Source organism: Mirounga angustirostris, unplaced genomic scaffold, assembly GCF_029215605.1.
Source record: "Mirounga angustirostris isolate CCGP_5_RB_7025 unplaced genomic scaffold, mMirAng1.0.hap1 SCAF_9, whole genome shotgun sequence".
Classification (NCBI taxonomy): Eukaryota; Metazoa; Chordata; class Mammalia; order Carnivora; family Phocidae; genus Mirounga; species Mirounga angustirostris.
The window spans coordinates 62464688-62723682 of NW_026991717.1; the positions used below are offsets into that span (position 1 = coordinate 62464688).

Consider the following 258995-nt stretch of genomic DNA (forward strand, 5'->3'; position numbering starts at 1 on the left):
CTTTAAATCCTTCCTCAGGAAGGCAAGGCATAAGCAAATAAAAACTAAGTACCAATGATAAAATCAATAAAACCAGTCTCCGTCTGGTACCTGGGGGCCCCTCACCTTCTCTTTGGTTCTCTCGAAGCTACCCCTCCCACGCGGCCCCGTTTCTGCTGGCAGCACTGTCACCCACCCAGGCTCCCAGGACAGAAAATCTGAAGGCCCCACTGACTCAGTTTCTCCCTCTGCATACTCCAGCTACCAAGCCTTGCAGCGTCTCCCTTCCCCAGATCTCAGAAGCTCTCTCTTCTTTTCCCTCCCCACTGTCTCCATCCCATCGAAGAGCTGCATGGTCTGATGGTTTGTTTCTTACTGGAATATACCTGAATACTTTTTCAAAAGAATAACATTTTCTTATTACAAAAGCAACAGACATTTCTCATAGAAAATTTAGAAAATGCAGCCTGACAAAAAGAAGAAAATGAAAACCACCAGTAATTTTATCAATGAGAGGGAACATTTGGGTAAATACCCTTTTTTCGTTTTGTTGTTCTAAACATATAGCCCTCCCCCCTTTTTTTAAACTCCGCCACAAGGAGCCTCTCAATTTCTTTCTCGGTTTATTTTCTTGGTCATCCTGGTTCTGGGATCCACTGATAGAACCCCCAGGCTCCCCTGCAGTTGGGGGTTAGAAAAGGCAGGCACTCTGAAGGACCCTGTGGGAGAGTCTGGGCCACCCCTCCTCCCCCTCTGCCCCCCAAACTGGCCTTCTGGGTTTAGGGCTATCAGATAGTGCTGAAAGCAACCCCTCCCAAGGGGTTGTAGTCTAGCGCTTGGGTGGGGGAAGGGAGTGGTCTTGTGCAATAGGGCAAACCACTCCTCATTCAGGGCTGTTTGTTTAAGTGGGCAGGGATGAGTTCGGGAGAAACAACCCAGTTTTGCCAGTGTTTATTTGAAGTGTTGGGACCAATAAATTTTATTTTATTATTTTATTATTTTTAAATTTTTATTTATTTATTTAATAAATGAGGGAACACAAGCATGGGGTGTGGAGAGGGGAGAAGCAGGCCTCCCGCAGAACAGGGAGCCCGACGCGGGGCTCGATCCCAGGACCCTGGGATCATGACCCGAGCCAAAGGCAGACGCTCAACGAATGAGCCACCCAGGCACCCCTTTTTTTTATTTTTTAAAGATTTTATTTATTTATTTATTTGACACACAGAGAGAGAGAGCACAAGGAGGGAGAGCGGCAGGCAGAGGGAGAGGGAGAAACAGGCTCCTGGCTGAGCAGGGAGCCTGACATGGGGCCTCCATCCCAGGACCCCGGGATCATGACCAGAGCCGAAGGCAGATGCCCAACCAACTGAGACACCCAGGCGCCCTGGGACCAGTAAATTTTAGAGAAAACTCCCCAGTAGGGGAAGACAGGTTGGGTTAGAAGGGATAAGATGATGGGGGTCCCCAAGTTGAATGAATGTCTGGAGTGGCAGGCTGGCTGGGGCTATGGATGGGTTAGTGCCTGCCCAGCTCAAGGGGACCCAAACTCAGCGCCTGGATTGCTATAGGAATGTGGGCCCCTGATTGCCAGTCTCCTAAGTTTTCACAAAAAGCTAGAAAAGTGGATTTTTTAAAAAATGAATTTTCCTGACTCTTTAAATGTTAGTAACTAATTAAAGAAATTAAACCGCTGTTTGTGTCAAAGCATGACTGGCTGCCAGCATGCAACTTTTCGACTAGCCTTTACTGCACATCTCATGTACTTTACACACGTACCCCTAATTTGCTTGGTGTGGCCTTCTCCCTCTCTCCCTCTCCTGTGGTGCGACCTCTAGTGATAGGGCCTGCTTACCTAGCCACTCCTTCAAGCTCAGTTTGAATTGCTCCTTCCCCTGCTCAAATCTGTCTTCCCCACCATATTCACCAACATTGCCTCTACCCGCCAAGCTCCTGGCTTTCCCTCTCAGGGCTTGAGTCCAACTGAGCAGCTTGTCAGTCCCCAATCAAAACAAGACCCATGATCTTCACTGCCTGGCTTTTACTCACTATGATTTGTTGTGCCTGGAACACCCACACCCACCTGCTCATCTCTTTTTATAACTCCTCCAATGAAGCCATTTCTCAACCTCCCTCTTAATTTCCATGGCTTGATCAGCCTCTGCTTTACTCAACAGCCATTTGTTAGACGCCTTGTATCCACAAGCAGGACCTGGCATGGGGGATACTGAGGTAGTAGATAAGACTCCATCCCTGGGGCGCCTGGTGGCTCAGAGGAGCATGTGACTCTTGATCTCGGGTTCGTGGGTTCGAGCCCCATATTGCATATAGCGATTACTTAAATAAATGAACTTAAGGAAAAAAGAAAAAAAAAAGACCCCATCCCCAGCCCTGCCCGCGGAGCCTCCTCCAGGTAGGGCAGACATACACTACCATGGGCTATGTGCGTGCAGCAGAGCTGTACGCAGCGTGGGGGAGTGGAGAGGGCACCAAGGGGTTTTGGCTGGAGAAACAGCAAACGCTTTTTGAGCTTCATCAAGAGGTAAGTAGAGGCTTTCCAGGGCAAAGAGGCATCTGAGGTAGAGGTAACAGCCCGTGCAAAGGAATGTAGGTGTGAAAGTTCTGAGAAAGGCTGTCACTGGGTGGGGATGGAAAAGAGGATGCCTGGGAAAGTCACAGAAACAAGCGGTTTGGGAACCTGTTTTCTGACAGTATTTGCATTCCTTTTGCCTGCACTCCACAGGGTAAGTTCTAGAAGAGCAGAGGCTGCGTCTCAGCTTTCATGGCTCCACACCTGCTACCTGCCTGGGACTAGTACCTTCGCTCAAACCCTTGTCGTGAAACACAGCGCCTGGTAGTCGTGAGAGTGCCCCCTAGCGGCCCCTGTGCAATCCTTCTTCCCGTTGTCCTAGCAGACCTGGCTGAGCCCTCCCTGCATCCCCTGTATTTCTGGGGGTGGCACTTTGCCTGGCACCGTCTCACCTCATCTCCACTCCTCCCTAAGAGGAGGCTGTTCCTTTCTGTCCAACAAACACCTATTAAGCATTTATTTATTTATTATTTATTTATTTGAGAGAGAATGAGAGACAGCACGAGAGGGAAGAGGGCAGAGGGAGAAGCAGACCCCCCGCTGAGCAGGGAGCCCGATGCGGGACTCGATCCCGGGACTCCAGGATCATGACCTGAGCCGAAGGCAGTCGCTTAACCAACTGAGCCACCCAGGCGCCCCTATTAAGCATTTATTTTGCGTTGATCACTGTTGTAGGCATTGGGATACACAATTTCATGAATCATTCATCACCTCAGCCTTGGAGGTGCTTCAGAGATCCAAGGGATAATGGGGGTTGTCCCCAGTGCTAGGGGCACTAGAGGAACTGAATCCATTTTGAGCCCTGAGGGATGGCAGAGCAGGAAGCCAAAATTCGGTGTCCTATGAAATGGGGGCAGCTGGAGTAACGAGGCTTGTCACTGCCATCTATCCACTACCATTTACTAAGGTCATGGAGCTATGTGGGGTGACAGAGACCCAGAGACGACAAAGATACCATCTGTTGTCTCCAGGAGTTCACAACCCAGAGGGAAGACAGATAAGGAGACAGGAGAAGGGGGCATTCTGTGCTCAGGGTTCTGTTAGCAAGACACCAGGGCGTCTCCCACCTGAGTGTGCGTGGGAGAAATTGGGGAAGAACAATTAGGCCGAAAGATGAGAAAGGAGGATGTGGTCCAGGATGAGTGCAACAGTTACAAAAACACAGTAGTGTGAGAGTTAGCCATCGAAAGGAGGCGCATCCTGGGGTGCTAGAAAGGTTCTGCTTTTTGATCTGGGTGCTCGCCTCCTGGGGTGTGTGTGGTTATGGAAATTTATGGAGCTGTACACTTCCAGGAGTCAAATATGTACCTTCACCTTCAATCATTTGTAGCCCCCAAACTCTCACATCTTTTTTTTTAAGATTTATTTATTTGAGAGAGAACATGAGCAGGAGGGGCAGAGGGAGAGTAAGAGAGAAACCCAAGTAGACTCCACGCCCAGCTTGGAGCCTGACACGGGGCTGGATCAGATGACCTTGAGATCAGGACTTGAGCTGAAACCAAGAGCCAGATGCCCAAGTCAATGTGCCACCCAGGTGACCCTCCATGTTATTTTTCTGTATAGCAATTATTGCAATCTAAAAGTATCTCTCTGTTAAGACTAGGAGCCATGTTAGGATTTGAACCCAGTCCTCCAGTATCAGCTCTAGGACCCTGGGAACTCAGCTTTGCTGAGTCAGCTTCCTGGAAAATGGGGGTAATAGTACCTTCCTCACAGGGCTGTGTGCCGAGGTAAGAACTTGAGATACATAAAGCCCTTACGCATGCTTCCTGCATGCTTATCTTGACAATATCAGATTGGCGGTGTAGGGCACATAGCTCCTCAATATATAATTTGTTGAGATGAATGAAAGGATGGCTTTTTTTGACACCAAACAAAAAGCGGCTGAAACAGATGGAGGGGTGTGGGCTGGAGTACCTCAACCAAAGGCCCCCGGGCAGGAGCTCAGAGCCTGGCGAGCAGCAACACCCCTGTGAAAAAGCCAAAGCTTCTGTGGGTGGGCAGGGGAGACAGCGGTGACCTGGGCCCCCACACCAAAAGGAGTGGAGATAAGAATCAGAGTTCAAAGCCATGCTCCCCGCCGCCCTTGAGTTCTCCACTACATGCTGCAGTCAGGAGCTGCCCCAGCGACCGAGCAGACCTGTTGACAAGGCTCACCCCAGGAAGAAATCCTGCTACGCGGCAGCCTGACAGCCTCCTGGGCCCCCTTCTTCCATGGCCCTCTCACCCCTCCCCTCTGGTGGTCAAACTTGGCAATTCTCTCCACCCTCAGAGGCTGGGGCAGTTTCGGGAAGGGTGGGAAAACCTGCTGAACAGGGTGGCCGAAGCCCAAACCGGTTGGACGGGGCAGTCCTATCCCCCCCAGCAGCCCTGTCCCTCTCCTGCCCCAGACAGCGGAGGCAGCAGCCTCACAGAACCAACCATTTTATTACACTGGGGGTGGACTGGGCCCCGGGGAAGGCAGGGGAACAGGGGGGGTGTGATGCCTGAGAGCCCTGGGGCGTGCGGGGACGATACTGCACACCAGGCGCCGTGGGCCAGGCCAGGCCAGGCCTCATTCTTGGGGGAAGGGAAGAGGCAGCCTCTTTCCACTCCTCTTACCCATCCCCATGGCATTAAATAAACAAAAAGCAACTCTATACAGCACAAAATATACAGGGACGTCCTTCCCCCCAGCCCTGACTGTGCAGGGTGGGAGGGCCAGCTCTGAAGGGCACCGCCAGGGGGCCTCCAGCTTCTGACATTGCCCCAGGCCCCTTCCCAACGCCACAGGGTGGGGACAGGCAGCTTTGAACAAGAAACAAAACTTCAACTTCTTCTGAAATCCTAGGCTGACAGGTCCATCTGTGTGTGGGACTCTGGGCTCAAAGGTCTTCCGCTCCTCCCAGGCCCTGGAGCTTTGTCAGGAATGAGAGGCCTAAGCTTAGCTAAGACATCTCCAGAGGGGCCGGAGCCCTGCCTCGGAAGCAGAGTGGGCCTGGGAAATAGCTGGAGGAGCCTGGTCCCAAAGTCCTCCGCAGCCCAGGCTTCCATCTTGGCAAGGAGGAAGCAGCGCCGGGCAAGAGCCGGAAAGAGCCCAGGCGAGCCCCCAGCTCAGAGGGGCCGGGTCGTGTGGTTATAGACCAGGTGCTCCGTGTCCTCTGTGGTGGAGACCGTGGAGCTGGCAGGGGTAGGGGGCTGGAGGTGGTCGTTGTGGTGGCGTCTGCGGAAGCCCTTCCTCTGGTTCTTGAAGAAGCAGTAACCCAACAGGGCTATCACCACCACGATGCAGGCGACCAGGAGTACTGCAATGGCCGCCTCCACGGAGCCTGGGGGAAGAAGGGGCGGAACGGAGGAGAGCTCCCGGGGCCGCTCAGCTCTGGTGCCCACCCCCACTCTGCGCAGAAGGGACCAAGTCAAACGGATGCCAGGTGTGGAATGGCCTCCAGCGTAAGAGCAGCCGGGCTCCGTCAGGAGCTCAAGGAAAGGCCCGCGACTCTGACGGCAAACACATGACACGCACTCCACTGTGCTTCCCTCCTCTGCCTGTAGCAGGTATCACCACTGGCCGTGGGCACTCTGTCCCTTTAGCCAACCTCAGGATCCTTCTCAACACAGTTTTCGGCAGTCACCACCAATCACGTGGAGCTGATCCTTGAGAGGATACCTACTCGTCCGTGAGAGGGCAGACCAGGGCTCACCTATGTTAGGAATGGGGCTTTCCCGGCGCAGGCCAAAAACATCCTTCTCTACAAAATGATGAGGAGAGAAACAAGTCAATACTCAAGGCTCTGAGACTCAACTGCTCCCCAGTGCCCCCAGACCACCCACTGGCCCCCTCCGCCACCCCCATCCCAGGGACTCTGATGATCAACTGGAGCCAGCCCAGGCCTTGGGACAGAGCAGAGTGCTCTAGCTAAGCCCTTCCCCTCCCCGTCTTCTGGGCCCCAGTGCCCAGCTCACTGGAGATGCCACGACAGGACGCAAGACACTGCTGCTCCTCCTCGAAGTTGTTCTTGTTGCCGTAACAACCACCGTAGGTAAAGCGGGCGCAGCGCTCGCTGAAGGGGTTGTAGTACCAGCGTGGGATGTTCTCCAGGCAGAGCCCTGTGTCTGGCAGGTCCACACAGTGCCCTGGGGGATAGGGGCAGGCCAAGGGGTGAGTGAGTCCATGGGGGGCCTCCCTGCCACCATCCACCAGGCTCCACATTGGAGGGTGCTGCTTGCCACCTCCTGCCCCGCCTCATGCTGAGACTCAGTGAGGGCCTCAGGGGGCCCCAGGAACAGCCCCAGCTGGCCCTTCCGCACTTCTGCCAGAAGCAAGGAAGACAGATCCTGGACAACGATTTTAGGCACAGAAATACCCTACCTTGACTCACATAACTATTTTTTTTTTTCCAGTTTTCTTTCAGCTTTTCCGATTGTGTCAAGGTCTCGGTTTTCTCTCCAGCACTGGACGGTCTAGCTTTTAACAAAGAAGGCTCAGAGTCTGAGCCCTGGCGGGCAACAATGTCCAGCTAAAATCTATTAACATTGTTTTGTTATAGTTATCTCAATAGTTCATCTCGATTTGTAGCATGTAACAGTGGCTTGCCATTTATGCTAGTGATATGACATTTCCTTTAATACATTAAGTTTAAAAAGTACTTGATTTTGGGGCGCCTGGGTGGCTCAGTTGGTTAGGCATCTGCCTTCGGCTCAGGTCACGATCCCAGGGTCCTGGGATCGAGTCCCGCATCGGGCTCCCTGCTTGCTCAGTAGGGAGTCTGGTTCTCTCTTTCACTCTCTCTCTCGGCCCCTCCCCATGGCTCATTCTCTCTCTCTCTCAAATAAATAAATAAAATCTTAAAAAGAAAAAGTACTTGATTTATAGGAAAAATGGTAAGTAAATAAAATCTCAGGGATATGCAGGCATGGTTAAATCTCCGGAGGTGTTCAGAGGAGGACCCATGCTTGGGAAACACCAGGCGCCCACCAGCTTTCTACCTGCACCTGGCGCACCCAGCGGGCCCCTCGGGCGCCCTGCCGGCCTCTGTCCCGACCCAAGGGACCCGGGGAGGAGCTCACCTTTGTCACTGCGGAAGTGGATGTTCTGGAGCTCCTCGAAGCCACTGGTGTCTGCAAAGATGGAAGGTCAGAGGCGCGCGCCCCAGAGGGCCCCCTGCGGCCCAGCGACCCTGCCTGCCCCAGCCTCACATTTCTCACAGGCGGCCTCGTCAGAGGCATCAGGGCAGTCGGCCGTGTCGTCACACTCCAGGAAGCTGTCGATGCAACAGCCGTTGCGGCAGCGGAACTCGGTGGGGTGACAGGTGCCAGAGCACACTGGGTGGGCGGGACGGCGTTAAGGGTGAGGTCAGGCTTGCGCATAGGTCACCGAGTCCCAAGAGTCCATCATCTACCTGGCCTCCTCTGCCCCAACACGGCATTATGACATGTCCCCTGCTCCCCTCCAGTGCCCCTGCTCCCCACAAACCCCCCTACACACAAACTGGGCAGATCCTGAGAAGGTGCTGGGCCGCAAGGGGTGGGGCACTTGTGGTCCTTCCACATCCTACGAGGGCAGGCATGGCTGGGCAAAGGCAGCTGGGGCAGAGACAAAGACATGACCCAGCAGGGGTGAGGGGAACAGGGAAAGGAGCAGAGCTCACCTGGACCATGCCTGTCCAGTGAGGGGCCTGGGAGAGAGAAAGCAGATGAGTGAGAGGAGTTGGGGCCGGGTCCCAGCAGGGACGAGCTGACAGGGGTGCCTGGGAATGGAGGACTGCCCCTGCCCACTGCCCTGACCGGCAGAGGGACCACCCACCCTGGGGGAAAGACACCTGAGTCCCAAAGCTGCCTTGTAAAGGCCCACCTTGCACATCCCGGCAGGCTAGCTTGCACTCCTCTTCCCGAAGATAGTTGTTCTTATTGCCCAAGCAACCTCCGTAAACGAAACTCTTGCAAATCCGTTCTTTGGGGTCGTAGTACCAGCGAGGGAAGGAACCGCGGCAGCGGCCCACCTTGCTGGACGCAAGGCAATATTCTGGGGGGAGGAAAGCTTGTGAGGGGCCCCCGTGGGGCCCCATCAACAGAGGGGGTTGGCTCCAGGTACTTCCTCCCCACCCGCTCCCTCACCTTCTGTCTGCTTGGGGGACAGCACAGTAACTGTGATGTTGGTCATGCTCTCTGGCTGGTCGGAGTCAGCCGCTGTCAGCTGGAACAGGTAGGTGCCTTCCTTGAGTCCCCACAACTTCACCTGGTCCGGCTCATTCTTCTACACACAGGAGGAGCCATCAGGCTGGGACCCCCGATGCCCTGCGGCTGCCCGAGCTCCTCCCAGCCACACAGCCACCCCATACGGAGGGCAGAGGGACTTGGTAGTAAATGGATCCCCAGCTTCTATCCACCCCACCCATCTGGAACCTCAGGTTGGCCCGTGGCCCTGGAAAGGGGGCCCTAGAGAGCTGAGGTGGGGGTCAGAGAGCCAGCCCAGTGTCTCACCTCTACTCTGACATCCGCGTCACCTTGCAGTAGGTACCAATCTGTGTTCCCCATATCCTTCAGCACCAGGGGTTCCTGGGGCTGTACCTTCAAGTCTATGCCTGCCCACACCTTGGGGATCCGGGACCCTGAGGGGGAAGGTAAGGTCAGGTCAACTCTCACTGAATGGACCAGAGCTCTCCTGAAGTGGGGGAGCAACATGGGCCACATGGGAGAGGGAGAAACAGGCTCCCCACTGAGCAGGGAACCCAACTCGGGACTTGATCCCAGGACCCTGGAATCATGACCTGAGCTAAAGACAGATGCTTGACCAACTGAGCCACCCAGGTGCCCCCGAAGGCATTTTTAATGTAAAACCTGCTTTTGGAAGCAAAATACGGAACAGCATGTGCCATTTGATCCCAATTAAGGAAAAAATATACGTGGGAAAGGAGCTTATTCCTATTTTCTATAAGCAGGTACCTGTGCTAATTGCTTTAAAAAGTTAAAGTAACAGTATTTTTGAAAAGCCAAACAAGTAAATATGTAATTAACACTATTACCCCTCATTCTGCTGGTCTGGATTGCTGCTGAGAAGCCCAGCCTGGTAGAGGTCTGAAGCACAGAGTCCCTGGGCAGCAACGTGGCAAGCCTTGGTGTCCCAGAGCATATAGTCGCAGGAGGAGGGTGCCTGCCTCCCCTTACAAGGGGTCTCCAGGGAATCACACCCTCCCTCAGCCTGACAATGTCTGTGCCCGAGGCTTCCACCAGTCTCAAGTTAGGGGCTGGGGAGAAACAAGTCCCAAGCACGATTCCTGCCTGTAGTGGGATGAATGGTGGGACCCAAAACATATGCCTTTGTCTAATTCCAGAACTTGTGAATGTGACCTTATCTGGAAAAAGGGTCTTAGCAGAAGTAACTAAGTTAGGCATCTCCATATGAGATCATTCGGGATTAGCTGGGTAGGCCGATGCAACGACACATGTCTTTATAAAAGACAGAAAAGGAGAAAACAAAATGAAGGGAAGCTGGGTCAAGAGGGAGGCAGAGCCCAGAGTGATGCAGCCGCAAGCCAAGGAAGGCCTGGAGCCGCCAGGAGGTGGAAAAGGCCAGGAAGGATCCTCTCCCGCTCTTCAGAGAGACTGCAGCCCTGCCAACACCTGGATTTTGGACTTCTGGCCTCCCGAACTGTAAAACAATAAATTTCTGTTGTTTGAAGTCACCCAGTTCATAGTACTTTTGTTTCGCCAGCCATAGGAATTGATACACTGCCTCTGCCTCTGAGGGGACTCCAGTCCAGTTGGGCAGATGAGACTGAGCATCAGGAAGCAACATGGGAGAAAAGACCCACCAAGATGAAGCAATGCGTGGTGCGTGTCCAAGACAAGGAAGTGGCCACGCCACAGCAAGTTAGAGGAAGGAGGGAAGGCTTTCTGGAGAAGGGAGAAGGGATTTTTAAAATTCTTTTGTTTGGGCTTTTTTGGGGGGTTGCTTATGGGGAAGAATGTACTGTGCTATTGGTAACAGCCGAAAAGGTGAGCAAAAGCAAGGAGGTGGGAATTTGCAAGGTAGGTCTGGCGGACAGGAAAGAGGCCAGCGGGGTGAGCCATGCCTCAAAGGGCCCTCAATGCAGAGCCAGAGCATGCGGACACAGCAGAAGTGACGTTCAAATATTTAACACCTGGGCTACCGGAAGGGGCCATGCGTGGTGGTACAGAGTTCTGGGCCACAGATGCATCGGACGCTGACCTCCTAGATGCATGAACGAGGTCAGGAGTCTGAAGGGTTAGGGAGCCCTCTGTCCTGAATTACATTTTTTTTTTTTTTAAGATTTTATGTATTTATTTGTCAGAGAGAGAGAGAGAGCACAAGCAGGGGGATCTGCAGGCAGAGGGAGAAGCAGGCTCCCTGCCGAGCAGGGAGCCCGATGTGGGACTTGATCCCAGGACTCCGGGATCGTGACCTGAGCCGAAGGCAGATGCCCAACTGACTGAGCCCCCCAGGCGTCCCTATCCTGAATTACTTCTACGGAGCGAGGAGGCCAGTGAGTGGACCAGCGCAACAGTCCAGGGCACACTCGAAGGGAGTAGTTGGAATTAGAGGGATAGCTAAGGGAATGGAAAGGAGGATGTGAGAATGCTAGACAGACACTTCAGGCTTCCGTGTTTGACAGGCACTGAGAAGTGGGAAGGAAGGGTCAGGGTGCAGACAGAAAGGAAACCCAATCTAGAGGGAACCTGTGGGTTCAATCAGAGAAGTTGAACTTGAGGGAAGACCATTGAGAGAAGTGACCAGCAGGCAGCAGAAGTGCACATGGGAGCAACTGAGAGGCCAGAGTTGGAGAAAGATATGCAGCTGGGTTTATTAACAAAGCTGCCAAGAGTTTAATGTATGCTGGCCACCACACATCATCTATCTGCATCATCTGCAGTAGATGTTGACAAGCTATGGCCTGCAGGCCACATCTGGCCCACCACCTGTTACACTTTTAAATGGTTGAAAAAAATCAAAAGAATAGTATTTTGTGACATGGGGAAAGCACCTAAGATTCAAATTCGTGTCCATGAGTTGGAATATGGCTTCACCTATTCGGTTACATATTGTCAATGGCTGCTTTTGCGTTATAAGAGAGCGGAGTAGCTGGAACAGAGATTGTACGGGCCACAAAGCGTAAAATATTTCCTATTTGAACCTTTACAGAAAATTTGCTGACCCCTGATCTACGTTACCTACCTTCCTAACCATCCTGCCGCAACTGCATTCTTGCCCCTTTCCAGATCAGAAAATTGACACCAGAGAGGTTCAATGACTTCCCCAGGGTCACTCAGTTTTTGAACAGCAGAACTGGGATCTGAACCCTGGTCTATCTGACTTCATAGCTCTTTCTAAAACACCGTGCTGCTGGTCACCCATTTACTTAGAAATGTGATTTTGATTGCTTTTTATAATCTCAGGGTTGTTTTTAACTTAGGTAGTACATATATAGGATAAAAAATTCAAAAAGTACAAAAGAGGGGCACCTGGGTGGCTCAGTCAGTTAAGCATCTGTCTTCGGCTCAGGTCATGATCTCAGGGTCCTGGGATCGAGCCCTACATTGGGCTCCCTGCTCAGTTGGAGTCTGTTTGTCCCTCTGCTCCTCCCCTCCTGCTCATGCTCTCTTTCTCTCTCTCTCAGATAAATAAATAAAATCTTAAAATTAAAAAAAATAAGTACTTAAGAGTTGGGGCGCCTGGCTGGCTCAGTCGGTAGAGCATGTGACTCTTGATCTCAGGGTTGTGAGTTTGAGCCCCATGTTGGGTGTAGAGATTACTTAAAAAGTAAAATCTTACCCTCAAAAAAGTACAAAAGAGTAGTGAGAATTAAATCTTGTCTTTTCTTAACCTTCTCTCCTTAACCTCTCAGGTTCATCTTGCCCAAGTTCTCCTTGTTTTTCCCACAATATGTTTTGGAAATCATTCCATAGCAACATGGAAACAATTTCCCTTTTTTTTTTTGGTTGCACAGTACTCATTATATGAATGCACCGTAACTTACAATTTAATTAATCAGTACACCAGTCTCCTCTTGATTTAGATTCTTTTTTTCTTTCTTCTCCTCTTCCTTCCCTACTAAGAACTAAACCATATTGCCTCAGGTTTATTATTTTTATTAAAACAGCATTACCATATCCAGTTATAGGATGTGTTGACGGACATTAGATTGTTTCCAATTCTTTGCTATTATAAACAATGCTACAGTGAGTAACTGGCTGGTAAGTTGGTTTATACACATGTAAGTACAGCCGCAAGATGAATTCCTACAAGTGGAACTGTGTTGAGGGTTATGTGCATTTACAGGGCTTTTAAAAAGTTTTTATTTATTTATTCATTTAACTAATCCCTACACCAAACGTGGGGCTCGAACTCACCATCCCGAGATCAAGAGTCGCAAGCTGTTCCGACTGAGCCAGCCAGGTGCCCCTGTTTACAGTCTGGATGGATACTGCCAAACTGCCCCCTACCAAGGCTTTACAGAGAGTTATGTCAGGCGTTAAGAGTGAGTTGAAAGGAAGAAAAGAAGGTAAAGAGATAAGAACGCTGGTGGGGGGCTGAGTCACTGAGATTCCTCTTTGATGAGGCAGAGTCACAGAGGGTGGACCCAAGGGGGAAGACCGGGACACACAGTGACAGTGAAGGGATGGGAGGGGAGAGCATCCACAGAAAAACATGTCAGATGCAGGTGTAGAGGCCTAGAATGAGAAAAGGAGGCCCTGGCTTCCAGGGGTTGCGAGGGAAATAGAACCAGAAGAGCAGGAAAGAAAAGCACCTGTCTGGACCAAACCCGCACCCTGGTGGCTTGGCTGGCAATCAGTAGAGGGTCCAACAGGGCAGGTTCTGGGGTGACCTCTGAGAGACAAAGCCACGGGGGTGCCTCCCTCCTTACATTTTTCAGAAAGTCATCAGCTGAAGACAAGACCCCCTGGCAGTCTACCTAGCAGACAGATAGGCTAGCCCCACCAGCCCTGAGGGTGGCAGTGGACAGCGGAGTGATGGAGTGACGCATCAGGCCTTGGGCCAAACCAGCAACATCCACCCAGTCCCAGGCCCCGGGAGCAAGGGGCAGATGCCCCACCCTACCACTCCCTACTTCCTAGCCCCCAAGAGGGCAAAGGGCCAGAGGGGCAATAAAGCCAGCTCCTCCCCCAGCTGCTGGGTCTCCAGGAAACACAGACTCCACCTCCTAAGCCACTCCTCCAATAGAAAGAGTGGGAGGGCAAGTGAGGGGAATGAAGGAAGGAGCAGGGTGCTCCGGGAGGCCATAGGAATCTGGACTGGACTGGCCACAAACAGGGAAAGGGGAGCAAGCCAACCCACCCTGGGGAGGATCTCTCTACCCCATGCAAGAATCAAAGGTTTAGATGCCCCGAGCACCTGCCCACCTTGCCTGTCTTGGTCCATCTAAGCCTCCAGGATGGCTTTATCCAAGCTCAGCTGAGAATGGACTCCTTGTTACCAAATAGCTCCCCCCACCCCCCAGAGCACTGTAGCACCCTTAAAATGGCCGGGAGCTCACATTCAGTTCACGCCCTACCCAGCTCCCTCAATGACCCAGGAAGTCCCCACTCCACCCTGTGTTGTGCCAAACAGGCCAGTCTGGGGTGGGGGTGGGCAGGTTTCCAAATGAGGAAGGCTCCATTTGAGCTGGAGCCCCATCCAGCTCATCTCCCTGACCAGAACCCAGGGTTTTAGGTTCTGGCCCTGGAGTGGGACTCCCATGGACCCTCTGTCAGAGCAGGAAGGCATAAGCAGCTCAGGTCGATTCATGTCATCACCACCTACACTCTGTGCTACTTCCTTGTGGAACAGGCTCAGGCCCTGGACCAGTGGGATTCAGGTGGCCCAGCCTGAGAACCTGCCCTGTTGGACCCTCTACTGATTGCCAGCCAAGCCACCACTCTCCACCTCCCCCACCCAGAATTCCCATCCCATTCCCTCTCCCCTCGGAGAGCCAGGACAGCTACTGGAAGGATAGGGAGAAGAGTAGGTCCTTAACCTGAGAGAGACTGGCCCAGGAAAAAGCTGGACAGTCTCTTTTCGACTTTCCGGAACTGAGACCACCCCCAGACTCAGCACCAGCCCAGTCCTGGCCCCTGAGTTCCCCAGTCTCTGGTTCTATTATCTGCTGGGCTATCTTGGGTCAGAGTGCTAGGTTTCTACCAAAAAAGATGGTCTTGTGCGGAAAAACAGCACAGGACTTTGGGAGATCCTGCCTGGGTTGAGTCCCACGTCTCCCATTTATGGGCAATGCTATCCTGGGCAAATTATTTAACATGGGAGTCAGTTTCCTAATCTAAAAAGTGGGCTGATCATCAAAAGGAATGAGATCTTGCCATTTGCAACGACGTGGATGGAACTGGAGGGTATTATGCTGAGTGAAATAAGTCAAACAGAGAAAGACATGTATCACATGACCTCACTGATATGAGGAATTCTTAATCTCGGGAAACAAACTGAGGGTTGCTGGAGTGGGGGGTGGCGTGGGAGGGATGGGGTGACTGGGTGATAGACACTGGGGAGGGTTTGTGCTCTGGTAAGCACTGTGAATTGTGCAAGACTGTTGAATCTCAGATCTGTACCTCTGAAACAAATAATGCAATATATGTTAAGGAAAAAAAAAAAAGAAGAAGATAGCAGGAGGGGAAGAATGAAGGGGGGGAATCAGAGGGGTAGACAAACCATGAGAGACAATGGACTCTGAAAAACAAACTGAGGGTTCTAGAGGTTTAGGAGGATGGGTTAGCCTGGTGATGGGTATTGAGGAGGGCACGTTCTGCATGGAGCACTGGGTGTTATGCACAAACAATGAATCATGGAACACTACATCTAAAACTAATGATGTAATGTATGGGGATTAACATAATAAAAATAAAAAATAAAAAAATAATAAAAAGTGGGCTGACGACTAATAGCACCCTTTTCAGAAGTGGTTGTCAGGAGGCCGAAGTCAGAGGTGAGTGGCCACAGCAATCAGTCAACTATCAAGTGCGAACAGAGGTTATCAGCTGTGACCCATCCCTGCCCTGGAGCCCCACCTGGCCAGAGCAGCAGGCAGAGAAAATGGGGAATGAAGGCCTCTGGAGGGGCCGTGATCCCAGCTCACTGCTCGGTCACAGGAGGAGCCCCCACTTTGCCCTTATCCCTGGCAGTAAACAAGGTGAGCAGACCTTGTAGCTTGGCCACCACATCCTCAGCTGGGAGAGCCCTGCCTGGCTCACCGCGTACACACACACCTGCCCGCACAGCTGACATCCCTCCCCGACCAGGCACACATACCAGCGGGCTGACTCACGCGCAACCCTCCTCACCCCCACCCCAGAGCCTCTGGCTACTGTGCCCACAACACCACCCCTTCCCCTTTTAGGTCAACCCGACTGGGCTTGTCCTTTAGCATCTGGGGTCTGGCGCTTTTCCCCAGACCACCAAAAGGCCAACAGGTGGGAACAGGGGGTGCAGACAGATGCTAACCAATCCCAGCCCGGCAGTAAGGGAGCAGACTATCCTACCCCAGGCTCACTTGCCGGGGCCTCAAGGTGCCTAGAACAGTGCTTGGCCAGGGGTGCTTAGCTTGTCACCCTGAGGCCTCCAGACAACTCACTCCCTGACTTCGCATATTAGGGTCAGCAATCAGGAATCGCGAGGAGCTGCCTCCTCTCTCCCAAACACATATCCCAAAGCACCAGCCCATTCAACATCCTGAATTCCGGACCCAGAGTCTGGGCTCTAGAATGTTACCCCTCCCCACTCACGCAGCCTGCCCTTTGTTCACTGTTCATACAGCCTACTTCTAAGGAGGAGTCGGGGCACAAAGAGACAGTCCGCCTTACTGCTTTCTGATGCTCGCCTCCCCCAAGACTTCATAACCAGCCCCCTTGCTGAGTCTCCCCAAATCCATCCCACCCGTTCCCCTCGTCCTTACCGCCAAAGCCCTGGGTCCGCAGCTCGCGGTAGGAGTGGTAAACCTCCCGCTTGAGGTAGTTGATGAAGCCCTCCCTGGGCGCGAACTTGCACACGAAGTTCTGCTCGTAGAGGCAGTTCATTAGGAAGCAGGCGGCAATGGCGTCCTCCCCGCCGTCGGGCTTCAACTCCACCAACGCCAGGTTGCAGTTCTGGGTGGTGCAGCAGGCGCGCACGCAGTCCCAGCCGCGGCGCACGGTGGGGGAGCCCAGGAAGGTGGCCCCGTTGCTGACCGAGGCCTCGGTATCGAGCACGAAGGCAGGCACCCCGGCGGTAAAGCGGTCCAGGCAGGGGCCTCCCGGGGGCAGGCCGGGGGGCGCGGGCGGCGGCCCAGCCTCGGTGCCCAGGAGATCGAGCGCGCACAGGAGCCACACGGCGACTGCTGGGACGTGGGCTTGGGAGAGGCGGGCGCAGGCCATCATCCTCCCCGGGGCCGTCGCCCTTCTCCCCACGGGGGTCACCTTCACTGCGCGGGCCTCTGGGCTCCGAGGGTGCTAGCGATCTGAAAGAGGGGAGGGGATGGGGGAGGAGACACACCGGATCAGCCGGACACTTCGAGGGAGGCGGGCCAGCCAGGAGTAAGTCGAGGGGCTGGCTGGGGAGCACCCGGCGCGCGGGGAGCGAGGAGGGGTACGCGCGCCCAGCCCTCCCACGCACGCTCCGGTGAGCCGGCCGCCGGACGGACGGCCAGATGGACGGCTAAGGAGCTCCCGTACCCGGACACTCGCGGCAGCGCCGGACAAAGGGCCAAACATGCTCCGAGGCCGCTCCGTCCCCGCCTCGCGCTCCGGAGCCCGGGTTACCTGCTCAGGTGAGTGGGGTGGGGCCGAGCCTGCCGAGGTTCCGGTCCCGGCTTCCTGCGCGGCTGCGGCCGCCGCTTCCGCCCCGGTGCAGGGTACGCTGGGGCTCGGCCACCTCCTCCTCAGGTTTCTGGTGAAACTGAGTCAGTGCGGCCGGGGCGGGGCGGACATTAACCCTAACACCGCCGGCCCCGCCCACGCCCGGTGCGCCGCCGCCAGCCCTGCCCTGCAGAGCTCCGCAGAACGGCCGCGGCCCCCGACCTCTCCCGCGCCGGCTGCTGCCCGCAGGGGCTCCGAGCGGCGCCCCTCCGCGCTGCCCTATGCCGACCCCGCGGAGTCCAGCCTCGCGGCGGGGTCCCGCGCCCCGGAAGTGCAGCCTGATCCCCGGAGGCCCGGACACGGCCGGGACGCAGCAGCCAAGTCGTCCCCTCGAGGGTCGGGAGCTCCGGGGCGGCTGCCTCCGGCCTCCCTTTCAGGTCGGGGCCATCATTCCTAGCGTCAGGCCTGAGGCGGGGTGAAGGGGCTGGGGGCGGGGGGAGAAGGAAAGCCCTTTGCAAATGATCTCGCGGGCGTCGTCAGCCCTCGGGGAAATCTTTTCCGTCTCGTGGCGGGAAGAGATCCCCGGAAGCTGTGGGGCTGCACCTTTGATAACTGGAATCCGGGATGCCTGCTCCAGCGTCACCGCCCTTGCCAGCTCCGGGAAGCCCTCCTTTCTGCCAGAGTGAGCAACTGAGGCGGTTCCCTCTTCCACGCTTCCCTGCGGGTCCTACAGTGGTTCCATTGCGTTTGAGGCCCTTCCGTATCTTGTACCAAGGCTTACATTCGGGTCTCTGTCGGAGCTGAGTCCCTGTTAGCTTGCTGGTCTGCTACCTCGTCCCCTGGAGCACAGGTTCCCTCTTCTCTCCCACGAAGAGGGTGCCCCTGGTCAAGAGCTAGCCACCTCTTCCAGTAGAATGCCATCCTTGGAAGCTAGAGGTTCCAGCTCATCAAAGTAGTTGAGATAATGACCTTCACAGAACGGTGAGCTCCTTGAAGCCGAGAGTGAAGAACTGCTTTTTTTTTTTTTTTTTAAGATTTTATTTTACTTATTTATTCGACAGAGAGAGATAGCGAGAGAGGGAACACAAGCACAGGAGAGCTGGAGGAGAAGCAGGCTCCCACAGAGCAGGGAGCCCCATGCGGGGCTTGATCCCAGGACCCCGGGACCATGACCCGAGCCGAAGGCAGGCCCTTAACGACTGAGCCACCCAGGCGCCCCCCCCCCTTTTTTTTTAAGATTTTATTTTATTTATTTGACAGAGAGACAGACAGCGAGAGAGGGAACACAAGCAGGGGGAGTGGGAGAGGGAGAAGCAGGCTTCCCGCGGAGCAGGGAGCCCGATGCCGGGCTCGATCCCAGCACCCTGGGATCATGACCTGAGCCAAAGGCAGACGCCTAATGACTGAGCCACCCAGGCGCCCCAAGAACTCCTCTTAATAGACCCTACAGAGCAAGATTGGTCCTATTAATGCTCTCCTAAAAAAGAGATTGCACACCTTTTCACAGTGACTAAACAAACCCCGCCCAGTGGAACGTTCTTCCTAATTTCTCATCTAGAGTAGCTTTACCTACTAGGTCTTGTAGCCAACCCTTTGATCATTTTCCTGGCTGAACTGCAACATCCCCCAGCTGCCTACATTATGGGTGTTGGGGTGGGAATCTGGGGTCTGTCCCCTTCTCTGGATTCTCTGCTTTTCTTCCACTGCCCCCAGCACCGTGGACATAGGGCAAGGATGTTATGCCAGGAATGAAGCAAATGATTGTGCAGTTACTAGGAAGAAAGGGTTTTGTTTTGAGTTGATTTCTGCCTCCCCCAATACCTTATACACACAAGAATCCTAACACAGGAGACTATTACCTTATGGTAACATTACATAACCATAGATTGATCATTACATCCATCCACACCGTTAAAAAAAACCTATATTTATCAAGCACTGACAATGCCCAAGCCCTTAGGTTCCTAAGCACTTCCCATTACCCCATATACTCAAACCAAGAGAGCAGGTAGTATTTTTATCCCCAATATACAGATGAACAGACAGGTTCTGACAGGTAACGTGGCAGGTGGCAGAGTGAGGATTGGCATCTAGGCAGGCCAATTCCATTGCTTTAGTGCCTAAACCCTGGCCTTTCCTGCACTTGCAACTCTGACTTCAGCTGGACCTTCCACCCTCACCACAGATTTAACTTGCCTGAAGCAAAAAACTCATTTTCAAGTGGTGAGCAACCACCTTAAGACACTAACCAGCACACTTGACAGAGATGATTGCTAATGCTCACAACTCTGAGAATAGTTTCCACTTTGCAGAGAAGTTCCCTAGCTCCGTCCAAGTCACAGAGTAAAGAGTGGGAGGCAAGGCTGGATAGGGGAGAGTATGTGGGCTTTAGACTCAGGCTCCTGGGTTTAATTATCATCTGCCACTTACTCTCTGTGTGGCCTTTGGCAAGTTATTTAGCCCCTCTGTGCCTTGGTTTCCTTGTGTACAATGTGGGGACTCATAGGTTATTATGAGGCTTAAATGAGTTCATACAGATTAAACTTTGATACCAGGAGTGCCCAATAAATGATACGCGAAAAAAGTAACAGAGCCAGAATTTTATTCCAAGTCTCTCTGACATCAAAAACTACACTTTTCCCACTACCTTATGCTGCTTCCTACATTTTGAAAAGAAAAACTACACATGAGAGGAAAAAAGGCTAAGACAGCGCACCCAAGTGGTGAAAGTGATGGCATTTGAATGGTGGGAATATGGGGTAACATTTTCTTCTTTCTAGTTTTTAAGTGGTTTTTCAAGTTCCCTTTAGTGAGCATGGAATGCTTCCATAATGAAGACGGGAATTATATCATGACAACCTCCACATTCATCACATTTAGCCGCAAATCATTCCTCTCACCACATTCTCACCTGGTCTCACTGCCCCTGCCACTTTGGAGTTACCTGTGCCCCCTGCCTTTCCTTGGGCCTTCCCTGCAAACAACCAGCCAGCTCCTGACAGTCTTCCCTGGTAATGGTTCCTGATCAGACTTTCCCTGATTTGTTCAGGGACACGGAGATAGTGTGTGGCAGAGGTCACCTCAGACTTCAGGCCTCTTGACTGCCAATCTTGGGCCCTTTACATGATTCTGCCCTGCCTTCCTGCAAAGCATTTCCAGATGATACAGTTTTCTAATTGCTTATTGCAGGCCCAAGAGGAGCTGTCTGGGTGAGTTAACTCTTTTGTTAGACCATGTGGCTCACCCTCCCTCTGTGAGCTTGGGCAAGAGTAGGCCTGGGTTTATGCTACAGGCTTCATTCTCATTTGCCATATCACCAGTACCAACTATTGCTCTTAGGATTGGGTGCTTTGGTGAAAATATTCAGTCCTTAACACCACTGCTAGAAAAGGAACACTGAGTGCCTTGTCTCAGATGGTGATCTGGTGGTTTCTATAAGTCGATGTGGTGGGTTGTCTACAAAGATGGCCAAGACCATACCTCACCTTCCTGTGTGTGCACCCTGCTTCTCCCACCAAGAGGTGGCATCTATCTTCCCTTCCCTTTGAATCTGTAACTTGCTACAACCAACAGAACATGCAGAAGTGGTGCCCTGTGCCTTCGAGGCCCTAACCATATGGCTTGCATTTTTCCCTCTTAGAGCCAGCTGTGATCTAAAGAAGCTTGACTCCCCTGCAGGAGAGAAAGGCCACCTGAAGAGATCAAGCCCCTGGACGATGGGAGACTTGAAGGGGGAGAGAGGAGTGCAGCTCTCTCCCAGCCACCCCAGCTGAGTAGCCGTGTGAAGCCATCTTCTATCCTTAGCGCCAGTTGAGCTGGCTGGCAGAGACCAGCTGCACCTGCCAAGCCCCGCCCAAGATGCAGAATGGTGAATGAATTAAATGGCTGTGTTTGTTTTACACCTTTACATTTTTGGGTGGTTTGCTATGTGGCAATAATAACTGAAATAGAGGGATAATCTATTTACAGACTAAATTTTAGTTTTAATTATTTAATAATCATAAACAATACATTTTATAAATAAATTTCAGGTTTTTAAAAAAGATTTTATTTATTTATTTGAGAGAGAGAGCGTGCACAAGCGGGGCAGAGGGAGAGGGAGAAGCAGACTCCCCGCTGAGCAGGGTGCCCATGTGGGGCTCCATCCCAGGACCCCGAGATCATGATCTGAGCTGAAGGCAGCCGCTTAACCGACTGAGCCACCCAAGCACCCCTCAGTTTGTTTGTTTGTTTTAAGATTTATTTATTTATTTGAGAGAGACAGAGAGCACACCCGTGAGTGGAGGGAGGGGCCGAGGGAAAGAGAGACTCCTCAAGCCGACTCCCCACTGAGCACAGAGCCTGATGTGTGGCTGGATCCCAGGACCCTGAGGTCATGACCTGAGCTGAAACCAGGAGTTGGACGCTTAACCTCCTGAGCCATTCAGGCGCCCCTAAATAAATTTCAGTTTTAATGATCTAAGTCAAAGCCCATGAATTTTCTTGATAATGGAGAACCAACAATTTTTCATAAGGAATTTTGGGGAAAGTAATGTAATACTTTTCAAGGTGAGGCTGCTATCATTGGTGTTTTTATTTTCCATTTTTAAATCTTTATTTAAAGGAGACAGGTTCTCTCGGATGATGCCTAAAAGGGGCATTTTTTTTAAAGATTTTATTTATTTATTTGAGAGAGAGAATGAGATAGAGAGAGAGCATGAGAGGGGGGAGGGTCAGAGGGAGAAGCAGACTCCCTGCTGAGCAGGGAGCCCAATGCGGGACTCGATTCTGGGACTCCAGGATCATGACCCGAGCTGAAGGCAGTCGCTTAACCAACTGAGCCACCCAGGCACCCGGGGCATTTTTTTTTTTAAGATTTTATTTATTTATTTGATAGAGAGAGAGACAGCGAGAGAGGGAACACAAGCAGGGTGAGTGGGAGAGGGAGAAGCAGGCTCCCCGCCGAGCAAGGAGCCTGATGCGGAACTTGATCCCAGAACCCTGGGATCATGACCTGAGCCGAAGGCAGACGCTTAACGACTGAGCCACCCAGGCGCCCCTAAAAGGGGCATTTTTAAAGAATTCTACTAGTGTCAGAAATGCTCACACAATATTCCAGTATGGTAGGTGGCCTCTAAATGGCCAGCAGTGGTCCAGACCCGCTGATATTCATGCCTTTGTGTAATCCCCTCCCCTTGAGTGTGGCTGGTCCTAGAGACTGGCTTCTGGTAAGTAGAATACAGCAAAAGTCATGGGATGTCACTTCCTAGATTAGACTACAAAAAGACTGTGACTTCCACCTTGCTTGCCTACCATCCTCCTCTCAGTGCCCTGGCTCTAGCGCAAGCTAGCTGTCATGTGGTGACTAGTTCTCTAGAGAGGTCCTTGTAGCAAGGAACTGATGTCTCTGACCAACGGCCCTGGCCAGCACCTGACTTGCAGCCTTCTGAGAATCCCTGACCCAGGGGAGCCAGCTAAGCCACCTATTACAACAGTGACAGAGTAAATACTTATTGTTGTAAGCTGCAAAATTTGGGGATAATTTGTTATGCAGCGATACATAACTAACATATTCATTAACTGAAAAAATTAGGATATCAAACTATAAACAGTTTATTTGGTACAACTTTTCAAGGAGCTAATATGACCATAAATATTAAACTCCCCTAAAATTTTACACATCCTTTGTCCTTGTCATTCCACCTCTAGAAATTTCTCTTAAGGGGGAAAAAAAATCATGGAATTCTAACAAAGGAACAGTTACAGGGATGTTCAAAACAGCACATTTAGGGATGCCTGGGTGGCTCAGTTGGTTAAGCATCTGCCTTCGGCTCAGGTCATGATCCCAGAGTCCTGGGATCGAGCCCCGCATCGGGCTCCCTGCTCAGTGGGAAGCCTGCTTCTTCCTCTGTCTGCCGCTCCCCCTGCTGTGCACTCTCTCTGAAAAATAAATAAAATCTTAAAAAAAAAAAACCAGCACTATTTATAAGGCAAAAAATTGGTAGCAGTCCATATATCTAATAATAAAGGATTGAGTAACTATATCATGGAATTGCTGCTAATAGAACAGGTTGGAATCCATTAGTGAATCTTAAAAACAAAGTGACTTGCTGTCAGCATTTGAAAAAAATAAAATGAAATCGATTTGAAAATATCAGAGGAAAGGTAAGTTTTGCTTCATAAGAAATTTTTGTTTCATATTTGTATGTGTATGCATTGTGATATTAAATGAATTCCTTACTCTGAATCATGGTTGAAATTTTAAAAAAACTCTGCAGTGTTAAAAATAGGTATGTATGGGAGGCACCTGGATGGCTCAGTCCCTTAAGCATAGGACTCTTGATTTTGGCTCAGGTCATGATCTTATCGTGGTGGGATCGAGCCCCACATCAGGCTCCATGCTTAGTGGGGAGTCTGCTTGAGTTTCTCTCCCTCTCCCTCTGGCGTCTATTGATTACATAAGCGCACTCATTCTCTCTCTCAAATAAATAAATCTCTTTTTTTTAAGATTTTATTTATTTGACAGAGAGAGAGACAGCGAGAGAGGGAACACAAGCAGAGGAGGAGTGGGAGAGGGAGAAGCAGGCTTCCCCACGGAGCAGGGAGCCCGATGTAGGGCTCAATCGCAGAACCCTGGGATCATGACCTGAGCTGAAGGCAGACACTTAACGACTGAGCCACCCAGGCGCCCCTCAAATAAATAAATCTTAAAAAAAAAAAGATATGTACAAAACTACTTAATGGTACTAAAAGTATTCATTTAAAAAAAAATTTTTTTTTAATTTATCTGACAGAGAGAAAGAGAAGTAGCAGAGGGAGCAGGCGAAGCAGACTCCCTGCTGAGCAGGGAGTCGGATGTGGGACTCCATCCCAGGACCCCAGGATCATGACCCAAGCTGAAGGCAGACGCTTAACCAACTGAGCCTCCCAGGCGCTCCTACAAAAAGTATTCAAAAGATATTAAATTATAAAACAGCATGCATATGTTACAAAATGATCTAATTTCATGAAAATCCAAAACAAGCAAAGCTCTATGAAAAATGGAAAATAAATACACCAAACAGATCATTTATACTTTTATCTATATTTTAAAATTTTCTACAACAAACATGTCTTCTTTAAACTTATTTCTTGAATAATAATAGTTTTTAAAGTTTCCCAAATAATTATATATTGTATATTAGCATCTTCTCAATTATGTTATATATGCATAGAAAAAAGACTAGAGGGCACCTGGGAGAGAGAGAGAGGGAGCACAAGCAGGGGAAGCAGCAGGCAGAGGGAGAGGGAGAAGCAGACTCCCCGCTGAGCAGGGAGAATGACATGGGGCTCAATCCCAGAACCCTGGAATCATGACCTGAGCCGAAGGCAGCTGCATAACTGACTGAGCCACCCAGGCGCCCCGAAGAAGAGGCATTTAAGAACAGCCTAGTTCTGATGGTGTCTGCCTGTGGCCTATTTTATCCCACCACTGGACCTAGGGCAGGCCAGGGGAGCAGGGCAGACACCCTAGCCTCTGCCCAGGCCGGCACCCTCTTTGTCTGCCCACCCTGATGTGGCCCTGCGGTCTTGGTGCTTTTTTCTTTCCATGTTATCTTGGGGCATGATTCCCTTATCTTGGGCAAACTGATTGATGAATGGTGACACGCGTAGGCCAGTGAGACGTGTGTGAATGCAGAAATGGAAGAATGTTAATAAAGAGCCTTACACATACATAATGGGCATAACTCATTTGTGTGCCATTGAGCTTCATGGGGGCCATTCTGCATGCTCTTGCAAAATCTCCCCAACCTCCAGTTTAGAGATGAGGAAACAGGCTCACAAAGTCTCCATGCGTGAACCTGTGTCCCTGTGTGGGTGTCTATGAAGTTTGCCTATGTTGTTGTATCCCCAGTCCATCACCAAGTCCTATTAAATAGTACCCCTAAGTAGCTCTCCACTGTCCTCTTCTCACTACTGACAATTCTACCTCCCCCAGTCAAGCCCTACAGCAGTGGTCTCCTAACTGATCTCCTTCAGACTTTCTGTATCCTCCAGTTCTCTATTTAACAGGCAGGGTGATCTTTTGAAAATTTAAATCTGAACATATTGGCCTATCCCACCACTGTTGCTTAAGATTTTGCTGTGACTCCCAATGTGCTTAGGATAGAGACAAAATTCCTTAATGTGGATCACAGGGCCCTGTGTAGATACCTCTACCCCTTCTGCCTCATGACTGTGTTTCCCCTCCCTCCTCTCTCTGTTCTAGCCCCATTGACATTTTAGTCCTTGTATTCAACATCTCCCTCCTGCCACAGGGCCTTTGCATTTGCTCTGACTTCTGCCAGATCCACTCCTGCTGGTCCCTGTGCCTAGTTTACTCCTATTCATCCTTCAGAACTCAGTTCAAACTGTTACCACTTGCTAGGTCACATCCTCGGTAGACAATCTTATTTTTTCTTTTTAAAGATTTTATTTATTTATTTGAGAGAGAATGAGAGAGAGAGCATGAGAGGGGGGAGGGTCAGAGGGAGAAGCAGACTCCCCGCCGAGCAGGGAGCCCGATGTGGGACTCGATCCTGGGTCTCCAGGATCATGACCTGAGCCGAAGGCAAGTCGCCCAACCAACTGAGCCACCCAGGCGCCCCCTCGGTAGACAATCTTATAGCATGTTTTGCCTTTATTTTTTTTCCAGATCACTAAATACAGTTGCAGCTTTACATTTATTTGATTAGTGATTAACATTTGTTCATTTTTATACTCGACTATAAGTTCCATGCAGACGGGGACAATTTCTTTTGGATCACCAATCCCCAGGACTGAGCATAATGTTTGGCCTAGTAGAGGAGCTTATAAAATCTTTGTTATTAAGTGAATGCGTTAATGAATGAATAAAACCCATTGAGTCTTCTGATCTGGTTCCTTTTCCTGGAAGGGCTCCCAAACTCCTCACAAGACAGGAAACAGAAGATGGAGAGAACGATCATAATGATGTCTGCCCATCCCAGAGTGTAACAGGTCATCAGAGTAACAGCTGAGTCTATGGGCTGCATTTTAGAGGCCTCCCGCTGCTCATTTCTACCCTCTTCCAAAGAGGTCCAGGAAGGAAACCACTGCAGAGAAATCCCTCAGCAAGCCTTTGGCAGACAGAGTCTTACCAGGAAGGCGGAGAGTGAGGAGGCAAAGAAAGAAAGGGAATGGATGGCTCCATGTTTCGGACATCATGTTTACATATAACAACTCATTTAATCCTCCCCCAAAGCCCTATGTTGCAGATGAGAAAATGGCCTCAGAGAGGTTGTGAATGTGAAGGTTATAAAACCAATGCAGGGCAAAAAGCTGAGTTTGAACTCAGAACTGTCAGTCTTCCTCCAAAGTCTGGGCTTCTCCAGGCTACTTTCCTGATGTGCAGCCCTCAACCATCTCCCCCACTCTATCAACTTAGAGCCCCAAAGTTTTTCATCATTAAAGACTCATCTATTGGAGGCGGCTGAGTGGCTCAGTTAAGCGTCTGACTCTTGATTTCGGCTCAGGTCATGACCTCACAGTGTGCGCCCTCTCTCTCAAATAAATAAATCAATCTTGGAAAAGACTCATCTGGGGGCGCCTGGGTGGCTCAGTTGTTAAGTGTCTGCCTTCGGCTCAGGTCATGATCTCAGGGTCCTGGGATCAAGCCCCCCATGGGTCTCCCTGCTCAGTGGAAAGCCTGCTTCACCCTCTCACACTCCCTCTGCTTGTGTTCCCTCTCTTGCTGTGTCTATGTCAAATAAATAAATAAAATCTTAAAAAAAAAAAAAAGACTCATCTGTTGGCTATTATCTAAAGCTCTCTTTCAGGAGTCAGTATATGATGGTTTTAGTCAATACATTGGAACCAGAAACTCAATATTTTATTTTTAAAGATTTTATTTTATTTGAGAGAGAAATAGCACAAGCAGAGGGAAGAGGGAGAAGCAGGCTCCCCACTGAGCTGGGAGCCCGACGTGGGGCTCATTCCCAGGACCCCAGAACCATGACCTGAGCTGAAGGCAGACCCTTAACCGACTGAGCCACCCAGGTGCCCTGAAACTCAACATTTTATTATTTATTATATTTTATTTTAATTTTTTAAAGATTTTATTTATTTATTTGACAGAGAGACAGCTAGAGAGGGAACACAAGCAGGGGGAGTGGGAGAGGGAGAAGCAGGCTTCCCGCCGAGCAGGGAGCCCGATGCGGGGCTTGATCCCAGGACCCTGGGATCATGACCTGAGCCGAAGGCGGACGCTTAACGACTGAGCCACCCAGGCGCCCCGAAACTCAACATTTTAGAAGCAACTACTGCAAGACCTAAAAAGAAATTTATAAACAAAAATTGGAATGTAGAAAGTAAAAGGGGATGACAAAGTTTCCCATTCTTCATATTGAAGAGACCAGAGATACTGTCTAGAATGGACAAATATATGATATTACACAAAGGGATAAATGGTGCTTATAAGAGAATTAAAAACAGAAGCTGTTGGTGCGGTTGCTTCTGGAGAGTGGAGCTGGGGAGAGAAACTTTCATTTTTCATTTGTTTGTCCTTATTTTTTAAAAAATACAGTGTTCTGGAACTCTTCTAAAAAGTTTAGAAATTTTTGTTACAGGGTGCCTGGGTGGTGTAGTCAGTTGAGCGTTTGATTGTTGATTTCAACTTGAGTGATGATGTCAGGGTCATGGGATCGAGCCCCGAGTCAGGCTCCATACTCAGCAGGGAGTCTGCTTGGGCTTTTCGCTCCCTTTCCCTCTGCCCCTCCTGCTTTCTCTCTCTCTCTCAAAATAAATAAATCGGGCACCTGGGTGGCTCAGTTGATTAAGCGACTGCCTTCGGCTCAGGTCATGACCCTGGAGTCCCGGGATCGAGTCCCACATCGGGCTCCCTGCTGAGCAGGGAGTCTGCTTCTCCTTCTGACCCTCCCCCCTCTCATGTGCTCTCTCTCATTCTCTCTCTCGAATAAATAAATAAAATCTTAAAATAAATAAATCTTTTTTAAAAAGGACATTTCTGTTACAAAAGACTAAACAAAGAAACATACGCTTCCTTTAGAATGCAAATACTGTATGTTTAGAACTATTAGTCTTGTCACCTGGGTAAAAAGTTAGGTCTGTGTGTTTCCTCTGTGTCAGGAAGGAGCTGAGTCAGGGGAGGGTCATGTGATGATAAACATGGCTTCCCAAGCAGTTGCCTCTGGGGACCGGGCACGGGAGATGAGCTTGATGAATTTACCTTTGCAAGCACAGGGCCAGGCTGACAGAGGAGCACCTCTTCCCTCACATATGCATAAGGCAGCTCACATTCAGACACACCCAGACCCAAGAGGGTACTGACCCGACGAGGGCCAGAGATAACCATTCCTCTATCCTTGGTGAGACTCTGCCCCCGCCAGTGCCCCACTCTGAGCAGGAGCTCCTACCTGCTTGGGACTCTGCTCCTGCAGGATCCATCTGACTCCAGTTCCTCAGGGCCCAGGTGGATCTAGTCCCAGGAAGATGGGATGCCGAGGGCTCTCAGGTGAGGGTGACTCCAGTCCTGTTCCACAACTGGCCATAGAGCACCGATCAGAGCCCTGCACCCCTCAGGACCTGAGCATCCCTTCTTCCTCCCAAGGCGTGGCACGATCTTAACCTTTGCTTATCTGAAGTTTATATCACTTTGAGCTCCAGCAGCTGCAAAAAGGAGGGCTGGGGCACAGCTCGGGAGTGCCACGCACTGGCAGGAAGGAGCCTGGAGATTGGCATTCCCAGCACCAGAGAAAATCCTGTTGATCTTTGATCCTCCACCCCTCCCGGAGCCTTGGCCCTGCCCCTCTCCCCCTTCCTTTCTTCCCTGCTGGCCTCTCCCTCTGTTCGGCTCCTCACTTCCCTGGCGCCCTTTCTCTGACTGGCAGTTTTCCCCAGGTCCTTGCTCACACCAAGCCTTCCATGCTGTCTTCAAGCCCTACTTCCTGCATGTCTCCCAACCCTGACAGGGAGAACCCAAGTAAGAAGGTCCACTGGACTTCTGGGAGGATGAGGACGTCATCCATAGACTCAGAGTCAAAGCCCCACTCCGACCCCTCCAAAGTAGCCAGGTCCCGGAGACCCAGCCGGCTGACGGTGAAGTACGACCGGGGACAGCTGCAGCGCTGGCTGGACATGGAGCAGTGGGTGGATGCGCAGGTTCAGGAGCTCTTCCAGGTGAGTGACACGAGGCAGCGAGGGAGGCCGCGAGGTGCCGGGGAGAGTGCCTGCCTGAGACCTCAGGAGGAGCTGGAGGGCCAGTGTGAGATGCTCCCACGGAGGGAAGGCTTCTCCCAACAGGTGAAGATAGATTTGCAGTCCCGAAATCCACCTCCCTCTGGTCTGGTCCGGTCTGGTCTGGGCTCTGCCTCTAATGCTCTTCAAAATCTGTGCCAGGTGTTTTAACTTAGTTTCCTAATCTATAGAATGAGCCTATCAATGCCTGTCATATCTCCTTTGTGGGACTTTTTGAAGCTCAAGTGAGATAGAAGAGCTACTTTTATGTATTTGTCTTGCTCTCAGCCTCAACACACCTGCATGCCAAGAGCTACATTGTCCAGTACTATAGCTACCAGCCATGTGTGGCTATTGCCCTTCAAATTAATAAAAATTAAATAAGATGCAAAGTTCAGTCCCTCATTCACACTGGCCACATTTCAAGTGCGCCGTAGTCCCATGTGGCTATTGGCTGCCATCTTGTCAGCACAGATGGAGAAACATTTGTATCCTCTCAGAGTGGACAGCACTGAACTAGAACAAGTCCTTGGCCCTGGCTCTGCCTGACTCCCCTCAATTCCCCCTGAGAAAAGGACAGGTCTCTGCCCCTTGTCACAAGACGTGGCACTTTCTTCCTCAGATAACTGAAAATCGGGGTCCTAGAGCAGTAACAACCGCTGTGTCAACAAGGAGAGTAACATTCTGAACACTTAACTCTGTGTTAGGCACAGTGCCTCACGCTGGACATGCATTACCCACTCGGCCCTCCCCACCGCTCCCTTAGGTAGATATGTTTTACTGTGGAGGAAATGGAAGCTCAGAGATGTTGAGTAACAAATGAGCCCAAGGTCACACGACTAGGAAACCAGGAGACCAGGAGCTGCAGCTGGGGCTCTGTGCCTAGGCACTTAGGCGAGCAGCTTAGTGGTTCTCCACCCATGAAGTACTTCAGAAAAAAACCTGATGACCTGACTGCACCCCAGTTTGACTAAATCTATTAGGGTGGGGCCCAGTCACTTGTCTTTTTTTATAAGCTCCACCGTTAATTCTAGCATGTGGCTGGCTGAGAACCACTGCACCAAGCCAGAGCCCAGGAGTCCTCGTCTACATACCATGGTCCTTCTTTCTCCTCCTTCTTGACTCTGTGCCTATCTTTTCTTTTTGGGGCAGCAAGGGGCTTGTCATTCTTCCAGGTAAGGGCTATGCTGCGGTTGGGGTGGAGGAGAATGATGCCTGTGCCCAGTCTGTCTTGTGAAGCTCACTGGGTCCTGTGTTAGTGTGGTCCAGGTGTCAACCATGTCCCCTGCAGCATCCTGGGCTCCCTTGTGCAGGGGAGGGAGATGCTCTGGAGCTGGGAGCAGGAGAGGCACATTTTCTTGGCCTGCTTCTGCTCAGCCTCCACTGCCCTTCTATCCTGCCAGCACTCTCCCTCTCTGGATCAGTTTCAGTTTCAGATTGTTGTGCACTTGCATAAAAAGTCTCATACTTCAGACACCTCAGAGCAAATTTGTCCAGGCATCAGAGAAAGACACTAGACAAAGAACCTGGTTGTGGAAGATCAACACAGTGGGGAGGGGGAGAGCTGTACAATAATGAGCTCATAACATTGGAAAACAGGATATGTGGGAGGACCACTCCCAGGCAATGACCGAAATAAAATACCTGGCCTGTGGTTGCCATGGCAATTGTCCAAAGGTGCTAGGTGGCAGTTCCTCTCCCAATCCCTGCTCTTTTCAGCAGGAAGCAGCCAAGTGGCTGGGGAAGCCCCAGGTGGCTGGTCATCTTGGGAGAGATTGAGGCAACAGTGTCTCCAGGCTTACCCTGCCCCGGTTCTACCTTCATAGAGCCTGTCTCCATACAGCAGGCTCTCCCCAACATACCCACCTTGGATAGCCCTACGGGCAATGGTTCTAGGGATGTATCACTGCTTGTTCAGTTTGGTTTAATGGGATCCAACCTTACTTTGATGGAGGGCCCCCCTTCTCACTGGGTATAAAATCTGCTTTGGGGTCTTCAGAGGAACCAAGTCTGGGTTCAACAAAACAAACAGACTTGGGGCCCTAGTGCTCCTGTTGTTCAGAGGTGGGGTGTGGATTTGGCTTCTAAGCAAGGATATAAACACTCACCGAGTTTCTCCTATTTTAAGGAGACTCTTGCTCAACAATGCACCCCCCTGCAGTTCCCACCCCTGATTTCATTTCTCCTTTACGACAAGACTTCTTAAAGGATTTGTCCACACTCACATCCTTTACTTACCTTTCCCCTTCCTGTCACTATTCAAACCGCTGAGACCTGGCTTCTTTTTATTTATTTATTTATTTTAAATTTTATTTTATTATGTTATGTTAATCACCATACATTACATCATTAGTTTTTGATGTAGTGTTCCATGATTCATTGTTTGCGTATAACACCCAGTGCTCCATGCAGTATGTGCCCTCTTTAATACCCATCACCAGGCTAACCCATCCCCCCACACCCCTCCTCTCTGAAACCCTCAGTTTGTTTCTCATAGTCTGTAGTCTCTCATGAGACCTGGCTTCTGTTCCCACCATTCTACTGAGAGCTCTCGCCAAGGTCACCAATCATTGTTTTGGGGCCAAATCTAATGTACACGTCAGCACAGGATGCTGTTGACCACCCAGAGTTTTGAAAACATTCCTTTCCTATAGCTTCGATGACACTGTCTTTTTCAGCTGGCATTTTGATGCAACCCTTCTGATGTGGTGACATTTTAAGAAACAATCTATTAAACTTCCAACTTTAAAAAAAATAATGTTAATGAATATGTGAAACAAACACTTGTTAGCTCCTCCCTGAGCCTTACTCCACTGCTGGTTCCCATGGCAGAGAGATCAGGAGGAAAGGGACCGAGGATGGAGTGAAGGTGAGAACAGAGTCAGATCAGGCAGCATCTGGCAGGAGACCCCTTCATGAAATACCGAGTCACAATTTTTTTTTTTAAAGATTTTATTTATTTATTTGACAGAGAGAGACATAGCGAGAGCAGGAACACAAGCAGGGGGAGTGGGAGAGGGAGAAGCAGGCTTCCCGCAGAGCAGGGAGCCCGATGTGGGGCTTGATCCCAGGACCCTGGGATCATGACCTGAGCCGAAGGCAGATGCTTAATGACTGAGCCACCCAGGCGCCCAAAGACTTCTTAAATCAGTAAGAAAAAACTAGACAACCCATAGAAAAATGAATAAGGCAGCAGTTGTTGAAGTATATTCTGGTGACCCTTTCAGAGGGCTCATGGTTATTTTCATAATACTGAGATGTCATTTGCCTTTTTCACTATGTTGACATTTGCACTGATAATGCCAAAACAAGGGTGGCCCTTAGCGTGAATCCAGAAAGTGGCAATGGGGGCACCTGGCTAGTTCTGTTGGAGGAGTATGTGGCTCTTGATCTTGGGGTTGTGAGTTTGAGCCCCATGTTGGGTGTAGAGATTACTTAAATAAATAAACTTTTTTTTTTTTTTAGATTTTTAAAAATTTATTTATTTGACAGAGAGAGACACAGTGAAAGAGGGAACACAGCAGGGGAAGTGGGAGAGGGAGAAGGAGGCCTCCCGCGGAGCAGGGAGCCTGCTGCGGGGCTCGATCCCAGGACCCTGGGATCATGACCTGAGCCGAAGGCAGACGCTCAACCGACTGAGCCACCCAGGCGTCCCTAAGTAAATAAACTTTCAAACAAGAAGAAAAGTGGCACCCACCTGTACTAATGTTACAGGAATTTTTTCCCTTACCGCTCGAGGTTCTTGGTTATGGTGCTTTGAAGAATGAAGATGAAGACCAAAGAGTGGTGGGTAGCAAGGCAAAGTTTATTGAGCAATAGTACAAAGCTCCCAAACAGGGAGGGGACCCGAGATGGTTGCCATCTTGACGTTCAAATCTAGGGGTTTTTGTAAGCTCTTTTGCAGAACTATCTTGAGCATCCGGAGTGTGGGTCCCCTGTGGATTGGCTGCTAAGGTGTGCCAGTCGGGGCTTTGATCATGCTCCCATCTACCTATCAGGTTAGGTCCTTTGGGCTGACATTTGGAGACTAACTGCCTCAATTTGTGATAGTGACAAATATTTTATGTTTCAGTGTTTTGTTTCAGGATGTTTTGCAAAAGTCACTTCTGCAGAGGCTACTAGACAGGATGCTATTGTGGTCTTGTCTAAGCTGTAAAACAGGATGCTGGTGCAGTTTTGTCTTAGCTGTCCCAGCTCCCTGTTTTCTTGTTGGGGACCCTGGCCCTGACTACTTAATTGTCCAACTAACTCGAACACTAGGAATTATGTTCTTCACCACTGTGCCACTTTCACTTAAGAAAGTCCTTGATGAAGCAGTAAATCTCTAAGTTTATTAAAACTTGGCCATTGAATTCACATCTTTTTTAATAGACTTAAGTTTTAGAGCCGTTTTAGGTTCACAGGGAGACTGAGCAGAAAGTACAGAGTTCCCATGTTCCCCCTGCCCCCCACATATGCACAGCCTTCCCCACTAGCAACATCCCCCACTAGTGCAGTACATTGTTACAATCAGTGAACCTACACTGACACATCAAAGTCACCCAAAGTCCATAGATTATGTTAGGGTTCACTTCTGGTGGTGTACATTCAAAGGTTTAGACAAATATGTAAGGACATGTATCTACTATGATAGTATTGTACAGAGTATTTTCTCTGTCCTAAAAATCCTCTGTGCTCCACCTATTCATCCCACTTCCCCCCTTAATCCCACTCCCTTTTTACTGTCTCCATAATTTTGCATTTTCCAGAATGGTGTATGGTAGGAATCATACAGTATGTATGACTGGCCAATTTCAGATTGGCTTCTTTCACTTATTCTATGTGTTTACGGTTCATTTAGGTCTTTTCATGGCTTGACAGCTCATTTCTTTTAGTGCTGAATAATATTCCATTGTCTGGATGTGCCACAGTTGATTTATCCATTTACCTACTGAAGGACAGATTGGTTGCTTCCAAGTTTGGCAATTACGAGTAAAGCTGCTATAAACATCTTGATGTAGCTTTTTGTGCAGATATGTTTCCAACTCACTTGGGTAGATATTAAGGAGCTTGATCACTAGATCATATAGCAAGAGTGTGTTTAGTTTTGTAAGAAACTACCAAAATGCCTTCCAAAGTGGCTATACTATTTGGCATCCCCACCAGCAATGAATGAAGGTTCTTGTCATTCCATATCCTCACTAGCATTCGGATTTGGATTTTTTGCCAATTTGTAGGTATGTAGTGTATCTCATTGTTGTCTTAATTTGCAATTTCCTAATCACATATGATGTTGAACAATTCTTATGCGATTTGCCATCCACATATCTTCCTTGGTGAGGTATCTGTTCAGATCTATGGCCCATTTTTCAATTGGGTTGTTTCTTTCTTATTGTTGCATTTCAAGAATTGTCTGTTTTGGACAATAGTCCTTTATCAGACACATCCTCTGCAAATATTTTCTCCCAGTCTGTGGATTGTCATCTCATTTTCTTGAGCTTCTTTCATTTTTAATTTTATAAACTCTGTATTGTTTCAATTATTTCACTGACTATAACTTTTATTTTTTTAAATTTTTTTAAAGATTTTATTTATTTATTTATTTGAGAGAGAGAGAATGAGAGAGAGCACATGAGAGGGGGGAGGGTCAGAGGGAGAAGCAGACTCCCTGCCGAGCAGGAAGCCCGATGCGGGACTCGATCCAGGGACTCCAGGATCATGACCTGAGCCGAAGGCAGTTGCTTAACCAACTGAGCCACCCAGGCGCCCTGACTATAACTTTTAAAGATAGGTTTATTGAGATATGATTCACATGCCATACAATTCACCCACTTAAAGTGTACACTTCCAATAGTTTTAAGTATCTTCAGGGTTATACAACCACAATTGGATTTCGGGACATTTTATTACCCCAGAAAGAAACGCTGTACCAATCAGCAGTCACACCTCATTCCTTACCACCACCACTCCCAGCCCGAGGCAACCACTAATCTACTTTGTGTCTCTGTGGATTTACCTATTCTGGACATTTCATATAAATTGAATCATATAACATATGGACTTTTGTAACTGGCTTCTTTCACTAATATAATGTTTTTAAGGTTCAGCTATGTTGTAGTATGAATCAATGCTTTGTTCCTTTTATTGCTGAGTAATGTTATATGGCTACATTATTTTATTTATCCATTCATTGGTTGATGGAGATATGTGTTGTTTTCACCTTTTGGCTATTATGAATAATGCTGCTATGAACATTCATGTGCAGATGTTTGTGTGGACATGTCATTTCTCTTGGGAGTAGCCCTAGGAATGGGATTGCTGGGTCAGATGATAACTCTATATTTAACATTTCAAAGACCTGCCAAACTGTCTTCCAAAGCAGCTATACCATTTTATATCCTTACCAACAACGTGCATAACTTTTGAAATTAAACAGGCACTCTTTTGGGGGCGCCTGGGTGGCTCAGTCATTAAGCATCTGCCTTCGGCTCAGGTCATGATCCCAGGGTCCTGGGATCGAGCCCCGCATCGGGCTCTCCGCTCCGCGGAAGCCTGCTTCTCCCTCTCCCACTCCCTCTGCTTGTGTTCCCTCTCTCGCTGTGTCTCTCTCTGTTAAATAAATGAGTAAAATCTTTTTTTTTTTTTTTAAAGATTTTATTTGAGCCGAAGGCAGATGCTTAATGACTGAGCCACCCAGGCGCCCCGAGTAAAATCTTTAAAAAAAAAACAGGCACTCTTTTTTTTAAGATTTTATTTATTTGTTTGTTTGTTTGTTTATTTATTTATTTGAGAGAGAGAGGGAGGGAGAAGTAGACTCCCCGCCAAGCAGAGTGCCCCATGTGGGACTCAATCCCAGGACCCTGAGATCATAACCTGAGCTGAAGGCAGATGCTTAACTGACTGAGCCACCCAGCTGCCCAAACAGGCACTCTTTTTAAAGAACCCTAGCCCTGTTTCAGATAGAAAATAGGTCCTCAGTAAGTGTTGAATATAAGAATGAACGGGTGGTTTGAGGAAGGTGAGGAGACGGACTGAACGTGGGAAGCAGGGTAGGAGATGGGGGAGCCCCTGACAGTGACTTTCACTCCAGCACCAGCTGGCCAGGCCCCTCTGAGCCCTATGTGATTCCCAAACAGGATCAACCAACTCCTTCTGAGCTTGAGATTGACCTGGAGGTTCTCATGGAACTATCCACAGAGGAACAGAAGACTCATTTGGAGGTAGAATGTGGGGCTGGGCTTAGAGCAGGAAGAACCCAGGAACCCAGGTTTTGAGTGGCATGGGGAGAACCAATTCAGAGGGGAGGATTCCTGGGAGGGCTGAGTGGAGGCTTGTGGGAAAGTGCTGTGGCTTGGGGACCCATTCTTTGCTCTCTTTCACCCAGGCTATTCTCCAAAACTGCCCCCGTCCCACAGAGGTAAGGGATGCTCTGCAGGTCCGGGGTAAGAGGGGCCCAGAGGGGAGGCAGCTAATGAAGAAGAGTGTTTCAGAGGAAGGCTTGGCCCCCCATTCTTCTCCCCTTCCCCAGCTCTGGAGACATGCGGTCGGGGAGATTAGGGAGGGCAGTGTGGTGGGTGGGTGTGACCCCATGCTTTGATCTCACCCGTTTCTCTCTCAGCCTTTTATCTCTGAGCTGCTCAGTCAACTCAAGAAACTCCGGAGACTCAGTCGGCCTCAGAAATAAGCCTTGTGAGACTACCTTCAGCAGCCTCAGCACTGCCAGGCCTGCCCTGAACCTCTGAATCCTGGGCTGAGAGGAAATGGTCCAGTGGGACACAGACAAGGAACATGGAGGATGAGGAGGGACATTTGGATACCCCTAGTGTATGTGCAGTCACAGCTGGGCTTTCTGGAAGCCATTCATGGCTGTTGCCCAGTACTTTCCAGCCAAGTGGATAAAACCTTTGGGAGTCCCAGCTGAATGGAGTGTGGAGCATATCTTTCCTGAGGGATGGGGAGGGGAGGGTAAAGTGATATACCAGAGGGCCAGCATCCCGAGCCACCAGGCTCTATCCACACCTCCTCCGTCCATCTATCCAAATTGGCCTTGAGAATTCAAAGATCACAATTCTGCTTTAGAGCTCATGATCTAGCAAGGCCCAGAGGCCAAACAAGAGGGCACCAAACTAGGACACACAGCATCCTGCATCACCAACAACAGGAGCCCAAGTGGCAAAGACTAGTTTCGAATCCCAGAGGAGAGGTAACAGGGAAAACCTAGCTGGGTCTGGGGATATCAGGGAAGGCTAAACCTTTCTATTCCCCCTGAATCAGGAGGCATCAGGCTGAGGACTGTCTTGAGCTGGCTCCAGCCAGCAGCAGAAAGAGAAAAAGCAGGAGCTAAGCAGAGAGGTGTAAAGGGTACAGGCCGAGAGGCCTCATCAGCATGTTGCTGGAAAGATCTGGGTCTGAATGGCTGGCAGGCTGGGACAGGAGCTCAGGGAGGTGGCATCCTTTGGGAGTAAGGCAGAAAGCAGGGTAAGCATTCACTGTTTGTGCATGCGCTGAGTACGAGGGAGGCTGAGGAATCCAAGATGGTGGGGCTACGCTGGGCTGCCCAGAGCAGGATGCACAGTTCAGATCAGTTGAACGAATATCCACTGCCTACTTCATATGAGGCTTCCAGGGTGGATGGGACTGTTCCTGCCTGGAGAAGCCTGCAGGATGGCCCCACCTTTTTCCTCACTCCATAGGACTGGACTTTGAGTAGAAATCCTGTTCTTGCCACCTCTCCAGGGGCCCAGGCTCAGAGCCCACAGGGTTCTAGAGATAAGAGTTGCTGGGCTTAAGACATCAACATTTTTTATTAGATCCACTAAGTGCCGGGGAAGGGCCCTGGGCCCTTGAGCAAGTTTCAAGGCTCATCACCCTTAGATTCAGTCTCGTCTCTTCCCTACCACACCTCATTCCCAGTCCAGGCTTGGCTGTTGGTGGGCTCCTGACTTCTGCCTTTGCTCTGGCTCCCCCCAGTTATCATCTCAAATGGAGAGTCCTTCCTTCCTTCCAGGGACACTGAGGCTCAGGAAAGGGCGCATCCATGAGCAATCTAGGCTGACTCACTCTCCCATTGGGTGCCCTGAGGCTGGGCCCAGAGGTGGGCTTGCCTGCCTGGTTTCCTCAGTGCTCTCGGCCTGAGCGCGGTGGGCAGTAGGGAGACGTCTGGTGCTCTTTAATTTCAAAGGCATCGTGGCCTTCCCTGTGGAGCAGAGAGAGACAGGTCAGGGGTCATGGATGGCCCTCGACTTCTCCCAGTGGAACAGAACATTCCACCCGCCCTCACCGGAAGCAGCGGGCGCAGTAGAGGTCCCCGTCGCAACCAGTGCAGCGCAAGATGGCGTCCTCATTGCAGATGCAGCACCAGGGGAGCTCCTCTTCCTCAGCCTCGGGCCTGGCAGCCATGGCCTGGGCCTGCCGGGACCGGAGAGGAATGGGGGAGAGAAGTAAGATGTGTGGGAGACTGCTGCAGGAGCAGCTGGCCAGGCAGGGAGGGAGGCTGTGGTGGCGGCTGGTGGCTTTTCTCACCTCAGGCTCTGCCCTGCAGGACTGGGCCCGGGCTCGGAGAACGGGCTCCACAGGGATGTTAAAGCCACTTGCCTCATCCAGGGCAGCTTCTTCCGTAAGCTGTGGACAGGGCGAAGAGGTGCAGCTCCCTGTTCCAGGCCTAGACCCTGACCCTCTTCCCCACAAGTATTTCTGTGCTCTGTGGCCTTAGCTTCTCAATCCATCTCCCTTATCTATTGCCTGTGGCTGCTGATACCCCATCTCCAGGGGCCAGTAGGCAGGTCTGGGTCATAGGGACAGTGGGGCCCCAGCCAGAACAGGAGCTGCAGAGAGGCCATTCAGCACGAGAGTGGAAGCAGGGTGAATGGGGCCGGGTGGGGGGTGGGGCAGTGAGACAGGGACAGGACAAGGCAGGGTCAGGTGGGTAAGGCAGGGCCCACCTGCCGCAGGACTCTCTGGATGGCTGTCTCCTCGTCCTCATCATCATCACTGTCTGGGAGGTGATAGTCCTGGAGGGTCACTTGAAGAAGGAACGACAGGAGCAGGGGAGGAGGAGTAACATGGAGAGAGTTCACCTGAGTAGCTGTAGTTTTGCCCCCAGGAGCTGGTTGGCTTTCCAGTGGCACTTGTTCCAGAGCTAGGCAGCCTCTGTAGCCACTGATCAGATCCTGCCCTTCCCTGCCCCACCCTGCAGGGCTGGGGGACAGGAACAGAAGACTTTGCACCTGAAGAGACTGGGGGTCCCGGGCCCCTGATGCCTGCTATGTATTACTTTTCCACTCCTTTGCCCCAGTAAAGGAGTGGCTCTCGTGGCTCTGGGCAGAGCTCGAGACCCCTGGGCACAGGAAGTCCCAGCACCTGATTCAGCGTGGCCGGGAGTCGCCATTTTGTAGAGGTTGGCCTGGGGGTGGGTGGGGGGGCCTGCCCGATGGACATGAGTGAGTTGCTGCTTCCCAGCCCCTACCTTTATCAGGGTCCTGGCCCTGAAGCACAGCCAGGCGCTTGGCGAGGACCAGGATCCTCTCCTGCCTCGTGTTCTCTTCCCGCAGCTCGATCGCTGCCTCAGCCAGCAGCCTGCTCTTCTCCTCTTCCAGGGACCAGGTGGCCTGCCCCGTGGAATTAGCGCTCTGGCCCTCTGGGCCACCTCGGTTGAGGTCATTCTGGACGGAGGCGGCTGGAAGGAGAGAAGCAGTCAGGGAGGCAGAGATATTCCAAGATCTCTCATCAGAAGCCAGTGAGCCCATTTCTCTACTTCCTTTAAAAACCATAGATTATCAGCTTTTTGTTCAGCATTAGCTCCTGTGGTTTATATTACCAATAAAATCTATTTTTCCTCCATTTTTCCAAATGTAAAAATACTAGTAATCTTAGACATGTTTTTTTCCAACTACATCCATCCCCACTCCTGATATTTTTACATGTTGCCCTTAGGGTGGGTATTCCACAGTATGAGCATCACTCCCCAAAAAGATGAGGATATGGGGACACTAAGCCTCAGCCAGTCTCTCTGCCTTACAGGCTGGCGTGAATATTTCCAGGCAGCAGCACAGAGAGGACATGAGAGATCAGGTTCTTTATGGCCCTAGGCAGGAAGCTTTCTACGAGAGTGGGTGTGGCTCTGACATGGTCCCCTTTAGCTCAGCGTTTCAGAGCAGGAGATTCAAAATCAGACAGCTCTGGGTTAAAGTCCCAGCGCTGCCACTTAATACCTGTGACCTTGGTCAAGTTCCTTAAGCTCATCAGGCCTCAGTTTCCTTGTTTATAAAATATGGATAATAATAGTATGTACAAGATCATGGAGAATAGTCAATGAGATTATATCTCTAAAGCAGAGCTTCTCAATCTTGGTTCATTGATATTTTGGACAGGACAATTCTTTGTTGTGGGGCCTGTCCCATGCCCTATATGATGTTGAGCAGCATCCCTAGCCTCTGTTTGCTAGATGCCAGTGGCACGCTCTAAGCTGTGACAACCAGAGAGTCTCCAGATATTGCTATATGGGCCCCCCTGGGAAAATCATCCCTGGTTAAGAACCCCTGCTCTGAAGCATTTGAAGAGCGCTGTCCAGAATTTTTTATAGTAACAGAAATGTTCCATATCATTGTATTTGTGCTGTCCAAGACTGTAGTTCAACAGCATTTCAAATGTGGCTAGTACCATAAGGAACTGAGTTTTAAATTTCATTTAATTATTATTAGTTTTTTTTTTTTTTTTAAAGTAGGCTCCACGCCCAGTATGGAGCCAACGCAGGGCTCAAACTCACAACCCTGAGATTAAGGCCTGAGCTGAGATCAAGCCTAACCGACTGAGCCACGCAGATGCCCCAAATTTCATTGAATTTTATTTATTTATGGATTTATTTATTTATTTTCTAAAGATTTTATTTATTTATTTATTTATTTATTTATTTATTTTTAAAGATTTTATTTACTTATTTGACAGAGAGAGACACAGTGAGAGCAGGATCACAAGCAGGGGGAGAGGGAGAGGGAGAAGCAGGCTTCCTGATGAGCAGGGATCCCGATGTGGGGCTCGATCCCAGGACCCTGGGATCATGACCTGAGCCGAAGGCAGACGCTTAACGACTGAGCCACCCAGGCGCCCCAGATTTTATTTATTTGACACAGAGAGAGAGAGATAGTGAGAGCAGGAACACGAGCAGGGGGAGTGGGAGAGGGAGAAGCAGGCTCCCCGCCGAGCAGGAAGCCCGATGCGGGGCTCAATCCCAGGATTCTGGGATCATGACCTGAGCGGAAGGCAGACTAACGACTGAGCCACCCAGGTGCCCCTCATTGAATTTTAATTAAATTCAAATAGCCTCTTCCTCATCCTTATCATTAGCATCATTGCAGAGAACATTCGCTGAACACTTACTATAAGCCAGGCAGGGCCTTAAGTGCTTATTAGATTATCTCACTTACTTCTCGTGATTTCCCTGTGAGGTGGGTTTTACCACATACACCTCCATTTTATAGCTGAGGATAGGGAGACTTAGGTCACAAAACTTTCTCAGAGTCACAGAGCTAGTTTAAGTGGTAGAATAAGAAGTCACTGTCTGATTCTAAAGCCCGCACACTTATCCACGAGGCTTACACTGACTCCTGTTGGACTAAACTGTAGTTTACAATGTTGATTGGTCTCTGATTTATATTTGTGTCCCAGAGGGTGGGCAGCAGAGCCCGTCCTACTTGGGAAGGAGTGGGGGGCAGGTCCCTGGGGGACCCAGGTGGAGAAGTTACCTGGGCCTCCTCGTTGCCAGCTCTCATCAATAGCCACCTTCGCGGCCAGCTGTGTCAGCAGATCCTGTGCCTGTTGGGCTTGGGTCCTGGTGTCTGGTGGCTGATGTGCCTGCTGAGAGGAGGGAACTTCAGTGGGGAGCCAGGGGAGGGGGGAAGGCAACACTGTAAGGTGCAGAATAGTCTAGGTTAGGGGTGGATGCTGAAGAGTTTCCAAAGCTCAGGGAAAGGAGACTAATCCAGGGCCCATATAGATCTGGCCATTCTTTCCTGCCCCACCCCATCCTACTGCTTGTCCCTGGTTCCTTGGCCTCGCAGCAGGCCTGAGGAGCAAGAGGTGAGGATGGGAGGTTTTGCCAATTCCTACAAAGTACATAAGTATACATGTATCTGGGCTTCTGCAAGGTCCTTATCCTAGGACCCCTGTCCCCCCAAGTACTCACAGGTTGGGGGGTCTGGGAAGGTGGAACTCTGCCCTGCAGTGCAGCAAGCCGTGCCTCCATCTCCTGGGTGGAAGGGATGGAACCCCGGGGTTCATCCCTCAGTGCAGCTAGCCTGGCTTCTATCTCCGCCTGTGAGGCCACTGACTCTGAAATGGGTATGGAGAAGCCCTGTAAGATCCCGAGGAATCCTAGTCCCAGGAGGCGTGGATGGTATCTTTTAGGTCACCCAGTCTGCCCCCACTCACTGGGCTTGTTCTGCTGGCGGAGCCGCGCTAGGCGCTCAGCAATGACTTGGTCTTGTTGGATCAGTCCCTGGCTCTGGACAGTGCTGGGCTTCTGCTTGGCTTCCAAGGCAGCCACACGCCTGGGAGGGTATGAGATTAGGCTCTTGAAGAATGCAGAAGGGAGGGGTGAAGGCACCCACTTGCCGTTTCCCATTCAAATCACTTCTAGGCATCCAGGGCGGCCTCCAATGGACAATATTCTGTGGTCCTCATTCATGTCACCCTGCAGCCCAATCCAGCTGACCAATCGAAGGGTCTGGCTGAGAGGACAAGGTCTACCAAGAAATGTTTCTGGAGAGAGGGCTGATGAGCTACTGTCTGAGCCCAAGAGGGCAGTCAGGAGGCTGAGAGATGATTTTCTCTGGACCCTGTGCTCATCTGATCTAGAGGCTGGGAAGAGAGTCCTACCCTATGGCTCCTTTGTCTTTTCCCCATCCCTATTTGTCTCTGTCTGTTCAGCACTTACTTCTTGTAGTTCTGAGGTGGTGACCACTTGGAGGCATTGGCAGGAGAAGATCCTCTATAGAGAAGATATCTGGTATCAGAAGTCCCGCCATCTGCCAGTCAGTACCTCCCACCCCAAACACTTCCTGAGCTGATCTCTCGCCACAGAGCACAAAGCTGTGTGGGCTGGCCAGCCGACTGGTACCATGCTTGGCTAAACCCTTGACCATGTCAACTCACCTGGTCAGGACCTCGTGGCACTGCTTGCAGACTTTCTGTTGGGTATTCCCAGTCCGGGGCACCACTGCACTGAAGCTAAGGCAGCCAGAACAGAAGGCCCGGCCACAATTCTTACAGCCATACTACAAGAAACATGAAGTAGGAGGTTCCATCTCTCACCCACCCCTGCACGCTCCTCCCTGGGACTCTCCAAGCACACAGAGAGGGAAGACACTGAAGTTGTGACCAGCTGCTGGGAGGAGGATGAGGAGTGGGGCCCCTAAGGCCTGGGGAGAGACAGGGGTGGAGGGTCTTTTATTCAAATCAAGTAAAGCTTTATGCAAAATTCCCATGCTTTCTACCCTGTCTTCAATTCCCCAATGCTGGGGTGTAGAAAACAAACAGGCAAAACTTCATGCTGCAAGTCACTGACTCTTAACAAAGGAGTATCAGAGAGTGCAGAGCCCCTGCCTTCTCTGCCTTAGCAGAGATGGAGGGTGGCTTGGCTTCAGTATGGGATAACAATGGCCTCCATTTATTAAGCACTTACTGTGTGCCAGGCACTAAATTCAGTACTTAACAATCATGATCTGATATAATCCTCAAAATTTATACACACTACTTTACTTAATCCTGATGACCACCATTAATTATTATTACTATCTTAGATGCGGTCAGAGAGGTTACATGACTTGCCCAAACCAAGGTGTTTCCATGAATAAGACAGCAGAGCTCAAATTTGAACCCTGACCACCCTGATTCCAAAACCCAGGTTTCTAAGTGCTACAGGGATCTGCATCCCTACTGCTATTCATTCATCCAATCTGGTTCCTATCTCCTGGTCACAACCGAGCAGAGGAAACCTATAGTTTACCAGGAGAACTTAGGGGCCTGTGCAGAGGACAAAAGAGGCTTTGCCATGGTGCCCCGGGAGCAGGAAGAAGGGCAGTAATCTAACTCAAGAAACCTGGGAAGGGCAGACTGCATGACGGTGAAGGTTTCAGAGCAAAGGGAGTAACCAGCATAGAGTGATGGAGAGTGGTCACAGGATAGTAACTAACACCGGGCTGCGGAGGAGCAAAGTGGAGGGAACGAAACAGCTGCATCTTATACTTGGTGGAGAGAAAAGCCTACCTTTCTAGAAAGGACAGGAACGTGCTCTACAGTTTATAGGGCACTTTCACCTCCAGCACCTCTCTGAACCCTCATGTCAACCCCGAAAGGGAGGGAGCGTTAGCCCAATTTTACAGAAATGGAAACTGAGGTTCAGTGACTTCATCAAAACCACACAGCTGGAAAGGGGCCATAAAACCAAGTCTACGGACTTCAAGTCCTGTGCTTTTCCTCCACTCCGGTCCTCCCTTGGCCCTCTAGCCCGCGGGGGGAAGACTCGCCTCCTTCTTGAAGAGGGTAAACTTGACAGCGCAGCCGTAGCACCTACTCTCCATTCTGGCGGCCGGCGAGGCGCCGCAGGTTCCACAAAACTGAGAGATCGCGACCGCCAGGTCCCGAGACCCTTGGACTTTCCCTAAGCCCCGCCCTCGCCCCACGCCTCTTCGCGCGGGCTTGCTGCGGCCTCTGGCAGGAAAATCGCGGTCCACGCTAGCCGGAGAGTGGTAGCGGCAGACGCGGGGGCTGCTGGGAGGCGTAGTTCATTCACGACTGCTCCCTTCCTTCGGAGGCAGTCAGGCCTGATCCAGAACACATTTCCCAGGGGGCTAAGCGCCATTCAGTCAGTTTGGGATGACAGTCCCCGGAAATCCCTACGCACGCTTAGACTCTTGGGAGTTGTAGTACGAATCCAGTCAGGGTTGGAACCATGGCGGTGACCAAAGAGCTCTTACAGATGGACCTGTACGCGTTGCTAGGTATCGAGGAGAAAGCAGCGGACAAAGAGGTGAGAACGGTGGTGAGGAGGGCCAAATCCGACTGGCCTGCTGGCCCTTCGTGTCTTGGCGCCTCGCCAGCGCTGGTACCCGCTTTCCCGGTTCCGCCGGGCCCTAGGGAGGGGAGTGGGGGGCGGCCCGACGGCCTCAGAGGCGGTTTCCCAGACGTTTCCTGGGTGGTCTGAGGGCCTCACGAAGAATTGGGGTGCACAGAAGGGAGGCTTCTAGCGCGGAGTACTGTGCTCTTCCTCTGGCCCTTGCCTAGGAGAGGCACCTGGATGAGCCTGAGAGGGAACCCGAGTCCCCTCCCTGCGCCTGCGCAGTGTCAGCCTCTGAGTCCGCTTTTGCCTTTTTTAACTTGAGGTTACTTCATAGTCACCCCCTGAAGGCTGACTGAACTCCGCTTAGAGCGTAGGGCGGAAAAAAGACCTGTCTCAAGGCTCCTGTACTCTCTTGTCATCCCTTTCTTGACAATGTGACCTGTGACTCTGCCATCTCTGTTTTCCATCCCAGCCCGTTGTTGCCCTCTGAAAACGTGCTAGTGGGCTCAAAGCGGGAGGATCAGAAGAGTAAAGGCAGAGGGCCTGAAGTTCCACGGGAAGGTGTTGATAAAGGTGCCAGGCAGTGGAATACTAACTGATCAAGCTGTAATTAGGATTTCTGTTATCTTCTGGATAATGGTGGAGGTTGTAGCAATGTAGGAAAGGGAGGCAGATAATTCATCAGATGAAAACTAATGCCTACGAATGGCCCTGTACTTCATGAGCTGTGTGAGCTTGTGAGAAGCAGCTCTGGGCAGAAAAGCAAGGAGATCAGTAGGGTCCTGAAGGAGGGATGCCGTCAGCCTGCACGTCACTGTCTCCTGCGACTGCAGCTGAAATCAGAAGTTGGCCATGGATGTGTACAGAACACCAAAAGCTTCTGCTACACCTGTCTCATAACTCTTAAAATTTAATATTAATAATGCCCAACACCTATATAGTACTTACTATGTGCTGGGCACTATTGTGAGTGCTCTACATTTTTTTTTTTTTTCAAGTATTTATTTGACAGAGACACAGCGAGAGCGGGAACACAAGCAGGGGAGTAGGAAAGGGAGAAGCAGGCTTCCGGTGGAGCAGGGAGCCCCATGCGGGGCTCGATCCCAGGACCCTGGGACCATGACCTGAGCCGAAAGCAGACGCTTAATGACTGAGCCGCCCCAGAGTGCTCTACATTTGTAAATTTAATTTGTACTTCATTAATAGTGAGAAATTACTTTGGACATTTTGCACCAAATCCCGCCAGTGTGTTGGAACCCCGAAATCGAGAACTTTTGAGGAAGGCAATTGGGAGCCGTTGATGTGTATATCACTCAGAGGTGGAGGTGGGTGGATGAGCTGCCACTAAGGGAGTTGGGTGAGGCCATTGTCTAGACAAGATACCAAGGTCTAAGCAGGCCAGTATCCAGTTTTCACTCAGATGAGATAAGGAATATGTGAGAAGGCTCTTTATAAAGGGTAAAAGGTGCTGTTCCTACCTGTTAGTAGGGGAGGCACAACTATAATATAAGGGAGAACATAGTAAATTCCTTAAGAGGGTATTATAAATGGCCAATAAGTACTTGAAAAGATGTTCAGTGCCCCTAATCATTAGGTAAATATAAGTCAAAAACCACAATGAGATACCACTTTATACCCATTATGATGGCTATTATTAAAAACAAACAAACAAACAAACAACCAAATACAGAAAGTAACAGGTGTTGACAAAGATGTGGAGAAACTGGAACCATTGTGCATTGTTGGTGGTGCATCTGCTGTGGAAAACTGTGGTGAGTCCTCAAAAAATTAAACATAGACTTATATGATTCAGGAATTTTACTTCTGGGTATATACCCAAAAGAATCGAAAGAGACTCAAATAGATATTTGTACGTCCATGTTCATAGTAGCGTTATTCACAATAGCTAAAAGGTGGAAGCAACCCAATTGGCCACCATTTCTCTTATGTGAGGTTCCTCTTACATGAGGTTCCTTGAGTAGTCAGATTCATGAGATAGAAAATAGAATGGCGGTTGCCAGGGGCTGGACGGAGGAGGTGGAATGAGAAGTTAATGTTTAATTGGTACAGAGTTTCAGTTTTACAAGATGTAAAAAGTTCTGGTGACTAATGGCAGTGATGGTTACACACTAATGTGAATGCACTTAATGCCACAGAACTGTACACTTAAAAATGGTTAAAATGGTGGGGTGCCTGGGTGACACAGTTGGTTAAGCATATGACTCTTGATTTTGGCTCAGGTCGTGATCTCAGGGTTGTGAGATCGAGCCCCACATCAGGGCTCTGTGCTGGTCATGGAGTCTGCTTAAGATTCTCTTTCCCCCTCTCCCTCCAACTCGCAAACCCCACCCCCCTGCTCTTGAGCCCTCTCTCTCTACAAAAAAAAAAAAAAAAAAAATTTACAAATGGTTAAAATGGTAAATTTTGTTATGTATATTTTACTTTTTATTTTTTAAATTAAAAAATTTATGTATGTATATATATATATATGTGAGAGAGAGCACGAGGTGCAGGGGGAGGGGCAGAGAGAAGGAGAGAGAGAGAATCCCAAGCAGGCTCCATGCTTGCCTGATGCGGGGCTCAGTCTCTCGACCCTGAGATCATGACCTGAGCCAAAGTCAAGAGTCAGAGGCTCAACTGACTGAGCCACCCAGGCTCCCCTGTTATATATATTTTATAACGAAAACAACCAACTAACCAAACCAAACCAAAACCAGCACAAAGAAGAATGTTTGACAAAGACCATATGTGGCCTCCTAAAATTTTTGGCCTTTTACAGAAAAAGTTTGCCTACCCCTACTAGAGTTAGGGGCAAGGTCAGCTCCACCTTTCTGTACATGGAACTTCCCCCTCTGCCGTCTTCCTAGTGTAACAAACCTAGGAGCCCAGAGTGGGCTAAACACCACCATTGGTGGAAATTTAGAGATTCAGCAATTCCTAGGTAGAGATTTTTGTTCCCATTCCAGCCTCAGAGGAGATAAGCAGGGCACGGTATTATCTTCTTGTAGAAAAGCCTTGAATTGAGGACCTGGGTTTGGTGTGGAAGTGCTCCTGGGGAGAGGATCATGCCCTGGGAATTCAGTCCCTTGCTAGAACCTGAAGCAGTGAGCCCCTTATTCTTACCTGCTCATGTGCGTATGTGTGTGCATGTGTGCATGGGTGCTCGCCCTTCCCCCTCACTCACTCACTCAGTCTCTGCTGGGGCAGGGCCCCAAGGTTTGCCAATATGAAGAGTATGTCATGAATTAATGCCATTTGCAAACCCTCAAGAGATTCTGAATTAATCTCAGGAATTACCTGGGCGACTGCAGTGGCCTTCTAGCCCTTTTTCTAGTTCTGCTCTTGCCCCCTTGAGCCTCTTCACACAGCAGCCAGAGTGAGCCTTTAAAAATGTGAATCAGGGGCACCTGGGTGGCTCAGTTAGTTAAGAATCTGCCTTCGGCTCAGGTCATGATGTCGGGGTCCTGGGATCCAGCCCCACATGGGACTCCCTGCTCAGCGGGGAGCCTGCTTCTCCCTCTCCCTCGGTCCCTCCCCCTGCTCTCGTGCTCTCTCTCAAGTAGATAAACAAATAAATCTTAAAAAAAAAATGGGAATCAGATTGTGTCACCTCTGCCCCAACTCCCCAGTGGCTTCTCATCAGTCTTAGAATGAAACCTGGGAATGCTTGGGTGGCTCAGTCAATTAAGAATCTGTTTTCTGTTCAGGTCACAATTCTGGGGTCCTGGGATGGAGCCCCACATCAGGCTCCCTGCTTAGCGGGGAGCCTGCTTCTCCCTCTCCCTCTGCCCTTTGCCACGCTCATGCTCCTTTTCTCTCTCTCTTTCTTTCAAATAAATAAATAAAATCTTTAAAAAAAAAAAAAGAAAGAAAGAAACCTGAAGGCCTTCTCCGGCCTGTGGGGCCCATGTTACCTTTCCTTCATGTTCCTTACCATCCTCCCCTTGCTCACTAAGCTCTTGCCATCTCAGTCCTCCTGTGACTTCTTTTTAAATTGTGCTAAAATATGCATAACATAAAATTTACCATCTTAACCCCTTTTTGAGTGCACAATTCCAGTGGCATTAAGTACATACCCATTGTGCAAAAATCACCCACTGCCCATCTCCAGAACTTTTCCATCATCCCACACTGAAATTCCATAGCATTAAACATTAACTCTCCATTCCCTTCTCTACTATTCTACTTCTTTTCTCTGTAAACTTGACTATTCTATGTACCTCATGTAAGTGAATGTACAAATATCATATATTTGTTCTTTTGTGTCTGGCTTTTTTTACTTAACAGTTTTCTCAAGTTTCATCCATGCTGTTGCATGTATCAGTATTTCCTTCCTTTTTATGTTGTTGTTTGTAAAATTTATATATATATATATATATATATTTTAAGATTTTATTTATTTATTTTTAAAGGTTTTATTTATTTATTTGTCAGAGAGAGAGAGAGCACAAGCAGGCAGAAGGAGAGGGAGAAGCAGGCTCCCCACTGAGCAAGGAGCCTGATGTGGGACTACATCCCAGGACCCTGGGATCATGACCTGAGCCGAAAGCAGCTGCTTAACCAACTGAGCCACCCAGACATCCAAAGATTTTATTTTTTTAAGTAATCTCTACACCCAGCGTGGGGCTGGAACTCACAACCCTGAGATCAAGAGGTGCATGCTCTATCGACTGAGCCAGCCAGGCACCCACCCATTTTTAAGTTTGAATAATATTTCATTGAATGTATATACCACATCACCACATTTGGTTTATCCATTCATCTGTTCACAGACATTTAGATGATTTCTACCTTTTGACTGTTGTGAATAATGCTCCTGTGAACACAAGTGTATAAATATCACTTTGTCAATTCTTTTGGATCTATACCCATAAGTGGAATTGCTAGATCATATGATAACTCTATGTGTAATGTTTTGGGGGAACTCTGTACTGCCTCCCACAGCAGCTACACCATTGTACATTCCCACCAGCAGTGTACAAGGGCTCCAATTTCTCCACAACACTTGTTATTTTCTCTTTTTTGGGGAGTAATAACCTTCCTACTGGGTGTGAAATGGGCCTCTAGTGATTTTTTTTTTCAAACTCACCTAACACATTCTTGCTTCAGGGCCTTTATACCTGCAAATCCTTCTGCTTAGAACATCCTTCTCTGGCAGTTGTATATCATCATCTCACATCTGCACCTTATTCAGATTGCTATTCAAATATAACGCTCTCAAAGAGGCTTTCCCTGACCACCAATTTAAATTCGGTACCCCTACACCTTACTCTGCTATATATATTTCTAAGTAGTACATCTCACTACTTATGCTCACTACCACAATGATCTGTGGTAGCGAGTACCCATCTGCTTGCCATAGGTCTCCCCCATTAGAATGGAAAAAATCCAGGAAGGAAAGGACTTTCTCTCTTTCGTTTATTGCTGTGTCTCTAGCACCTAGAACAGTATCTAGCACTTGATATGTGCTCGATAAATACTAGTTGAGTGATTGGATGAATATGCATTATTATTTTCTTTTTTTTTTCAAGATTTTATTTATTTATTTGACAGAGAGAGACACAGCGAGAGAGGGAACACAAGCAGGGGGAGTGGGAGAGGGAGAAGCAGGCTTCCCGCCGAGCAGGGAGCCCGATGCGGGGCTCTATCCCAGGACCCTGGGAACATGACCTGAGCCTAAGGCGGACGCTTAACGACTGAGCCACCCAGGTGCCCCGCATTATTATTTTCTTAGTAATACTTTGTGACAAAGTGAAATTACTAGACCAAAAGTAAATATATTTAAAAGCTTTTAAAAAAATTTTTTGGGGGACCACCTGGGTGGCTCACTCTGTTAAGTGTCTGCCTTTGGCTCAGGTCATGATCCCAGGGTCCTGAGATGGAGCTCCATGTTGTTGGGCTCCCTGCTCAGCAGGGAGTCTGCTTCTCCCTCTCCCTCTGCCGCTTCCCCTGCTTGTGCTTACTCTCTCTCTCTGCCTGTCTGTGTCAAATAAATAAATAAATAATCTTTGAAAAAATAAAAATAAATACAACTTTAAAAACCTCTAAAAAAACTTTTTTTAAGTAATCTGTACACCCAACATGGGGCTCAAACTCACAACCCTAAGATCAGGAGTTGTATGCTCTACTGACTGAGCCAGCCAGGCGCCCCTAAAAGCGATTTCAAAGTTGTCTTTCAGAGAGGTAGTACCAACTTTCACTCTCACCAGGTAGGCAGGATTGCCCATCCTCTGCTTGCAGCCCCTGCTCCATTCTTGAATGCAGCATGCTCTGTGCTCCATGCCCTTCCCAGAACATTGGACCTTTATTAAATCAAGCTTTACAGTGTTCTCCCTGTTTCTTTTTGGTTTCCTTTCCTGTTCTCCATGTGTGTTTCAGAGGAGAGTGGAAACATTTCCCACAAACATCTGATTCCACAAACTTTTATTAAGTGCCTAGCATGTGTCAGCCTCAGAGTCTGGTGCTAGGGATACAAATGTGAAGAGAGCAGTCCCCGTAGGGTTGTCCCATCTTGCCTGTTTCCACCTTCTCCATCTCTTGTTCCTATGGCCCATCATTTTGGAATGCAGAGGTTAAGTCGATAATTCTAGAAGTTGATGCTTTCTAATCAGATGATGATTTTTTTTTAATATTTTATTTATTTATTCATGAGGGTCACAGAGAGAGAGAGAGAGGCAGAGGGAGAAGCAGACTCCCCGCTGAGCAGGGAGCCTGATGCAGGACTCGATTCCAGGACCCTGGGATCATGACCGAGCCGAAGGCAGATGCTTAACCATCTGAGCCACCCAGGCGCCCCCAGATGATGATTTCTTAGAGAGTGTAACTTGGTATAGAAAATAACAGTTTTTCTAACTAATCTTAACAAGTAAGGCCAAGAATTGTTGTTTGTTATATCTACCATATGTTGAAAGTGGATGGAAATTATAATACAGAGCATCAAGCAATGTTGGGAATTGCAGCTGTGCTTTAATCATCACCTTTGTATTTATTAGCAGTGATAGGAAAGTGGACTTTGACTCCAAAGTCATTGTAAGTCATTGACTCCATGACTTACCTAGTTGTGACCTTGATCAAATATTTTACCTCTGTGTGCCTTGGCTTCTCTGTCTGCACAATGGGAATGATGGCAGCCCCTCCCTGCCAGCATTGTTGTGAGGCTTGATCCAGGTCAAGCATTTAGCATGGCACCTGGCACAGAGTGAATACTCACTGCATGTTAGCTCTTCCTGTTAACATTGTCCTTCCACCTTCCTTACACTGGAAGATCTGAAGTCAAATACACATCTCCCACAACTCACATCTAAGGGTGCCCTCCACCCCTCAGCCCTTCTCACTCATTCCAGTCCTGACAGACCAGGGCGGCCTCAGTGATTCCTGCAGCAGTCTAGGTAGAAAGGAGGTGGGGAATCAGGTAGAACAAAATTGAGGATCAGCAGAGTCCACTGTTCAGTTCAGATCTGCAGATGAATGGAATATATCACCAAGAACAAGGTACCATGTGGGCATAGTGGGATTTAGAGCTGAAGCAGACATCAGTCTGCTTTCTGCCAGCTCACACAGTATAGTAAACAATGAATGTTGACGTAGATTGAAAGAGGTTCCATTAAAATATTTAAGGAAAGTGCTGTAAGAAGAAGGTACGAGTCATATAATGCCGGGATCAGGGAAGACTTCCCTGAGGAGGTATTTTTGTGCAAGACCTTGAGTAGAGAAAAGAATATATCGCAGCGGGGATCTTCACAGTTGTTGACTCTCTTCATTTTATAGACGGGAGGATCCAGGTCCAGCAAGGTTATGGAACTTGCTCGAGATCACCCAGAGAGTAAGCGTCAGACCCAGACTGGAGCCCCAGTTTAATATTTTTCCCACTTCTGTGCAGCTGACACATGTCTTTGTTGTCTATTGTGGCCTTACCTTTCATCTGAAGCCCTTTGAAGGGTACATAACTCACTGTATCTTGGCAAGTAGTGCTTGATGAAGCCTGGTGCTTGAAAATGCATTTTGATGAACTCTTTGAAGACTCAAATTTTAAGTCTATTTACCAGGAAAACTACCAAGGACACTTAATATTGACATTTTCAGGAAGGGATGTTAAATTATAGCATGTAAGTTACTTTAAGAAAAAGGCTATCTTTCTTGTATGCTAGCTAATACCTTTATTTAAACTCCATATTTCTGTTATGCTCTAGAAGGGGATACACCAACACTCTTTCTTCCAGAATTAAGAAGAGTAAGTCTTGGGGCGCCTGGGTGGCTCAGTCGTTAAGCGTCTGCCTTCAGCTCAGGTCATGATCCCAGGGTCCTGGGATCGAGCCCCGCATCGGGCTCCCTGCTCCGTGGGGAAGCCTGCTTCTCCCTCTCCCACTCCCCTTGCTTGTGTTCCCTCTCTCGCTGTGTCTCTCTCTGTCAAATAAATAAATAAAATCTTAAAAAAAAAAAAAAGAAACCTTCCTCTTAAAAAAAAAAAAAGAAGAGTAAGTCTTTGAAGACAGAGGACAGAGAAGGGTTTCAAGGAACAGCATGAGCATGTAGGTATAGAAGTCAAAATGCCGGGCGCCTGGGTGGCTCAGTCGTTAAGCGTCTGCCTTCGGCTCAGGTCATGATCCCAGGATCCTGGGATCGAGCCCCGCATCGGGCTCCCTGCTCCGCGGGAAGCCTGCTTCTCCCTCTCCCACTCCCCCTGCTGTGTTCCCTCTCTCGCTGTGTCTCTCTCTGTCAAATAAATAAATAAAAAATCTTAAAAAAAAAAAAAAAGAAGTCAAAATGCCTGGCATGACAAGGAATGGGGCATTGCCTAGGGCGTGTTGAAGATGTGGCGGGAGAACAATCTGAAAAATGTATCTTTGGACCTCTAGGTGCTACAGTGGTTGGACTTGATTCTGTGGGCATCTGGGAGCCATTTCTGGATTTGAGGTGTCCCTGACTCAGTCCACTGTCTCCAACAGGAGGCTTTCCCAAAGCCTCTTACTTCCAGACAAGGCTTTGAGGCCTCGAGGTTGGGCACGGAGCCTGGTTTCTCTTGATGGCAGTCATTTGTTCACTAGGGGCTTGACTAGCACTGGGCGGTCCCGGGAGGTAGGTCTCTAGTCTTCCCAGCATCTCTCTGATGGTTAACTCACTCCTGGGTTTTGCTGTTTGGCTGGAGCTCTGGATTTTTGAAGTTACTTGGCTGCCTGTTAAGTCAAAAGGAATGATTCATATGTTTGTAAGCGGCAAGTTATTCATTAGCATTCAAGATAATACCTCACATTTATATGATACCAAAGTGCTTTCACATAAATTATCTCATTTGATGTGATCTTCAAGACAGGCCTGTGAGGGGCGCCTGGGTGGCTCAGTTGTTAAGCGTCTGCCTTCGGCTCAGGTCATGATTCCAGGTCCTGGGATCGAGCCCCGCATCGGGCTCCCTGCTCCGCGGGGAAGCCTCCTTCTCCCTCTTCCACTCCCCCTGCTTGTTTTCCCTCTCTTGCTGTGTCTCCCTTTGTCAAATAAATAAATAAAATCTTAAAAAAAAAAAAAAAAAAAGGCCTGTGAGATAGGCAAGGACTATTAGGTCCAATTTATAGATCAAAAGACTAAGACTCAAGAGGTTAATTGATTTGCCCAGCCTAAGGTGGCTAATAAATGCAGAGTGCTTGCCCAAACCCAAATTTTCTACTTCTCTTTCAGAGCTTTTTTTTTTATGACCCACACTTCAGGAGCAATTAGGGCAACAAGAGATGGATCTGTGAGCCCCATAGTACCTCATGACTCCATCTGAGACACACAGATTTGACTCTGAGTAAAGCTGCCCTGCCCAGATGGACTTGACAGGTATTAAGCTGATCTAGACAGCTTGAGGGAGTACATTAAAATGTGTGTTCAAATTACCACAGTGCAGTTTTCATTTCATCTAGGGCAGCATTCAAAATACTCTGCATCCAGGGATGCCTGGCTGACTCAGTCGGTAGAGCATGCGACTCTTGATCTTGAGAGGGCAAGCTGGGAGAAAGGCAGAAGAAGAGGAAGAGAATCTCAAACAGACTCTGTTGAGCATGGAGCCTGACTCAGGGCTTGATCCCAGGACTCTGAGATCATGACCTGAGCCAAAACCAAGAGTCGGTTGCTGAGCCACCCAGGCACCCTGATAAATAAATCTTAAAAATCAAAAACAAAATAGTCTCCATCTGAATAGTTGCTTTCCCAATTTTTGCTGTTCCTGAGTACTGTTATCTACTTATTACTATTTTTCTTTAAATTGACTCACTTCTTTCTACTAATATAAATTTGTTTTTATGGGGAAAAAAGAAATGAATGAGATGTTGGAAATACCGAGGCCTAGAGAGGAGGAGTTCCTCACCCTGAGAAATGGCAGAGACGGAGCAGAGAGAACGGCTTTGGGGCTGGGGACCCAAGTCTCCAGGGCTTGAGGGTTACAGCAGGCAGTGGGGAAAAGTGTGGGGCAGCCAGATCCAAGATATCTGACAGATATGAGGGGGTAGGAATCTACAACCTGAGGGAAGCAGGTGGGCAAAGATTTTGGAGTCTGAGCCTGATATAGGGATGCTTAGGGTAAGGATGGGAGGGAGGAGGTGGGGCCGTAGATGGGGTTCCAGGTGGGTAGCTGGTTTGGGGAAGTGGGCTGAGAAGAATGGCAGGGCAGGGGTTGAGGCCCAGGAGGGAGTGCTGGGAGGGCTAAAGGAAGGGGGGGACCCAGAGACGAGAGCCTGAGGGTTGTGAGGAGCTGAACAGTGACCACAGGGATGGTCCAAGGACCCAGATTCAAAGGGGGCTTAAGGGCAACATTTGGGGAGAAGCAGGTCAGGCCCTGTGCCCAGTCCCACTTGTTCCAGGCTGTATAGGTCATGTCTTGGCCATGGGCCATGGTTAGCATCCTGAGAAAGATGTTGGTGTGAGGTCTGAGTTCCCCCAGAATCATCTCAGTACCACCGGCTGGCTCACATTTGGGAGCATTGACCTGAAGGGGCTGGTCTCGGGGGTGGGGCTGGCACCCTGCCTGTCATGAGCCTTAGGAGCAGTGCAGTTTTTGTAGTGACCAGGCACTTGGGGATTTCTCGGCAGTGCTGTTGCAGGGTGGGCCACAGGCTATCAGGAATGAAAATGACCAATATGTCAGGCAGAGGGGACTTCTGCATAAGTGCCCAGAGCTCTGTGGTTTACTGCCTGCCTGCGACACCGGACAGTTGCTTAACCTCTGGTGTTCCAGCTGGTGCAGGGATGAGGAGATGTCTGCCTCTCCGAGGCTTGGGGAGAAATTAAATTGCTCCCTGGGCCGTGATTACTGACTGTTCCCATTCCTGCACCCAGACCTGATAATGGTCTTCTAGCTGATTCACCCTTCTGGTTTGTTCTCTTAGTACCTGTTGTCACACAGAGTGGTCTCCTTATCTGTCTTCTGTATGAGTCTGACCTATGAGTCTGACTTTTGAGAACGGGGCTTAATTACCTGTACCACTTACTTACCTGGTTCCAAGTTTTATTATAAGAAGGGAACAGCAGCCTTTAAAAAAAAATAATGATCTCTTCTTTGTAGGGCACCTTTCTTTTAAGTTAATGGTGGCTATCTTATGTTTATGGGACCCCTTAGCGCCTTGCTTTTTTTTGAGTAAGTCAGGAGTTTGTTCTCCTCAAGAGGTGAAACTGGAGTCAGGTGGATTGTCAGAGGCCCTACTGTGTGCCTGGCACAAAGCCCAGTGGAGATGGTGGGAGACCCACCTCCCAGCCCACTCCTCTGCTCTGGGCTCAGGTTGCTACAAGTGGCAGAACCAGTTATGGAGCCTCTGGGAAAGGCTGGGTGGCTGGTTATTCATGATTCATTCATCCTCTCTGTGATGTGGGTTCTGGGGCATAAAATTTAGTTCCCATTGTGGTTCTGAAAGTCTACTCTAGTGATTTTTTCCCTTTTTCAGACTTGGTTTCTCAAGAGTCGGGGTTAGCAGGTGGAAGGGAAAATTGTGAAATAGAGGTAAGATGTCCCGGGGTCAGGACAGCACTCACTTCTCCGTGGCTCTGAAGTAATTGACAGAGTTGAGGCTTTCTCATTGTGTTTTGGCTGAGAACAAATGGATGTTTGTGCCTTTCATTCAGTAGGTATTTATTGTGTACCTACTGAGTGCCAGGTCCTGTTCAGTGTACTGTTCTGGGCCCTGGGGATAAACAAAACTCCCTGCCCCATAAAGCACATTCCCTTTTTTTGTAAGGGAAACCCCCATACTTTCCTATACCCGTGGGCTCTCATTTGAGGTACAATTACAATTGTAAAATGAAAAAATTTTTTTTAAGATTTTATTAATTTATTTGAAAGAGAGAGCGTGTGCCTGTGCACGAGCAGAGGGGAGGGGCAGAGGGAAAGGGAGAAGCAGATTCCCTGCTGAGCATGGAGCTCAACGCAGGGCTGGATCCCAGGACCCTGAGATCATGACCTGAGCCAATATCAGACATTAACCAACTGAGCCACCCAGACGCCCCTGAAATAAAATGTTTTTAATTAAAAAAATTTCTTTTTAATTTTAAAAATTGTAAAATTATTTTAAAAGAACCAAAACAGTTGGGGCACCTGTCTGATTCATTCAGTACAGTATGCAACTCTTGATCTTACGGTTGTGAGTTCAAGCCCCACATGGGGTATAGAGATTACTTAAAAATAAAAAAATCCTTAAATAAATAAGTAAGAGAACCACAACAGCTTATCTGTTTTTCCAGACCATGCCAGAAAAGAAACAGCAGATTAGAGGCACTTGAAGGAAAGTGCTGGTATCTGGTACCGACTAATAGAGACTGACTAGGGAAGAGACAGGAAAACTATAGAAAGAGTAGAGTTTAAGATCATTGCCTCCTAGGGCGCCTGGGTGGCTCAGTCGTTAAGCGTCTGCCTTCGGTTCAGGTCATGAGCCTGCATCGGGCTCTGTGCTCCGCGGGAAGCCTGCTTCTCCCTCTCCCAGTCTCCCTGCTTGTGTTCCCTCTCTTGCTGTGTCTCTCTGTCAAATAAATAAATAAAATCTTTAAAAAAAAAAAAAAAAAGATCATTGCCTCCTAGGAAAGCATAGAAAAAGCCTAACTCTTTGCCTTCAGTGGAGCCTGAATGTGTTGCACTTTCAGTAGTTTATGTTCTGGATGATAATCCTGAGACATGGAAGTCAGACTAAACTCAAGTAGTGTCCTAGGATGAAGAAGGGGTGGGGGGCAATAGCATCTTAGAAAGATGTCAGGAGAAAGACTACACTTCTGCAAATTAGAATTTAAAGTCCTCGTGGAGCTTCTTTTCATCTGAGATCTTTGTCTTTCTGGGGCTGGGCCTTGGAGACAGCCTGGTCTTCTGAAAACCCATGGTCTGTGCAGGGGACATTGGGTGGGAAGCCACTCAACTGTCACCTGGCTCCTCCTCTCTGTGAAGTCTCAGGAAATGCAAATGAATGTTTCCAAGTGCTAGGGAGGCCAGGGATTTAGGGGAAACCCACAGGTAAAGAAAGAAAGCTGCAAGTGTTGGGGCGCCTGGGTGGCTCAGTCGTTAAGCGTCTGCCTTCGGCTCAGGTCATGATCCCAGGGTCCTGGGATCGAGCCCCACGTCGGGCTCCCTACTCCGCGGGAAGCCTGCTTCTCCGTCTCCCACTCCCCCTGCTTGTGTTCCCTCTCTCGCTGTGTCTCTCTCTGTCAAATAAATAAATAAAATCTATTTAAAAATTAAAAATTACAAAATTAAAAAGAAAGCTACAAGTGTTAAGTCAATCCAGTAGCCTTTGGCAACTTCTTCTTTTTTTTAAGATTTTATTTATTTATTTTCTTTTTATTTTCTTAGAAAGAGCGAGTATGGGGCGGGGATGGGGTGGTGGGCAGAAGGAGAGGGAGAGAGAAAATCCTAAGCAGGCTCCTTGCCCAGCACAGAGCCCAACTCCATCTCACGACTCTGAGATTATCACCTGAGCTGAAATCAGGAGTCAGAAGCTTCACTGACTGAGCCACCCAGGAGCCCCTAAAGATTTTATTTTTAAGTAATCTCTACAGCCAACATGGGGCTCAAACCCACAACCCTGAGATGAATAGTCACACACTCCACAGGCTGAGCCAGCCAGGCGCCTCAGCCTTTGGCAACTTCCCTTGGTGGCTTCAGCCCTGCCTAAGTGATCCAGCACTTGCAGACTCAGTTTCATGGAGGAGCTCCATCCCTGATGCCTGGGGTTAAACAGTTCTAGCTTTATCCCATATCATTGCAAATAGGGTCTCTCTGTTTCTCTCTTCTGAAAGTCCTTCCTCCTTCCCAACTTTATCATAGTGAAGGAACATATTTTGCATCTTTTTGCCCTGAATCCAGCCTCTTGAGCTGCTAATAAGGGAGGATTATTTCATGATAAACAATATTGACACCGGAAGCGTTTTCAAAGGCCTGCTTCAGGATAGTTGTGTTTATATGATGAGAAATTCTTTAGGCAGCAGTCACTTTGGAACGCTGGGCAAAGCTGGGAATCCAGTTTGTAACACAAAACACCAAACTCCAGGCCAACTGGTTCAAAGTCAAAACTAGCCTTCCAGGCTAAAACCCAGGAATGGGCCCTGCCCAGAGCAGGCTTAACAGCTAAAAAGAGTAATAACTAGTTAATCAGGACAGACACACTTGACCAGCATTCTTAGGCCAGCTGGGTTTTGGTTCACAGCCACTCTTAGAAGATCTTAGGCTACCTACTCTGCCATCTACTCTTTTTTTTTTTTTTTTAAAGATTTTATTTATTTATTTGACAGAGAGAGACACAGCGAGAGAGGGAACACAAGCAGGGGGAGTGGGAGAGGGAGAAGCAGCCTCCCCGCAGAGCAGGGAGCCCGATGCGGGGCTCGATCCCAGGACCCTGGGATCATGACCTGAGCCGAAGGCAGTCGCTTAACCAACTGAGCCACCCAGGCACCGGCCATCTACTCTTTGAATGAGAGTATTTCAGAGCCTCTGGGGGCTAACCAAGGATTATACTTTAGAACCACACCCCCAGCAGACTTGAAACCGGCCCTCTCCATCTTGAGAATTCAAATTGCGCTGACCTGGCCCCACCGTGGACTCACATCCATCCCTGGAATTGCTGTCAGCTTGGCATCCTTCTGGGCTAGTGTCACAGTTTACCTTCCTTCCAGAATTGGATAGATGAGAGGTTTGGGACTTACACTGAGTGCTCAGTTTTTGTGAGGTACTTCACGTGGACTGTTTTTTGTTTTGTTTTGTTTTTTTAATCCTCACAACTATGCTGAAAATACTTCCCTCACACTATAGTTGAAGAAGCTAAGGCTTAGTGAGGTTCAACAATTTGTTCAAAGTCTTGCTAGTAGTATACAGAAGATTGAAAATTTAAAAATACATCTGTTGGATTCCAGAATTTTCTCTCTTTCAGTGAACTATGCTGCCTTCTAGCTTAGAATAGTAGAAAGAAGCAGAATATCTGTTTTTTTAATTGAGATGTAATTGACATATTATATTAACATAATGACTTGATACATGTGTACTTTTTTTTTTTAAGATTTTATTTATTTGACAGAGAGACACAGCGAGAGAGGGAACACAAGCAGGGGGAGTGGGAGAGGGAGAAGCAGGCTTCCCACGGAGCGCGGAGCAGGGACCCCGATGCGGGGCTCGATCCCAGGACCCTGGGATCAAGACCTGAGCGGAAGGCAGACGCTTAACGACTGAGCTACCCAGGCGCCCCAAAAGATTTTATGTTTAAACAATCTCTACACCCAGTGTGGGTATTGAACCCACAACCCAGAGATCAAGAGTTGCATACTTCACTGACTGAGCCAGCCAGATGCCCCTGGTTGAAGTTTTCTAATACCCAAAATATCCTTTAATAAAAACAGTTTTATTTCCATGCTTTATTGCAACCATGTCCCTCTTTTTTCATGTCCTTTTCTGTTCTCAGTACCTTTCCCTCATTAAAGCAAAATCTTTTTTTAGATTTTTTTTTTTTTTTAAAGATTGTATTTATTTATCTGACAGAGAGAGACACAGTGAGAGAGGGAACACAAGCAGGGGGAGTGGAGGAGAGAGAAGCAGGCTTCTCCCCGAGCAGGGAGCCTGATGTGGGGCTCCATCCCAGGACCCCGGGATCATGACCTGAGCCGAAGGCAGACACTTAACGACTGAGCCACCCAGGCGCCCCTTTAGCTGTTTTTTTTTTTTTTTAAGATTTTATTTTTAAGTAATCTCCACATCTAACATGGAGCTCAAACTCACAACCCCAAGATCAAGAGTCTCTTGCTCTACAGACTGAGCCAGCCAGGCTCCCCTAAAGCAAAACTCTTGTATATCTCTTCTAAGTTGGTCTGGGACTCTAAGAGAAGTCAGGCTCTTTTACACCCTCTGTCTTTTTTTTTTTTTTTAATTAACGTATAATGTATTACTTACTTCAGGGGTACAGGTCTGTGATTCATCAGTCTTTTTTTTTTTTTTAAGAAACACAGTTTTATTTTTTTTAAAGATTTTATTTATTTATTTGACAGAGAGAGAGAGACAGACAGCAAGAGCGGGGACACAAGCAGGGGCAGAGGGAGAGGGAGAAGCAGACTCTCCGCTGAGCAGGGAGCCTGACACGGGACTGGATCCCAGGACCCTAGGATCATGACCTGAGCCGAAGGCAGATGGCCAACGACTGAGCCACCCAGGTGCCCCTGTGATTCATCAGTCTTACACAATTCGCAGCGCTCACCGTAGCACATACCCTCCCCAATGTCCATCACCCAGCCACCCCATTGCTCCCACCCCCCTCCACTCCAGCAACCCTCAGTTTATTTCCTGATATTAAGAGTCTCTTATGGTTTGTCTCTCTCTCTGGTTTCATCTTGTTTCATTTTTCCCTCCCTTCCCCTATGATCCTCTGCCTTGTTTCTCAAATTCCTCAATATCAGTGAGATCATATGATACTTGTCTTTCTCTGATTGACTTCTTTCTTTTTTTTTTTTTTTTAAGATTTTATTTATTTACTTGAGAGAGAGACTGAGATAGAGCATGAGAGGGGGGAGGGTCAGAGGGAGAAGCAGACCCCTTGCTGAGCAGGGAGCCCAATGCGGGACTCGATCCCGGAACTCCAGGATCATGACCTGAGCCGAAGGCAGTCGCTTAACCAACTGAGCCACCCAGGCGCCCTGATTGACTTATTTCATTTAGCATAATACCCTCTAGTTCCATCCACGTCGTTGCAAATGGCAAGATTTCATTTTTTTTGACGGTTGCATAATATTTCATTGTATATATATACCACATCTTCTTTATCCATTCATTTCTTGATGGACATCTAGGCTCTTTCCATAGTTTGACTATTTACACCCTCTGTCTTGAAGGTCCTTTCCAGCTCTCTGCTGGGAGAGCTACTCATCTTTCAGACCCAGCTCAGATATTTCCCCTCTGGGAAGCCTGCAGGGCTAAAATTAGTTACTCCCTTCCCTGTGTTTCCATTCTTTTTTTTTTTTAAATTATTTCATTTTATTTATTATATTTTATTTCATCATGGTAAGTATACTCTTTAATCCCCATCCCCTATTTCCCCCATCCCCCCACTCACCTACCTTCTGGTAACCATCAGTTTGTTCTGTGTAGTTAAGAGTCTGTTTCTTGGTTTGTCTCTCTCTCTTTTGCTTTTTTTTTCTTTGCTTGTTTGTTTTAGTTCCTAAATTCTGCATGTGAGTGAGATCATATGGTATTTGTCTTCTCTGACTGACTTATTTTGTTCGTCATTATACTCTCAGGCTCTATCTATGTTGTTGCAAATGGAAAAATTTCAGGCTTTTTTATGGCCAAATAATATTCCTACATATATATGTGTCATATCTACTTTATCCATCAGTCAGTGGGCACTTGGGCTGCTTCCATAGTTTGGCTATTGTAAATAATGCTTCAGTAAACATTGGGGTACATGTATCCCTTTGAATTAGTATTTTTGTATTTGGGGGGTAAATAGTGAGATTCCTAGATCTAGGGTAGTTCTATTTTTAATTTTTTGAGGAATCTCCAATGGCTGCACCAATTTGTATTCCCACCAACAGTATATGAGGGTTCCTTTTTAACCACATCCTTGCCCAACACTTGTTGATTCTTGAGGTTTTGTTTTTTGAGGTTTTTTTTAAAGTGAGCTCTACGTCCAATGTGGGGCTTGAACTCAACGACCCTGAGATCAAGAGTTGCATGCTTGGGCGCCTGGGTGGCTCAGTCAGTTAAGTGTCTACCTTTGGCTCAGGTCATGATCCTGGGGTTCTGGGATCAAGTCCCAGATCAGGCTTCCCGCTCTTTGGGGAGTCTGCTTCTTCCTCTGCCCCACCCCCTGCTCATGCTCTCTTTCTCTCATGCTCTCTCTCTCTCAAATAAATAAATAGAAGCTTAAAAAAAAAAAAAAAAGGGAGTTGCATGCTTTGTGGTTTGAGCCAGCCAGGCACCTGTTTCTTGTGTTTTTGATTTTAGCCATTCTGACCAGTGTGAGGTGATATCTCATTATAGTTTTGATTTGCATTTCCCTGATGATGATGTTGAGCATCTTTTCATGTTTCTGTTGGCCATCTGTAGGTCTTCTTTGGAGAAATGTCTGTTCATGTCTTCTGCCCATTTTTTAATTGAAATATTTATTTTTTGGGTGTTGAGTTCTATAAATTCTTTAGTATTTTGGATACTAACCTTTTTTTTAAAAAAGATTTTATTTATTTATTTGGCAGAGAGATAGAGAGAGAGCACAAGTAGGCAGAGAGACAGGCAGAGGGAGAGGGAGAAGCAGACTCTCCACTGAGCAGGGAGCCCGACGTGGGGCTCTATCCCAGGACCTTGGGATCATGACCCGAGCCGAAGGCAGCTGCTTAACCGACTGAGCCACCCAGGCGCCCCTGGATACTAACCTTTTATTGGATATGTCATTTGCAAATATCTTCTATTCAGTAGGTTGTCTTTTAGTTTTGTTGTTTCCTTTACTGTGACGAAGCTTTTTATTTTAATTTTTAAAAATATTTTATTTATTTATTTGACAGAGAGAGAGAGCGCACAAGTAGGCAGAACAGCAGGCAGAGGGAGAGGGAGAAGCAGGTTCCCTGCTGAGCAGGGAGCCTGATGCGGGACTCGATCCCAGGACTCTGGGATTACAACCTGAGGCGAAGGCAGACGTTTAACCAACTGAGCCACCCAGGCGCCCATGAAACTTTTTATTTTGATATAGTCACAATAGTTTATTTTTGCTTTTATTTCCCTTGCCTCAGGAGATCTATCTAGAAAAATATTGCTACAGCTGATGTCAGATTATTACCTGTGCTCTCTTCAAGGATTTTTATGGTTTCAAGTCTCACATACAGGTCTTTAATCCATTTTGAATTTTTGGGTGTGGTGAATGGAAGTGCTCCAGTTTCATTCTTTTTTTTTTTTTTTTAGATTTTATTTATTTATTTGACAGAGAGAGACACAGCGAGAGAGGGAACACAAGCAGGGGAGGTGGGAGAGGGAGAAGCAGGCTTCCAGCGAAGCAGGGAGCCCGATGTGGGGCTCAATCCCAGGACCCTGGGATCATGACCTGAGCCGAAGGCAGATGCTTAACGACTGAGCCACCCAGGCCCCCCTCCAGTTTCATTCTTTTACATGTGGCCATTTGTTGAAGAGACTTTTTCCCCATTTTATATTTACTCCTCCTTTGTCAAAGATTAATTGACCATGTAATTGTGGATTTATTTCTGTGTTTTCATTCTCATGGACCACTCTTACAGCATCACATAAAATAATGTAGTTCATTGTTTTCACAGCCATCTTCCTTGCTAAACGGTGTCCTTCCTCTTCAATATCAGGGAAATAACCTGATTACATCAGTAGACCCAGGAGGTGGGGTAGATTCAGTGCTGTACTGAAGGGCTCTCAGTAACCTTTAGATACCCCTCCTTGGAAATGAATACCATCCTGACATTGACTTTCTGGCCTTACCTCTCTTCTTGCTAATAACCAGCCAGTGCATGAGACTGGTAATTTTTTCTGATAGGATCTTGAAATACAGAATGATCAGCCCTTTATATCTTTAAAGGATGGTTTGGAAATTGAGGTCCAGGCCAGGCCTTGAGGTAATGGGGGGTCCGATATATCAATTTGATTAGGGCAATTGTAAATTTGGGGAGTATGGAGCTGGAAGGGCAGGGGTAAGATGGGGTCCATGCAGATGGAGGTAACCTAGGTCTAGTTATACTGTTACTTAAAAAAAAAAAGATCTGGGCGCCTGGGTGGCTCAGTTGGTTAAGCGACTGCCTTCGGCTCAGGTCATGATCCTGGAGTCCCTGGATCGAGTCCCTCATCGGGCTCCCTGCTCGGCAGGGGGTCTGCTTCTCCCTCTGACCCTCCCCCCCCTCATGTGCTCTCTCTCATTCTCTCTGTCTCAAATAAATAAATAAAATCTTTAAAAAAAAAAAAAAAAAAAAAAAGATCTGATGAGACTGTTAATAGACATTTGTCCAAGGAACACATTCTGGAAAGAGAATTGATAAGGAAGCAAACTGATATATATAATTTCCCATTATTACATAATTAATTTTTTTCAGTTTGAGCAATTTGTTTCCCTATGTAAGTAAAACAAAAACAGTTTTCTTTTTTGTTTGTTTCTGTGTCCCCTTTTTTATGGTTTTGCAGCAGTTGGTCATGCCCAACATGAAACATAATTGCAAATATTCACCTGTGCACAAGAGAATAGTGCTTAAGTACAAATGGAGACATGATTTTTAAAATTTTTTTAGAATTTTTTATTATGTTAATCCTCATACATTACATCATTAGTTTTAGATGAAGTGTTCCATGATTCATTGTTTGTGCATAACACCCAGTGCTCCATGCAGAACGTGCCCTCCTCAATACCCATCACCAGGCTAACCCAGAGACATGATTTTTTTTAAATAAATACTTAAACACAACTCAGGTCCCACAAGCACCTGGACTCTAAGGTGTGTGTCGCAAAACAAAACAAAAACAAAAACCAGTTTTCTGATATAGAACATCCAAAATGAATTATAAAACACACAATATACTTTAATATTATTCCTTTAGAATAAAGTCCATAAAGCATTCTCTCAAAAAAGAAAAAAAAAAAAAAAGAGGGGCACCTGGGTGGCTCAGTTGGTTAAGCGTCTGTCTTTGGCTCAGGTCATGGTCCCAGGGGCCTGGGATCGAGTCCTGCATTGGGCTCCCTGCTCTGCGGGGAGCCTCCCTCCCCCTCTGCCGGCTGCTCCCCCTGCTTGTGCTCTCTCTCTCTCTCCTTTACTCTTTCTTTTAAAGATTTTATTTATTTATTTGAGATAGAGAGTGAGAGAGACAGCACAAGCTGGAGGACAGAGGGAGAGGGAGAAGCAGGCTTCCCGCTGAGCAGGGAGCCTGATGCAGGGCTCAATCCTAGGACCCTGGGATCCTGACCTGAGCCGAAGGCAGACGTGAGCCACCCAGGCGTCCCCCCGCCATGCTCCTTCTGTCTTGCTTTTTTACCGGTCCATCTTGCCCCCTTTCTCCCTTTCTTTCAGATTTACAAAAGTGAACATATAATACTTTTAAGTAATCCCATGATACAAAAGAAACTGTTCCTCAAAAGCCCTGACATCAGTAGGCCACAGCCCTCATCCTGGTCCTGAAGAAGTCCATTCTGAGGGCAGGCAGCTTTCACGTTGAGGTGACAGACACCCTCTTCTCCCTGCCTTTTTTTCACCAAAGAGAGAGGAGTGGGAGAGAGGCAGAAACAAAATTCAAAAGAGCCCTATTTGCTGGTATTATCAAGGAGGAAGGTTTAAAAGACTACCCACCATCCAGTTAATGCTCGAACCTTGAAGAGAGAGTTGGGGAACTGGGGAAAGAACATCAGTATTGTTTTCTTATTGAAGAAAAACAACAAATAAAGGACCCTAATATATAAAGAAATATAATAAAGGCTTAGTTTTAAATGAAAAAGAAAGGAAGCCAGGGGCACAGGTAGGAGGCAAAAGAAAGAAGGAGAAAAAAATGATTGATAAAGGGCTGAAAGAGTAAAGGTGATGTTTCAGTTGCAAAGTGTATATAAAACTATTACCTCTTCTCTTATTAATTTTTTAATAGTGAAACCAGAGCTGGATGTTATTTTTTAATGGTGAAAAGCTAGATTGGGTTGGGGAGGCAAGCAGGTGGGCCAGGTGAACACAGGTAGCTGATTGGGAAGGTGGGAGTGTAGGAAGGCACATCTACACTCTGGCTGCTCAAGGCCTGTCCTGGAGTGGATTCTGTCTCCTGGGCTGAGCCACCAGCGCCCCGAGAGCCTGATGGGCTGGTCGCCCAGGCTGGTGAAGATGTAGTGCCCGCTGCAGCCCAGCAGGTGGCAGCACACCCTAGAGGTCCTGGGCAAGGTGGCTGCCCACCCTCCTTGGGCCTGGAGGTGGTAGTGGAGTGAGGCGCCTGTCCACACGTCCGCCCTTGGTGCTGGCTGCTTGCCTCTGAAAGTCCTTACTTAGCAGCTTTGGGTAGAAGTATTTATTGGTTTCCTCTGAGAAGCCTAGAAAGCCGGTTGGCTTAGCTACTTGAGAAAGTTCTGGGTCCAGAGGCTCCTCCTCACAGCAGGTTTGAGTGGCAGGTAAGGTATGCAGGCAGAAGTGAGGGCAAGGCCTCAGGAACCAGAGGCGATTCTGGGATTTTGTGCTCTGCCTTGTCTTTAAAACAGCTGAGTGCGCAATAGATGATAGAGAATTTTGGTGGCTACATTTGTTTATTTTTACTAACATAGGAAATAATAGTTTTTCTTTTTAATTCAGAGATACAAGATAAAAACTTAAGATGGACCATAACCTCCCCACCAAGAGACAATAAAAAATGATAATAAAATAAGACCTGTTTAAGGTTTGAAAACTTGAACTACAGAAAAGTATAAAATAAGAAGTAAATGGGGGCACCTGGCTGGCTCGGTGGAGCATGCGACTCTTGATCTCGGGGTTGTGAGTTCAAGCCCTATACTGGGTGTAGAGATACTTTAAAAAAATACCTTTTGGGCGCCTGGGTGGCTCAGTTGGTTAAGTGACTGCCTTCGGCTCAGGTCATGATCCTGGAGTCCCGGGATCGAGTCCCACATCGGGCTCCCTGCTCAGCAGGGGGTCTGCTTCTCCCTCTGCCCTCTTCCCTCTCGTGCTCTCTGTCTCTCATTCTCTCTCTCTCAAATAAAAATAAATAAAATCTTTAAAAAAAAAAAACCTTTTATGGGGTGCCTGGGTGGCTCAGTCGTTAGGCGTCTGCCTTCGGCTCAGGTCGTGATCCCAGGGTCCTGGGATCGAGCCCTGCATCGGGCTCCCTGCTCAGCGGGAGGCCTGCTTCTCCCTCTCCACTCCCCCTGCTTGTGTCCCCTCTCTTGCTCTCTCTCTCTCTGTCAAATAAATAAATAAAAAATATTTTTAAAAATACCTTTTATTATTATTATTTTAAGATTTTATTTATTTATTTGACAGAGAGTGAGAGAGCACAAGCAAGGGGAGTGGCAGAGAGAGAGGGAGAAGCAGGCTCCTTGCTGAGCAGGGAGCCCGATGTGAGGCAAAACAAAATTTTTTTAAATAAGAAGTAAATGTTTCCCTCCCCTCCATCTTCAGCCTCTCTCTAAAGGAAACCACTGTTAGGTTTCTTATGATAAGAAACTTTTTTTCTCATAAGTTTCTAATAAAAAAGAAAACAGGCACGTGGGTGGTGTAGTCGGTTAAGCATCTGACTCTTGGTTTCAGCTCAGGTCTGATCTCAGGGTCGTGAGATCGAGCCCTACATCTGGCTCTATGGTGCGGGGGTGGGGGCGGGGGGCTGGGTTCTGCTTGAGTTTCTCTCTCCCTCTGCCCCTTTCCCCTGCTCTCTCCCTCAAATAAATAAATAAATCCTAAAAAAAAAAAAAAAGAAGCCAAAGGCTATGCACATGCCCAAATATCTCTATTTATAGTTCTTTTATTTATTTATTTATTTATTTATTTATTTTTTAAAGATTTTATTTATTTATTTGAGACACAGAGAATGAGATAGAGAGAGCATGAGAGGGAGGAGGGTCAGAGGGAGAAGCAGACTCCCTGCCGAGCAGGGAGCCCGATGCGGGACTCGATCCTGGGACTCCAGGATCATGACCTGAGCCAAAGGCAGTCGCTTAACCGACTGAGCCACCCAGGCGCCCTCTTTTATTTATTTTAAATCCTAAAGTGATATTACATATACTGTTCTAAGTCTTATTTTTTTTTCATGCACTGTACCTTGAAAAAAAATTTTTTTTGAGGCATAATTGACATATAACATTGTATTAGTTTCAGGGGTATAACAATGATTTGGTATTTGTATATATTCAAAACCATCACTACAAAAAAATCTAGTTAACATCTGTCATCATACAGAGTTAAATTTTTTTTTCTTTTGCTTGAGATGATGACTTGAAGATCTTTCTAGTCAGCACATATAGACTTCTATCATAGTATTTTTTTTAAAGATTTTATTTATTGATTTGCGAGAGAGAGAGAGAGAGAGTACAAGCAGCAGGAGTGGCAGGCAGAGGGAAAAGCAGGTTCCTTGCTGAGCAAGGAGCCTGATGTGGGACTCGATCCCAGGACCCTGGGATCATGACCAGAGCTGAAGGCAGCCACTTAACCGACTGAGCCACCCAGGCATCCCAATCGTAGTATTTTTAATGGGTCTCTTTGTTGATGGAGATTTTGGTTCGTTCCATTGGGTGCTGATCTAATATAAACGTTGCTGCAGGGGTGTCTGGCTGGCTCAGTCGGTGGAGCATGTGACTGTTGATCTCGAGGTTGTAGGTTTGAGTACCACATTGGGTGTAGAGATTACTTAAAATCTTTTAGGGGTGCCTGGGTGGCTCAGTCGGTTAAGTGTCTGACTCTTCAGTCCAGGTTTTGATCTCAGGGTTATGAGTTCGAGCCCCGTACTCAGCTCCATGCTGGGCGGGAGCCTACTTTAAAAAAAAAAAAATAAACACACAGTGGTGCAGTGGACATCATTGTATGTTTGCTTTGGGATACTTCTACAAGTCCAAATTCCTAGGAGTGATCAGAGGGCAAATACATTTTAAAACTTGTATGGCTAAATCTTCTTCCGGAAAGGGTGCCCCAGTTTACATGCCCACCAAGAGCACGTGAGTGCCTGTTTCCAGGTGGCTGTAAAGAAACCTGCCCCTGCCAGGAGCCCTTCTACATCGTCTGTGGTGAGACTGGTGCTCAGCAGGAAGTAGGCCCAGCTTCCCTGCTGCAGGACAGCAGTCAGCTCCCTCCATGGCTTTTGCCTCCTCCCCTGCAAAACTCCTCAGAGGTTGTGAGGTGACTGTTTCTGCGTAGGAGCCAGCAGCCTCTCTTTTAGCGCGGGGGAGCACTCCCTGGATTCCCTTTATCTCGTTAGTGAGATTTTCCTCTCTGTCCTGGGGTGAGAGAGTGAATAACCACATCTTCTGGCTCTTCCAGGTGAAGAAGGCATATAGGCAGAAGGCCCTCTCCTGCCACCCAGACAAAAATCCGGATAATCCTAGAGCAGGTGAGACTCTCCGGGTGTGGGAAGGTGAGACCTGCTCACGTGGACGTGGTGTCTTCCCCATCTCCGCTCCCGTGTGCGTGCTGGGGAGTGCTGGCACGCACAGGCAGCCTGGCTTTGGGTGCGCAGCCCCAAACCTGCACTTTGCATGTGAGGGGCATCTGGTCAGTTGCCTGTACACCCCCATTCCTTTGCTGGTCCATCATCTGCTGATGTCGGCCTTCCTGCCAGCCCGTGGCTTCTTTGAGGTGCTTTTCTGAGGGAGCACACCGTCATCAAGCCCAACTTCATTATTCTTTTTTTTTTTTTTAAGATTATATTTGTTTATTTGAGAGAGAGTGAGCGAAAGAGAGAGCATGAGCAGGAGAAGGGGCAGAGGGGGAGCGAGAAGCAGACTCCCCGCGGAGCAGGGAGCCTGATGCTTGATCCCAGGTCCCTGGGATCATGACCTGAGCTGAAGGCAGATGCTTAACTGACTGAGCCACCCAGGCGCCCATGACTTCATTTTTGTCCTCTCTCTTTCTTGATCCATATTTTTAGCTGAGCTCTTCCACCAGCTTTCTCAGGCCTTGGAGGTACTGACCGATGCTGCAGCCAGGGTAAGCTCATCCTCCTCTATCCGATTGTCCCTATGGTTAGACACCACTGTGGCCCCTCGGCCTCAGTCCCCTATACTCTGCCCTGCGGCACAGTCCTTGCTGCCCCAGCCTGAGTCCTGGTCACTAGGCTGCTTCCTGACGGTTCTCGGGCTACATGGCTGGGTTCCAGGCTTGTCCTCAAGCTGACTGCTCCTCCGTGTTCCTTTCTCCTGCCAGGCTGCCTATGACAAGGTCAGGAAAGCCAAGAAGCAGGCAGCAGAGAGGACCCAGAAACTTGATGAGAGAAGGAAGAAAGTGAAGCTTGGTAGGTGACATCGTGGTGCTGGGTGGCCTTTGGTTTCCCTGGGCCATTTTCATGCAGCCCCTCACCTTTCTTCCTGGAGCTATAATTCTAGCACCTCAGAGCTTTTTGGCTCCAGGTCTGGGCAGAGCCCTGCTATCAGGGATGGTCTTAAAGGACACAATTAGGAATAACAACAGTGACTAGATTTACTACCAGCTAGCGTTGTGACAGATGCTTTACAGCCTCCTTTAATTATCACAACTATCCAAGGAGGTAGGTATTACTAAATCCATTTTTTATAGATAAAGAAGCTAAGGCACAAAAGGGATAAGAACTTGCTGGAGTTAACCACGCACTATGAGCAAAGTCTGTGTTCTTGTTCAGCATGCCGTCCTGGATCTTTTGATGCATCCCAGCCTCACTTTTGCACAGAGCTTTCACTCTGTGGAGTCCCCTCAGAAGAATCCAAATAGGTCCAGGCATTCTTTTTTTTTTTTTTTTTTAAAGCCTTATTATGGTGTATTTTGAATATCATAACATCTACCCATTTGAAGTGTACAATTCAATGGTTTTGAGTAAATTTCCCAAATGGTGCAACTATGACTATAAATCAGTTTGAGAACATTTTCATCACTGCAATAAGATTGTTCCAGGCAGTCTTTACCCAATTTTTCTCCCCTTCTTCTTGCCTATTTGACATCCACATATTTAGTATGTACATATACCATCCCAGTCCATCCACCTTGCTGTCAAAAACAAACAAAAAACCCTGGTGATTCTAGGTAAGTAAAGTGCCCAGAGAGGAAAGCTGTGTATGCCAGGCCCGAGAGGAGGGTTTGTCACAGCAGCTGGCCTGGCCTCGGGCCACAAGCAGCTTCCTCTTGGAAGGTGGGGAGGGCTCCAGGACATGGTGTGATGTCCTCACACAGACTCTGCCATGCCTGTAGGAGCCACCAGAGTCAGGTCCAAAGTGAGGCTTGGTAAATGTGAGCTGCGAGGGAGGTAAAGGAGACGGTGGGGACTTGATCTCTGGGGTGGGAGAAGCATCACCGCCAAGGCGGAGGCCAGGTTGTCGTGCCAAACCACAGCAGCAGGCCAGCAGCTCCACCCTCGGCGTCCCTGCCACGTGACCCTGGGCTGCTGACATAAGCACCCACCCACACCCTGTTCACTGGCCGGAGAACCAGCTTGGTCAGCGTGAGCTGACGTAACTCTTCCAGACCCCGGCCACTCAGCTGGAGCCCATGCTTCGTCTGTGCTCTGACTGTTCTCAACAAAGGCTAACTTGGGAGCACATGGGCATGGAGGGAGGGGGTGGAGCTACTCTGTGGTTTCATCCTGCGTGAGACTTTGGGCAGGCTGTGGCCATGTAGAAACTGCTTAGACCAGACATTGGGTCATTCACCTCTTATGCCCAGACCTGGAGGCCCGAGAGCGGCAGGCCCAGGCCCATGGCAGTGAGGAGGAGGAGGAGAGCCGGAGCACCAGGACATTGGAGCAGGAGGTGAGCGTCCAGGCGTGCCAGCCTAAATCTGTCTGCAGGAAAAGGAGGACAGTGGGCCTCGGTGGCTTTCGTGGCTGCAGACGGCATGCCCTTTCCCTCTTCTGTGGGATCTGGGTAATCTGTCCAACCCACAGGTTGCTGAGCCATAGCTTGCAGGTGGAGCCTCCCAGGGACCTTCACAAGGTGAGCCAACCTGGAATTGGATCTGCACAGAATTGTCACTCCCCCCAACCCCGCTCTGCAGATTGAACGCCTTCGGGAAGAGGGTTCCCGGCAGCTGGAGGAACAGCAGAGGCTGATCCAGGAGCAGATACGCCAGGAGCGGGAGCAGAGGTTGAGAGGTAAGCGTCTCTCACCTCCACGCACCTCCCCTCTGAGGCAGCCCCAAATGCCCAGAGCAGGCACACTGGCTGCTTGGTGGCGTTGCTCTGGAGGCTTCCACCTGCTTGCAACCCTGGGGCCACCTGACTCAGACATACACCACCTGTCCCTTCTTCCCACCACTTCTCTGGGGCCTATTTGTTTTTCACTCTGCCTGGGATCTCCTGGCCCTGTTTGTCTGAGCCCTAAGCAGAGTTGGCTCTATTTTAGAGCAGATCAGTAGAGGAAAGGCTCTGGGATACTTTGTTTCAGTAGAACTATGGCGTTTGCACCTCTGTCTCAACCTTTATTGGCAGAGTGCTAATCGTGGCCTTCAGCAGGCAGCCGGGCAGACCGCCCCTGAGGTGGCAGCTCCTCTGGATGGGGGTGGGATTGCCTCTACCTTCCCCACCAAGCTCATCAGTAGGGAGGGCAGATACTGCCTTTGGTAAGGAGTGACCTTTTATAGGTCTTTGTGTCTCCTTTAGAGAACCTGCTGGCTCCCTCCTATTCTACCTTGCTAATTTTCCCAAAATTTTTAGGAAAGGCAGAAAATCCTGAAGGCAGAGGAACCCCCAAGCTAAAGGTGAGCTAAAGCTAAACTCCCAAGCTAAACCCCCTGTGGGATCCATGAGCCACTGCACACTACCTCTTGTTAGCAAGAACAGATCCTTCTGGGGGCTCAAGGGGTTCTGGCGGGGATGCTGGGCCTCTGGGAGCCAGCACTACCACCCACATCCTTCCATCCTCCCGCTGCCTGGGCATCAGGCTGGCCTCTCAGAGCTCGCCCCGAAAGGCCCCCTTAGCCCTGGCGGTTGCCAGGCAGCACTCCCCAGAAGCCCTGGAAGGGGAGCATCTCATGGGGCCGGAAGTGCGGCTTCCAGTGAGCATGCCACCCTCCCTATCCATTTTCAAGCGGAACACATATTTTTGGTGGTGCTTCCTAGATGACAAGTGCCTGGAAGACCATGAGTGTCGCTCAGAGTGTAAAGCTCAGGTTCGGCGCTGGGACAGTTCAGGCCGAGGTCAGAGTTTAATGGTGGCGCTCACTGATGTCTTTTCAGCTAAAATGGAAGTGCAAGAAAGAAGATGAGTCAAAAGGCGGCTACTCCAGAGATGTCCTCCTACAGCTTTTCCAGAAGGTCTGCCCTGCTGCCTTCCCTCTTTACCATCTCTGTCTACATCTCAGCCAAAACCCCAAATCTCCATGCCTAAACGTTTTCTGCCTCACAGACCGTAGGGCAGCCTAGAGGCTTTCCCCAGCTACGGCCCTCTGGTCCCTGGGTTGCCATGTACCCTCAGGCCAGTGTCGCCTTCCCTGCCCTGCTCTAGTCCTTGCCATCTGGAGTGTGTGGGGAGAGACAAGGTGGGCACTTGGCACAGAAGCCCCATCCCCTTCCCACCTTTGGTGGCAGTCTGAGTCCTCAGTCCTTTGCCCAGCTCTCCTTTGCCATCCTTCCGCATCCCAGCAAAAATCTCCTTTCTTTCCCATCTCTGATCCCTCTCTGGGAAATTAGCAACAAAGCATTATCCCCCAACCAAAAATGCCCCGGCAGGCCTCAGGCCAACCCAAACTTGTCTTGCTCCCGAAGGCTGAGCCATGCTTACTGGGACCCCCTTGTCCTCACAGTATGGAGAGGTGCTCCACCTGGTGCTTTCCAGTAAGAAGGCTGGCACTGCCGTGGTGGAGTTTGCAACCATCAAGGCTGCGGTGAGTGCTGTGGGAGGCTTTGGGGGGCCATGGTGGCCCCACTATTCCAGAGTAGGGAGCCAGTACTGTGGGCCCTCTGAGCTTAGGTATCCACACTCCCAGAGGGCCTCCTCCCACCGATTCCTGGGAGTAGAGGCACAGTGAGTGAAGGTAAGAGCGGGAGAATGCTCTGGGGATGAAGGAGAGCCTAGACCGACTGTTCCCTGCTACCTGGCTCCACACCCTCTCCCTTCCTTTGGAAGCTGACATGCCTCCAGGCATGCTTTGCCTCTCCCCCCACTCCCCAGTTAGAAGGCTCGTAGCCCCCACTCACCCATGAGGAGGGTCAAAGTTCAGCCTGTCATTGTGTGAAGGTTGCTTGGTTTTGCCTGGAGGATGAGAGGGCTGGTTCTGAATCTTTTTGCGGGTGTAGAGAGAGCCACTTTATGGCTGATTGGAGCCATGGGACCAAGGACTGGGTACTGTGTTTGGCAGGAGCTGGCTGTCCAAAATGAAGTGGGCCTGGTTGATAACCCTCTGAAGATTTCCTGGTTGGAGGGACAGCCCCAGGATGTGGGGGGCCCCAGCCACCCAGGACTGTCACAGGTAAGGAACCACACCTCCCTCAGCTGGGTCTGCTCAGGGTTTGAGGGACCTTTTCTGTCTGGGCTCTGCTCAGGGCCCTTTCTTCCCAAATCCAGGTTGTCAGGAGCAGAGTGAGATTGGCAGGTTTGCCAACCTGAACAGGACTGGGATTCTGTTCTGACTCTTTCTGTCTCTGAGTGCCAGGACCCCACCCCGCACAGAATTCTTAGACCTTCCTTTCCCTCCATGTCCCCCGGTCTCCGCCTGGGGCTCCCACCATCGCCCAGAGGGGCTTTCCTGGCCCACGGGCTGCTTGGTTGTGGTGTGAAGCACTGGGCATTTCGACTGCCTGCCTGGTGCCGCAGGGAAGGAAGGGGCAGGCAGTGTGAGCAGCTGCTTGCTACCCGGCTCTGGTTCAGTTCTCCAGGTGTGTCCGGGGCTGCCCCGGCAGGGGCCTACTGTCAAGAGGCCAAATCCCTCAGCATCAGCACTGGCTCCCCTGCTGGCCCTGGGGCGCCGCCTGCGCGCTGGCTCTTGGTCCTCATGGCTGCGTGAGGCGTTCTGTTCGGCACCTGCACACGTGCGCACCTGGCCCTGGTTACACCACCCCACTTTGGCGGGACAGAGAGCCTTCGGGCCCAGAGCTGTCCCTTCTCTGAAATGGCCTGCGGATCTGTGTGGGAGCCTCAGGCTGCCATGCTCACAGCCCAACCCGTGGGGGAGAGGTCCCTGGGGGTCCACAGGGCTTTGCTCTCATTGCCTCAGCCATGCCATCCCTGCTCTCCTGTGCGCTCCTCAGCTGGCTGGGAGGACGGGAAGCTCCCTGGGAGTGTGGCCCAGATCCTGGGCAGAGGAGAAAGATGAACGGGTCGGAGCCCTTCTTTAGAGACCTCATTCCCTGCTGTTAAGTCCCAGCATTTCACAGCCCCAGATGACACTCTATAGGCCATGTTACAAACAACTTTATTCATTTTCTCCTGCATCTGGTGGGGAGGCTTTCAACTCCGCAAGTCCGCGCAGAGGAGGGAAGAGGGAGGCCATAGGCTTGGGTATGCAAGCAGCATGCGTCGAAGCTTCTCTCCCCCTCTGCCAGGCTTGGAGAGGCCTAGCGTGTCAGAACCACGTGACCAGCCAGTGTGGTTCTGGTTTCAAGTCTTCTGGCCAGGCCACAAGCCGGGAGCACTGGCACAGCCTTTGGCCTTGACCAGTGGGCTTGGCCCTGGGCGGCAGGCCCCCATCATCAGGGGGTCCGGGCAAGGCAGAGCTCCCCAATCCTGGTGGAGAATTCCGGAGACCCGCTGAGCTTCTTCACAGTAACAGCCACGAGTTTTGTGTCCGTCCCCTGATCTGGTTCTCCTATGCTCTTGGGGCAGAAAGGGAAATCTGCCACTGTTTCTGCTACATTTCCCAAGGGTTCCCATCACTAATAATTGTGGGAACTCCCCCAAGCACCCCTGTGCCTCTGGCTGGCAGTCCCTACAGCCTCCTTCCTCGGGCTCAGGGCGTGCTCTGGGCAGCAGCGTTGGCAGCTTGTCTCTCTTGTCCCTTCGGCAAATGATTTGTTTGGCCTTCCCCGAGTTGTACTCTGCACCTCTACCTGCCTCGCTCTTCCTACTCTGCCAGCCCCTCCCCTCCCCTGCAGGGCCTGGTTGTCCCCCTCGCCCACCGTGGCCCTCGTGGCTCCAGGCTGTGGCCTAGACCCATGCTGCCCACTAGGGCTTTCTCCAGTGATGTTCATGTTCAGCCCGCACTGTCCAATGTGGTAGCCGTTCGTCACGTGTGGCTGTTGGACATTTGAAACGTGGCTAGTGCAACCAAGGAACTAAATTTTTAATTTTACTTAGTTTCAATGTGAACAGCCACATGTAGCTAGTGGGGGGGACCACTTTTGTCTAGTCCTGTCCTGTGATGTCTATTAACAGTGGCTTCAGAGGGGCTGGTGCAGGGCACCTGTCTGACCTGCACAGTCTGCATGGCCTCCACTCCCTGAGACCCCTTGTGCTGCCATCCCCCTCTGCTGGCCTCTGCCCCGTTCCTGTGGTTACAGGCGTGGCCTCCCTTTCCCAGCCTAGCCAACTGCCTTCAGGGCTCCTGCCAGCAAGTGCCCCCTCCACAGCATTTCCAGCTTGCCTCTGTCCTTCTGTCCCTCCGCTCTGGGGTGACCTGGAGGACTGTTCAGGACCCGGAGGGCAGGCAGGATCCTGGATTCCTATCCCTACCTTTTTCTTAATCTGCAGCTGCACCCTCTTTCCAGGCTTCCAGCTCTTCCAGTTACCCCACCTCTGCCCACCCGCACCCCATTCAGAAGCCAGGTTCACTCGGAAATTGCTCCCTCAGCATCTGTAGAACTTCCTCAAGAAGTGAAATCCCCAGGTCCACTTTGAAGGAGAAGAAGGGATCACTGAGGTCTGGAGCAGGTGTCCCCTGGAAGGAGGGAGTGTCCAGAAGGTTGTCCTCAGAGTAGTGGTGGAAGGTGCCCGCCAGGGAGAGCGCCGAGGGCAGGGTGGCCGAGTAGGCAGCGGTGTAGGCAGCGGGGGGCTCCAGGATGTTGGGGCAGCTGGAGCTCTCTCGGTAGAGGCGGGGAGGCTTGGGTGGGGCCAGCAGGGTGGCCCGGGGCTGCTCGTCCCCCCACAGGGGCAGGCGCCGGCCATCTGGCCGCCCTCGCAACTCCCGGATGACCTCTCGGTTGCTGTATTCCTCGTGATCCCCACCAGCTGTGCTCGCCTGGCTGAGCACACTGCCCTGTCGCCGGAGTCGCCTCGGCCGCCCTAGGCTCAGCCACTTGAAGAAGGAGGCGTTGCGGAAGGAGCCTTTCCGCCAGGTCTCCATGGCACCCAGGGGAGCCAGCAGACGAGCCTGGTACCTCAGCAGCCCAGTTCAAGAGTAGCTGGGGACCATTAGGTTCCCGCTGGAGCAGTGACTGGCAAGAACCAGGGGACAGCCCTAGTGGGCTAGAAGCATGGACTTTTGGCCAGCATCTTAGACGGTGGCAAGAGGTCCTGGCAAGAGGGTGCTTTTGTCCGGGAGAGCAGAAAGGTGGGAGTTCCTGGCGACAGGAGTTTCCCAGAGGGACAGGAGCGGCCTGGTTACTTGATCGGGCAGTGGGGAAAAACGCCAAGAGGAAGAAGCAGCACTTACTGGAGTCGGAGTGCGGGCAGCCCCGCCGAGGTGCCAGAGATGGATCTCTCGGTGCTAGAGCCGCCTGGACTGCTTCCCTGGCGGCGGCCGCTCCGGGTGGACCCGAGCTCACCTGGCCTCTCCGCCGCAGCTCCCGGACTCTTGATTAGTGGCTTGGCTGTTTGTGCCGGCGTGTGGCAGTGGGGATGTGTTGTTTTCAGGTGACTCAGTCAGGTGGGAAGCCAGGTTTCATGCTCTTAGGTAATTGCAGCATCCGCGGGCCAGGATTGGGCCAGCTGTGGCCAACACCCTAGGGCACTGGGGAGCCTCGGATTCCCCTGAGGACTCTCTGGGGGCAGCCCTGCTTTGTGTGTCACCACGTTGCTCATTTTTTCCCCCACAGCCTCTCTGCCTGGGGCCCTAGCCCATGGGCCTGGATCCCCAACCCCCCTCCTGCCCCCCAAGTGTCCGGGAGGGACGAGCCCAAGGAGGGTGGGAATTAATTGAAAGGCAGGCATGTGGAACAGTTGTTGGAGAAGGAAGAGAGACCTGTCACTAGTGTGGGTGACTCAGTCCTGGGGCCTGTGACAGGCCCTCCTTAGCCAAGACTTAAGGTATGAGAAGGAAGGGATAGAGGGTGTGTTAACGGGAAGCAGCCCCATGCCTGGAAAGGGCTGGCTCCTCCCACGGCTGGGCTCAGGGCACGGGGTGACTCTGAAGATCGCTCTGCAGAGCAGCCTTACCTTGGGGAGGGAGGACTGCTCTCCCCTGGCCTGAGGCCTGACAGCCAGTCTGGCAGTTCCTCATCTTCCTGGATTTACTCCCGTAGCCTCAGGGCAGGAGAGAGCAGTTGAGGGCCCTGGTCCTGCTGCCTCCTATCCTGCCTTGGGCCACCTGGGCCTTCTTTGGGGTCCCTCCTCTGTGGAAAGGGTTGGGCCACATGGGCTGCCCTGAATTGTCAGCAGTGCCCTGGGCCAAGCGTAGGTAGGTGGGCCTGGCTGGGAGGGCTACTGTCCTCAGAGCTGCGGCAGCCCCCCCGACAGACAAGGAGGCTGGCACTGTCAGAGAAGCAGGGGGATCTGGGCTGAGTCACACTTCCTGGTTCTGTACAGCCCTTACTTCAAACCAGTTGGCCAGGGTCTGGCATCTTAACCCCAGTCACTCCCGTCACATTCCCCAGGTCACTGACCACTGAACTTACTCCGTGAGCGTGCACTCGCTGGGTCTGCCACAGAACAGGGCTCAGCGGTTGGCTCTGCTCCGCAGCCCCCTTGGCCTGGCTCACTTCTGTGCCAACTCAGGTGGGCTTCACACTTCACAAAGCTTCAGCTGTACCGACGGGAGAAGTGATTTCGTTCCCACTGCAGACCTTATCAGGGTGTGGGGTGGGTGGATCTGAGCTCCACTGGAGAGCTGCCTCTCCACCCCACAACACTGGCGCGTTGGGTTGGTTGTTTATTATTCTTTTGATTATGAACATAGAGCACCCTTTAATCCCCTGCACTGCGCTGGCAAGATCATAAAAGAAGGCACTGGGCCCCGCCCTCCTGTAGCCCTGGTGTGTATTTTTAGGAGGCAGGTGGCCTCATGCTTGTTTCTCCTTCTAGTGCGGGGGCTGACTGAGCCTGCGTCTAGGGCAGGGCTCCCTTCTCTGTCCTGGCAGGAGCCAGACCGCGGGGAGGGGGCGGTGCTCTCCTGCCCCTCTGACAGCGCCTTCGCTGGAAACCTGTGAGAAGCCCAAGCCACGGGTGGCCAGAAGGAGTGACAAATAAAGGGCGAGGAGGAAATGAAGGGAGACATGGGCGCCTGGGTGGCTCAGTTGGTTAAGCGACTGCCTTCGGCTCAGGTCAAGATCCTGGAGTCCCAGGATCGAGTCCCGCATCGGGCTCCCTGTTCGGGAGGGAGTCTGCTTCTCCCTCTGACCCTCCTCCCTCTCACGCTCTCTGTCTCTCATTGTCTCTCTCTCAAATAAATAAATAAAATCTTTAAAAAAAAAAAAAAATGAAGGGAGACAGGGCCTGGCTGGCGCACGCAGTGATTCAGCCTGAGAAGATGGAGCAGGGCTGACTGTTGATGGAAGGCCTGGGGGCTGCTTGTGATGGGTGGGAGGAGAGCCCGCGGAGAAGTACCGGGCAGCCTCACTCCTTGACTCAGGACTGTAGTTCTGCCTAGGCCCAGTCCTCCAAGTCTGGAGTGGGGGGCTGCACCCTGCTACCCTGACCGTCCCCCGGTCCCCTCTGTCCCCCAGGGCTCAGTGCTGTCCGAGAGGGACTATGAGAGCCTCGTCATGATGCGCATGCGCCAGGCGGCTGAGCGTCAACAGCTGATCACCCAGATGCAGCGGGAGGATGAGGTGGGGCAGCCCACGTAGCCTCCTGCCTCCAGCCCACAGCCCACTCACCCACGGCCCTCTTCTTGAACGTCACCAATAAACTTTTTTTTTTTTTTTTTAACAAGAGTCTACCTCTATTGTATCTGTAGGTGTTGGGTGCTGGCCCGCCCAAGCGTGGCCCTGGTGGGCTCTGCCTGAGAGGGTTCCACCCAGGCCTAGCTCTTCCTCCCCAGGCGTGAGCAGACCCCCAGGGAGGTGCTCTGCACGGTGAGAGTCAGTGAGCCGGCAGAGCAGAGGGGCAACCACTCATCACAGGCCTTTATTGGCTTGGACTAGCTACACAGGACCCTCCCGCCCAGTCCTGGGGCCGTGCTCCTGGGGGGCTCCCAGTTCCTGGCCAGGGACAGCCTGGCTCTTTCGGGCCCCTCAGCCTGCCCACAGGACATGGCCTCCTCCAGGGCTCTCAGCCAGGCCGAGAAGCTGGAGGGGCAGCTGAGAGCACCAGGGCAAGGGCCCTGCCCTCTCCCCCTGGCTGAGGCATGTTTCAGAAAAGGCCATTCACTGCCCAGTGGGGCCAGGCTAAGGAAAATGACAATTTGGGAAGAGAGTGAATGGGGACTCAGGATCAGGGCCCACGGCAACCGCTCAAGAAAGGGGTGCTCTGTGTGCTCCTCAGTGGGAGAGGGTCACTCCTTGTGCAGGCACCACACCAGCGTCTGGCCCACCCCTGTCATGCTCAGCACACGGAAGCCCCTGCGTTCCAGTTTGTCCAGGACGATGCGAGGAGGATCGCTGACAAAGTACTCATAACTGTGAAGAGAAGGGGGGGGGGGGGGAAGGACAGCCTGAGGGCGCACAGAGCGCCGATTCCTCGCACACAGCTAATGTCTGCTGCTGAGGAGGCCTGGTCAGGGATCCTGGTAGTGACTGGTATTGGCTGCGTGCCTTCTAGGTGCCCGGCTAAGTGCACACTCCCTGCCCCCTCCCCTGCTAAGCACTTGACTTGTATAGCTTGTTTCTTCCTCCCGACAACCTAAGGAAAGTACCATGATTGTTCCCATTTTATAAATACGAAATCTTGGGAGGGGATGGGTAGCTTTCCAAATGTCCTATGGATTGTAGAGCCCATGTTAGTCTGATGACAGCCCCATGTGCGCTGGGCCACTGCACTATTCAGGAGGAATGGCCCGTTCTCTCCAGGGTCCTCCCCCACGGCTCTGCCCCCTCTTGCTGCCCTGCCTGTCCCACAGTCCTGGAGCAACAGGTTGGCCCCTAATAGCTCTGGCTCTGGGTGCTGCCCCCCTAGCACAGAGAATGCTGTCCCTTCTTTCAGGGTTGATTGATTATGAAGGGTTGTCAGGTAAAGGGCTCAAGCCCCAAGCTGGGCATCTTGAGACAAGTGCCTCATGGTAAAGGAATGGGGTTGGCTTCAGCCCTCCAACCCTGACCCAAGGGGCTGGGGCCAGCTTGCCTCCTCTTTCCCCTCTTTGAACTGGGGCTCATTCTTGGAGCACTTGTCACGAGTTCCACAGCTGTGGAGCTGGTGTGCACGCCAGGGGACGTGGCCAAGTCCCCAGGCAGCAGCTGAGCTGGAAGGAGGACCCAGGCTGCCTGCTGCCTGTTTGTAGAGTTCAGCTTTCTTACTCAGCCAGCTCGAGAGAAACCTTTCTCTCTGTGCCTTTCTTTGTCTTGGTGGGGTCCAGCTCCGAGATGAGAGGGCAGGGCAAGGAACAGTCCACTTATGGAGTCCTCTACCAGCTGGACTCTGTCCTGGGGTTCCCTTGTGAAGGGAGGGCCAGTGAGAGCTTTCAGAGCAAGCCTGGGGGCTGCGGTGAAGCTGCAGACAGGACTGACCCCACAGAGGACAGATCCCCATGATGCAGGCAGGGCCTCTGACGCTAGGCAGTGGCGTCATCCCTGGGCTTGGCTGCGTAAAGGAAACGGGCAGGTCTCGGGGCCGGCAGGGAGAAGATCCTCAGGAATGCCACTACTTACAAGTTGTTTCCCAAGGCGCTTCTCTTTGAGGCCCCCAGATACTGCATCAGCTCTGGATCTGAGTGCTCATCGCCCACTATGGTAGGGCCCACCTCCTGCAAGATAAGCCACAGTGGCTGCTTGGCTGGCTGCCAGGGAGAGGTGGAGGGTCTCTCTGTCCTTCCTCCCCTGCCTGCTGGCCCTGAGCCAGTTTCAGTTCAAGGCCGGACAGGGTGCAGAGGAACACTGGGGGCTGAGCACGAGCTGGGAAAGGGTGGAGCCCTGAGTGAGCAGGCTTGGCAATGTGAGGCGTCCCTGGCCCCTCCAAGCTGAGCTGGACATTGCCTGCCTCCTGGCAACTTCCTGCCAGGTATCACTATCCATGTTTGTATGTGTCAGAATCACCTGGAAAACAGAAATGAAAACAGGTCCACACAAAAACTTGTACAGGGGTGTTCATAGCAGCATTATGCACAAGACCCCAAAAGGGGAAACAGCTTAAGTGTTTGTCAACTGTGATGTAGCTGTGATGTAGCTAGACGATGGGATCTTATTTGGCAAAACAGGAATGAGTACCGACGCATCCTACAATATGGATGAACCTTGAAAACGTAAAAGTGAAAGAAGCCAGGCACGAAAGTAGATTAGTGGTTATCTAGGGCTGGGGGGCTCAGAGGCAGTGAGGAGTGACTGCTAAGATACAGGGCATGGGTACAGGGTGTCTTTTCAAGGGGATGGAAATGTTCTAAAATTGATTAGGTGATAGCTGTACAACTCCTGAGCATGCTTTAAAAAAATACTGAATTGTACACTTTAAATTGGTGCATTCTGTGACATGTATGCTATATATCAGTAAAGCTGTTCTATTTATTAAAAAAAAAAAAAAAAAAAAAAAATCCCCTGAAGAGCACTGAATTCCTAAGCCTCAGGCTTAGAGAGTGTTTTGGAAGGTCTGGGAAGGGGCCCAGGAGTGCACATTTTAACTGCCCAAGTAACTGGTTCTCAAACCACTGCCCTAGGTCACCGCCAAGACCTCGCCTGTCCCATGGCGACCCCTCCCCCCACCCGCTATCTCCATCTCAAAGGAGCTGTGCACGTGCTGATGGATCACCCAAGCACCTCGGTAGTGGGAAAGGACGGAGGTGCTGGCTGGGGTGCCCAGTCGTACCATTCTGAAGTTAAAAGGGGATTCCTGGGGCGACCAGCACCGTCTTGGACGAGGAAATTTCACCCAGAGACAGGGGCGTCACTTCTGACTCCGGAATGGTCTCCCCACCTCTAACCACAGGGCCTGTCTCCCCCTTCTTTCTCTCCTAAAGACTTTCTGGAAGTGCCTGAGGGTGCTATTAGTGGCTGTGCATGGGCCAGGCACTTGGCATATGTGTTTTAGCGTCCTAGCATGTCCTTTTCTTTTCCAAACCTCTTTCCCCCCAAATATTTCCACTCCCACCCACCCACCCCGTAACCCCTACGGAGCTGCTCTGTGTAGAGCAGTGGGTGCTGCACTCTGAGGCCAGGGCTTCCTGGCTTCCTCGGGCGGGCAGGTAGGACAGGAGCCGCAAGCGCCCCGAGCCCACTCGGCCGCGGGGACGCACGCACCCCACCCGCTTTGCGGCACTGGAAGCACCGGCCGGCCAGAACTCCCCGAATCCTGCGATCCCGGCTGAGTGCGCTCCCCAGCCTCCGACCCGCGGCCCGAGGGGGCGTGTCCCGGGCGGCTTCCGGGTCCAGTCACTGGCGGGCGCTGCCCGAGAGGGAGGCGCCAAGGTGCAGTGGCAGCGCCCTCTGCCCGGGCTCGGGCCCGGCCCCAACCAACTCCATCCCAACTCGCGGGGCGGCGGGTACTCACCAGGCGGATCTGGGTGCTGATGAGCACGTAGGGCATGGTGCGCGCGTCCCGGCCAGGCTCCCACCCAGGGCTTTGGGCTCGGCGCCGACGCCAGCCCCTTGAGCTCTGGGACTGCGACCCGCCGCCCAGAGTCCAGTTACTCCAGCTCTGGCCTCGGGCGGCGCCAATCCCAGTGCACCCGGCCCGTGACGGCCGCGGCCGGCCAATCAGGAGCGGGCGCCCGTGACGCGCCCCCGCACTTGATAATTCGGGCCCGCCTCCTGCCCTCGGGGCCGTGCTCTGGGACATTGGCGCGCTCCCGCTGCCTGGAGTAGGGGGTGGGCCAGAGGGCTCGGCGGGCTGCGGCGGGCCGTGCTGCAAAGCGGGCGTGTTGACCGTGCGCCCTCTTTCTGCAACACCTCGGGCACTAGGTTCCAAAGTCCTGCTGGTCCCCGCCCCCGTCCCTGTGAAGCAGAGCAGGGAGGAATCGGCGACCCTCCCAAAAGGTCCCTCCCAAGCTCCAGCCCACCCCGACCCAGGGACGCCTCTAAAGCTCTTAGCGGATCCCCACTTCTCGTCCCCAGGACACGTTCTCCGGGGACTCCGTCAGCGCACAGGAGACAGGGGTGGGACGCTTGTGGCTAAAGCTACAATGCCACCTCGTGTGCACTGCGCATTTTCGCCTCCCTGACTGTAATTTCTAGTGCAGCGGCCGAACCTTGCATATCTGCGGCCCCATAGGTAAATCTATAAAGGAACTGAGCGTTTGGTTGTGTGCCAGTCCCGGAGGGATTTAAACCAATGGAATCTGGCCCCCACTTGGGAGAGCTTCCCGCGAAGCTGGAGAGATGGAGCGCACGCGCGGGAAATCGCTAGGCAACACCTGAAGCAGAAAGATTTCATCTCCGGCACCAGCCCCCGATGAGAGGGCAGCAAGTGCACCTCGGTGGTCCACCCCTTCATCTAGATGTTTCAAAATCTGAAAACTCAAAAGATTCTTTACCTGCCTTATGATTGGTTCTCTAAAAAAGCAAAAAGAAACAGCCTGTAACCTTCCCTGGCCCTTGGACAATCTTCTTTGGGCACTTACAGGCCGTGCTCTGTGCCTCCAGCAGCTTGACAGATGTGGAGAGCGCGCAGTAAGGGAAACAGGCAGTTGTAAACCTAAAGGACTCTTACTGGTCTGACTATTGTGTACTCTCTACCCCTATTCTCCACCTCCAAGACTAACAATTTAGCTAGAGAGAGAAGATATTCATGCCTAACGAAGGATTAACAAAAGATTAATACTCAGGGGTGCCCGGGTGGCTCAGTCGTTAAGCGTCTGCCTTCGGCTCAGGTCATGATCCCAGGGTCCTGGGATCGAGCCCCGCATCGGGCTCCCTGCTCCGCTGGAAGCCTGCTTCTCCCTCTCCCACTCCCCCTGCTTGTGTTCCCTCTCTCGCTGTGTCTCTCTCTGTCAAAAAATAAATAAAATCTTTAAAAAAAAAAAGATTAATACTCAGGACATATAAAGAACTCCTTCAAATCGACAATAAAAAGATAAATCAATAGAAAAAAACAGGGCAAATGACTTGAATAGGCATTTTCAAAACAGGGAACGGAAGTGGCCAATAAACTGATAACACGATGTTCAATATCATTAGAAATCCCAGAAATGCGGGGCGCTTGGGTGGCTCAGTTGTTAAGTGTCTGCCTTCGGCTCAGTCATGATCCCAGGGTCCTGGGATGGAGTCCCACATCTGGTTCTCTGCTCAGCGGGAAGCCTGCTTCTCCCTCTCCCCCTCCCCCTGCTTGTGTTCCCTCTCTCGCTGTGTCTCTCTCTGTCAGATAAATAAATAAAATCTTAAAAAAAAAAAAGAAATCCCAGAAATGCAAATCAAACTATATTTTATTTTTTAAAGATTCATTTATTTATATTATAGAGAGACAGAGAGAGTGAACACCAGGGGGCTGGGAGAAGGGGAGAGAGAATCTCAAGCAGACTCTGAGCTGAGCTCTGAGCCCACACGGGGCTTGATCCCACCACCCTGAGATCATGACCTGAGCCGAAACCAAGAATCTGAGGCTTAACCAGGTGCCCCTCAGACTACGTTTTAAACCACAATGAGATACTACTTTGATTTGCTAAATAAATAAATCTGTAAACATTGAGTATTGGTGAAAAGGTCTAACAACTAGAACACTACTGTTGGGATTGCAAAGTGTTATGATTGATACAATCACCTTGGAAAACAGCTTGGCATCATCTAGCAAAGCTGAAGTTGTGCATGGATATGACCCAGCTACATCTCTCCTCAATAAACCTCAAGAAAACTCACTCATCAGGATGCACGTATAAGAATATTCATAACAGCACTGTTTGTACTTGGCAAAAAAACGGAAACAGTCCTTACGTCTATCAAAAGTGGAGTTAAGGGCACCTGGGTGGCTCAGAAGGTTGAGCGTCTGCCTTCGGCTCAGGTCGTGATCTCAGGGTCCTGGAATTGAGTCCCGCATTGGGCTCCCTGCTCCTTGGGAGCCTGCTTCTCCCTCTGCCTCTCTCTCTGTGTCTCTAATGAATAAATAAATAAAATCTTAAAAAAAAAAAAGTGGAGTTAAGTTTTTGGTTGATTGATACAATGGGAACTGCATAGCAATGAAAAATGCTAAGTGCAAAAGTAAATTGTGGAAAAATAGAGATTGATTCTACTTAAAGCTCAAAACTTGCAAAATAAAATAATACATTGGGGATAAAAAACATGGTTAAATTACACTTCAATTAAAAAATATGTGGTTGATTATAAAGAAGAGTAAGGGAATGATAAATGTAATATTCAGGGCAGTGTTTACCTCTGAGAGAAGTGAGAGGGACCAGGCAGGGACAGCCATGCAGGAGTCTTACAAGGCAATAGTGATGTTCTCTTTCTCACACTAGCACCTGGATGCTAAGGGTTATACATGTCCTCAATCTTTATTGTATTATATGTATTATAAATACCCTTTTGTAGGTATTAAATATTTAATAAGAACAATTTTTTAAGTGTCAAGTACACTAGTGTTTAGACCCAGGGGGTAAGGCCACCATCCCAAGGCGTTTGACTATGTTGCCTCTCTTGGAAGAGCCCGGTGCGTAGCTGAGCCTTGCCTGTTCGGGGCAGAGATGAGAGCAGGAATTTGGGGGCTGCTCTGCTCTCCTCTCTCAGGCTGGGCCGGGGTGAGGAGGAGACAGGAAGGCAGTGCATATCTCAGGCTGCCAGGGTTTTATTACATTTGCAAAACTGGTCTGCCGATGCCACATAAGATAGAGAGCTCTATCCAGAATCACCCACCCTGCTGCTGAGCGCTCTGGCGGCCACATGCCCACAGATAACATCTTTAATATCCAGAGGGAAATGAATTCCCCCGCTTGGTCTGCCCATCTGGCCTCGCCTCTTGCCACAGTCAGTTTATCTGGCAGATCTTCCTCCCCTGCAGAAAGAGGAGAGATTGTTCTTCCACAAGTCAGGTTTTCATCATGAAGGCATTGTCTAAGTGGTCGGGCCTGGATATTGGTTATTCCTTCTTTCCTTCCTTCCTCCACATTCAGCTTCTATGGGTGGCTTCTGCATTGGAGCTCAGGGAATGTGGAGATGAATTGAGCATGAACCCCAACCTGGAAGAGTGAACACTCCAGTTGGGTAGCCAGACTAGAAAGCAAATAATCGTGCAACCAAGTGTAATGGAGGTAAACCAAGCCTCAGGAGCAAAGAAAAATAAAAAGATTAAGTCCACCAAGGTGGTAGTCTGGGAAGGTTCTGCAAAGGAAATGACTTTTAATTCTCTCCAAAAGTTATTATTTTTTCTTAATACTAAAGAAACATGCTTATCTCAGAAAAATGAGAACAAAATTATGGAAAAAGTATATTAAAAACACTCTTTTCTCACCACCAAGACAATTATAGTTCGTGTATCTCAGAAGATACCAATTGAATTGAATCCTTAAAAATGAGTAGAAGGTTTTGGTAAATTTCTATTCCTTAAGCTGTGGGGTAGGAACCTTGTTGCCTTTATTCTAAAGATTTTATTTATTTATTTGACAGAGAGATAGAAGAGCACAAGCAGAGGGAATGGCAGAGGGAGAAGAAGAAGCAGGCTCTGCGCTGAGCAGGGAGCCCGATGCGGGACTCGATCCCAGGACCCCGGGATCATGACCTGAGCTTCAAAGGCAGACGCTTAACCATCTGAGCCACCCAGGCGCCCCCTTGTTGCCTTTAAATTGTTCTTTACAATGTACATTACATTAAATGTACTCTCTTATTTGTAAAAGATCTCACATATAAAGGGTAAATAAATACAATATCTAGTCAAGGATTTGAGGATTCGTTTAGATAATCCACCTGTCACCAAACGAAATTTTAACTTGAAAGAAATGCTGGTGGTAACACTGGAATCGTAGTACTGTAATTTCAGTTTTTAAAATTATAAGAAGTTGCATAAAATCTCAAAATGGAATTTTAAAAATGGATGGGTAGGGGCATCTGGGTGGCTCAGTCATTAAGCGTCTTGCCTTCGGCGAGAGTCATGATCCCAGGGTCCTGAGGTTGGGCTCCCTGGTGGGCGGGAAGCCTGCTTCTCCCTCTGCCCCTGCTTGTGTTCCCTCTCTTGCTGTCTCTCTCTGTCAAATAAATAAATAAATAACATCTTTAAAAAAAAAAAATCGATGGGTAATGGTGGTGTTAACCTTAAAACTGCTAGTTATTTTCCGAGCAAAAACATAGGTTTATTCAGGAATAGCACAGGTTTGTGATCCAGGACAAGGAAGCTACAACAAAACCATAGGCAAGTTCAACAAAAAAAGGAGAGGAATGTTATTTGATGGAAAAGAAGGAGGAAGTTGGGAGGAGTTGTTTTGAACACCAATCCATTGGAGTGTAGCAAGAGTTTAGGGTGATGATGGTTTTTCATTGGCTGAATTGCAGGGGCAGCTGATTTATTGCAGGTGATGCAATGTACATCTTTCTCTGTGGGAGCCTGTAATTTATGATTCTCTTCTGTTGAGATTCTTCTGTTAGGGGTCTGTAATTGACAATTCTTCCTGTAATTGACATAAGGTTGCCCCTTCCAGTCTTCCCTTCTAGCAGCCTGTGCCTACATTAGTGGTTTCCCTTTATTAATTTTCACAGTGGGCACAGAAATCCTGAAAAATACAGCTTAAAAAAAAAAAAATGAAATGGTATGGGGCGCCTGGGTGGCTCAGTTGGTTGAGCGACTGCCTTCAGCTCAGGTCATGATCCTGGAGTCCCGGGGTCGAGTCCCGCATCGGGCTCCCTGCTCGGCAGGGAGTCTGCTTCTCCCTCTGGCCCTCCTCCCTGTCATGCTCTCTGTCTCTCATTCTCTCTCTCAAATAAATAAATAAAATCTAAAAAAAAAAAAAAAAAAAAAAAGAAATGGTATCTGAACCAATTTAAGCAACTAGAGATCAACTCAAGTTTCAGCCTCACCCAAGTGCTTAAAAAACGTCATCATTAGAGGAATGAATTTCATTTACCATTCTGGAAATGGAAAAACAGTATATAACCCTGTTCTTGATTAAGGTACTACGGATAATGTAAGTTTAAGATTTTTTTAGTGCTGGGGTTTGCATCTGTCACGAGTTTTTAAGTGTCAACCGGCAGAAGCTGGCCCTGGTGACTCCGGGACCTCTTGTAGGTAACCAACTATTTATCTGTTCTAATTTGAACTGCCGAAGGTGCTACTGTCTTGCGCTCAGTAAATGGTCCCAGTAAAAATGCATGAGTAAATCAAGCCGAAATCAAATAAAGTCTGAGTTCTGACAGAGTGTCAAGGAAAGGTGGGGAGGGGGTGGTTTTCCAGAAAGACCACGGGTTATTCTAGGCAGTAGACGCAAAGGGAGAAACGTTCGCGAACAGCGGGAAAACTGGCGTGGCTGGAAGGAAATGGAACCTCCTCTGGCCAGACAGGGGTACTGCTGGAGCATCCGACCCAGAAGTCACCCAGCTCTCCTCCTCCCCACCTCCCTTCTCCCTCCTGGGTCCCCCTTTCCCGCTCGCTGCCGGCGCCGCCCCCTGGAAAAAGCGTGGGCGGAAACGGAGCCCCGAGCGGCCGTCTCGTCGCGCGTTCCTGAAGGCGCGCGGGGCTGCTGGCGCCGCTTGATGACGTCAGGTCATTGACAGCGTGAGGCGGCGGCCGTGGCGGCTGCTGCTTTGGTTGTGGGCGGCCGGGTAAGGGTCTGAGTTGATCTGCTGCGGGGCTAGGGCGCCTTCCGAGGGCGCGGGGGGTGGCTTGGAGTTTGCAGCCGGGGCGGCGGGTTTGTTGTCTGCAGTGTCGTGGGCCTGGGGGCGGGAGTTGGAGGCCCAGAAACCTGACTCTGAGGTCAGGGCTGCGGGTATGTTGGAGGGGAGGCTGCGTCCAAGTTGGGTGAGAGGCACGGTGGTCGGGCACAGGGGACTGGCGGAAACCTTGGGATCCGGATTGGGGTGAGGGTAGTCGGGAGCTTCGGGGTGGGAGGATCACGCTCACGAATCTCTCTCCCGCTGGCCCCGCCCGCCTGCTCCCGGTGGTTCGCGTGGGCTGCAGGTGCAGCATGTCTAGACTGGGGGTCTTGGGCAGCGCCCAAGCCGGGCTGGGACTGTTGCTGGGCACCGCCGCCGGCCTTGGATTCCTGTGTGCCTTTTACAGCCAGCGGTGGAAACGGACCCAGCGCCATGGCCACAGCCAGAGCCTACCTAACTCCCTGGACTACACGCAGACCCCAGAGCCAGGACGCCAGGGTACGAGCCGGTCCCCTGAGGCCACAGTCGTGGCTGACGGATGGGCCTAGGGTCCGGGCTGCCTTTAGCAGAGCCTGTGGGACAGGACAACGGAAGGGGGTGGCTGAGAGTTTCACTTTTCTGTAAAGCTTATTGAAAAGGAAAGCAGCCTCTCTCTTCTTTTTCCTGTAATCCCAGGAAAGTATACTGTGAAAAGGCTGTTTAGCTTTCACTCTTAGTTCAGGCCACAATAGTGCCACGCATGTTTTAAAGGCACTTGCTTAGTGTTGGGTGAGGGGTTTAATAAGTAAAGAGTCCAAAAGAAGGCAGAAGGGAAAACTAATCTTAGGGGAATTAATTCTTGAGGCTTATATATTAAATTATGTATTAGAATTTGAAGGGGGGGGGCGCCTGGGTGGCTCAGTCGTTAAGCGTCTGCCTTCCGCTCAGGTCATGATCCCAGAAGGGAACTTGGAGACTATCCAAGTTGTTTTTGTTTTTATTTTTAAATCCTTCTTAGGAGAAAATGGAAATTTGAAAAGATTGTGTAACTTTCCCCAGGGTGTCACAGAGCAATTAAGTGGTAGGATTGGGCCTGGTCACCTGGTTCTGTGAATTTGCATAGCATGGATGTGGGAGTGCATGTTCGGCAGAACTTTGACCTTAAGTTATTTGAGCAAAGCATCTAGGGCTGGTTCAAACCACTCTCCTCAGGTGTGTGTAATAGAGAAGCATTGAGATCATGTCACCCCATGTTAATTGGGAATGAGTGTTTCTCTGATTACCAAATGCCAGATGGATTGGAAAAGTTTGTTTTAGAAGAGTCTTCAAAGAGTTACCAATTTAGATTGCAACTGGCTAGTAACCTAGTATTTCAAGTGTGCTTGTCTTTCCTTTTCCTTGTGGTTTATTTGTAATTTCTTAGCAGTAGATGTTTGGAGAAAGTGGCTATGTTCCCAGAGATCTTTCTTTTCTAAGGTTTTATTTAATCTCTACACTTGACGACTTAATCTCTTAATCTCTACACTTAATCTCTACACTTAAATTAGTAATCTCTAATTTAACGTCTCGACCTCATGACCCCTAGATCAAGAATCGCATGCTCTACCAACTGAGCCAGCCAGGTGCCCCCCAGAGATCTTTCTTGCTCTCTTGAGCAAGAAATTCTTGAATGATATTGGGTGTGTACTGTAATCCAGCCTAGACTCTTACTAAAAGATTTCCTTTAACACATTCATGCTTGCCTGGACTGTGGGTCCTGCCTTCCTGGTTTCTTTACTGTTTTTACATTTTCCAGTCTAATGGCCTTGGGTAGCTACCAGTTTATTAGCATTTATTGTTGGAATTTTTAGCCAGAGCTCAAATGAGGGCTTGGGAATGGTGTTTTTTCCATGGGGTGTGGATGGGCTTTTCTCTTAGTAACTGCCCCTTTCTCTTTGCCCTTCTTTGATGATACTAAATGAAGTCCTCTAAAGGATCTCAGAGTTTCCTTTGCTCTTCTTTGTGAAGTGAAAGCTCAGAATTTGGGCTCAATTTTAGTTTTGCTGTGGGGTTAGTATTGACTGCCTGGTATATGGGAACTAGACGGACAAGTAAAGGGTTTTGTTTTCCTTTCACAGGGCAGGTGTCCTGCCTTCTAGGGACTGCGTTCTTGCAAGCATTTTACATTACCTGCCGTGGCGTGCGGTACTGCAAAAGGCCCTGGTGTGACAGGTTCTTGGAACAGGGGGCGCTCTTGTTTAGAGACTGGGAATCTTGATTTTCTTTTTTCTTTGAATAGTAACTTGAAGACTTGTTACCAGGACTTAGCTATGAACATATACTGTCTGAGCTTCAAGGGTTTTAGTAAATTGAGCTCCAGTGAGAAGCAAGTGTGCTTAAATTGCAGGTCCAAGATCTTTTCCTCACCCTGTCCCCTGAGCATCACTGTGCTGTCCTTCCTTCAGTGAGGCCTTTTCGGGCAGTCCCTGGTGAAGCTGGAGACGCTGCGGTGCTGCCCAGCCTTGCGCGAGAGGGCCCGGAGGAGGTGCTGGAGCGCCTGGACTTGGTGCTGACCAGTCTGGTGGCCCTGCGGCGCGAGGTAGAGGAGCTGCGGAGCAGCCTGCAGGGGCTTGCTGGGCAGATTGTTGGGGAGGTCCGGTGAGTGATGCAGCCTTCGGTCCCGCCTTGCTCCCTGCCCCTCAACTTCTCCCGGTCCCTCTAGCTTTCTCAGCTGAGCTGTGTCCTGGCCTTGCTGCTCTCTCTGAGGAAGAAGCCCGTTTTAGAGCTGCTCGTGTAATTGGCTGGGAAGCTGTAGGCTTGGTACCTTGCCTTCCATAAGTTCCTTGCTGCTTTCGGGCCCTCGTGGTCTGTTGTAGCGGCTGCCAGGCTTTGTTCTGACTTAGCTGGTTTGCCCATGCAGGCTGGGTCCGGGGAGCTGCCCTTCGTGTTGTCCTAAGGGTAGAAACCCGGGATTATCTCTGTGTTTGGCCCTTTAATGAGCAGCAGGAGTAAGAGGTTCCCTCATGGGGAGGAGAAAGACAGGCTGGCTGGGGCCTAATGGCACCCTCTCTAAAGGGCCCTGCCTTTCAGATCCCACATGGAAGAGAGCCAGAGAGTGGCTCGGCGGCGAAGGTTCCCATTTGCCCGGGAGAGGAGTGACTCTACTGGGTCCAGCTCTGTCTACTTCACAGCCACGTCCGGAGCCACATTCACAGACGCTGAGAGCGAAGGCGGGTGAGTCCTTTCTCCTGGAGGCGGTTGTGGCTTCAGCCAGGTTACATTTTGTAGAAGTACTCTTTATCTGCGGAAAGGTCACACTGAGCAGCTGTCAGTAATCTTGGGAACAAGGTAAGAGGGTATAAATGAATAAAATAAGAAATAGGTTAAACAAGAACCATCCACCTTATGCCACCCAAGCAAATGAGATGTTAACAATGCTTACTGCTTGCATCTGTCATTTTCCTCTGAGTTGGTTTTTCACATAGTTGCTGTAATTTTTCATTTTTCCTGTAACATTAGTTGAATATTTGCCTGTGTTTTCACAAGGACTTTATAAGCGTTGTTTTAGGACTTTATTTCCTTCACTCAGTGGCTGAGCCAGGTTTCCAGAGCCCTCTAAGCTCTAACTCTGCTCCCCTCTCCTGGAAGCTCCGCTCTTCCCGCAGGGGAGGCTCGCTCGCGCTCCCATGCCATCTTGACAGGTGGGAGCTGACCGAGTCCTTGGTAGCCCAGCGGGTCCGACCATAGGCCTTCCTGTGATGCGGGACAGCAGGCACGAGTCTGGTGGACAGCCTCCAAACGTGGTCAGGCTAAGGTCTTTTTGATTTTAAGTCACCAGTGCCATATTGAAACTTTGGTCTCAAGGGTGGAGTCTGAATGAAGGTCTTTGTTGTGGTGCCCGATGCTGTCACTTGCGTGCGGCTAGCTCCTCTGTGAGGTCTCGAAGCTGACCTTTCTTCCTGCCCGAGGAAAAGACTGGCACAGAGAACAGCCCAGCCTTCTGCTGGGACAGGACTGACTCGGCTACAAACATGCCTACAGCCGTTCAGGGTGATCTTTGCAGCAATGTCCTTCTTTAGCTGAAACACCTTACGATGTTAACTGCTGTTTATTTTTCCTCTGGCAGACAGCATGCCAGGCACTTTAGAGCCATTTCCTCACCTAATCCTCCCAGGGATCCTAGGAAGTAGGTGCTGCTCTTCTTCCTTTTCTCAGATGGAGACTTGAGGCTTAGCGAGGTTTGATGCCTTGCCCAGAGTTATACAGCTATTAAGTGCAGGCTCAGTGGGGCTCATCTGCAGGGGTGTGAGGGTCTGTGATCTAAGGCATGGCTTGTTGTGGGGGCATGGAAAGGCCTTTACGGGAAGACCTGTCCCATGCAGCCCTTGGGAGTTCTTCCCGTGGACTAAGAGCTGCCACAACTCACTGCCCAGGGAAGACCTACCCATAGCAGTATGATCTGGTCAGTACATCTTAAAAAACTTTCAGCCTCGTTTTCTTGTTTGGGACAGTATATTCTCCTGCCTCTCCTCATTTGGTTTTCTAAGAAAATGAAGAATAATATTACTCTTTTTCCATATTACTGCCATTGGGCATCTGTCCTGGATTTGATTATTGATTGCTCAGGCACCTCTTGCAACAAGCCAGGTCTTGATAAGATCTTTAGTCCTCCATTTGTGACTTCTGTTGGAGTTACCTGATGCCTATTATCTGTATTGTCAAGGGTTAGTGGACATGGCCCTTTTCAGTTACCTAATACTTCTGTTTCCAGAAGGCTGTGTTAGAGGAGGGGGCAGAAATGGAATTCGTATTTGATATATCTGGGCTGAAAAGAAAGAGGGACAAAGTAATTGATAATGGACCCTGAGACTTAAGGAGCATCTCTGTGCAACTCACTGAAGGAGGTCACGTGGGTGGGAAACTTAACATTTGTAAGAGGGTAGAACAGAAGGAGAGGTCACAGCTCTGCCCAAGATCAAGATGTAGAACTCGGGGCGCCTGGGTGGCTCAGTCGTTAAGCATCTGCCTTCGGCTCAGGTCATAATCCTGGGGTCCTGGGATCGAGCCCCGCATCGGGCTCCCTGCTCAGCGGGAAGCCTGCTTCTCCCTCTCCCACTCCCCCTGCTTGTGTCCCCTCCTTCGCTGTGTCTCTCTCTGTCAAATAAATAAAATCTTGGGCGTCTGGGTGGCTCAGCTGGTTGAGCGACTGCCTTCGGCTCAGGTCATGATCCTGGAGTCCCAGGATCGAGTCCCACGTCGGGCTCCCTGCTCGGCAGGGAGTCTGCTTCTCCCTCTGACCCTCCCCCCTCTCATGCTCTCTCTCTCTCATTCTCTCTCAAATAAATAAATAAAATCTTTAAAAAAAGAAAAGATGTAGAACTCGAGGCCTTTAATGATGATTTTAAAAAGTTGTACAAGGGGCGCCTGGGTGGCTCAGTTGGTTGGGCAACTGATTCTTGATTTTGGCTCAGGTCATGATCTCAGGGTGGTGGGATTGAGCCCCGGGTTGGGCTCCGTGTTCAGTGGGGAGTCTGCTTGAGATTCTCTCCCTCTCCCTTTGCCCCTCCTCCTGCTTGCTTGTGCACATGCGCTCGCTCTTTCTCCCTCTCCAGTAAATCTTAAAGAGAGAAAGAAGTTGTACAAACTTCTGGGAACAGTGAGAGCCAGGGGATTTAACCAGGGAAGTTTATGGGTGCTTCACTGCTTGGGGTGCTCACTGGGGCTCTGAAGGCCATAAGGGGAAAGACAGGCTTATCAGCCAACCCATGATGGGATGAGACGAAGGGTGGCTTTCTTAATTACTAGCAGGCTCAGCCCATGACTGATCCTGTGGCATGTAGAAGCTGATGGTGGTACATGGTGCAAGACTCCAGTTTAGCTGGCTACTGTCTGGGGCAGTGGCCATGGTGAATTAATTCTTTTTGTCATGGTCAGTGCCAAAAAGGTCCAGGGGGAATTTTGGGAGGAGACCACAAACTCTGGAATGGCTTTGAACATGTGGGGCCAGAGGAGGAGTGCTTCTTTGAGGGATGAAAGGCTAAGCATATTTAACAGCCTACTCCACTTAACGCTGGATTCCCTTTTTTTCCAAGTAAAATAGCAACTTTGAGCTCCCAGGGAACCGACTGAATATGGCAGAGGCAGAGTCACCATGTGGGTCCACAAGCTTATTCCCTGAACATTGTACCAAACATAGCTTTACTTCTCTCCCGATCAGAACCCAGCTTGCCCTAAAACACCAACTCCCCCAGCAAGCCTTCCCAGGCATTCCAGCCAAGGATTGCCTGCAACCTCATTGCCTCTCCTCCTTGGGCATTTATCACCTTGTTTAGGTTGGTCTTGTCTTCCCCACCACTGAGTCTCCCATGCCTGGATGTCTTTGAATGCTTTAGCTCAGCCCCTTTAATGGGGCTTAGAGGAGTCAAAAGAAAGAAACTTAATCATCAGAAGGGGATATGTGTGTGACTGAGTCCTTGATCACGGACTTGTGGGCTCTCCTCAAGGGGTAGAGTAGGGTGGCTCTGGCCTCCTTGCTCCGAAGGAGCCATGGGTTCTCTACCGTATGTGGAAACAATGTGTTGCACCCAAGGGCACAGCTCCAAAGAGCCTTTTCAAAGGTCCCTGCCAGTCCCTGTCAGATGTCAAAAGCCGCAGGGCATGTTAAACAAAAGGGACCCCCCTCTCTGTGGTGGATTTCTCCAAGGGCTGGATTGGTGGTCTGACGGGTGTGAAAGCACAGTGTGAATACAGAGACGCAGCCCATGTAGCTGTGCAAGGCCCGGAAGCTCACGGGGCTGATGTCTGTGCTCAGGCCACAGGTGTCTGCCCGCCCACTGCGTGCCAGCCAGCAGGGTGCACATGAGCAAGGCAGAGCTCCCTAGAGTGGGGCTGAGGTGCAAAAAGGGTCTCCTCGCCGTTCGGCCTCACTGGAGCCTCTGTGCCTCACCGGCTCCACCAGCTCTTACTCGGCGGGTGGCAGCAAAGTCCCTCCTGACCACCCCTTTTCCTCAGCCATGGGAGCTCCCTGGAGAGAGACTGCTGATGCTGTGCACTATAGGGGTCAGAGCAGGGGTCCCTCCCTGGGGGACTCGGGATTTGAACTCCTTGTTGGAGGGAGTTCGGCAGGCAGTAGGGTCTCCCTTCCTTTCTAGCAATAGGAGATACGAGACTCTAGCTCCTTACCCCAGGTAACCCATTTACCCGTCTTGCCTTTCGGTCTGGCTGGGCTGAGTAGAGGTGCTGTAGACTCTGGTTTGATGTTCTCATTTGGGCAGGTTCTTGTCCAAGGCTTCAGAACTGGTTGGGAGTCTGTCGAGGCTGCCCCTGGGTGGTCTTGTTCCTCACCACCCAGGTTGGTTGTAAATCCTATGCCACTTTCCCTTGTCCCTCTAATTTCTCACGTTTCTACTGCACACTGCTAGAGGGGAAAGAACTTGGATAACATCTTAAAAAGCAAGGTGAAGCTAAGGTCGATACCCTCCAGGTTCCTGTGGTAGCTGTTCCTGGGGCCCTTTGTTAGATGAGTCTGGAAGCTCTTCTGTGAAGCAGCGGCACAGACTGGGCACTTGGTCTGGTTGCATGCTCAGTGCCTTCTGGACGGAGCCCGCCGCCTTGTTGGGTCTGGATTTCTGGCCTACCACTTGCAGCCGGACTTGACGCTGTCTTGTCCTGCCTTTATTTGTAGGTGCCTTTCTCATCTCTCCAGGTCTGTTTTGCGCCAGCTGTAAGTATCCTGTCCCTGTCTTTCATTCCAGGAGGAAGGCCTATCCCTAAATGACCCTAAGATCTTCCTGTGCTTCAGAACCTTCTGGCTCTGACAGAACCTGCTTTTCCTTCACTCAGGTCTGGAGGTTTCTCTGGTGTCTGCTTCTAGCCCCTGCAAGTCTGACACTGTCCTCTGCTCAATTTTTGTCTGCTTCAGTTGGCCGTTAGGGAGAACACCCTCATCAGCTGCTGGTGAAGGCCGAGATCCAAGAGAAATGTGGCCTCCTCTTCAGTGAGCACATCAAAGTAGGGGGTTCCAAGGAGACACCTCCCTGGCTTGTGGCGGCCCCAGAGATACCTTCCCAGGCCCTTCTGCTTGCATCTTCCTCCTCTTCTGACTCCGGCTGCGAAGTGGCCTTTCCCCACCCCGAGCAAGTTCCTAAGGTTTCCAAGGTTGTGGTTTAGGTTTGGCTGCTGACTTAGGACAGAAGTATACCTTGACTTGAGAAAGAAAATGTAGATATTTGGGCTGCCCGTGGTCTCGGAGGCTGGCACCCATCCATGTTGTTTCTGGCGGTGCTTTTGGCTGATAAGGCAAAAATGATTGACAGACCCTTAGCCTGGTGAGCCATCTAGCTCAGGAGATCAGCTCCACCTACATTATGGTTTTTTATCTTAAGTATTTCTTTCTTTTTTACCGAAAAGAACATATGTTCACTAAAGCAATCATATGTAATGTTATAAAGTAGAAAAATTTCCTTTAATTCTTCTACCATGAGATCTACTAGCAACATTTTGTTACATTCCTTTCTAGGCGGCTTCTTTCTAGCCTTTTTTCTTTTTCTGATTATCTGGCCAACCTGGTAGCTCGGCCGGGGGTTCTCGTATTGGCCCCTGACTGCCACAGTGCCCCCAGCTGGTCACTTTCCCTCCAGGATCATTTTCCCAGCCCATGGTTCCCGTAGGAAGCTTTCTCTCAAGCACTCATTTCTGCCTCTAAGTGGTAGAAATGGTTTTTACTTGGTGCTGTGGACAGCAGCGCCATGAAGCTTCCCTCTTCGTGGATGGGAGACAGACCCTAGAGCTCTGAGGCTAAATAATCTCCCTTGACCCTGTCACTTGTTTCTCTGCCACAGTTACACCACAGCCAATGCCGAGTCTGACTATGAGCGGGACTCTGACAAGGACAGTGATGACGGGGAAGATGAAGTGAGCTGTGAGACTGTGAAGATGGGGAGAAAGGCTTCTCCGGACCTGGAGGCGGAGGTGGCTTCGGGCCCCGTGGCTGGAGCCCTGGATGCTGGAGGCTCCCCTGGCCTGGAGGACATGCTGCCCCTCCTGCAGCAGGCGGATGAGCTACACCAGGGCAGCGAGCAGGGCAAGCGGGAGGGCTTCCAGCTGCTGCTCGGCAACAAGCCCGCGGTAAGGCCCCAGCTGCCTGTCTGCCCTCACTAGCCCCCAGCCCCCCTGGGAGTGGAGGAAGGCCACTGTCACTTGTAAGTCTGCAAGATGCCCTAGGAAGGGAAATGAGGGTGAGATGGCTGGTTCTGCATGGATCCCCCAGGGTTGCACATCCTATTCCAAGTAGGCCACGCACTGCCCCTCGGGGCCTGGCTGACCTGCCTGCCCCAGAGCCTTCTCACCACAGTCCTCTGCCTCCTGTAGAGCTACTGCCAAAGAGCGCTACCTCTTACAGTGGAGAGCAATGTGGAAAGGACTGGAATATTTTTTTTTCCTCTTTTATTTCCTTTGAGGCAGAGCCCAAGCTGCCTGCCCTACTTGAAGTTTCCATCCCAAGTGACAAGTGTGGAGGTCACTCGGCCACAGTTCCCTTCTCCTCTGGTTCACTGCCAGAATTTATGCTCACCCAGGTATAAATGCCCCCGAGTTAGAATGTTTCCTTCTCTTGGGCATTCTCACATCTTCCACTGTGTCAGCAAGGCTTCTCGTTGTGCCTCATTTCATTTAGAGTTGACCTTTCCTCCTCACAGTATCAGGCCAGCATGCCCTCACTCGGAGGCTGGTGCATCTCCTGGCTGGAGATGACATGGCACCACTTAGCTAACCGCAGGTGGGAAGTCGGGGGGGTGGAGCGCTGTGCCTAAGGCTGCCTCATGTCCGTTTGAGACACACTAGCTTGGAAACTCAAACCTAGGCTTGGGAAGAAGGCCAGAGCCCCAGGTCTCTGCGGCTGAAGAAGAGGGGCCTCATCCCTCCCTCTGTTTGGTCTGCAGTATGGAAGCCGGCAGGACTTTCTCTGGCGCCTGGCCCGGGCCTATAGCGACATGTGTGAGCTCACTGAAGAGGTGAGCGAGAAGAAGTCATACGCCCTAAGTGGTAAGTGCTGAGATTCCTGATGGGAAGGTGACTGATTCTGGGGGTGGAGCTGGCCCATCTGTTTGGGGCTCAGGGGAACCACCCAGATAGAGGCTGTCAGGGCAGCTGTGGCTCAGTTACTCACTAGGGACAAACTCTGGTTCCCAGGGACTTCCGCTTCCTTTTTGAGCCAGCAGTCTCCGCTTCCCTGCACATCGGGATTAATACAGGTGCAAATGTTTTTAGGGGTAATTGTATCATACTAGCACAATTCTTTGTTCTCACTCCCCAGCTGCAAGAGAGGGCTTTCTTTTTTTTTTTTTTTTAAAGATTTTATTTATTTATTCATGAGAGACACAGAGAGAGAGAGGCAGAGGGAGAAGCAGGCTCCCAAGGAGCAGGGAGCCCGATGCGGGACTCGATCCCAGGACCCTGGGATCATGACCTGAGCCGAAGGCAGACGCTTAACGACTGAGCCGCCCAGGCACCCAAGAGAGGGCTTTCTTATCTGAAGAGGTTTTTTTCGCTGCTGCTTAGGAATCTGGTTTGAGTTATGGAGCCTGTGGGGCAGGTGTTCTCTAAGAGTATCAGTAGAGTATGTTTGGTGAGCGCCTGTGTGCAGCAGTTTGGAATACTACTAGCTTAGGAGTCCTTGGGATCTACTTAACAACTCTGTTGCCAAAGTCTGCATCCTGGCAGGTAGAGTGCATATGAATGATGCCAAGCTCAGGGCTCCTCCCTGTCTGTCATGTCACTGAGAATCCTGGGACTTTGAAAAATGACTGGTTTTGTGGGGAAGATGGGTCCTGCCTAGCCACACCCCGCAAGTCGGGCACTGTCAGTGGGCTTCTAGGGTCTTGTGGTTCAGTTAGGTACCTAAAGGTAACTATCCAAAGTGGGTATGTCTACTTCCTCACTTAGAAACATCGAATCTTTGCTAATGTAAAATCTGACAATACCTCAAGGTCATTGTTTCAAGCATTTGTAGAATTGTCATTATAGAAAGAACAGGTCAGTTGAGTTGAATGTTTATTGATACAGATCATCAGAAAAATCTCCAAGTTTTAACAGAAGGTGCTTAATTACTGCTTGCTTCTTTCTTTTCAAAAGTTTCTGCCTTCCCTCCTAAATTTCCGGTAAGGATTCTAACTAGTTTTGGGGCTGATTATTTAGACTCTTGGTACCAACAAGAACGTTTCCTTTCCTTTTGATCGTTGATCATCTTTTTTTTTTAAAGATTTTACTTATTTTAGGGAGCACGAGCCGGAGGGTTGGTGGAGGGGAGGAGAGAGGGAGGATAAGCAGACTCCAAGCCAAGCATGGAGTCTCAACACAGGGCTTGATCTTACCACCTGAGCCAAAATCAAGAGTCGGAGGCTTAACCCAGGCGCCCCCATTGATCATCTCTTATTAGTACCAGCGGCCAGCATGAAACCTAAAGGTGGAGGTAGGGTGATGGTTAGAGCAGCCAGTCAGTACTCTGGTCTGATCCGCAGAGCTTAGCACCCCTGTACTAGTCTGCTCCTGCTGACTGACAAACGGAGCATCCTTGGAGGCCCTGCTCATAGAATTTGACTTTTTAGGACCATCCTTCGTGGTCCTTTTCATTTTGTTCTCTCTCTAAAAGTTGGACCACAAGGAGGCAGCCATTCTGTGGGATCTCAGGTGGTATCTTTTCACCCCTCTGTCTAGCTTGGCAGGAAAGAACGGTCAGCTCTTATTTTTCTAGTAAGATAGTGCTTTCAAGTGGGCAGAGAAAAATCTGCTAAGAGACAATGTCCCTCACTGATGGGGCCACATACAGTCACTGTTTAGAAAGGGGAGGTTAAGCTGCAAGGGGTGGAGGGAGGGTGGGGGTGGGGTTTCTCATCAGCCAGCTGAAAAATGTGTTTGTTGGATATACAACATTATACCATCATTACTATCATTTAAGCATGAAGAAACCTTTCACTTCAGCCAGCCCGTCACCTCAACCCATTACTTTTGCTCCACCTTCTCCACATTCCCTTTGGAGCCCTCTCCATTTTAATCGAAGGAGAAATCCCATTTGGCAGTGTGCGCTTTTCTCCAGTATTGTAGGCATGATGTTCCTCAGCTAGAGGGCTCCAGGCTACTCGACAGCCTAGGAGATCCTTGTCAAGAGCTTTCATGTGTTTAAGCCTTGATTTATCAGTCTTGGTGCCTAGAAAACTAAATGTCATTTCTCGTCAGACATTTTGCCATGATGAGTTTTGGCCTAGAGCCGTGATTAATGTTTTTAGATCATGGAGCCTTTTGAGAATTTGATCAAAAGGCAAGGTAGGCCCTCTCCTTAATAAAATACACATGTACCTAAAATTCCATACAACTTCAGAGGGATTCCTGGACACCCTGAAGCATGCCCACAACCCTCTAGGGTCAGGTCTGTTGGGGACAGTTTGATTGCCACTGGGTTTTTTTTATATTTAAAATGCTTTGAGGGGCACCTGGGTGGCTCAGTCAGTTAAGTGTTGGACTCTTGGTTTCAGCTCACGTCATGATCTCAGGGTTGTGAGGTCAAGCTCCACATGGGGCTCTGCGCTCAGAATGGAGTCTGCTTGAGACTCTCCCAACCCCCATTGCTCACACACAGTCTTAAAAAAAAAAAAAAAAGCTTTTGGGGCGCCTGGGTGGCTCAGTCATTAAGCGTCTGCCTTCGGCTCAGGTCATGATCCCAGGGTCCTGGGATTGAGCCCCGCATCGGGCTTCTCGCTCTGCGGGAAGCCTGCTTCTCCCTCTCCCACTCCCCCTGCTTGTGTTCCCTCTCTTGCTGTGTCTCTCTCTGTCAAATAAAAAAAAAAAAAAAAAAAAAAAGCTTTAAACACATCAGGTGGGTGTTGTAAAAAGAAGGTAGTTGGGCAGCTGATGACAGAGATAGGGAAAGCAACGAGGTGAAGCAGAAATTATCCCTGAGAAGTTATTTGCAGCTTTTCATTCTGCTCAAATTCAAAATTATTGCAAACAAGTCCAGGTTGGGTAGGGATTGGTAAGAGCTAGAGTAGTCATTCTTGCCATAGCCCCTCATGTGGAAGTGTGCATGGGAGCCCTTGTCAACTCTGGATCACCTTTGTCCCTGCAGGAAAAGAAGAAGCAGAGGCTGCCCTGAAGAAGGGGGATGGGAATGCTGACTGTCACCAGTGGTAATAACACCCTGGGGGATCCTGGGAAGAGCTAGCATGAGTTACAGTGGGAGAGAGCCATTTCTCTGCCAGAGGAAACAGGAGAGGGAGCTCTAGCCTTTATTACCATATGGCTGGGCCTAACCCAAACCAGGGACCCAGGGGAGTTTTTTTTGGAAGGTGCCCTGGAAGTGAGGCAAGGGCGAATTCGAAGATTTTGTGGTTATTGGAGCTTAGAGAAATACGTAGCTTTTTGAGTCATCCTCGCTACAAAATTTGTGGGTTCTTGGTTCTTCAGGGAGGCTGGCACAATTTGTAGCTCCTGCACAAGCTCTTCTTTCCCCGTAACTGCAATCCCTGGCTGGTGGTAGACTTTGGCTTCTTTGCTTGGCTTGCATGAGTTAAAGCGAATGTGAGGTCACCCCCAGGAAGTTTAGTTTATTAGCTTACAAAAACATCAGCCCTGCTTTTCTTGTCTCCTGTGAGGCAAAGTTCTGCCAACTTCCATGGGTCAAGGCCAACTTGTGTCCTAGGGCCTGGTTCCAGCACCTCAGAGTCATAGTGAACATTCCCTTACCTCCCCTTTGCTTTCCATATTTCTGTCCTAAAATTGTCACCGCAAGAGCTCTTCTCAGAGGCCAGGTTGTTGCCACTTCCCTGTGGATTTCCTTGGGGCTCCTGGACTCCCAAGGATGGAAACTGGTCTCATACTTTATTCTTGGGGAACAGCTTTTTGGAGGAAATATGGAAATGAGCCTCTGGAAGTATTGGATACAAATGCCACCCCCACCCCCCAGATATGTGTTGAATATATGAAAAAGCAACTTGGGTCTCTAGACACTCATTTAATGTCAACTGTGCTTCCAGAAACAATGCTGGGGGGGATGGGGTAGTGAGACCTTTGTTTTTGAAGACAGAAGATGGGAAGCTGGCTGGCTTTGTTCCCTTGGGAGGGAGGATGTGGAGAGGACTGAAATCTGAAGTCTTTCTTCCTCTGCTTCTATTGGTTCCCAAATTAACATTAGAATTTCCTAGAGTATCCCAGTTTGTCCTGGAGTATAGCTTCCCCAGAACATGCCTGTATGCTTCTAAAGCTAATGAGACTTTTTAGTGTCTGCTCAGGAGATAAGAACCAATGTACTTAGGTCCCTTACATTTTGATGCTGATTTTTAGAGATCTGCTTTTTAAGTTTTTACGGCCCCCAGTGGCTGTACTCATTATAGGGGGAAATTTGTGGAGACTTGGACTGAGACACTGCCTAAATGTTAAGTATGAGAAGTTTACTATGGTGGACCCCACTTTTTTGTACCTAGCATACTTTGGAGAATTGAGAGCCTAAAGAATATGAATTGGGACCACAGATCTGTGAAAAGAGGAATTTTGTATGTATGGAAATGCTATTTTCAGCTCTATTTGAGCTTGCTGCGGCTTTCCCCCTTAGGTATGCAGTGCTTTGTGGTCAGCTGGCTGAGCATGAGAGCATCCAGAGGCGCATCCAGAGTGGCTTTAGCTTCAAGGTGAGGAAAGGCTTCTCTTCCTTCCCTTGTGCTGCTCTAGTTCAGATTCGCGGCTCTTTCCTTGCTCCTTGCAAAGGATGTTCCTACAGTGTCTACGACTTCTTGTTCCTCCTTCAGCAACTATGATGTCAATTTACTTTTTCCCCCTCAGGAGCATGTGGACAAAGCCATTGCTCTCCAGCCAGAAAACCCTATGGCTCACTTTCTCCTTGGCAGGTGGTGCTATCAGGTAAGCTGAATTCCAGGGTGCCTGAGTGGCTTAGTTGGTTGAACTCCCGACTCTTGGTTTCAGCTCAGGTCATGATCTCAGGGTCATGAGATTGAGCCCATGTTAGGCTCCAAGCTCAGCAGGGAATCTGCTTGAGATTCTCTCTCTCAAAAAAACAAACCACCTTTTAATTCACACTTTTTGATCTTTCGGTGGCAGGTCTCTCACCTGAGCTGGTTAGAAAAAAAAACTGCTACAGCTTTGTTTGAAAGCCCTCTCAGTGCCACTGTGCAGGATGCCCTCCAAAGCTTCCTAAAGGTATTGGGAAGGAAGGGAGGGATTTCTGGTAGGCAGCAATTTTATGCCTGCCTGTTCTATGGGAAAATCAGAACCACCTGGAGAGCTTATAGAGTTCCCCAGACCAGGACTGGAAAGCTTTATTTAATAAACTTCAGCTTGACTTGAATTTGGTAATTCCCTTACTGAAATGCCTTCTTCCCTTTTCTAGGCTGAAGAATTACAGCCAGGATTTTCCAAAGCAGGGAGGGTATATATTTCCAAGGTAAACTCACCTGTTTTTTTTCAACGTAGATGAAACTATATATGTTGATAAATAATGGGAAGTCCTGAAAGTTCAGTCTCCTGGTGGTGGTTTTCACTGTTATCTCTTCTCAGTGCTACAGAGAACTAGGAAAAAACTCTGAAGCTAGACAATGGATCAAGTTAGCCCTGGAGCTGCCGGATGTCACCAATGAGGTAATACTTTGAAATACTGGGTTCCATTATTGAATCATGTGACCTTTTCAGGAAAGAAAATTTTCCCTTGAGGTTTTATTTCCCTACAACAGAGTCTACGCTTTTGCATATAGACTCCTTTGTATATATCTCACCTAGGGGAGGAGGCAGATTTCATAGGCTGCAGGCTATTCTGGGAAAGTAGGTTCAAGACTGTGGTAACAGAGCTCAGCAGGGAAAGTATCAGTGGTTTGGGAAATGAGTCCTTGTCTTTGTTTCCCTAGGATTCAGCTTTCCAGAAGGACTTGGAAGAATTGGAAGTAATTTTAAGAGAATAATCACATTTCAATGGCCTTCATGACTTGAGGGAGACTGCCCTGCTTAGATCATCAGGAATCTAAGTGATGGTCCTGACTGGTATCCATAACCATTCCCCAATTTCTTTCCTGTTGCCCACTAGTTAATTTATTCTAATCCCTTATTTTATCTGAAATTGGGGAAGTCCTTAAGGCCGGGATTGCTATAGTTAAATGAATTCTTGAAAAATCAAGAGTAATATATATAGCACTGATGGCTATCTTTAGCCTGCTGGTGAGGTGGATGAACTTCAAAGAGCTATAAGAACAAAACACAGAACTTGTACTCTCTAATCTTTTCTATTAATATTTGACTCCAAACTATATAGTTCTAAGACCATACCCTGGTCTATCAGGGTAAAAGGAAAGGTCAGGGCAGCCCATGGATATTGCCCTCTTCTCACCTATCATGTCAGCTCTAACTATTCCTGAGCCGAGGGGCTGGACCACTTCACTTCCAGAGTCCCGGCAGCTTTTGGAAGGACACTAGTGCATAAGGCTTCTGAGACTGTGAAACAGTGATCTGAGGAGTTGCCTGGAATAAATATATTTTGGTACAAACCTGAAATAAACCAAATTTGACTATATTCCTCTATGTTTGCCATCAGCTCCTTTCTTGCTTGACATTTCCGTACTGCTACAGACAAATAGAAAAATAGCACCAAATAGTTTAAGCTCTTGGGTTAAAGCTACTTTCAGTGGAAATTTTAGTTACATGTAAAATACAGGGTGAGAGCTTATTTTAGCCTAATAAGGCCTATTCCAACTAGGCTTTTTTTTTTTTAAAGATTCCATTCATCTACTTGATAGCTAGCGAGAGAGGAACACAAGCAGGGGGAGTGGGAGAGGGAGAAGCAGGTCTCCTGCGGAGCAGGGGGCCCGACCCCGGGACCACGACCCGAGCCGAAGGCAGACGCCCCCCAACTAGGCTATTCTTATGGCCAACAGCACAAAGCCTAATCTCACCTGATAAATCCCACCTACAAGAATAACTGAGATAAGTTTACAGGACTGAAGGATTGAAATGCTTTTATATAAGAACCAAGCTTCCATTCCAGAATCTGTCACTCTGGCTTACTATACCATCCTAGGTTTATTTCGTGGTATAGAAATGAAAGATAAGACCGGAGAGGTACTCCATTCTTTAAACAAAGCTGCATTAAATTGACTGTGTCTTCCTATCTATCTCCCTGCCTACAGTAGGATCAACACAGGCAACAGCAGAGATTTTCTGTGCCTCTCCTCCCAGGACTAGCAGACAGGCCTTCTGAAATTCAAAGAGCTGGTTAAAAGCCATCCTGAGTAGAAGTCTGAAGAAGAGGAGGATCTCAAACCCCTGAAGTACAATAATCTGGACAAGTATTAGGACTCTACAACATAAGACTCACAAAGGTCACTGGAAAGTCATGGGATATTCATCTTGTAATAATCTCTATTAGACGGAAGGATAATAAGCTCAATCATCTGAATATATGACTTCCCTTTAAAATTTTTCAATTTTAAAGCAATAGAAACTGATCAGCCAGTGCCAAAAAGTTATTTTAAAGGCCCTATCTTGAAATATTCAGCTTATACAAGAATAACTCCTATAAACAGCACAAATAACTACTTTATTAGCAGCTCCACACTAAATCTACTTAAAGAGCCCCTAAATGCTTAAGATTCCAGAATTATTTTGAGTTACTCTTAGCAGTTAAAAAACCAAGTAGATGGTGAAGGGCTGGCGGTCCAGAAGGCCTGCTCCATAGCCCTTAACTAAAAAATTCTTACATAAGATAATTTAGGCAAACTAAACAACCTGCTTCTGACTGACAGACTTTTACTGGCAGAAAGAAAAGAACCTATGAGGAGACCCACTTTCTTTGCCACACAGGCATTTCAACATTATTCAGATAAAGAATCCAGTCTCCCCAGCTTCTGTCTGCAAGAGAACTAAAGATTGTCCAGTAGACAGCTGTTAGTTCTGAGTCAAGGCACTATGTGAAAGGTATTGCTTCCCCTGAAATAATTCACATGGAAATTAATACACTCCAGACGGAATAAACACTTCAGATCAGTTTGTGACTACTGACCTGTCTCCTGTTTACACCATCAGAAAAGCTGATACAATAGCTGTTTTTCCGGAAGCCTTTTTCTGGCAGTCACAACAGGAAGAGGCCTATGAAGAACCCCAGGGAGCAGTCCTCTCCATTAGGCTGTAGCACTTAAGGTTTATCACAGGGAAAACCCCAATGTTTCAGTCTTTGGCATCTCCCACTCCATCTGCATTGATGGCAAACATAGCTTCAGCTTCAGGAAGACAGGGAGAGTCGTAGATTTTGCAGATTCTGGTTTCCCCTCTTCCTTTCCTCAGATACAGTCTGACCCAAAACAAAACAAAACAACCAGATGAAAGTTATAATTTAAAAATATTTTTCTTATTTATGGTAGATCTAATTTTTTTTTCAGACCTATATACTTCCTAGGACTTTGGGGAATTTTTCTGTATTCCTTAGGGATATTTCCAACCCGGAGAAATTCACTCCTACCCTGCCCCCACCTTAGTACATTTTCCACATTGAAACAATTTTTTAAAAATGAGGGAGAGGCATATCCTTCATAGTGTCTTGCAAATTTGAGGGCTATTAATTCCTTTATAAAATGAAAGCAAATATATGCACTAATATTAGAGCATGACAATTATGTTTAGCAAATGTGTCTAATTATACAACGGTAGCTTTAACTGGATTTAAATGGAAATGTATCTTCATGTCTGCATCAGTTAATATGACATTCCAAGATGAAGTCGCCTATCCCATCACTTTACCTGGTTGTTGAAGCATGAGCAATGATATTTCCTCCAATAGGTTTTTTAGGATCTGCAGCAAACATGGCTGCTCCATCCACTTGGGCTACCACCTGGTTGGTGATTACCACTGCTACACCAAACTGATGGAGAAAGGATAAATGTCATTTTTTTGTGGCCAAAAGACCTTACTGCTGCCACCCCTTTCCCCACAAAGTAATGAATGATTAATATATCTTCCTATCTGTGAAACCAGGCCCTGATGTTCTGGCCTCCCAGCAAGGCCCCTGAAAATTAGGTAGGCATTCTCTGTCCTGATCCCACAACTTACCTCATCAGCAAGTCGCAGAAGCATCCGCAGAAACCTGGCCAAGTGCATCTGCCTGGCTGAAAGCTCCCCTCGACCCGAATAGTCCGTTCTGTAGAGGGCAGTGGCACTGTCTACAATTAGCAGTGCATACCTACAGTGAACAAGGAATCTATGAAGCCTATTTCGAGCCTGTGTCAAATTCTCCCTTCCTCACTACCTTGAGCTTTCATATTCAGTTACACTTGTACATAAATGTTTTATTAAAATATTTGTACAGCATTCGTGTCTGAGACACTATATAACGTGTAAAGTTTCCAATAAGTTCAAGTGGATTATGGCAGTGACTTGACCTGAACCACAATGCAACAGTGTCAGACTAAGAACTAAAACTTAAATCTCCCCATTTCTATTTCAAGTTACTATCAATTTGGCCAAATAGCCTATATAAGATTCAGTGTCTTCCACTAAGCACATACCTAGATTCTACCATCATGGCTGATGCTTGATAAAGGAGCTGGGTCTGGTGGTCTGTGTTGAACCCTCGAGCATATGCTACATTATCCAGGACATCACTGCCAGAGAGGCCATATCTAGAAGCGAATAGAGAACATTTTTAGACTGCAAAGAAAACTCAGGAAGACTGGAAATTAATCTCTAGAAAAGTGATTGCTTGATTAGGTAAGAAGTGTTAAGGCTAAAGAATATTAATTCCCTTTCTATTAGAAGTCCAGGCAAACTAGAAAGAAATGACAGCAGCAACTGCTTTGGAGTAGATCTGCTGAACAGGACTTCAGGATAAATCAGATTTAGTCTTTGAGGACTCCTAAGCCAAAACAAATTTCCAAATACCATGTTCCAAATGTTCTCCTGGAAAAACCAATGCAACATGACAGAATTGGAACTGAAACAAAACGAATCACTCAAAGACCAATTAAATTCATATAAATTGTTGTTACAAGGGAATAAAACCCTTTTTTTTTTTTTTTTTAAGAGAGGGAGAGAGGGGGTTTGAGGGGCAGAGGGAGAGAATCTGCAGCAGGCTCCATGCCCAGCACAGAACCCAACTTCGGGCTCCATCTCATGACCCTGAGATTATGACCTGAGCTGAAATCAAGAGTCAGATGCTTTACCACATGAGCCACCCAGGCGCCCCTAGGAATAAAACCTTCTAAGCAAGCAGTCAAAACTTTAAGAAGTACAGGTCATGATCCCAGGGTCCTGGGATCGAGTCCCGCATCGGGCTCCCTGCTCCTTGGGAGCCTGCTTCTCCCTCTGCTTCTCTCTCTCTCTCTCTCATGAATAAATAAATAAATAAATAAAATCTTAAAAAAAAAAACCAAAACTTTAAGAAGTACAAGTAGATTTCATTTCTCCTATTCTTCCTTGCTAATAACTAGTTACAGTTAAAACATTATATGACATGTATCCAGTATGATTAAAACGGATACCTTAGGGGTGCCTGGGTGGCTCAGATGGTTAAGCGTCTGCCTTTGGCTCAGGTCATGATCCCAGGGTTCTGGGATCGAGCCCCGCATCGGGCTCCCTGCTCTGCAGGAGGCCGGCTTCTCCCTCTCCCACTCCCCTTGCTTGTGTTCCCTCTCTCTCTCTCTGTCAAATAGATAAAGAAAAAAGAAAAAAATCTTAAAAAAACCCAAACTGATACCTTAATTCATCTTATACCTCAATGATTTTTTTTTCCTTCACATTTAAAAAAGGCAAATAAGGGGCGCCTGGGTGGCTCAGTCAGTTAAGTGTTCAACTCTTGATTTTGGCTCAGATCATACCTCACGGTCGTGTGATGCAGCCCCACGTCAGGCTCAGTGCTGGGCATGAAGTCAGCTTGGGATTCTTTCTCCCTCTGCCCCTCTAGTGGGCCCCCCCCACCCCGTGCTCTCCCACTCTCACTCTCAAAAAAAAAAAAAAAAAAAGGCAAATAAGGTATTTGCTATTTTTTTTCTTTTTATTAACATACAATGTATTGTTTTAGGGGTACAGGTCTGTGATTCATCAGTCTTACACAATTCACAGCGCTCACCATAACACATACCCTCTCCAATGTCTATCACCCAGCCACCCCATCCCTCCCCCCGCCCCACCACTCCAGCAACCCTTAGTTTGTTTCTTGAGATTGAGTCTGTTTTGTCTCCCTCTTTGGTTTCGTCTTATTTCATTTTTCCCTCCGTTCCCCTATGATCCTCTGCCTTGTTTCTCAAATTCCACTTATCAGTATAATCATATAATTGTCTTTCTCCGATTGACTTATTTCGCTTAGCATAATACCTTCTAGTTCTGTCCATGTTATTGCAAATGGCAAGATTTCATTTTTTGATGGCTGCATAATATTCCGCTGTGTGTGTGTGTGTGTATACACACACACACACACACACCACATCTTCATTATCTATCTGTTGATGGACATCTAGGCTCTTTCCATAGTTTGGCTATTATGGACATTGCTATTAACCTCGGGGTGCAGGTGTCCCTTTGGATCACTACATTTGTATCTTTGGGGTAAATACCCAGTAGTGCAATTGCTGGGTCGTAGGGTACTCTATTTTCAACTTTTTGAGGAACCTCCACACTGTTTTCCAGAGTGGCTGCACCAGCTTGCATTCCCACCAATAGTGTAGGAGGGTTCCCCTTTCTCCGCATCCTCGCCAACATCTGTCATTTCCTGACCTGTTAATTTTAGCCATTCTGACTGGTGTGAGGTGATATCTCATTGAGGTTTTGATTTGTATTCCCCTGATGCTGAGCGATGTTGAGCACTTTTCCAAGGGTCTGTTGGCCATTTGGATGTCTTCTTTGCAGAAATGTCTGTTCATGTCTTCTGCCCATTTCTTGACTGAATCATTTGTTCTTTGGGTGTTGAGTTTAAGAAGTTCTTTATAGATTTTGGATACTAGCCCTTTATCTGGTATGTCATTTGCAAATATCTTCTCCCATTCTGTTGGATGTCTTTTGGTTTTGTTGACTGTTTCCTTTGCTGTGCAAAAGATTTTTATCTTGATGACGTCCCAATAGTTCATTTTTGCCCTTGCTTCCCTTGCCTTTGGCGATGTTTCTAGGAAGAAGTTGCTGCGGCTGAGGTCGAAGAGGTTGCTGCCTGTGTTCTCAAGGATTTTGATGGATTCCTGTCTCACATTTAGGTCTTTCATCCATTTTGAGTCTATCTTTGTGTGTGGTGTAAGGAAATGGTCTAATTTCATTCTTCTGCATGTGGCTGTCCAATTTTCCCAGCACCATTTGTTGAAGAGACTGTCTTTTTTCCATTGGACATTCTTTCCTGCTTTGTCCAAGATTAGTTGACCATAGAGTTGAGGGTCCATTTCTGGGCTCTCTATTCTGTTCCACTGATCTATGTGTCTGTTTTTGTGCCAGTACCATACTGTCTTGATGATGAGAGCATTGTAATAGAGCTTGAAGTCCAGAATTGTGATGCTTCCAGCTTTGCTTTCTCTTTCAACATTCCTCTGGCTATTTGGGGTATTTTCTGATTCCATACAAATTTTAGGATTATTTGTTCCATTTCTTTGAAAAAAGTTGATGGTATTTTGATAGGGATTGCATTGAATGTATAGATTGTTCTAGGTAGCATAGACATTTTCACAATATTTGTTTTTCCAGTCCATGAGCATGGAACGTTTTTCCATTTCTTTGTGTCTTCCTCAATTTCCTTCATGAGTATTCTATAGTTTTCTGAGTACAGATTCTTTGCTTCTTTGGTTAGATTTCTTTCTTTTTTTTTTTTTTTTTAAAGATTTTATTTATTTATTTGAGACAGAGAGAATGAGAGACAGAGAGCATGAGAGGGAGGAGGGTCAGAGGGAGAAGCAGACTCCCCGCCGAGCAGGGAGCCCGATGCAGGACTCGATCCAGGGACTCCAGGATCATGACCTGAGCCGAAGGCAGTCGCTTAACCAACTGAGCCACCCAGGCGCCCCTGGTTAGATTTATTTCTAGGTATCTTATGGTTTTGGGTGCAATTGTAAATGGGATCGACTCCTTAATTTCTCTTCCTTCTGTCTTGTTGTTGGTATATAAAGGTATTTCCTATTTTTTAAAAATTATTTTTTCCACCTCTGTAATGGCTACCTAAGACATGAATGCTTAACACTTTGAGCATTCACAAGTAAGACAATTTTCACTCTCATTAAATATACCATAATGGGGCATTTCTTTTTTTTTTTTTTTTCCGTAAAGATTTATTTTAGAGAGAGGAGGGGGAAGGGGCAAAGGCAGAGGGAGAGAGAATCTCAAGCAGATTCCATGCTGAGCACAGAGCCCCACATGGGGCTTGATCTCACGACTGAGATCACGAACTGAGCCAAAATTAAGAGTCAGATGCTCAACTGATGAGCCACCCAGGCACCCTAATGGGTCCCCATTTCTTCAAAGGTATTTTGATTTTATCCATTTATTGAGGCACAACTAAATGCCTGCATCTTTACAAAGCTTCTCTGCACTTCTCAAATAGATGTGATTTTCCTCTTCTGCACTTCCAGAAAACTTGGTTTAGGCCTCTTTATGGCATTTGTGAGAAGATACCTTACCATTCTTTTACTAGACTACAAATTCCTTGAGGGAAAAGACTAAGCCTCTCTTACCTAGCACTTTTTTTATACCTAAATTCTGAATAAATGATACCGAATAAAGCTATCCACAACCCAAACAAAAAGACAATCATATCACTTCAATCCAAGTAGTATTTTCATATTAATGTTAACCTAAAATCATTATAGTCCAAAAGTACAACACCGACTCCCTTATGTTATAGTTTAAAAGAGAATCTGTTTAAGCAAAATCAAGGCATTCTTTGAGAACCCTAAGTTTCTATGTTTATGATTCTATCAGTCTTTTACAGAAGCAAGTCTATTCTATGTGGAGAATCTGATCTTTACAAAAGCATACACTACATTAAACCTATTTTGAGATTTAGCTTTAGTAATAGCTTTAATAGCTTTCCTCTGGTTTTTCCTCCCAGAGAGAATAAACAGATATGTATTTATAATATAAAATAATACAATAATAATAAATATACATGACATACAATTGACCATTTTAAGCTTTTTAAAATGTATACTCCAGTGGAGTAAGTACATTCCATGCTGTGCAACCATCACCACCATCCATGTCCGCTTTTTATCATCCCAAACTGAAACTCTGTATCCCTCAAATAATAACCCCCAATTCTCCTCACTCCCTGCCCCTAGGAACCACTGTTCTACTTTCTGTCTTTATGAAATTGACTACTTCAGGTACCTCGTATAAGAGGAATCATTACAATCTTTGTCCTTTTTTAACTGGCTTATTTCACTTAGCATGTTTTTAAGGTTCATCCATGTTGTAGCATGTGTGAGAATTTCTTTTTTTTTTTTTTTAAAGATTTTATTTATTTGACAGAGAGACAGCGAGAGAGGGAACACAAGCAGGGGGAGTGGAAGAGGGAGAAGCAGGCTTCCCACGGAGCAGGGAGCCCGATGCGGGGCTCGATCCCAGGACCCTGGGATCATGACCTGAGCCGAAGGCAGACGCTTAACGACTGAGCCACCCAGGCGCCCCAAGAATTTCCCTTTTTTTTTTTTTAAAGATTTTATTTATTTATTTGAGAGAGAGAGAATGAAAGACAGAAAGCATGAGAGGGAGGAGGGTCAGAGGGAGAAGCAGACTCCCTGCCGAGCAGGGAGCCCGATGTGGGACTCGATCCTGGGACTCCAGGATCATGACCTGAGCTGAAGGCAGTCGCTTAACCAACTGAGCCACCCAGGCGCCCAAGAATTTCCCTTTTTAAGATTACTATTCCATTTTATGTTTATATGACATTTTGTTTATCCATTTATCCAGTGATGAATAAGCCGGGTGTTTCCACCTTTGACTACTGTGACTAGTGCTATTATGAACACCAGTGTACAAGTATCTGAGTCCCTGTTTCAATTCTTTATATACTCAAAAGTGGAACTGATGAATTTTACTATAATTCTATGTTTAATTTTTTGAGGATTCACCACACTATTATCCATTTTTGTTAATTTTATGTATAGTGTAAGGGTCTAAACTTATCTTTTTGCATGTTGATATTCACCTTCATTAGCACCATTTATTGAAAAGACAACTATTAAGGAACCATTAAATTGCCTTGGCATCTTTGTCAAAAATCAAGTGACTATAAATGAAAGAGCTCACTTCTGAATTCTTAATTCTGTTCCACTGATCCACATGTCTGTCCCATTCCAGCACCACACTGTCTTAATTATTGTTGCTTTATAGTAAGTTTTAAAATTAACAAGACCAAGACCTCCAATTTTGTTCTCCTCCGTTACCCCAGAATGTTTTGGCTATTCTGGGTCCTACACATTTCCATATAAATTTTATAATCAGTTTGTTGATTTCTGCCCAAATGCTTCCTGAAATTACAGTAAGGATTGTGCTGAATTTCTAGACCAGTTTGAGGGACAATTATAACTTTAATAATTCTGTGTCTTCCAATCCATGAATATGGACTGTTTCTCTATGTAGATCTTCAATTTCTTTCAGCAATGTTTTGTAGTCTTCTGTTAAATTTATTTCTATTTTGATTTTTGATCATTTTGACAGTGAATGGAATTCAGTGCTGTGAATGACAGAATTGTTTTCTTAATTTTTCAATTGTATACCGCTTGTATATGGAAACACAATGGATTTTTTGCATAGTGACAATGTATCCTACAACCTTGCTCAACTTAGTTCTAGTAGTTTTGTGTATATGCAGATTCCTTAGGATTTTCTACATACAGGATCATTTCATCGGTGAATAAAGATAGTTCTACATCTTCCATTCCAATCTGGATGCCTTTGATTTCATTTTCTCACCTGATTGCATTGGCTAGGACCTCCAGTAAATTCAGTATATTCCACCTTCAATGGAATGTAAATGGTGAGAGTGGACATCCTTGTATTGTTTGCGATCTTAAGGAGAAAGCATTCAGACTTCCACCATTAGGTACAGTAGCTATATGTTTTTTGAAGTGAGATATAGTCCCCAACCATTATGGTTAAATTGCTTATTTTGCTTTTCAATTATGTCAGTTTTTGTTTCACATATTTGGGAGCCTGTTATTAAGGTATGGATATGTTTGTAATTGTTCTATTTTCCCAATGAACTGACTTTTTAATTATAAAATGTTCCTCTTTATCTCTAGTAATTTTTTTTTTTTTTTTTTGGTCTTAAAGTCTATACTGTCTGATATTAGTATAGCCAATTCTCTTACGGTTTCTGTTTGGATGCAGTATCTTCCCATTATTTTTTCTTTTGACCTATTTATGTCTCTCAATCTACAGTGTTTCTCTAGAAAACAGCATATAGTTGGATGTAGTTTTTTATCCAGTCTGACAATAACTCACAGATTTTAAAGAGTGCTTTTTTGGGGCGCCTGGGTAGTTCAGTCATTAAGCGTCTGCCTTTGGCTCAGGTCAAGATCCCAGAGTCCTGGGATCGAGTCCTGCATCGGGCTCCCTGCTCAGCGAGAAGCCTGCTTCTTCTTCTCCCACTCCCCCTGCTTGTGTTCCCTCTCTCTCTATCTCTGTCAAATAAATACATAAAATCTTAAAAAAAAAAAAAAAAAAGTACTTTTTTTTCTAAGGAAGGTCATTCTTCTGAACTACACATATAACTTTGAGATTTAGACCAGTAAGAGAAGAAACACTCTTCAGACATACGAACCCTGGCAATCACTACAGTGACAGGTGCAGCCAGATTTCTCTCATCTTAGGGGCACTTGGGTGGCTCAGTCAGTTAAGCGTCTGCCTTTGGCTCAGGTCATGATCCTGGGGTCCTGGGATTGAGCTCTGTGTCTGGCTCCCTGCTAAGTGGGGAGCCTGCTTCTCCCTCTCTCTCTGTTCCCCCAGCTCTTGCTCTCTCTCTCAAATAAATAAAATATTAAAAAAAAAAAAAGATTTCTCTCATCTAATTCAGTAACCTACCTCTCAGCCACTGCTAGCAGCCGTTCTGGCCTAAAGGTACCCTCAGTGTCAATGTACATGGCCTTTCCTTCTCCTCCACCTCGGTCAATGGGAAGCTAGACAGAACAAAAAGAACAGTGTGGAAATTAACACTGTACTTCTGATATAACTAATCAACTTCCCCACGCACCCCCAATAAAGCAAAGGGAAAAAAACATTTTAAAGAGTCAATCAGAAGTAGAGAGGAGGAGGCATTCCCTTCTGATAGAAATACAGCTAGTAGTAGATATGAAACTCCTGGTGTTCCACAGCATGCAAAGCCAGACTCTTGCCAGAGTTGGACTGCTTGGAAATACAGTCCAAAGTAGGTGATAAAATTCTGTGACTGAATACCAACACAAGATTGAACAATTCTCTCAAGAGTACAAACCTTTGAAACATCATTTACTACCTTAGCTTTAATAAGTTAGAGACCCTGATCCAATACCCAATTGATTTTGTCACATCCAGACCACACTTAAACTTCACTTTATTAAGCTGAGTTTGCTTCTGCGGGTCCCTAAAGGGGCTTGGCAATGTCCCAGGGGCATTCTTCGTAAGTTTAAAGGATGACTGAGAGAGAAGAAAAAAGGGGTTTATTCCAATAGTATCTACAGATGTTAAAAATAAACAAAAGGAGAAAAAGGAAAATAGTTAAAAAAAAAAAAAGGAAAGAAAAGGGAGGAATGCCATCAATATTGTCTTATGAGCTACTTAGGGAATTCTTGGTTTTAGGCTACCCATCCTATGCCAGACACCTTTGAGTTCTACAAATTTTATGTGAATGATGCTAAAGGGCAGTTTCCACCCTAGCAATCTACTTTGGAGCAATAATTCACCTTTAAATTCTGAGGAAAATCCTTTAAGGACATTTCACAGTAAGGGCCAAGAAGCATCAAATTTTCTTTCTTTTCCTATTTCTGAGAAAATATTTTTAAAAATCATGCAAGTACTATATCCTTGTATTAAAAATTCACACAATATAGAAATGAGTAAAAATCGAAAGCTCTTCTTTATCACTCCCATCTTCCAGAAATAATCTTCCAGATCATCATCACCTATGCATTTTCAAACAACACTCTTCATATGTGGTTCTGCCATTACTGTGTAAACTTTAGAATATTAATCCCAGTGTCCTTTCCTTAAAATGTAGATAAAACCCACCTTATGGGATTGTTCTGAAGATTAAGTAACTCACAAAGTGTTAAGACAGTGCCTGACATACAGAAAGCACTTCGAGAACTGATGATATTCTCTACCTCTAAGGCACTGACCTTAGCTCAGTTACAGAGGCTTTGTTAATTCGGAAAAGGAAAAATGATTGTTATCATTTCAAATGTTGGCAGATAAATCTTTTAAATCCTAAGAATCCATGGAAGGAGCAAAGGATATGTATACAACAAAAGAGGGTCTTGACAAAGGAAAGGTTTGGAATCACTGGCCAAGAGGACAACAAATGCTTAGTTTTTTGGGGAGGAGAAAATCTTGACACTCAAGGGCTAAAAATTAAAGAATTAAGATGAATGAGGATCCCCATTTCTCTCACTTTCTGTTATCTTTAGTGCTAGCAAGAGAGGAAGCTCTTTTCCAGCTACAAAGACCCAGAGGTCTGGGTATAGGTAGGAAGACTGACAGAAAGTGGACAAGGTCCCAGTGTATTATTGAGCCAAATTTCAAGGGGATGGACCGCATACTCTACACTCCAGCCCATTCTGTCTCCTCTGTCTTGCCCCTCAGTGCCATTGCAGTCATCTTGTATTACTGGACGGGAACACCACCACCAAGTTAGCTATTTTCATAGTACCATAATTTAACTCTTCTTCCTATTTTACATTGATGTAGGTTGTTTTGAACTTTCATCATTTTATAATGCTGTGGTGCAAATTCCTTGTACATTTATCCTTGACTATACGTGAATAGTTGTGTAAGCCACATTTTCTGTCAAAGGGTATATGCATTTAAAATTGGTATGTATGATAAATTGCCTTCTCTGAATTTTAAAATTAGTCTAGTACTTTAAAGAAACATGGTCTGTTCATTTTTGTGATCTGTGGCTCTCAACTTTATGTAACTTCATTATTAGACAGAGATCTAATGTAATAGAGTTTCACTTCATTAAGGTAAGAAAATCTGAACAAATGAGAGCAGATAATGTTTAGATTTAAGCCGTAATCTAACATCCTCTCTATACCTCTAGTTCTAGCTCTTAGGCTGGTGAAATGTAATCCTTTCTGTAATTAATGAATTAGCATCCTTTTTCTTTTCTTTTTTTTTTTTTAAAGATTTTATTTATTTGACAGAGAGAGACACAGCGAGAGAGGGAACACAAGCAGGGGGAGTGGGAGAGGGAGAAGCAGGCTTCCCACTGAGCAGGGAGCCCGATGCAGGGCTCGATCCCAGGACCCTAGGATCATGACCTGAGCCGAAGGCAGACGCTTAACGACTGAGCCACTCAGGCGCCCCGCATCCTTTTTCTTTTTAAAAAAGATTTTATTTATTCATTTGAGAGAGAGCAAAAGAGGCAGAGAATGCACAAGCGGGGGAGAGGCAGAGGGAGAGGGAGAAGCAGACTCCCCGCTGAACTGGGAACCCAATGTGGGGCTCGATCCCAGGACCTGGAGATCATGATCTGAGCCAAAGGCAGACGCTTAACCTTTTTTTTTTTTTTTTTAAAGATTTTATTTATTTATTTGACAGAGAGAGACACAGAGAGAGAGGGAACACAAGCAGGGGGAGTGGGAGAGGGAGAAGCAGGCTCCCTGCAGAGCAGGGAGCCCGATGTGGGACTCGATCCCAGGACCCTGGGATCATGACCTGAGCCGAAGGCAGTCGCTCAACCGACTGAGCCACCCAGGCGCCCGACGCTTAACCTTTTGAGACATCCAGGCGCCTCTTCTCTCTTTTTTTGGGGGGGGAGGAGGGGGAAGGGTGGAGGGAGAGAGAGACTCTCAAGCAGGCTTCACGCCCAGCTCAGGGCTTGATCGCATGACCCTGAAATCATGACCTGAGCCGAAATCAAGAGTCGGACACTTAAACTACTGAGCCACCCCCTAATCTATTATTTCAATAAAACATGATCTTAGGCATTAATTCACTGTGTCTGTTTCCAAATCCTCCCATGAATGAAACTATAAGTAAAAAAAGTTTTGGAAGAGATACTTAATACAGAGGTAAAGCAGAAAATGGAGGAGTAGAGTCCTTGAGAAGGTGATCAGAGGTAGTAACCAGATCACACTGATAGCATGCGGTTTTGAAAAGAAAAGGGACACTTTTTCCATTGTAGCCCAAGATAAGAAAAGATGGGTATAATTGTAGGTGGATTTATAAATTTGATGTGAAGAGCAGGTTGGTCATTGGCTGAGTGAGCGTTCAAGAGGAGCATGAAGGTTTGAGAAGAAAGAACGAAGCATGAGAACCGTCTTACTGAATGGGAAAAAGAATGTCTCAACAAATTTAGTAGGTCTGCTAAGCAGTATTGAATGTTAATCTGATGTCTGTCAACTTGAATTTAAAGTAAAGACAATCAGCTTTATGGTATGATTTTTCTCCAGTATGATCAGCTATTAAGGAACAGGCACTAAAAAGACAGTTCTCATGGGGAGCCTAGGTAGCTGAGTTGGTTAAGCGTCTGCCTTTGGCTCAGGTCATGATCTCGGAGTCCTTGGAGCCAGTCTGCCATCGGCCTCCCTGCTCAGCAGGGAGTCTGCTTCTCCCCTCCACCAAGTCATGCTCTCTCTTGCTCTCTCAAAAAAAAAAAAAAAAAAATCTTAGAAAAAAAAAAAAAAAGACAGTTCTCAAAGAAGCCTCTGAGAAGGGTTCATCTAAGACTGACATCTCTCTAGGTGGGGAATATATATCTGAGGAATGACTTTAATGGTGAATCATAAAATACAGACTACTGAAGAAGGCAGGTGAAAACAGGGGAGGCATAGTGGATGATAAGAAAACATCTGAAACAATGATGAAATAATCTGAAAACAATGACGTGAAAGTTTCTAGGACGTGGAAGAATTCTGCAGTAGGAGTGAGTCTTAGGGATAAAGTGCCCTTAATGTCCATCCCAAAAGATGCTTGCAAATAGCAATCAACTAATTTTTGCTGATTTGGTTAGAGCCCAAAAGCTTACCTGGCATGTTACAGCCAGCGTATGACAGATTTGAGTCTTCCCAGTTCGGAATTCTCCAAACATCTCTGTGATGGATCCTGTTTCAATTCCTCCTAAAAGAGCAGTAAGAAACACCTCTTAGTAAAATACAAATGTTTAGAAACAATCCTAGAAATGTCTTTGGAACTCATCAGAAAGATGTATATATAATTTGGAAATTCAATTTTCAACAAGCAACAGCTTTTAAAATACTTTATTTTGAAATAATTCTAGATTTACAGAAAATCACAAAGAAATGTACAGGGAGGATCCATGAATTCTTTTTTTTTTAAAAAGATTTTATTTATTTAGGGGCGCCTGGGTTGCTCAGTTGTTAAGCGCCTGCTTTCGGCTCAGGTCATGATCCCAGAGTCCTGGGATCGAGCCCCACATCAGGCTCCCTGCTCCGTGGGAAGCCTGCTTCTCCCTCTCCCGCTCCCCCTGCTTGTGCTCCCTCTCTCGCTGTGTCTCTCTCTGTCAAATAAATAAATAAAATCTTTAAAAAAAAAAAAAAGGGCGCCTGGGTGGCTCAGCTGGTTAAGCGACTGCCTTCAGCTCGGGTCATGATCCTGGAGTCCCTGGATCGAGTCCCGCATCGGGCTCCCTGCTAGGCGGGGAGTCTGCTTCTCCCTCTGACCCTCCCCCCTCTCATGTGCTCTCTCTCAAATAAATAAAATAAATAAAATCTTAAAAAAAAAAAAAAGATTTTATTTATTTAGGGATACCTGGTTGGCTCAGTCGGTTAAACATCTGCCTTTGGCTCAGGTCATGACCCCGGGGTCCTGGGATTGAGTCCCACATCAGGCTCTTTGCTCAGTGGGGAGCCTGCTTCTCCCTCTGCCTGCCTCTCCCTCTGCTTGTGCTCGCTCTCTTCCCCCCATCTCTCTCTGGAAAATAATTAAATAAAATCTTTAAAAAAAAAAAGATTTGGGCGCCTGGGTGGCTCAGATGGTTAAGCATCTGCCTTCGGCTCAGGTCATGATCTCAGGGTCCTGGGATCGAGTCCCGCATCGGGCTCCCTGCTCCTTGGGAGCCTGCTTCTCCCTCTGCCTCTCTCTCTCTCTCATGAATAAATAAATAAAATCTTTAAAAAAATAAAAATAAAAATAAAAAAGATTTTATTTATTTATTTCACAGAGAGAGAGTGAGTGATAGAGCGAGCACATGCAGGGGGAGCGGCAGGCAGAAGGAGAGAGAGAAGCAGGCTTCCCATGGAGCAGGGAGCCCGATGTAGGGCTCGATCCCAGGACCCCAGGATCATGACCTGAGCCAAAGGCAGACGCTTAACCGACTGAGCCACCCAGCACCCTGGTCCCAAGAATTCTTCACTCAGCCTCCCCGAGTGTTAACATCTTACTTAACCACAGTATCAGTATCAGAAAACTGTCAGCGATACAGCCCAGAGTTTGTTCAGATTTCTCTAGTTATAAATGCACTCATCTCATTTGTATATATGTGTATAGTTCTGCAATTTTATCACATCTGTAGCTTCATGTAACTACCACCACAATCAAGATATAGAACTATACCATCACAAGTCAATAAGCAGTAAATGTAAAAATTATAGAGATATCATCTAACATTTACTAAATGTTTCTTGTGTACCTGGCATTGTGCTATGCATATATATGTACCATTTCATTTAATTCCAATAACCTATAAGGTAGGAAGTCTTTTTATCCTCACCATGAAGACAATAAAAATGAAGCACAGAGATATTAAGTAATTTGCACATATTCCTGAATGCATACTATTTTGCACCCTAAATAAAAGAAAACTTAAATGATTAAATATTTGGGGAAACAACAAGGAACAAATCTAACCTTGCAATAATTTAGGACAGCAATGTTTTCAGAAGTTCAAAAACCATAGGTTTCCATAAAGTCCAAAAGTTCAGTGTGCACTACTGTGCACCACCAGGCATTGATACTATAACATAGTATTCAAACATGGAGTGTTTTATCAGATTTTTCCACTTTGTGTTAAAGGAAGCAGAGGATGCTTACTCTCTCTCTGAATGCAGTATTAAACAGAAATTCAATTATTTCATTGGCAGATAATGTTAGTATAAGTAAGGTTCCTCCCGGCAGCAGTCTTACTTCTTCAATGTGGATAGTTCTCTTATCTCTTAATCATATCTAACACATAAATTCTACCCAAATACTTTAGTTTTGTTCTGTGACTTGGATGCTTTGCTAACTGCAGTTTACAGAAGATGAAAAGGGATTACTATACCTTGAAGTAATTTGTCAAGTTCTTTTGAGCCAGTAGTAATCTGTATGATCTCTGACCGCCTTTGGTGGAACTCAGTTGCAGTAGTGAAACCCATTGGAACTAATTTAGCTGCCTCAGTCTGGGAAAAATAAGAAATGTCAAATCAACAAAATATGATTATTAGTAAAACAAGAATCAGACATACTGCAGGAAGAGACAAATTCTAACAAAATTTCCAGAGTGCTTTCTCTTTAAAAAGTCATCAAAAGGAACGCCGGGGTGGCTCAGTCGGTTAAACGTCTGCCTTCGGCTCAGGTTATGATCCCAGGGTCCTTGGATCGAGTCCTGCATCGGGCTCCTTGCTCAGCAGGGAACCTGCTTCTTCCTCTGCCTGCCACTACCCCTGCTTGTGCTCACTCTCTCTGACAAATAAATAAAATCTTAAAAAAATAATAAATAAAAAGTCAATATACTAATAGTTTTAGTTCTGGGATTATTTTATCTCTCTGGCAACTAAAGGATAAGCTAGAGACTCCATGAAATTAATTTTTTAATTGCTAATTCAAGTAATACATCCACATAGTAAATAAAAAAAAACCTATTATAGACCCACACATACGTACTTCGCCCGACTTATGACAAATGTGATGATACAGTATGAAGTCTAACAAAATATTTAAATTCTCATTTCCTGTTCCATCAACCAGACTGTATCTCTTAACCTCCTACTTTGTTAAATGAGGACATCTGTCCTTTAATCTCTTTTCCCTCCATGTCTACCTTCCCCATCTCTGTCAGCTGTACCTTTTCTTTTACACTGTCAAGGTTGAAAACATTTATATCCCATTTTTCAGTTATTGATAAGTTTTCAATAATCAGTCTACCAATTAATTCCAAAATTTAAAAATAAGTGCATTCAGGAGTGCCTGGATAGTGCAGTTGGTTAAGCATCCAACCCTTGGTTTCAGCTCAGGTCATGATCTCAAGGTACTGGGATTAAGCCCTGCTTCAGACTCCATACTCAGCACGGAGTCTGCCTGAGATTCTTTCTCCCTCTCCTTCTGCACCTCCTGCTCATGCTCACGTGCTTTTTCCTCTAAAATAAATGAAAGATACTAGAAAAAGCACACTAAACAAACTAAGCAGAAGGAAGGAAGGAAGATTAGAGTAGAAACTAATAACACAGAGACTAGAAATAGAGAAAAATCAATGAAACCAGGAGTTGGTTCTTTGAAAATCAGCAAAACTGATAAACCTTTAGCTAGATCAAGAAAATAAAAGACTCAAATCACAAATCAGGAACAAAAGGACATTACTATCAACCTTACAAAAACAGAATTCTTTTTTTTTTTTTTTAAAGATTTTATTTATTTATTTGAGAGAGAAAGAATGAGAGACAGAGAGCACGAGAGGGAGGAGGGTCAGAGGGAGAAGCAGACTCCCTGCTGAGCAGGGAGCCCGATGCGGGACTCGATCCTGGGACTCCAGGATCATGACCTGAGCCGAAGGCAGTCGCTTAACCAACTGAGCCACCCAGGCGCCCCCCAAAACAGAATTCTATGCCAACAAATTAGATAACTTCAAAGAAATAAGCAAATTCCTAGAAAGATACAAACTATTAAAACTCAATAATCCAAAACTCATAAAAATCAAGTCAAGGCACAAATGATTAGTTGAACCTAAATCTATAAGATTTTATTTATTTATTTATTTGTCAGAGAGAGCGAGCGAGCAAGCACAAGCCAGGGGAGTGGCAGGCAGAGGGAGAAGCAGGTTCCCCGCTGAGCAAGGACCCCAATACGGGACTTGATCCCAGGACTCTGGGATCATAACCTGCACTGAAGGTAGACGCTTAACAAACTGAATCACCCAGGCGTCCCTGAATCTAAATTCTGTAAAATAAACTGAGTCTGACTATAAAAAAAAAAAAGAAAAGAAAAGAAAAAGAAAAATCTGAATACATCCATAGCAAGTAGAGATTAAACTTATCATTTAAAAACTCCACAGGGTGTCTGGGTGGCTCAGTGGTTAAGCATCTGCCTTCGGCTTAGGTCATGATCCCAGGGGCCTGCTTCTCCCTCTCCCACTGCAGGAAGCCTGCTTCTCCCTCTCCCACTCCCCCTGCTTGTGTTCTCTCTCACTGTGTCTCTGTCAAATAAATAAATAAATAAATCTTAAAAAAAAAAGGTAAAAACTTTACACAGAGAAAAAAGAAAATCAATGAATAGCTGAGTAGTAGCTTTAAATTATTCTCTAAACTTCTCTAATACTATCTCACTTGAAAACTCATTACATTTATATTACAGCTTTGTAAATTTAATTCATTGCAGCACCAAACACAGTGTGCTAGAAGTACAATTCTTTCACTAAAATTCCAATGTTAACAACTCAATGTCCCTCACAGGTTTCTGCTGTGAAATTCAAATCATTTCTTTTTTATATGCCACCAGTTTTAAAATCATGGTCCATTTTACCTTGCTTTTATATCTGAGTCATGTCTTTCTCCAGTGTTTTCTGACTTTATCATTTCTCAAATTTATCAACCTCTCAATCTTACCATGTATTCTACTGAAACCCTTCTACCTGAAGTTCCTTCTCTTCTCCAAACTGGGCTGTTTGCTCTCTAGGTTAACTACTGTCCCCCACCCTCCTTCACTGAGTACTTGAGTTGGAGTCTAACCTAAATCCTTTGTTTTCCACCCTCATTTTGTTGAAGTATATCCTCAAGTAAACTTCCTAAGAAAGTGGATAAGAGAAAAATATTCTGAATTCTTTTATTTCTGAAAATGTTTTATTCTGCCCAAGTACTTGGTTAATAAAATTGCTGCAACAGAATTCTAGGTTTAAAATTATTTTCCCTTAGGGGTGCCTAGGTGGCTCATTCGGTTAAGCATCTGACTTCAGCTCAGGTCACGATCTTGGGGTCCTGGGATTGGGGCCCACGTTTGGCTCCATGCTTGGTGGGGAGTCTTCTTGTCCCTCTGCACCTCCACCCACTCGTACACTCTCTCAAATGAATTAAATCTTTAAAAAAAAAAAAAAATCATTTCCCCCTTAGAACTTTGAAGGCATTATTCTACTAGTTTCTACCAGTCAGATTTCTGGCTAGCTCAGTTGGTGGAGCATGGAACTCTTGATCTTAGGGTTGAGTTCAAGCCCCACAATGGGTGTAGAGATTACTTAAAAAAATAAAATCTTAAAAAAAAAAAGGTAGTCTTTCTGATTTTTGTTCCTTTAGAATTGCTTTTTTCCTCTGAATTCTTTCAGAATCTTCTCTTTCTGACTGGTAAACTGAAATTTCACACTCATATGTCTAGCTGTGGGTCTTTGACACTCATGAGTTCTTACTATGCGAGATTTCTGCTTCCCTTTAGCTCTGGCAGATTTTCTGTTATTATATCTGAGAATTTCTTCCCTTCTTTTTTTCTATGATCTCTCTTCCTGTAACTTCTACTGATCTTCAGGAAAAATGAAGATTAATGAAAAATAGAAAATAAAAATACCAAAGCAGGGGGGTGAGTGAGACTATAAACCACTACTGAACCCTAATTAATGTATGCTGAAATATTTAGGGGGAAATGTATTGACAGCTTCAACTTTCTTTGAAAAGTATAAAAAAAATCCAAGATGGACTGATTGTTGGATAGAGAGATGAATAGACAGGTGGTAAGTCAAATATATTAAAATGTTAATGGTAGAGTCTAGGTGGTGCGTGCATGAGTTTTCATTGTAAAATTCTTCCAGCATTACAGTAAGTTAATAAGAAAAAACATAGGAGATGCTTTTCCTGTTTGTCATTTTTAACTCCTAAATTTTCTTTTCTTTTTAAAGATTTATTTATTTATTTGAGAGAGCGAGAATGAGAGAGAGTACACGAGAGGGGGGAGGGTCAGAGGGAGAAGCAGGCTCCTCGCTGAGCAGGGAGCCCGATGCGGGACTCGATCCCGGGACTCCAGGATCATGACCTGAGCCGAAGGCAGTCGCTTAACCAACTGAGCCACCCAGGCGCCCTAACTCCTAAATTTTCTAGAATATGAGCCCTTACAGGAACAAAATATTATAACCAAGTGAAATGTGAAGTAAAAACCATGCAACTGCCTAATCTGGGAGAACTTTACTTCTATTCTCACACTTAATGTAATGCGTTACTGTCATCTGTGCTAGGTGAAGTCTTAAATCTATAGTTTTCAATAGCCAACAACTACCAGATCTTGGACACAAGACATAGAATGGTGAATAGAAGGAAAGTATTATGGGGCACCTGGGTGGTTCAGTCGGTTAAGCGACTGACTCTTGATTTCAGCTCAGGTCATGATCTCAGGGTTGTGAGATGGAGCCTGATTGGGGGTCTGCACTCAGCAGGGAGTCGGCTTGGGATTCTCTCTCTCTCTGCCCTTCCTCCCACTGCACACATAAGTGCATGCATGTCCTCTAATAAATAAATCTTAAAAACTGAAAAATATTACAAAAAATAACTGTGCTGAATCTGTCAGTGCTTATAGTATGCCAAGAGAACACAGTTCAACAAAAGCTAATTAAAATTAAACTTTGAAAATGTGGAAAAGATCACATAAAAATCTGTCACCTTCTGAATGAAATCGTTCATAAAATCTTTCTCTCTCAACCACTTTGATTTACATACTACAAATGGATTTTCTTTATTTTCCTTTCTCCACTGTAACAGTGGATATTCTTTTTGAAAATCTCAATTTCAGGAGCGCTTGGGTGGCGCAGTCGGTTGAGTGTTCGACTTTTGGTTTTGGCTTAGGTTGTGATCTCAGGGTCATGAGATCAAGCCCCACATGGGGCTCCGTGCTGAGCATGGAGTTTTCTGCTCCAGATTCTCTTTCCCTCTCCCTTTGCCCTTCCCGTTCATGCGCTCTCTCTCTAAAATCAATACATCTTAAAAAAAAAGAAAAAAAGAAGAAAACCTCAAAGACTTTGGGGGAATAGCTACAGTGACTGAAGAAATGTTTTTTTTTTAAAGATTTTTATTGGGGCGCCTGGGTGGCTCAGTCGTTGAGCATCTGCCTTCGGCTTGGGTCGTGATCCCAGGGTCCTGGGATTGAGCCCCACATTGGGCTCCCTGCTCTGCGGGAGGCCTGCTTCTCCCTCTTCCTCTGCCCCTGCTTGTGTTCCCTCTCTCGCTGTGTTTCTCTGTCAAATAAATAAATAAAATCTAAAAAAAAAAAAAAAAAAGATTTTTATTTATTTATTTATTTGACACAGAAAAAGAGATAGCGAGAGGTCAGTGTTGTTATGAAGGATCACGACCTGAGCCGAAGGCAGACACTTAATGACTGAGCCACCCAGGCGCCTGACTGAAGAAATCTTTAAACTTTAAAAGCAAATAACATCATCAATCTTTATCTACTAGAAATTTACAATATATAATGTCTGAAATCAAAGAGGAAAGAAAAATAGACCTAGCTCTGTATCATTTTACACATCTCATTTTGCTTTATTAAAGGTTTTTATTTGTGTTTTCATAAAAGCAGGACACTGATTCAATTTCTAAAACTAAGGTCTGACAAGGCATAAGCAAAGATCCTGTCAGGATTTGTTCTGTCACAAATATTAATGCCCAGAAGAAAACAACCAATAGACTTTAGGGACACCTACTGGCATAGTATCACACATACTCTTTCGATGAGGTATTAGGGGCTCAGAACTGTCATTTCCAATTAAGTCACCACTTCAACAATATATCTGAATAATACAATAAATGACAACTTCAGAGGTGCCTGGGTGGCACAGCTGGTTAAACACACGACTCTTGGTTTAAGCTCAGGTCGTGATCTCAGGATTGTGAGACCTGAGCCCTGCATCAGGGTCCATGTTCAGATAAATAAATAAATCTTAAAAAAAAAAAAAGATAACTTCATACTTCCATGGATAGCAACATCTTTCCTCTAAGGGCTTAAATTAAGAATGAAAACTTTGGGGATGCCTAGGTGGCACAGTCGGTTAAGCATCTGACTCTTGGTTTTGGCTTACTCAGGTCATGATCTCAGAGTCGTGAAATCAAGCTCATGTCGAAGTCTGCTTGGAATTCTCACTCCCTTTCCCTCCGCCCCTCCTGGTCATGCTCTTTCTCTCTTCTCTAAAAATAAATAAATAAATCTTTAAAAAAAAAATTACTTTTCAGCCCTGAGTTACTATTATAAAGTGGTCTAAATAAATGAAGTAAAATCCCTGCCAGTGCTTAAAAATTCAAAGCTCTCAATATAATACCCAATAAAACAGAACTCATCAGGTTGTGCATGTATTAATTTATGAAATAGTAAGTACTCACAAATCTCAGATATTGTTCATTTAACTAAGTTACATGGCAGTACATACACTGTAACTAACCAATAACAGATGATGTAGTCTTTTTTGGTATATTCTTTAGGCTTTGAAGATCTTTTCAGAGAAAAATTTCTGTGAAATTATAATAGTAATCAACATAAAATATGAAAATGCAATTTTATAGATACTTACTTTACGCTATATAAAAGTTCAAGGGTAAAGCTAACCAAATGTGGGGCACCTGGGTGGCTCAGTCGGTTGAGCGTCTGCCTTCTGCTCAGGTCATGATCCCAGGTCCTGGGATCGAGCCCCACATCGAGCCCCACATCGGGCTCCCTGCTCTGCGGGAAGCCTGCTTCTCCCTCTCCCACTCCCCCTGCTTGTGTTCCCTCTCTCGCTGTGTCTCTGTCAGATAAATAAATAAAATCTTAAAAAAAAAAAAAAAAAGCTAACCAAATGTGTAACTACAGGGGCACCTGGGTGGCTCAGTCAGTTAAATATCTGCCTACGGCTTGGGTCATGATCACGGCGTCCTGGGATTGAGTCTCGAGTTGGGCTCCCTGCTCAGCGGGAAGTCTGCTTCTCGCTCTCCCTCCATCCCGCCCACTCATGCTCTAATAAATAAAATCTTTAAAAAAAAACCCCAACTGTATAATAACTATATAAATACCAAAGGATAAGTGCATAAAATAAAATGTAATCATGGAGAATTATGAATGATAAAGAAAAATTAATAGTAGCTGTAAGAGACTGGAGGAAAATGAGAAAAGATCATAATATGATAGGATGAAAATAACTGGATTCTAGTTTTAGTTCTGCCATTGCCTGCATGACCTTGGGTAAATAATTGAACCATTGTACCTTAAGTTTCTTTATCTGTAAAACAGAGATAATACTGACCCTACCTATTTTTCTCAGTGTTGTTATGAAGGTCAGATGAGAGTATGTATGAAAGGGATGAGATTTCAAAGTTAAAATGCCATATAAGGGATTACAAGGTTACTACTTCATTTCTATTAAGCCAGTAAAATCACTTATACCATTAAGGTTAAAAAAGAAAACAAAACTAAGCACATGATTTGAAATCACATTCTCTTGTCATTATTGAAGAATCTTGCCTATGATTAGTTAGCTAACTAGAAATAAAAACAACTTTTCTATTTGAAAGTAAAACTTGTTTATTATACAAAATGAAGAAACTTTAGAAAATCGAGGCAAAAATAAAAATTACTCACATTCTTACTATCCAGAAATAACACCACAAATATTTTAGTGTATTTATCCTGTGTATGTGCTATACATATACACACATTTTTGAAAACAAAAACCAACCATGTATATATGTACATACTTATGTGTTTTATTACCCTGCTTTCTTATATCAGGAACATTTTCCTATGTCAACGAATATTTTTTGAAACTCTTTTTAGTGGCTACATACTAATGAATGTATTTCTAAGGCACGAGATCATAATTTCTAGAAAGATAAGGTACATACCACTCACTGTTGGTGCAAATGCAAACTTGTCAACTTGGCGGTACTTATAGCCCATGAAACTAATTTCCTTGAGAGAAAATCCCAATTTATGCCAGGAGGCACATTCAAAGATAATTAACTAGTGCAGTCACCTCCGCAAAGGGGAACACGATGACACAATAAGGGATGAAAGAGCAACACTGCAACTTTTCACTGTATATCCTTTTGTACTATTCCCACTAATGCCTCCCTACATCACATAAACAGTACTTACCAGAATTTTGTCAGCTTTGGCTTCACTAATTCCCTTAATATTTATTAGTTCCTTCTTTGGTGCATAGGCAACAGCCTCCACAGTATGGAATCCAGCTTCTTCCAATTTCTTCACATCATTGGCATTAATGCCACATTGCTGCAAGTGAAGAAAACCATGGATAAATGTAAGCTTCAGTTCTCTCATCTAATGTAGATATTTGCCCTACCCACTTCAGATCTGTTTTGAAGAACTGTGATATTATATGCAAAAGCTTTGAAAAGTATTCTCTACACATGAGGTATTTAATAACAAATTATCAACCTTTTCATTTTGAAAACCAATACTTTTAAACTAATAATCCCATGTATGTATTCTCATCATGAGTTGGGACCAAACCACTAATTCACAGGCACTGGAATAAACCTGTAACTCTCAATCTTTTATGACTGGGATTCTAAATGAACCTTGAGGGGCGCCTGGGTGGCTCAGGTTAAGCGGCTGCCTTCGGCTCAGGTCATGATCCTGGGGTTTTGGGATTGGGCCCTGCATCAGGCTCCCTGTTCAGCGGAGAGCCTGCTTCTCCCTCTCCATGTGCCTGCCACTCTGCGTACTTGTGCTCTCTTTCTGTCAAATCAATCAATCAATCAATCAATCAATCTTAATAAATAAATAAATGAACCTTGAGGGGCGCCTGGGTGGCTCAGCCGTTAAGCATCTGCCTTTGGCTCAGGTCATGATCCCAGAATCCTGGGATCAAGCCCTGCATTGGGCTCCCTGATGAATGGGGAGTCTGCTTTTCCCTCTCCCTCTGCCACTCCCCCTACTTGTGCTCTCTCTCTCTGTCAAAAAAAAAAAAAAAAAAAAAGAACTTTGAAACACTGGGCCCTAAGAAGCCACCTTATTATTATTATTTTTTTAAAGATTTTATTTATTTGACAGAGAGACACAGCGAGAGAGGGAACACAAGCAGGGGGAGTGGGAGAGGGAGAAGCAGGCTTCCCCGCAGAGCAGGGAGCCCGATGCAGGGCCCGATCCCAGGACCCTGGGACCATGACCTAAGCTGAAGGTAGATGCTTAACGACTGAGCCACCCAGGCGCCCCAAGAAGCCACCTTAAACCAGTGTTTCCAATGTTTTCTACATCAAACACACATTAAAAAAAAAAAAAAAAAAAAAAAAAAATCTTTTTTTTTTTTTTTTTTTTTTAATCTAAGCTGGAGTAAACAGATAAGGCTGCCCCAGAGCTGAGGGTAGCAAAATGACTGGAAAGCTCTAACAACTGACATTAAAAATGGGGGAAAACCGGGATGCCTAGGAGGCTCAGTCGGTTAATCGTCTGCCTTCAGCTCAGGTCATGATCCCAGCCTCCTGGGATCAAGCCCCATGTCAGGCTCCCTGCCCAGTGGGGAGTCTGCTTCTCCTTCTGCCCCTCCCCCTGCCCATGCTCTCTCTCTCTCAAATAAATATATAAAATCTTAAAAAAGAAAATGGGGGAAAACTACTTTTGGTCAAGGACTCATATACCAATTCTCAAAATAAACCACCCAAAGGTACCTCTTCCTACCTATATTACAAATTCAGCTTTGATTTTATTAGCCACTGAAGCTATGACTGCTGGGACAATATTAGTTAGTGGTGGAATGTGTATGTACTTGCAGGTTAGAAAGGGTTTTTGAGAGGGGAGAGAATAGTACCTGCCAATAGAAAAAAACTCTACTATTAATATTTAAGCAATAAGCAAAATGCACGTGTGGGTATAAGGATGCTCATGATACCAGAATTTGTGATGCTGAACTCTGTAATATTTATCACACACCTGTTTAAATTAACTTCTGGAGTCTTGAAGCTTAGCTGGGGGTGGTAGGAATATGTTTTAAAGAGACAGAAGAATGAAGGCTTTCTCTGCTTTCCCTCCTACTTCTTTCAGCCTATGTCAGCTGCATTCACACTGTGGGGCCTCGGTACAATGGGAAGAAATAGTGCAAGGCCCCAGCTCTAGTGCTTGATGTTCCTGTGCAGAGTCCTGAATTGGAGCTTGGCTCTTATACCTTAATAACCACAAGCCCTTCTCCCTGACCACAACAGCTGTCTTGCTAGTAACTTCAGACAGATATGGGTCAATGGAGAGACAATGCTCCTCTTCCTGCATAGCTGTCCCAGGCCACTCTAATTCTTTGGATTGTAATTTCATACATAGTATAAACATCACAGAGACTCCACCATGGGATCCTAGGGCTTCTTAGTTTTTGACAATCCAACTCTGAGAAAGAAAAATGATAAAGTAGAAGGCGAATTCTTAAACATCTGGCCAGATATGTTTAGCAATTATCTCAAGCCTTTCCACAGGGTCCTTGATAACACTTCTGAAAACTCTAATTTGGGTTTGACCTTAGGTAATAAATCAATGGTTTACGAAAAGGTTGTGATTTTTCCCAATAGGTAGGAGACTCTAATCTAGCAATATAATTCCAAAATTAACTAAGTACATACCTCTAATCGTGAAATAGGTTGTGGGCCAAAGCTCTCTTCTTCCACTGAAGTATCTGCATTTGCTTCAAGCTGCATTTGCATAGCCATTACTCCACAATCAATACTGAAAAATAGAGATGGCCAGAAAAAGTACAGAGCTGCAAACTTCATTTTGAAATAAATCTCTGAAGAATTTCTTGTTAGTCTTTTGGTCTAATCACTGACCTACCTTTCCTTCCTACTGCAGGAAAAAGAACATATCTCACCAGCTTTCCTTTCCACCCACCTAGTTCTACCAGAAATAGTTTAGGAAGAGTCAGGACTAGTCTGCTTCTTAAAGATGCACAGCTTAACTAGACCAACTATGTCCTCAGTTCCCCTGCTTCATATTCCTTGAGAGTAGGGGCCAAGTCTTATTTATTTATGTACACCCTGATACATTAAATACTAGTTGTTTGGTAAGTATTTGGTAAATGAATGCAGACTTTCCAAGACTCTACTTAAAATTAAAAAAAAAAAAATTGGGGGCGCCTGGGTGGCTCAGTCGGTTAAGCGTCTGCCTTCAGCTCAGGTCATGATCCTGGGATCCTGGGGTCCTGGAATCGAGCCCCAAGTCGGGCTCCCTAACGGGAGCCTGCTTCTCCCTCTCTCCCCACTTGTGCTTTCATTATCTCTGACTCTCTCTCTCAAATAAATAAAATCTTTAAAATAAATAAATGGGGGCGCCTGGGTGGCTCAGTCGTTAAGCGTCTGTCTTCAGCTCAGGTCATGATCCCAGGGCCCTGGGATCGAGCCCCGCATCGGGCTCCCTGCTCTGCGGGAAGTCTGCTTCTCCCTCTCCCACTTCCCCTGTTTGTGTTCCCTCTCTCTGTGTGTCTCTGTCAAATAAATAAATAAAATCTTTAAAAATAAAAATAAATGAATAAAAATAAAAATATTTTTAAAAAAATTGATGAAAGTTTGTTATACTATTTCAACTTCATTGTTCCCTTCCAGCAAGTAGGGTTTGGGGGTGGTGGGAGAGGAGTGAAATGAAGGTACAGAATGACTGCACATAAGCCTCCACTCCTGATAAGGCAGTAGACTGAGATGAGAAGTACTTCCCACCTTAGCCAAGGATCATAGCTTGTAGTCACATATTCTGCTTCCAATAGCAATGTGTGAAATTTAGGTCACCTGGGTGGCTCAGTCGGTTAGGTGTCTACCTTCGGCACAGGTCATGATTCCAGAGTCCTGGGATCGAGTTCCATATCAGGCTCCCTGCTCAACTCCCTGTTGAGCCCTCCCCTCCCTGCCCTTCCCCTGGCTCATGCATGTTCTCTCTCTCAAATAAATAAAATCTTTAAAAAAAAGGGGGGGATGTATGGAATTTAAACATCACCATTTTAATCAATTTCAGACCTCACTGAATGCACAAATGAATAAATAACATTCAAGTACTCTGCTCAGTCTGAAATCTCCCATACAGCATTAGGCGCATACCTAGTCAGGTTATTATGATAGTTAAGATTGCTCAGGTTGAAAAGAATGGAGAGAGCGCCTGGGTGGCTCAGTTAGTTAAGCAACTGCCTTCGGCTCAGGTCATGATCCCGGAGTCCCGGGATCGAGTCCCGCATCGGGCTCCCTGCTCAGCAGGGAGTCTGCTTCTCCCTCTGACCCTCACCCCTCTCGTGCTCTCTCTCATTCTCTCTCTCAAATAAATAAATAAAATCTTAAAAAAAAAAAAGAAAAGAAAAGAATGGAGAACAAAAAATTTTAATGATCTTCAAAGGTATTAGTAAAAGTAAGTCTTTTTTTTCCCCCCCAAGAGTTAAGAGGCTTAACCAACTGGACCACCCAGGCACCCCAAAAATGAACAAGTCTTAATGTTCACAGGAATAAATGAATTTAAATCACACCAAAACAATCTGGACAATTTAACAATCTGGATAAATTTAATGCAAAAGATAACACATATGAAATCTCCATTCTTCAAAACTTGACAAAAGAGGACCATTTGTTCTCCCCTCCCTTTTTTTAAGTATAGTTGATTCACAATGTCACATTAGTTTTAGGTGTACACCATAGTGATCTGACAACTCTGTATGTTATGCTATGCTCACCACAAGTGTAGCTACCATCTATCACCATACAACACTATTACAATACCACTGACTATATTCCCTATGCTGTACCTTTTATTCCTATGACTTATTCATTCCATAACTGGAAGCCTGTACCTCTCACTCACATTCACCCATTCTGCCCATCCCTCCTTCTCCCTCTGGAAGCCATCAGTTTGTTCTCTGTATTTATGGGTCTGTTTCTGCTTTTTGTTTGTTCATTTATTTTTTTTTACACTCCACATATAAATGAAATCATATAGTATTTGTCTTTCTCTGTATGACTTATTTCACTTAGCATAGTACCTTCTAGGTCCCCCCATATTGTTGCAAACAGGAAGATCTCATTCTTTTTAATGGCTGAGTAACATTCCATTACACACACACACACAATCTCCTTTATCCATTCATGAGTGGATGGACACTTGGGTTGCTTCCATATCATGGCTACTGTAAATAATGCTACAATATGGGGCGCCTGGGTGGCTCAGTCATTAAGTGTCTGCCTTCGGCTCAGGTCATGATCCCAGGGTCCTGCGATCAAGCCCTGCATTGGGCTCCCTGCTCAGCGGGAAGCCTGCTTCTCCCTCTCCCACTCTCCCTGCTTGTGTTCCCTCTCTCGCCGTGTCTCTCTCTGTCAAATAAATAAATCTTTTTTAAAAAAAAATGCTGCAATAAGCATTGGGGAGCGTATATTTTGTCAAGTCAGTGTTTTCATTTTCTTTGGGTAAATACCCTGTAGTGGAATTACTGGATCACATGGTATTTCTATTTTTAATTTTTTGAGGAACCTACAAACTGTTTTCCATAGCAGCTGCAATAAATGTAAATTAGTGCACCAACAGTTCACGAGGGTTCCTTTATCTCCACATCCTCACCAGCCAGGCTCCCTTATTTCTTATCTTTTTAATTTTAGCCATTCTGACAGATGGGAGGTGATATCTCATTGTGGTTTTGGTCTGCATTTCCCTGATGATTAGTGATGTTGAGCACCTTTTCATGTGTCTGTTTGCCATCTGTGTCTTCTTTGGAGATAACCATTTGTTCTTGATTAGTTCAGATGCAGATCTCTTAGAGGGCAGATTTAGCATAATGTGCCTATGATAATGCTAAATATCGGAATCACCTGAATGCAATTTAAATTTAAACCTCTCCCTTCATAATTTATGAAAAAGATGGAACTCCAGAGTAATGGAGAAAGGATGGTCTTTTCAATAAACAGTGTTGAGTTGATGGAAGAGCCTTACAGAATAAGCAACCACCCCCGGCCCCCACCACACACACACAGAAGAAACATCCATTTCCAATTCATTATAGATCTAAATGTAAGACGTAAAACAAAGCTTTTGGAATATAAGCAAGTATCTTCATGACTTAAGGATAAAGATTTCTTAAACTGGATACATAAAGCAACAACCAAAAAAGAAAAGACTGAAAAACTGGACTACATTTAAATTTAGAACTTCTATCTATCAAAAGACACTATTAAGAAAATAAAAAAACTATAGTTGGGGGACAAAATATTTACCACATATACAACCAAGGGCTGATAATTAAAATATATAAGAAACTTCAGGGGCGCCTGGGTGGCTCAGTGGGTTAAGCGTCTGCCTTCGGCTCAGGTCATGATCCCAGGGTCCCGGGATTGAGCCCCGACTCGGGCTCCCTGCTCAGTGGGAAGTCTGTTCTCCCTCTGCCTGCCGCTCTGCCTACTTGTGCTCTCTGTCAAATGAATAAATAAAATTTAAAAAAATCATAATAAATAAAATATATAAAAAACTTCAAATCAGCAAGAAAGACAACCCAATAGAAAAACAGAGATCTGAACGAGCACTTCAGTATAGAAGATATCCAATGGTCAATAAACTTATGAACCAACGCTCATCCTAATTATCAGGAATATTAAAACCATAAGGTATTACTATATGCCACCAAAATAGATAAAATTAAAAAGACTGACAATATCAAGTGTTGGCAAACATGTGAAACAACTGAACACTCATATACTGCTGGTTTGAATGTAAATCGGTACTTTAGAAAACTGGCATTAAATGTGGAAGTTGAATATAGACAAATGCTATGACCCAGGAATTTCAACACTGTATTACTAACCAACTGAAAAGCATACCCATGTGCACCAAAATATACATAGGCCTGTTCTCAGCAGCCTTTCTCCTTTAAAAAGTCAGAAACTAGAAACAACCCAAATGTCCACCATAGGCAGGAAGAATAAGGAATTCGATAGGGGGGTAAAAAAACCAACTATTACTATATACAAAGATATATATGAATCTACAGACAGAATGTTGGGCAAAACCAGACACAAAAATATAAACAGTATCACTTAGATAAAATTCAAACACAGGCAAATTTAGTCACTGGTGTTAGAAGTCAATACAGTGGTTACCTTTGGGGAGAAAAAGGGACCTACTAGAGGGGGAACAAGGGAAGTTTTGGGGGTGCTGACAACATTCTATTTATTGACCTGAGTAGTGATTACACAGATATATTCTCTTTGAAATAATTCAGAGCTGTATACACTTTTGATTTGTGCATTCTTCTATATGCATATTACACTTCACTTTAGAAGTTAAAAAGAAAACAAACAAACCAAAACCTCACTACAGATGATTCCCTAGGTATCACGTTCACGGCCTTCCGCATTAGGTAACGAAAACACCTTTTAGGAAACTGGAGGCGGGTACTTCGTAAGCAAAGCACGGAGTAATGGAAAGAGGACTGACTAGAAATCCGGAAACCCTGGCCCTGACACATACAGCTGTGACATTATATCTTTACACTTCTCTAGATCTCGGCTTTCTCGCCTCCGCTCATAAAATGGGTGTTGGAAGTGAAGGCTTCTAAGGTTCCTCCCAGCTCTGGAGCCTGAGGACCGCATCAGTTTTCGCCATAACCAGCTCCGACGGGGGGCTGGGCCCAGGCATGCCCCTGCTCCGCCCGGCCAACTCCGGTTTCTCACTTGGCGCAGAGGGGCCTATAAGCCGGCTGCCGGGCCACGGGCCCGGTCCGGTTAATGCGGGGACGCACCGGGACGCAGAAAGGGGCCAGGTCTACGCCTCACACACTCACCTCGGCCCACAGCCCTTCTCACTCGGGCGGGCTGCGCGCTCCGACTTCTGTCCGCTGGTCTGGTCCGCGGCCGACCCCGGACGGACTTCAAATGCCCTCCCTTGCTGCCAACTTCTCTACTCCCTTGCTCTGCACACAACGCACGCGAGTTTTAGCTCCAAACTACGCCCCTCACGGCGCGTCAACTCTCCTCAGACCAGAGTCTCAGGCCGCAGAGCTCTCCCCGACCGGCAACTTTCGGAGATCCCGCCAAATTCTCCGGGAGGGTCACGCCAGCGTCAACGTAACGTCTCCCCGCCCTCCTCGGCTCCGCCGTCTAGCCCCCCCGCCCGCTGCTGGGGAGCCGGAGATGGGCCCAAGGATCTTGATCTTGCATGATGTTAAGGAGTTCCCTTTTCCGTTTACCCCTAAGAACTAATTCACAATTTGGGAGTTTCCTCCTTCTTCTCTTTTACCAGACCAAGGACTACAACTCCCAAGAGGTAGTGGGGTCGGTCGAAGACTCCATCTCCCAGTATGCACCGCCAGCGCCTGCGCCTCAGCCCCTCTGGGGAAAAGCTTGGCTCTGGAGAGCTTTTTTTTTTTTTTTTTCCAGATTCTTAATTAATTTGACAGAGACACAGCGAGACACAGCGAGACACAGCGAGAGAGGGAACACAAGCAAGGGGAGTGGGAAAGGGAGAAGCAGGCTTCTCGCAGAGCAGGGAGCTCGATGTGGGGCTCAGTCCCAGGACGCCGGGATCATGACCTCAGCCAAATGCAGAGGCTTAACAACTGAGCCACCCAGGCGCCCCCTGGAGAGCTATTCTTGATTTGATTCTGAAGTATCTTAAGCCTGTGTTTGCTCTAAGCTTCCGACCCTGAAATTCCCGCCTGGCGTTTTCTATGCCCCTAGAGGTGGTAGAGCTGAGGATGCTTGAGTAGACAGATGGAATTGGAAAACAGAGCTAGTGAAGGGGAGAAAAATGCCTGAAATATTAGTCAAGCCTTGGTAATTTACTGGAGATTTGCAAGACTCCAGGGGAAAGAGACATTGATTTTGAGAAGGTAAACCTTATCATGGTTTACTGGAAAATTTGACCCGTGATTCTGGTTTTAAAGGGTGAATGGGGTTTCCTGGGCAAGGAAGAGGAGATGGAAGACATAAGCATATAGAACAGTATGGGCATGGAAATTAACGACGTGGTCAAGCCATAGTATTGTCTGATGAGGGAGGAAAAGTGTCCCGGAGGCGCTGATACTGGAAAGTTAACATTTAGTTCAAGTTATGAAGAAGCTTAAGAACATGTATGGAGCTTTAGTCTTTGATTCTTTAGGTAATGGGGAAATCATTGAAAGTTTTTTTTTAATTTTTTTAATTTTTATTTATCTTTTGACAGAGAGAGACAGCGAGAGAGGGAACACAAGCAGGCGGAGTGGGAGAGGGAGAAGCAGGCTTCCCTGCTGAGCAAGGAGCCCGATGCGGGGCTCAATCCCAGGACTCTGGGATCATGACCTGAGCCGAAGGCAGACGCTAAACGGCTAAGCCACCCAGGTGCCCCTGAAAGTTTTTTTTTTTTTTTTTTTTTTAAGATTTTATTTATTTATTTGACAGAGAGAGACACAGCGAGAGAGGGAACACAAGCAGGGGGAGTGGGAGAGGGAGAAGCAGGCTTCCCGTCAAGCAGGGAGCCCAATGCGGGGCTCGATCCCAGGACCCTGAGATCATGACCTGAGACGAAGGCAGACGCTTAACAACTGAGCCACCAAGGTGCCCCGAAATCACTGAGAGTTTTTTAAGGAGAGGAGTCCTCTGGTTTGATCTATTTTTTTCCCCCAGTACTACTTTATTTAGATCTATTTTTTGCCCCACCACTATACATTTGTGGAATGCTTTAAAGTTCATGAAGTTTTTATTTAATCCTCCCATCGTTGTCTTGTGGCAGTGAAGGAGAGATTTCAGGAAAGAGATAGTAAGGACAGCAAAAACTGTTAGGAAGCTCTTGCAGTATTTCAGACTAGGGATGAAGGCTTGCTTGAGTTAGAGCAATGACAGAATTCAGGAAGCATTCTGGGGGTAGGCTCAACCTAATTTAGTAATTACAGATAGTACCTGGGGATAATAGTAACTGCCTTCCATACCAAATATACCCACCTTTACCTCCCCTTCTTCACACCCCTTCCTTAGAGCATCTGCAAACCCACAGCCCCTCTTGGCTGAATGAAATCACATGTGACTTTGACCTTTCATTAAAATGAAATTCCTATTCCCTGCATATTTTCAGACCACAATGCTTTGAAACTAGAACTCAATCACAAGAGGAAAGTCGGAAAGAACTCAAATACGTGGAGGCTAAAGAGCATCCTACTAAAGAATGAATGGGTCAACCAGGAAATTAAAGAAGAATTTAAAAAATTCATGGAAACAAATGAAAATGAAAACACAACTGTTCAAAATCTTTGGGATACAGCAAAGGCAGCCCTAAGAGGAAAGTATATAGCAATACAAGCCTTTCTCAAGAAACAAGAAAGGTCTCAAATACACAATCTAACTCTACACCTAAAGGAGCTGGAGAAAGAACAGCAAATAAAGCCTAAACCCAGCAGGAGATGAGAAATAATAAAGATCAGAGCAGAAATCAATGAAATAGAAACCAAAAGAACAGTAGCACAGATCAATGAAACCAGGAGCTGGTTCTTTGAAAGAATTAACAAGATTGATAACCCCCTGGCCAGACTTATCAAATAGAAAAGAGAAATGACCAAAATCAACAAAATCATGAATGAAAGAGGAGAGATCACAACCAACACCAAAGAAATACAATTATAAGAACATATTATGAGCAACTATATGCCAGCAAATTAGATAATCTAATTTCTGGAAGAAATGGAGGCATTCCTAGAGATGTATCAACTACCAAAACTGAACCAGGAAGAAATAGAAAACCTGAACAGACCTAAACCACTAAGGAAATTGAAGCAGTAATCAAAAAATCTCCCAACAAACAAAAGCCCAGGGCCAGATGGCTTCCCAGGGGAATTCTACCAAACATTTAAAGAAGAATTAATACCCATTCTTCTGAAACTGTTCCAAAAAATAGAAATGGAAGGAAAACTTCCAAACTTGTTTTATGAGGCCACCATTATCTTGATCCCCAAACCAGAAAAAGACCCCATCAAAAAGGAGAATTACAGACCAATATCCTTGATGAACATGGATGCAAAAATTCTCATCAAAATACGAGCCAATAGGATCCAACAGTACATTAAAAGGACTATTCACCACGACCAAGTGGGATTTATCCCTGGGCTGCAAGGTTGGTTCAACATCCACAAACCAATCAATGTGATACAATACATTAATAAAAGAAAGAACAAGAACCATATGATCCTCTCAATAGATGCAGAAAAAGCATTTGGCAAATTACAGCATCCTTTCTTGATCAAAACTCTTCAGAGTACAGGGATAGAGGGTACATACTTCAATATCATAAAAGCCATCTATGAAAAACCCACAGCAAATATCATTCTCAATGGGGAAAAACTGAGAGCTTTCCCCCTAAGGTCAGGAACACAGCAGGGATGTCCACTATCACCACTGCTATTCAACATAGTATTAGAAGTCCTAGCCACAGCAATCAGACAACAAAAGGAAATAAAAGGCATCCGAATCAGCAAAGAAGTAGTCAAACTCTCATTCTTTGCAGATGATATGATATTTTATGTGGAAAACCCAAAAGACTCCACCCCAAACTGCTAGAACTCATACAGGAATTCAGTAAAGTGGCAGGATATAAAATCAATGCACAGAAATCAGTGGGATTCCTATACACCAACAACAAGACAGAAGGAAGAGAAATTAAGGAGCCGATCCCATTTACAACTGTACCCAAAACCATAAGATACCTAGGAATAAATCTAACCAAAGAGGCAAAGAATCTGTACTCAGAAAACAATAAAATACTCATGAAAGAAATTGAGGAAGACACAAAGAAATGGAAAAATGTTCCATGCTCATGGATTGGAAGAACAAATATTGTGAAGATGTCAATGCTACCTAGAGCAATCTACACATTCAATGCAATCCCCATCAAAATACCATCCACTTTTTTCAAAGAAATGGAACAAATAATCCTAAAATTTGTATGGAACCAGAAAAGACCCCGAATAGCCAGAGGAATGTTGAAAAAGAAAAGCAAAGCTGGCGGCATCACAATTCTGGATTTCAAGCTCTATTACAAAGCTGTCATCATCAAGACAGTATGGTACTGGCACAAAAACAGACACATAGATCAGTGGAACAGAATAGAGAGCCCAGAAATGGACCCTCAACTCTATGGTCAACTAATCTTGGACAAAGCAGGAAAGAATGTCCAATGGAAAAAAGACAGTCTCTTCAACAAATGGTGTTGGGAAAATTGGACAGCCACATGCAGAAGAATGAAACTGGACCATTTCTTTACACCACACACAAAAGTAGACTCAAAATGGGTGAAAGACCTAAATGTGAGACAGGAGTCCATCAAAATCCTAGAGGAGAACACAGGCAGCAACCTCTTCGAACTCAGCCACAGCAACTTCTTCCTAGAAACATCACCAAAGGCAAGGGAAGCAAGGGCGAAAATGAACTATTGAGACTTCATCAAGATAAAAAGCTTTTGCACAGCAAAAGAAACAGTCAACAAAACCAAAAGACATCCAACAGAATGGGAGAAGACATTTGCAAATGACATACCAGATAAAGGGCTAGTATCCAAAATCTATAAAGAACTTCTTAAACTCAACACCCAAAGAACAAATGATCCAATCAAGAAATGGGCAGAAGACATTTTCCCAAAGAAGACATCCAAATAGCCAACAGACACTTGGAAAAGTGCTCAACATCGCTCAGCATCAGGGGGATACAAATCAAAACCTCAATGAGATATCACCTCACACCAGTCAGAATGGCTAAAATTAACAAGTCAGGAAAGGATGGATGTTGGCGAGGATGCGGAGAAAGGGGAACCCTCCTACACTGTTGGTGGGAATGCAAGCTGGTGCAGCCACTCTGGAAAACAGTGTGGAGGTTCCTCAAAAAGTTGAAAATAGAGCTACCCTACGACCCAGCAATTGCACTACTGGGTATTTACCCCAAAGATACAAATGTAGGGATCCGAAGGGGTATGTGCACCCCGATGTTTATAGCAGCAATGTCCATGATAGCCAAACTATGGAAAGAGTCAAGATGTCCATCGACAGATGAATGGATAAAGAAGATGTGGTATATATATATACAATGGAATATTATGCAGCCATCAAAAGGAATGAGATCATTTGCAACGACTTGGATGGAACTGGAGGGTGTTATGCTGAGTTAAATAAGTCAATCAGAGAAACACATGTATCATATGACCTCACTGATATGAGGAATTCTTAATCTCAGGAAACAAACTGAGGGTTGCTGGAGTGGTGGGGGGGTGGGAGGGATGGGGTGGCTGGGTGATAGACATTGGGGAAGGTATGTGCTATTTTGAGTGCTGTGAATTGTGCAAGACTGTTGAATCACAGATCTGTACCTCTGAAACAAATAATGCATTATATGTTAAAAAAAAAAAAAGAAGATAGCAGGAGGGCAAGAATGGAGGGGGGAAATCGGAGGGGGAGACGAACCATGAGAGACTATGGACTCTGAAAAACAAATTGAGGGTTCTAGAGGGGAGGGGGGTGGGAGGATGGGTTAGCTTGGTGATGGGTATTAAAGAGGGCACGTTCTGCATGGAGCACTGGGTGTTATATGCAAACAATGAATCATGGAACACTACATCAAAAACTAATGATGTAATGTATGGTAATTAACATAACATAGTAATTTAAAAAAAATGAAATTCCTGTGGCTGTGTGGTTGTCAAACCAGAGAAACCCTATCTGTAGAAAGATTAAGAAATTGAGAGACCAAGAAAGTGGGAGAGAATGAGACAGAAAGGAAAGAAACAATTTTGAAATCTGTTTCCAAATCTTTCCAATTTCTCAGGAGCCCAGCAGCACTTACTGTTCTTGAGATCTATGAGATACTCCTACATTCCAATAAATCTTCCTTCCATTTCTTCTGCTTAAACCAGTTTGAGTAGTTTTCTGTTCCTTTCTTCCAAGACAACCCACTAAACACTTGGAAATAAGACAAACTAGAGTTCTTGCTAGCAATCCATATGTTTTTAAGTGTGTAATTGAAAAGTTTTGGATATATATATCCTAAATTACAGTCCAGTGACCTATCTGAAATCTCAAAGAGGTAACCTCTAGTAAAACCAAAACTTAATCGTGAGAAACCTAATCTTTTGTCTCAAGGATAATAATCTCCTGGTATAGTCAGCCTGAAGCATAGTAAGGGAAATCCAGAAAGGGAAACCCACTGTCATGTCCAAGTGATCCAGTTGAGTAGTACAAGGATGATCCAGTATTGGGAAATCTGTTATAATTGACTATATTAATAGGTCAAGGAGAAAACCCATAGGGTTAATTTCATCATTTTGAAAAAGCATTCAGTAAAATTCAACATAAATTCCTCATTAAGGGGGAAAAAGGTAAAAAGGAATTAGATGTTTCCTTAGCATGATCAAGAAAAAAACATATATTCCAAACAAGCTGCCATTGTCTGCTTACTGGTGAAATTTTGGAAATACTTTCATTAAAACCAAGAACTGAGGCTCCTGGCTGGCTCAGTAGGAGCACATGACTCTTAATCTCGGGTTCGTGAGTTTGAGCCGCATATTTGGTGTAGAGGTTACTTAAAAAAGAAAAAAACAAAAACAAAATTGTCTATTGCCACTATTATTTACTATTGTTCAGGAAGTGTCACTGGGTGTAATAATTAAAGATAAATAATAAAAGATGTAAATTTTGGGAAAGATTTACAGATATGACTGCATACCTAGATAGTTTAAGGGACAATAAGAAAGTACATTAGTGTAACCAATTATGAAATACAAAAAGATCAGCACTTTAAGTCTTAATAACTAATTAGACAATGTAATAGAAAAAGATCCTATTCACAGTAGTAACAAACCATAAGTGTCTAGGAATAAACTTTTAGAAATGTTCAGGACCTCTATGGAAAAATCCCCAAAACCATCTTCCCAGAGGAAAAAGCTCAAAATTATAAAGTTGAAACTTCTTCAACATCAATGAATTCCCAATAGAAATCCCAATGTGATTCATGGCAATCACCATTGGTTGCCTACCCAAAAGCCATTCCCCTTCTTTATGGCTAAGAGAACCTAGTATGTAGGAATGATGCTCACTAGTAAGATTTTGGATGACTGGGGGCGCCTGGGTGGCTCAGATGGTTAAGCGCCTGCCTTCGGCTCGGGTCATGATCCCAGGGTCCTGGGATCAAGCCCCACATCAGGCTCCTGACTCAGCGGAGAGTCTGCTTCTTCCTCTCCCTCTGCCTCTCGCACTGCTCATGCTCTCTCTCTCTCTCTCTCTCTGTATCTCTGTGTCTCAAATGAATAAATAAAATCTTAAAAAAAAAAAAGATTTTGGATGACTTTGCCTTCATCTGTATTCTTTTGTATATTATTTGAATTTTTGGTTTGAATTTATCTTGTCTTTATTATAATTTAAAAATTGTAACAATATAAAATGCCTTGGAATAAGTCTAACAAGAGAAGTGCACATCCTATATAAAGGATATTTTAAGATATTAAACGAAGGACACAAAACAGAAAAGCATACTATTGGAAGACTCACTATCTTAAAGATATCGGTTGTCCATGAGTTGTTCTTTAAATTTAATATAACATGATCTCATTAAAATTACATTAAGAGTTTTTGGAGAACAAAACAATCTAGTTCTTACCTTTATATGATAAAATAAAAAAGCAAGAAGAGCTAGGAAAACTCTGAAATAAAAGGGCCTGAACTGACCAGATATTAAAACATATTATGAAACTACATTACAGGGCCGCCTGAGTGGCTCAGTTGGTTAAGAATCCAACTCTTGATCTTGGTCAGGTCATGATCTCAGAGTTGTGAGATGGAGCCCTGTGCTGAGTGTGGAGCCTGATTAAGATTCTCTCTCCCTCTCCCTCTGCCCCTCCCTGGCTCTCTCCCTCTCAACAAAACAAAACAAAACAAAACAAAACAAAACAAAACAAAACAAAACAAAACTATAATAATTACAAAGGACTTGTAAGATAAGATAGGTCAATGGAATAGAATAGTTATATCAGTATCTTAGTTTCCTATTGCTGCTGTAACAAATTACCACAAATGTAGTGGCTTAAAACAACAAAAATGTATCATCTTACAATTCTGGAGCTCAGAATTCCTAATGGGTTTCACTGTCACTGGACTAAAAGCAAGATGTTGGCAGAATTGTGTCTCTTCTGGAAGTCCCAGGAGAAAAAACTGTTTCCTTGCCTTTTCCAGTCTTTAGAGGCATCTATATTCTTTGGCTCAAGGTCCCTTCTTCCCTCTTCAAAGTCAATGATTACTCTGATCTCTGTTTCCATTATCACATCTCCTCTTCTGATTCTGACGTCCTGCCTTCCTCTTATAAAAACCCTTGTGATTACACTGGGCCTACCCAGCTAATCCAAGATAGCCGCCCCATGTCAAGATCCTTCAAAAGCTCTGAAGAGGGGGTGCCTGGGTGGCTCAGTCGTTAAGCGTCTGCCTTCGGCTCGGGTCATGATCCCAGGGTCCCGGGATTGAGCCCCGAGTCAGGCTCCCCGCTCTGTGGGAGTCTGCTTCTCTCTCTCCCACTCCCCCTGCTTGTGTTCTCTCTCTGGCTGTCTCTCTGTCAAATAAATATAAAAATCTTAAAAAAAAAAAAAAGCTCTGAAGAGTCCCTACTGTGATGACATTCACAGGTTTCAGGATGTGGACATTTTGGTGTTGGGGGGGGTGGTTACTATTCTGCCTACTGCACTCAGATATGAATACGCAGAGAAATCTAGTATATGATAAAAAAATCATTCCAAATCAGTGGGGGAAAATAACCTGTTTGTTAAATGGTGCAGGGATAGCCACATAGCCATCTAGAAAAAAAAATTATTTTGGATCCTTAAACTTTATGTTAGGATAAATTTCCAATTGGTTCAAAGATATAAATGTAAAGTATTAAGTCATAAAAGTTCTAAGAGAAACCATAGATCTTACAGTGGGGAGAGTCTAAATATAACACAAACTCAAAAGCCATAAAAGAAAATATTGATACATTAGACTACATATCTTTAAAATTCTAAATGGCAAAACCTATAATAACTAAAGTCAAATAAAACCACAAATTAGGGGGAAACTTGGCAAACAACTATCACAAAGAGTTTCTTTTTAAAAAAAAAATTTAAATTTAAATTCAATTAATTAACATATAATGTATTATTGGTTTCAGAGGTGGAGGTCAGTGTTTCATCAGTCTTATATAATACCCAGTTCTCATTACATCATGTGCCCTCCTTAATGTCCATCACCCAGTTACCCCCTCCCCCTCAACAACCCTGTTTGTTTCCTATGATTAAGAGTCTCATGGTTTGTTTCCCTCTCTGATTTCGTTTTATTTTTTCCTCTCTTCCCCTATGATCCTGTTTTGTTTCTTAAATTCCACATTAGTGAGAACATATAATTGTCTTTCTCTGATTGACTTATTTTGCTTAGCATAATACCCCCTAGTTCCATCCATGTCTGTTGCAAATGGCAAGATTTCTTTTTTTTGATGGCTGAGTAGTATTCCTTTGTATATATATACCACTTTTTTTTTTAAATTTTATTTTCTTAAAGATTTTGTTTATTTATTTGGCACAGAGAGAGCACAAGGAGGGGGAGCAGCAGGCAGAGGGAGAGGGAGAAGCGGGCTCCCCAGTGAGCAAGGAGCCCGACTCGGGGCTCGATCCCAGGACCCTGGGATCATGACCTGGGCCAAAGGCAGACGCTTAACCAAGTGAACCACCCAGGCATCCCAATTGTGCACTTTAAAAGGTGAGTTATATGATGTAAATTACATTTCAGTGACGCTGTTTTTAAAAAAAGGAAGTTAAGGGGCACCTGGGTGGCTCAGTCGTTAAGCGTCTGCCTTCAGCTCAGGTCATGATCCCAGGGTCCTGGGATCGAGCCCCGCATCAGGCTCCCTGCTCAGCGGGAAGTCTGCTTCTCCCTCTCCCTCTCCCCCTGCTTGTGTTCCCTCTCTTGCTGTGTCTCTCTCTGTCAAATAAATAAATAAAAATCTTAAAAAAATAAAATAAAATAAAATAAAAAATAAATAAGAAAAGGAAGTTAAAAAAAATAAACACAACACAGAATACTGGTCCCTACCCCTAGTGTTTCTGATTCAGCAGGTTTGGGGTGAAGCTGACACCACTAGTCTAGGGACTAAACTTTGAGAACCACTCCATTAGCTCATAGAAATGATAGTTTCCTGAGGAACTTCAAATAGTTTTCTTTTATTGTCTTTCAGAGACATAGACATAGGGATAACTATGGTTTGTATATAGTTCTTTTTTTTTTTTAATGTTTTATTTATTTATTCATGAGAGTCAGAGAGAGAGAGAGAGAGGCAGAGGGAGAAGCAGGCTCCCCGCCTAGCAGGGAGCCTGATGCGGGACCCGATCCCAGGACCCCGGGACCACGACCTGAGCCGAAGGCAGACGCCCAACCATCTGAGCCACCCAGGCGCCCCTGTATATAGTTCTTATACTCAGGTCCTGACATATTTCAATCTTATCTCAGTTTTCAAATAAGTGGGTGTTTCTGGAATGAGCTTCCTTTGGTATATCTTCAAAGGTCTATTGAACACATGGTAAAACCAACCAACCAACCAACCAACCAACCAACCCAAAAAACCCTCTTCACTTCATAAAGAGACACTGCTTAAAAAGATTTCATATAACAAACTTATTTTAATAGTGCAAAAACCAACCTGCTTCTAATCAGTGAAGGAACAACTTGCAAAAAATTTTATAAAAATAGCCAATCCTTTGAACAAATACAAATGCAAATAATTAAATATTACAATTATGTATCCAGACCCAGGAAGCAGAGATCATAATTACAAGCCAAATCATTCTTGGAGTTGGTCCATTCCAGGTTACCAAAATGCATAAAACAAAACCTCTACTTTTCAGGTTTACAGAAAAGAAATAACTCCAGTAAGAAAACTAATTTAAGTTTCATGGAAAACAGACCATATTGGTGACTTTAAAAGTTTTTCAAGGAGTTCACACAAATAAAGAACGTTTACGTCTTGATTTTTATGAAAAATGAATTTTATGTTGACTTTCAAAGCTTAAAAGACCATGTCATCTTTTTCACCAATAGCTCAGAAGTAAAAGCCAATTCAAGAGTGAAGATAATATTCATGGGACCCATAGGACTTGAACCAGATCCTAAAGTATAAAGCAAAATTTTAGGTGAATTAGTTTAAAAATGCAATATACTTTAGTTTAGAATTAAATATAAAAGAAACAAAAATTACCATGATTAGGATTTGACTAAAGTTTGGGTAAAGTTTTCTCATATTTACCTATCTCACAGATAATACCGATCATTCAGCATCAGTGGATATGCTTATTTTTTTGTATGAGAAGGGTGTGGCTTCAAACACCAGTACTCACATTAAATCCATCACTACTGCCAGAACTTGACAAAATTGGTGGTTTTGAATGTGATACATTGTTTGAAGTACAATTATTTAATAGAAAGAGACTGAGAGTCTTGCTGCAAAGCATCCTTCAGAAAGATGGAAACGGTCCAGACAGAAGAGTATCTCTCTATACAGCTCTATGTATTTCTATATATATCTCCCTACACATCACAAACATACAAGAAAATTAATATATTTACATATATGTACTGGGCCAAAAGGAATTAACTTTCTCTATAAAATTATACTTAAGAAAACATTAATAGACATTATATAATAAAAGAAGGCAAGGCCCTCAAGAAAAGATGACAACCATTTGAATAGCTGAATGCTACTGTTTTTTTCTTAACATTTCTGCAATGGAGAAAAAGAAGGATGAAAAGTTTGTAGAAAGATAGATCTCTATTCCAGAAATACCTGCTCGGCAGAAGCCAGGCAACTTGAAAATCATAGTTCTATATATGAGGAAATGGCTAATGTTTTTGTCAGAGGTGACAGCTCCTTTTATACTTAATGTTACTTCTCAGGGCTTGCCCTATAGCAGAGAGCACAACTTTAATTAGAAGAAATTTCCCCCTAAGTGTTCTACTATTTAAACCTTTTGTAAAAAGAGGAGCAGGTTGATAATATGGTATTTGAGGCTGTCCATTGTTCCCGACTGCAGAAATTAAAAAACTAACCATACAAATGAACTATAACATCATCAGAAGGAATTTTATTAGGCTTCATTCTATGACCTAAAGACAAAGATTAAATAGCAATGGATACTCTGACATAGTATCATTAGGAAGTGCACTGTGCTTGGTTGTTACAGCTATAGAAATGGCAGTCCTGAAGCAGATCTTGGTAAATTTGCTTGACTACATTCTTTAGGTAGTTGTCCTCCAGTGGTACTTTAGATAGAATTGCAGTGATTTCATCGTGGCTGGAAAGAACAAAAGGTTCATTAATTTTTCTGGACACTTACCTCCATTTCATTGGAATTCATGTTTTTGGGGATGGTCTCTGAGTCTCTTAGGAAGCTCAAGTAGGCATTTCTAGAAATAGCCTGCCCAATTGGAATTGAGATTCCAAAACGAGGCCAAAGAGCAATTCTCTATGAACTGTGAGGTATCTTGACTTAGCTAAAAATCTGAATTGTTGGTGTTTGCTGATGGATTTGAGGTGGGTGCATTCTAAACTCTGCCACCTTACAAACTGTCAGCAGTGTGTCTAAAAAGTCACAAAATATATGGTAGGAATGAAATATTGTTATATCTGATTACAAAGACTAATTGACAAAAGCATTATGGCTACACAGCTTTTTAAGTGATTATTAAATGATTAAGCGCTTATTCTGTTTTTAAGGCCATAAAAGTTGTTTATATATGATCTGGGCTAAGCTGATACCCATTTTTTTCCTTCTTGGTTCCTGCTTTAGGTAAGAGTATTCAAAAAGTACAGCAAGTATAAAATAGACCAATGGTCTCCAGCATCCCCTGGAGCTAAAAATGAAGGTCACTGACTTTAAAAGAACAAATTTTTCAAAATGAAGTCAGAGAGAAGTGACATTTGGCACTCACTATGGGGGATTATCCATTACTGGTATATCCAATAATGGTATATGCATTATTTCTGACCACTTTGAGAGATCTTTCAAATGATATAACATAGGTAAAAAGGTAGTTAGGAGCCCTATCCTGGTGGCTCTTTACTTACCCAATGTTTCCAAGGTGATTTTGAATGGAGAAAGGTAATGGGACAGTTGGAAAATGGACTGAGAGAGGCAAAGTTATCTCAAATTTTGCAAATGCTGTAGAGCTGGAGAATAAAAGCCTCAATCTATAAAAGACAAGATCTCCAATTAAAAATACAAAACAAAAACAGAATGAAACAAATACATTTTCCTTTTATACTCATATGGAAACTTAGGTAGTACATTATTTACTTGTCCTTATCAAATGGACAATGGGTAAAAAATCTGGAACAAAGCATTATTATTAGTAGTATCATTTTCATTGTTAGTCATAAAACTCATTAAAATAAATCATTTTAGTAAATTTTTGACTATTTACTGTTATGGGTTGAACTATGTCCCCTCCTGCCATCCATATGTTGAAGCCTTCGTCTCCAGCAACTCAGAATGTGACCTTATTTTGGAAATAAGGTAACTGCAGATTTAATTAATTAAGATGAGGTCCTGCTGGAGTGGGATGGTCCCCTAACCCAAAATGATTGGTGTCCTTATAAAAAGGGTACATGTGGACACAAACATGCACACAGGAAGCACATCATGTGAAGATGAAAGCAGATACTAGGATTATATATTTATAAGCCAAGGTATGCTAATGACTGCCAGCAAATCACTAGAAGTTAGGAGATAGGCATGGAACAGATTCCCCTTCACAGCCCCTTGGAAAGAACCAACCCTGCTAACATCTCGATCTCAGACTTCTAGCCTCCAGAACTGTGAAACAATAAATTGTTGTTGTTTTAAGCCACTGAGTTTGTGGTACTTTGTTATGGCAGCCCTGGGGAAATAAAGTACTTACTCAGTATTCATCACATCTATGTTCATTAGGTTATAATTTGGTCCCCATCTCTTTAAAAACTCAATTTCCTCTCCAAGGAGTCTACAATGGCTCACTACCATTGAGATTTCTTGAAGCATCTAGGAAAAATTGAGGGAAAAAAAATTATGAAAACATTTACGTTTTTAGTGGCTTTTTTATAAAGAATCCCTTGAAGTTAAGCAATTTAATATATTTATAGTTTCAGGATTAAATATATGACATTTCAGTTCTGCTTTTTGGGACATATAATTTTCCTACAAAATACTTCAATCAGATTTACCTCGGGTACTTGATGCTGTGTTGTACATTTCTTCTTCCAGGATTCCTGTTCCTCAATGTACTGAAAAATAAGCTTATGAACTAAAAGGGAGGAAGGAGGAGCTTTATCCTCTGAGGAAGGGAAAAAAAAAATCAAAACACGGTATTACTTATTTTCAAATATATACATAAGCTAGAAATACCTTCAAACTACTAAGTGTCGAAGTATCTTCTCCATTTTATTTTCAAGCACATAAATCAACATATATACAGTTAACATAGACATTCTTTTTTTTTTTAAAGATTTTATTTCTTTGAGAGAGAATGAGTCGGGGGCAGAGGCAGAGGGAGAGGGAGAAGCAGACTCCCGGCTGATCAGGGAGCCCAACGCAGAGCTCGATCCCAGGACCCTGAGATCATGACCTGAGCCAAAGGCAGATGCTTAACTGACTGAGCCACCCAGGTGCCCCAAACATAGACATCTTATAAAAACTCAAGACTTTATCATATACGGAACAGAACTTGGTTAAAAGCATGGGTTTAAATATAACCTAAACAAGTTTAAATACTGCCTTTCCTTACAACCTGAGGGATCCTAAGCACACTTACTTCTTTTGAGCTACAGTTCCCTAATTTGTAAAACAAGGAATACTTACCTCAAAGTGTTGATATAAATAATACCAATGCCTGATATAGTATAAGTACTCAGACTGGTAATTTTTGAATTACAGAAATAGCTTTTATTATTATTATTATTATTTTTTAAGATTTTATTTATTTATTTGACAGAGAGAGACACAGCGAGAGAGGGAACACAAGCAGGGGGAGTGGGAGAGGGAGAAGCAGGCTCCCCGCAGAGCAGGGAGCCCGATGTGGGACTCGATCCCAGGACCCTGGAATCATGACCTGAGCCGAAGGCAGTCGCTCAACCGACTGAGCCACCCAGGCGCCCCGGAAATAGCTATTATTAATCATTGCTTACAATCTAGTAATAATTAAAAATATAATTTTTTTTTTTTAAAGATTTCATTTATTTGACAGAGAGAGCGAGAGAGCACAAGCAGGGGGAACAGTAGAGGGAAAGGGAGAAGCAGGTTCCCTGCCAAGCAGGGAGTCCGATGCGGGGCTTGATCCCAGGACCTTGAGATCATGACCTGAACCGAAGGCAGACGCTCAAACATCTGAGCCACCCAGGTGCCCCAAATATAATTTCTTTTAAACCCTACCCAATATTTAGAACATTACCCAAGCAATTATATGTCTAATACACATTTCTAAGGACAAATTATTATTATTATTGTTTATATTTAACTTCATATATGAAAGAGTTCTCAAGGAGCAAATTACACTTGTAAATATTCAACAAATTTTTAATGGATAAGTGTTTGGACTTACCATCTAACAGAGATTGAAAATTCAGGTCAACAATCTTCCTATAAGCCTTGTCCAGGAAAAGGAGACCAACTAGAAGAACCAGAATAAGAGTAGTACTTTTTTAAAAAAAAAATTTTATTTATTTATTTGAGAGAGAGTGTGTACCTGTGCAAGCAGGCAGTGGGGGGGTGGGGGGGAGGGGCGCGGAGGGAGAGGGACAAGTAGATGCCATGCTGAGCCCACACAGGGCTCAATTTCATGACCTGAGCTGAAATCGAGTGGGATGCTTAACTTGACTGAGCCACTTCCGGCACCCCATTATTTCTTTTTATTATCTGATTTTAAACTACATACAACTCAGTACTTTAGAATCCTACTTTTTCTGGGTAGCAGGGTTTTTTTTATATAAGCAGTGAAAGATGTATCTTTTTTTTTTTAAGATTTTATTTATTTTAGAATGAGAGAGCATGCGTGTATGAGTGGGAGGAGGGGCAGAGGGAGAAGGAGAAGCAGGATCCCTGCTCAGCAGGGAGCCCGATGTGGGGCTCAATCCCAGGACCCCAAGACCTCAACCTGAGCCAAAGGCAGATGCCTAACCGATTGAGCCACCCAAGCGCCCCTAAAGGTGTATCCTTGAATCATATTATTCTTTGTGTATGCCAAACGCTCCCCCTGAAACTGCTGAACTACATTTATTGGCAAGTCTCTGAAGGAAATTTAAGGTGTAGTACATTTATTGTAAATTTATCAAGGCCTCCTCCTTGACTCCTAACTTTTGTGCAAAGATACTATTTTCAGACACCATACAAAAAAATGACTATCATCTCTTCATACCTACTATCTTTTTACAAATACAGTGAAAATGATTTATGCTTTTAGCATTACAGTAATGAGTAGCCAGGAGAGCTGCTTCCTCTTCCAAATTCTAGAGTTATCTCCTGTCTCTCAAATTCGATTCTTTTTACTTTGTTGAATATTCTCTATGTATTAGTGAGACAGACAGACACAATCAATTTATAGTCTCAAAAAGCTTATAACTCAGGGGATGCACAGATAATTACACTAATAAACACCAAAAACTACAATCAATGATAAGCACTATTAAGGAAAACTGCAGGAAGCAATGAGAACATATATAATAGGAGGGCAAATAGTAGAGGAAGTGGATAAAAGGAGAGTCAGGGAAAACTTTCCTGCAAAAGTGATAACTGAGTTAAGCTCTTAAGGATTATTAACAGAAGTTCATTTAGTGAAAAGGGAGTACTATGGTCTGAATGTTTGCGTCCCCCATCAAATTTATATACTGAAATCCTAATGCCCCCTGTGATGGTATTAGGAGATGGACCTTTGGAAAGCATTTATTAGGTCAGGAAGGTGGAACCCTCATGAATGAGATTAATGCTCCTATAATAGAGAACCTAAACAGTTAGCTTGGTCTTTCAGCATGTAAGAATACAATGAGAAGTCTGCAACCTGGAAGAGGGCTCTCACCTGACCATGCTGGCACCCTGATCTTGGACTTCCAGCTTCCGGAAATATAAGAAAAAATTTCAGTTGTTCAATAACTACCCAGTTGATGGCATTTTTGTTATAAAAGTCCAAATGGACAAAGGGAAAGAAAGGGCTTCCAGGTATAAAAAACATCATTATGAAGGTCCTGAGTTGGATGGAACATGATTGAGCATGAAAAGACCAGGACCTTTTAAGGAAATGAAAGAGGAGCACCTGGCTAGCTCAGTTGGGAAAGCATGCAACTCTTAATCTCAGGGTCATGAGTTCAGGCCTCATGTTGGGTGTAGAGCCTACTTAAGAAAAAAAAAAAAAAAAAAGGAAATGAAAGAAATCCATGTGCCAAAGTGCAGAGAATAGTTTAAGATGTGGCAGGAAAAGGAGGAAAAATTCAATTCATGCAAGACATTATAGGCCATAACAAATATTTTGATCATTAGTCTAAGAATATTAGGTGCATGATTCGATTTCCAACAATCACCATAGCTACAGGAAGGAAGATGAATTGGAGAGGAAAAGGAGAGGATTCAGAAAGGCCAGCTGGAATGTTATTGTAGCCATTTGGTTAGAGATGACTATTGACAGGAAACAAAGAAATGTGGATCAGTATTAAGAAATTAAAATCCCTAAGTCTTATTGATGATTAGGTATGCCTGATAAGGGATGAAGAGGTATAGAGTGATTCCTAAGTTCTATTTTTTGTTTGTTTGTTTATTTATTTATTTTTAAAGATTTTATTTATTTATCTGACAGAGAGAGACACAGCAAGAGAGGGAACACAAGCAGGGGGAGTGGGAGAGGGAGAAGCAGGCTTCCTGCGGAGCAGGGAGCCCGATGTGGGGCTTGATCCCAGGACCCTGGGATCATGACCTGAGCCGAAGGCAGATGCTTAATGACTGAGCCACCCAGGCGCCCCTATTTATTTATTTTTAAGTACACTCCACGTTCAATGTTGGGCTTGAACTCATGACCCTGAGATCAAGAGTTGCATGTTCTACTGACTGAGTCACCCAGACACCTCTAATTCCTAAGTTTTAATTTTGGACCTGGACTGAAGTTGATGGTATTATTACTATTTTTTAAAGATTTTATACACCTATTTATTTGGGAGAGAGAGAGCATGAGCAGGGAAAGGAGCAGAGGGAGAGGGACAAACAGACTCTTTGTTGAGCACAGAGCCCGATCCCAGGATCATGACGTGAGCCGAAACCAAGAGTCAGACACTCAACCGACTGAGCCACTCAAGCGCCTCGATGGTATTCTTTGAAAAAAGGAACTTTTTTTTTTTTTTAAGATTTTATTTATTTATTTGACAGAGAAAGACACAGCGAGAGAGGGAACACAAACGGGGAGTGGGAGAGGGAGAAGCAGACTCCCTGCCGAGCAGGGAGCCCGATGCGGGACTCGATCCAGGGACTCCAGGATCATGACCTGAGCCGAAGGCAGTCGCTTAACCAACTGAGCCACCCAGGTGCCCGAAAAAAGGAACTTTTAAGGAGAATCCTCTGTGGAGGCTGGGAGACTGTGAAGTTTGTTTGGCCATGTTGAAACTGTTTCAGAGAAAAGACCTAAAGACACTGACAGGAGACTCTCAACAAAACAGCTAGAACTCTGTCCAGCCACCATATAGTGATTCTACCTACTTTGATAAGCCTACCAATATACACAGAACTTCCAATTTTTTCAGGTTAACTTAAGTACAAAAAAAAGTTAAGAGTCATCAGCCATTAGAGTAAATCCTCTATCACAAAACACAGATGGAGAAAAGGAACTCAGAATAAATAGATGCAAATAGCATGTTGATCCATTATTTGGATACATAAAATTTCTATCATCTAATGTAATTCAACAAAGGTCAAATTTCACTAGTTGAATTTTTATTTTTTTATTTTTATTTATTTTTGAAGATTTTATTTATTTGACAGAGAGACACAGCAAGAGAGGGAACACAAGCAGGGGGAGTGGGAGAGGGAGAAGCAGGCTTCCCGCGGAGCAGGGAGCCCGATGCGGGGCTTGATCCCAGGACCCTGGGATCATGACCCGAGCCGAAGGCAGACGCTTAACGACTGAGCCACCCAGGTGCCCCTGTCAATAGTTATTATTGTATTAAAATAAAGAATGGACTCTCTAGTGAGTTTAGCCATACATTTTCCTGCAGAGGAATTATCTTACTTTTGCTACTCACCTACTGTCTCTCCAAAGGTGATGGTAAGTTCTATTGTGTCATAAAGAAAGGTGAACACAGCTTGATCATCACTCCACTCAATGACTTCCCACTCAGACAAGCTGGAGAGAATGAAAGAGAGACAAAGAATTTTTTTCTGAGGTAAAAGAAGAGAGTTAACTTCTGATACCATGCAAACAGTATCAGCAACAGCTGCTGAAGTTTTTCTACTGGTTTGGGGGACAATCAATATTTTGATTCAAATACTGTGAATGTACAAACATGCTTTAAAAAAAAAGAATTGACTCAATTTTGAATTGTGTATCAGAGAAAGCCAAGTTTAGGCAATATAAGGTGTTAAATATTTTAACATATAGCGTTCCTACCTCATATACCTTCAGCTTGATGCTGGGTACACTGACTCTTTTTGAGAATGTATTGTACTATAGCTTAAAACAGCGATACACATTACAAACACATGTCAACTGCTGTAAGAGGTTTAGACGACCACAAAGGCAGAGGATAAAACACAAACTAATGACACCTACTTTTCCTTACCTCAACTGATCCAGTAGCTCTTCAGTTTTATCTGTTTGTTTTTGTACAAAGTCTATTTGAGCAAGGGTCTGTTCTTTCTGTACTTCCAGTTCTAAAAGATTTCTGCAAATCAAAGTAGGTATTCATAGCAAGATAAGGCTGCTGTCAGAGAATTTGGACTCCATTAAAATAAAGGTTTACGACAAGAAGTCACATGCTAGATATCTCCCCAATGAAGTGAATGGCATCCATTTTTGTTTTTTTAGGTTTCTTTCTTTCTTTCTTCCCTTTCAATAAGCATTAATCTAGAAATATGGATCTAATTAGGAAAGGCTTAAATAAATGGTTCTCAAAATTAGGATCCATGAAGGTATCCTTGAAGGTTTGCATATTCTTTAAGATTATTATTAAAATTTATATTTTGTTTTCATGATAAAATATAAACATAATGTAGATCATAAGAATGCCCACCTTAAAACTGAGACATGCCATAATTTTGATGCCTACGTTTGGTTTTGTTTAGTTTATTAGAGCTAAATAGAACTTATGCCTTGTTAGTCATTTTGCTAGCATCAATTTAATTTTAGCCAAACATTATCACCTGTCAAATTAATGTTGTCAGTTGGAATTTTATTGGTTTGTCATTATTTATATTTGATTCATTTTAGTCTTATAGTTAATAAGACCCATGACAATAAGAAAAATATACTTCATTTTATACTTAAGTATAATATGAAAGTACAATACAAAAACAGCTTAATGCTAGGTTTATTTTCTTCAAAAGGATACTGATATTATTCAAGCTCAAGAAATACTACCTTGGATTAACACCCTGTAAACAGTAAGTGCTTAGAAAATGTTGTCAACTAAGATGGGTCAAGTTCAAGGTGGAGCAGAAGCCCTGAGTGAGTCTTAAGTCAATACTCATGTGCCTAATCTCCTCAGTTTTTGGAGGTAGGAAGTCATTTAGGCCTGTAAAGTTAGCCTATTTTCTAACACTCCAAATGAAGGCTGACCTTTGGAGCTTTTCTTCTTCAGTTTTCAGCTGTTCCAGTTCTTTGGAAAGAAAAACAAAACAAATTTATCAAACAGACACATTAAAATGTTGCCACAAAAATCATTTGTTCTATTGAAAATTCTGTATCACTTAATCTCACCTAAATAAAGAATAGATTTTTTCCCCCATTTATCTCCTTAATTAATTGTTACCTTTTTTTTCTTTTTAAAATATTTTGTTTATTTATTTATTTGAGAGAGCGAGAGAGAGAAAGAGAGACAGAGAGAAGGAGCAGAGGGAGACGGACAAGGAGACTTCACACTGAGCAGAGCCTGATGCAGGGCTCAATCTTACGACACAGATCAAGACTTGAGCCAAAATCAAGAGTCAGATGCTCAAACAACTAAGCCACCTAGGCACCCCTTCAGTTACCTTTCTCTGCAGCTCTCATTTCAGAATCCCATTCTTCCATAGGACTGTCTTTCTCTTCATCCTCCAAATTCTTAGTTTCTAAGGAGGCAATGTGCATTAGGATAACTCAGTAAAAAATAACCAGAGATGAGAAAAAAAGATGGTCCCAAAATGAAGTGTTAACAATATTTCACAAACACTCATTATTCCCCATTTTCCTCACCAATAAAGCACTGAGCTATAATTATAATTTCATACAAAGACTTGCTTCTAGTGGCAGACAAGTGCACTTTGAGCCATATGGCAATGATCTCCAACAGCAACTTCTCAGGGGCCACTTGAGGTAGAAATTGTTTATATATAATTTGCATACATCAAAGTTATTGGGAGGCAATCCCATGGACAAGACACAGGAACAGATACACATATACAAATGCATGCATGCACATTTTAAAATTTTGTTTTTGAAATCTTAAAACCTCATCCTTAAAATCCCTTTCTTTCCCACATCCAAAACAAGTTTAGATTTTTTCCTCAAAAACATAATTTTTTAAAAAGATTTTATTTATTTATTTGACAGAGAGAGAGAAGAGAGAGCACAAGCAGGGGAGCAGCAGAGGGAGAGGGAGAAGCAGACTCCTTGCTAAGCAGGGAGCCTGATGTGGGGCTTGATCCCAGGACCCTGGGGTCATGACCGGAGCTGAAGGCAGCTGCTTAACTGACTGAACCACCCAGGATCTCCTATTCTTTTTAATTCTTCTTCTCCTTTTTTTTTTTTTTAAGATTTTATTTATTTATTTGTCAGAGAGAGCAAGAGAGAGCACAAGGACTGGGGAGCAGCAGGTAAAGGGAGAAACAGGCTCCCCGCTGAGCAAGGAGCCCGATGTGGGACTCGATCCCAGGACCCTGGAATCATGACCTGAGCTGAAGGCAGATGCTTAACTGACTGAGCCACCCAGGCATCCCTGTTCTTTTTAATTCTTAACAATATTTTGTATTTTCTCTTTAATTCTTTATATAAAATTATTAAGTCAAAACTCCTTAAGAGGCCCTCCTTGGCCAGGCCTCTAAAGCTGACATCTCCAGCTTTATCTCAGATCATGTTCTCTCTTATGCTCTCTCTAGTCTAGCCACATTGGCCTTATTTCAGACCCTTGTACTTGGCATATTCTTTCCCATAAGAGCTTCTGCATGTGTATTCATATTAAATAGTCTACTCTCCCCTCCTCACTTTAACTCTTCCTCATTCTTCAGATCTTAGCTTAAATGCCACCTCCTCAGAGGGAAGCCCCTCCCGACGTGACTAGGTTAGATTTCTATTTCAGGACTACAGCACCATGTAACCTCTTTTGGAACCACTTATCATGTAACCACTTACCGTAAAACTATTTAATTCTTTTTTCTAAAGATTTACTTGAGAGAGAGAGAGAAAGCATTAGTGAAGGGGAGGGACAGAGGTGCGGGGAGAAGCAGACCTCCTGCTAAGCAGGGAGCCTGCGGCGGGGCTCCATCCCAGGACCCTGGGATCATGACTTGAGCTGAAGGCAGATACTTAACCAACTGAGCCACCCAGGTGCCCCCTATGTGTTTAATTCTTTTTTTTTTTTTTTTTTTGACAGAGAGAGAGAGAGAGCACAAGCAGAGGGGGCAGTAGAGGGATAGAGAGAAGCAGGCTCCCCGCTGAGCAAGGAGCCCGATGTGGGACTCGATCCTAGGATGCTGGGATCATGACCTGAGCCGAAGGCAGCCGCTCAACCGGCTGAGCCACCCAGGTGCCCCCCTATGTGTTTAATTCTTATGTTCTTTTCTAGATGAGACGCTCCACAAGGCCATGAAAGTTTTTGGTGTTTTTTTTTTGAAGATTCATTTTTTTATTAGAGAGCATGTGCACGTGAGTGAGCATGCACATAAGCAGGAGAGCTGGGGAGAGGGAGAGAGAAACCTAAGCAGACTACACACTGAGCTGGAGCCCAATGTGGGTGGGGCTTGCTCTCACAACCCTGAGATCACAACCTGACCCTAAACCAAGAGTCGGACGCTTAACCAACTGCATCACTCAGGTGCCCCTAAGTTTTTGCTTTTTATCACCATAGTATTCTTCGCACTAAGCATTGTACATGGCCTATTGTAGGTACTCAGCATATTTGCACAAGGAATAATGAAGGAATGAGAAAGAAATAGAGAGCTATTTGTTAGTGGGTCCTAGAGAGGGAAGTGTGGTTTTGGTATTCTTAAAGATAAGAGAGAGGTGAATATATCCTTCAGAGAGGAGGCGGGGAGGTTGAATATATAAGAGATAAGGAAAAATCAGTGATAAGAAATTCCTGAGACGATAAGAGAGGATGGAACTCAAAGTTTAGGTGGAAAGATTGGTCTTACGGAAAAGAAGGATGGATGAAAGAATGGATATAGATATATAAAAGTTTGATTTGTTTGGCAATAGGAAGTTCAGAAATTGTGGCCTAATAACTTCTATTTTTTTGTGTGTGAAGTAGAGAAAAAGGTAATGAACAAAGGGGTAGGGCAGTCTAAGATTATGGAATTCATATACTCATTATCAAGGCAATGCAGTAAACATGTCCTAGGTACTTACTCAATACAAAGCATAGTGCTAAGAACTCTGAGGGATATGGAGAAAAATAAAAGCTGATCCTTGCTTCCATGGAGCTTACAATTTAGTTAGGGAGATAAACTATGCAAAAGTAACTATAATTACAAGTAGATGTATAGCTACTATAAGAAAGACTAACAAAATAGCTATAGGAGCTCAAGGGAGTTGATGACTACCTCCTTTGGTAGAAAACAGGAGAATGCACTAGCAAAGACAAAGTGGCACTACTGCATAGAGATAACAAGATTTGGTTGGAATTTGGGATGCATAATAAAAAAAATAAATCACATAAGAAAGGAAGATCTAAAAAGGACTGGAGAAAAAAATGATTGTAGAGAATGTTAAATATCAAGCTCTGGTGTTTGGACTTTATTTTGTTATAAATGGAAAGACAAGTTTTTCAAAAAAGTAACATAATGAAAACTGTTCTTCATAATTATTTAATCTGGCAGCAATGTGCAGCTTGGACTGGAAGGAGACAGAATGAAGGTAAGAGTGTAGATAGATTAGTTAGAAAACTTGAAATAGCACGTCAGAATTAATGATAGCCTTAATGGAAATGGGAAAGAATACAAGAGATGCTGAAGAAGTAGGTATGACAGGACTTGATAAGAGAAACTCAAAGACAAAGAAAGTTTTAGCTTTTTACAGTTTATAACAATAGTGATGTCTTTAATAGAGATAAGAAACATCACAGGGAGAGCAAGTTTTCAGGCTTTATTTTGGAAATGGGAGAAGACAATAAATTTCGTTTTATTCACACAGAGTTTACGGTGCTTAAAGACATTTTTGCATAGAGGTTCAGCAGGAAGCTAGAAATGTTAAGTTTGGAACTCAAGAGACAGGCTAAAGATGCTTTTACTCAGAATAATTATAAGCTACTCAAGGTCAAAATCTGTGTTTATATCTTTTTTTCTGATGCTAAGCACAGTATCAGCTATGCAGTAGGTGTTCAACAAATGATGAATTTAACTGAATTTGGGAATCACTGATACAAACACAAATGTGAAAGCAGATGAAAGGGAGAGAATATAGAAATGAGTAGATGATAAAATCTAAATGCCTACACATGAGGTTAGAGAGAGACCAACAGAAGGACTAAAGGGAGTACTCAGGAAAAAAGCAAACAGTTGGGGGTAGTGCAGTATCACAGAGGTTCAGGGAAATGAAAGGTTCAGAAAGAAAAGAATCAGCAGTGTCAAATGCTGAGAGGTCAAGATGGTTAAGAACCAAGAGCTTCCAAGTTTGATGATTATGTGGAATTTTGTGATCTTTGAGAAAGCAATTTCAGGACAAGAATAGTAACAATGCGGGATCATGAGAGATCAAACTGAAAGGAGAGATAATTTTCAAAGAAGACAATAAGTTCATCTATTTAAAAAAATAAGACTATGGTTTAGATTATGAAGAGCTTTCTAAAGAGATTTATTATCTTGAGCATCTCTTGTTGATTGTGTTACGGATGACCACAGGAAAGGAGTTTTATTTTGCTCTAATTTAATGTCTCAAGTTGCTAATACAAGGCTTCAACATAAGTGACACCAGCAATCTGTACTGTAGGGAAGTATTTAGATAAAATTAAGTTTTCTTTTGGAAAAGTATTCAAAATACATTACCTATTTCAACCTCAGTGAGACAGTTCTCAATCTTCTTAAGTATGTTGTCCATCTCATCTATCCTTATCTGAAGTTTCTCCCTCTCATTCTAAACATACAATATTATATTGTCAAGTTACACTTCTAAGCAAAATATTTTAACATTATAAGTGGTTAAACTTGCTGACATACTGCTATATCACGAACAGGCAAATCTTAAAATGAAGGTCAAAGCTTCAAGCCTGGACTTGAAATGTTTTTAAAAAGCATACATAACAGATTAATATAAACTTATTTTTTGTACTTTCCTTTATTCCAGTATTTCCATGTCATATATGATGCTAATACATGTTACTTAAAAAAAAAATTTTTTTTTAAAGATTTTAAGTAATCTCTACACCCAATATGGGCCTCAAACCTACAACTCCAAGAGCAAGAGTCTCATATCCACTGACTGAGCCAGCCAGGTGCTCCCCGCAAAAAGGATTTTAAATTTTTTTTTATTTATTTTTTTAAAAAAGATTTTATTTATTTATTTGAGAGAGAGAGAATGAGAGAGAACACATGAGAGGGGGGAGGGTCAGAGGGAGAAGCAGACTCCCTGCCAAGCAGGGAGCCCGATGTGGGACCTGATCCAGGGACTCCAGGATCATGACCTGAGCCGAAGGCAGTTGCTTAACCAACTGAGCCACCCAGGCGCCCAAGGATTTTTTATTTTTAAAAATTTTTAGAGGGGGCAGGGGAATGACAAAGAGAGAGGGAGAGAGAATATCTTTTTTTTTTTTTAATTATTAACATATAATGTATTATTTGTTTCAGAGGTACAGGTTTGAGATTCATCAGTTTTACACAATACACAGTGCTCACCATAGCACATATCCTCCCCAATGTCCATCACCTACCCACTCCATCCCACCCACCCCACCTCCACTCCAGCAACCCTCAGTTTGTTTCCTGAGAGTAAGAGTCTCTCATGGTTTGTCTCCCTCTCTGGTTTCTTCTTGTTTCATTTTTCCTCTCTTCCCGTATGATCCTCTGCCTTATTTCTCAAATTCCACATATGAATGAGATCATATGATAATTGTCTCTCTCTGACTGACTGAGAGAGAATCTTAATCCACACCCAGTGTGGAGTGCAACTTGGGACTTAATCTCACGACCCTGAGATCAGGACCTGAGCGAAAGAACCAACTGAACCACCCAGATGCGCCCCCAAAATAATAATTTTTTTTTTTTAAAGATTTTATTTATTTATTTGAGAGAGAGAATGAGAGAGAGCACATGAGAGGGGGGAGGGTCAGAGGAAGAAGCAGACTCCCTGCCGAGCAGGGAGCCCGATGCGGGACTCGATCCTGGGACTCCAGGATCATGACCTGAGCCGAAGGCAGTCGCTTAACCAACTGAGCCACCCAGGCGCCCCAAAATAATAATTTTTTAAAAAAATATTTATTTATTTGAGAGAGAGGGAAGCAGAAGGAGAGGGAGAAGCAGAATCCCCGCTGAGCAGGGAGCCTGCCTGGAGCTCAGTTTCAGAACCTCGGGATCATGACACCTGAGCTGAAGGCAGACGTTTATCCAACTGAGCCACCCAGGCGCCCCCAAAAAAAGAGTTCCTAAAAAAATGTTCTATGGTCAAATAAATATGGGAAACACTGAACAGAACTAGAGCATGTTTTGTTCCTTTTATTTTTTTAAAGATTTTATTTATTTATTTGACAGAGAGAGACATAGCGAGAGAGGGAACACAAGCAGGGGAGGTGGGAGAGGGAGAAGCAGGCTTCCGGCGGAGCAGGGAGCCTGATGCGGGGCTCGATCCCAGGACTCTGGGATCATGACCTGAGCCGAAGGCAGACGCTTAAGGACTGAGCCACCCAGGCGCCCCTGTTTTGTTCCTTTTAGACTTAAAAAAAAATATATTTCTGACTTTAGACTTTAATATGCTAGCTATTATATTTCTCCAAAGGGGGAATATGGCATGTAACATTTCTCAGAATTATTTGCGGAGGGAAAAAGTTTTTTTATGCGAAGTACAATCATTTTGGGAAATGCTACTTTAAACATGCACACACAGGGGCGCCTATCTGGCTCAGTCGGTAGAGCACGCGACTCTTGATCTCGGGGTTGTGGGTTTGAGCCCCATGTTGTGTGTAGAATTACTTAAAAACATAAATAGATCACAAACTTGAGATGAGGACATAGGCCTATATTAGTAAATATATTCTAGAATTACTCAAGATGCCAGATTTCCCACTTTTGATAAACTGAACCCCACCTCTTTATGAACCATGTTCCTTAGGAAACATTCTTCATATTCTATAACCACTATAAAGTAATTTTAATAGATCTTTCTTTCTATGCTGTTAACTGTTTCAAATTACCTGAGCTGACTGTACCAGTTTGCTGTAGAGAGCCACTTTTCCTTGGTGAGTGAAGACTTTAGTCATCTTTGTAAAACGTGATTTTATTTTGTTTAGGTAAATTCCAAAGACCTTCAGCTGCAAGGAAAAATCAAAGGTTAGGGCATACTAAAATAAATGAGTTAGGAAAGGCAAATGGTCTGGGAAGGCTGGTTCAGCTGCTATGGGCTGTTTTGCCCATCCTAGACTGATTCCTAAGGCAGGGCATGTCTCATTTGCAAATTTAATCACATTTAGTAGTTTAAGAACAGAACCAAAGATTTTAATTTTAATTCTTGCCTTTAATTCATTTATTCATATTACAAATCAGAAAATGATAGGCCCTAAGTTAATAAAACTCTTAATATATTAGAGCACATATAAAATGAGTTGCTATTTAAGTAACCAATTAAAGTAAATCTTTTCCTCATCTAAATCTAAGTGAAACAAGTAGGAGGAAATTCTAAATGAACTTCAAATATATTTCATATATTTAATTGGTCATTTGCGGTTTGAAAAGATTATATATTTTAATGATTATTCACGTATAATTAAATAAAAACCTTGCTAACATATTTTACCTGAGAAGTTAAAGAACTCATCACTAATTATCAAGTAACAGTTACTTATTTCACAATAAACAGGTTCAAAATGTCTATACTAATTCCCATTCAGAAAATGAGATAAAAATACCTCCTCATCAGAGCAGTGTCTCATTTTTTCCCACAGGTTCCTATTTACATCAGTCAACAGTTTATCCTGGTTCAATGCAGAAAGCTTTAATCTAAAATATAGAAAAGCTAATTAATTAGCACAGGGTTCAGAAGTCAGCTTGAATGAATCAACTGAGATTTACAGGCAAACTTAACTTAATTCCTCCTAGTTCTTTTCTACATTAAAAAAAGGGGAATTCACACAAGAACAGTGGTCAGTCTGATTATTTCAATGCTTGTAGAACAGGTCAAAAATGTTATGAATCAGAAACACTTCCCTCACAATCTCAATGAACTTGTTCCAATATAAAAATATGTTGCTTTTAAAGAATCCTTAAGGCCTATCAGTGCATAACTGTTATGAAGTTGTAGCTATTATTTTAAGTAAAAGTTCCCAATTCAGTTCCCAGTCTTAACTCACCTTTATACAATAGCATTTATAAAAGTAGTAAAATTATATATTAGTCTCTTGTTAATAAGAAATAAATTTCTACCAGAGTTAGAATATATTATATACAGGAACATAAGTGTAAAATCAAACAGTAGAGCACATCTAAACAGACTGTGCATTGTATGTGAGATCCTATTTATTCAAAATAAAACATTCTAAGACAAATCTTGAGACACTCAACTCTTTTAGACAATATGAAGAAAAAAACCTTTTGTGTCTTGTTCAGTGATGAGCCCCAGTACCTAGTACAGTGCCTGGCACATAGTAGGTATTCAATATACAGTTGTGGAATGAAAAACCAGAATCAGGCAAATCTGTAGTATTATAATTTAACAGCATCTTAAGTTTTTAGTTTAAAAACTACATAGTTATTTAAAAATTATTTTATTTCTTTTCTGTTTGTTAGATTGGTTCAAATTTAGTCTAATAGTTCTAGGTAAGTATGATATATTTTGCGCAAATCTAATTTACCTGAGGGAATTTAGATATACCTAATCTGTAAATTACTATGCAGCATCCACATATACCAAAGCACTGAGCAATAATCTGTGTAATACCATGTACTTTCTTACATGCAAATCAAGGGCAAATGTGATAAAATTATAAACCCAAAGACAATCTTGATTTCAGGCACTATATATAAATTTCTAAAGGGTATTATCTTCTTTTGAAGATGTTCTTTTGCAATCAGTTTATGATATCATAACCTAATAACTGTTTACTGAGTGTATGACATACTTTTTGCTATGAATAGCATGAAAACATTTTATATACACTATTTTTACTGCTCATATCTACCTGCTGAGTAGGTATTATTATCCCTAATTTATGGATGTTGAAATGAAGGTTAAATGTCTTACACAAAGTCACTGAGCTAGTGCTGTACCCAGGACTGAGCTTCAATCTGTCTGCCTACAAACCTGATTCTTTTCCACATACCATATCACACTGCCAATTAATGCCATGAACTTTTTCCTATGCCAATGTTATTCTAATTAGAACTTTACCACACAGATTATCCACCCATCCAACAAAACACACACAAAAAATAAAAACTTCCATACTCTTCAATTTTTTGGCGAAGAGTCTCACAATCTTCTCTATAAATCTGTATCTTGGGTCGGTAAACATACTGACTTAACATCAGGTCTTCTGGAGTAGGTGGTGTGTTTATAGTAAACTGGAAAAAAAAAGAAAATCAGTCCCTCAAAACTGGTAGCTTGAAGACAAAACCATGTTTAAGAACTGTTTGAAGTTTCAGAGTGCTGGGACGCCTGGGTGGCTCAGTCGGTTAAGCGTCTGCCTTCGGCTCAGGTCCTGATCCCAGGGTCCTGGGATCGAGTCCCGCATCGGGCTCCCTGCTCTGCGGGGAGCCTGCTTCTCCCTCTGCCTCTGTCTCTCTGTCTCTCATGAATAAATAAATAAAATCTTAAAAAAAAAAAAAAAGTTTCAGAGTGCTTATTTTAAAGTTCTACAAAGAAAAATTTGATTATTCTATGAAATTGATATACCCAGTAAGCTACAAGTTGGAATCCGAATACAAGTCTTTGACATAAAAGTCCATTTCCTACAGATGTTTAGTGGATGTTCCACTCACACGCGATTGAATAGTGGTTTGAAAATGGCTATGTGCTGTTTTAAGAAAATCAATACCTGAAAATTCAAACTTATCAGGAACCCTTTCATTAGAAGAAAGAAAAAAGATACCAGTTTCCTAGATTAATCTTTTCTACTCCCATTCTCTAGCCCTGATCCTTACTTCTATCCCAGTTTGAATTCAAATTTTTCTGGCATATGTAAAATAAGGTAGTAAAAATTTGGTTAAAAAAATTCTTTTAATCTCTGGACATGTCTTCTTTCTTAACCATCTATATTTTAGCCTTTTGTTTTCTTACTTAGGCTCTTAAGGGTTTTCTTATTTTATTGTCTTTTCAAAGTACCAGATTTTGGATTTGCTATTCTTTCTACTAATTTTTGTTTCCTGTCTCATTAGCTTTACCATTTACTTACATTAATTCTGCCTTCTTGCTTTTTTAATGGATTTTATTTTATTATTCATTTTCCAATTTCTTTTTTTTTTAAAGATTTTATTTATTTATTTGACAGAGAGAGAGACAGCAAGAGAGGGAACACAAGCAGGGGGAGTGGGAGAGGGAGAAGCAGGCCTCCCGTTGAGCAGGGAACCCAGCGCGGGGCTCGATCCCAGGACTCTTGGATCATAACCTGAGCCGAAGGCAGACGCTTAACTGACTGAGGCACCCAGGCGCCTCTCATTTTCCAATTTTTTAAAGTGAGCATTAAAAATTCTTTTATTTTTAGATTCTCTTCTATAATAACAATGTTATCTAAGGCTTTTAATTTCCTGCAAAGTATAATTTTTGCTGTATGTCCCATATGTTTGGTATTAAATATTCTCCTTTGCTTTCTTAACAGTCTTGATTTCCTCTCTGATCTCAGAGTTATGTACAAGTGTATTTTTCAATTTCCAAGAAGCTAAGAATGTTATAGTCCTTTTATTAGTTCTAATTTTATTGGATTAAGATCAAATGATGTTGTCCATAAAATCTCCATTTTTTTCAATTTGTTAATATTTGTGGCCTAGGGCATAACTAATTTTTGTAAATGTTCGACAGACTTAAGAGAAAAACATATTCCTATTAAGTGACAAATTTTTCTTCTTTTAAAATGAGTTTGTTGATTGTACAATTCAAATATTTGTATAATCTAACACAATTTTGATTTTGAAAAATGTTTATTAAAAACTGCTATATTTGGATTTTTATATAGTGGGAAAAAGCATATGTTCAGGAAAAAGTATCAGAGACAAAATACATGGCAAGGAATGAGAAAAAAATAGAATTTCATCTTATCAAAGTCTATGATATTACAAAAAAAAAATCAATTTTTTTTGTTTTTAAGTAGGCTCCATGCTGAAGCCCCAACACAGAGCTTGAACTCATAACCCTGAGATCAAGACCTGAGCTGAGATCGAGTCAGACATTAGCTGAATGAACCACCCAGGTGCCCCCCCAAAAAACAATTTTTATGCTAACCACAATGTACCTACTATAGAAAAACTTTCTGCAAGCAAATATTCTTCCTTAGATTCTTTTTCTATTTTTGAATAAACAATGGTTTTGATGCACTTTAATAAACAAGTATAATACATTTTAACTGAGATAACTATTTTGCCAAGAAACTGCACTTACTTTGGCTGGGAGATTGCTCTGTCGGGGTTTCTGTATCAAAATGTGCACCTGAAGAAGTATAAAGAACTCCTTTATTGTAATTTTCCCATCTTTGAGTTTCTGAGGAAGGAAAAAAAGTTTGCACAATATTCAAGGTGAGCTCATTTTGACTATAACCACCCCATTTTGTTTCTAAATAGCTTATAGTATTTTTCATATATTTGTGGAAATATCCAAATATTTGTAAGCTATACATGAACAGATTTTATCTAATATTATTTCTTAAGGTTATTCAGTGACAACAGAATTGAGAACAAACAACAAAACACAGGTCTTTTAATTGTGATTTCTACCCCATATGATCAATCACCATGCTGGGTCCTTAACAAAAAAACCTAATTCTATATATAGTTGAATATTTAATAATTTTTAAGAAAAATTTAAAAAGTGAAAACAAAACAGGGAATATAGTTGCATTAGAAATGAGAAATAGTTTAACATACCTCCTTCAAGCTCTCTTCACAAATAGTGTCTCCAAGAAACTGTGATTCCATTTGACTATTGTGCTGTGCTAGATGTAAAGCAAATTCAGGTGATAAACAAGTCAAAATTAAATTGTAAGCTTAATTTTAATTATCATTCAGGTTTATGTGTTGTTCATGCTCTTAAAGCTATCCATTAGGATCTTTTTGGGAAAAGAGTCATTTACAGGGCAAAGTATATTACCGTTTTAAGACCCTATCCAATTATTTCTCTACTAATTATAAGCTTCTTTTTTTAAGATTTTATTTATTTGACATAGAGTGAGAGAGAGAGAGAGAGAACACAAGCAGGGGAAGTGGTAGGCAGAGGGAGAAGCAGGCTCCCGGGCAAGTGGGGAACCCGATGTGGGACTCGATCCCAGGACCCTGGGATCATGACCTGGGCCAAAGGCAGACACTTAACTGACTGAGCTACCCATGCGCCCCTAATTATAAGCTTATTTAAGGAAATTACCCTTTATGGTCTATCACTTCTCAATTTATTAAAATAACTAAGCATTAAAAATAAACTAAAATTATTTTACTTATCAACTATGTATAACTCCCAAAAAGCTTAAATAAATTTCAAATATCTCCTGAATTGAATACATTTATTATTAGTGAAGTAAGCAGATGATGTCTATTATTTAGTCTTTATGAAGATCTTACTGCTGAAGTCCAGAGAGGTCCCATCGGCCTTGATCGAATCAAGAGAACTGCTGCAACTAGATGGTGTTCTGCTCAGGCTTTTTATCAAAACACTGTTAGTATTTTTATCTATATCCCCATCAGCATGGTGATCAAAAATCTGAAATTATCAATTAAGGAACATCATCAGCCTCGTTATGACTCTGTATACTTACAATAACTGTTGAACACTAACAAATACTACTTCATAACATAAAATTTATCTACAATTATATGAAATATCTTAGTAACAAACTGGAATAAGTAACAAGAACTTATTAGGCCTTTAGAGTTCAAAGTAATTTTATTTTAATTTTTTAAAAAGTTTATTTATTTTTCTTAGTAATCTCTACACCCAACATGGGGCTCAAACTCACAACCCTGAGATCAAGAATCGCATACTCCTCTGACTGAGCCAAACAGGTGCCCCTAAAGTTCAAAGGAATTTTATTTAAGAATATATAGAAATCAGTTTGCGTATTATACTGTATAAGCAAATTGTTTCTCAGATGTGTCTAAGTTAAAGCCAGATCCTATGAGCTGCCAAACGCTGACCTATTCAATTATTCAACTACTAGCCACCAGGGTCAGGGCTACCACACTGAAATAAAACAGCATAGAATATTGGCTATTCATAATGACTCTGGCTAGAACAACAAAGAAACTCATTTCCAGGTTTTAGTACTTCTTTCCCCAGATGACTAAGACTCCTTTGGCTGATGTCAAATAAGTGATATGGTCTTGCTTTTACCATTTTAACCATTTGACTTTAAGCCTTAAATGCCATTTTCATCTACCTACTTACATATGTTTTTGAGGACAATATATCCTTTGTCTAAATGTTAGAATGTAATCTCCATGAGAACAGATTTTTTTTCTGTAAACTGCTGCTGATGCATTCCCAGCACCTAAACAGTACTCAGGACACAGGAGACATTCAATATCTACTGAACAAAATACTAATTTTCATATAATCCGTTCAGTTATAAATTTCCTATCACTGATACTACATTCTCAAAGCTTCACAGATGAACCATTTCCTCAGGACCTCATATTATAGAACTACTGAAATATTTTTCTAAGCTTACTCACATATTAGAGTTTAAATTTTGTTTTCTATGAACCTCTGATACTTTTTAAAATTATTATTATTATTTTTTAAGATTTTATTTATTTATTTGACAGAGAGAGAGACATAGCGAGAGAGGGAACACAAGCAGGGGGAGTGGGAGAGAGAGAAGCAGGCTCCCTGCAGAGCAAGGAGCCCGATGTGGGGCTTGATCCCAGGACCCTGGGATCATGACCCAAGCCGAAGGCAGACGCTTAACGACTGAGCCACCTAGGCGCCCCTGATACTTTTTTAAAAAAGATTTTATTTATTTATTTTTGGGAGAGGGAACACAAGCAGTAGGGAGAGGGAGAGGGAGAGGGAGAAGCAGGGCTCGATCCTGGGATCATGACCTGAGCTGAAGGCAGCCTCTTAACTGACTGAGCCACCCAGGCGCCCCCCTCTGATACTTTCTAATCTTTATTTCTCTACCTATAAAACTCAGTTTGAGTGACAGATTTTATTCTCTCCAAGTTATCCAAATGAGTGTTCCCTCAACTTTTAAAATCTATAACCTCTTTCATAAACTCAAATTCTCACTTCTTCACTTTGAGATACTGGGCTTGACCTAGGCATTCTCTCATCCACTAAAGAGGCATTCTACATATCCTCATTAGCCAAGAAAATTCAGGCAAGCTTTTCTTTATGCAGTTTGCATAACAAAAAGGCTTTTTTGTTATGCAGATATTTAGACTGAATTTAAGACTAAATATTCAGATATTTAGACTAAATTTAACGTTTCAAACTACATATACCCTGCCTAGAGATTCTCCTAATGCAAAACCACAATGACAAATTACACAATTACATTAATTTTTGTACTACTTCCCATTTCACTTTTTGTGATGATTTGTCACTTCAAATTGTTTTTAAGTCTAGCTGTTAGTCAAATAATTCCTTAACATTCTAAATAGGAATATTTCTCCAGCCCTATAACTGGAAATAATCAATTCCTGCTCATCCAAGACTAAAATTAAAACTCAATACTCATAACTTAAAAAACACATTCCTTAGTTCAAGACAGAGCTTACCTCCTGATCTTGTGCAGTATCACTAAACCTAATCTCACTTTTCCTGATTTTCTTCTCATTCTGAATATCCTCTTCATCTTGTACCCAGGTTCTTTTTTGGCTACTGTAGGTTTCTCTTATTTTATTTTCAGATGGTGAAATCTCTTTTTGATATGTCTTAATCAAAGCCTTTTCCTCAGATTCTATGGTAATAGAATCTGAGGAATTAATCTCACCAGGATATACAGGAAGGTTTTCCTCATTTATATATTGAGATGGACTTAAGGTCAGTTTAGCTGCAACAAATTCAATGCTTGACTCCTTACTGAAGACTGGTTGAGCTTCTAAATGATTTAAATCAGTTGTTTCTGCTTGAATCTGCTTCAGGTCATTAATACCAGTGACACTACAATTTCTCTTGTTTGGCAATCTGGGCAAAAATATTCCCAAAGAACATCTCCTCACTTTATCTTTTACAACTGGTGGTACAGAATTAGTTTCAGCTCCATTATGAGAAATTTTACTTTTTTCATCTCTATCATCTTCAACATTGCTGGGCACTGTGTTAATATTATGTATTTCTGTAGCTTGCACTATACTCATATGATTGTGTGCCTTATTTACTAATGCAAATAATTGTTCTGGAGAAGGTGGTATATGAGGAGTTTGGAAATCTAAAAATTCTTCAGGTTTTCCATTCAAATTATTCAGATTTGATCTGACACTACTAAAACTTGCAGTATTAGATGCAATTGCAGGATCTGATGTTTCTCTAGAATTAGCACGAGTTTGAATAACTTGCTTAGTCAAGTCTGAATTACTGTGGAAATCTGTATTACATTTAGCTGTCTGAATATTTTTTCTTGGCTCCTTTGTACAGGCTATAGTAAACTGTTTGTCATTATTGAGCATTTTGGACTCATTTTCACATGTGGGTACAGAGGAATTTCCTATAACAATATTTAAATTCTTATTTCCAGCATTCGATGATATAGTCTCATCTTTATTCACAATTATCTGTCCTTGTTGAGGTAATGGAGGTAGCTGGCTTGAGAGATGAGGCTGAGAAGTAACACAAACATCATCAACAAAGGTCATCTTTAAATTATGTTCTGCCTTATCAACAAAGTCCTCCATTTGATCCTCTGGGAGCTTTAAAGATACTTGCTTTGAATTAGGTTTAGTTATCTCCCCCAGATCTTGATTATATAATAAAGTTTGATTAGCTATTAAATTTTGGGGCTCCTTAATCAGATCTTGATCTTTGAGCACTGTTGTAACACAGTCTGACTGTCCTTTGGTATTGGTTTGAGTCACTTTTTCCTTTTCTAACAAAGAACAAGAAGCAGAGAGAGGCAGTCCCTCAGATTTCAAGTAATATTCATTGGCTAAATTGTTTACATAAATAAGATCATTTTGCACTGGACAGTTACTGGCTTTCTCATCTTTATCACCTAAGGACATGACATTCCCCTCCAAATTATCAAAACAGGAAACAGCATTTGGTAAACAGGAATAATTATCACTGGATCCACACACAGCAATTGCATGACTATTTGTAAAGTCCATGTCTCTTCTATCTGTACTATTTAACTGACAGCTTACAATTTTTGCTTTTTCCAGTGTATAGGCCTGGTCTACAACTTTCCCCATGACCTCTTCATCTACAGTGCTATTGAATTTGATAACTTCTAACTCACTTTGACCCCTAGACAATGTATTAGTAGGAACAGAGGGTATCACATGATGCTTTTGCTTAGTGTAAAGAACAATTTTGTTTTCTACAGCAGGTGCTTGTTTTTCAATGACTTCTTGAACAGAGCTACCATCATTATGAAAAGAAATACCCAAAATTTTTCCATTAGCTATTCCAGATTTAGGGCATTCTTTAAGACTTTTCTCTGTGTCTTGACAATCAATGAAAACAGTATGGGACTTGGTGACTTCCAGATCATCATGATTATCTACAAACATTAGAGTTTTGTCTATTGGCCTGGTAGTTTTTTTATCTGGTGAGACAGTTTTACATTCTAAGGCAGTTGTGTAACTTCTAGTCATCTCCATGTCATCTTGCCCATATATATACAAAACAGTTTTAGAAGTTCCTGCCAAAGGCACCAAATGGGAATCCTCTCTATCTTCCAGGGCAGTTTTGTTGTTTATTTCCACTGTATAGCTCTGGGTGATATCCATATCATTTTTATCATTTTTGGAAAATGCAGCAGTCTTGTCATTTTTGAGTCTAAGGCTTTTCCTTCTCTGACTTTTGCCTGATATAGTTTCATTCAGAAATTCTGGTTTTTGTACATCATCACTTTTCCAAAAGGTTGATTTAGATACTTCCATGTTATCAGCAGCTATAAATCCTACAGCTTTCTCTATAGGACCATTGTTAGACCATCCCCTCAGTAGTGTTAGCTCGTTGACTTTTGCTGAATGGTCACTTTCACCATTCTCTGGAAAGGAAACATTCTCCTCAGCAGAAGCAGGTGTCAGTTTTGGCTTTTCTAGGCTTTTCCTTTTGTATAGTTCAAAGTCAAGTCTGTCTGTAAGCACAGTCCTCTCCTTTGCTTGGTAGTCAATGAAAACAGTATGGGACTCTGTCATTTCCAGTTCATTGCAATTATCTACAAACATTACAGTTTTGTCCATCGGCCTAGTGGTTATTTTATCTGGTGAAACAGTTTTACAGTCTAAGGCAGTTGTGTGACTTTTAGTGACCTCCATGTCATCTTGCCCACATGTATACAAAACAGTCTTAGAATTTCCAGCCAAATGGGAATCTTGTTCATGTAATAAAGCTTTATGATTTATTTCCACTGTATAACTCTTAGTGATATCCATATCATTCTCATTATCTTCTGAAAATACAATAGTCTTATCAATTTTTTGTCTGCCAACACTTTTCCTTCCACAAATTTTGACATCTTGCTTTTCATTCAGAAATCCAAGTTTTTGTATGCTTTTGTCTTCTAACACATCTATGTTATCATTAGAAATAAATGCTCCAGTTTTTTCTGTAGGAATTTTATTACATTTTTCAACTTTTACAGTTATCTGTCTGTCTACTGTTGTTAGCTGGCTGTTAGAATTTTCTAAATTAGTTTTACCCAATTCTTGTACTTCAGAAGGACCAAATCCAATGACAACAGTGTGACTCTTGGTTAGATCCATATTTTGTTCCTCCTCTGAACAAATAATTGTTTTGTTATGGGAACAGCCAGGTGTGGGATTGCCTACACTTTTCCTCAGTGGCTCAGGCAGTTCAGAATTCTGGCCTGATATAGGTTTCTCTGTGTAACTGTTAACAGTAGTATTATGATTTTTCATGGTAGACTGTCCTTCTAATGAAAATAGTGACTCTGTGGCAGGAAACAAAGATGGCTCACATAAAACTGTATTTCTATTATTTCCCAGTGCTATTTGTTTCTTAAGATTTCCACCAGAGTATACTATACTATGGCTCAGTGCTATGTCTTGATTAATATCAGCTGACTGAGGAGAATCTTTATCAAGATAGGGTGCAGTCTTTAAAACTTGATCTTTTTCTTTGCCCCACATGTCAGTTGGAATGTTTTTAGATATTATGTTTGGCTGCTGGGATGGTTCAACATGACTTTTGGTCATTTCTTCCCATTCATCTGAAAGGCTTTTGCTGTGAGAGTGAAATTTACTGGTATTCTCAAATATTAGATTGTAAGATGCAACAGGAGCTTGACTTTGTAAGTTAGTTGTGTGACTTTTAGTCAAATCCATATCTTCACCTGTGAAGATTTCAGTCTTTTTGTCAGTCAATGAAATAGATAAAGAATTTGCCAGGCTCTGCTGTAATCTTCCCTTAGATACATGAGGAACTAAGCTACAATTTATATTCATTTCCCCATCCTCTGACATGGTTATGAGATTTTGGAGCATCATTTCTTTTTCAGATATTGGTATGTCTGCTCTCTGTATATTTGTCTGATCTTGTTTAAAAATCTGATTATCTATTGCAACTGTATGACTCCTGGTAATGTCCATGCTATCCTCTCCTGAATAAATAGTTTTCTCTGTGAGAAGAGAGATGGCATCTAGATTGGGATACATTTTAGAATAATTACTATCATTCTTCAGCAAATTCTTCTCTTCTCTCATAACTGAGAGACACTTGGTCAGTTCCATGGCATCATTACTATTAGAATAGAAAAATGTCTTATAATTTTGAGTCGCTGGGCTGGAACATATAGATTCTGGGATTATGGCCAATGTTCTGGCATCTTGGTTAGAAGTCTGTGTGCCTGTGTGAGTTTCTGTCCCGGTAATATGACTTTTGGTAATATGTATTTCACCATTAGGGTTTAAAGAAGGGTCTTGAAAAGCAGCATTTGGTTTATTCTTAAAGACTGTCTTCCTTCCTGGAGCTTTAGTTCCATAATCTGTCATAACCTCCATCATGACATTCTGAGTTTGATTTTCTATATTAGATAAATTATCTGATGAGGGTAAATTCTGTATAGTGTGATTAGTTGTCAAGTCCATAAAATCATTGCCATAAATTGTAATATCATCACCTTTAAATTCCCTTAAGCTGACCTCACTGGATATGGGAACCAAAGTCTGAATATTGGCTGTATGACACTGGGTGAAATTCATCCCATCATCTTGTTCTCTAAAGATTCTAGTCATATTATTACTATTTTCATCTACCCTAAGAGATACATGCATTTGATGTACAGAAGAGGCCCTATTTGATTCTTTGGGATGAATAGATATCTCGAAATTTTCTTTATCAGGTCCTGTTAGAGAGGCATTAGATTTTCCCATTTTCAATCTTTTTATGAAGTCATTAAAATTTATTTTCTTTTCTGAAGAAGTGCTTTGATCCATGGAAAAATTTAATTCTTTTTTCATTCTTGAATCCTTAGTATGGAGCTTTAAGTTAGCCAGAAATGATGTGGTATCTATCTTAGTGGACTTTTCACTTTTAGGACAACCTAAAAGGCCTTTGGTAATCATTATGGTGTGACTTGTTGTTAGGTCCATCTGGTTTTCATCTGAAAAGATGATTGTTTGGTCATTTGCATGTTTCCTTTCATGGTTGTGTTCTGTAATTGAAATCTATAATGAAAGCAAAATATAGGAGATCAGATCAAATGCAAACTTTTAAGACAGGTATTTTATAATATGTACTATATATAGAGTACTATATAAATAATCCTCAACGATGGCTTCATGATACACTGGTTTGTTTGAATCAGTGGTGTGGTATGTAGCATGTAATTTGTTATTACATTTTTTTTCGAAGTCTGTAAATGCTTTTAATGTTTTTCGACAAATAAAAGTTCAAGGTTAATTATACACCAACTAGAATGACTAAAAAATGAAAAAGACTGACAATATCAAATGTAACTATAATGAAAATTCTAATTATTATATTAGATAGGTCATTCTCATTCTAAGTAAAAAATACTTAGAATGGGCTAAGAGCATGATGGCTAATTTATAGTACACTCTACTCTTGGAAGTTGGGTTCTCTTTGAATCTTAATGCAATGGTTTTATTTGTAAGGAAACAGTCTAACTCCTTGCTACTCAAAGTATGTTTTGTGAACTAGTGCACTAGTATCATCAGGAGATTGTTAGAAGTGTAGAATCTCAGGGCCTGCCCCAGATATACTGAAAAAGAATCTATATTTTTAACAAAATCCTGCATATGCCCATTATAGTTTGAGAAGTCCTGATATAATTATATATTTCCCTATTATTTAAACTGGCCATGATTGAACTGTCCTTAGGTTAACTGAAAAGGTAGGAAGTTTTCCAGTCTACGCTGGTCTTCTTTAGTAAGTAATCCCTAAATCATGCCATTACCATTAATTTTTTTGTGTGTTAACTACAAGGGAGAATAAAATAAAAGGCATGTGCATGAACTCATACCTCTCTCTGTTGCATCTGGGTCTGAATGGGAGCACAAAGCAATGTGTTCATCCCTATTGAGAAAGATGAAAAAACTACAGTCAATGGCAAAAATATGTATCACCAAGAGCCTGATTTTTCTTTCCTTAGGTTCTTGATCATTTATGAGAATTTATTGAAGTTTTATCAGTTACTAAGCCCTTCGTAAGGACTTAGGTATTAAATTTCATTAAGACTTCTAATTGTCCCTTGGTGCTCAGTGGATTAAGTCTTCAACTCTTGATTTCGGCTCGGGTCCTGATCTCAGGGTCTTCAGATTGAGCCCCATGTTGGGCTCCGCACACTGTGGGGAATTTGCTTCTCTACCTCTCCCTCTGCCCTTCACCCCGTGTGCTCTCTCTCTCTTAAATAAATAAATATTTTATTTTTAAAAAAAGATTTCATTTGAGAGAAAGCATGAGTGAAGGGAAGGGCAGAGGGAGAGGAAGAAGCAGTCTCTGTTGAGCATGGAGCCTGATGTGGGGCTCGATCCCAGGACTCTGAGACCATGACCTGAGCCAAAGTGAGACATTTAACCAACTGAGCCACCCAGGCACCCATAAATAAATCTTAAAAAAAAAACTCAACTTATAATTGTCCCATTTTAGGGACAGAGAGATCTGTGATTATTGTATACTCTACGTGACTGAAATATTTTTAGAATGTGGTGATTTTATTTATTTATTTTAAAGATTTTATTTATTTATTTGACAGAGAGAGAGACAGCAAGAGAGGGAACACAAGCAGGGGGAGTGGGAGAGGGAGAAGCAGGCTTCCCGCCAAGCAGGGAGCCCGATGCGGGGCTCGATCCCAGGACCCTGGGATCATGACCTGAGCAGAAGGCAGAAGCTTAACGACTGAGCCACCCAGGCACCCCTAGAATGTGGTGATTTTAAAGGTGGAAAGTTTGGACTACTTTTTTCCCCCTTTACTTCTTTATTTTTATTCCCTGTATAGTAGAGGTTACATGGTAAAGAGTACCAATTCATGAGACTGAAATGTTAGAGTAAGATTTTGAAGCATCTTTTATTCTATGTTAAGGAATCTAGATGTTACCATGATGAGATGTGCATTTTATAAAAATAACTCCAGAGAAGGAGAAAAAACTAGATTTAAGAGAAGATGAACCAGTGAGGAGCTGCTGTAATAGTACAGATACAAACAGGATGAGAATTTCTGTTTGGGTAAGAGAAAATGAGAATGGAAATAGAGGATTAGACTCAGGACACTTTAGGATTGAAATATAAAGATTAGATGGACTTTGGAAATAAGGAAGGGATTGAAGATGCTGTAATAAAACAGGAAATACATTTTTATAATATTTAAGTTTAAAGGCAAATCTCTAGAACATTTTTTTAAAGTTTTTATTTAAATTCTGGTTAACATACAGTGTAATATTAGTTTTACATGTACAATACAGTGATTCAACACTTCCATACAACACCCAGTGCTCATCACAAAAATCTTTGAAACATTTTAAAGAGTTTATGGCAACCTTGATTGAATATGAAGTAATTATAGGCTTTTTGTTAAAAATCTTACTTATATATCAAGCTTTCATTCACTTATCCAACAAATATTTACTCAGGACTTATTATGTGCCCCAAAAGTCAACTACCTACTAAGGCACAAAGAACAGACAACATTTCTGGACTCAGAGTTCCCAGTTTAATTAAGGAGCCAGAAGGAAATACCTAAAATACAATATGATAAATTCTACAAAAGACTCAGAAATAAAAAGGGTATTAAACCATTACAGGACAGAGTGACTCCTTGGTTTTGTCAGAAAAGGCTCCATTTAAGCCAGTACAACTTGATGTCTGGTGCCAGTCTGTGAACTGCTTGTTACCAATTCATGATGAAATAAGGAGCTTGCAGCCAATGTAAATCATGTGATATTTCTTTCATCAAGAAAGCTTTGCTAAGAAAAAAATGTCAGCTAACTAAACAGTAGTTTACTGCCATAGTTGATTTACATTCTAGTGCAAGTTCCGTTTATGTCATGGATTATTAACAGTTTGAGGGCTAGCTACTGTTTTTTTTTTTTTATTAAGATTTTATTTTTAAGTAATCTCTACACCCAGTGTGGAGCTCAAACTCACAACCCTGAGATCAAGAGTTGCATGTTCCACCAATTGAGCCAGCCAGGCACCCTGGACTGGCTACATTGAATAGCACTGAAGTTAACCTAAGTGAAAAACTAAGTTAGGTGAAAAATGAGAAGACTAATAGGCAACTTGGAGTAGGAAGGGCACTTCAGAGAGAAGAAAGAAATGGATACCCAGAAAAAAAGTCAACATGGGGATCTATTAATACTTCTTCATGGGCTAGAGCATATCTATAAAGGGTAAGAGATAAGGTAGGAGAAGTCAAGCCAAATTTTAAAGAGCCTTCAAAGTCTATGCCAAAGAATGTGGGTTTTATCCTGTAAGGAAAAAAGTGTCATTGAAAAATTTTAAGTTGGGAGGTAATATCAGATTTAGAAATATGTAGAATGGATTATAGGGATAAGAAACTAAATACAATAGCCCCTGAAAGAATAATGAACAATGAAGATTTGAACTCAAACAGTGGCAGAAGGAACAGAGAGGAGGTAAAAGATTTGCAAGATATTTAAGAGAAAGAATAGAGAGTGAAGACAAATGGTTATAGAGAATGAGGAAAAAGTTCAAAAATGACTCAATTTCTGACTTGAGTGAATGAATGAGTGAGTGGGAATCCAAAATAGAGAAAACAAGTGGAACAGCAGGTCTGGCAGAAATAATAGCAAATTTGTGAAATTTCATATTGAAGATTTTGTATAAAGAACAGAGCTCTTTACATTTTTTTCCAAAGTTCTTTTACACATTACTCTGTCCGAAATTTGGCTGAAGAGAAAGTTATGTGGTAAGAAAAGTATTCTGGTCATACTCACCAGTAATCTCATAGTAGTTATCTTCTGGATTCTTATTCCTAAAAATTAAAAAGTATTTTAAAAATCTATATCCCAAACAATGATCAAGAATCATAACATTTGAAAGAGTAGGGAAGGTGAAAGGTTTTCATAGGGTGACTGTCAGAAAAATACAATGACATCTTTAAAAAGACTCATCTAACTCTGGCAGAAAAAAATTACAAGGCAGTCAAAGGAACCTTTTCAGATTGGTCTTCAGGTGTTGTTAATTTCAAGGATACTATAAAAATATGCTTAATACATGCTGTTGTCTTTTTTTAAAGAACAACCTACAAAGCAACTCATTATCTAGAGATTTAGCCTTAAAAAAAAGCAAATAAAAGAAAACAACCCAAATGTCCATCAACAGGGAGCTGACTAAATGCTGATGCAAACATACAACAAATTATGAAAGGCTGAGGTATATCTATATGTAACAACATGGAAAGTGTTATCAGACATATTATTAAGTATTCTCATTTTTGTCTTGTTAAAAACAAAAACTAAAGATAAACATGCACTTGGATATACATTTAAGTTTCTGCAAAGACATCTAAAATTATCAGGGTGCCTGAGTGGCTCAGTCAGTTAAGCAGCTGACTCTTGATCTCCGCCCAGGTCTTGATCTCAGGGTTGTTGAGTTCAAGCCCCATGCTGGGCTCCACACTCAGCGGTGGTTAACTGTGAGGAACCTAAGCTTAGAGAATTTTCTGAATCAGTATATAAAAAGAATCTTTTTTTCCAGCTCAAGAGTAGTCAATTACATGGAAAATTTAGAATTTATTTAACCAGTCCCTGATAAATCCTTAGGATCTTTTACCTCCTTTGCTATTACAATAAATGCTGCAGCAAATAACCTTATATGTTCATTTTAAACATTTACAAGTATCTTGAAATAAATTCCCAGACATGAAATTACTGAGTCAAAGGGCATGTGTATTTAAAATTTTGAATGATACTGCCAACTGCCTTCTTCAGTTTATATCCACTAGCAAAGAGCGACTTTTTACCTATATTCTTTTTTTTTTAAGTTCTATTTATTTGAGGGAGGGAAGGGCAGAGGGAGAAGGACAAGCAGACTCCCTGCTGAGAACTGGATATGAGGCTCGATCCCAGGACCCTGAGATCATGACCCAAGCTGAAGTCCTGGGTCCCTGCTCCCTGCTCAGTGGGGAGCCTGCTTCCCCCTCTCCCTCTGCCGCTCCCCCTGATTGTGCTCTCTCTCTCTCAAATGAATAAAATATTTAAAAAATAAACACTGAATTTGATAGGAATAAACAGCTTTTAAAATATAATTTGAATCACATTTTCTTTACTTACTGTATAAACAGAACATTTTCTCCTGCTTCTGTTTCTAAAAATAAAATAAAAATTAAATTTGTTCAAGGATACACTGATAAAGCATTAGAAAAATTGCATACGAACATTAACAATTAAAAAAAATAAATTACTAACTACTCATCTTACTTTCTGACCCCATGGCTCAAGCTATACTTTTTAAGCAATAAGATAGACAGTTTTATCAATGACCTGGTTAGATAGCCACAGTAAAATTTAATAGAAAACAGATTTACCTGCAATTTCTGACTTTACTATTTTCATTTGAGACTCTGTCTGGAATACTCTAGAAAAGAAAATAAAGATTACTGAAAATCTGCAATTTAAAAAAAGATTTTATTTATTTATTCTGGGTGGGGGCATGAGCAGTGGCGGGCTGGTGCGGGGGTAGGGGGGAATGGGGAGACAGGGAGGAGGGGTTGGGGACGGACAAGCAGATTCCCTGCTGAGCGTGGAGCCCAACCTGGTGGCTCGAGGCTCTGAGCTGGGCTCAGTCTCAGGCCGTGAGATCATAACCTGAGCCGAAACCAAGAGTCTGAGGCTTAACACACTGAGCCACCCAGGCACCTGTGAAAATCTGCAATTTTTTTTTTTTTTTAAGATTTTATGCATTTATTTGACAGAGAGAAAGAGAGAGAGCGAGAGAGGGAACACAAGCAGGGGAAGTGGGAGAGGGAGAGGCAGGCTTCCCGCTGACAGAGAGCTCGATGCGGGGCTTGATCCCAGGACTCTGGGATCATGACCTGAGCTGAAGGCAGACGCTTAACAACTGAGCCACTCAGGTGTCCTGAAAATCTGCATTTTCAATTAGAACCCTATGGTGTTAATTTATAGTCTGTTTTGAGGTAAAGATAACTGATTTCAGCTTCCTCTTTGCTACATCATGTACTATTAATATTTCAAATGCCAAAATGCATTTAACATTAAAATCTGTTTTTAATGAACTCTGACAAAAATCATTATTTTATCCCTCTCAATAACCTAAAATATTCACTCTATTCAACAAAACATTTATTAAGCACCACTATATACTTGATGCTATATACTAGAGTCTGATATATGATCCTTGACCTCCAGTAGTTTTCACTGTAAGTAGAGCTGGAACAGTTATAAACTTTTGTTATTAACAGTTCAGATAAGGGGACATGGACTCCAGAGGAAGGGATCTCTTTTGATTGGGATGATTAAGCTTCTGGAGAAGAAGCATTTGATAACTGACTTAAAGAATCTGGCTAGTTCATTTTTGTTCTAATATTAAGTATCATTCATTATTGAGAACCTAGTGTTAATAAGAAAGAAAATTTAGTTTCGATTACAGGGGCACCTGCGTGGCTCAGTCAGTTAAGCATCTACTTTTGGCTCGGGTCATGATCCCGGGGCCCTGGGATCGAGCCCCACATCAGGCTCCCTGCTCAGTGGGGAGCCTGCTTCTCCCTCTCCCTCTGCTCCTCTTGGCCCGGCTCCTGCTCTCTCTCTTTCAAATAAATAAATAAAATCTTAAAAAAAAAAATTTAGTTTCAATTACAAAAAAGCAGTGAACATTTGCATACATACTGTGTGACAAGCATTCTGTTCTTTATATACATTTTTAATGATTATAACAATTATCATGTTATTTTACAGATGTAGATATTGAAGGTCATAAAGTTTAAGTAAGTCCCAGGGTCATATATCCAGTAAGTGGCAAAACCAAAATGCAAACCCAAATCTGTCTGACTTCAAAACCTGAGCTTATAACTACAAAGCTATACTTGAAAACTTTTCTTCAAATCATTTACAATAGAATAGAAGCCTTTTTATTCAATATGAGCTGGATCAGTAGTTGGTCCATTAATCAAAAAACAAAAACAAAAACCACTTCAAATAAGGAATCTTTTTTTTTTTAAATAGATTTTTTTTTTTTTTTTAAATTTATTTGAGAGAGCGAGAATGAGAGAGAGTACATGAGAGGGGGGAGGGTCAGAGGGAGAAGCAGGCTCCTCGCTGAGCAGGGAGCCCGATGCGGGACTCAATCCCGGGACTCCAGGATCATGACCTGAGCCGAAGGCAGTTGCTTAACCAACTGGGCCACCCAGGTGCCCTTAAAATAAGGAATCTTAACTGATACCTACATAACTTAAATATTAAAAAAAAATTAAAACACATAAGTAGATTTTAATTTGCAAATCTCTGAATGTCAATCTGAGGACTTTACTTTTGTGTGGATCTACTGGTACAATTTTAGTGTATTTATAAAGTGGAATAAAAAAAACTTTTTTTTTTTTTAAAGATTTTATTTATTTGACACAGAGAGAGAGAGCACAAGCAGGGTGAGCAGCAGGCAGAGGGAGAAGCAGGCTCCCCGTTGAGCAAGGAGCCTGATGCAGGACTCGATCCCAGGACCCCAGGATCATGACCTGAGCTGAAGGCAGACGCTTAACCGACTGAGCCACCCAGGCGTCCAGACAAAGAAACTTTCAAGTAATATGAACACAGACTCCTAGATTTCATGAAAGATTTCCCCATGGTTGTCTCAGCCATACCAAATTTTTATTTTATTTTATTTTAAGATTTTATTTATTTATTTGACAGAGGGAGACACAGCGAGAGAGGGAATACAAGCAGGGGGAGTGGGAGAAGGAGAAGCAGGCTTCCCGTGGAGCAGGGAGCCCGATGTGGAGCTCGATCTCAGGACCCCGGGATCATGACCTGAACCGAAGGCATATGCTTAACGACTAAGCCACCCAGGTGCCCAGAATTTTTTTTTTTTTTAAGATTTTATTCATCTATTTGACAGAGAGAGAGAGAGAGCGAGCGAGCACAGCAAGGGGAGCAGCAGACAGAGGGAGAGGGAGAAGCAGGCTCCCCGCCGAGCAGGGAGCCCAATGCGGGGCTCGATCCCAGGACCCTGGAATCATGCCCCCAGCCAAAGGCAGCTGCCGAACCGACTGAGCCACCCAGGCATCCCTTGAAAGAATTTTTTAAAATAAATTCACCTTTATCAAAGTTTTCGGTGCTGTTCATTACAATTTTCATAGAAATAACTATCTTTATCTTTGAACTCATTTTCATCAGTTTATGTAATATTAAATTAAATTATGCAATTACAACAACTTCAACTAGATAAACAAGTACTTCTTGGTAAGCCTACCAATCGACTCTCAGGATCTAAAGTTTATGGACAGGAAAGAACATTCTTTGTGCTATAAATATCAGTATACTTTACAAGGGGAATGGAAAATATAGGTTAATTCTAACAATTCAGTGAGCTGGGAATTATTAAGAGTGCTTTTACTATGCATGTTTCTACATCTAGAATCCTGTAATTCTTTTTCAATTAATCTATTTAACAAAGATAATTTTTTTGAAACACCACTCATACATTGTTCAATATTACTTAAATTGACACTATTTGTGATAACATACACTATCTTATTTTGGCCATGCAATACTATGAGATATGAGATATGTAAGGACTATTATTTCCATCCTAAAAAAAGGAGGAAGCTGATGCTCTGTTAAATGACTTAAACTAGGGACTATTTAGTAATAAGCCAGAACTGTTCAGTTTTTTTGGTTTTGAACCTGAAATTCCTTTTAATATCCAAGAGCCATTTTAGGAAAGTAAGCATAATGAGTAGATTATATCCCAGGAAAGGAAAGGGTGGACTAGGTTTAATAGTATTTGGGAAAGTCTATCAGAAGAAGTGGAAAAAGCAGTAGACTAGGAGTCAGGAGACCTATATTAAACAACTGTGGTTCTGTCACTAACTACATTATCTCAGGAAAGTCATGTCACGTCCCTGGCTTTAATCTTCTTGGTAAAACATAAAGAGTTTGGACTATACTTACTTACTTATTTAGTAGGCTCCATTCCCAGCAAGGAACCCAACATGGGGCTTGAACTCACAACATAAGACTGAGATCAAGACCTGAGCCAAGAGCAAGAGTCAGACACAACTGACTGAGCCACACAGGTGCCCCTACTTATTTATTTTTTTAATTTATCATCATCATCATCATTATTATTATTATTTTTTAAGATTTTATTTATTTATTTGAGAGAGAGAATGAGAGAAAGCATGAGAGGGGGGAGGGTCAGAGGGAGAAGCAGACTCCCTGCCGAGCAGGGAGCCCGATGTGGGACTCGATCCCGGGACTCCAGGATCATGACCTGAGCCGAAGGCAGTTGCCCAACCAACTGAGCCACCCAGGCACCCCATTATTATTATTTTCAAATATTTTATTTATTTATTTGAGAGAGAACACGAGTCGGGGGGAGGACACAGAGGGACAAGAAGAATCCCCACTGAGCATGGAGCCTATAGCAGGCTCACACAGGGCTGGATCCCAGGACCCCAAGATCATGACCTGAGCCAAAGTCACACACTTAACTGACTGAGCCACGCAGGTGCCCTAAAAAGTACAATTCTGAATGAAGACATAACAATTATGACTATGTATCAATGAACATACAGAATCAATATTCATAAAGAAAAACTACTGGAAATATAAAGAGAGACAGAGTGAGATGCAGTATCAACAGGACACTAATTTACCTCTCATAATTCATGCAGATTAAACTGAATAAAAGTTAAGATTATAGAAGTTCCAAATAACAAGGTATAAGGTAGATATAATTGATATATATCAAACTCTACACCCTAAAATACAAAATATCTTCTTTTTAAATACCTATGGATCATTTACAAAAATTCATTTTTTATTAAAAAAATTTTAATAAAAATCAAAATAATACAGATTAACATTCTCTGACTGCAATAAAACTAAAAATTAATGACAACAAAATACCCTTACCACTTGGCTATTTTAAAATTCTCTATTAAACAACTTTTTTTTTTTTAAGATTTTATTTATTTATTTGACAGAGACAGACAGCGAGAGAGGGAACACAAGCAGCGGGAGTGGGAGAGGGAGAAGCAGGCTTCCCGCTGAGCAGGGAGCCCGATGCGGGGCTCGATCCCAGGACCCTGGGATCATGACCTGAGCCGAAGGCAGACACTTAACGACTGAGCCACCCAGGTGCCCCTATTAAACAACACTTGAATCAGTGAAGAAATACAAATATACTGCTGAACATCAAGAAAATAATCATGAAAACAATATATATAAGAATTAAATTAATAAATTGGGGCACCTTGGTAGCTCAGTCAGTTAAGCACCTGACTCTTCGTTTTGGCTCAGGTCATGATCTCAGGGTTGTGAGATTGAGTCTTACATTGGTCTCTCCAGTCCACGTGGCGTCTGCTTCCCCTCTCCCTCTGCCTCTCCTCCCACTCGTACACACTCTCTCTCTAAAATAAATCAATAAATCTTTAAAAAACTAAGGGCACCTGGGTGGTTCAGTAGGCTAAGCAGCTGCCTTCGGCTCAGGTCATGATCTCAGGGTCCTGAGATAGAGCCCTGCACTGGGCTCCCTGCTCAGTGGGGAGTCTGCTTCTCTCTCTCCCTCTGCTGCTCCCCCTGCTTGTGCACTCTAGCTCATGTTCATTCTCAAATAAATAAAATCTTTAAAATTTAAAGTAAAAAAGTAAATTAATAAATTAATTTAGGGAAAAGTAACATCTTTGTGATGTTGAATCTTCTTTTTTTTAAAGATTTTATTTATTTATTTGAGAGAGAGAGCAGAGCAAGCGAGAGAGAGAGAGAGAGCACGAGCAGGGGTAAGGGGCAGAGGGAGAGGAGGAAGCAGGCTTCCTGCTGAGCAGGGAGCCCCTAGCGATGTTGTATCTTTTTATTCAGAAAATTGTTATAACTCCATTTGCACAATTTTTTAGTATCCTTCAGTAATGGTTTATCCTTTATATGCTTTTATTATTAAATACATAGAAACAAAATATAACACAATGGGGGGGGAAAGGTATTTATCTTCTATTTGGTTATTATTTATATATAGGAAATATACCAATTTTCATATATTATTTTTGTATCCTGCTACTTATTGTCTGTACCAGTATTTCAACTGATTTTTTTTTTAAAGATTTTATTTATTTATTTGACAGAGAGAGATACAGTGAGAGAGGGAACACAAGCAGGGGGAGTGGGAGAGGGAGAAGCAGACTCCCTGCTGAGCAGGGAGTCTGATGCGGGGCTCGATCCCAGAACCCTGGGATCATGACCTGAGCTAAAGGCAGACGCTTAACGACTGAGCCAGCCAGGCACACCTCACTTGATATTCTTATATTTTCTGAATATACAAGCATCTAATTTGCATAAGGTAATAGATATACCCCCATCTTTCCGATCTTTAGAACGCCACTTCCTCTATTTTGTTGTTGTTGTTGTTGTTGGTTATTTTTTAAAATTTTATTATGTTATGTTAGTCACCATACAATACATCATTGGTTTTTGATGTGGTGATCCACGATCCATTGTTTTCGAATAACACCCAGTGCTCCATGCAGTACGTGCCCTCCTTAATACCCATCACCAGGCTAACCAATCCCCCCTCCCTTCTAAAACCCTGTTTGTTTCTCAGAGTCCGTAGTCTCCCATGGTTCATCTCTTCCTCCAATTCCTGCCCCCCAGTTTTTCCCTTCCTTCTCCTAATGTTCTCCATGCTATTCCTTATGTTCCACAAATAAGTGAAACCATATGATAATTGACTTTCTCTGCTTGACTTATTTCACTTAGCATAATCTCCTCCAGTCCCATCCATGTTGATGTAAAAGTTGGGTATTCATCCTTTCTGATGGCTGAGTAATATTCCATTGTATATACGGACCACATCTTCTTTATCCATTCATCTGTTGAAGGGCATCTCGGCTCTTTCCACAGTTTGGCTATTGCGGACATTGCTGCTATGAACATTGGGGTGCATATGGCCCTGTTTTTCACTACATCTGTGTCTTTGGGGTAGATACCCAGGAGTGCAATTGCTGGGTCATAGGGTAGCTCTATTTTTAAATTTTTGAGGAACCTCCATACTGTTTTCCAAAGTGGCCATACCAGCTTGCATTCCCACCAACAGTGTAAGAGGGTTCCCCTTTCTTCACAACCTCTCCAACATTTGTTTCTTTCCCTGTCCATTTTTGCCATTCTAACTGGTGTAAGGTGGTATCTCAATGTGGTTTTGATTTGGATTTCCCTGATGGCTAATGATGATGAACACTTTTTCATGTGTCTGTTAGCCATTTGTATGTCTTCTTCAGAGAAGTGTCTTTTCATATCTTCTGCCCACTTTTTTGACTTGATTATTTGTTTTTTGGGTGTTGAGTTTGAGAAGTTCTTTATAGATCTTGGATACCAGCCCTTTATCTGTAGTGTCATTTGCAAATATCTTCTCCCATTCTGTGGGTTGCCTCTGTTTTCCTGACTGTTTCTTTTGCTGTGCAGAAGCTTTTTATCTTGATGAAGTCCCAAAAGTTCATTTTTGCTTTTGTTTCACTAGCTTTTGGAGATGTATCTTGAAAGAAGTTGCTCTGGCCGATGTCAAAGAGGTTACTGCCTATGTTCTCCTCTAGGATTTTGATGGATTCCTGTCTCACATTGAGGTCTTTCATCCATTTTGAGTTTATCTTTGTGAATGGTGTTAGAGAATGGTCGAGTTTCATTCTTCTGCATGTGGCTGTCCAATTTTCCCAGCACCATTTATTGAAGAGACTGTCTTTTTTCCATTGCATGTTTTTTCCTGCTTTGTCAAAGATTGTTTGACCATAGAGTTGAGGGTCCATATCTGGGTTCTCTATTCTGTTCCATTGTTCTATGTGTCTGTTTTTGTGCCAGTACCATGCTGTCTTGGTGATCACAGCTTTGTAATATAGCTTGAAATCGGGCAATGTGATGCCCCCAGGTTTGTTTTTCTTTTTCAACATTTCCTTGGCGATGCGGGGTCTTTTCTGATTCCATACAAATTTTAGGATTGTTTGTTCCAGCACTTTGAAAAATGTCATTGGAATTTTGATCGGGATGGCATTGAAGGTATAGATTGCTCTGGGTAGCATAGACATTTTAACAATGTTTATTCTTCCGATCCATAAGCATGGAATATTTTTCCATCTTTTGTGTCTTCTTCAATTTCTTTCATGAGTGTTTTGTAGTTCCTAGAGTTAGATCCTTTACCTCTTTGGTTAGGTTTATTCCAAGGTATCTTATGGTTTTTGGTGCTATTGTAAATGGAATCGTTTCTCTAATTTCTCTTTCTACAGTTGCGTTGTTAGTGTATAAGAAAGCAACTGATTTCTGTGCATTGATTTTGTATCCTGCCACATTACTGAATTGCTGGATGAGTTCTAGTAATTTGGGGGTGGAGTCTTTTGGGTTTTCCACAAAAGTATCAATGTCATCTGCGAAAAGAGAGAGTTTGACTTCTTCTTTGCCAATCTGAATACCTTTTATTTCTTTTTGTTGTCTGATTGCTGTTGCTAGGACTTCTATTACTATGTTGAAAAATAGTGGCGAGAGTGGGCATCCTTGACGTGTTCCTAATCTTAAGGGAAAGGCTCTCAGCTTTTCCCCATTGAGGATGATATTCGCTGTGGGTTTTTCATAGATGGATTTTATGAACTTGAAGAATGTTCCCTCTATCCCTATACTCTGAAGAGTTTTGTTTTTTTTTTTAAGATTTTATTTATTTATTTATTTGAGAGAGAGAGAGAGAAACAGCATGAGAGGGGATAGGGTCAGAGGGAGAAGCAGGCTCCCTGCTGAGCCGGGAGCCCGATGTGGGACTCGATCCCAGGACTCCGGGATCATGACCTGAGCCGAAGGCAGTTGTTTAACCAACTGAGCCACCCAGGCGCCCCTATACTCTGAAGAGTTTTAATCAGGAAAGGATATTGTATTTTGTCAAATGCTTTTTCTGCATCAATTGAGAGGACCATATGGTTCTGCTCCCTCCTCTTATTAATGTGTTCTATCACATTGATTGATTTGCGAATGTTGAACCACCCTTGCACCCCGGGGATAAATTCCACTTGGTTGTGGTGGATGATCCTTTTAATGTATTGTTGGATCCTATTAGCTAGGATTTTGTTGAGGATTTTGGAATCCATATTCATCAGGGATATCGGTCTGAAATTCTCCTTTTTGATGGGGTCTTTGCCTGGTTTGGGGATTAAGGTAATGTTGGCCTCATAGAATGAGTTTGGAAGTTTTCCTTCTGTTTCTATTTTTTGAAACAGCTTCAGTAGAATAGGTATTATTTCTTCTTTGAATGTTTGGTAGAATTCCCCAGGGAATCCATCAGGCCCTGGACTCTTGTTTTTTGGGAGGTTTTTGATCACTGCTTCAATCTCATTACTGGTTATTGGCCTATTCAGGTTGTCAATTTCTTCCTGTTTCAGTCTTGGCAGCTTATAGGTTTCCAGGAAGGCCTCCATTTCATCCAGATTGCTCAGTTTATTGGCATATAGTTGTTGATAATAATTTCTAATAATTGTTTATATTTCTTTGGTGTTAGTCATGATCTCTCCCCTTTCATTCATAATTTTATTAATTTAGGTCCTTTCTCTTTTCTTTTGGATAAGTCTGGCCAGTGGTTTATCGATCTTATTAATTCTTTCAAAGAACCAACTTCTAGTTTCGTTGATCTGATCTACTGTGTTTCTGGTTTCTAATCCATTCATTTCTGCTCTAATTTTAATTATTTCTCTTCTAATGCGTGGCTTAGGCATCGTTTGTTGCTTTTTCTCTAGTTCTTTAAGGCGTAGAGTTAATTGGTGAATTCAGGATTTTTCTATTTTTTTTCAGTGAGGCTTGGATGGCTATGTATTTCCCCCTTAGGACCGCCTTTGCAGTATCCCATAGGTTTTGGACCGATGTGTTTTCATCCTCATCGATTTCCATTGAATTGTTTAAGTTCTTCTTTGATTTCCTGGTTGACCCAAACATTGTTGAGCAGAGTGGTCTTTAGCTTCCAAGTGTTTGAATTTCTGCCAAATTTTTTCTTGTGATTGAGTTCCAGTTTTAGAGCACTGTGGTCTGAGAATATGCAGGGAATAATCTCAATCTTTTGGTATCGGTTGAGACCTGATTTGTGACCCAGTATGTGGTCTATTCTGGAGAAAGTTCCATGTGCGCTCGAGAAGAATGAGTATTCTGTTGTTTTAGGGTGGAATGTTCTGTAAATATCTATGAGGTCCATCTGGTCCAATGTATCATTCAAAGCTCTTGTTTCCCTGTTGATTTTCTGCTTAGATGATCTGTCCATTGCTGAGAGTGGAGTATTGAGGTCTCCTACAATTAATGTATTGTTATCAGTATGACTCTTTATTTTGGTTAACAGTTGGCTATGTAGATGGCTGCTCCCATGTTGGGGGCATAGATATTTACAATTGTTAGATCTTCTTGTTGGATAGACCCTTTAAGAATGATATAGTGTCGGGCGCCTGGGTGGCTCAGTTGTTAAGCGTCTGCCTTCGGCTTAGGTCATGATCCCAGGGTCCTGGGATCGAGTCCCACATCGGGCTCCCTGCTCAGCAGAGAGTCTGCTTCTCCCTCTCCCTCTCCCGCTACTTGTGTTCCTGCTCTCGCAATCTCTGTCTCTGTCAAATAAATAAATAAAATCTTAAAAAAAAAAAGTTAAAAAAAAAAAGAATGATATAGTGTCCTTCTGTGTCTCTAATTACAGACTTTAGTTTAAAATCTAATTTGTCTGATATAAGAATTGCTACCCCAGCTTTCTTTTGAGGTCCGCTGGCATGGAAGATGGATCTCCATCCCTTCACTTTCAGTCTGGATGTGTCTTTAGGTTCAAAATAAGTCTCTTGTGGACAGCATACGGATGGGTCCTGTCTTTTTATCCAATCTACAATCCTGTGCCATTTTATGGGAGCATTTAGGCCATTCACATTGAGAGTGATTATTGAAAGATATGAATTAATTGTCACCATGTTGCCTGTGAAGACGTTGTTTTTATAAAATGTCCCTGTAAATTTCTGTTGTAGATCACTCTTGGGGTCTTTCTTCTTTTATAGAACCCCCCTTAATATTTCTTGCAGGGCCGGCTTAGTGGTCACATATTCTTTCAGTTTCTGCTGGTTGTGGAAGCTCTGCATCTCTCCATCCATTCTAAATGAAAGCCTTGCCGGATAAAGTATTCATGGCTGCATGTTCTTCTCATTTAGTACCCTGAATATGTCTTGCCAGGCCTTTCTGGCTTGCCAGGCCTCTGTGGATAGGTCTGACGTTATTCTGATGTTCTTCCCTCTGTACATAAGGAATATCTTCCCCCTAACTGCCCTTAAGATGGTTTCCTTGGTTCTAAGATTTGCAAGTTTTACTATTACAGGCCGGGGTGTTAGCCTGTTTTCCTTGATATTGGGAGGGGTCCTCTCTGCCTCTAGGATGTGAATGTTTGTTTCATTCCCCAGATTAGGGAAGTTCTCAGCTACGATTTGCTCAAATACATCTTCTAGTCCTCTCTCTCTCTCCCGGGATTCCAATTATTCTGACATTGGAACGCTTCATGGTGTCACTTATTTCTCTGATTCTATTTTCATGGATTCTGAGTTGTTTCTCCCTGGCCTCCTCTTTTCCCTTTTTATCTATTATATTGTCTTCCAGGTCGCTTATTCGCTCTTCTGCCTCAGTTACCCTAGCTGTTAAATTATCTAGATTGGATTGGATCTCATTGATAGCATTTTTAAGTTCTGCCAATTCACCTTTCATTTCTGCCCTTAGAGACTATATTGCCATTAATTGATTTCTCCATTCTAGCCATTGTCTTCACAATTGCTAGCCTGAATTCCATCTCCGACATCTTGGTTATATCTGCATCCATTTGTAAATCTGCAGCATAAGTCATAATCTCTGAGTCTTTTCTGTTTTGGGGGCTCCTCCTCCTAGTCATTCTGTTGATGGGTGTTTGAGGGAATGTATAGAGTCCAAATTATTGACCAGAACCCAAGCAAGATGCACCTGTTTTCTTGGGACCTTAGGGTTGCTGGCCTCTTGTTTTCACAGCCTGTCTTCTGCGGGAGGGGCCTGCCGCGCTGTTACTCAGGCAACCCTGTTTGGGCGGAGTTGCCCTGCCCCTCTGTGGTGGGGGATGGGCTCAGCGGGAATCAGTCTTTGGGGTTTTGTTCTCTGGCGGCTTTCGCTGGTGGCTTTCCACGTCTCTTCCGCGAGTCAGAGCAGACGAGACCATTTCCAACCCTCTGCCTCAGAGCAGAGAGATCGCAGTCTGTTCTTCTGTGAGCTCTCCAGGCCACACCGTCTCCATTTCTCTCCGTGCTGCTATAAACTGCAGCGTCCTGGGTTGTGCGCCCCTCCACAGTGCTCCTAGTCCTGCCTCCAGGTCAGGGCCCGTCTCTGCCCTTTGTGCTTCTAAAACCGCCAGCTGCTCCCAGTTCAGGCACATACACGCGACCCCGCCGCTCTGGGTTTCTGCCCCGGGGGCTGCCCTAAAGTCCTTTCCCCGCCACTACCTGTCTGTGAGTCTGTGCCCGGTCCCCAGCACGTGAGGCTGTCACTTACCGGTGGTGTAGGATCCCCATGGCCAGGAACCCTCTTGCTGCCGTTTATCCTCTGATATCTGCCCGCGGAATCACGGCTCCCCGCTTCGTACCTCAAAACCAACCGCCTGCAATATTCTGCTTGTAGAGATCCAGATCTTCTTACATCTCAGGCTGGTTTCGTGGGCACTCAGAGTGGTCTGGTAGATATCCAGCTCAATTCCTGGGACCAGTTGAAATAGGGTCCCCTACTCTTCCGCCATCTTTCTCCCCAGTCCCACTTCCTCTATTTTTATTAGCACCTTCAATACAATGTTAAATTAACCGTGCTAAGACATAGCTGGTTTTTTTTTCTGACTTTAGAGGTGATGCTTTCAATGTTTCTCAAGCATAAAGCTGAATAACAACTTTTTAATAATAATTCTCTAATGCTTATGTAATTAAAACCCAGATTATCCAAGTCAGTTATTACCAACATACCTGGTTTGATACACAAAAAATCATTACCTGTAACATTTTAATCATTCCTCCTTCCAACTTACTTTATAGTATCTGCAAAGCTGACTCGACGAGAGCTTTTCTTATTTCTCAAAGCATTAGATTCCTAAGGGCAGAGAATATATAGTATGATTCTTTTTTCTTTTTTAAGTTAGTTAACATAGAGTGTATTAGTTTCAGAGTAGAGTTTAGTTATTATCAGTTGCATATAACACCCAGTGCTCATTATCTCAAGTGCTCCTTAATGCCCTTCACCCAATTACCCCATTCCCTCCCACTTCCCCTCAGTTTGTTCTCTATAGTTAAGAGACTCTTATGCTTTGCCTCTCTTACTGTTTTTACCTTATTTTATTTTTCTTTCCCTATGTTCATGTTTTCTTAAATTCCACATGAGTGAAATCATATGTTATTTGTCTTTCTCTGACTGACTTATTCTGCTTAGCATAATACCCTCTAGTTCCACCCACATCATTGCAAATGGCAAGATTTCACTCTTTTTGATGGCTAATATTCCAGTGTGTTTGTGCGTGCATGTGTACCACATCTTCTTTATCCATTCAACTGTTGATGGACATTTGTGTTCTTTCCATATTTTCACAATTGTGAACATTGCTGCTATAAACATTGGGGTACATGTGCTCCTTTGAAACACTATTTTTGTATCCTTTGCATAAATAGCTAGTAGTGCAATTGCTGGGTCATAGAGAGTAGTTCTATTTTTAACTTTCTGAGGAATCTCCATACCGTTTTCCAAAAGTAGCTGTACTAGTTTGCATTCCCATCAACAGTGTAAAGGGCTCCCCTTTCTCCACATCCTCCCCAATATCTGTTGTTTCCTGAGTGGTAATTTTAGCCATTCTGACTGGTGTGAGATGGTATCTCATTGTGGTTTTGATTTTTATTTCCCTGAGGATGAGTGATGTTGAGCAATTTTCATGTGTCTGGAGAAATGTCTGTTCATGTCTTTTGCCCATTTCTTGATGGGATTTCTTCTTTTTGGGTGTTGAATTTGCTAAGTTCTTTATAGATTTTGGATACTAGCCCTTTATCTGATATGTCATTTGCAAATATCTTCTCTCATTCCATAGGTTGCTTTTTAGTTTTGTTGATTGTTTTCTTATATGGTATGATTCTTACTGAAACTACTATGAATTAGGTCTCCAAAGTACTACAGACAGAGACCAAGTCTTATTCTGAGTTAATGTGATATTATTAATTTTGGTAATTATTTATTTCTCTGAAATATCTCAATGCACTTAAGAAACATGATTTTCTTTTTTTTTTTTTTTAAGATATTATTTATTTATTTGACAGGGAGAGACACAGGGAGAGAGGGAACACAAGCAGGGGGAGTGGGAGAGGGAGAAGCAGGCTCCCCGCTGAGCAGGGGGCCCGACATGGGGCTCGATCCCAGGACCCCAAGATCATGACCTGAGCTGAAGGCAGACACTTAACGACTGAACCACCCAGGTGCCCATGAATATGATTTTCCATGTGAATGGTAATAAGCATACCAACACAAACATATATTTAACAAAGTTGATTACTGTTCCTTACTTTTTCTCTCTCCTTTTAAATGAATGATTGTTATTAAGAAAAATTAAGGGGCATCTGGGTGGCTCAGTAGATTAAGCGTCTGCCTTTAGCTCAGGTCATGATCCCAGAATCCTGGGATCAAGCCCCGTTTCAGGCTCCCTGCTCAGGCGGGAATCTGCTTTTCCCTCTCCCTCTGTCCCTCTCCCTGCTTTCTCTCTCTCTCCCCTGCTCAAATAAATAAATAAATAACATCTTAAAAAAAAAAAGAAGAAGAAGAAAGACTGGGGACAAAGCAAGTGATATGTGGCCTGTTACGGTAAACTTATTATACTATTTTTAGGATTTAAGAAAAAAATTTAACTGTGGTAAAATACACATAACAAAATTTAGCATCTTAACCAGTTTTTAAAATTTAATTTATGGGGTGCCTGGATGGCTTAGTCGGTTAAGCATCCAACTCCTGGTTTCAGCTCAGGTCATGATCTCAGGGTCATGAGAGTGAGCCCTGCGTTGGGCTCTGCAGAGCTCAGCATGGAGTCTTCTTGAGATTCTCTCTCTCCTTCTTCCTCTGCCACTTCCCTCCTCTCTCAAATAAATCTTTAAAAAATTTTTAATTTTTATTTTAAAAGTGGTCAGAACTCTTAACTTTAGATCTACTCCCTCAACAAATTTTTAAGTGTATAATTCAATACTGTTAACTATAGGCACAATGCTGTGTAGCAGATTTCTAGAACTTACCTTGCATAACTGAAACTTCATACCTGTTGTTAGCAACCCCCATTTTGCCCTTCTCTATGGCCCTGGCAACCAATGTTCTGCTCTCTGCTTCTATGATTTTGACCATTTTAGATACCTTATATAAGTGGAATCATGAAGTATTTGTCCTTCTGTGATTAGTTAATTTCATTTACCATAATACATCTTAACCATTTTTAAGTGTACAATTCAGTAGTGTTAAGTAGGTATACATTGTTGTGAAACCAATTTCTGAACTCTTTTCATCCTGCAAAACTGCAACTCCATATCCATTAAACAAGTCCTCTTTCCCCATCCAATCTCCTAGCACCACCATTTTATTTTTGGTCTCTATGAATTTGATTAGGTAATTCATAAGTAGAATCATAAAGTATTTGCCCCTTTTTTTGTCAGATTTTTATTTATTTTTTTTAGAGAGAGAGAGAGAGCAGGAGGAAGGGCAGAGGGAGAGGGAGAGAGAGAATCTCAAGCAGACTCCACGCTGAGTGTGGAACCTGATGTGGGGCTCAATCTCACAACCCTGAGAGCATGACCTGAGCTGAAACCAAGAGTCAGATGCTTAACCAACTGAGCCACCCAGGGGCTCCGTATTTGTCTTTTTGTGATTGGTTTATTTCACCTAGCATAATGTCCTTAAGGTTCATCTTTGTTGTAGTGTGTATCAGAACTTCCTTTTTAAGGCCAAATAATATTCCATTGATACCACATTTTGTTTATCCATTCATCTATCAATGGACACTGGTTTGCTTCTACCTTTTGCCTACTGTGAATAATGTTGCTATGACAGGGGTGTAAGTCTCTTCCACCCTGCTTTCAATTCTTTTGGGTATACACCCAGAAGTGGAATTGCTGGATCATATGGCAATTTTATTTTAATGTTTTGAGGAACCACCATACTGTTTTCCATAGTGGCTACAACATTTTACATTTCTACCAACAGTGTACCAGGTTTCCAATTATTCCACATCTTAGCCAGCACTTGTTATTTTTTGTTGTGTTTTTATTTTACAGTAGCCATTGTAATGGATATGAGGTAATATCCCACTGTGGCTTTGATTTGCATTTTTCTAATGATTAGTGATGCTGAGCATCTTTTCATTCTAAAATGCTATTTTTATTTTCCCTCATCTTCTTTAACAAGAGCAAACCTTTTTACTCACATAAATACCAAATACAAAAAGCAAATGACAGAGAAATAAACAAATCTACAGAGACTTTTACTATGTTAATTCTTAATACCTGAGCATGTCTTACTATAAGAAAGAATCAGGAATGTTCATCCTCTCTGTTAACACCCTAGCAGACACTACAAGTGGCCTCGAGCTTAATATGGACAATAATACTACCACAGTACATACTGAAACTAACAGAGACTAATATACTTCTTACTAAAAAAAAAAAAAAAGGGACACCTGGGTGGCTCAGTCATTAAGCATCTGCCTTCGGCTCAGGTCATGATCCCAGGGTCCTGGGATCGAGTCCCACATCGGGCTCCTTGCTCAGTGAGGAGCCTGCTTCTCCCTCTCCCTCTGCTGCTCCCCCTGCTTGTGCTCTCTCTCTCTCTCTGACAAATAAATAAATAAAAATCTTTAAATTAAAAAATAGTAATAAATTAAAATAAATTAAAAAAAAAAAGAAAGAAAAGCTGAAAATTTTGTGCTATATTGGAAAGAGCACTGAGCTAGAAATTAGGAGATTACAGCTCAGATGTGAAGTCTGCCACTAACTAGCTGTGTGGGCTTAGATAAAAATTTGACCCCCTTGGACCTCATTTTTTTTTCTTCTATAAAACTAAGAAATTGGATTTAAGATTACTGGTGAGGTCCTGTTGGTTTTAAAGATTTGAGTCTATGAATCTGTCCTTTACTAATTCAGCATTCATTACATTTTTCTTTTCTTTTTTTTTTTAATATTTCATTTATTTATTTGATAGAGAGAGACACAGCAAGAGAGGGAACACAAGCAGGGGGAGTGGGAGAGGGAGAAGCAGGCTCCCTGCTGAACAAGGAGCCCGATATGGAGCTCGATCCCAGGACCCTGGGATCATGACCTGGGCTGAAGGCAGACGCTTAACCAACTGAGCCACCCAGGCGCCCCTCATTACATTTTTAAAACACACACACACACACACAAGGTCCTGTGCTGATGGAAAAATAGTGGTAAAGGAAATAAATGATTCCTTACTCTATTGTTTTAATGGTGACACAGACATTAAAACAAAAAGATCTATATAAATATAAAATTCAAAGTGTGATGAGTGTTATATAGGAAAACTATGTTTAAAAAAAAACAAAACTAATCTAGCCTAAGAATCAGGAAGATTTCTTTGAGGAAGTATATTTGAGACCTGAAGGATTAGTTAAAAATTAGTCAGATGAAGAGTTGGGTAGAGAGAAAGCATTCTAGGTAGAATGTGTGCAGAGGCCTTGAAACAGGAAAAAGCTTGGGTGCCTGGGTGGCTCAGTCGTTAAGCGTCTGCCTTCGGCTCAGGTCATGATCCCGGGGTCCTGGGATCGAGCCCCACATCGGGCTTCCTGCTCGGCGGGAAGCCTGCTTCTCCCTCTCCCACTCCCCGTGCTTGTGTTCCTTCTCTCGCTGTATCTCTCTCTGTCAAATAAATAAATAAAATCTTTAAAAAAAAAAAAAAAAAAAAAAAAAAAAAAAAAAAAGAAACAGGAAAAAGCTTGATGCATTTGAGAAATAGAAAGATTAGGGAAGCCAGAATAGAGTGTGCATTCAGAATTATATGGTCTCCAAAACTATATGCATTTCATCAATCAACAAAATGTACTGAAATTCAACTATATCAGGCACAATAAGTTGAAAAAACACATGATAAAGTTCCCACCCTCAGGGAGTTCTCAATTTAGAATGGACATTAGCAAACAATTATAATGGAAGGTATTGAGGGATGATTTTCTGAGAGAAGCAATATCAAAGTTGTGTCTTAAAGGACAAATAGGAATTACCAAATAATGAGGGCTATAGACTTACAATAAAGCAAGTATGATAAAATATTAATTGAAGAATCTAAGCGATGATTATATGAGCATTCACTATAAAATTCCTGCTACTTTTCAGAATGTTCCAAAAAAAAATTTTTAATAGAATGTTGGGAGGACAAAGAAGAATGAAGGACTAATCATCTAAATAGAGGAGATATTTCATGTAAATTCTTGCAGGCTTGACAGTTTGTGTCATGTTTGCAGAATAGTAAGCAATGGTGAGATACATGTGTGAGAGTGGCAAGAAAGGCTGAAAAAGTAAACTGCACTTAAAAATTAAGAGTGCCAGTGTACTCAAGAGTTCGGATTTTAATCTGATAGCCCCTGGATGCTTACTTGTACACATTCAACCAGAAATCATTTATGATGTTCTCTCCTCATATAGCTAATAAAGTTCCTATTAAAATTATCACTGAAAATAGTCATCTATAAAGCATTTGCATTAGAGACTTACCTGAACTGTTTCATTCCCACCTCTGAGGTCCTGAAGAGGACTCCTTGGAGGCTTCAAAATCTAGAAGAATTAGAATTATTCAAGAAAATCTGGGATTAATATTAATAATCAGTTCAAATTCCACCATAGGAGAAAGGTAGAGATGTTAAAATTTGTGAAAACCTGTAAAACTCCTCAAATTCGTACTCTTCAGTGCTGTAGCTTGTGGCTGGCTTAAATATCTGGCATCTATTCCCTTCTCCCTGCCCACCTTCCTCAATTATTTTGCCTTCTCTCATCCCCTGTGGTTTGGGTGAAGCTCCACCCCAACCCTAGGGCACAACATGTAGCCCTGGTCTAGAACAATATGCAAATAATATTCTCTCATCAACAGTGAGTGGTTCAGGAAGGAGGACTTGACCCATAACAAGACAGTCGAACCAATATGATTCAATCCTAAGTCCTTTGTTTTGTTTTATCTTGAGGAAATAGACACCTCTTCATTTAGGAGTTAAACTGGACGTTGGGAGAGCTAGAGGTACTATAGTAATCATGGGGAGAGGGCCCGTCTGAAAATGGAGATTACCCAGAGGAAGCAGTCAGAGTAGAAAAGTGAGAGAAAATCCTAATATTGGTGATATTATTGGAACCCCTGGTCAGTTATGTTGTGCCAAAAGTCATCCCTATCTTTGGATTTTTCAATTTCAAAATCCAATAAATTTTGTGCCTAAATCAGTTTGAGTTGGATTTTTTGTGTATTACTACACTATTTAAAGATATTCTTAAACTTTATTAAAGTATAATTTACATGGCATACAATTCATGAAATTACCATGAAATTCATAAAATACAAATTTTAGTATATTTACAGAATTGTGTAACCAGGTAAATATTTGAGTATCCAGAGAGCAATAGGAGCCAGCGGGAGTGGGATGGTGATGTTATAGTCAAAATTACTGTGACATATAGTCATCATTCAATAAAAGGTAACAATTATTATTATTAATTTTTAAGACTTTTATTTATTTATTTAACGAAGATAGAGAAAGAGCACAAGTAGGCAGAGTGGCAGGCAGAGGGAGAGGGAGAAGCAGGCTCTCTGCTGAGCAGGGAGCCCAACGTGGGACTCGATCCCAGAACCCTGGGATCATGACCTGAGCCGAAGGCAGCCGCTTAACCGACTGAGCCACCCAGGCGCCCCAAAGGTAACAATTATTAACTTAATGTTTCTTACTGAGGAATGTCGTCTTCTAACAGGTCTGTCCATATTGTCACTGAAAAAGGAAAAAAAATTTATAGACACACTGGTAAAAGACTGAATTTCCAAAAGCCATCATCACAGCATCTTTTACATGCTTTTAAACTGGCCATCACTTTCACTTAACACATGGCATCACTTTTACTTAGCAAAATTTATAAGACATTAAAATCACTATTTAGAAGGTCAGTGTTTTAAAATACATATTGTATACTCTAAGAATATCTCCTGCAAAACAATCAGCACAACATAATGTACCATGTTGACAGAGGTACAATTTTAAGATAAATGGGTCATAAATCAAGAGACTCTAGCTCTGGTTTTACTACTGTGTGATTTTTTTTTTTTTTTTTTTTTACTACTGCGTGATTTTTAAATCAGGTTTGGAAAATTCAAATGCCTATGGAGGCCAAACAGATCATTTAGTAGATGCAAGGAAAATAGGTGGTGTTGGTCTAATGGTCACAGTCATTACTCTGATCAGGTTAGCTGTTACCACAAGAATATGAGCCCAGTGTTGCTACACTCAATTTTTCTTTTTCTTTCTTCTTCTTCTTCTTCTTCTTTTTTTTTTTTTAAGATTTTATTTATTTTAGAGAGAAACAGAGAGAGAGCTTGCATAAGCAGCGGAAGGAGCAGAGGGAGAGAGAGTATCTCAAGCAGACTCTGCACTAAGCATGGAGCTCCACGCCGGGCTTGATCTCATGACCCAGAGATCATGCCCTGAGCCGAAATCAAGAGTTGGATGCTCAACAGACTGAGCCACCCAGGTGCCCCTACACTTGATTTTTCATGAGAAAAGTTTAGCAACTAATTCAAAATTTAAAAACATTGTTTAGGGGGGAAAAATTCTGTAGACTATGAATAGGTCACCATTACAGTTTGTAATGCCAATTTTAGACCAATCTTTCCATTTCCTTAGGCCTCAATTTTCCCATCCTTATTTATGTTTTTAATATTTCCTGTTTTATTTGACAGAGAGAGAGAGAGCACAAGCAGGGGGATCAGCAGGTAGAGGGAGAAGCAAGTTCCCCACTGAGCAGGGAGCCTGACGTGGGGCTCGATTCCAGGACCCTGGGATCATGACCTGAGCCAAAGGCAGACGCTCAACCGACTGAGCCACCCAGGCTCCCCCAATTTTCCCATCCTTTTTTTTTTTTTAAGATTTTATTTATTTACTTCAGAGAGTGACAGAGTGATAAAGAGAGAGCATGAGAAGCGGGAGGGTCAGAGGGAAAAGCAGGCTCCTTACTGAGCAGGGAGCCTGATGTGGGACTCGATCCTGGGACTCCAGGATCATGACCTGAGCCGAAGGCAGTCACTTAACCAACTGAGCCACCCAGGCACCCCAATTTTCCCATCCTTAAATCGAAGGGATGGGAGGTGGTCTCTAAAGTGCCTCTTAGTTTTGACTCTAGATATATATACACAAAGTATGGCAAAGAGATCTATGACTTTGTAATATTTACTTCTTTTCCCTGGAACAGAATGGAAAAAGATTTCAGAAGTTATCAATAGGTCTTACCCAAAAGAAAAGTATCTTTCTCTGATAAAGAGCTTAACATTTTTAGCTATACTACATGAACTTACTTTTCTTCATTAGCCTCTGAAGACATCCCATCCATTTTTGAAGAAAACCTTTTTCTGTAACAAACACACAACATTAGAAAAGGTGAGAAAGAAAGAAAAGAAGTTAAAAACTATGAAGAGATTAATAGCAAAGCTGTAACTTCAGGATTACTTTCTGGGGGAAGACTGAAAAAAGGGAAGAAAAAGCTACACTATGGGGCTATAAAACATGAGAAATTTTGAGTTTAAAGTACTCCATTATAATTAATACTTCTGGAAAATTCTCATATTCAAGATAAAAATCAGTGACTAACTGGGATGATAAGGGCATTAATGGTTCAAAAAAAATTTGGCCTACTTTATAAGAATTTATGGATTATATAATAATTTAACCCCACAGTGAAATCAATTAGGTATCAAAATATACTGGATGTGCATAATATACATATTTATGTTATGAAAATTCAACTATAAGTACTCAGCAAAAAAACTTTAAGACCTAAAAATAACATTTGAAAGAGTGTAGCTGAATGTGAGAGTCCAAGATGGCAGAGGAGTAGGAGACCTTAATTTCCTCTCGTCCCAGGAATTCAGCTAGAAAGCTATCAAATCATTCTGAACACCTGCGAACTCAATCAGAGATTGAAGAAAATAGCTGCAACTCTACGAATAGAAAAGCGACCACTTTCTGCAAGGTAGGCGGTGCGGAGAAGTGAATCCAAGGCAATATATGGGAGGGTAGACCACGGGGCGGGGAGCCTCCCTCAACGGGCTACCGGCAAGTGATATAGCAGTGGAGCACAAAATTGGAACTTATAGAAATCTGCTCCGGTGAGGGATGTCACTTAGGCTGCTAAGTGGGGATGGAATCCTAGCTGGGGCAGTGTGGTCTCAGGATCCTCAGGGTCACAGGAAGACCAGGGGTGCCTGAGTGTGGCAGAGCTCCCAGGCATTGGAGCGGGGAAGCTGGCTACAATCAGTGAGCCGAGGAGTGGGCTCTCAGCTCGGGGTTGCCATAAGCCAGGATCCATGGCACAGTCGGGCCCCTGCTCGCAGAAGAACTGGGAAGATCCCCCTTCCTCCCTTGGGAGGAGTGGCGCAAGAGCGCACCACAGGAGTCTGATGGCTTTGGAGTCTCAAAACGGCGTCGTGTGCCTGAGATAGAGACACTCGGTCACAGGCCAGGTGAGCACTGAGTGCGGCCAGAGACCAGGGAGAGAGGAGTGATTGTTTTTCTCTGAGGCCTCACTGAGAAGTGGGGCCCAGAGTCTTCCGCTCTGGGGCTGGAGACTGAAAAGCTGCCATTTTCATTTTCATCTTCTAAAGCTACGTGGAAAGCCTTCAGGGAACAAAAGCCAGAGAGAGCAAAGAGGAGCAGATTACTTAGCCTGGCCCCTGGCAAGGGCGGTACAATTCTGCCTGGGGCAAAGACACTTGAGAATCAACTCAATAAGCCCCTCTTCCAAAATATCAGCAAGAACATCCAGCCAAGACCAAGTTTACCGATCAATGAGAACTGCAAAACTCCAGCACATAGAAATCATGGCTTTCTCCCCATGATTCTTTAGTCTTTCAACTTTAATTTTTAAAATTTTCTTTCTTTTTAAAAAAATTTTTATTTATTTTTTCAACCAATTTTTTTATCAACTCCTTTTTAAAATCTTTAATTTTCATTTTTACAGTCACATTCTATCCTTTCATTGTATTTCATCTTATTTTATATGTGTCTATCTTATTTTGTGTCTGTGTGTGTATATATATATTGTGTGTATATATATAAAAGTTTTTCTTTCTTTAAAATTTTGGGATGCAATTTCTTCTAACAGACCAAAATACACCCAAAATTTAGTGTATGGCTCTGTTCTATTTGCCCACCTGATCATATTCTCTTTTTCTTCTTCCTTTTTTTGCTTTTGTTTTGTTAAAGTCTTTTTTAATTTCCATTTTACAGTTACATTATATCCTTTAAATGTATTTTATTTTTGTATATATAAGTTTTTCTTTCTTTACAATTTTTAGATGTAGTTTCCTCTAACAATCCTACCAAAATACACTCAGGAGATAGTGTATTGCTTTGTTCTGTTCACCTGTCTGTTTATATCCCTTCCTTTTTGTTGTTGTTTTCTTCTTTCTCTTTTGTATTTTCTTGTCTTTTAATTTCCATTTTTACAGTTATATTCTATCCTTTCATTGTATTTATTTTTGTACATATATAAGTTCTTCTTTATTTACAATTTTAGGATCTAATTTTCTAAAAAAACAGACCAAAATATACACACAATCCAATGTATTGCTCTATTCTGTTCACTTATTCAATTATATTCTCTCTTCCCCTCTTTTCTTTTTCTTTTTTTCCGGTTTCGGGTCTCTTCTGATTTGTTTAGTGTATATTTCTCTGGGCTTGTTGTTGCCATATTATTATTTTGTTCTCTCGTTCATCTATTTTTCTCTGGACAGAATGACAAGATGGAAAAACACCTCAAAAAAGAGAACAAGAGGCAGTACTGGCTGCCAGGGACCTAATCAGTATGGACATTAGTAAGATGTTGGAACTAGAGTTCAGAATAACGATTATAAAGATACTAGCTGGGTTTGAAAAAAAACATAGAAGACACTAGAGAATCCCTTATGGAGAAATAAAAGAACTAAAATCTAACCAAGTCAAAATAAAAAAAGCTATTACTGAGAAGCAATAAAAAATGGAGGCTCTAACGGCTAGGATAAATGAGGCAGAAGAAAGAATTAGTGATATAGAAGACCAAACAATGGAGAATAAAGAAGCTGAGAAAAAGAGAGATAAACAACTACTGCAACACGAGGGGAGAATTCGAGAGATAAGTGATACCATAAAGCGAAACAATATTACAATAATTGGGATCCCAGAAGACGAAGAAAGAGAAAGAGGGAAGAAGGTATACTGGAGCAAATCATAGCTGAGAACTTCCCTAATCTGGGGAAGGAAAGAGGCATTCAAGTCCAGGAGGCACAGAGAACCCCCGTCAAGATCAATAAAAATAGGTCAATACCTGGACATATAATAGTGAGGCAATGGACAGATCATCTAAGCAGATTGATAAGGAAATAAGGGCTTTGAATGACACACTGGTCCAGATGAACTTCACAGATATATTCAGAACATTCCATCCGAAAGCAACAAAATACACATTCTTCTCGAGTGCACATGGAACATTCTCCAGAATAGATCACATCCTGGGTCACAAATCAGATCTCAGCTGGTACCAAAAGATTGGGATCATCACATACATGGAGGCTAAAGAGCATCCTACTAAAGAATGAATGGGTCAACCAGGAAATTAAAGAAAAATTTTAAAAATTCATGGAAACAAATGAAAATGAAAACACAACTGTTCAAAATCTTTGGGATGCAGCAAAGGCAGTCCTAAGAGGGAAGTATACAGCACAACAAGCCTTTCTCAAGAAACAAGAAAGGTCTCAAATACACAACCTAACCCTACACCTAAACGAGCTGGAGAAAGAACAGCAAATAAAGCCTAAACCCAGCAGGAGAAGAGAAATAATAAAGACTAGAGTAGAAATCAATGAAACAGAAACCAAAAGAACAGTAGAACAGCTCAATGAAACTAGGAGCTGGTTCATTGAAAGAATTAATAAGACTGATAAACCCATGGCCAGACCTACCAAAAAGAAAAGAGAAAGCACCCAAATAAATCATGAATGAAAGAGGAGAGATCACAACTAACACCAAAGAACTACAATTATAAGAACATATTATGAGCAACTATATGCCAACAAATTAAACAATCTGGAAGAAATGGATGCATTCCTAGAGACATATAAACTACCAAAACTGAACCAGGAAGAAACAGAAAACCTGAACAGACCCATAACCAGCAAGGAAATTGAAGCAGTAATCAAAAATCTCCCAACAAACAAGAGCCAGGGCCAGATGGCTTCCCAGGGGAATTCTACCAAACATTTAAATTTTTTTTTTTTTAAAGATTTTATTTATTTGAGACAGAGAGAATGAGATAGAGAGAGCATGAGAGGGAGGAGGGTCAGAGGGAGAAGCAGACTCCCTGCCGAGCAGGGAGCCCGATGCGGGACTCGATCCCGGGACTCCAGGATCATGACCTGAGCCGAAGGCAGTCGCTTAACCAACTGAGCCACCCAGGCGCCCTCTACCAAACATTTAAAAAGGAATTAATACCTATTCTTCTGATGCTGCTTCAAAAAATAGAAAAGGAAGGAAAACTTCCAAACTCTATGAGGCCAGCATTACCTTCATCCCAAAACCAGACAAAGACCCCACCAAAAGGGAGAATTACAGACCAATAGCCTGATGAGCATGGATGCCAAAATTCTCACCAAGATACTAGCCAATAGGATCCAACAGTACATTAAAAGGATTATTCACCACAACCAAATGGGATTTATTCCTGGGCTGCAAGGTTGGTTCAACATCCACAAATTAATCAATGTGATATACACATTTATAAAAGAAAGGACAAAAACCACAGGATACTCTCAATAGATGCGGAAAAAGCATTTGACAAAGTACAGCATCCTTTCTTGATTAAAACTCTCCACAGTGTGATATGAGGAATTCTTAATCGCAGGAATCAAACTGAGTGTTGTTGGAGTGGGGGGTGGGGTGGGAGGGATGGGGTGACTGGGTGATAGACACTGGGGAGGGTATGTGCTCTGGTATGCGCTGTGAATTGTGCAAGACTATTGAATCTCAGATCTGTACCTCTGAAACAAATAATGCAATATATGTTAAGAAAAAAAAAAAAAAAGAAGAAGAAGAAGAGGGTAGCGGGAGGGGAAGAGTGAAGCAGGGGAAATCGGAGGGGTAGACGAACCATGAGAGACGATGGACTCTGAAAAACAAACTGAGGGTTCTAGAGGGGAGAGGGGTGGGAGGATGGGTTAGCCTGGTGGTGGGTATTGAGGAGGGCACATTCTGCATGGAGCACTGGGTGTTGTGCACAAACAATGAATCATGGAACACTTCATCTAAAACTAATGATGTAATGTATGGGGATTAACATAAGAATTAAAAAAAAAAAAACTCTCCACAGTGTAAGAATAGAAGGAACATATCTCAATAGCATAAAAGCCATATAAAAAAGCACACAGCAAGTATCATTCTCAATGGGAAAAACTGAGAGCTTTTTTCCTAAGGTCAGGAACATGACACGCCTGTCCACTCTCACTACTGTTGTCCTAGCCTCAGCAATCAGACAACATAAAGAAATAAAAGGTATCCGAATCGGCGAAGAAGAAGTCAAACTCTCATTCTTTGTAGATGACATGATACTCTATGTGGAAAACCCAAAAGACTCCACCCCAAAATTGCTAGAACTCATACAGGAATTCAGCAACGTGGCAGGATATAAAATCAATGCACAGAAATCAGTTGCATTTCCATGCACTAAGAATGACACAGAGAAAGAGAAATTAAGGAATTGATCCCATTTACAACTGCACCAAAAAGGGGTGCCTGGGTGCCCAGTTGTTAAGCGTCTGCCTTTGGCTCAGGTCATGATCCCAGTGTCCTGGGATCAAGCCCCGAGTCGGGCTCCCTGCTCCACGGGAAGCCTACATCTCCCTCTCCCACTCCCCCTGCTTGTGTTCCCTCTCTCACTGTGTCTCTCTCTGTCAAATAAATAAATAAAAAATCTTAAAAAAAAAAACAACAAAAAAACAATTGCACCAAAAACCATGAGATACCTAGGAATAAACCTAACCAAAGAGGCAAAGGATCTGTACTCTGAAAGCTATAGAACACTCATGAAAGAAATTGAGAAACACAAAGAAACGGAAAAATGTTCCATGCTCATGGATTGGAAAAACAAATATTGTGAAAATGTCTATGCTACCCAGAGCAATCTATACATTCAGTGCAATCCCTGTCAAAATACCATCAACATTTTTCACAGAGCTGGAACAAATAATCCTAAAATTTGTATGGAATCATAAAATAGCCAAAGGAATGTTGAAAAAGAAAAGCAAAGCTGGAGGCATCACAATTCCAGCCTTCAAGCTCTATTACAAAGCTGTCATCATCAAGACAGTATGGTACTGGCACAAAAACAGACACATAGATCAATGGAACAGAATAGAGAACCCAGAAATGGACCCTCAACTCTATGGTCAACTAATCTTCAACAGAGCAGGAAAGAATGTCCAATGGAGAAAAGACAGTCTCTTCAACAAATGGTGTTGGGAAAATTGGATAGCTACATGAAGAATGAAACTGGATCATTTCCTTACACCAAACACAAAAATAGACTCAAAATGGATGAAAGACCTAAATGTGAGACAGGAATCCATCAAAATCCTAGAGGAGAACACAGGCAGCAAACTCTTTGACCTTGGCCGCAGCAACTTCTTGCTAGACACGTCTCCAAAGGCAAGGGAAGCAAGGGCAAAAATGAACTATTGGGACTTCAGCAAGATAAAAAGTCCTTGCACAGGAAAGGAAACAGTTGACAAAACCAAAAGACAACCAACAGAATGGGAGAAGATATTTGCAAATGTCTTATCAGATAAAGGGCTAGTATGCAAAATCTATTAAGAACTTATCAAAATCAATACCCAAAAAAGAAAAAATACCATCAAGAAATGGGTAGAAGATATGAACAGACATTTCTCCAAGAAGACATACAAATGGCCAACAGACACATGAAAAAATGCTCATTCATCATCATCATTCATCATCAGGGAAATACAAATCAAAACCACAATGAGATACCACCTCACACCAGTCAAAATGGCTAAAATTAACAAGTCAGGAAACAACAAATGTTGGCAAGCATGTGGAGAAAGGGGAACCCTCTTACACTGCTGGTGGGAATGCAAGCTGGTACAGCCACTCTGAAAAACAGTATGGAGGTTCCTCAAAAAGTTAAAAATAGAGCTACTCTACAACCCAGCAATTGCACTACTAGGTATCTACCCCAAAGATACAAATGTAGTGATCTGAAGGGACACCTGCACCCCAAAGTTTATAGCAGCAATGTCCATGATAGCCAAACTATGGAAAGAGCCCAGATGTCCACCAACAGATGAATGGATAAAGAAGATGTGGTACACACACACACACACACACTGGAATATTACTCAGCCATCAAAAAAAAAAAAAAATCTTGCCATTTGGAATGACGTGGATGGAACTAGAGGGTATTATGCTACGTGAAATAAGTCAATCAGACAATTATATGATTTCACTCACGTGGAATTTAAGAAACAAAACAGAGGAGCATAGGGGAACGGAGGGAAAAATAAAACAAGACGAAATCAGAGAGGGAGACAAAACACAAGAGACTCTTAACCATAGGACACAAACTGAGGGTCGCTGGAGGGGAGGAGGATGGTGGGATAGGGTAACTGGGTGACAGGCATTAAGTAGCGCACATGAGATAATGAGCCCTGGGTGTTATATACAACTGATGAATCACTGAACTCTACCTCTGAAACTAATAATACACTGTATGTTAATTAATTGAATTTAAATAAAATTAAATTAAAAAAATTAAATTAAAAAAATTTTTAAAAACCAACAGCAAACATTACCTTAATGGTGAAACTTTGAAGATTTCCCTCTGAGATCAAACAGGTATGACACCTATTTCCAATTCTGTTCATCCCCAAATCTTAGTAGTTCTATTTCCAATATTTATCCCAAATGCATTCACTGCTATCTTCAGTGCGTCCATCACCGTTTCAAGCTTATTATCTCTCATGTAAATTATTGCGATATTTACCTCAATGGTCTCCCTACTTTCACTCTTATCCTGCATAGTCCCTTCTCTACATAGACAGTTATCTTCTTAAACATAAGTTACATTTAAGAGACTCCATACTTAACGCCTGGGTGGCTCAGTTGCTTAAACGACTGCCTTCGGCTCGGGTCATGATCCTGGAGTCCCTGGATCGAGTCCCACGTCAGGCTCCCTGCTCGGCAGGGAGTCTGCTTCTCCCTCTGACCCTCCCGACCCTCCCCCCTCTCATGTGCTCTCTCTCTCTCAAATAAATAAATAAAATCTTAAAAAAAAAAAAAAAAGAGACTCCATACTTAAAACCCTTTAATGGCTTCCAATGGCATCCGGTGGTAATGAGAATAAACTCTTCACCAGGACTTATAACGCTCTCCAAGATCTGGTTCTCCACTTGCCTTTCAGACTTCACACTTGATCTCATGCCACTGTCTTCCTCACTATTCTAGCCACACTGGCACTTTTATTCCTGTACACACAAAGCTCTTTCCCAGGCCACTGAATTTATATTTGCTATTTTCTCTTGGCAAAAAAAGCTAAGAAAAGCACTCTTTGTAGCACTGTGTATGTCTCTTTTGTAGCATTACCACAACTGCAATTTAAAAGTCTGTTATGTAAATCAATTATTCCTAGTATTTCCCCAAACTACCTGTGCCCCAAGAGTAAATTCTATGTGAATAAGGCTGGTGTCTCTTATGCTCACTGTTACATTCTGAGAAACTAGCACATGCTTTGTTTTTTGGTTTTTTTTTTTTTTTAAGATTTTATTTACTTATTTGAGAGAGAGAATGAGACAGATCATGAGGGTCAGAGGGAGAAGCAGACCCCCCGCTGAGCAGGGAGCCCGATGCGGGACTCGATCCCGGGACTCCAGGATCATGACCTGAGCCAAAGGCAGTCGCTTAACCAACTGAGCCACCCAGGTGCCCCTAGCACATGCTTTGTAAATAATAGGAGCTCAACAAATATTTGCTGAATGAGTAATTAAGAAACAATCTTTTAAGTTACCTTTCAATCATTTGCCTAGTTTTTCTCCTTTTGGGAATATTTTCAAATTCAGTGACGTATTCAAAATTCACAGATAAAAATATTAAATACTGTCAAATCAGGATCACCTAAACATCTTCACTGTTTGAAATAGTCATTGAACATCATTCCTGTCTAATCTGCAGACCAGCTGGCATTTAAGTAAGTGATGAGATTCAAAGCTTATTGAAATCCTCCTTTTTAAAAAAAAATTCTATTTATTATACAACTATAAGTTCCACCGTCAACAGAAATAGGGTACCCCAGATCATCATGTTAAACTTCATTTGTAAAATGCTGTTACAGTTGAACTCTTGGTCACTGCCACATTAACTAATTATTGATTGGTTCTAAATCTGTACACCTGGCACTCAGGGGTGCTACAGCATACTCACGGAAGTGTCCTGGGTTATTTTAAATTTTTGAGAGAAACAGCAATTTTTGACATCTGTCAGGCACTGTGTGAACTACTAGCTCAAAATAGTACCCATTTGTATTACATTCATTTTGATAATATATTATTGCAAAGCTGGATTTTTGGCAGTTGTTATGATATGAAGCAAGTACTTTTTATCAGTGTGGTACTGGAAATGAGGGTGGCAGTGTCCTATATGATTCCAAGATTTGAGAAGTTGTGTAGTGTTCAACAGGCACACACAGCCATTTAGTAAATAACTGTGATTATTTAAGCATAAAATAAAAATACTATCTTTTCTTTCAATTTATGCATATTATTTTTTTTCAAATGGCTACTAAGCGGTTAGGACATAAATTTATTTTGTTTGAACTGTTAGTTATTTCTTTTGATCTAAGGGCACCAATGAGCCAAGAAAGTTTGGGAATTACTAGTCTAACTGATCCAGAAGTCTTCAAGCTACAGGGCCCAAATGGGCCCTTAGGAGTGTTTTTTGTTTTGTTCTACATTTTGAATGGGTTGTAGAAAACAAAACAAAAAAGAAAAAACAAAACAAAACAAAAAAAACAGAGAAGAACATACCAGAGACCGTGCTGGTGACCACGTGAAATGCAAAACCTCAAACATTTACTTTCTGACTCTGGCTACTTCTGCATTTCACTACCAATTTCTAGGGTTAATGTATTCCACTGTGTCCACTGATAACAGGCTCTAGACCTGTGCTATCTGATACAGTAGCTATTTAAATTTAATTTAAATGAAATAAAACTTAAAATTCAGTTCTTTAGTCACAATAGCCACATTTCATGTGTTCAGTTGTCATTTGTGACTAGTGGTGAACGATGCTGGACAGTGCAAATATAAAACATTACCGTTATCACCGGAAGTTTTATTGGACAGCACTATCAATACCTAGATTATCTTCTACTATGCTCTCTTATTCAGCATCAAGCATGTCACTGATTCTACCACTCCAAACATTTTTGTATCTCTTTGTCATCTTGTAAACATTTCCAGCCATTCACATAGTCAAAGATAATCATACTGCTTTGAACCCAACCTTTAATTAGCAAAATCTTACATTGACTCATCTCTGTAAGGCATCCTTCCCTTCAAGTTCCACCTCAAATGCCCCTTTCTCCACAAAGCCTCCTCTAGTCTCCAGGGCCAAAAGCATCAAATAAACTCTCCTTTTTCTGTGCTCCCATACCACCTTACAAAGTCCTATAATCCTTTACATTGTCTTGTATTATAGTTATTTGTGAATGTTAATTATTTTCTCTTTTGGACTGAAAATCCCTCCAGATTAGGGACTCTGAATCGTTCGCTCCCGGCCCTAGCACAAGACAAGGAACCCACTAAATATCCGAGGAATTCGACCGATCCAATTCAAGTGAAGTGAAAACTTCAATCTTAATATCTAGCTAGAGTAAGCTCTGCTCTGGTTTTCTCCGTCATATCTCTACAAACTTATCTCTAAAATTCCAATCGGCAATATTTGAGAATTTTTTCCCTTAAACTCAGTACTGAGATAAGCAGCAAGAAAAAGGGGCTTTAATAAGCTCCGAGCTACTAATGGACACAGGGAGATATTTTCAAAACTCGTTTGTGGCTTACTAATACTGGCTTTATCTGTTAATGTTATTGCAACTGCAGGAAACCGAATGTCTGTTTAGTGCTGCCAGTAAATAAACTGCGACCAGCCGAGCGCTTAAAACCACTCAACGCTGTCACTTCACTTATAGCTACAAAAAGACCGAGTCGGAAATACAAACCGCCGGGAGTCCCCTAGGGAAGGGGTGCGAGGCACAGTCCCGGAGCCCTGACAGAAGATGGCGGGGCGCCGCGGACCGGCAATCCGAGCAGGCCCGAGGGGCTCAGGTGTGGAGGGAGAAGTGCGAGGGAAGAGGAAGGCGCACAAAGCGTAGGCTCAGGTGGGCAAAGAGCCCCGCAAACCGGCAGAAACTTCTACTCTGGGCCCAGCGTTTCGGAGACCGCCTGGCGGAGGGAGCGTCCCCACGACCCACCACCGAGCCTTCAGAGCGCCCAGAAAAACCCTAATGCCCACCGCCCCGGAAGCCTAGAACGAAAGGGTCATTCTCTTTACCCACCGCAGTCCAGCTGCTTGACAAATGGTCCTCAGATTTGTTTGGGGTCCGCGCGCTCCTCAGAGAGCGAGCCCGCCGCCGCCCACCGACTAACCTCACAACGCCCAGACTACTTCAGTGAAGTATTCAAATCTAACCGCCGAGCTGTTACACATGCGCAAAGCCGCTCTACGCGTCGGCTCCGCCCCTTATGCTCCGGAGCAACCCCCTTCCTGACTCCTTTAATCAAACTTCCTTCCCAGTCTGTATATCAATTTTATTTCCTTAAAGGCTATCTTATTTTCCGCCGAATTTTCCTTTGTCCCGCTCCATTGCAGATCCTTCACATCGTGGGAGCAGCCATCTTCTTTTGATTACTTGCTGTAAAAATGATCAGATCTTTGTTTCCGTACAAAATGGCGGCTTCCATAACATTGCGTCACATCCCCCTAGTATTACTCCCTATAGCTACCAGGAAAGACTAAGCTTCGCGGACGAGGTGGCCGAGTGGTTAAGGCGATGGACTGCTAATCCATTGTGCTCTGCACGCGTGGGTTCGAATCCCATCCTCGTCGGCTGTGGCTTTTTGCCTCAGATGAATGTAAATTTATTTGCGAGTGAAAACAGTTGATTATTCCAGTTACGGTTTACTACTCGATTTACTCTGGGAGCATCAATGTCTGGTTTGAGGTATTTGAAAGACAGCTTTTGGAGCATTCTAACGTCACAGATAAACAAGAGGGAAAGAAACATCCCAGAAGACGTGTGTGCTTCATTTATTATCTTTTTATATGAAGTAAACAACAGTGCAAAAAATTCCATGTTAAATTAACTTAGCTTCTGAGTGAGGGACTTCAGTTACCATAAACCCCTTACCGCGGAGTTTTTAATACCTCTCCTTACTATGACATACCAGGTTATCACTGCAAAAGCTACTTTAAGACACAGTGTTCAAGATTCTCTTCCAGACCCCAGCGGGCTGCATGTGCTCAAGAAAAGTATACATTGGGAAACATTAAAAAGATGTTGACAACATGCAGAAACTTAGTATCTAGAAGCCAGAGACTGAAGACCTGAAACATGGCTACCTTACCACGGAAGAAAGTGTTAAACCTGTTCTTAGATTTAAACAGAGAGGGAGACACAGGGGACAGAAATAGAAGAGAGGGGTTCTCCTCTTCAAAGGTCATCAGGCACATTCATTCAACTCATATTAACCTTTATTTATCCAGTATTTATTATCTACAGGCACCACAATGAATTACATCACTTTAACTCGTCATAACCCTATGATCATGATAGACATTTTTATTACTCCTTTTTACAGATGAGGACACTGGAAGATAAACTTGTCCTAGGTTATACAGCTTCTATAACTATGTAAGAAAGGGCAGTGTAATCCAAGTCTGTCGAACTCTGTTGGGTCTTAACCTCCATTCAATACCGTGCTGGAGATTAGTATTTAGTGTTCGTTAATCCCTTGCAGAAATGATTTACCTGTTCTCTCTCCCATGAGGCTGTGCACACTGCATACCTGGCACCTGGCTGGTGCTTCAGCAAGGTTTGCCGCCCGGAGAGTAGGCAGTTGGCCCACTGCTGTCACTGGTTCCTCCCCAGGTAAATCCAAATCCCTTGGGGATATTGATGCCTGTGTTGAGAGCTTTGGGTCGCCCCAGCACCTGTCTTCAGCCTTGCTCTCCAATCCATTTGCCACCTGCTCTTAAGAAGGGTTTCTATCCCGGTTCCACACATTCATAAGGAGTCCATTAGAGTCCACATTCATAAGAATTCAATTGGTTATTTGGTTGGAGGAAAAAGTGCATCTTTATTTTCACTAATCTATCATTGAAAGTACTGCCTTCAGTAAAGGTAAGCAATGAACTATAGTAATATTAACCTTAACTGTAATTTTGTTACCAAGAGAAATCACATATTTTTATATCCCATTACCTGCTGATCACTATTTCAAATAAATTATTAGACCTGCCATTAAGTTACGCATTCCTAAAGAAGTACATACAGTATTATATTATTATATCACAGATATTAAAAATATTTCGATAACTGTATTCCAACATAATTGTTGCCTTTGTATTCCAACAAACTTAATTTTATGCATTTAAAAACAACATTCTGAGAAGGGACCCAGTGACTTCACCAGACTGCCAAAGGGGTCTATGTCAGAAAAAAAGTAAAGAACCTCTGAGACTTTTCTAAAGTGCCCTGAACACACTGATCTTAACTTGTTCTGAACTCAGATTTACTCTCTATGCCCAAGACCTATGCTATTCCTACTCCTCTCCCTGGAACATGTTTCTGCTCCCCCGTACCTCCTTCCCATTCACCTCTGCCTGCTTGGTTCCTGCTCCTCCTTTAGATCTTAGCTTAGATATCATCCCCATCAACAAGTCTCCCTTTGCCCTGCAACCCGCAGCCCTGTCTTAGATTCCCTGTAACTTAGTCCCTGTACTTTCTCTTGCTTCTGGACCTTTACACTCCTCCTGGTTACTCCTGGGTTTCCCCCAGCATTTGCCAGACAGTATTTAAATGCCCTATCAGGGTGGCTCAGTCGTTAAGCATCTGCCTTCTGCTCAGGTCATGATCCCAAGGTCTCGGATCGAGCCCCGCATCGGGCTCCCTGCTCCATGGGAAGCCTGCTTCTCCCTCTCCTACTCCCCCTGCTTGTGTTCAAATAAATGAATAAAATCTTTAAAAAATAAATAAATAAAATCTTTAAAAAAACTTAAATAAATGGCCTATTGGGACTGCTACCTCTCTAAAGACAGGCAAGACTGCATCACTTCTCTAAGTTATGCCTGCTTCTTGCAGTGACGATTTCCTATGGAAAACTGATAAGATCTATCAATGTATCTAGTCTGTACAAATAAAAGTGAGTGGATTACTTTCCCAAAGGAACATCTTCAGCCGTAGAAATTCTGAAAATACAAAGCACTGGAAGTGTCTAGAGGGGAAAAAAAAAAAAACAACAGACTTGTGAGTGGAAGCTCACTTTTCTGTTCTTCAGCTCTTTACCTATTTTCATGCTTAGTTCATTCATGATTTCTTTCATATGAAATTTCAGTAATACTTGCTATGACAGTTCCAGTATTTTGCATTTCTATAATCTCTTCACCTGTAAGAACTGTGCTCACTTGTAACTTTTTCTAAGAGAATCAAAAGAATCAACAACATGCCAGATTATTTAAAAACTCAGAGTGGGCTGGGGGGGACCTTGGATTAGTAATGGAAAAATACATTTGTAATAAGGCAGTAAGAGTTAGAGGCGCCATCTACTGGCGCAGCTGCAACTGCAAGACTTGGACAAGGTACTTCTAGAGGAATGGCTGCTACCTTTGGAAAGATCTCTATTACTCCCTGAAATTTGTCAACAAACCACAGTTCAGGGAAACCATTCCCCATCAACACCAAGGTTCTTCTTCACAAGGCCTATCCTGAACTTTTGCAGGGCTCCTCACCCTCTGAAAGACCACGAGAGAAAAAAATCATTGCGCAGTCAAAGGTGTTACCAAGGTATTCCAACCTACTTCTTCGGGGCCTAGGAATGGGCCTTCATTCTCCATGTCCAGCTTCAGGAAGACCCACTGTCCTCGGAGAATGAGGTGCTCTGGGAAGAATGATTCAGTGTTTAACTGGTGATGGTCAGCAGCCCTTCTAGGACATAGCTTTGAAGGAAGAATTGAAATCCAAAGAATTTGGTTTTGGTTTTGGGTTTTTTGTTTTGTTTTGGTATGCCCCCAGTTTGTTTCTTAATTCTTGCATGAAAAACCAGACCTTGGGCTGCAAAGCTTGCAAAGATTGGTTTTGAGGGCACCTGGGTGGCTCAGTTAGTTAAGCGACTGCCTTCGGCTCAGGTATGATCAAGTCCCGCATCAGGCTCCCTGCTCAGCGGGGAGTCTGCTTCTCCATCTGACCCTACCCCCTCTCATGCTCTCTCTCTCTCTAAAATAAATAAATAAAATCTTAAAAACAAAACAAAACAAAAATCTCTTAAAAAAAAAAAAGATTGGTTTTGAGAGGCAGGCAACGACAGGAGTTCAGTCTGTTCCTACCATTAGGAAGTATGGTCTCACTGGAGAACCATTTCTGGGAAGACAGTCATGACAAGGCCTGAAGAAGTTCAAGAGTGAATCCAGTTATTCTTTGTGCCTGCAACACCAACTGGAAATTATTTTTCTTTGCTCAGATCATTCCCTGAGCTGCATGCTATCACACGAAAGCATCCCCTTTGTGGTTACAGCTTCTGGGGATGCCTACTGAGTTGAAAACTAAATGTTTTCATATTGAAGATCAGTAGAGCAAAAACTGAAATCCAGTTTAGAGTAACGTTGCTTAGGAAAGACAACATGAATAAATGCTAATAGATTAAGGGAACTGGGGAGTAACACTTGCTATATCCCCTTGTTTTGTGTCTTCTGCTGAGGTAGCTCTGGATAGTTAGCAAACAACAACCGGTTACATCTTTCCTTCTCATCACGTTGAGGAGGAGCAATGCCCCAGATTTCTAAACTCCAAAATTTGCATTTGAAATCTTCCAGAAAGTAGTAAAACTGGGCCAAACCCAACTCCAAAAGGGTGAAGTTAATGGATGAAGGCAAGACCTGAGGATGTGACCAATGATTCCATGGAATTAGAAACAGAAGCAATAATTTTGTTTGATTGTGATACTATAGGGCAGTAAGTGTTTTATATTTCTCTTTGAGTCATTAACTCTGAGCACTTTTTCCTCCTTCAGCTTCCTCAAGGATTTTTACTTTCTTGAAATTCTTACCTAAATGTTTTGATTTGTATTTACTGATTCCTTTAGTAAATACTTAGAAGTGTTACTGATGGACAGATGAAGGCTGCATTTGTTCTGAATTATGACAGCATGCAAATGACTAAAATGGACTATTAAGAGAGACCAAGTCATCTCAATTATCAACTTCCTGTTGCTATATAGCTATGGATTTAGAATTCTGATTTTTAAATTCTTGAATGACACAGAGCTCGACATGTGAAAAAAAATTTTTTTTCTAGCTTTTAAAAAGTTGAGGGGTGGGGTGCCTAGGTGCTTTGGTTGAGCACCCAACTCTTGGTTTTGGCTCAGGTCATGATGAGGGTCATGAGATCAAGCCCCGCATCAGCTCTGCACTCAGCAGGAAGTCGGCTTGAGATTCTTGCTGTCTCCATCTGCCCCCCCGACACACACACACCACTCTCTCTCTCTCAAATAAATAAATGAATCTTTAAAAAAAAAATTTGAGGGGAGCCTGGCTGGCTCAGTCAGTGGAACATGTGACTCTTGATCTTGAGGTTGTGGGTTTGAACCCCAGGTTGTGTGTATAGATAACTTAAAAATAAGATCTTAAAAAAAAAAAGAAAAGTTGAAATAGGTCCTGGACAATGGTTTCTGTGTACTCACTGAAAGGATCACTGCCAATAAACTCGCCTTTCGATGACTGCCCGCAGTCATTTTTGGTATAACATAGCAAATAACAGAGGCAGCCCTTATTTTAGCATCATGGGCTAAATTACAGAATTGTCTCGTAGTTCTGGAGACTAGAAGTCTGAGATCAAGGTGTCAACATGGTTTGTCCTTCTGAGGCCTGTTAGGGTGAATCTGTTCCACAACATTTTCCTAACTTCTGGTAGTTTGCTGACAATTCTTGGCATTCCTTGGCTTGTAAAATTCTTAATTCTTACAATTTTGCCTCAGTTTTGATTCTGGGAAATATAGCATTTAGGATAGGATATAAAGCTATTTTTTTTTTTTTACAATTCTTAACCTACCTTAACTTCAACATTTAGAATGTTGTAAAGTTTACAGGAAAAATAACCTGAAAAAAAATGTATCATTTATTATTTACTTGAATACTGAAGTATTTTCAAAAATCTGTCAAGGGGTGCCTGGGTGGCTTAGTCAGTTAAGTGTCCAACTTGGTTTGGCTCAGATCATGATCTCAGGGTCCTGGGATCAAGCCCCACATTGAGCCCTGTGTCGGGCTCCATGCTCAGCGTGGAGTCTGCTTGAGATTCTCTCTTTCTCCCTCTCCTCTGCCCCTCCCACTCATGCAGTTTCTCTCAAATAAATAAAATCTTAAAAAAAAAAAATCTGTGTCTAGATGCCATGATATTAAGTGTTAGGAAATGGCAAGGCACAGAGCTCTCTATGTCTGAAAGCATGCCAGATCTAGAACACCAAAGCCATAAACTGCATTTAGATCCCTGTTCTTTTATGATAAAGAGCAGTGTTTGGATCTGCTAAGGCATATTAAAGTGGCCACTTTCACAAATTATTATATATTGCTTATCATTATACTCCCCCAAATACCAGATATATGATGCTCTCTATCCCTGGTGAAAGTGATCTGTGGCCCAAGCACTTGGCAGTCGTACCACCAGCTACACGGAGGTCAAAGAGACCTTAGGAGTTATGTCGTGGGGTGACTAAAAGAGGAGAGTCACTATTTCAGAGATAACCAAAGGTTAAACAGAGAGAAGTCTTTCAACATTTTTTACTTAAATTTTTTATCTTGAAAAATATTATACAATGATACAATGTATATGTAATATATCCTGTGTACAATTTTTTTTTTAAGATTTATTTATTTAACAGAGAGATACAGCGAGAGAGGGAACACAAGCAGGGGGAGCGGGAGAGGGAGAAGCAGGCTTCCCGCGGAGCGAGGAGCCCGATGCAGGGCTCGATCCCAGGACCCTGAGATCAGGACCCTGAGATCAGGACCCTGAGATCAGGACCTGAGCCGAAGGCAGACACTTAACGACTGAGCCACCCAGGCGCCCCTATCCTGTGTACAATTTAAAGGAACAATAATAAAACCTATGCCATGTAAACATGACCCAGCTTAAGAAACACCTTTGAAGCTTCCCATGTGCCCCTCCCTGCTGCCATCCTCCCACCAGAGATAACTACTCAATTTGGTGTTAATCATCCTCCTGCTTTTTTTTATTTTAAAGTTTTTTATTTATTTAAGTAATCTCTACACTCCACGTAGGGCTTGAACTCATGACCCCAACATCAAGAGTTGCATGTTCCTCCAACTAAACCAGCCAGATGCCTCCGTTCTCTTGCTTTTCTTAACCAAATATACATGTATATATATCTCTAAAAATGTTCAATCTTACCTCCTTTTTAAATTTTATATAAATGGATTCATATTATATTTATTCATCTGTGATTTCTTTCATTCAACACTACTTTATCCATATAATTCATTCATTTTCACTGCTGCTTAATATACAATTGTCTGAAGACACAGTTGGATATCCATTCTCTTATGGATGGATATTTTGGTTGTCTCTTGTTTTTTGCTATTGCAAGAACGCTACTGTGAATGTTCCCATACATGTCTCCCGCGGTATGTGTACAGGTGACTCTCTAGTTGTCCTTCCAGCTACCGGTAATGGAATAGAGCCAAATCATTAATTACATGTCCAACTTTACTAGGCAATTCTTACAGTTTGGTGTGGTTAATGGCTGATAAAAATGTTGCAGTTTTGAAAACTTGGACAAGCTTCAAACGAAAGTTACAGGAAGAGAGTACACAGAGGAATTGGGGGGGAAAGCAAACAATACTCATAATCAAAGACTATATTGCTTACCTTGCACAAAGCAAGTGTTCTAAGCAGAATGAGTGCATTAGTGATGATACCTCTGACTGCAGTAACTTATCCATCTAAAACCTGGTCATATTCCTTAGCTGCTCTGCTTCCATCTTTGGTTTTCAATCATCCTGTGTCCTCAGTTCTGAGTACCTGTGATCCAAAGACCAAAGTTCTGAGTCCTGAGTACCAGTGATCCAAATATCAAGAGTTGCATGCTCCTCCAACTGAACCGGCTGGTTCCGCAGTCCTGAGTACCAGTGATTCAAAGACCAAAGAGACTATGAAATGAGCCCATTTTCTCTTTGGGAGAAAAGACTGAGCCAAGCAAATCTAGGTCATCCACTGAGAGATGCAGACATTCCAGGAAACCCATGGTTCCAATCCACAGTTGGAACTAAAGCCAACCTTGAAAATGCAGCTGCCTGACCAGCTGTTTCAGTCACGACATTCACCTGCTTCTGCCTCTCACACTACTTACTGGAAGGAATGTAAATTGTTATAATCTTTTTGGAGGGCAGTGTGGTATTACCTATCAATAAATATTTAAAGCTATCAACCTCATAATTACACTAAAAATTTATTCTACAGAAACACTGATATGAGTGCAAACAGATCTAAGAGTGTTCACTACAGTTTGTAATCACGAAAAACTGCAAACACCTAAAATTCCATCAATAGGGGATGGATTAAATTATAGTGTCGTCACACAATGTGACACAATGAAGCTGTTAAAAAAAAGAATGTCCTACAAGAACACCTGGGTGGCTCAGTCAGTTAAGTGTCAGGCTTTGGCTCAGGTCATGATCTCTGGGTCCTGGGATCAAGTCCCGCATTGGGCTCTTTGCTCAGTGGGGAGCCTGCTTCTCCCTCTGCCTGCCGCTCCCCCTGCTTATGCTCTCTCTCTCTGACAAATAAGTAAAATCTTAAAAAAGTCGTACAGAAAAGCACATTGCAGAACAATTTGTATGGCATGATCCCATTTTTATTTAAAAAAATACATAAACATTTGTGCATCTATGAATAGAAAACAGGAAGAAAACCACTTAATTATCAATATGGTTACCTCCAGAGTAGGAGTAAGGATAGGAGGGCTATAGTAAGAATTAAATTTCTAAAAAGGATATCATTTTACAAGGGAAAAAACTATAGAAAAGATCAACTGGATTCAACCTGAGCTTCCTTAGGGCATTACCTTTTTTAGAGGTTCTATATAAATAGTCTAGCACCTAGCCCAGCATTTGACTGACACAGAGACCAATTATTTGACTAGTATGTGCAAGATGGAAGAACACATGCATGTGCGTGGACACACACACACAACCTCTGTTTTTTAAGTGTCTGCGGATTAGTGGAATCATTGTAGTCAGGAACTCTTGTTTACAATAAAGGCTCGTTGAAGCAATGCTGTTCAAGAGAACCTTGCGCAATGAATGGAAACGTTCTCTATCTGTGCTGCCCAATATGGTAGCCACTAGACCAAATGGCTTTGAATACTGGATATGTGGCTAGTGCAATGGAATAACTGCATATTACATTTTATTTAATTAATTTAAATTTAAATAGCACATGTGGCTAGTATTAGACAATGAAGATTTGAAGGATCTGTTGAAATATATGAAAAATATACACATATACAAAATTTTGCATACCATTTCAAGATATCCAGGGACCCTCTCAAACCCATCCATGTGTCCTTACATCAGAAACCTTTGAGGCTGATTAAAAGAATGAGAATAAGATAAACGGGACTAAAAAGAGAAGGAATACAGAACTAAAGAGCCCAGATGGAAAATGCTACCATTCAGAACCCCGGAAGGCAAGAGACAAGGTATGGAGATAGCCTCTGCCTCCTTTGTCCTCCCACCACAGAGAACATTTATTCATTGTATTTTAACTGTTTACTTGTCTTCCCCACAGTGGGCTGTACACTGCAGATTATATACTCCCTAAGAGCAGGGACCACATCTAACTTATTCACCATTATATACAAAGAGCCCAGTATAAACCCAGCACACAGTTGGTACTCAAATGTCTGCTGGATAAATTTTACCAGGCATCTGATTCTTGCCTGTCCTGGAAACAAGAGCTCCTGAGTTAAGGAGGGTCTCCATGATAAGAGGAATTGGCTGGCTCATGAGAGAGATAGGGTTTTCACAAAGTTGAGCAGATACTCAGATCCATGAAAATCTTGTCTCTCCCAGGTTGTTCCTATCCCTTGTAGTTCGGAGTCCTTTGTTGATATACAAGCCATGCAAAGACTTCAGTAGTCAGTGATAGGGAGCCATACACAGAGGGCCAAATGTCCTCAAAGGTCTTCTCCTTGGATGTCTCCTGCTCTGTTTCTCTACCTCTGGAATTTGCCTGCCTTCTCTCACATTGCCCCTCTACCTGTAATTCTTCTCTTATGTCTCTACTGGGCCAATTCTAACTCATTCTTAAATGCTTCTTCCTCTGGGAAACTTGTGCTGGTACTTCCAGACAGAATTATGCCGTATCTCCACTGTTTCCCTTTGTGTTTTGCATATTTCATCATGTGTGCTCTACCATGGCAGGACCTAGTTATTTATTTTTGTATACCAGCATTAAATACTGTTTGGCATATAATAGGGGGCCAACAACTAGTATGGACCACTAAAAGAACATAAACTCAATTGTTTTTCCCTACCCACACCACCACTGCTTAGCGTGTGCTGATCAAAGTCTACAGATTAGGTGTTAATGAGCCTGTTTCATTCACCCTGAAGAAGCCTGAAAACAAAAAGTCAGGGTTCTCTTTATGGGTACTCCAAAGAAATAGGAAATATGTGACAGATATGTAACAAAAGGAACAGAAAGGAGAAAGTTTCCACCTGAACAGAACTCAAAAGGCTGACCAGGCAGAAATGCAGGGCAAGAAACAAGCAGTAAGAACATCCTTAATATGGAATTTATGAAAAGCCCACAGCTATCATCATACAATTGTGAAAGACTGAAAACTTTACCCCTAAGCCATTAACAAGACAAAGATGCCCACTTTCACTCTGCTACTTCTATTCAACATTGTAGTGGAATCACAATGAGATATCCAGAGCAACTGGACAGAAAAAGAAATAAAAGGCATCCAATTGGAAAAGGAAGAAGTAAAATTATCTCTAGTCTCAAATGACATGAAAAAAATACACACACCCACATACATTTTAAGAATCCACACACAAAAAATTATTAAGCTAAAAAATTCAAAGTTGCAGGATTAAAAAATCAATGCAAAAATCAGTTGTAAAAATGAACAATCCAAACATAAAATTAAGAAAACAATTTATTTTATTATTTTTGGGGCATTTTAAATAGCATCAAATGAATAAGATATGTGGGAATAAATTTAACCAAGGAGATATAAGACTTGTATGCTAGAAATGACAAAACACTGCTGGAAGAAATTAAAGATCTAAAAAAAAATGGAAAGACATCCTATTTTCATGGATTGGAAGACTTGATAATGTTAACATGGTAATACTACCTAAAAATAATTTATAGATTCAACACAATCCCTATCAAATTCCTATCAGCCTCAGAGGCAACAAAAGCAAAAATAGACAAAGGTACTACATCAAACTTAGAAACTTTTGTGGATCAAAGGGCATAATCAATAGAACAAAAGGCAACCTATGGAGTGGGAGAAAATATTTGCAAATCATTTATCTGATAAGGGGTTAGCATCCAGAATATGTAAAGAACTACAATTCAACAACAAAAAAATCAAACAACCTGATTGAAAAATGCATAAAGGACTTGAATAGACATTTTTCTAAATGACAGCTCAGGTCATGGTCTCAGGGTCATGGGATTGAGTCCTATGTGGTGGGGCTCTGTGCTCAGCAGGGAGTCTGCTTCTCTCTCTCTCTCCCTCCGCCCCTCCCCCTGCTCATGCACTCAATCTTGCTTTCTCTCTCTCAAATAAGTAAATAAATGTTTAAAAAAATTAAAAATAGTGGGGTACCTGGATGGCTCAGTCAGTTGGGCACCTGCCTTTGGCTCAGGTCATGATCCCAGGGTCCTGGGTTGGAGCCCGGCATCAGGCTCCCTGCTCAGTGGAGAGCCTGCTTCTCCATCTCCCTCTGCCCCTCCCCTGCTCATGCATGTGCTCTCTCTCTCTCTCAAATGAATTAATGAATGAATAAATAAATAAATCTTTAAAAAAATAGAAATACCATATGACCTAGCAATCCTATTTCTGTATATATACCCAAAAGAATTGAATGTAGAGTCTTAAAAAGGTACTTGCACGCCTATGTTCATAGTAGCACTATTCATGATAGCCAAGAGGTGGAAGCAGCCCCCGTGTCCATCAGCAGATGAATGGATAAACAAAATGTGATATGTTATTCAACCTTTAAAAGGAAGAGATCCCATCACAAGCTACAACATGGATGAACCTTGAGGACATTAAGCTAAGTGAAATGAGCCAATCACAAAAAGACAAATACTATATGATTCCACTTATAGGTGTCATGATACTGTGATTTATAATACGTATTTGGTCTTTATTCCTGTTCCTGGTAGAGCTCCTAAGACCCTAGGGATTTCCTAAGTGATGAGAGTGATTCAGGTATCTTTTGTTACTTAAAACACACCCCTTTCAACCACACTTGAGTTTGTTAATGCAGTGACTTTTGGAGAGCACTTAAGGACGGGGGTTGATTGGCCAGGGGAACCAACTCTGTTGATAAGAGGGTTGGAACTTTCAGCCCACTTACTAACTTGCGGGGGTTGTGGGTAGGGAACTGGAGATTAACTTAACCAGTGGCCAATGATTTAATCCATCATGCCTAAGTAATGAACCACCCACAAAAATCCTAAATGACTAGATTCGGAGAGTTTTTGGGTTGGTGAACAAGAAGGCATTCACATGCCAGGGGATGGCACACCCCAAACTCTACAGGGTCAGAGGCTTCTGTGCTCAGGACCCTTCAAGACTTTGCTCTATGTGTCTCGTCATCTGGTTGTTCATTCATATCCTTTAATATTCTTTTCCTTTTTTTTTTTTTAAGATTTTATTTATCCATTTGACAGAGAGAGTGAGAGAACACAAGCAGGGGGAGCAGCAGAGGGAGAGGGAGAAACAGGCTCCCTGCCAAGCAGGGAGCCTGATGCGGGACTCAATCCCAGGACCCTGGGATTGATCATGACCTGAGCGGAAAGCAGACACTTAACCAACTCAGCCACCCAGGCACCCCATATCCTTCAATATTCTTTGTAATAAGCCAATAGTCTAGAAAGTAAACTGTTTTTAAGTTCTGTGAGCCATTCAAGTAAATAATTGAACCCAAGGAGGGGGTTGTGGGAACCTCTGATTTCTGGTTTGTCAGAAGCACAGGTGATAACCTGGACTTGCAACTGGCATCTGATGTGGAGCCGTCTTGTGGGACTGAGCCCTTGACCTGTGGGTCTGAGGCCTAGCTTCAGGTAGATAGTGTCAGAATTGAGTTAAATTGTAGGACACCCAGCTGGTGTTGGGAGAATTGCTTGGTGTGGGAAAAGTCCCCACACGTTTGAAGTACCGAGTATTCTGTGAATATTAAGTGAAGGAAAACAATTTTTTTTTCAGGTATCTAAAACAGTCAAACACATAGAAACAGAGAGTAGGGGGCAGGGGGAAATAGGAAATTGTTATTCAATGGGTATAGAGTTTTAGTTATGCAAGATGATTAAGTTCTAGAGATCTGCTGTACAACGTTATGCCTATAGTTAACTACACGGTACTGTACACACAGAAATTTGTCAAGGGGTAGATCTCATGTTAAGTGTTCTTATTGCAATAAAGAAAAAGAAATTAAAACTTGTGAATCAAAGGGCACTATCAATAAAATGTATAGACAACTTACAAAACAGGAGTAAATATTTGAAAATTGTATCTGATAAGGGTCTTATATCCAGAATATATGAAGAACTCTTATAAGTCAAAAACAAAAGACAAATAGCCCAACTTAAAAATGGGCAAAAGAGGGGCGCCTGGGTGGCTCAGTTGGTTAAGCGACTGCCTTCGGCTCAGGTCATGATCCCAGGGTCCTGGGATCGAGTCCCGCATCGGGCTCCCGGCTCAGCAGGAAGCCTGCTTCTCCCTCTCCCACTCCCCCTGCTTGTGTTCCCTCTCTCGCTGTCTCTGTCTCTGTCAAATAAATAAATAAAATCTTTAAAAAAAAAAATGGGCAAAAGACTTGAATAGATACTTCTCCAAAGATACATAAATGACCAGGAAGCACATGCAAAGATGCTCAGAGATGCTAAATAGGGAAATGCAAATCAAAACCACAATGCAAGAACACTTCACTCCCACTAAGCTGGTTATAATCAAAACAATGAAAAGTAACAAGTATTGGTGAGGATATGGGGAAACTGAAACCCTCCTGCATTGCCAGGGGGGATGTAAAATGGCTTAGCCACTGTAGAAAAGTTTGGTGATTCTTCAAAAAGTTAAAAATAGAATTACCATATGACCCAGCAGTTCCGCTCCTTAGTATATACTCGAAAGAACTGAAAACATGTACTCAAACACACATTTATAAATGAATGTTCATAACAGCACTATTCACAATAGCCAAAAGGTGGAAACAACCCAAATGTCCATCAACTGATGAATGGATATACAACTGTGGTATACCCATATGGAATATTATTTAGCCATAAAAAGGAATAAAGTACTGGGGTACCTGGGGGACTCAATCAGTTCGGCTCAGGTCATGATCCCAGGGTCCTGGGATCGAGCCTCACATATGGCTCCTTGCTCAGCGGGGAGTCTGCTTGTCCCTCTGCCCCTCCCCCTGCTTGTGCTCTCTCGTGCATGTGCGCACGGTCTCTAATAAATAAAAATCTTAAAAAAAAAAAAGTAATGAAGTACTGATACATGCTATAAATTGGACAGACCTTAAAAACATTATGCTAAGCAAAAGTAGGTAGACATAAAAGGTCACATATTGTATGATTCCATTTATATGAAAAGTCCAGAATAGGCAAATCCAAAGAGACAGGAAGTGGATTAATGGTCACCAGAGCTAGGAGAAAGGGGATATGGGGAGTGAGTGTTTAACGGGTACGGGTTTCCTTTGGGTGATGGAAACATTTTGAAACTAGTTAAGAGGTGATGCTTGCACAACCTTGTGAATGTGTTAAATGTCACTAAACTGTGTATCTTAAGATGGTTAATTGTACATTATGTGAATTTTACCTCAATTAAAAAAAAAAAAGGTAAGAAAACCAGACACACAAGGTGTTAGAAAAAGGGATATATTTACAAACCAACAAGTTCCCTAACTCTAGCTAGAGGGGGAGGAAAGAAGGAGGTAGCAAGTATAAGGAGATCCTTTAAGACCCCAACCTCAAGCCTGTAGAAACCCTGAGTACCAGCCCATGAGGTCAACTCCTAAAAACCATGGCCCATTCCTTTTCTAATTCAAGAAGCAACCCCTCCATTGGCCACAGCCCTCAGTCTTCTTGCCAGTCATCCTGTGCCCAGGCAGGCATGGGTGAAAAGTACTCAAACCCTGGCCCTTTATAGCGCAGAGCATGCAGGAACATCACAAGGTCCTGGGGCAAGGGGTCCTGTCGCACCAGCCGGCACTCTGCACAGAGAGGGTCTATCTCTTGATTTACAACATCTGTTTCAGCTGCCTTCTCTGGTGCCAAGGCCATTGTGTCCAGATTCTGAGGAGCTGCCTCAACTGCTCCATCCATCTTCTGGGCAGATGCGGCGAACTCTTCTAGGTGGTCCTTGCCCAGCTCTGAGGAGGGAGCTGTAGAGTCTATGAGTCCTGGGGACAGATCACCCTCACAGAGATCTAGCACATCCAGGCTCTGTTTGGCCTGGTGCTCCGCCACAAGGTCCCGAAGCAGTTCCTCATCTGTCTTGGCAATGTGGCCGCCCCGGCCCCGGGAGGGGCCCCACGCAACTGAGTTGTAGATGGGGTCATTGAGGATGGGGTGGCCCAGGAACTGGAGGTGGACTCGGATCTGGTGAGTGCGGCCTGTGAGTGGCCGGCACCGAAGCACACTGGAGCGGCCATTGTAGCTCAGTCTCCGGAACACTGTCTCACAGGGCTTGCCCCGAGCATCTACGCGGCATACCCCTACCTTGTAAGATACCACCAAGATGGGCTCCTTGCAGATCACTTCCTCAGTGGGGAACTCCCCCTCCACCCGGCACACGTACTCCTTCTCCAGCTACATAGAGGAGGGAAGAGGGAGAAAGTCAGCACAAAGCCTAAACTCATGAAGTTCAGCCCCAATACAGCGATGAGAAATGTATCAGTGTCAGACAGAAGAGGATTCAAACTCCAGCTCCACCATTTGCCAGCTGCATGATTCTGGGTACAATACTTAGCCCCTTTAAATCCCATTAACTTGTCTAGAAAATGTTAAGATTAGAAAAGCATTTGCCTCGGGGTGCCTGGGTGGCTCAGTCGTTAAGCGTCTGCCTTCGGCTCAGGTCATGATCTCAGGGTCCTGGGATCGAGCCCCACATCGGGCTCCCTGCTCCGCAGGAAGCCTGCTTCTCCCTCTCCCACTCCCCTGCTTGTGTTCCCTCTCTCGCTGTGTCTCTCTCTGTCAAATAAATAAATAAAATCTTTAAAAAAAAAAGAAAAGCATTTGCCTCACAGGACTCTTATAAGGATTCAGTTAGACTCTAATGTACCTGGTACCGAGCCTGGTACACAGTAAACACTAAATGTATGACAATCAGATCCAGAGTTACAAGTCTCAAGACCACAGTCACTACCATTTAACTCTTCTACCCAAGCCTCTTCCACCTTCATCCAGAATCTTTTTACCAAGTAGGCTCTCCCCACAATCTTAAAAACCTCAGTCATAAAAAAACAAACAAAACCAAAAAACACTTCAGTAAGCTTGTCAGCACTCTAAAACTTCAAAACAGCAAACTACCAAGAGAGGCAGTGTATATGCCATCTCTAAAGATCTTTTGAAACATAAGAGATAATAGCCTGTTTTCCACATTTTCAGTGTTGACCTTCCTGAGGATAGGAAGCTTGGTCAGATAACATGAAGGACCACTTCAAAAGAACTCAGTGACACACTTTTGATACAGAGCACTCGTGAGCCCAGGAAGTGGCATGCAGGAGACAAAAGCCCAGCTCACCTGCCGGTCCCGAACCTGCTCATGAATTCTCTCTGAGACAGCTGCTGTCTTGGCAAACATGAGGACCCCTGAGGTAAGGCGGTCAAGCCGATGCAATGGGTGTAGCTCCTTGAGTTGGTGCTCCTTGCCCAGGATGAAGATGACAGTGTTGTGTCGGAAGCGGCCACAAGGGTGGACAGGAATGGAAGAAGGCTTGTCTACAACCACCACATCCTCATTCTCAGCTAGCAGGCGGACAGGCTCTGCTGTGACTGGTGGCTCATGCCTGTGCACTCTGTTCCTCAAGAAGTCATTGTCCTGCAAATGACACAGGCAAGTCATCAGACCAGAGCTGAGCTGTAATCAACTTCACACAGCTTCCTGTTCCTTACTGAGAGAATGGTCACACTACATCCTTAAGCAGAAAATACAGCGTGCATAGTGTATTCATTTTATAAAAATACAGACACACAGGCAGGGAGCAGGCATTGAAAAAGTACTAGAAGGATATACACAAAAATGTTTTGGTGATATTTCTGGGTGGTACGATTATGAATGTTTTTTGGTTTTGTTTATTTGTATTTTCTCTACAAGAAAGTTATATTTAAAAGGTAAAGTCTTCGGGACGCCTGGGTGGCTCAGCTGGTTGAACGTCCAGCTCTTGATTTCTGCCGGGGTCATGATTTCAGGGTGGTGGGATCGAGCCCCACCTTGGGTAGGGAGTCTACTTGGGATTCTCTCCCTCTCCCTCAGCCCCTCCATCTGCTCTGTCTCTCTAAACAAACAAACAAACAAACAAATATCTTTAAAAAAATAAAAATAAAGAAAAAGTAAAGTTTTCTAAAATGGAGAGGGGGGTAAAAGCTCCATAAAATCATCCTTTATTGTGACTTTGAACAAATAACACCAAGCTGTAAGTCCAGATATCTGGTCTCTAGACTTGGATTTGCCACAGGCTCACTGCACGTCACTTAACTTCTCTGGGCCTCAGTTTCCTCATCTGTAAAATGTGAGGATTAGGCCAGACCTGTACTTCTCAAAATTGGGATGGGAGAGGGGATTCAAACCACTCATTCCTCAAATGCTGAAATCACCTTGTCTCCCCTCACAACAAAGTGTTACTGACAGCGGAGTCTGGTAACTCTTAGCTGTGATGGAATTTTAAAGGGTCAAAGCACTGGGCTAGACAATTCTAGTTTCTATACCTGACATTTCACAATTCTATCATATCAGGATCTATGATAAATAAGTAGTAGTTACAAGAACACAGACTTTGGAGGTGACACTGTTGCAGGTACTTACCTCTCTGAAGTTTACCTTAGTTTTGTTTCCTCACAGGTAAAATGAGGTGGCAATACCTACCCCACAAAGCTGTCGTTAGAATTTGATGTTAAGTACATAAAATGCTTACCTCTGTGCCAGCACACAGTAAGGAGACATAAATGACAGGCTCTATTATTACTATTTGTACAGAGATCTACAACGCAACATAGCGATCAGTGCCAGTGCCGCGAGACAGCGCACAAAAGGAGCTTTAAGAATTCCAACTTCTGTCCCCTGCAAACAAGGAAGCCGCCTGGAAGGAGGGGATATACGGGTTGAGTTTTGAAGCAGAGACTACTTTTGCGGAGATGGGATAAGAGGAGTGGGCTACAAGAGTGTTCCAAGTGAAAGCGAAAACGCTTCAGAATTACCTCGATTTTACTCCAGTACCTACGCCCTATTAACTCTGAAAAGACCCCTGCCCCCTTTCCTCGCCCGCTTCCTGCCGGCCCCATCAGGACTCCACCTTGAGCACAATGCTGAGGTCCTGTACCGGCTCCTCGTTGAGATGCAGGCGCCCCGCCCGGACTGCGGCCTCATAGTAGGCCAGGGGCTGGGCTCGGAATTCGGTGCTGAAGACGTGCAGCAAGCTGTGGCCCACCCAGCGGCCTTTGCAGTAGGTCCGAAAGTCAAAGTAATAAGGCCGCACTTTGCGCAGGCCGCCTTCGAAGTAGTAGCTGGTCTCTGCAAAATGCTCATCGCCGAAGCTCACCCCTGCCCGCCGCTTCTTCGGGGGTGGCACGACGCGCTCCCTGATGGCGTCCCGTCGCTTTTTACGCTTGCCTGGGCCCGAAGCTGCAACCGGGGCCTTCTCGCTCAGTGGAGTCTGCTTCCCGACCTCCCGGGCCGGCTCCACTCCCGGGCCTACAGGTTCCGGGCTCCCGGAGGTCCGCTCACCCCTCGCGTCGCCGCATGCGTCTCCGTTTTGTTGAACCGCAGCCCTCAGCCCGATCGCTGCCTCGGCCCCAGTCGAGAATGTTTCCGCCATCGGACCCCAGCAACTACCCCAAATCCTGGCAGCGCTAAGGCGCCGGAGGTTGAGGCACCCTTGCAGACGAACTGGAAGCCACCGGTGGCCGCCCAGCCACATGACAACTCGGCCCCAGATCATGGGTCGCGATGTGAGGACGTCACCGGGCACCAGCCAATCAGCGAGGCCCAGCGTCGAGGCGGGGACTGAGAAGAGAAGGAGTGAAGGAGGGAGTTGAATGAGTGGAGTTGAACGTGTTGAGTTGCCAGTTGAGAGTCAGTGAGTGAGAGTGAATATGGGAGTGAGTTCAGTGGAGAGGCTGTGAGAATGACTCATCAAAAGTGTAGATTCCATGTAGATACGCTCAAAGTCCCTTGGGTCTGGAAAAACGAAAGGAGCCTTATCCAAAACAAATCAGAATGAGGATTGCTGAACTCTGACTATACTAAGAAGCGCTGTGTTGTACACTTTAAAGGGTGAATATTATAGTATGTGACTTATAACTCAATAAAGCTGTTAATATATGTATCTAAACACGCACACCCCAGAAGCAATGTCTTCACACCTATCCTATCCTTCCTGAGAGGGATTAGAACTCCCATTTGCCTTTCATATGCTCCTGTCCTGTTAAAAGGGCAAGTGGAGCAGAAGATGTATTTGTCAGCGTTCTTAAATGCAAAATACGAACCAACTCTGGTTAAGTTCATCAGAGAGGCAATTATTGAAAGGATATTAGTGCCTCATAGAATACAGAGAGCTGGAGACCAGGCTCAGAAACAGAGCCAAATCAAGAGAAGACAAGGCCTCTGAGAACCAGCTACATGACAAAAGGGTGAATTGTATGGAATGTGAATTCGATTTCAATAAAGTTTTTTTTTTAAAGAATGTTTTTCCTAATGTGTCTGAAGCACAGACAAGGAATGAGATGTTGGAACATTCTAGAGAGGAAGTCCTTGTGGGATTGTATAAAGTCTTGCTACTCAAAATGCAATCTCTGGATTAGCAACATGGGAAACACCTGGCAACTTGTTGGAACTGCAGAATCTTGTTCCTTCTTCCCTCCTGACCTACTGAATGAGAATCTGTATTTCAACAATATCTTCAGATGGTATGTCTGTATATTAACATTTGAGAAGCGCTGGTATAGACCATGTAGAGCAGACATTTGTCATATTTTTTGGATATCCAGCATCTTCTTAACCCTCTTCTTTTGTGTGAGGAATTTCCCACATTATAAGATGTGGAAACCAGAAACCGGCCTTCCCAGATTCCCTTGCAGCATGGGCATTTATCACCTGGGCTCCATTGATCAGTCAGGGCTTTTTTTTTTTTTTTTAACATTGATTTTATTTATTTGACAGAGAGAGAACACAAACAGGGGGAGTGGGAGAGGAAGAAGCAGGCCTCCTGCTCAGCAGGGAGCCCAATGCGGGGCTCGATCCCAGGACCCTGGGATCATCACCTGAACCGAAGGCAGAAGCTTAACGACTGAGCCACCCAGGCGCCCCCAGTCAGGGCCTTTAGTTCAGAGGCACACAGCAGAGGAAGCAGGCACAGTGTAGAACCCATGAGGGTTCTATTGGAATGAGGTTAAATGCTAAACTCTCTCTCTCAAAAAAAAAAGATAGCATTGGAAACATCTGATTTGGAGGGCTAACAGTAGGGGAGATTCTTGCGTCCAGTGGTCAGTCAGCAATGCCGGCTGCAGTATCTATGTTCAAAGGCATTGGAGTATTCCCTGAGTAGTCCCTCGGTGAGGTTTAGACACTGTTCCTGGCTGTATGGACCCCAAACATGACTCTCTGGCCCATCTTAAGATTCTGTGAACTACTTAGTATGCTTTAATCCTGTGCTGTACAATGGAGTAACCATTAGTCACATATGGCTATTTAAATTTAAATTAAGTAAAATGAAAGAAAAATTAAAATTCAGTTCTTCAGCTGCACAAACTGCATTTCAAGTGCTCAATAGCCACATGAAACTACTGGCTACCTTATTGGACAGCTCAGATACAGAAAATTTCTATCACCACAGAAAGTTCTATTGGACAGAGCAGCTTTAATCAATTTCTTTTACTGCTTAAGCTGGTTAAATGAATTCTACTGTTTGAACTAAGAACTCCAACTAACTTACTATGATAAGGATTTAAGTCTTTATGGTAAGAGCAATGGGAAATCATCAGAGTTTTTCGTGTGTCTGTGAGGTGTGTGACGTGATCTGATCTCTATTTCCAAAAGATCACCTCTGTTACAACATGAAGAAGGAACTGAAGAGGGAATCACAAGCTCTAGCTCCAGTTCAGTGTGGTTTGACCATGTGAGTTCTAATTCAAATATTCACATACCAAACAAATTTTGAACATTTGCCAGGCATCATTTGGCTCTGGAGATACAGAGGTACGAAAGACATAGTTCCTGATCGCAGTGAAGACCTATGCTGGTTAAGCATACAAATAAAAAACATATTTGTGCTAGGTTACACTGTGGTTAATGCAGAGTCTGAGATAGAGGGATGCGACTACCCTCACATGGCTTCCCCATATGATCAGTGCTTGGGGAGTGGGAGATCACATGGCTTTGCAAGTCCAGGATCTGGTTTCAATTTATTCAGCACACACGCTAATTAAACTTAGAGGACATCGGTGAATCTGTAAGGGTGCCAATTTGATAATTTACAACTGTAACTTTAAGTCAGAAAATGTATTCCATCTTATACCAGTGACTACTTGTGCCTGTTAAAGACACCCTCATTCTTTTGTTTTTTAATTTTATTTATTTATTTGAGAGCGAGAGCAGGAGGGCACAGAGGGAGAGGGAGAGGGAGAGGGAGAGGGAGAAGCAGGCTCCCTGCTGAGCAGAGAGCCGGACGTGGGGCTCGATCCCAGGACCCTGAGATCATGACCTGAGTCGAAGACAGATACTTAACCGACTGAGCCTCCCAGGCACCCACGACACCCTCATCCTTGTTCAAAATATTTGAGAGGCTACATTTGAAATCAAGAGTTTGTTTGGTGAGCCGAAAATCAGTTTAAAGGGCATGAGTTGAAAGGTCACGGAGTAGCTTGATGAAGCACCTGCAAACCTATTACAGTGACCCTTTCTATGAATCAGATGCTGCCAGAATCATGTCTCCAGTTTTGATGGCAGTTAGAGGACTCTGGGGAATCTCTCACTCATAGACCTGACCCTCAACCCCCTACTTATTTTCTATGAATAAGCACTGAAAAAATCTTGTCTATTATTTGCTCCTTTGCTTTCTAATCTTCTTGCTTTCCACTTCCTTCTGTTTTCATATGCTCTCTAAGGATGGTTATAAATATGACCAGCAGAGTTCCTCATAGTTCCTTTTTACATGGTGGTAGTTATTACCACCATAGCCACATAGATTGGCTTTGGACACATCTAAAGTCTATAGCCTCAGTCAAGTTATGTCTACTGATGGTTGGCTGATGTCTTTGGTCACATGTTTCTTTGGGAGAGAGTAACTGGCTCTGGAAATTGGGGGTGGAGAGTGGGGAAGGGTTTCATTGTAGGGAAATGATAAGCCCTGAAAGATATCAAAAGTCATCATCATCATCTTCTTCTATTTTTTTTTTTTTTTTTAAGTAGGCTCTATGCCCAGCATGGAGCCCAACACAGGGCTCAAAATCACAACCCTGAGATCAAGATCTGAGCTGAGATCAAGAGTTATATGCTTAGGGGTGCCTAGGTGGCTCAGTCGTTAAGCATCTGCCTTCCGCTCCGGTTGTGATCCCAGGGTCTTGGGATCGAGCTCTGCATCAGGCTCCCTGCTCAGAGGGAAGCCTGCTTCTTCTCCCACTCCCCCTGTTTGTATTCCCTCTCTCGCTGTCTCTCTGTCAAATAAATAAATAAAATCTTAAAAAAAAAAGTTATATGCTTAACTGACAGGGCCACCCAGGAGCCCCAAAGGTCATCTCCTTTAAAAAAAAAAATGTGACACATTCCCTTACCACTCTCTCCTTCAGGTACACTGGCCACACTTCTGTCATATCTTCTATAACTCTTTGCTGTTATTTGTAAATTTGTCTGCCCCTATGGCGCACACCCTTCTACATTTAGCTGTAAAGACCTCTGGGACCCATACCTACTCTTAACCGGTCTTGAATTCCCGTTTAACACAACTCCTAGAACACAACAGGAGGAACTGGGTGTCTACTGACTAAATGAGTAAGAGAAAGCCTCACAACTTGGCTAATGCGACCTGGGTCTCCTGTAAGAGTAAGGAAAGTAGTCTCCTTCGCCATCCGAGCAGCCAGAGTGCTCTAATTTGGGTAGCAAATGGGTGAAATTTTCGGGGACAAAACACCAACCCAGAGGACGGCCCAGGAGGTGAATTTGCTCAGGGAACCAGGAAAACTCAAAGGCCTTGGCAACTGGGCTACCCTCTCCGAGAAGAGGATGGGAGGAGGACGCTGTCCCCGCGCCGGGTACGCTCAGATGCTAGTGGAATCTACCTGTCCCTAGAGAAGGTGGGGGACCAGGGCGTGTGACTCCACTGTTTCCCCGCGACAAGTCCCGCCTACCTCTTTCTCGCACTCCGTTCCTCACTTCCTTACCCGGCCGGGCTCCTGTCAACCAATCCACGCACAGAACATCGCCAGGTTGGGCGCTGGTTGGAGGACTCCCGGGATCCGTCACGCAGAGACTCCGCCCCCTACTTCTTCCTAGCCTTCAGCGACGGAACTGAGCCGAGCGTTTGTGAGCTGCTGGGCAGGCGGTTGCGGTAGGTGAAGAGGGGCAGGGGCGCCCAGCGTTTTAGGGCCCCGATCCCATCCCGGGATACCACAGAGGGGCCTCATGGTCTGACTCATCCCGCCCAGCCCGTCCTTGAGGCGAAAATGACTGAGGCCCGGGTCTGGACACCAGGGTTCCCTGCGCTGTTCTGGACTTCCTAGGGAGGTGGGGGGTGAGGCCCGGGGCTTCGGTACGAGCAAAGCTTTGGTTTGGTGGGCTCAAACGACTTCGGATGGGGGTGGAGATTCACTGTGGACCCTGGCATCAGTTCATCCAAGGCCGCTGTGACATACCTTCTGGGCGCCTACGTTGGCTGGGCTGTCACTCCCGGGATTATTCACACTTTAGCCCGGCCAGCCTTCCTAATCCAAAAGGTCCCTCCTGGAAGAAGGGGTCAACCCATTCCGTAAGACTAGATAGTTATGAAGGCCCCTGGCAGTGTGGAATTGGATAAGAACATGGATTTTGGAGTGGCACAGGTCTGGTTTCCAGTCAAGGAATCACTATATATCAGCAAGGTACCCTTGACTAGTTACCCTTCTGATCCTCAGTTCCTTCCTCTGTAAACTGATGGAAATGTCTCTTCCAGTGTTTCTATTAAAATAAGAACTTATAAGAATAAGGTATATAGCCCAGCTTCTACATGTAATGAGCACATGGGGCTTTGCATATGGCATTACTTTCTCACAGTTTTCACCAAGAAGCATTTTTATTATCCTCATGCATTTGGAACTCTGCAAGGTCTGTAGTCTGTGTGCTTTTGAAAACATAATTTAATTGGCTTAGGACAGAGTGGTTGCATTTTGGAGATCTCTGGAGAAAAGTGCAGAATGGTTGTCTCCACTGGGAATGTCATAGAAATGTGTGTGTGTGTTACAACATATATAACACAAATTGGCCATTTTAACCATTTTTAGATGTGCAGTTCAGTGACACATATGATTGTGCAACCATCACAATCATCCCTCTCTAGAACTTCCCAAACTGAAACTCTATCCATTAAAAAGTAACTCCCATTCCTTCCTCTGCCAAACCCCTGGCAACCACCATTCTGTTTTATGACTCTATGAATTTGACTGCAGTAGGTACTTCATATAAGTGGAATCATTCAATATTTGTCCTTTTGTGTCTGGCTTATAGACATTTCATTTTTTAAAAAGAAATTTTGTTATGAAAACAACTTGAGTGCAGAGCCAGCAGAGGGATCCAATTACCCTTTTGTCATTTTTATATCTGTAACAGGAATCTAATAAAAGACACTTTAAGTTTAGAGAAACTTCTTAAAAGCCTGTTACCTTCCTTCATTGGATAAATATCCGAGTCCTGCATACTTATCCTATATCCTTAAAGCCAGTCCTTACATCTGTTTTTCAGCTCAGATTCCAAATGAAAATGTTTGAGAGCATTGACTCAACAACCACAAGACCTGGCCCTGATCTTTGGGCCGAAATCTGCTCCTGTCTACCAAATCCTGACCAGGAAGATGGTGCCAACAATGCCTTCTCAGACTCCTTTATGGATTCTTACCCTGCGGGCACAGGCCAGAGAGAGGCCCCAGAGTTTGCTGTTCAGGCAGCTACAAAGCCTTGGGCTCCCTTGCAGGATTCAGAAGTGTATTTAGCATCTCTAGGTAAGTTAGATGGCTTTTTTTCTTTTCTTTTCTTTTTTTTTGATTCAGAAGCTGGTGGTTTTAAGGAAGCATGTTGAAGTTCTGTTTCATCACCTGGTTTCTATTCTTTTCTTTTTTTAAGATTTTTTATTTATTTATTTGACAGAGAGAGCGAGAGAGCACAAGAGCGGCAGGCAGAGGGAGAGGGAGAAGAAGGCTCCCTGCTGAGCAGAGAGCCCGCTGTAGGGGACGCGGGGCTTGGCTTGATCCCAGGACCCTGGGATCATGACCTGAGCCGAAGGCAGATGCTTAACCAACTGAGCCACCCAGGCGCCCCTCTATTCTTAATTATTGTTTTTTGTCCTCACCACATGTATTTGTTAGGTGTAATTCCGGGGGGGGGGTGTTTCAGGTTGGTTGTTGGGAAGGAGCACCCTTTTCCTTTTTTTTTTTAAGATTTTATTTTTTAAGTAATCTCTACACCCAATGTGGGACTTGAACCCCGAGATCGAGAGTTGCATGCTCTACTGACTGAGCTAGCCAGGCACCCCAGGAGCACCCTTTTCCTTTTTTTTTTTAAATTTTTTATTGTTATGTTAATAACCATACATTACATCATTAGTTTTTGATGTAGTGTACTTTTCCTTATATATCCCTTAAAACAGTCTTTTTTACCTCCTGCCTCTGTTTCATCTGAATTCTGCTTCATTTCTTGGCATTCTGTAGATCCCTCTTGCCTACTATTGGTGGTCCATATATTCAGATAACTCAAAAGTGTCAGACATTTTGCCATCTTGAAAGAAAAGGTCAAGACCCCAGAGCTGCACATAGATTTCTGGTGAAACTATTGTATTGAAAAACTACTGTACTGGGGCACCTCGGTGGCTCAGTCGTTAAGCGTCTGCCTTCGGCTCAGGTCATGATCCCAGGGTCCTGGGATCTAGTCCTGCATTGGGCTTCCTGCTCAGCAGGGAGTCTGCTTCTCCCTCTGACCCTCCCTCCTCTCGTGTGTGCGCTCTCTCTTTCTCTCTCATTCTCTCTCTCTCTCTCAAATAAATAAATAAAATCTTCAAAAAAAAAAAAGAAATGAAAACAGGATTGCAAATCATAAAGTTTCAATTGGGTCTGGGCTTGATATTCACCCTCCCCCTCCAAAAGGCCATCATTTACCCATTTATTATTGTTGAAGGCAAGACTACATTAAAGCAGAAGGCAAATGGTGATCCCCTTCCTTCTGTTCTTCAGTTGTTCCACAATTACACTTAAAATGCAAAGAAGAGTAATTAAATATCTATCATCAGGAAGCCATGTGGACCACTCTCATTGGGATTACAAGATGTTTGTTTTTATTAGGTTCCAACATCCAGGCCACAAGTTGAGTAACTTTAAAAAATGTTGGGAGATTGCTTTTCTTTAATCAAGATTTTAATCACAGATAGAGATCTTAAAGGTCTCTTATTATTGAGTTCTCATCCAGTCAATTTTAGTGTCTAATGAACCATTGGATCTTTCATCATTTTCTCTAATTCTTTCTCATGAGATTTGGAAACTACTTCATGTAGCAGAAAGAAAAACCATTTACTCCTCAGAGAGACTATTTTCAAGGAGTTGACACATGTCAAGCCAGGGAAAACAAGTAATGCCTTCGAGAGATACCTGCTGGCTTCTGTAATTTCAAAGAAAACGTGCCGTTGATTTATTTATGAGTCTATGGCTTTTTTCCTTTCTGGGGTTAAACATGTATTTGATATAATACAGAATTAAGACATGGTGAAGGAAAAAGAAAAATGTACATTTCCCTTTACCTGTCCTTAAAAAAAATGGACTCTTGGGCACCTGGGTGAATCAGTCGGTTAAGCATCTGCCTTCGGCTCAGGTCATGATCCCAGAGTCCTGGGATCGAGTCCCACATCGGGGTCTCTGCTTAGCAAGGAGCCTGCTTCTCCCTCTCCCTCTCTCTTAAATAAATAAGTAAATAAAATCTTAAAAAAAAAGGGGCTCTTTTGCAGGGAGTGTGGATGTACTCATTAGTGAGAGAATTTTTAAGTTGTCACCTTGGCATTTTATTTTATTTTATTTTTTAAAAAAGATTTTATTTATTCATTTGAGAGATGGAGAGACAGAGAGAGCACAAGTAAGTGGAGAGGCAGAGGGAGAGGGAGAAGCAGACTCCCTGCTGACCTGCGAGCCTGACTTGGGGCTCTATCTCAGGACCTGGAGATCATGACCTGAGTTGAAAGCAGATGCTTAACCATCTGAGCCACCCAGATGCCCCTGTCACCTTGCATTTTAGATTTAGTTTCATTTCATACTCACTTTCCTTGTTAAGTTGCTTCTCCTCTTCTCTTTAGAAAAGAAGCTAAGAAGAATCAAAGGTTTAAATCAGGAAGTGACTTCCAAGGACATGCTTCGAACCTTGGCCCAAGCCAAGAAGGAGTGCTGGGATCGGTTCCTCCAGGAGAAGTTAGCATCAGAGTTCTTTGTGGATGGACTTGATTCTGATGAGAGGTAACTGGTTCTCAGTCCAGTTCCAGGTGACAGTATTTCACTGGAAGCATCTCTCTTTCTCTAAAGAATTCAGGGCAAGTGACATTTGAGTCCAGATATTGGTTGATATCAACATCAGCTTTTCTGAGCTCTATTTGCTCTTGGTCTAGTAGCAGATGTTGATAATTATTATTTTTGCAAAAAAGCAAATACCCTACCTACATCTTGATCACAGATTGAACAGAATTAATGAGAAAGCACTGTCTTCATTCTAAGTATACAATGCGCTTGAGAAGGTAGTAACCAATCAGCAAGTGGAACTGTGTCTTACCTATGACTCGCCATTGCCTTAGAGAGTTCCTGTCATATTGTAGGCATTCAAATTTGTATGGACTAAATGAATGAATTTCTTAAGCATCTACTGTGTGAAGGCACTGCCCATGATGTTATGGGGCTGAGGGTGCTGGGGTGGAGGGGAGATGTTAGGAAATTTTAGGATCCCTCCTTTTTTTGGTCCCCACAACTATTTGGGGAGAGATGATAAATATACCTAAAGACATATCTAACAAAATAAGGCAGCATAAGGAAAGAGCCAGGTGAGTGGAAGTGACAGAACATGCTTTGGGAGTTGAGAGACCATTGAGTTCCCTGTGGGCTCTGGTGTTTGTGCCAGAGAAGAAGGCAGGACTCGAACAGTATCTGCAGGTGGGCTGGATGCAGGGAGGAGGACATTCTGCAAAGAGCGGAATGGTGCTCGACACCCGTCACCCGGGAAAGAGGCTCTGCCACTTCCTGGTTGTATGTTCTTGAGGAAGTATCCTGGGTGTGCCTCAGTTTCCTGCTCTGTAAAGCAGGAATAGTAGCTCTTCCCTCACCGGGTTGTTTTGAGGGTTAAAGGAGTTACTATGTGTCGAGTGCTTAGAACAGACCTGGCACCTGGTAAGTACTAGGTAAGTGTTAGCTATGAGTGTTAGTCCTAACAGAATTTTAAAGTTCAGTAAGAAATTATTCAAAATAAAGTAAAAACCTGAATTTTAACAATAGGTCTTAGGGAAACATCACCTAAGTTTGCAACATATCATTAACATTGATTTTAAGAGTCCCATGATGTCAGATGAAGATATGGTTGCTGAAATCAGGGATAGTAGGTGAATAAAACTTGATAGTTATATTTTACTTTTCAATATGCAAAGGATTTTCCCTTACATTATCTTAAATATTGTATCAGCATGCCCCCAGATTCTTCAGAAATCAGTGTGGCATCTAAAGTCAGGGCAACTACCTATCTTCTGAGGGTTCAGATAATAATACACATTTTGCTCTTATCTGTCTCTAAAGACTCAACCCAGTTGAGCCTTAAATTGCCCCAAACACAAGAGACTTGGAAGATGCACACATTCCCAACCCACCAATAATTTGGTATTCTATTCTCTCTCCCCTTGAATGTTTGCCTCCTTTCCAATTCTGAGAAGACAAAATTTTCTCCTGCATAATGTTCAAGTAGGAATTCTTTTTCTTTTAAAGTCGAATCAGCACCAAGGCCCGAGTTAATGTTTCTGTATGTTTCTCCATACCTACAGTGATGTGATGTTCCCTTTTCTATAGAAGCAACTGAGATAATTCTGTGAAGAGTGTGGTAGATGAAGATGAAATGCTCCTGGGGTACCGTAGGCCCCTGAGCTGTGGACACCTGTTCCCCTGAGCTGCCATCTGTGGGAACGCTTCTTTCTATCAGTGTTAAAACATGCGCCCCAGAAACAGTAGATAGGCATTTATTTGCAGACTTCAAAGTTTCTGTTTTAAACAGAGGCCATCTTGTAGTGGAATTGTGTGGTTCTTCAGGTATGTGAAGGCCAGGTAGGTGACCCTCCTCATGGCATGCCTTTGTCAGAGGAGTAATAGGCTGAGAAATCCTACTGTCTACAACACGATTCCCCCATTTTAGGTGTCTAAAATCTGCTGGTGATGTCTTGACTTCTTGGCTTAAGACTTTGGGCTATTGAAGAGCATAGAATAAGGCTTACGGTATTTGTCATCATTTATAGTTTACTATGAATAGCTCATAAGCATTAGAGTGGAGGGTCTTGGGTACTTAAGGAAGGTGGGAGGGGACACTTTCCCTCCCCACCCCACCCCGGAACAGATCCAAACCCAAAAAGAGCCCTCTGGCACAGTGCCTGTTTCTTTGTGGGAGAAATTTGCTGCGCAGATGTTTCCATCTTGGGGACTTGCTATAGGATGAAGTAAACAAACAAACAAAAAAAACCCACAAAAATGGTGCTTAGTGTAACTAAGTGCTGTAAGTATAATTGAGTCTCAGACTGCCTCGGGTATAGGAGATTTCAAGATGCTCACTAATAATTTGGCGTTTATTTGAATGTTTCCTCCCTTGGACAATTTCCTCTCTGGTTTTGAGGGAAAAAAAAAAAGACAGGACTGAGGCATAAGCTCTTCAGCTACTCTCACCAAGCCTTTAGAGGCTGTGCATGGAAGGGGGCCTGGTGCTGCTTATAGCCAAAGTGCCCACTAGGGGGTAAATTATGCCGCTGAGCTGCCAGGATGCACAGCTGTCAGAGGACTATCGTCATTCTCCCCGTTAGCAGTGAAAAACAATTGTAGGAAGAAATTGGTGGTGGGCGGGAAGGCAGCATTTGAGTAACTGAGATAATCATTAAGTAATTAATCAGCTGGGTCTGATGCAGCCACCCTTTCCCCCTGCTCTCTCCTAGCACCTTGGAACATTTCAAGAGGTGGCTCCAGCCAGATAAAGTAGCCATCAGTACAGAGGAGGTCCAGTATCTGATTCCTCCAGAGTCCCAGGTTGAGAAGCCAGCAGCCGGGGACAAGCCAGAGGCAGCGGAACAATAAATTACACACACACACACACACACACACACGCTGAGCAGCTGTCTTGGATCCAGAGGGAACAGCGGAGAGCTCGGCGGAGCAGCAAGGAAAAATCCAGGGAGGGGGGAAGCCCACCCTCCCACTCAACAAAGCAAACAGCTGTGGGCCCCCGAGGACTTGCTTGGGGCTGCCGTGTGTGACTGTCTTGGATAAACTGACTGACCCAGTGCATGATGGATCAAGATACTGCTTTCCTCTGTGTCTCACAGCTTGCCTGAGCTCTGTTGCGGCAGGTGAGGAGTCCACTAAGAATCTAGTGAAGCAGCAAGTATGAGAGTATTTGGAGAAACTGATACCCTTGGGTTTAATATATAAGTGAGCCATATTTTTGCTTGCCTCTTCTGGATGTTCCTGCCTGCGTTCCCAGCATTCCCTTGGTTAATTGTCAGGGGTGAGTGGGGCCAAGGAGAATCAAGTCGGCCTCCTTGGATCCACAGCCCATGTGGGGCTTCTCTAAGTTTGTAATAAATATAGGGATGTTAGGAACAGAGGCCATGCTTTTCCTTTGGTTTGTTCCTTGTGGAGAAAAGGGACCAAAGTATGAAAACTTGGGTGTTTGTGTGTAGATGTATATTTTTGATGTCATGCATGGTTCTCCCCTAACTTCCTCTTGCACTTAAAATGGGCCAGGCTTCAAATTAGACTTGCAAATATGGTGTCGGTATTTGACACCACCCCTGAATAGTTCCAAGCTCGCTTGTGGCGGCTTTCCTGGCCGTTCTTGTTCAGTCTGTGTTGTCCATATAAAACTTTTCACATCAGAAGAGCTGTGTGTGTGGTGCTATCGACCTGCTCCCCACCCCACCCGCCCCCCAGGGAGGTGCTCCCAGGCAGTGGGGAGGTAAAGACAAGTGCGTGACAATGCAGGAGAGTTGATAACCTTTGCCAGCCTTCTATTTTTAACATGTACCCTCTGACAAGCCAGACCTCGGTGCTCTGAGGGTAGGATTCTGTGGCTGTGGTGCCATGGAACTTCTTCCTGGGTAAGAGGTTTCAAGTCCCTAATGATGAGCAGGGTGACCCTAAAAATCTGCAGAGAACATGTGCTCCCATCTAAATCAAATATTTGCCTTGTCTGAAAGAACGGGAATCAACCAGGTAATTCCATATACTTGCTGAATCATACAAACTTGGGGAGGGGGGGAACTTCCAGGCATATTTTCCTTTTTTAAAATTGATTAATGGTCTTAGCTTTGTAATAGTAGGACATAGAGAGTGTCATAGTTGACATAGAGAGTGACCCTCTGTGTTCCCCGGACACTTTGAGGAAGCCAGACACTGACAATCATCTGGCCCTGGACTGAGCTTGCAAGTTGCCATCCCCGCCTGGGGTTCAGGTGCTAGACCACACTCTTCCTACAGGGCCATCTGATGGCTTTCAGGTGGATGGATAGACTTTTTTTTTTTTTTTTTAAAGACTGAGTTTTCTTCTCCCTGCATGATAAACAAAAATTATTCTTCCTCAGTAACAATTTAAGAAAAAAAGTGGTAAGGTCCCAAAACACTCTGCTTAAAGAGCAGTGAGAGAATCTAACTGTCCAATCTCTCATCCATACCAGAAGATAGTGTTTCTGTAATTCAGGCGAGATTCTAGCTTTGCCTTTTCCCTACCTCCCATTTTCTACCTAAGAAACAGAAATTTTAGTGTGAGAAGGTGGCAAATTGCATTAGAGGAACCGAAAAGGAACTTTTGGACTGGAAGGCTTTTAGCCCCTCGTGAAAACCTGGGTGAGGTATGGAATGAAGGTCCCAGATCTTCAGCTACCTGCTCACTTAACTCTTTAGTAGAGGCAGATTGCCACAGAAGGGAGTCCAGTGAGTTGCAACTTTGATTTCTGATTGGTTTAGAGATAACAACCTAAGTAATGGCTCTTCTTTTTTTTTTTGGAGTAGGCTCCATCCCCAGCATGGGGGGGCTTGAACTCATGGCCCTGAGATCAAGACCTGAGCTGAAGTCAAGAGTTGGATGCTTAATTGACTGAGCCACCTACGTTCCCCAGTGATGGATCTCAAAAAAAAGTGAAGCACCATTTAGCAAAAACAAATTCGATATTAGCTCCCAAAGCTAACTTATTAATATAGACTTGACTTAGCTATTGAAATGGTATTAATTTGAATCCAAGAGTCTTGGGTGCTATCTTTATCTGTCTTGTGGCTTACTGTGTGATCACAAGTCAAATGACCTCTTTGTGTTCTATTTCCCTTTTAGAAATTTAACTAACCATAGGAAAAACTGTATTGGCCAGAAATGCTGATTTGTTTCCTTTGACCCTGGAAATTCCCAAGGAACTCCAGTTAGCACTTCCTCAAATCAGTAAAATTTGAGTTGAGAGGGCTTTTCTTATTACCCCAAGTGAAACAGAAAGAGCAAATGGAGCAATATTTAATGCTAACTCTTAGAGCCAAGTGAGGACAATTACCAATAGGGCAAAGCAGAAATGACTTGGCATACCCAAAGAAGGCTGGGTTAGAGCCAGAGAGATAAGCTAAGTGACTGGTGACGGCCACTGTTCTCGCACATGGCGCTCGTCATCCAGCGCTTGGTAAGATCAGTGCTGGAATGGCACAGGCTTGCGTCCAGTCCTGTTCTAGAAATAGGCTCTGGATGTAGGCACAGAAAGTAAACAAACATCCCACCAGCTGTTGCCGAGCTGTGTCCCTCCCAGGCAGGCCTGCCCACAGGACTATTGCTGGAAGAGGGAGAACGCCCTGGAGCCACTCCCTGGCCCTGCCTTGAAGTGACTCCCCAAGGTTGAGAAAAGCTCCAGCCACATGAAACAGGCAATGTTTTCCTGAAAATTCCAAGCCACCCCAACCAACTTTGGCCCTGCTTGAGTTGTAAGATTCAAGACAGGACACTGCCATAGCACTCTTAGGTTTGTGGGAGAGCTGTTTACTTGAACGCAGAAATGGGTTTAAGGCACAGATTCATTCACCTAGCCAATGTTTGTTGAGCCCCTGCACTGTGCATGGTGGTGAATAAAGCAAAACCACATCTTCCCATGTGGAATGATGGAGAGATATGGCCTAGCTAATTAGTGCTGTAATTGCTAGTGTTGCAGAGTCAAGGCATTAGCATAGGGTGCTTTAGAGCATATGGGAAGGAGCTATGAGAGCCCTAGGCCAGTCAGGGTAGGAGGTAGGAGAGAGGCTGTGTTAGGGAAGCTGAGTCCAGAAAAAATGAGTAGCAGTCAGACCGTGAGAATGGAGGGAGAGGAACATGGGGGCATAGCAAATCCCAGAAGAGGAAAACAGCATGTACATAGGCCTAAAGGCAGAAGAAAGTTTGGAGACTGGAAAATTGTTCAATGTAGTTGGAGTATAAAGGACAAAGGAGGAAGCCTCAAAGGTGAGGTTGGAAATTAATATACAAGGCCAGGTGTGAAGGGCTTTGTGAGCCATGTTAAGGAGCTTGGATTTTATTGTGGGGGCAAGAAGGAGCTAATGGGTCATTTTTTTTTTAGGATTTTATTTATTTATTTATTTGAGGAGCGGGGGGAACAGAGGGAGAGGGACAAGCGCAGAGCCCAATGCGGGGCTCGATCCCACGACCCTGAAATCATGACCTGAGCCAAAATCAAGAGTGGGATGCTTAACTGACTGAGCCACCCAGGCACCCCACTAATGGGTCATTTTAAGAGGGGCAGTGACAGGATCAGATTTGCATCTAGAAAGATGGTTAGGGCTGCCATGGATACCACATGATTAAATTGATTAGGGAAGCACACATTCACACTTGGCAATGATATGTCCAAATGAATAATGCAATTAGGTGGCTTGTGGTTTTCCCTTATTTATGTTTTCTAGCTTAATTTCTTTGAAGTTATTGTTTCACTATTACAGAACAAATAGAATCATGTTTGGCAGATTGCAAAGGTGGACATGTCAATATATCTCATCCCACCCTTTCATCCTACAGTATGATGGGGACACTCCTATATTGGGATGTTGGGTCAATACTCCCTCCCCTTGAACCTGGGTAGACCTATGTAACTGCCTTGCTAATACAGTACAGCACAAATAGTGTGACTTCTGAGGCAAGATCATAAAAACATTCCACCCGATCCCCCCAGCCCCCCACAACATGTCCCTTGGTAGTTCTGAGCCAACATGTGAGATGTCTGGCCACCTAGAAGCGCCACAGGGAGACAAGAGGTGCTCCCAGCAGTTTAGCCCCCAGCTGTGTGAGGCTTCCCACCCCAGGCATCAGACATATCAGAGATTCAAATGGTTTCAGGCCCCAGCCTTCAAGCCACCCCAGCTGACACCATGTGGAACAGAGACAAGCTGTCCCTGCAAAGCCCTGCAGATTTATGAACAAAATAAATGTCATGGCTTAAGCCGCTGAGTTTTGGACTCGTTTGTTACTCAATAGATAACTGGCACACCATGACCTGGGTTTCAGATTTTATGGAGGTAATTTCAAGTATTTTATTTTTCAGTCCCTTCTGGTTTCTAATGGTTACAGAACTTTAATACTTATGCTGGGTGCAGTATGAAGAGGAGCAAAATTGGAGGCAGGGACCAGCTGTGAGGTGGTTGCAGTTGCCTAAGAAAGGGAGGACAGTGACTTGAGGACTTCTCTCTCCACTTAGGAGATAGAATATGCTGCAAGAAAACGTCCCTCCCACCCTAGAAATGAGAAATAGCCAGATAATCTACAAAATCATAGCTTTTCTTGAGTCCTCAGGAAGCTGAGGTCACAAGGCAATGAAAAAAAAAAAACGCCTTTTCAAGGAGAGACACACATGAACAGTTTCAACTTTAACAGAGCATGGAAGAAAGAGGTGGCTGACCTACACGTGAGTAAGAAGAAACCAATGAAAAATTAACAGAAGTGAAAAGGCTACACATGGGCTAGCATATCAGTTTAGAATAGTTGGAGACAGCTCCAGACATGGGAGAGTTGTATTCACAGGTAAGCTTTCTTCCATAGGCCTCCCCTGAGGTTCTGAGGGAAAGTGGGAGCAGGGCAGGAAATGGGAGAGGGCTCTCCTCCTCGGTGTGTGAGCATGCAGACTTGATAAGGCAGCTGCTGAGGGAGGGCAAAAAGCCTCAGCTGCTTCCACAATCCTCTCCTATAAGCAAAAGCCTTAAGCCACTGGGGAAGGGGCAATAGATCCTTGCTTCAGGGGGAGTGATAAAAGCAAAACTCACCTGCTTCTGGGTGAAGAGTAACAAGCTTTTCGCCCTTCTTTAGCACAGGCAAAGATCCATTGCTTCAGTGAGGAAGAATGGAAGCAAAATCCCTCTATCCCAAAGGGAAAACAGGAAACTATCATGGGTTGAAGATTCAAGCAAGGGTCTGCTCTGCTGGGGGGAGAGGGCAAGAAACTCGGGCCACCCAAAACCAACCACGGATATAAGGCAGAATTTGGCTTTCAGAGGGAGTAGGGAGAAAGCCTCACTCTTGCCCTTGGGGTGTGTCTAAGACTAAAGCTGAACCCGGATAATGGACACACACATCCTCACCCCAACCCCCGCGTGTCCTGCCCCTCCAGGAGCCTAGCACCACAGGGCAAGCAACAGTACTCTACTGCCGGTGGGGGCAGGGATGGCTGAAATGCTGAGGGCGGAGCACGAGCCCAGAAAATCCCTCTGACATCCCAGTCCCCACCCCTAACTCAACTGATTCAACCCCTCAGACCAACAGAAGAGGCACGCCCACTTCCAGCCATAAACATTTACCTCAGTCTCCGCTGTTTACATAGGATGGGCATTCAATACAGATTTATGAAACATACAAAAAGGCAAGAAAGAGGAAAAGCCCAATCCATTGTCAAAAGACAAAGAAATCAACAGAACCAGACTCCCAGATGACACAGATTTTGGAAGTACTGGATAGGGACCTTAAAATAATAATGACTAATCTGTTAATGGGTCTAGTGAAAAAGGGTGGGCAATTTGCAGGAACATATGGGGAGTCTCGGCAGAGACATGGAAACTAAAAGTCAGATGGAAATGCTAGAAATAAAAAACTTGGTATCAGAGATGAATTCCTTCAACAAGCTATTCCATAGGCAGGCACAGCTGAGGAAAAAAACCAATGAACTTGAGAAAGGTCAATAGAAATCATCCAAGCTGAAACACAAAGACAAAAAGGAGTAGGAGTAAGAAAAGAAAAAAGAAAACCAAGCTTCTGAGATCTGTGGGAAAATATCAAACAGACTAATATATGCGTCATTTGAGTCCCAGAAAGTGAAGAAGGACCGCATGGGGCAAAAGAAATATTTGAAGAGATGATGGTTACACGAACGAGGACGTGGCACTGAGGGTAGAGAGAGATGGATGTGGGAGGCAGGTAGGGGAAGTGCCACTGGAACGTGATATATGAGTGGAAAGCAGTGTGAGAGAACAGGAAGAGGGAAGCACACGGCACCTGGGTTTGGCACCAGGTAGTGGCGGGTGCTTAGCCAGTGGTGGTGCGGGGAGGGCCAGCCTGGCTTAGCCCTCTGCAGAGCCTGTGCTCTGAGGGTGTGCAACCCTGCCTCCTGCAGGCTAGATTGGAGCGACCGTGGGTGGGCCTCGGCTCCTTGATGCCTCCCCTGGGAGGCTGTGCTAAGCGTCCGCATGCTGCCCGCCATGAGTCAGCATGTGGCCAAGAGGTATATGCATCTCCTGTCATTCTCCCCACCTCCCTTTCCCAAGTGCTACATCTCACAGATTGTTCTGAGGTAAAGGTCTTCTCTTCCCAAACAGGCAGACTCTCTTCTCCCTTCATGCTGACCTGATCCACTTAAAAAAATTAGTTCTTTTGCAGATAAGCAGGGTGGGAGGAGGCAGAGGTGGGTGAGAGGGATGGTGTCTGTGCGTGCATGCATGTGTGCACAGGAAAGGAGATGGGCTACTGAGAGTTTATGAGCATTTTATTTTTTTCCCTTTTTAAAATATTTTATTTGTCTGAGAGGGAGAGCAAGTGAGAAAGCACAAGCAGGGTGAAGGGCAGAGAGAGAAGCAGACTCCTCACTGAGCACGGAGCCTGACGCGGGACTCGATCCTGGGACTCCAGGATCATGACCTGAGCTGAAGGCAGACGGTTAACTGACTGAGCCACCCAGGTGCCCTCTTTCCTTTTTTTAAAAAAAGTAGGCTCCACACCCAACATGAGGCTTGAGCTCAAAAGTTGCGTGCTCTACCTACTGAGCCAGGCACGCACCCTGAGTTTTGGGGCATTTTAAAGAATAGGATCATTTTTGGCTTTTTATCTTATGTCCTTTTTGGATGAGGTTATCCACTGGTAACTCAGCAGATGCCAAGGTGCAGCGTGATCTTCAGCAGAGTGATCAAATAAATCACGAGATCTGGGAGACAGGATGGAGGGTGTAGGCTGGATAAGGGCACAGTATCGTAAATTCATAGTTGTTGAACAACCATCTAAAAACTATGCTCATTGATTGATAAACTCACATGATGCTGGTTTCTTCTTCTTTTTTCTCCTCCTCCCCCTCTCCCTTCTTCTTCTCTTCCTCCTCTTCTTCTCCTTCCTCCTCTTTTTCTCCTTTTTTTCCTCTGTCCAGCTCAACATTTTTTTTTATTTTTTATTTCTATTTTTTAAATATTTTATTTATTTATTTGACACACAATGAGAGAGAGAGCACAAGTAGGGGGAGTGGCAGGCAGATGGAGAGGGAGGAGCAGGCTCCCTGCTGAGGAAGGAGCCCAATGCAGAGCTTAATCCCAGGACCCTAGGATCATGATCTGAGCTAAAGGCAGACACTTAACTGACTGAGCCACCCAGGTGCCCCAACATTTTTTTAAAGATTTATTTATTTGACAGAGAGAGAGAGAGCAAACAGGGGGAGGAGCAGAGGGAGGGAGAGAATCCTGAAGCAGACTCCCCACTGAGCATGGAGCCCCACCTGGGGCTTGATCCCAGGTCCCTGAGATCATGACCTGAGCCGAAATCAAGAGTTGGATGCTTAACCAACTGAGCCACCCAGGCGCCCCCAGCTCAACATTTTTATCAATGATTTGGATAAGTGCATAGAGGCATCTTTACCAAAAGTGAGAGGATAGGTAATTGACTGGGCAACAGAATCAGACTCTAAAATTTTTTTATAGACTGGAATGATGGGACAAAGTATGAAATCTAATAGGGATAAATATCCCTTCATTTAGGATAAAAAAAATTAACTCCACAATTAGAAGACAAAAAAGAACTGTGTATTAGTTTGTTCTAGTGACATAAGCCAGACTCTATCTAGATTAAGCCATAAAGGGACACTGATTGGGAAAGACAAAAGTAGATCTGGCCTCAAGGTCAGCTGGATCCAAGGACTCGGATAGGATTTTCAGTCTCCTCTTTCTTTCACTCTTAACTTTTCTCTATTTCTTTGTGTGTAGGTATAGCAGGTAGAGAACTGGGAGTTCTGCACATCATCCCAGTTTAGCAAATCCAGCCCTTCCAACTCCATATAATAAATCCCAGGAACGGACTCTGATTGGCCCAACCTGGGTTACATGCTCATTGAACCAATTGCTGTGACCAGGGACAGGATACTTTTATTGGCTGAGCCTAGGTCAGGGGCCCAAACCTATGGCTAGAGGCACAGGGTGCTGTGGTTGGCAATCCCACCAGAATCATTTGAGAATGGGAAGTGGGGGGGAGTGCTGTTACCTGCAGAAAAGCACAAGGGATGCTGAGAAACCAAAACAACAGATGTTCAGTGTCTTTACAGTTCAATTGAGTCAGTAGTGGTGTGTTCCTGCCAACATTTATAATTCTAGGAATCAATAGTGGAAATGTACTTAGGGCTATAATAGTGTAAAAGTACATTCTGCACTGGCCATATGACTCTGAAGCATCATCTGGGCAGTATGAAAGAGGAACATTGACAAACTCACAGTGCTGCCTGGAGGAGGAACCCAGAGTGGGGAGGCTCAGAAGGTCACCTCATTTGAAGAAAGGTCAAGGCAATAAACTTTGGCCTGGAAAGAGAAGATATGATAGACATAGTTGGCCTT

The 258995-nt window shown here is 44.1% G+C and overlaps 11 protein-coding genes, 1 long non-coding RNA gene and 1 other non-coding gene across 26 annotated transcripts; 6 read left to right on the forward strand and 7 right to left on the reverse strand.

Annotated features, from left to right (window-relative positions):
• Positions 1–1205: 1205 nt before the first annotated feature.
• On the reverse strand, positions 1206–17908 carry SPINT1 (serine peptidase inhibitor, Kunitz type 1). 4 transcript variants are annotated; one of them, XM_045901914.3, is made up of 11 exons: positions 17303–17906; positions 16462–17001; positions 9026–9153; positions 8660–8798; positions 8397–8567; positions 8194–8220; positions 7742–7867; positions 7613–7663; positions 6509–6679; positions 6247–6294; positions 1206–5874 (listed from the first exon to the last, which is right to left on the reverse strand). In XM_045901914.3, the coding sequence occupies exons 2-11, from the start codon at positions 16919–16921 to the stop codon at positions 5660–5662; spliced, it is 1536 nt and encodes a 511-aa protein (XP_045757870.1). In that variant the 5' UTR covers positions 16922–17001; positions 17303–17906; the 3' UTR covers positions 1206–5659. The 4 variants fall into 4 exon arrangements, with proteins under 4 accessions (XP_045757870.1, XP_064426737.1, XP_064426738.1 ...); XM_064570667.1 differs by lacking the exon at positions 8194–8220 and having other exon boundaries at positions 17303–17908; XM_064570668.1 differs by lacking the exon at positions 7742–7867 and having other exon boundaries at positions 17303–17907.
• LOC129046526 (uncharacterized) lies at positions 17027–24364 on the forward strand. Its single transcript, XR_008508068.2, has 3 exons — positions 17027–17310; positions 20979–21206; positions 24112–24364. It is a non-coding gene; the product is annotated as an uncharacterized LOC129046526 (long non-coding RNA).
• A 4872-nt stretch (positions 24365–29236) lies between these two features.
• On the forward strand, positions 29237–37211 carry PPP1R14D (protein phosphatase 1 regulatory inhibitor subunit 14D). Its single transcript, XM_045900334.1, has 4 exons — positions 29237–29491; positions 36664–36747; positions 36912–36944; positions 37146–37211. The coding sequence occupies exons 1-4, from the start codon at positions 29237–29239 to the stop codon at positions 37209–37211; spliced, it is 438 nt and encodes a 145-aa protein (XP_045756290.1).
• Positions 37212–38312: 1101 nt separating this feature from the next.
• ZFYVE19 (zinc finger FYVE-type containing 19) lies at positions 38313–45247 on the reverse strand. 2 transcript variants are annotated; one of them, XM_045900331.3, is made up of 11 exons: positions 45049–45244; positions 43676–43797; positions 43458–43511; positions 42953–43071; positions 42708–42853; positions 42268–42379; positions 39993–40202; positions 39469–39548; positions 39050–39148; positions 38808–38935; positions 38313–38723 (listed from the first exon to the last, which is right to left on the reverse strand). In XM_045900331.3, the coding sequence occupies exons 1-11, from the start codon at positions 45100–45102 to the stop codon at positions 38645–38647; spliced, it is 1203 nt and encodes a 400-aa protein (XP_045756287.1). In that variant the 5' UTR covers positions 45103–45244; the 3' UTR covers positions 38313–38644. The 2 variants fall into 2 exon arrangements, with proteins under 2 accessions (XP_045756287.1, XP_045756288.1); XM_045900332.3 differs by lacking the exon at positions 43458–43511 and having other exon boundaries at positions 45049–45247.
• A 163-nt stretch (positions 45248–45410) lies between these two features.
• DNAJC17 (DnaJ heat shock protein family (Hsp40) member C17) lies at positions 45411–85332 on the forward strand. 6 transcript variants are annotated; one of them, XR_010405053.1, is made up of 11 exons: positions 45411–45551; positions 70986–71055; positions 71593–71651; positions 71868–71955; positions 73353–73438; positions 73683–73779; positions 74341–74384; positions 74863–74940; positions 75391–75509; positions 75984–76094; positions 84516–85332. XR_010405053.1 is itself a non-coding variant. In XM_064570671.1 (11 exons), the coding sequence occupies exons 1-11, from the start codon at positions 45474–45476 to the stop codon at positions 84597–84599; spliced, it is 876 nt and encodes a 291-aa protein (XP_064426741.1). In that variant the 5' UTR covers positions 45411–45473; the 3' UTR covers positions 84600–85330. The 6 variants fall into 6 exon arrangements, 4 of the variants coding, with proteins under 4 accessions (XP_064426741.1, XP_045756291.1, XP_045756292.1 ...); XR_006795012.3 differs by lacking the exon at positions 84516–85332 and adding an exon at positions 81439–81638; XM_064570671.1 differs by having other exon boundaries at positions 75429–75509; positions 84516–85330.
• On the reverse strand, positions 76153–80377 carry CUNH15orf62 (chromosome unknown C15orf62 homolog). The gene has a single exon (XM_045900337.3). It carries the CDS (start codon positions 78900–78902, stop codon positions 78375–78377), a length of 528 nt encoding a protein of 175 aa, XP_045756293.1. The 5' UTR covers positions 78903–80377; the 3' UTR covers positions 76153–78374.
• Positions 81820–85511, reverse strand: GCHFR (GTP cyclohydrolase I feedback regulator). Its single transcript, XM_045900338.3, has 3 exons — positions 85346–85511; positions 83518–83612; positions 81820–82332 (listed from the first exon to the last, which is right to left on the reverse strand). Exons 1-3 carry the CDS (start codon positions 85379–85381, stop codon positions 82209–82211), a joined length of 255 nt encoding a protein of 84 aa, XP_045756294.1. The 5' UTR covers positions 85382–85511; the 3' UTR covers positions 81820–82208.
• Positions 85512–91390: 5879 nt separating this feature from the next.
• Positions 91391–108847, forward strand: RMDN3 (regulator of microtubule dynamics 3). 2 transcript variants are annotated; one of them, XM_064570673.1, is made up of 13 exons: positions 91391–91527; positions 91883–92076; positions 94002–94194; positions 94627–94770; positions 100377–100662; positions 101475–101577; positions 104654–104714; positions 106136–106211; positions 106363–106440; positions 106639–106737; positions 106928–106981; positions 107095–107175; positions 108711–108847. In XM_064570673.1, the coding sequence occupies exons 2-13, from the start codon at positions 91890–91892 to the stop codon at positions 108711–108713; spliced, it is 1365 nt and encodes a 454-aa protein (XP_064426743.1). In that variant the 5' UTR covers positions 91391–91527; positions 91883–91889; the 3' UTR covers positions 108714–108847. The 2 variants fall into 2 exon arrangements, with proteins under 2 accessions (XP_064426743.1, XP_045756295.1); XM_045900339.3 differs by lacking the exon at positions 108711–108847 and adding an exon at positions 107439–107644.
• A 705-nt stretch (positions 108848–109552) lies between these two features.
• RAD51 (RAD51 recombinase) lies at positions 109553–140880 on the reverse strand. Its single transcript, XM_045900340.3, has 10 exons — positions 140625–140880; positions 135454–135556; positions 132983–133120; positions 124962–125079; positions 122709–122800; positions 118565–118659; positions 111082–111195; positions 110627–110756; positions 110317–110438; positions 109553–109870 (listed from the first exon to the last, which is right to left on the reverse strand). The coding sequence occupies exons 2-10, from the start codon at positions 135538–135540 to the stop codon at positions 109747–109749; spliced, it is 1020 nt and encodes a 339-aa protein (XP_045756296.1). The 5' UTR covers positions 135541–135556; positions 140625–140880; the 3' UTR covers positions 109553–109746.
• Positions 140881–152173: 11293 nt separating this feature from the next.
• On the reverse strand, positions 152174–219599 carry KNL1 (kinetochore scaffold 1). Of its 2 annotated transcripts, XM_064570674.1 has the most exons (26): positions 219274–219598; positions 207980–208033; positions 206366–206405; positions 205153–205212; positions 199446–199507; positions 186745–186794; positions 186491–186524; positions 185153–185190; positions 182221–182273; positions 176327–181402; positions 174170–174308; positions 173483–173550; positions 173001–173099; positions 170856–170971; positions 169321–169411; positions 168610–168726; positions 166253–166340; positions 162047–162124; positions 161634–161673; positions 160639–160740; positions 160102–160202; positions 156429–156497; positions 155056–155165; positions 154755–154873; positions 153922–154044; positions 152174–153148 (listed from the first exon to the last, which is right to left on the reverse strand). In XM_064570674.1, exons 2-26 carry the CDS (start codon positions 208012–208014, stop codon positions 153007–153009), a joined length of 7050 nt encoding a protein of 2349 aa, XP_064426744.1. In that variant the 5' UTR covers positions 208015–208033; positions 219274–219598; the 3' UTR covers positions 152174–153006. The 2 variants fall into 2 exon arrangements, with proteins under 2 accessions (XP_064426744.1, XP_064426745.1); XM_064570675.1 differs by lacking the exons at positions 186491–186524; positions 186745–186794 and having other exon boundaries at positions 219274–219599.
• A 143-nt stretch (positions 219600–219742) lies between these two features.
• TRNAS-GCU (transfer RNA serine (anticodon GCU)) lies at positions 219743–219824 on the forward strand. Its single transcript has one exon. It is a non-coding gene; the product is annotated as a tRNA-Ser (tRNA).
• A 10333-nt stretch (positions 219825–230157) lies between these two features.
• Positions 230158–238421, reverse strand: RPUSD2 (RNA pseudouridine synthase domain containing 2). Its single transcript, XM_045900342.3, has 3 exons — positions 237771–238421; positions 236003–236299; positions 230158–235068 (listed from the first exon to the last, which is right to left on the reverse strand). Exons 1-3 carry the CDS (start codon positions 238413–238415, stop codon positions 234334–234336), a joined length of 1677 nt encoding a protein of 558 aa, XP_045756298.2. The 5' UTR covers positions 238416–238421; the 3' UTR covers positions 230158–234333.
• A 4473-nt stretch (positions 238422–242894) lies between these two features.
• CCDC32 (coiled-coil domain containing 32) lies at positions 242895–250795 on the forward strand. Of its 3 annotated transcripts, none has more exons than XM_045900343.3 (4): positions 242895–243017; positions 244403–244658; positions 246989–247145; positions 249854–250795. In XM_045900343.3, the coding sequence occupies exons 2-4, from the start codon at positions 244415–244417 to the stop codon at positions 249990–249992; spliced, it is 540 nt and encodes a 179-aa protein (XP_045756299.1). In that variant the 5' UTR covers positions 242895–243017; positions 244403–244414; the 3' UTR covers positions 249993–250795. The 3 variants fall into 3 exon arrangements, with proteins under 3 accessions (XP_045756299.1, XP_045756301.1, XP_064426746.1); XM_045900345.3 differs by having other exon boundaries at positions 242967–243017; positions 244408–244658; XM_064570676.1 differs by lacking the exon at positions 242895–243017 and adding an exon at positions 243120–243546.
• The last annotated feature ends 8200 nt before the right edge of the window (positions 250796–258995 follow it).

Coding starts and splice junctions, on each gene's coding strand:
- SPINT1 (XM_045901914.3), bottom strand. CDS start 16,921: ATGATGGCCTGCGCCCGCCTCTCCCAAGCCCACGTCCCAGCAGTCGCC. Junction 8,799..9,025: donor ACGCGGATGTCAGAGTAGAG/GTGAGACACTGG, acceptor TCCTGTGTGTAG/AAGAATGAGCCGGACCAGGT. Junction 8,221..8,396: donor AGCCTGCCGGGATGTGCAAG/GTGGGCCTTTAC, acceptor TCTCTCTCCCAG/GCCCCTCACTGGACAGGCAT.
- PPP1R14D (XM_045900334.1), top strand. CDS start 29,237: ATGCTGTCTTCAAGCCCTACTTCCTGCATGTCTCCCAACCCTGACAGG. Junction 29,492..36,663: donor AGGTTCAGGAGCTCTTCCAG/GTGAGTGACACG, acceptor ATTCCCAAACAG/GATCAACCAACTCCTTCTGA. Junction 36,748..36,911: donor AACAGAAGACTCATTTGGAG/GTAGAATGTGGG, acceptor TCTTTCACCCAG/GCTATTCTCCAAAACTGCCC.
- ZFYVE19 (XM_045900331.3), bottom strand. CDS start 45,102: ATGGAGAGTAGGTGCTACGGCTGCGCTGTCAAGTTTACCCTCTTCAAG. Junction 42,380..42,707: donor CTTCCCAGACCCCCCAACCT/GTGAGTACTTGG, acceptor CCCTCCTCTCAG/CAGGCACATCAGCCACCAGA. Junction 38,724..38,807: donor TACTGCGCCCGCTGCTTCCG/GTGAGGGCGGGT, acceptor TCTGCTCCACAG/GGAAGGCCACGATGCCTTTG.
- DNAJC17 (XM_045900335.3), top strand. CDS start 45,474: ATGGCGGTGACCAAAGAGCTCTTACAGATGGACCTGTACGCGTTGCTA. Junction 71,652..71,867: donor TGACCGATGCTGCAGCCAGG/GTAAGCTCATCC, acceptor TTCTCCTGCCAG/GCTGCCTATGACAAGGTCAG. Junction 73,780..74,340: donor GCGGGAGCAGAGGTTGAGAG/GTAAGCGTCTCT, acceptor CAAAATTTTTAG/GAAAGGCAGAAAATCCTGAA.
- CUNH15orf62 (XM_045900337.3), bottom strand. CDS start 78,902: ATGGAGACCTGGCGGAAAGGCTCCTTCCGCAACGCCTCCTTCTTCAAG.
- GCHFR (XM_045900338.3), bottom strand. CDS start 85,381: ATGCCCTACGTGCTCATCAGCACCCAGATCCGCCTG. Junction 83,613..85,345: donor TCAGCACCCAGATCCGCCTG/GTGAGTACCCGC, acceptor CTTATCTTGCAG/GAGGTGGGCCCTACCATAGT. Junction 82,333..83,517: donor AGCGCCTTGGGAAACAACTT/GTAAGTAGTGGC, acceptor TTCTCTTCACAG/TTATGAGTACTTTGTCAGCG.
- RMDN3 (XM_045900339.3), top strand. CDS start 91,890: ATGTCTAGACTGGGGGTCTTGGGCAGCGCCCAAGCCGGGCTGGGACTG. Junction 106,738..106,927: donor CCCTCCAAAGCTTCCTAAAG/GTATTGGGAAGG, acceptor TCCCTTTTCTAG/GCTGAAGAATTACAGCCAGG. Junction 107,176..107,438: donor TGCCGGATGTCACCAATGAG/GTAATACTTTGA, acceptor TTGTTTCCCTAG/GATTCAGCTTTCCAGAAGGA.
- RAD51 (XM_045900340.3), bottom strand. CDS start 135,540: ATGGCTATGCAAATGCAGCTTGAAGCAAATGCAGATACTTCAGTGGAA. Junction 125,080..132,982: donor CCAAAGCTGACAAAATTCTG/GTAAGTACTGTT, acceptor TATTTTTCCCAG/ACTGAGGCAGCTAAATTAGT. Junction 110,757..111,081: donor GCCATGATGGTAGAATCTAG/GTATGTGCTTAG, acceptor TGTTCACTGTAG/GTATGCACTGCTAATTGTAG.
- KNL1 (XM_064570674.1), bottom strand. CDS start 208,014: ATGGATGGGATGTCTTCAGAGGCTAATGAAGAAAA. Junction 185,191..186,490: donor GAAAATGTTCTGTTTATACA/GTAAGTAAAGAA, acceptor TTTAATTTTTAG/GAATAAGAATCCAGAAGATA. Junction 168,727..169,320: donor GACACTGCTCTGATGAGGAG/GTATTTTTATCT, acceptor TTTTCCTTGCAG/CTGAAGGTCTTTGGAATTTA.
- RPUSD2 (XM_045900342.3), bottom strand. CDS start 238,415: ATGATCTGGGGCCGAGTTGTCATGTGGCTGGGCGGCCACCGGTGGCTT. Junction 236,300..237,770: donor ACCTCAGCATTGTGCTCAAG/GTGGAGTCCTGA, acceptor TGTCATTTGCAG/GACAATGACTTCTTGAGGAA. Junction 235,069..236,002: donor AGCAGGTTCGGGACCGGCAG/GTGAGCTGGGCT, acceptor TCCTCTATGTAG/CTGGAGAAGGAGTACGTGTG.
- CCDC32 (XM_064570676.1), top strand. CDS start 243,451: ATGAAGGCCCCTGGCAGTGTGGAATTGGATAAGAACATGGATTTTGGA. Junction 244,659..246,988: donor AGTGTATTTAGCATCTCTAG/GTAAGTTAGATG, acceptor TCTTCTCTTTAG/AAAAGAAGCTAAGAAGAATC. Junction 247,146..249,853: donor GGACTTGATTCTGATGAGAG/GTAACTGGTTCT, acceptor GCTCTCTCCTAG/CACCTTGGAACATTTCAAGA.